At 41.8% G+C, this 218,500-nt stretch overlaps 15 protein-coding genes and 11 long non-coding RNA genes across 45 annotated transcripts; 11 read left to right on the top strand and 15 right to left on the bottom strand.

Moving 5' to 3' along the window:
- Positions 1-5,371: 5,371 nt before the first annotated feature.
- On the bottom strand, positions 5,372-6,226 carry LOC6617462. Its single transcript, XR_004362516.1, has 3 exons — positions 6,026-6,226; positions 5,737-5,926; positions 5,372-5,673 (listed from the first exon to the last, which is right to left on the bottom strand). It is a non-coding gene; the product is annotated as an uncharacterized LOC6617462 (long non-coding RNA).
- An 11,897-nt stretch (positions 6,227-18,123) lies between these two features.
- On the top strand, positions 18,124-20,884 carry LOC6617502 (chitinase-like protein Idgf4). Its single transcript, XM_002041783.2, has 4 exons — positions 18,124-18,213; positions 18,675-18,794; positions 19,389-19,949; positions 20,088-20,884. The coding sequence occupies exons 2-4, from the start codon at positions 18,677-18,679 to the stop codon at positions 20,735-20,737; spliced, it is 1,329 nt and encodes a 442-aa protein (XP_002041819.1). The 5' UTR covers positions 18,124-18,213; positions 18,675-18,676; the 3' UTR covers positions 20,738-20,884.
- Positions 20,885-36,909: 16,025 nt separating this feature from the next.
- Positions 36,910-38,697, top strand: LOC6617501 (endothelial lipase). The gene is made up of 4 exons (XM_032726225.1): positions 36,910-37,331; positions 37,472-37,626; positions 37,689-38,165; positions 38,258-38,697. Exons 1-4 carry the CDS (start codon positions 37,138-37,140, stop codon positions 38,650-38,652), a joined length of 1,221 nt encoding a protein of 406 aa, XP_032582116.1. The 5' UTR covers positions 36,910-37,137; the 3' UTR covers positions 38,653-38,697.
- A 4,439-nt stretch (positions 38,698-43,136) lies between these two features.
- On the bottom strand, positions 43,137-46,747 carry LOC116802119. Its single transcript, XR_004362491.1, has 3 exons — positions 46,687-46,747; positions 43,597-43,785; positions 43,137-43,542 (listed from the first exon to the last, which is right to left on the bottom strand). It is a non-coding gene; the product is annotated as an uncharacterized LOC116802119 (long non-coding RNA).
- LOC116802118 lies at positions 43,767-44,455 on the top strand. The gene is made up of 3 exons (XR_004362490.1): positions 43,767-43,801; positions 43,901-44,090; positions 44,154-44,455. It is a non-coding gene; the product is annotated as an uncharacterized LOC116802118 (long non-coding RNA).
- Positions 46,748-49,972: 3,225 nt separating the features above from the next.
- Positions 49,973-61,471, top strand: LOC6617500. Its single transcript, XM_002041781.2, has 5 exons — positions 49,973-50,202; positions 60,139-60,325; positions 60,390-60,506; positions 60,565-60,717; positions 60,786-61,471. The coding sequence occupies exons 2-5, from the start codon at positions 60,140-60,142 to the stop codon at positions 60,888-60,890; spliced, it is 561 nt and encodes a 186-aa protein (XP_002041817.2). The 5' UTR covers positions 49,973-50,202; position 60,139; the 3' UTR covers positions 60,891-61,471.
- A 2,740-nt stretch (positions 61,472-64,211) lies between these two features.
- LOC6617499 lies at positions 64,212-64,814 on the bottom strand. The gene is made up of 2 exons (XM_002041780.2): positions 64,386-64,814; positions 64,212-64,315 (listed from the first exon to the last, which is right to left on the bottom strand). The coding sequence occupies exon 1, from the start codon at positions 64,750-64,752 to the stop codon at positions 64,387-64,389; it is 366 nt and encodes a 121-aa protein (XP_002041816.1). The 5' UTR covers positions 64,753-64,814; the 3' UTR covers positions 64,212-64,315; position 64,386.
- Positions 64,815-65,527: 713 nt separating this feature from the next.
- Positions 65,528-67,226, bottom strand: LOC6617497. Its single transcript, XM_002041778.2, has 2 exons — positions 66,437-67,226; positions 65,528-66,374 (listed from the first exon to the last, which is right to left on the bottom strand). The coding sequence occupies exon 1, from the start codon at positions 67,152-67,154 to the stop codon at positions 66,633-66,635; it is 522 nt and encodes a 173-aa protein (XP_002041814.1). The 5' UTR covers positions 67,155-67,226; the 3' UTR covers positions 65,528-66,374; positions 66,437-66,632.
- Positions 67,227-67,986: 760 nt separating this feature from the next.
- LOC6617496 (tyrosine-protein phosphatase non-receptor type 9) lies at positions 67,987-70,401 on the bottom strand. Its single transcript, XM_002041777.2, has 5 exons — positions 69,426-70,401; positions 69,204-69,364; positions 68,909-69,138; positions 68,634-68,841; positions 67,987-68,570 (listed from the first exon to the last, which is right to left on the bottom strand). The coding sequence occupies exons 1-5, from the start codon at positions 70,076-70,078 to the stop codon at positions 68,344-68,346; spliced, it is 1,479 nt and encodes a 492-aa protein (XP_002041813.1). The 5' UTR covers positions 70,079-70,401; the 3' UTR covers positions 67,987-68,343.
- A 244-nt stretch (positions 70,402-70,645) lies between these two features.
- Positions 70,646-71,451, bottom strand: LOC116801994. Its single transcript, XR_004362393.1, has 3 exons — positions 71,198-71,451; positions 70,927-71,084; positions 70,646-70,863 (listed from the first exon to the last, which is right to left on the bottom strand). It is a non-coding gene; the product is annotated as an uncharacterized LOC116801994 (long non-coding RNA).
- Positions 71,300-72,400, top strand: LOC116801995. Its single transcript, XR_004362394.1, has 3 exons — positions 71,300-71,388; positions 71,443-71,841; positions 71,901-72,400. It is a non-coding gene; the product is annotated as an uncharacterized LOC116801995 (long non-coding RNA).
- A 660-nt stretch (positions 72,401-73,060) lies between these two features.
- LOC6617495 lies at positions 73,061-73,729 on the bottom strand. The gene has a single exon (XM_002041776.2). It carries the CDS (start codon positions 73,639-73,641, stop codon positions 73,153-73,155), a length of 489 nt encoding a protein of 162 aa, XP_002041812.1. The 5' UTR covers positions 73,642-73,729; the 3' UTR covers positions 73,061-73,152.
- Positions 73,730-74,277: 548 nt separating this feature from the next.
- On the bottom strand, positions 74,278-75,163 carry LOC6617494 (bromo and FHA domain-containing protein DDB_G0267958). The gene is made up of 2 exons (XM_002041775.2): positions 74,895-75,163; positions 74,278-74,778 (listed from the first exon to the last, which is right to left on the bottom strand). Exons 1-2 carry the CDS (start codon positions 75,145-75,147, stop codon positions 74,411-74,413), a joined length of 621 nt encoding a protein of 206 aa, XP_002041811.1. The 5' UTR covers positions 75,148-75,163; the 3' UTR covers positions 74,278-74,410.
- Positions 75,164-76,904: 1,741 nt separating this feature from the next.
- On the top strand, positions 76,905-79,079 carry LOC6617493. The gene is made up of 2 exons (XM_002041774.2): positions 76,905-78,739; positions 78,831-79,079. Exons 1-2 carry the CDS (start codon positions 77,749-77,751, stop codon positions 78,893-78,895), a joined length of 1,056 nt encoding a protein of 351 aa, XP_002041810.1. The 5' UTR covers positions 76,905-77,748; the 3' UTR covers positions 78,896-79,079.
- A 498-nt stretch (positions 79,080-79,577) lies between these two features.
- On the top strand, positions 79,578-80,212 carry LOC6617492. The gene is made up of 2 exons (XM_002041773.2): positions 79,578-79,844; positions 79,908-80,212. Exons 1-2 carry the CDS (start codon positions 79,614-79,616, stop codon positions 79,914-79,916), a joined length of 240 nt encoding a protein of 79 aa, XP_002041809.1. The 5' UTR covers positions 79,578-79,613; the 3' UTR covers positions 79,917-80,212.
- Positions 80,213-80,300: 88 nt separating this feature from the next.
- Positions 80,301-88,009, top strand: LOC6617491. 2 transcript variants are annotated; one of them, XM_032724725.1, is made up of 2 exons: positions 80,301-82,198; positions 86,734-88,009. In XM_032724725.1, the coding sequence occupies exons 1-2, from the start codon at positions 81,979-81,981 to the stop codon at positions 86,955-86,957; spliced, it is 444 nt and encodes a 147-aa protein (XP_032580616.1). In that variant the 5' UTR covers positions 80,301-81,978; the 3' UTR covers positions 86,958-88,009. The 2 variants fall into 2 exon arrangements, with proteins under 2 accessions (XP_032580616.1, XP_032580615.1); XM_032724724.1 differs by lacking the exon at positions 86,734-88,009 and adding an exon at positions 82,311-82,456.
- LOC116801993 lies at positions 84,125-84,975 on the top strand. Its single transcript, XR_004362392.1, has 3 exons — positions 84,125-84,320; positions 84,420-84,609; positions 84,673-84,975. It is a non-coding gene; the product is annotated as an uncharacterized LOC116801993 (long non-coding RNA).
- Positions 88,010-88,081: 72 nt separating the features above from the next.
- LOC6617489 (serine protease easter) lies at positions 88,082-89,998 on the bottom strand. Its single transcript, XM_002041770.2, has 3 exons — positions 89,815-89,998; positions 89,605-89,753; positions 88,082-89,171 (listed from the first exon to the last, which is right to left on the bottom strand). Exons 1-3 carry the CDS (start codon positions 89,873-89,875, stop codon positions 88,188-88,190), a joined length of 1,194 nt encoding a protein of 397 aa, XP_002041806.1. The 5' UTR covers positions 89,876-89,998; the 3' UTR covers positions 88,082-88,187.
- A 15,331-nt stretch (positions 89,999-105,329) lies between these two features.
- LOC6617487 (carbonic anhydrase-related protein 10) lies at positions 105,330-152,300 on the bottom strand. The gene is made up of 9 exons (XM_002041768.2): positions 151,842-152,300; positions 141,833-142,211; positions 121,677-121,727; positions 117,915-118,051; positions 117,604-117,816; positions 108,663-108,758; positions 108,328-108,549; positions 105,896-106,079; positions 105,330-105,772 (listed from the first exon to the last, which is right to left on the bottom strand). The coding sequence occupies exons 2-9, from the start codon at positions 141,888-141,890 to the stop codon at positions 105,750-105,752; spliced, it is 984 nt and encodes a 327-aa protein (XP_002041804.2). The 5' UTR covers positions 141,891-142,211; positions 151,842-152,300; the 3' UTR covers positions 105,330-105,749.
- LOC116802184 lies at positions 143,188-144,790 on the top strand. The gene is made up of 3 exons (XR_004362553.1): positions 143,188-143,213; positions 144,236-144,425; positions 144,489-144,790. It is a non-coding gene; the product is annotated as an uncharacterized LOC116802184 (long non-coding RNA).
- Positions 152,301-157,728: 5,428 nt separating the features above from the next.
- On the bottom strand, positions 157,729-158,366 carry LOC116802249. The gene is made up of 2 exons (XR_004362615.1): positions 158,058-158,366; positions 157,729-157,984 (listed from the first exon to the last, which is right to left on the bottom strand). It is a non-coding gene; the product is annotated as an uncharacterized LOC116802249 (long non-coding RNA).
- A 6,301-nt stretch (positions 158,367-164,667) lies between these two features.
- LOC6617486 (obg-like ATPase 1) lies at positions 164,668-167,792 on the bottom strand. Of its 2 annotated transcripts, none has more exons than XM_002041767.2 (6): positions 167,716-167,792; positions 167,614-167,658; positions 167,281-167,471; positions 166,282-166,342; positions 165,696-166,077; positions 164,668-165,429 (listed from the first exon to the last, which is right to left on the bottom strand). In XM_002041767.2, the coding sequence occupies exons 3-6, from the start codon at positions 167,459-167,461 to the stop codon at positions 164,860-164,862; spliced, it is 1,194 nt and encodes a 397-aa protein (XP_002041803.1). In that variant the 5' UTR covers positions 167,462-167,471; positions 167,614-167,658; positions 167,716-167,792; the 3' UTR covers positions 164,668-164,859. The 2 variants fall into 2 exon arrangements, with proteins under 2 accessions (XP_002041803.1, XP_032581210.1); XM_032725319.1 differs by having other exon boundaries at positions 167,726-167,770.
- A 6,960-nt stretch (positions 167,793-174,752) lies between these two features.
- On the bottom strand, positions 174,753-177,811 carry LOC116802234. Of its 12 annotated transcripts, XR_004362589.1 has the most exons (4): positions 176,452-176,466; positions 175,800-175,889; positions 175,125-175,314; positions 174,753-175,061 (listed from the first exon to the last, which is right to left on the bottom strand). It is a non-coding gene; the product is annotated as an uncharacterized LOC116802234 (long non-coding RNA). The 12 variants fall into 12 exon arrangements; XR_004362591.1 differs by lacking the exons at positions 175,800-175,889; positions 176,452-176,466 and adding an exon at positions 177,797-177,811; XR_004362585.1 differs by lacking the exons at positions 175,800-175,889; positions 176,452-176,466 and adding an exon at positions 176,678-177,269.
- LOC116802235 lies at positions 176,464-180,790 on the top strand. 4 transcript variants are annotated; one of them, XR_004362598.1, is made up of 3 exons: positions 176,464-176,552; positions 177,262-179,208; positions 179,346-180,790. It is a non-coding gene; the product is annotated as an uncharacterized LOC116802235 (long non-coding RNA). The 4 variants fall into 4 exon arrangements; XR_004362597.1 differs by lacking the exon at positions 176,464-176,552 and adding an exon at positions 177,107-177,199; XR_004362599.1 differs by lacking the exon at positions 176,464-176,552 and adding an exon at positions 177,112-177,203 and having other exon boundaries at positions 177,262-177,516.
- A 1,000-nt stretch (positions 180,791-181,790) lies between these two features.
- LOC116802241 lies at positions 181,791-182,822 on the bottom strand. The gene is made up of 2 exons (XR_004362608.1): positions 182,732-182,822; positions 181,791-182,643 (listed from the first exon to the last, which is right to left on the bottom strand). It is a non-coding gene; the product is annotated as an uncharacterized LOC116802241 (long non-coding RNA).
- A 9,176-nt stretch (positions 182,823-191,998) lies between these two features.
- LOC6617484 (transcription factor Sp9) lies at positions 191,999-218,197 on the bottom strand. 4 transcript variants are annotated; one of them, XM_032725093.1, is made up of 4 exons: positions 217,965-218,197; positions 217,197-217,576; positions 194,991-195,310; positions 191,999-194,764 (listed from the first exon to the last, which is right to left on the bottom strand). In XM_032725093.1, the coding sequence occupies exons 2-4, from the start codon at positions 217,308-217,310 to the stop codon at positions 193,066-193,068; spliced, it is 2,133 nt and encodes a 710-aa protein (XP_032580984.1). In that variant the 5' UTR covers positions 217,311-217,576; positions 217,965-218,197; the 3' UTR covers positions 191,999-193,065. The 4 variants fall into 4 exon arrangements, with proteins under 4 accessions (XP_032580984.1, XP_032580985.1, XP_032580983.1 ...); XM_032725094.1 differs by having other exon boundaries at positions 217,978-217,993; XM_032725092.1 differs by having other exon boundaries at positions 217,197-218,197.
- Between the last annotated feature and the right edge of the window lie 303 nt (positions 218,198-218,500).

The raw sequence follows: 218,500 nt of genomic DNA, 5'->3' as shown, positions 1-218,500 counted from the left end.
ATATTTATTTAAAACATAGCTTTCATGTTAAATTAAGACATAAATAATTTGTTTTACCTTTTGCATCTCTAGCAATTCCATCCCATTGCCCCTTATCTCGAACTGTGTCCTGCCAGTTTTCAAAGCCATTTACAGCGTTTAAAGTTAACAAGCGAACAAATAACAAAAAGTCAACAGCATTCACATAGAGCTCCTACAAAGCACCTCTCAACCTCCCTTGTTTTGGTGGAGCCACCAGGACCCAACAACCAACAACCAACCACCGCCCACCGCAAGTGTCAAAAATGTGTCGTCTTGTCCCCAGAAGGATCATCGTTTCAATTTGTAAAGGTTCATTGCTGTCGAGGACTTTATTTGAATTGCTGGCTGAGACGTTGACCTGCCAGCGACCTTCACACAACCCCATTGGCCGGCCACCCAGCTCCACCCATTTCCTTCCAGCCATTTTCCCGCCCAATAGACGAGCTAGTCGAGCAGCAATACAATCAAAGATACTAGAAGGAGTCGCCCGAGGAGCACTCCGTCCGTCCACATCCTGTTTAATGTCCATTTCTTACGGTTTGTTAAGTTCTTCAAATGTGTCAGTCCTTGGTCCAGAATCATTTTGTCTTCGACTGCAAATACGGGCGTTATTCCTTTCCGTTTTCAACCTCGATGCTGGCGCACAAATGAATATTAATTCAGTGTTCAAAAAAAAAAAAAAAATAGCTAACTGGAATTAATTGCCCAGGAGCCAGGGCCAAGTCGGATTGTATATATAATATTATATATTGGTGGATTGAAGGCAAGTGTGCAGCTGGAATCGATTGCCAATTCGATGTCGGGTTGCGTTTTTGGCTCAAATGCGAGATAATGCAGTATTGTAGGTATAGATTTAGCTGGAATTTGCGGACTCAAGTCCTTGCCATTAGTTGGCCTTCTTGCCCCGGCCAATTTCTACTGGCTCCGCCCATCGACCAACTGCCGACATTGTTCTCGGCCCGGAAAAAAGAACCTAGAAACTGAATTGAAATTAATTAACCCGCCAATGGTGAGCTAAGGAAAACTACAGGCTCCAGGCAGACGTCACTCAGAAATTGTGACAGAGGGGGGTTAAGAAAGTACACTAAGAATAAAGGGAACTGTGTAGTATGATGCACTAAGTTAATATAAATATTATGATTACTATATCTTTTCATAATTGATTGAATAAAATAATGATTATGATTAGTTATTTTTATACAGCCTAATTCAGGACACATCAATTTTAGTGGTAATTTTCCACCGCGTAGAGAGTGAGAGTTGCCCTTGCTTGGCGATGGATGGAGTTCATCTTAACCCAAAGTCTCGTCTGCTAAAACCCCCTATTTACCCCTCGATATGGCAACCGACCGACTAGGCGGCAACCTCATATCATTTACAGTCAGTTTATTTAAGCGTTTGGCGTTTGCCAGGACCCGGGATGCCATATCTTGCTGCCTGTCCCTAGTCCTTTCGCCATTCGCCATTCGGCAGAAGGAGTAGGTTTCTGAGTGGGAGTCCTTATTGCTGTTGCTGCTGATTTGTTGTCGATACCCGGTTGGTTTTTTGCCTAGCCCATTTGATGCTGGCTGCTATGCGATGGCAAACGATAAATTCTCATCACGTTCACAAAATATTTTTCTATCACCTATAAAACATTTGAAGCAGCCTTGCGGCAAAAAACTTTTCCTGCTCCTTGGACAATGGATCCTGTTCCACTCCGCATCCTGCATACAAGAGATTCCCCCACATGAATGTTTATTTATTTGATTTCTCTGCTCCTCCGCCTTCGCTTTTTTCTCCTCTTGTTGCATTTTGTTCTTGCCATTGTTGGTTTTTGGTGTCTTGTGCTCGGGCGAGCCTGCATAATGCTGCCATCTAGCCAGCTCGCTACCAACAAACAGCTCCGGGCCAACAGCAAGCAGCAACACCGAGCGGCAACAAACAGCAGGCACAGACAGTGTGGCACATTAGCCCAAGTTCGTTTGGCAAGTTGTTCTTTGCTGGTGGAACTTTCGGATTTGGATTGCAATTGCTATTGACTGTGGGTGGGCGTTAGTTTGTGGGGGCGTGGCAGGATATATGGGAACATGACTCACCGTTTGGCCAGAAAAAATGAAACGAAATGAAATGAAATCGGGGCTGCACCCAAATTAGTTATCTTAAGTGCAATAACGCAAAAATATACGTGAGATAATTAATATGATGTTGTATGAACATCATCCTAAAATAAAATATATAAAATTAGACAATCCAACCAAAAAATAAATTGAATTAAATAAGATTTTATCCTGACAAAGTGTGTATAATTTGTATCTCTTTCTTCATTTAGGCTATTATTTTAACCCTATACTTTTAGCTACTTTCAAGCTAAAAATTCGACAGCAACAAACGCACACACACACAAGCAGATGGCAGAGCTCTAAGTTGGCTGAACTGTGGATGCGATTTTGCCTTGCGGCCATTTCCACATCCACTTCCGATCTGCAGCCATTTGAAGCAATTTTCGCTTCCGTTACCCAAATGCAATTGTCCTGCGTAAGTGCCACACATACATACAAGCACACACACAGGCACACACACACACACATGCTATTTTAGCCGTGTTAAGTTGCTGGCCAAGTTTAAGTAAAATAGAAAGCGAAAGAGACGCCACAGAAAATGGCCAGAGAAAAAAGAATGCAAGCGGTAGATGCGAAAAGTTGCTTTGTTTGCAATATATAGTTGTTGTTATTCTGCTTTCAACTTTTCCTGTCATCATCATATATAACTTTACCGTTATTTACACTTGGTCGCTTTGGGATGTTGGTGTTGTTGTGTCTGTCTTAAAATTGACAATTTTATTTAACTGATTTCCAGGGCCAGCCAGCAGAAAAAAGCGAAGAAATAAAATTAAATAAAACGAAGGCACGAGAAGTTTGCAGCGAAAACGCTAATTAAGTTGAACTTTTCCCATTTAGAGCAGCTGAAAAAACGCAATAAAAAAAATTAAAAGAAACAGGAAGGTGTGCGACTGCATATGATTTATGTCAGACAGTTTTCTAAGCAAATATGTGAAAAGTTTTCGAGTTGCATGATTTTTTGGTGGAGGGGAGTGATAGCCAACTCTGCTTTTCGGCAGTGATGAGCTGGCGAACGATGCGTATACATAATATTATATCAGCATTGCGTATACGCAGCGTGGAATAGTTACTTCTAATTTCTTAACTATTAAATTTAATTTTTTTAAATGTGTAAATGTACCTATAAAATGCACCGAATATTGGAAATCTGAACTTAATCCCAAATAAAGATAAGGTCTTGAACCTGATGTTCATGTCGACAGCTCATCTTATCCCAAGTTTATTTCTCTTCCAAGCACATTGTTGTCGTGTCACGCACTCAATTCCAAAGCACTTCACAGGAAAACCAAGAAAAGTTGATGAAAAATCGCTAGAGAACGGGAGGAAAAGCTATGAAAAGCGGGGTGGCGGCAAAAACATGGACAGGTGCAGTGACAAGGTGCGAAGAAGACTTTGCTTTGCGTGAGAGTTCTTTTGCATGTGGCGCTTAAATTAATTTGCACAAGCTTCGCTTTAGTAGTTCATGGTAAATATGTAGGCACAAGTGAACGAGACGGCCCTAAGCAAGTGCGAGAGAGAAGGGCGATCCGAGATGAGACAGAGACGGAGAGACAGAACTGTCAACAGCAAAGTTGTTGCCAAAACAACCAAGAAACAACAAGCGCCACAACTTTTTGCCAAACCAAAAATATTTGCCCCACTTCCCAGGGAAAACTATTATATGTACCGTACGTTGTTGTTGTTTTGGCTCTTCTTGTTCTTTTTGTTTTTTATGTGCGTTTGTTAATGATACACTTTCAAAAGTCGTGAAAAGGGAGGGCGTGCGTTTGAGGTGTTTGCCTTGGCAGCTCTTTTCCGTCATCCAGATCCAAAAATTTAATTGGCTAGGGAAAATTATGCAGCTAAAATGAAGAGGCAAAGTTTCAGCAGAATATGGATACATAATATATAAGGATAAGGATGCGGAAAAGGATGTGTCAGAAATGAAGAGAGCGTAAGCGTCACTTTAAGTGTGGCATTTTATTTTTGGTTTGATATATAATATATATAATATACTAATTTATTATTAAACATATTATTGCTAGCTAAGCTAGCTAGTTGTGTAATTGTCTTTAATATTTCTATTTTCCACTACTATCGTAGCTATATCTTCCTCTTCTCTTGTCCTTCTACATTTCCCGCTTTTTTTCCTACCCACCCACTGGCTCTTCTGGTTTTTTGGCCGCCCACTTCACTTTCCCATTATCATTATCTGGCCTTGAATGGCCCTCGCATTTGTCGCATTCAAATCACTTTTAACATAATTCGGCAATAAAAATTCATTGAATTATTTTTTGATTGGTTTATGACCGAAAATGGAGGTGGAGGCAGTCAGCAAAAGGACGGTTCCAGGACGCAGGACATTCCGCCCTAATGTGTAGCTGTCTGTGTGTGTGTGCGGCATGTTTATGTTATTAGACAAAGTTGAGCCGTCGACGAGGCCAGAAAAATGTCAATTTAAGACAAGGAATTGATATGCGCAGAGCATAGGGCTGAAACGTAAAAAAGGCTGCTGTGGCCAAGAGCATTCTTAGCCAGATTAGGCCATGCCCTGCCAGCGGCTGGCCATAATCGGGTGTGAAATACATACGGAATCCAGGGATGTCCTTCGACCCTTCGACTGGCATATGCACCCTCCTACTCCCGTCCCCACCAGCCATTAACAGTTCCGGTCGTCTTCCGGCGTCCTTTTTATTTTGTTATTTATGCCATCAATAAAATTCACAGGCGTAAACGTCGGCAATTTTTTGCTGTCAGGTGATTTTCCCCCAAAAACACCACTCTTTCATGCTCCCTTAAACACACACTCAGGTTGGCTAAATTATGCCGTGCCAAAAAGTCTGTTTATGGCATTAAATTTCTCACAGCTCTTTGCTCAATTTGATTAGAAATCGTTTGGCAATTTACATGAATTATATGATGACATGTGCTTAGATACAGAGGACACTGTAAACTGGTGAAATCAATATTGATTCAAGTGTTAATATAATCTTCTTTTGGGTGGATTATAAAAGAAAGGAAAGGATTTTCATCATAAGTTGGCTAAAAATGCTCATAAATATAAAAAAATATCTTTTTTGAGCACCTAATTACCAATGCTAAGCATCCCTAACGATTTTTGACGGATTTTGGGAAATTAATTTTTGGGTCAATTTTCGCATTTTTTGTAACAACATCAAAATTTGCAAAAAATGGCAAAAAATTTAAATATCTAGTTTTAAACACAGTTTTATTGGAAACGACGAGCTCGAGCTCAACGAGGTATGGCATTCTATATTTGAACCTTTATTTGGAATGTTCTGACAAAAAACTGATTATTTTGTTCACTTAAAAGACAGAGGATGATAATTACCAAACCAATAAAAACAAAAGCAGTGCATAAAATGCTAATTTGGTATAACGAATGCAAAGCTGTGAATTTTGAAAAGCAGGCAGAATTGCGCTTCAAATCTCTACTCTTTTGGGGCCAACGGTAGCGTAGAGCACGGCATCGTTGGCATCACTGCCATTATCGGTTTTTCCTGGCTTTCTTATCAGCATTTCTACGACGCCGATGGCGTTCATCGCTCGCCTGAAATGATACAAATTAATAATCTCCATAATATGAATGTTCAATTAAAAAATGAATGCGTACCTTTTTGCGGTAGCGATTTTTTTGAGATTTTGATAAAGCCTTCCACGAAACCGCTGCTTTTGATACGATTACGCGTTGTTGTTTTAGGGCTCGATGTTTTCTACGGTATGTAGCCACAAATTCAAAAAATGGATTGATCGAAGCCATTTTCCTTTTTTATATAGAATATTGTAGATTTTTGAATCAAATTCTGAAAAGAAAATGAGAGGGGAGTTTAATATGGTATTTATTTGTTGTATAATAACTGTAATTGTTCTTTTTATTTTTATTTGTAAGAATTTTAAATAACCTGATGTGTCTTACAGCTGTACCAAGTGACGAATGGGGTTCGAATAACCGAATTGCTAGCTGTATACGTGTACGGCAAACCCCACGCCAACTAGATGGAATAAAGTTAGATTTGATCAAAACGACGCCGGCGGATTCGCATCCTGGGAAACATCCTTCTGTTAGGTGGGTACGCCCCCATGTTTTCCTTTGCCGTTGGCGGTGTGGTAAGTTCATCATATTAAATTAAATATTAATATTCAGCTTATTTAAATTTCTAGCCGCCGCGCTAATTAACTCGGTGTGGCTAAGAAATTTTGGTCGAATCGTATCGACGTGTACACTTTATAAGGTCGGAGACTAAGTTACATCATTTTCAACGAATCTAGTATACCCTTTTACTCTACGAGTAACGTGTTTAACTACGTGTTGTGACCTACTAACTTGGACAAAATGGGTGTTGGTTGCAGTGATCTGTAATCCTTGCACTTCAGATTCTACTTTTTGGTTATGTTGGTGTCCAGCCCCATTGATACTGCTGCCGCCTGTCATCTGAATCATCGAGTACAGAATATCCTTAAAGTCTATCTATTGGCAATAGAATTAAGATTTTGGACAATATAACATCCTTTGTTATGGGTATTGAACTGAAGGCTGAAGGTGGATGAAGTCAAATAAGTCAGTAAGTAATAATAAGCATATCGATTTCCAAAGCTTTGTAGTGTCACATTTTTTTAAAAGTTTGAAACAGCTAAAAATAAGCCATGTTGGTCTGTCCGTCCGTATCTCGGGATCTGAGGCACTCTACAGGCTAGAAAGCTATAAGATAAGGTTGCCACTCCCCGATCCGAATAACTCCCAAATCAGGAAAACAGCATCTGCTTTGCTTATAATTTCATTGTTTTATTACCATTTTTTGGAAGCCCTTATGTAATACTGGCGATGCAGGTATTGATGTTGGGCACGAAGGCGTTGCAGCCGTCGACTACCTCTTGGTAGCATTGACGTAGCAGGAGGAGGTGTTGAAGGGCAGGGCGGCGCCCTGCTTGATCATCGTGTTCATGCGGCGGACAAGAGACATGGTGGCGCAGAAGGCCATCAGGGTGCAACGCATCAACAAGGTATAACATTCCAAATTCAGGCTATTATTTTTATAGTTATGGCAAAAAAACTGATTACTTTATGACCGAAATTCGGAAAATCGTCTTTTGCCAAGAATTTGATATTTACAATCAGAATTTTTATCATAACTTCGCTAAAAATAGTCATATATACGTAAGAGTAACTGTTTTGAGCAGTAAATTACCAATGCTAACGATCCCTATCACTTTTTGAAGAATTTAGGAAAATTAATTTTTGGGTTAATTTTTGCATTTTTTGTAAGGGGTAACATCATCAAAATTTGCAAAAAATGACCAAAAAATAGAATTTCCATTTGTGGATACAGTTCGATTGGAAATTTAAATATGAACACAACGAGATATGGCATTTCATATTCAGACAATTATTTTTAAAGTTGTGGCAGAAAAACTGACTATTTGACTACCGAAATTGGGAAAAACAGCTTTTGCCAAAAACTTGATATTTACAAATGGAATCATCGTCATAGCTTCGCTGAAAATTTCCATAACGATAAAAGAATAACTGTTTTGAGCAGCTTATTACCAGTGCTAACGATCCCTATCACTTTTTGAAGAATTTAGGAAAATTAATTTTTGGGTCAATTTTCTTTTAAATATGCAAAAAATATTTTCATCAAAATATGCAAAAATGGCAACAAATTACAAATCCCATTTTTGAACACAGTTTGATTGGGAATTTAATTACGAGCTCAACGAGGCATGACATTCCATATTTGGACAATTATTTTTTAAGTTGTGTCCTAAAAATCAGATTATTTGATGACCAAATTTTGCCAAAACTTAAAAAATTGTTATTTGGTATTTTCATCATAGCTTGGCTAAAAATGATTATAAAGATAAAAAACGAATGTTAAAAAACACAAATGCATATATGATATAATTATATGTGATATTAGACGTTTCCTTAGAGAAAGAGCCTACTGTCTTGTTGCGCAAGTCAATTAGTTTGGATCTGAATTTGTGTTGGGTTTCTCGCTGCCACGCCCCCGACTTTGCCGCCGCCCACCTCCTGGAGCTGTCAACTAAAAACTCATCTGCTGAATTATGCGAACATTTGCAAGGAGGCAATAAATCGTCCTTTCTTTAGGGGCAACAATTCTTCTCGGCTGATATCCTGCTGCCACTCCGCCCACACAGGTGACTTTGTGGCACACACAAACACACACACTCCCACACACGAGGACCACTGAGGCTGTGACGGAGACAACTGTCAACAGCAAGTCAACCGCCCGAAAGACACGCCCACCGCAGGAAATCGCCCCACGCCCACAAGGACATGTGGATGTGGGGCCGAGGATGTGTGCGGTACATATGGATTCTGCGGTCGGTGGGTTCATCAAATCTCTGTAAGTGAAAATCTCCCCCTTGCACCAACTCGCGCCCCACGAAATGGGGGGCGTGGCCAGTTGGCCTCGTATAATATTAATAAAGCAGAAATTGACAGATTCAGAATGACAAATTTGTCGTCGAGCCTGATAAATGATATGAAATCTCGAGGAGAAATATTGTGGCAAGGCAAAGGAAACCAGAGGCCGAGCTTCTTTTTTTTTTCTTTGCCCGGGAAGAGCAAGATAAATATTGATAGCATCTGCGGCGAGCAGTTAAAAAACGAACCGAAAAATGAAATGAAAATTGTGGAAAGCAGAGCGACGGGGCGGGGGGTTGGTTGGTTGGTTGGATGGTTGGGGCACAAAAGATCCTGGGACATCCTTCGCGCCTTGAACGGCTTGTAATGCGAAGCAATTTGGAATGCCACCGCCTCTGCGCCTGGTCCTCCAAAAAAGGAAAACCCATCCTCCTCTTCACCTGGACAGCTTGGCTAAGTGGTGTCCTGGCTGGAGTTCAGGACCAGGTCCTTGGCTGCATGTTTGCATGTCAACCACGCCAATGCGGTGGGTGGTGGCTTTTCCGGGCATCGAGTTGGGTGAGTTGATGGGTAGTGCAGTGGCCAAAAGAAGGTGCGGCATGTTGAACGCTTGCCAAGTGCAATTTCAAGATTTAACTGATAGTGTTCGTTAGTCAACGCCGCCCATGGCCCATGGAAAAAGGGGGGAGGGGAAGGTGATTTTCTGGATGGCCCTAGGTGTTGGCAGGACTAGAGAACAGGGAACAAAGGACTCTCCGTAGCTAGAAGCCAAGGCCCAGGCCATAGTATTCATTTCTTGATTATGGGGTATTTATTCAACACTTGTTGTATTTTATACTTGTCCTCTGGTAATATTTCATATTCAATTTGTCACAATTTCTTAGTTTTAATATTTCAATAAGTTGTAATTGCAAATTAAATATTCATCTTACAAAGAATATAATAATCAATATTTAAATTCAAAGATCCTTTTCGTTAAAGTTTTGGCAAAAATATCATATAACTTTTATACAATGGCATACTGTACCTTTTGATTTAAGAGCCAATTTTTTCTATACCACCCACAACATTTGATATATTTTTCAAACCTCCGATAATCGCATCCCATTGTTAACTGCTGACGTCCGTGCACCTTCTTTAAACTGCATAATTTGTTCTATAATTTCACTTAGTCACCTGAACCAGCGTCAAAATCAGAGCCTCTTCCGCTTCCGGTTCGAGTTTGCTTCTTTGCATTTCAGCTTTCTTTCTTCAGGTGTCTTTTTTCTTGCGGCTCTGTTGTTTTTGCATAGCCAAGTGCTGCTACTCCTGGCTTTTTCGGCTAGAATCTTCGACGGGCTTCTTCTATTTTTTGGCCAGCCGCTCTTTGGCCACCGACTGCAATTTCAAGTGTTGGCTGGCTGACATCAATCTGGCCAAAACACGCTGGCAAAGGGGCGTGCCGGGGGCTGATGGCCGCATTGTTTGTCAGCCTAATGTCTGTTGTGGGTGGTGAAGTGGGCGCCAAACTGTGGACTGGGCTGGCTGCCTCAAAAATACAATAAGATGAAGATGAAAGACACCTGGGGGAGCGAGAAACAGAGAGAGAGGGAGAGAAAGGGAGTAAGAGAGACGAGACTGCTTCGTCATTTTGGCAAGGACTTCTCTGCTGGCTCCCGTTTTCCCGACCATCCATCCGTCCACCCACCCACCGACCACCATTTTCCACCCCCTTTCAAGTGATTTTCCTTGCAGAAGGCGGCTGCATTGCGGTTTTTCTATGGCCAACTTAAAATTCAATTTGTTTGGATGTGATTTAGTGTAATTTAAGCGCCCAACTGCCTGAAAGATATATGGCCACTTGAGACGAGAGCGCTGCCAGCGAAAGAGACGGCAACAGGCGGCGGAGAAAGAGACGGGCGGGCGGATGGGTTAGTCAGCACCTCAAAACCTCTAAAACAGGCTGAGGCGGTTTTGTGCGTGTGACAGTTCATTAGTATGCCAACGCCAAATGGCATTGGAAAAAGTGTTTCCTGCAGCTCCCTCCACTGCATCTGCACCTGATTGAAGGACCCCCTGACAGCCCGCAGTCTCATCTCGAAGGACCCCCTGGAAGGGGACCCTCCGCGAAGGACCCCCCCGAAGGACGCTCCTTTATCTGCAGCTCTCGACGCCGTTTGTCAGCGGTTGACATGAATAAGTCATACCCCAAAGTCGTCTCGGAGTTGTCAATTCAGAAGGCAATCGCAGCGAAGAACAGAGAACGCATCACTACCAGAGAGAGAGAGAGAGAGAGAGATGGTGATACGTGGCATGAAAGAGAGAAGCGAATGTGGAAGGCAGAGTACTGGGACTATCGGTAAATCTAGCTTGAAATATGCTTCCCCAGAAACAGATGCTCGTAATGGAAATTCTGTTAAGATTCTTCAAGATTGCCTGATTGTTTTCATTCCCTGATATGTAAAGGCATTCCGAAAAGGTGATCCAAAGTGCAATAAATAGAAAAGCATTATAATATACATTCACGAGTGTTCCATTAACATGAAAGTTAAAATTTTAAATTAGTTTGATCGCCATACTGTATATTTCGTGGTTTCGCTACCCTTAGCCAGTTGGTTTAGTTATTTCAGTACGATATCGAACTACATTTAAGGGAATTTGTTTCATTCCGATGGTAACCCTACGTGGATAAGTTCTTCCTGGCCCTGCCCTCGTTGTCCTGCTCATCGAGCTCATCATACTCGCTCACGTCGAATGACATGTGCAATATTTGTCTTTTCTTATGCTGCCCAGAAATGGCAGCCAATACACTGGAGTTGTCAACTCATGCGCTCGCCTGTGCCTGCCAAGAGTAATGATGCACATGGTCCGCCCCAGGACCCCGTTCTTGGACGGAATGCCCCCGGAGCCCCGCTCAACCAGTTGCAGCTGCTTTGTCAGCGGCTAAGTGCAAGTTAAAGCAAAAGTAATGGCTCCGCCAAAGGAGCAGTGGAAGAAAAATCGTTGCCAGCGTTTGCCAGCAGAAGAAAAAATGGAAATAAAAAACAAGGCAGAAATAAGAGAAGGGAACAATTGCAATGCATCTTTCGAGAGAAGGGAGTACGGTGGGAGTCAGTGCAGCAGAATGAATGGTCATTGCTTAAGTTTCCTCTGCTCCACTTGATGCCTTTTTGCCCTGCCAGCGACTTGATTGCGCATACGCACAGTTGGCCGCACCGAAAACGCAGCTTGACTTTGACGAGGCTGCAAAAATGCCCTTGCATTTGAAATTAGATGAGCAAATCTCAGGATGGGCGATCAATCGAGTGGAATCAGTGCGGGTATTGGGATGCGATTGCAAATTGAATTGATAGATGCAAAAATGAAGGAACAAAGGAGTTGCCGGCTTCATGGGTTAATCGGCAAACTGGAGCAACCGCAAAGGCAACCGTATCAGTGAGTGGTTTTCAACCGACGAGCAACTGCAAATTGGCAAAGCAATCTCTAAGCTCGGAAAACACGGAAAAGGTGGAAAAGCTAGTCTTGAATACCAAAATCAGATTGCAAATTGTAGAAGATAAGTTCTAAAAATGGTTAAGCAAATTAATCACATCTTATATACATTTAAAACCAAATCGACATGGCTTCCACATTTGGGAGATGAAATTCTATAGGCAGGTTCAAAAGTTCAGTGGCTTAACCCTTCGTTAACCGATCAGAGGCTTATCACCTAATAATTGGTTGTATTTTTCCCCCAATTCTGTTTTATCGTCAGCGAAATATTTTGCAGCAGTTTCTGTTTTGTTTTTCTTTGGTTTTTTTTCCCGTCGTTGCTGCGAGGGGAAAAATGCAAATGGAAATTTATGCAGTGCGCCATTTTTTGAAGTGTTTTGCTGTTTGCTGGATGGGAAACTTTTGCTCCTGCGGTTGTCGATGTCGATGTAGATGGCTCGCCCCCTTAAGGATCTTGAGAACTGCAGCGTGAACTGCGTTGGGGTGAAATTTCTGGTTTCACGCTGACTGAATTTGATTGGAAATTTTCAATGCCCTACTACGGACAGTGGAGTAGTACCCAGCTCCTCCCATTCCCCCCTCTAAGCAGCAAGCAAATGAAATCGAGATGGAGATGTTTGCCTGGGTGTGTGTGTGTTAGTGTTAGTGTATGAAACTGCAACAGGAGCAAACTGAAGCTCGCAGCCGGCAACAGGAAACAAGCCAAAGAAAAGCATACTTCCGCAGGCAGCTTCACTGCTTTGCCTCGTCGCTTTTCCCCGCTTTTCCGCCCCGCAAATATGTCACGATAAACAACAACAACGACAGCAGCAACTGAAACCGAGACTGAGAGCGAGGATTGCTGACTCGATATCCGGCTATACCCCCAACTTTCCAACCTAGATGAGCGGATGGGGGGCAGCAAACAAAACCAATGGAAACTGTCATCCATCCAGAGGCAGTGGAGCCTTCTACACAAGTACGGCGACAACGACAGAAGGAAAGGCAGAGTGGAAGCGAAAGCAATTCAGGCGTGCCAGGATATTTAGACTTTAGTTTAGATAGTCTATAGTCGAAAGGAAGTGGAGGTGGCACCACAGTGGTGAAGCGATCGGAGAGGTAAACAAATTTCTATCTAAAAATATCTGAAGAACATATTTCGTTGTTGCTTTCAAAAACTAACCTATTTATTAATTAAAAGAAAAAGCTGTTGAAAAACTAATAAATTACTCGATATTTAACATCATTTTACCAAGGTGCCGTCACCAGAGCAGCAAAAAGTGGCAGCAGAAGAACGAAGCGGAGAGATGTATTGCTGGGCAACAGACTTGGCACAAATTGACAACTTCTGGCACTCGGAGATCAGGACGAGGGGTGACGGGCAATAAGCAGAAAGTGCCGCCTAAAATACCAATTGGAAATTATTAATTTCAATCAAAACTTTCGACATCGCTGCTTATCTATGCGTGCTATCCAGTGACCTTCTTTGCCTTTTTTTAAGGCAAAGGCAATCTGAGCAAAAAGTTTTCCCTCCCACCACAATTCAGTGGCTGTAGCTGAGATATGACCAATGGAGCCAGGAGTCAGGAGCCAGGAGCCTTTGTCTTGGCTGCCAGCATGCCAACATCATTTGTTAGAGAAGAAAACTCTTCGGTCCATCAGTCAGTCAGTAAGTCAGTTAGTCAGTTAGTCAGGCACTCAGTCAGTCAATCGCTGCTGCAGGCAGTCAGTCAATCAGTTTAGTGCGTGAGCCAGCGACCAAGTCATCGATCAAAATTGCTTAAGGACCAGGCATTGACATTCAGTGGGGCTCCAGATTTCAGTATATGTACAGCCATGCTCCGCATCCGGGCTAATCCATTATCCCACTCCCGATCCGTTGTGGGTTCGGCTACGGCTCCGGCATTAAATAATATTTTTCAGATATTTATGCATATACATATATGATAAAGCAATTTCCACCGCCTTCCTTTGCCGCCGCCCCCCTGTGCGATGGGGCGTATGCGCAATGTGCACGTGCCCAGAACATTCGGGAGAAACTGCCTCTGTTCAGCGTGCCCATATGCAGATGCCATATCCTTTGTGGCGATACTCTAGGGTATCGATCGAGTATATTGGCAAGCCAATGCAAAAGCACTTAAAACCGTTGGGAGAATTAGTTTAATATTATCCAGCTAAAAATTTAATATTACCCAAAGGGTACAATGATAAGTCTAAGTGAAAACAATTTTTGATTAAATTAAAATGCATATTTATATTTAAAAAATAGTATCATTAAGAAGTCACCATTTATTGATCTTAAAATTTCGTAACATCATATTTTACAGGGTGTTGCTAGTTCGTTGTGATGAGTGATATCCTCCGCTTTCATTGTTGCCACTGCTGGTGCTCGTAGTTTTGTGCATCATTGACTTTATGCCGGGCCCAGGCCCTCTGACCCCGCGCCTTAACCCATGCTCGCCTTTTCTGCCTTTCAGCCATCCAATGATCCCGAAACGTCACAAAAAAGCGCACAAAAAGGAGGCGAGAGAGGCGAAACAAACAAATATAAGTTAGGCGACATGCAAAATACATAAACGTATATAAAACGAATGTCCTGGATATATATATTTATATATCTATATGTGTGTGTGTGTGTGTTTCTCTGACTGCTGTCGCCAGCGTCTGTTTCGCGTAATTTTATTTGCAATTTTTTGTGTGTTTTCCTTGCCGTCCATTTTTTCCGTATTCTTATTCCTTATGCAATTTTTATTTTGTCGCTGGATTTATGACAGAAGGCGAAGGCCAACAACAACGGCTGTAATTCCAAGTCGATATTTCAGTCAGCTTTCGAAAACTGGAAAATAAAACGCTGAAAAATTGCTGCGAAAGTATAAATAATATTGCAACAAAAGCGGGGGAAAGAAACGATTAATTTCAATGCCGAAGCCGGACATTTCAAATATGCTGCACATTTAATTAGAGTAAATAATACACAAAAAAATGCCATCACAAAAGGGCAGCAGAACACAAAAACAAAAAAGACTGCAAAATTAACAACCACCGACAGAACATTAATTAATCGATTTATGACAAACCCACAATAGCAAGCGAATTAAAAATGTAATAATTTTATTACTCAAATTAGGGGTAGAGGCGGGTTGTTAGAGTTTTACGTGTAAATAATGGTATCTGTGCAGAAATGATTAACCAAAGTGGTGTTTGTTTAAGGGCACATTAATCAACGTGCAATTAATTGATTTAAAATAGGTTATAGGCATTTTTAAATCACTTCAAATAAAGTTTTGTGTATTCTTATTCAATAGCATTTTATTCACATTCCAAGTTTTATGTTGCACAATTTTTTTAAGGTTTTTTTTAAGCCTCTCGAGCAACTTGATTCAAAGGATTACATTGCTTCTGTTTTATGGAGTTTCGTGTTTCTTTTCTCAATTGTAGCTCGAGTTTCCTTTGTGGCTTTTCCCCTCCATTTTCCGCGCCATATTTGTTTCATTTTTCATTTATCGCCGGTCATTGATTATCGTTTTCACTCCTTTTATTTGTGTATTAAATTTATTTATGGCGCTTTTTTTTCGCCATTTCAGTTGGCTTTATTTCTGCGGCTCGCAGCCATTTTGTAAATCATACTTACATGGGAAAATCTGGGTGGAAAATCGTGGGGTGGTGGGGTTTTGCAACTGAGGGGGAATTTGTTGATGCTTGTTTATTTGGTGAGTGCTTAATTGGTTTAAATTACACACACCCACAAGCACAGACAGAATTTTCCGCAAAAGTGCAAAACGAGAGAGTGAGAAGGCGTGAAATAAAAAATAAAACTCGAATTGCGAGCGCGTGAAATCAACATTTTTAATTGTTTACTTCTCACTGATTACACGTTTAATAACAAAAATAAATAAAATTCATCGAATTGTCCACAACGGCAGCTTTTTATTGCATTTTATTGTTAAATCATTGCTCATTGTCGCCTCTTTTTTATTCGCGCTATTTGCAGAAGGCAGTATTTTTGTTACTTAATTATTGTTTGTTTGACCTGGCCTGACCCTCGCCCCTTGCCACCAACCCAGTACACGGAGCACTTGATTAAGGTGGGTTTAATTACAATTTCAAATATGTGCATCAAATACTGGGATATTCGCACGCACACACACACACCTCTGCACTTTGTGCACAATTAATTGGTTTATTTACGCATTGTCTTGCTTTTTGCTAGAACATTGCACATTTAATAGCACAACAAACTGTTCGGCAATTAAAGCGAAACGGTTTATATGTGCAACTAAGTCTTGGCCAGCAAAAGGGTATGCACTATTCGAGCATTGCATTGCATTTGTTAAACTACATGCTTTTCGATTTCATATATTCTGACAAATTCCGATGCAAAAATGCAGCATACTCTCGGGCCAGCAATGTAAATTGATTAAATTAAATATATCACATAAAACATTCCCCGGGGATCGGATCATTCGTGAACTGAAGTGCCCTTGATGGGTGTAAAAGCGATGCGGAAAAAAAGCGGAGTCGTTGAGTAACCAATGCCATAAGCCCGATCCCAGCGCCGCTGACATTCAGTGAGCCACTCAACCCATTAGCAGGCCCAACCCAAAAAGCCAAGCCCCAAAAAGCAGTCGAAATCCCCCCGAGCAAATAAATCCCTTCGAACGAAAACGCCGGGCGATGGGGCAGCAAATTAAAACTAAATATGAGACTAGAGACGGACCCAAATCGGACCCATCTATCATCTACATATATGTATGATATGCTTGTATCTGTATCTGTGTGTGTGTTTGACCTCACTGGCCGCTGACATAAATTGATAAAGTCGGCCGATTGGCAAGGCGATGCCATGAGTAAACATTTGAGAACCGAGCCAAACTAAAGCATCAAAATCGAAATCAAAATTAAAATCGAAAATGAAAACGAAAACGGTGGCGACAATGCAGCTAGTGTTTATTTATTAAAATCAATTTTTACACAAATTAATAGAGCAAAGGCCAGGCGGCGAAATCGTGGAAGTTGAGTTTACTTTGTCAATTTGCGACTTATATGCGCTGTACGATATTTTATTTCGCTTTTCGGCAAATTATCCTCCATCGAAAATTCAAAAATTAACAAATAAAGCCGCTGTCGCTTTAATGGGGATATATCTACCTACACACACACGTACAGTGAATATAGCTTAATAGTGCCCGACGCGTTGGCCTGATTGTATAATTGCTCGAGCGATTCCCGGTAACGATGACATCACAACAGGGGAAGGGGTGGGGGGAGAGGAGCGGGGCTAAAAACAGGCTCTGGTGGCGAAAAAACCAAATTACAAAAAAGCTGATAGCAAAAATTCATTACAACAATGACACACAGCTAATCACTTAATAGAGAAAATCAAAAACGAGAGCAGATCAACCAGGCTTTGTGGCGCTGGTGAAATTTTTGCGGCTAAGCTAGATTTAATTACGGATTTCAATCGGAGATAACGAGCTATTCAAACGAACAGAACAGCTTATAAATTGTAGTTTAAGGCAAATCAAATAAATGTATTACAACTAATTTAATTAGTCAGCTACACTGGTAGATATTTACAATTTATTGAGACTGATTAGGCTTTAAGCAGTGTCCTTTTGTTTAAGTGCATACCTATATAAATAAGTAAATAGATGCCTCCATTAGAGTAAACTTCGATTATTAATTACTTCATTAAATCTGTATTATATGTTTTTCTTTCTACTCACCCTGAAACTACTTAACCACTTTAAATGCAATTAATGATAGATCTGTAAAAAGCGATTAACTGGAGAGCTAAGAATACAGAACAATATTTCACTCAAAATTAGTGAAGGTTATTTGCTGTGCGATGATTAAAGTTTTCAAAGCTCTCGAAATCAATTGAAATTCATCCATCGTCCAGATCATTATCGTTTATCAATATGCGTACTTATGAGTCGACCCTCGTTTCGCAGCTTAACTTGGCTTGTTTTTGTTTTTCCACACACATCTCTAATTTTTTTGTTTTTGTTTGCCAAAGTTCTCTATCTCTGTCTCTCTTCTGTTTGCTCCGATCTTATTTCCAAAGCCGAGTTTTATTCTCGCTGTGTTCGCTTTGCCCTCGCTCTCCGTCTCTCCTGCCGCAGCCTCATCGGCCTCTCGCTTTGCCCTCTTCGTCTTGTCCGGTTTCGTATTCTCAACGAGTTCACTTAAAGTTTGGATCACCTCCGCCGGCGAACAGTTTCAGTTTTACCTTTAATGCGAGCACAACAAGTCAGTGGAGAGTCACTCTAATATTCCGTTGTTTCTTTTTTTTCTGTGATCTGAGTTCTTTGTGCCTTGTGATAATTTGTATAGACTTTATGGCCTGGAACTGGAACTGGAACTATAACTTCTTTGATGTACACTTTTAATAATCCGAGATTCAGTTTAACCTTCGGGCTTCTCAGAATTCCATTTTGTTTGATTCTCTAATGATGTATTTATTGTATGTGGGAATACAGCTTGTTCAGCTTCTTCTTAATAAGACTACGATCTATTTATAGTATTCTAAGAATATTCCGTTCCTAACTTTTTGTATTTCGAATCACAGAATGTTAAAATATTGCTGTTTTCCATAAGAATCAGGCCTTAAAAATAACCTAAAATCTTAGAATATCACACATAAAGTGGTTTCTCTGGAACTTTCCGACAGTTAACAGTTTCTATATAAATATATATTTTCCTATTCACAGCTATGAAGCTCTACGCCCTGTTCTCCCTTCTGGTGGGATCTTTGGCCATTGGTCAGATTTCCGCCGCCGGATCTCATCATCTACTTTGTTACTACGACGGCAGCAGTTTTGTCCGCGAGGGTAAGTCCCACTTCTAGTTCGTTCTTGGCTATATAGTTGATAAGAATCGGGGTTATCGGTGGAAGGAAAATGTATGTACATATACGTATGTACATATACGTATGTATTTTGAAACCAAGAGATAGAGAGCTGCGCGGACTCAATTCAATTAGATGATTTTCACTTTTCATAGACACATGCTAAAAGCATAAAATTGTGTACTTTTTTTGTCGGCGCTGATAATTGGCAACGGGTCACAAGATCAGAGGGGATATTTTGCAACCAATTTGAGTAAATTACATATGGAGAGGAAAGCCCACACAAAACGCCAGACTTGAACTAATTGAAATTGGCATCGGGTGTTCGACGATGATGATTCATGTCCAGAGGTGCCACCTCCAAGGCGCTAATTGATGATGCAAATCGGGCTTATTTTAGCACACTCGAGTTTTCAGCTGCCAGTGTAGGGTGTAGGATTCATCGGAAATGAAGTGTTGGCAATATTAAACACATGCTTTTTCGGGGACAATTAATTTTATTGATTAACTCAACGCTTCCTGTTTACATTCATGAATATATTTCACAATTTCCTTATTCTAAAATAATCTAAAATAGGCCTCTCCAAGCTGATCCTGACCGATCTGGAGCCCGCCCTGCAGTACTGCACCCATCTGGTTTACGGATATGCCGGCATTAATCCCTCGAGCAACAAGCTGGTCAGCAACAATGAGAAGTTGGACCTGGATCTGGGCAGCAGCCTGTTCCGCCAGGTGACGGGATTGAAGCGCAAGTACCCAGCCCTCAAGGTCCTGCTCAGCGTGGGTGGCGACAAGGACACCGTGGACCCGGAGAACAACAAGTATCTGACCCTGCTGGAGAGCAGCAATGCCAGGATTCCGTTCATCAACAGTGCCCATTCGCTGGTGAAGACCTACGGCTTCGATGGCCTCGATCTCGGCTGGCAGTTCCCCAAGAACAAGCCGAAGAAGGTGCACGGCAGCATTGGCAAGTTCTGGAAGGGATTCAAGAAGATCTTCAGCGGTGATCATGTCGTCGACGAGAAGGCCGAGGAGCACAAGGAGGCCTTCACCGCCCTGGTTCGCGAACTGAAGAACGCCTTCCGTCCCGATGGCTACATCCTGGGTCTCAGTGTCCTGCCCAATGTGAACTCATCGCGTGAGTAAACATAAATAATTTCGATTGTATTACATTTCATTTAATAGGCTTAGTTTGAAAGACTAAGCTAAACATTGCTTTTATTATTGCCCAGCATATTTATTATATTTTCAATATTTTTTTGTTTATCTGGTGTAGTGTTCTTCGATGTGCCCGCTATTATCAACAACTTGGACTACGTGAACCTGCACACCTACGACTTCCAGACCCCCGAGCGCAACAACGAGGTGGCCGACTTCCCGGCAGCGATCTACGAGCTGAACGAGCGCAATCCGGAGTTCAATGTCAACTACCAGGTGAAATACTGGACCGGAAACCGGGCTCCGGCCGCCAAGATTAACGTGGGCATTGCCACCTACGGACGTGCCTGGAAATTGACCAAGGATTCGGGACTGACTGGACTTCCACCAGTTGCCGAGGCTGATGGTGTGGCTCCTGCCGGAACCCAGACCCAGATCCCCGGACTTCTTAGCTGGCCAGAGGTGTGCGCCAAGCTCCCCAATCCCGCCAATCAGCATCTGAAGGGCGCCGATGGTCCGCTGCGGAAGGTGGGCGATCCGACCAAGCGCTTTGGAAGCTATGCCTACCGCTCCGCCGACGACAGTGGTGAAAATGGAGTCTGGGTGGGCTACGAGGATCCCGATACGGCGGCCATCAAGGCGGAGTACGTTAAGCGCGAAGGACTCGGCGGCATCGCCGTTGTCGATCTAAGCTTCGACGACTTCCGCGGCGGCTGCACTGGCCACGACAAGTTCCCCATCCTGCGCCAGGTCAAGAGCAAGTTGTAGAGCTCCTCATTCTCCTGATTCTTTTCCGGAACGAAAGAACAAACGTGTTTTTATTTGCCCCACTGTTTTTTTTATGTAATTGACTCAACGAAAGCCTGTGTAAACACGAAATGCAAATTAAATTAATGTAACATTGACACCAAAAAACTTGTCTCTTACTTGTTTCTGAATTTTTGTTGCTTGCATAACTAAGTAGCTCCAACCAGCTGAGTAACGGGTATCTGATAGTCGGGGCACTCGATTTTAGCGTTCCCTCTTGCTTATAATTTGAGTTTTCCACATTTTGCACATCTGCTTTAAGCCACTCTCTTTAGCTAATTATTTATGCTAATTGTACTCAATTGAATAACATAATAACACTATATAAAGCTATTAACCCATTATGACCCTTTATGAAGTTTACTATCGCCAAATAAATTATGTTAATATGACATCAATCGTGATGCCGTGCCTTTTATGCCAATTGTTATCGGCCAATTAATTATGTTGATTTTAGTGCACTTTTCGCACTCAATCGCATTACAGTGAGCACTCGCTGTGCGTGAGCCGATGCTCATTGCACATTAACTGTAATTGAGTGCAACAACTTCCAATTACTTTCCCCCGACGGGAAATAAACTGATTAGAAGGCCGGCAAATGAACGCACTCATGTATGAATTGTGCCGCCGCTTTGTCCATGGAAAGAAGAATCCTCCCTCTTCTGCTCCTGCTCCTGCTCCTGGTCCTTGTCCTCGTCCAAGCTCTTTTCAGTGGCCTAGTGTGGAACTCCTTTCATGATTCGGACTTTGTGCCTGGTTCCTGGTGCTGTGACTTCATTTTGCAGCTCCTTCCGGCGTTTCGTGTCAGCCTGTGGTCGCCGGCTGATTGTTTTATGTGCGGTGTTTGTGCCCGCTCTGCACGACCCATCAAGCCCTCTGACCACCCACTGCACCACCCACTGCACCACCCACTCCTCTAACGGAAACGGAGCAGAAATCTCCTCCTGCTCCCGCGACTGTCGCCTGAACACAGCAACGGCTTCAACGGCAGTCGTGTAGCAACAGTTTCCATTGCATTGTGGCCAATGGCTCATTCATCTTTGGGCGGTGGTCATGCTGTGACCACTTGAACCATTGCCGCTGACACCCACCAAAAATGGGTGGATGGGCTGGGTGTTTAGGTGGTTGGGCGTTTCTGCCATGTTGCCTTCGCCTGGATCACTTTATCATTTGCAAAATTGCAAAATGCAACCGCAAAAACCATAACCCGGTGCAGGCAAAGTATATTTTAGAGTCCCAGACTCCAGGCCCGAGCATCACGCATACGCACTGTCTGCTCACCGGCCCAACCAGGAAGTGCCACTCCCCCATCCTCATCCGCAGCCCGCCCCCCGAATTGGAGCCAACACTGGGATGCCGTTGATTTAGTTCTCGGTTGCTGAAAAGCTCATTGGATTTTCGGAAGGACCCTGAAAACCGGTGAACACTGAGAGAAAAGTAATAGAACAAGTGATATCAAGAAAAGATGTTAAGTGGGCACATGAAATAGTTTCGATACTAAACATTTTAAATTACGAAGCCCTTTAAACTAGCAAGTTACTTTAAAAAACCGGTGGATATACATATGCTTAGTTCAGTAGCTTGAAAATGGTATTATGGACACCAGGTTCCTAATATGATTATCTACTATTACATGCTATAAAATCAGCTGGTTTTCTTTCAGTGCACATCCTGCCTGCTGTTTGGGCATATCACTGGCAGCATAAATCTCGTGTCGGCACTGAGCAAGTGGCTCCTGGTTTGGGGTCTGACTCTGATCCTGCTGCTCATGTTGCCATGTTCTGCAGTGACCAAAGCCCCGCACCTCCTTTGTCCTATTTCGCTCCCTTTTCAACCCCTTTAACCCCTTTGCAACCCCTTTCACCGCCATTCTTACTGGAAACTATGGCTTTAGCCTGGGACTCCTTGGGCGCACACATGCAATTAGTCAACCACAAAATAACAAGTTGCCGTGTAAAGTGCCACGCCCAGATTGCCACCACCGCCCACCCGAAATGATGTGGAGTAGTCCAGGGGGAAGGGCGATTCAAGGGAGACAACTTAAGTTGCCGCGCATGAGATGTTAACAATTATCAAAGCAATTTGCTGAAAGGCCCCCTTTTGCAAACATCTACCCCATCCCCGAAAAACGCCCACCTCACCCAGAAAAAAAAGAAAACACTTCCCTCAGAAATCCAAGCACGCGCACACACATGCCAACGATCCGGAATGAAGTTCATAACAATTACTGGGGGCATAAACGGGCACAAAAGATACATTCGCATCCGAAAGATACATTCTGCAATTGCTGCAAATGACGCTCGCCTCCAATCGGACTTTCGTTTGCTGAATCAGCTGGAAAAGCGGAAGAGCGGAAAAGTGGAAAAGCAAAGGGGGGCATCGAATTTTATGTCCAAGACACGTGCAAATGCAGGACTAAGGCCATCGTCCAAGTGGGGATTCGATTCATTCGGCCAGGGGATTCCCCCAAAGGCAGTCCATTCTCCGTTCTCCGATCGGAATGGAATGGAATGTGAGTGCGTGTCTGAGCATATGCAAATTGCCGAGAAAAACCCATGGGGCAATCATTCCAAATAGCCATTCACGTCAATCGCAATTTGCACGTCTCCATGAGTGTTTTTTTCGCCCTTGTTTTTTGTGCTGTTTAAAGTTAATAAATATGGGGATTAGTGATTAAGGGAATCGATTGATGGGTAAGGGTAGCATAGCACAAATAAATAAGAAAACGTTATCATACCTAAGCAACGTAGTAATAATTGCACAAAGTGACTTATAGGTAAACTCGAATTATATCCCATTTATTTGTTTATTTAAGGTTATATTGAGAAGGTATGCAAATAAGTTGCACTGCATCTAAATTTGCCCCGTTGATTTACCATTTATGTTTGGAGTACCCAAAACACCGATCAGCGAATGCATTCGTAAGCAGCTGGGCGAGGAATTTCCAGCGGTGAATGCATTCACAGTGCAGTTGAAATGTATACGCTTCATCCGCATTCATTTGCGAGTTGCCTGAATTATTCACTGTCAGCTTTATCGGGCGTTTGTCCTTCGAGAGCGTTTTGTCCTGCGGTTGCTTGGCCGGCAGACGCTTTTCCCGCTTTCCCAGAGCATTTCCCCACCCCCCACACAAGTGTTACATTTCGCACATGCCACAGCCTGCGGGGGCGCAAATAAAAGAAAAGCGAGCGGGGCGAGAAAAAATTATGCTGCGTGAAAAAGTTTTTGGCTCGACTCAAAAATGGGCGACACCTCACGTACTGTCTGCTGGTAGATGCGTTTGTGTGTGTATGTGTGTGTTTCAATGTGTGTGTTGGCCATGTTTACGAGTCCCTGGGGCCCACTTGATCAGAAGGAGTTGCCTGGGAGTTGTAGCAGCATTTGTCCGGCTATCTTTAAGCCCTTTTTCCATTTTATTTCCGGCTGAGCTAGCCATTTTCCCCAGATCCTTTCGCTCCTTGCCCTCTTTCCTCCCCGTCTAACCACTTAATTAATTAAAAAAGAAGAGGAGTAGCACAAACAGCGACTTCATCTGGAATCAATAGCTGGGTGAAGCTCATAACTTGGCTTTTTGCCAAGGTGCGCTTATCGGCGCGCACAAATCATCGAAAGCCATAATGAAAATGTGGCCGGAAAATGCGTATATATATATGCATACATATATATATATATATATATTCATTATGGCAGCAGCTCATGTTAATTAGGAAAATGTGCGGGAATCTCTTTGGCCATGTGGAAAACTCTTTTTATCAAATTCATTAATCAGCGCGCCACGAAACGAAGCTCAAGTTCGAGACTTTTGGGCCAGACAAAGGCCCAGAAAACACACCTACCCGGAAAATGGAAAACGGATAAAGAAAAGGACTTCAAGGAGTGGGAGCTCTCCAATTGACCAAATAGTTGGGTCTCAAGCAAATAGAAATAAATTTTAAAAATATAAAATTTTATTTAGCTAAAAAATGATCTACAAGTTGCAGTGCTTAAGTGTACATAAAATTATATTTTTCAGTCTTTTTATAAGTTTATGTCTATTTCGAATTCCCATATTTGCATTGAAAGTTCCTGAATTATTCTATAAATATTTAGAATATAAGAATGGTGTCTTAATTAAAACATTCTATTAAAAACAAGAAACCGAACAAAATCGTAGTGTGCCCCAAACACAAAGCCTTCTACGTAAATCATAAAGACCAGAAAAGTATTCGCAGTCAAAGTGGCAATGTGAAGACCCCTCAACCAAGAGGTCGAAGTTCAAGTCGTAGGCGTGCCTGTTACGCTTTCTGGGTGGGCGTGGCCCAATAGGCTTAGGCCCTGACGTTTGATCAAAGCCCTTTGGAATTATGAAAGAAGCGACCGCAGCATTGAAATTATTTATCGCCCCTCGCTGCCAATTGCCTTAGAAGATGCGGAGCCGTGTATTTTACGATTTCGTATTCAGTGTACTCCAGGCCACGCCCCACAGCCTCCGGAAGGCGGAAAGGAGTAGTAGCCACCACCCATCTCATCAACGGCCAGCGAAATTGTTTGTCAGCTCCCCGCCATTCACGCCTCGCGGCTTTTGTATCTAAATGCCGGGGCAAATAAATCAAAACTCTGTCGGTGGGCGGAATTCGGGCGTTTTCGGTAGGGGCAACATTATGTTATGGCCCTGAATGTCTGCTGTCTTTAATGGTTATGCCGTGGAGAAGGGCCAAGTGCCTGTAACCCGGCTAAATTGATGAAGGACCAACTATATGGGCTGGCCATGAAAACTATGGATATCTGGCTGGCATCTTTCTGGCCAAGTTAAAGTTATCGCTGAAGTTCAGCGCATACAAATTGCTGGCTGAAATCGTGTTGTAGAAAAATAGCTGATGGAGCTGTAAGCTGCTTATGGCCTAGAAGGAGGGATAAAATCTCTGTAATAATAGGTGTTATATAGTATATCGGAGTGTTGGTATAAAACCCGTAAGATATGAACTTATGTTTTATAATACAGTTAAATTGTTAATTACTACATTTTCTTAAACTCACTAAAACTATAATTTTAAATGTTTAAGTACCACTTTTTATTTCCTGGAGATATCTACTGTTTATGACAGCAACTTCACACCCCCTTTCCTACGCCCATTTTTCACCAAGCTAGCGCCTTCAGTTTCAGCCACCACAAACTGTCGCGCTTTGTTTTGTTGGTCAACAAAGCCGCTTAAGCAGAATTTAAGTCCAGAGAACAGGGCCAATTTCCCAGACCTCCGGGCCACCGGTGTTTTGCCACCCCTCTCCCCCACCCCCCCCACTCCTCACTGATTTCCACTGTTAGTTAGTTAATTTAGCTTTAAGCTCATGTACAGTCAATGTTTGGCCAACACCTTGTAATATCCGTTTAAGCTGCCGCCGCCGTCTGACTGACAGTTGGACATTTTCACCAGGACAGGGCCAATTTAGCTACAGTTCATTTGAGTTTCAGGGGGTGGTGGAAAATGTGGGTGGAAAATGTGGGAGCAGGAGGCGATGTGGGGGAGCAGCAGCAGCAGTCAGTGCTCTAAACATGACTTATGACCAGTACGTGATGCAACATAAAAATGCCATTACATTGTGCGTGTTTCGCTGCTGCTCTGTTGACGCCCCTCGCCATTGTCCCCCGCTTTTTCCCCGCCATTTTCCCAACCATTTTCCCAGACCCCCCCCCTTCACTATCTATGTCTCTATCTCCCTCTCGCCTTCACTCACTCGCGTCTCAGTCTCGTCCAACATGACGTATGAGTGTTGCACGTTTGCCTCGCCATTTCAGGCGACTGCCACTGACAGAAGAAGCTGCCCCCCCCCCCCCCCCCCCCTACCCCCTCTCAACGCGACGGTCCCCCTAACAATTTCTCATCTGCCGCTCACCTTGCCATCCCCCCGCTGCCATTCATCCCCCTGCATGCCACGCATTGTTTGCTTTATTAGTGAAATTTAATGTGAAGTCTATTGGCAAAAGAAAAACATTGCCAGCAATCGAACCAACAGCAGGAAAATGAATAAAGGACACTAAGAACAATAACAATGCATTTTAAGTAATTTATTATTAAATAATTTTGAAAATTTTATAGGTAGAATTTACTATTCTTTAATTCAAAACCATACTATAGTATAATATCATTAGTATTTATTAATGATAATATAAACCCTACTATTTAAGATAAGATACAAATAGTTAAATTGTGCACTTTTTTTCCAGTGCAACGCCAGATAGATGGGCAATCCAATCGGCTAGCCCAGAATGGCAAAGAGCAAAGGAGCCCCCATATCATTCGGCATTTCATTAAAAAAGTTCTTTTTTCTAACGTTTTCGATTCGGCAAACTTCCAAGCATCGATAGGTGCAAATTACACAACAATCGAGGGAAAAAGACCGTAGAGTTGTGGGAAAATGTGGAGAAAAAAGGGATGGATACCACTAGAAGAGCAGGAAAGTTTGTTTTGTGCTTCTACTGGGGAGGGGAAAAGAAAGGAAATACAAAAAATCAGGGAAAAATAGGATGAGCTTGCCTGTTGTATTTGCTGTTGCTGATTTTGTTCAGAAAAACGTTAGGTTTTTGTTGTCTAGACCTGAAAGAGGTGAGTTGTTTGATGTGTTGCCTATATGCATACGAAGTATTTTACTTAATTGGCAACTTAACCGAAATAAGCGGACAATATGTCTATGAAAGCAGTCGTTTATTGGTATTACGTAGTTAAATATGAAAAACTACAGAGCCATGGAACAGTCTTTCTGAAAACCCATTGAACTGCCCTCGGTGTGTTGGTTACCTGCAAAAACTTTGACGTTGCGGCAGAGTCAACGCTTAATGAGTTGCAATTGCTTGTTTAGAGTGGACCGCCCCCTTTTCCCGTGGAAGCCCACCCTTTTCCCGCATTTGGGTAAACTTTGCCTACGCAAAAGTTTGTTAAGTGCCAAAAGACACAAACACAAGTACACGGATACACACAGGCGCACACCCAATTACACACACAAATAAACGCACATTTAGAATTTGGTTTATGTAGCTAATTTTCTGCTGCCGCAACTAAATAGCCAATAAATCATGCAGTCAATCAATCAATCAGTGCCGCAGCAATGTCTGCCATTCAAATGCAGATTCAGTTACAGATAGACAGATACAGATACACAGATACGAAGACACGAAGATACACAGATACAAAGATACAGATACGTGGAACCAGACACGCACACAGAGAAAACGAACGAGTAAAATTGCATACTACATTCGACGATAAGTATGTAACAGGTAAAAGATCAGAAATATATATTTTTTGAAGGGTTAATGTACATATATATTTTCTTGATCAGAATTACTAACCGGGTCGTATGACATTGTTGATATCTTGGTATTCATATCCATTTTTTACGTGCAGATACAAGAGCAGCTGGTGGAAATGGCGAAGTGCGGCACGCCGGATTTCACGAATCCACAGGCTCCTCTTTTTAAATGCCTGTCAATGGCCTTTGGCGCATTAATGGAAGAGGGGTGCAAATAGGAAATTGGCGCTACCAAGTGGGTGGCAAATATCGGGTGGGGGTTTTGAAAACAGGCCTTCATTGTTGCCCATCTGACTTTCGGTGTGCCAATGTCGCCCCAAAGCGTCAATTGCAGCGTGACAAGAAAGGACCAATTGAGTGGTGAGGCTCGATGTCGATTGTCGCTGAATAGCTGCAAGGTCTCAGGACTCTGGACACTAAATGACAGCTAATTGCTGGCTTGTCGGCGCAGCAACAACGGCGACAACATCGGACAAAACCGAAAATAAAAGGGACGGCTAGTGTGTGGGAAAGAGATCTAAATTGAAGATGTCCTAAAAGTAGACAATGCTATTCATTTTTCCATGCTATGAAAATGTATAATATTACAAAGCCTTATATGAAGATGGCTGTTTCCCGATTTGGACAATTATTTTTTAAATTGTGCCAAAAAAAACGGATTATTTGATGACGAAAATTCTGCAATTCGTAAAATTCGATATTTACGAATGGAATTTTCTTCATAACTTGGCTAAAAATGCTCATATATAAAAAAGGATAAATGTTTTGAGCAGCTAATTACCAATGCTAACGATCCCTATCACTTTTTGAAGAATTTAGGAAAATTAATTTTTGGGTGAATTTTTGCATTTTTTGTAAGGGGTAACATCATCAAAATTTGCAAAAAATGACCAAAAAATAGAATTTGCCTTTTTGAACACAGTTTGATTTGAAATTTAATTACGAACACAACGAGATATGGCATTTCATATTCAGACAATTATTTTTAAAGTTGTGGCAGAAATACTCATTATTTGATGACCAAAATTGGGAAAATTTGTTGTAATTTTAACCACTTTAACGTCGTATTAATAAGATCAAAGTTACAATTTTTAGAATTTAAAGATATAAGATATCCTGAAATATGCTCACATGAAAGGGGCAGGTAAACGGCGTTTCCATGACATCTTCGAGATGAAGGAAAATTCGAGACAACATTTCCGCTTCACAGCTGCAAAATTGGGGTTGTACACATAAAGCTATCTAGATTCTCAGACACAGAGGACCACTGATGGGCCAACGTAACCAACTGGACCAAACAGCTGTTCTGTTGACCACATTAAGGACGTTAGGACATCGAAAGCAGGCTGTTTTTCGGGGTCGGGGTGCTGGCTGGAGCTCCACATGGATACAATGTAGCATATATTGAATACGGGATGCCCACACAGCAGACGGCTCGTTAGACTATTGGCCTGCGGTCTGGGCCATCAATGCGTCCGTAGAATTACACCCAATTAAAATAATTCCGCAACTAAGCAATGCAAATTGTATCAAATTACCAATTAATGTCGACCACCCCTTTATGGGGGCCGGGGCCAATCTTATGGCCTCGTCCAGGCGCCAAAATGTGACATATTAAATGCCAAAACATCAAAAGGCAAACACACAGCACGTGTGTTCACTGTGTCCTTTTGTGTGTCTGATTTATAAGCCGTATTATTAGGGACAGCACGAAGAGCAGTCGGCTGTCTGAAGGCTAATTTAAGTGATTTCAAGTGCCATTATGTATTGATAGAAGCAGAAACAGAGGAGACTCCCTGCCTAGATATGTTTACATACACACATACATCGGCATTCATACGCGTGTTTGCCCAATAGGCTCGCACATCTGTTTGCATTCATTTCATTTCATTTTCATTTTGTCATCTCGCACAGATAATTTGCGACTTGTCTAATAAAATCTACACTTTGCACTGTGTGTGCTAAGCACTTAAATATTATTATATATTACAAATAAATATTTTTCTTGACTAACAAAAATGGGCAACACAACTCTTTTTAGTTGGCCGCTTGCACGCTTTGTTTGCCTGTCCTTCTGTTGATATTTCAAATTTTCAAATTCACCAAAAGGTTGCTTTGCCAGGTAAAATTTACTCACATGCTAAATATTTTGTTAAGAGCTGTCCGCCTGTGTGTGTGTGTTGTGCGGCGTAAGTGTGTGTGCTTGCACTCCTTTGTATGCTTGTGTGTGTTGCTTGTTTGTTTGCGTTTGTTTGGGTGTTTTGCGTGTGTCGCGTGTGAAATGCTTGGCAAACAACTACTAAACTAACAATAAGGACCTGCAGTAATTTCTGGCGACGCCTTTTTCACATTCCCTGTACATTTCTGGTGTGTAGAAGAGGGTGAAATCGAACTTATTGAAGTTTAAATGTAGCTTTAGTTAAGGATAAATAATATATTAATGTCTTTATAGTATAAAATTTACTTAAATTCTAAGGCTCTTGTTTAATTATCAACCTTATAAAGCTTAAATTTAAAAATTTCGGTATACATCAATATATAGCATTTACATATATTAGTAAATTTCTTATTAAATTATTTAAAATATATATCTTTTCCTCAGTGCATGATCCTAAGTCTTGATTGATCATAGGGTATGATCCTTGCTTTTCTCCCTTTCTTCTCTGCAAATTGCTTTGTTGCCTCTGATGCTGTCCTTTAACTGCACTGGCGTGTGTGTGTGTGTGTGCGTGTGTGTGAGTGAAGAAAATCCTTGCGTTAACAGTAATCAGCACGTAGCGTTTAGTTCATTGTATGTGCGTGCTCATTCGCGTGCCGCTGTGTGAGTGATTGTGTGTTTGTGCTTGTGGGTGTATGTATAGGTGTTGGCTGCTTTTTGTGCATACGTGTTGGTTTGAGTTTGTTTAAACAGAACACCAAAGCACAAGTTGCCTTCTACTTGGGCCTTGGTTTATTTTTTCATGCAACCGCTAATACTTCTCTCTCCTTTTTTTAACTTGTAATTTTCGCCTACCGCTCTCCCGTTTTTACACTCCTCCCATCTTAATATCCACCATTTTCCCCCCAAACGAATTTCCCTTCGCTTGTGCCAGGATTTTTTGGCCTCGGGCAGGTCGAGAGCTACTTTTACATAAACACCAACTAGCGTCCAAATAACTTTTAAATGACGTTTGCTTGTGTGTGTGTGTGTGTATGTTCTCTGGTATCTGTGTGCCTCTGTTTGCGTGTGTGTGGGTGTGGAAAGGGGGCGTGGCCCACGTCTTTGCGTGTGAACTTTGCGGTTGTTCGCCTTCCTTTTACCCCCCACCCCGCTTCATTCTTCTTCATTCGCACTTTATTTTAAACTTTATTTATGCGATAGAAAGCTGCAAATTTTTGTTTGCGTTTTTAGCGCTGCGACCCGCGAGTGAATTTATTCGCCGCCCCACTCCCGCCCCTTTGTTGGCTTATGTAAGGGAGGTGGTGGTAGCAGGGGGCGTGGTCCGTGTGGGCGAATCGCATTGTTAACTTTATACCATTGTAATCTATTTTTAAGCATGTTATGTGTGCTTGTGCGCTGAAGTTTGTTTGTTATTTTGTGCAAATTATGCGTGCTTAGCGCGTGAGCTGCTTACTCGTTGTTGTTAATTTTTATTTGTAGTTGTTGTGCCATCGCGTCCGCATGCGAATGTATTTGTATCTCGTATTTCTATTTGTATTTGTGCGCCCGACAAGCGGATTTGTCGCTAAGCTGCCACCAATCTCCAAAATCCCCTTTTCGAATTCCCCACCCTACGTGCAAAATACTCTTTATGATGTAAGCGATCATAATTTTTGGCTGCCACTTGAACCGGCGTCGCGAAATGTATTTCAATATATTCGCCAGCTTTAAAAACATAATACTCGAGGGGGGGGGGGGGGGGGGGGGGGGGGTGTGGGGCTTGGCGAAAGGGGGCGGTGCTGTGTAAGGAGGAAGCTGAGACAAACTTCAATCAAGCACATAGCGGGCAACGTGAAACGTGCGCACTGCGCATAAAAACAAATGCCAGCCGAAAAGTATGCAACACACTCCTGCGTCAGCGTAAAAAACGAATGGGTGGCAGGATAAAGGACCTCCGGCAATTCAGACAATTCAGCGAAGGGAACAGCGACAATAACAGCTAACGCACAATATGGTCAGCCATTGAATACCCTTTGAGTAGGTGGATTTTTCCCACGGCTATTCAATTAAACTTGAGGAGATCTCGGGCTTAATAAATGCGATAAATCCTACGTTTTACATAAGAAGGCAATATCAAAAGGATAATCTCTATAAAATCCTTTGCATTAAATAAAGCAGAATTACTCAAACTTTCCAGCGAAACCATTCTAAATTTTCAGCTTGTGATATGCTTAATATTAGACGTACGTTACATTACTTCGAATGTTTAAGCAGCCCTCTTTCAGGGTATAAAAACTGATTTAACGTAATTCGTTGTTTTAGTTTTGTCTCCGAGTGCATGCCAGCCTGCATGTGTGTGTGTGTGTGTGAGGTGAATGGGTGAACATGGCGGAACAGGACAGAATGAAATGAGGAGACTGATAAAGGCGAGGAAGGGGATAGCGAGGAACTGGAGCAGAGTCAAGTAGCAAGGCATCAGGCGTGGAAAATCGCAACACAGCTGCGGAATTTGACAACAGGCGAATAAAGTGCTGGAAAACAATTCGGTTTTTAAAAGGGAAAATTTTCAGAAAAGGTGTTGGTCAAAAATGAAATGTCAGAAAGGCTTAAAAGAAAATTTGTAGTTGCATTTGCAACATTTGTAGCCACAGCACTAAATGATTAAAACCTTTAATCAGTTAAGAATCAGAACTTCAAGAAATGCGATAAGTGTTTATTCAAGGTACTTTCCCTTCCAACAGTTTTGTCGCCTGAACTTTGGCATATTGTGATTACCTTCTCGCTACGTTGTCGTTCATGACTCCGCCGTGCGGGTGTGTGTGTGTGCGCGTTTGTGTGTGACAGCGCCGTGGGTGCTAGCTGTAAAAGGGGGAGGTGGGAACTGTGACTGCGACTGCGACTGGTGACTGCTGAATTGGTGACCCCGACACTACTTGTCCTCCCAGCCGCCGCCACTCCAGCGATTCAACAAACGCCAGCGACATGGCAACACAGCGACAACAACAATTACACTGAAGAAAAATGGGGTAATCTAAATCGTAAGGGATATATTAAACAGGAATTATGTTAATGAACATGACACACACCAATTTAACTAAAACATGAATAGCCAAAAAGCATTTACCCTAAATGTGAAGTAAACTAGGAGCTTAAACTTAACCATACAATTTTCGCAGTGTTTACAACGGCAACAGTAAAACAAAAAAACGACGGGACTGGCATAAAAACTACAGCAACATGCTCACGTCGCTGACGACGTGTCTCAAGTGCGCCCCTCTCTTTCGGCCCACATATTTTGGTCTCTTTCCACCGAATATAGCCGTCCCTGTCACGCGGCAGTAGTGTTTGTCTGTTGTAATTCACGAAATTGCCAGCAATCGATATAAACATCAAGTCCCAATGCGTTTCGATGTCGCCCCCTCTCTTTCTTTAGCCCGCCTGCTGTCTCCTTCTGCGCTCCATTATTGTTGCTGTCGGCTTCTGGCCATGATCCTGTTGACGTTTTGCTGTTGTTGTTGTTGTTGTTTTGGGAGCTAGTCAAGTATCGAGTATCGAGTACTTGGGAGGAAAACAAAAATTGTTTGCCTGGCTTGTTTTTATTTTCATTTTAGTGCTGGCGAAACTGACATTGATGATGATTATTGGGAGTAAATAGAATTGAAAATGCCACCAATAACCTCCCGTGCTCCTTGCTCCGTTCTCAAGGCCCGGGACACGTGTGAGTATCAACATCTATCGTGGCGTCTATAAAGACAGACCCCCCACCCTCCCCAACTCCCATCCTTCGCATAATGCGCGCAAATAAATTGCAAAATCAATTGAGCGGTAAAATAGTTTCCCTTCGCGGAAGATAACAACAACAAATCGAAAGTCAATGCTGCTGCCACGCCCACACCATCGCCTGCGCCTGAAACGACTGAAAACTGAAGCCGGGAAAATAGAAAAACAGGAGCCAAACTCCACTACCACTCACATGGTTACGCCGAGCACTTTGAACTCGCTTTATTTTAAGCCTGAAAATGGAAAAAATATAAAGAAAGAAGGCGTGGCGAGGCAAAATGAAAATGGAGCAGCAGATGTTTGTTTATAATAAAGAACAGTATTCCTATTCCTTTTAGATATTTTTTAAGAACTTTCTTTAAACCTCTTCGAACACAATTTTCTAACCACTGGCAGTACTACCAAATATTCCCGAATTTCTAGCCGCTGCAATTGAATTTATAATTTTATTAAAATACCCTAAATGAAAATGGTGAGCCCTGGCTAGCTAATGGTTATGCTACAGCAAGTCTGCTGCATGAACTTAATCTAATTAAAATCCCGGGAAATACCCCGTAATTATCCCCACTCGTCGACGACTTGTTGCATACTTTAAGGAGCCTTTAAGCTGTCGCCTCGCTAAGAGTCGGTCGCATTACGCATACGCCGCATTGTGCTGCGGCGTTGGCTGTGGATTCATTAAATGTTATAAACTCATTACGCGTTTTGTCTGCCCGAATGGATATTGGATGAAGGGTGTGATAGGAGCTGAGGTGACGGGTGCTGGATGGTGGGTGGTGGGTGGGGGGGGGTGGGTGGTGGGCGGTGTGGTGTGTGTATCGGGGGTGCTGAACGAGAGTTGTTGGCTTGCTGTAATAACCACAAAACATCTGCGAGCACCACATACTCGCACACAGTTGCAAATGAAAATCTTTGTGCAGAATTAATTAAGTAAACAATACGAAAATTGTGGAAATTGCTTTTAATGCGTCCCCAAACACTCACACATAAGCTCGGCCACACATACGTATGCAAAAGTTATTGCCAGCAGCTGTTGTTGTTGCTCTTGTTGTTACACATTATTATTATGATGCTGCTTAATAGGCAACGCAACTGTGGGCGAAGCAGGCGGCTGAGGGCGCCTTTTTGGGGCATCCTAGCCCCTTTGGCCCCCCCCCCCCCCCCCCCCCCCCCCCCCCCCCCCTCTCATAACAATATCCAGCCATTGTCTGCGGCAACAATTAAGCCGCACTCTGCCTTAATGATAGAGCCACATGAAGAAAATGGCCAAAACAAAGGAGAGCAAAACTCCAAAGTGCATGAAAGGAAAGCCGAAGAAAATGGCTGGGAAAATTCAGCGAACATTTGGGGGCGGACAAAAAACTTTTGATCATTCATGAATATTTAATCGGAAAAGCGATTGTCCCACTTCACCAAGAACCAAATTAAATTCATGCATACAAACTCTATGCATTTTATTACAATATCCGTAGTTTGAATATTTTTTTTAACATTTAAAGTCTTTTATTGTCTCTTCAACTTCAACAGAAAATAAAATACATTTTCTTCAAGACCTAATGTCCAGAGTTCTTTTCTTCTTTCATTCATTTTAGCATTGATCATTGTTTAGCTTTCATTTTGGGCATTTATCATTCAAGCTCGAGATACATTCCAATCTGCACGTCTTTACCATATTTTTTTCGGCCGGATTGATAGTGTTGAACATAAAGTTGACATTGAGGCCAGATAAACAGAAATACAGGTGGACAGCAGAAAGAAGCTACAGATAGATATGCAAATCGATCGACTGCCAAAAGCAGAAATCGCCAAAACAAAGCCAGAAGAAAGAGGGGAAGTAGAAATGGAGATAGTGGACGATTTGAAGACGAAGCTTTGGGGCTCTCCCAAGATTAAGATGAAAAACAATGGGGCGAAGACAACGAAATTCGTTTGGCACTTTACTTGCGCATCATTAGCGTTATTCTCTCTTTGCTTTCGTTTAACACATATTGGTTAGAAAGCTCGGCCAAAAAGATAAAAATAATACGGATGGCGAAGGGCGTCAGAGGGCGGGATTATATTATGGTTTATCTCTTGTGAGCTGAACATATTTTATGAGCGCGACATACAAAAAAAGTTTGTAAGTTCTCCGCCATTTGGGTTGTCGTAAAGGCACTGGAAAAAATCGATTCGCAATCAAATAGCTTAAAAATGAAAACATCAGAAAATAATTAAGAGCATAGTTTTAAAGTATGTTAACGGGTCTTTACGTATATGATATATTAGTATATGGTGCTTAGGATTACATCCATTTCTCTCACTGCATCGAGAAAGCGTGTGCCCAGATCAACTCCCTCTGAAGTTTATGGCTGCACTAAAATTAACCTATTCGATCCGAGATGAGGCCTGAATGCGCCGCCTTGTCTTTCGGTTTTATTATCGATTTCGATGCTGTGCGGTTTGCTCAGCTGACAAAGTAAACTATAAACCATAAACAACAGCCGTGACAAGTCAGAAATTCGTGGCTACCGTTTGCTGGCTTCTATGTCAAGATCAGTGAAGTGCCGAGTACCGAATACCAAATACCAAACACCGAAAACCCAAAGCCGAATTCCCAGTCGAAAGAAATCGAAATCGAAGTCAAAAAGTCGTTACAAGCTTTTTTGTACTTTCACTTGTGCAAACACGCGGCCAAGAACGCCAAAGATGTTTAGAGCTCTCGGAGAGCAGGGTCATCAGCATCACATGCACTGCGCGAAAATATGGGAAATTCATGTGGTGTGATACAATACTTCATCCCATAATAAAATTCATATATTTAAGAAATTAATACTATATACAAATTTATATCTTATCTTTTGAATATTGCTTCTAGCATTCTTCAGAACAATGCTGGACTCGCTTATGATTTTCCCCAGTGTACTTTTCCATCACGATCATCAGCAGCATGATGATCATCGTCTTCACGGGTCTTTTGGAGTTACAAGCGAGTCGGGTTCTTCAGTAGCCAGCCACGGGGCAAACCATTCGGTCCAGAAGAGCGTGTCTTCCGTCTTGAGATCTCGGATTACTCCCCCAATTCTTCGCTCCTCTATTTTTTTTCTGGTGCTGCTCAGTGACAGTGAGTGTGTGTGTGTGTGTGTGTGGTGTTTTCGGTGGTGCATGACCCTTTAACCGCATGCCCGGTCACGTGAACCACCTTCTGCTCCTTGGCTGCCTGCTCTGCCTGCTCGGCGATGTGCCGAGGATCGAGGCTTTCCACCGCTGGAGTCCCATGATGAAGGCCTTCCGCTATCTCCAGGAGACCATGCTCCGGAATAGCCTGGAACGTGCCCATCTCAATCATGGCATCGTCTTCGAGTGTCGCACCATGTAAGTGGGTTTAGGTTTTGTATTCGGCATTTTTCACTTGTTCTTCGATTTCAAATTTAAGCAATATTAAAAAGTCGAGTTATAGTGGAGTTTCTATGACAAATGAATATTTATAACTGAAAACTGACACTTTTTTCCAGATCAGCTAAGGATTTTGGCAACGAAGTGCATTTCAATCTGCAGCTTGGAGACCTTCGAGGATTTCGTCGCCTCGATCCTAACAAAAAGTTGGCCCTATTTTTGCACGGCTGGAATGATCAGGGCAGCAAGGATTGGGTGCAAGAATTACTGCTAAGTATGTATCCTCCACATAATAGATAATACGGATATCATTCGAATTTCGGTTCTTATTCCCAGCTTGGACCCTATTCGACTCCAATTACAATGTGTGCGTTGTGGACTGGGGAAACCTGTCGCAGAACGACTACAAGTCCGCCTCCATGTCCATTTTCGATGTGGGCTTAACGGTGGCTGGAATCATCATGGCCCTGGAGGAGCTGCGTCCCAATCACTTTCATCGGCGCAACGTGACCTTGGCGGGCTACAGCTTGGGTGCCCATGCCGCTGGATACGCGGGCGCGGTGCTGGAGGGTCAGGTGGAGCAGATCATTGGCTTGGATCCCGCTGGACCGCTGTTCTCGCTGCCCGCCGAGGTGGCGCCCAAGTACCGCTTGGATCCAGGAGATGCGCAGTTCGTCCAGGTACTTCACACTTCCGGCGGCTCCTTGGGCACCAGTCTGAAGTGCGGCCACGCCGATTTCTATCCCAACGGAGGCAGGGCGCCTCAAACGAACTGCAAGATGTTCGCCAATCTGCGCGACATGCAAAATACCAGTAAGTCATAGCCATCTATATCATGGGATTATTTCAAAGATAGCCCGTAGATACATTACTGATAGCTCTTACAATCCATTATCATTCGGCAGATCCCGTTTCCTGCAGTCACTCGGCGGCTGCGATCTTCTTCCGGCAATCGATGGATCCCGAGTACCCGTTCGTGGGCTACGAGTGCGGCAGCTACCGGCAGTTCGCCGCCGGATATTGCGATGGCAACCGGAAGGCGCGCTTCGGGATCCATTCGCAGAGGCGTGCGCAGGGGAGCTTCTACTTCCGCACCGCCCCCCAGCAGCCGTACGTGCCGAGGCGACAGGCCAACTGGCTGAGCGGGGTGGGGCGCATGTCGTCGAGCACGGTCAGTCAGGTCAGCCAAAGCCCCCTGGTGCTGCGCCTCTGGACGAACAGCTGGCGGCGGCGGGAGCGAGCGAGAGAGCGACAGCGAAGAGACAGAGACAGAGAAAGATCGCTGTGCGCGAATAAGTAGTTCCTAGTGTTTTGTTAGTGTTAAAATAAACGCAGCCTACATGTATGCAATCATTTTTTGATGGAAGAGAGACGAGACAGCCTAAGAGTTAATCAACAAGACAGCACATTGTTAGAAAAAGTTTACTGTAATACATACATAAAAATGTATTTTCATTACACTTTATTTTATACTACGATTTTAGTTATACCTTCACAAACAAATATTCCCTTAAAAAGACGAAAGATGGATACTTAAGCTTACTTAAAATCTCAAGCGAGTTCATCGTAATCCGCCGAAGTTTCTCATAAGAATATAAATCTCTAGAGCGTTTTTATTTTTTTATTTTAACGAACGTAGCAGTAAATATTTCCGTTCAATTTGGCAGCCAGCCGGTTTTCGCCATGTTCTTGTAAACTGCATAAAAAATAACAAGAAAGCCAAACAACACACATGGAAAAGTCGTTGACTTGCAGCCACAAAACGGCGAAAAGTCGGCTGCATTTAACAGTTAATCGTAAAGCAAAATGGCCAGAAAAAAAAAGGAAAATAGAAAATGGAAAATGGAAAATGGTCGAACAAGAACAAGCAGCAGAAAACAATAAACTGAAATTCAATTTTCGCATTGTAAAACATAATTTTCTACAAAACTTGACGTCAGCTTGGCCCGCTTTTTGCTAAAAGGTAGTTAATATTTTTGCAGTCCATTGCGGCCGTGCCCCGCCCCCGCGCCCCTCTCACAACACTGGAAAAAACTATGTACAGTAGTGAAACAAATACAAAAAAGACTTAATTCATAAGTTTGGGTACAACTTTTACTTAAATATCATAAAATTGACACACTTAAAATATAAATCCTAACTTTTTAATAGTATTGATATTAAGCTAGTTGCTTGAATTAATCAGTCCGCTACTTATATGTTACTACGTTTTTTCGCCGAGTGCAGCTATCCTGTTGTACATTCCACTCGAGTTGTTCTTGCTTTTTCCCGTTGCTCCTCCTTGCCACTGTTGTTGTTATTGTTGTTGTTGCTCCGCCTGCTGCTTCCTGTTTTGTAGCTGTTTTTGAAATTTATGGCGGCGTCGTCGCCTCTGCCGGCGTCGCTGCCGTCGCCGACTTCTTCGCATGAGTTATGCGCTTTTTATTTCCAGCTCCTGGCCACGTTAAGTGTTAAATTGTTTTATGCATGCACGTGTGTGGGAGAGAGAGAGCGAGGGAGGTGGTTGTAGAGCGGGGGAGAGAGGGAGTGCGAATAGGAAGCTCGGACTCGCCATTTAATTATGAAAGTTGATTTCAAGGAATAGCGAGAGCGGGAAAGAGAGGGCCAAGGGAATGTGTGTGGCTTTTGGTCAAGTGTTAGAGAAGGATAGCACTTGCAACAGGATAACAGAAATTTGAATGAAATTCTAAAAGGAGCAGCAGACAGCAATGTTATCTAAACGGTCGCACCTTTTTGATTTGAATATGACTTTTATTTATACTTCTATGAAGCTATTTGTAGCATTTTTAAACTCAAGAACTTAAAATGCTCTGTTTAAACTTTTAATTTAATCAGTATATGTGTTTTATTTGTTTTTATTGCTCTTAATTTCTGGGCAAGCAAACAAAGGTGAAAAAAGGAAGGGAATGAGAGGGAAAAGGAGCAGTTTTTTGTGCCGCTGACTCGAACCGCTCAAGTAGCACGCGTTAATGCGAAAATCACTTACACACACACTCAAACACACACACACTTGCAGAGGTGTGCGAGAGAGACAGGAAAGAAACTCCTGTAAAATCTAAAGCAAATTAACGGTTTAAACACCTCAAAAGTTTCGTGTATTCTCATGGTCCTTAACTCTAAGACCCTCTCTTTCTTTTTCCTCCGTCCGTCTCATTCTTTTCTATCCTACCCTCTCATTCTTTCCTAGCCCGCCCTCTCTATTCATTGCACCTGACGTCCTTGCTGATCCTGGCGCAAAGTTAAGTGTTTCTTTAGCTTAATAACGGAAACATTTTAGTTGCTGTTATGGAAAGCAGCTGCAGAATGGAGACTAGAAAGAGAGGGATAGAGGGCAGCAGAGAGAGAGGCCAGCAGGCAACTTGAGCGATAGACGCTTACACATAAACACATTCAAACGCTTCCGGCAATGTGTAATAGCTGTACAAGGACGACCTGCTCCTGCTCCTGTGGAAAATGTAAAAAAAAGTACTTCGGAGCGGAGGAAGCGAGGAAAGAAAGGAATGCCCTCCAGTGGCTGTAAATAACTCGCAGCAGGTGCCGTCCTCATCCAACGGTAAACGTCCGACGTCCAACTCCCTGCAACGTCCAACTCCCCAATTCCTGAAGACATCGTCAATGGGAAAAACCTGCGAAATACCAAGGATAGGGGCGACAGACAGAAAAGACCCGCCAGAGAATTGCACAGCTCGAAAATAATATCCGATAACGCTTTAAGGCGATAAAATAGGCAGGGAAATATACTTGGGAATTCAATTTTCTAATGATATATAATGGTATCACGAGATTGCCTTCCAATGAATATGAACACAATATCAGTTTTGAGCGGCTTTTATTGTTATACATTTCGTTTTACATTTTTTACCTGTCTCAAAAGGATTTGAATTTTTGTAAGTGTGCCAAAAGAACATCGGCTAGCGGCAACATTTTCTTTTGATTACACGGCGTGTGGTCCTACCATTGTTCTCCCCAACACCCACACTCTATCCACTTGGAAAACCCCATTTTCCACCGCCCATTTGCCACAGAGGTCCCCGCATAAGTGCAAATGAGCATGAAAGATGAAATATTAAGAGTCGTCTTGGACTTTGGTTTTTTTTTTCATCTTTGGGTCCTGACTGCTAAGGGATTCCACTTCCCACTTCCCACCTCCTGCTTCCTCTTCTTCTTCTTCTTTTGTCGCTACACTCATTTGGCCAAATGCAATTTTCGCTAAGAGCGCATATCCGCCAAAACAGACAGAGACGGCAAAAAAGTCGGCCAGCAGAAGCCAAGACAAAAAAAAAAAAACTATCAAGTCAGCAAGTCGGCCAGCTAACAGTGCACTGCAATAAATATTTATTTGTTAATAACATTTAAGTTAACAGTTCCCTAAAAACATGATGATGCTAGCTCAGATAAAAATATACTAAACTATCCATTAAATTTTTATTAAATATATCGTCAGTTTTAGTGTTCCGAATTAATTTTCCGAATTTAGTGTTCCGCATAATTAAAATATGTACGCGTTTGCCCCAAAAGTTCAGTTCGATTTTGCTTGCTACATAGTATCCAATTTCGTCTTGAAGTTGACAGTGCATTTTTCCCTTATTTCACCATTCCCTTTCCTAGCCGCGCTTTTCGCATTCCCCAGCTGACCATCAGCAACATTTCTGAGTGCAACCCTCGCTGTGCGGCATGCGATGCTTGACAAAAGTTCTGGGCCACCCCTCAAGAGGGGTCTTGAGTTTTAGAGGGGCTTCGGGAAAAGTAGGATCCAGTGCCACAGCCTGTAATTGCAGAAGGCGGTCATCGTCTGTCTTGTTTGTCGCTGCCCCAAAAACTAGGTGCTGCACATGGACAGCAGGATGCTTCAAGTGGAGTTAGAATGCCGGGAGTCTTTCCATCACATAATCTATATGGAGATTGTTGGTCTTCAAAAAAGTGTGATAGGGATCGTTAGCACTGATAATAAGCTGCTCAAAATAGTTATTCTTTCATCTATATGACAATTTTCAGCGAAGTTGTAACGAAAATTCCGTTTGTAAAAATCAAGTTTTTGGAAAAGCCGTGTTTCCGAATTTTGGTCATCAAATAGTCAGTTTTTCTGCCACAACTTTAAAAATAATTGTCTGAATATGAAATGCCATATCTCGTTGTGTTCATATTTAAATTTCCAATCGAACTGTATCCACAAATGGAAATTCTATTTTTTGGTCATTTTTTGCAAATTTTGATGATGTTACCCCTTACAAAAAATGCAAAAATTAACCCAAAAATTAATTTTCCTAAATTCTTCAAAAAGTGATAGGGATCGTTAGCATTGGTAATTAGCTGCTCAAAACAGTTACTCTTACATATATATGACTATTTTTAGCGAAGTTATGATGAAAAGTCTGATTGTAAATATCAAATTTTTGGCAAAAGACGATTTTCCGAATTTCGGTCATAAAGTAATCAGTTTTTTTGCCATAACTATGAAAATAAAAGCCTGAATTTGGAATGTTATACCTTGTTGAGCGTCATGCGTTGCACCCTGATGGCCTTCTGCGCCACCATGTCTCTTGTCCGCCGCATGAACACGATGATCAAGCAGGGCGCCGCCCTGCCCTTCAACACCTCCTCCTGATTTGGGAGTTATTCGGATCGGGGAGTGGCAACCTTATCGTATAGCTTTCTAGCCTGTAGAGTGCCTCAGATCCCGAGATACGGACGGACAGACCAACATGGTTTATTTTTAGCTGTTTCAAACTTTTAAAAAAATGTGACACTACAAAGCTTTGGAAATCGATATGCTTATTATTACTTACTGACTTATTTGACTTCATCCACCTTCAGCCTTCAGTTCAATACCCATAACAAAGGATGTTATATTGTCCAAAATCTTAATTCTATTGCCAATAGATAGACTTTAAGGATATTCTGTACTCGATGATTCAGATGACAGGCGGCAGCAGTATCAATGGGGCTGGACACCAACAAAACCAAAAAGTAGAATCTGAAGTGCAAGGATTACAGATCACTGCAACCAACACCCATTTTGTCCAAGTTATAAGTTCACAACACGTAGTTAAACACGTTACTCGTAGAGTAAAAGGGTATACTAGATTCGTTGAAAATGATGTAACTTAGTCTCCGACCTTATAAAGTGTACAACACGTCGATACGATTCGACCAAAACTTCTTAGCCACACCGAGTTAATTAGCGCGGCGGCTAGAAATTTAAATAAGCTGAATATAAATATTTAATTTAATATGATGAACTTACCACACCGCCAACGGCAAAGGAAAACATGGGGGCGTACCCACCTAACAGAAGGATGTTTCCCAGGATGCGAATCCGCCGGCGTCGTTTTGATCAAATCTAACTTTATTCCATCTAGTTGGCGTGGGGTTTGCCGTACACGTATACAGCTAGCAATTCGGTTATTCGAACCCCATTCGTCACTTGGTACAGCTGTAAGACACATCAGGTTATTTAAAATTCTTACAAATAAAAATAAAAAGAAAAATTACAGTTATTATACAACAAATAAATACCATATTAAACTCCCCTCTCATTTTCTTTTCAGAATTTGATTCAAAAATCTACAATATTCTATATAAAAAAGGAAAATGGCTTCGATCAATCCATTTTTTGAATTTGTGGCTACATACCGTAGAAAACATCGAGCCCTAAAACAACAACGCGTAATCGTATCAAAAGCAGCGGTTTCGTGGAAGGCTTTATCAAAATCTCAAAAAAATCGCTACCGCAAAAAGGTACGCATTCATTTTTTAATTGAACATTTATATTATGGAGATTATTAATTTTTATCATTTCAGGCGGGCGATGAACGCCATCGGCGTCGTAGAAATGCTGATAAGAAAGCCAGGAAAAACCGATAATGGCAGTGATGCCAACGATGCCGTGCTCTACGCTACCGTTGGCCCCGAAAGAGTAGAGATTTGAAGCGCAATTCTGCCTGCTTTTCAAAATTCACAGCTTTGCATTCGTTATACCAAATTAGCATTTTATGCACTGCTTTTGTTTTTATTGGTTTCGAAATTATCATCCTCTGTCTTTTTAGTGAACAAAATAATCAGTTTTTTGTCAGAACATTCCAAATAAAGGTTCAAATATAGAATGCCATACCTCGTTGAGCTCGTAACAAAATTTCCAATAAAACGGTATTTAAAACTGGATATTTAAATTTTTTGCCATTTATTGCAAATTTTGATGATGTTACCCCTTTCCAAATGCGAAAATTGACCCAAAAATGAACTTTCCTATATTCTCCAAAAAGTGATTGGTATTGTTAGCACTGGGAATTAGCTGCTCAAAACATTTATTCTTTCATCTATATGACAAATTTTCAGCGAAGGTATGACGAAAAACCTATCCGCATTTTTAAGTTTTTCATATGTCTAAATAAATCAGCTAAGAGAGATTTTCTCTTGTTATATCGCGCAAGTTTTTAAGAACTTTTAATAGATCTTAACTGTAATCTGGTATCCTCTTTCTCTTCTAAATCTTTGCCGTTCTCATTAGGGAGTCCTTTTTTGTGACACTAAAATATTGTGTTGCAACCTTTGCCGGATTATCATTTGCCTTTGCAGTTGCACTTTTGCGCTGACCATTTGCACACCTGACCCCCGTGGAAGCGGCGCCTTTTCCACAGCTATTCCCAGGTCCTTTTCCTAGCACTTGAGGTGATTAAATTTCCGCGAGCGGCTGGACAAAGGAAAAGTCCCCTAACTCTCCGCCGGCATTCAATTTCAAGCGCACACAATTTAGTTAATAACTTTTAAGCGGAGCGCATCATAAACCCTATTTTCTCCTCGTTTCCCAGCGCCTTTTTGTTTTTACAAATGGCGAGCAATCAACTAAACGCAGCGGATTACGTTTGGGAATGATTTCAGCGAGAAAGAGACGATGGCATGATGTCAGAGTGAGAGGTCAGATCGGGCTCAACGCCTCCAAAGAGTTGTGAGTGCAATTGTGTGGGTGATAAGTTGATTGCCAGTGATGAGGTCGTGATTTTACTATTTAAAAAGGGGTTAAAATTATACATACTGAAGCATCAAAATCAATTTAGACTTTCTCCGTATGAACTGTTGGTATTAATATGCGTATTTAGATAATATCAAGTTCAAGAAGAAAGCTATCGCTACTTCTGTTTTCGCAATTACCCCCATCCATCACGTAACCAGCTCCAATACATGTGATTTTCGCATCCTGGTGCCCTCAGCATTGTCCTGGATATGGTTGTTCCGGGATAAGGATGCTTGTAACCAAACTGCAACAAGGCCAACAAGCAACTGCTACAACTTAAGCTTAGCAATGACAGTGGCGTGAAAGTGGCCAAGAGAATGTGGATGAAAAAAAAGGAGTGGAGGAGGGTTGGGGAGGGGGGGGGGGGGGGTTGTTTGGTTTGGGGGGCTATGGATTTGCAAGGGCAGGACGAAATGGATAAGCACAAAAACGGAGACAATGCGGAAAATTGTAAGACACTAAAATTGGCTAAAAGGACTCAACAGCCAGCAGGCGAGTATGTTGATGCTGCCCCATCACAACCACCACCACCCACTCGATTTTCCACCCCTTTCTCCACACATTCCTCGGTGTTTGAGGGAAGGAACTCATAAAAGTGAGCAACAAATTGCATTGTTTACGGCCAAGCTCGGCTACATAAATACACACGTGTGTGTGTGTGTGTGTGTGAGGACGCCATCTCCTTTAGTTTTCCTTTTTGTGTTTGCAATTTGCTCTGCCATAATGCTAGCCAATTTTGTGTAAGGCCTCCCAGCCAGCCATCACTTTCCCGCCACCAAAACACTTATCCCCTTTCGTCCTTGAGCCGCGCATAAATAAAAATTAGTTTCACTCTCATCCGAAAACTTTCGCCAAATTCCATCAGCGAAATTTGAGATATTCAGGGAAAACATTTTGAAGTCTAGCACAAAAACGACTAGTTTCCGAAATGGGAATTGGAAAATTTGCATTCATATTTCACAAATTTTAATGGCTTAGAAAAATACCTAATATTTACAGTAAATATAATAATAAATCTAATAGTACCTCAAACATTTAAAAGATTTTTTAAATTAAATCCAATTTTTTTTGGCAAACAGTAGAAGTAAGGACACTCCCTATCCTTGGCATCATAAAATTGTACTAAAATAATGTTTGCTTGTCCGTTTTTGCCATTCCCTAACATGGTTTATTAGAATTTTATTTTATTAATATTTTTAGGAGTGGGTTAGAGCGGACTAGCAAGGCGTGAAATTAAATTTGACTTGCTTCAATATCATTCTCAGCTACATTTTCAAAGTTTTCCCCGCGTCGGGCTTTTTCGTAATAATCTTTTTTGGTTACCTTTTTTTCAGACAGCTTTTTATGTCCCCTTTTTTTGTGCTGCACGCAAAGGAAAACTGGGAAACGCCAAAGAAAAATCCAGCAAGGGAAGCCGAAGCGTAACGAACAGTTTTATCCATGACCATGGATTTTTACTAGGCACTAAAATTATATTTTCATTGTTATGTAGTGGGGTCAAAGGAAGCCGAATCGGAACGCCCAATGCCCCACTGGTTTTACCCATTTTCGAAGAGAAGGCAATAAATTGTGGGAGACATCACACATTTGTGCTACCAAGTCAATGTTGCCGCTTTAAATGGCCCAAAGCAACTGAAGCCGAATGCCAAATAACTCTGCTTCGTGTCTCCTGTGGAGCGTGGTGATGTTGAGTTCAGCTGTGGTAAGTTTTTCACTGAGAGAGCGCGAGAGCTGGATTGAATCAACAAGTGGATACTGGAAGTCCTGGAAGGAAAGCGAGCTAACTACAAAAATTGCTTTAATAAATTGTATTAAGAATTCCAAAAATAATATAATAATAATATTTAGAAAAGAGAAAGTTAGAAATTTATTAATAATATTTTCTCTTAGTTTTAAACGTGCACAAAATACATGGTTAATTAAATTAATTAATTTATAGATGAATTAATTAGAGTCATCAAGGAATAAATCAGACATTTTGGTTTTTATTTCCAACTTGCGATAGTTTTATTGATGGCCAATGACAAATGGTAACATTTATTTAAAACAGACATATTTGTGCAGCCTATAACTGAGCAGCCTAATAATTCACCCAATTAAAAGCAATTGGCAAATATGACATTTTATTTAAGCTAGAGGAATTTTCCCAGCTTTGGATAAATTTTATTTATCCCTTTGCACTGTCGCAAATGGTTGAAAAGTGACAAAAAATATCGAGACTTAGGAATGGGAATTTTTTGTTTGCCAATCAAATTGAAATCTAATGAAAATGGTGCAACAAAAAAAAGGACTTGCTTGTTGTGTGAATATGGTACACATTTTTTGCTGTTAATACATTTAAAAAATGCAGAAATATTGGAAATATACTTTCGTGGTGCCAGAAGGGGGGGCCAAGTGGATCGGAAGCAAAAACAATAATATGAAAAGGCCGACAAAATACTTTAACGAATACCGAAAACCGACATTTTACCAACTGCATATTACGATATGCATATTTCATGTATGCCCAAAACAAATGCATAAATACAATTGTACAATGCAGGCCAACAGGGATCTGAACGAATCGAAATCGATGGGCGGCGATTCTCCGAAAAGGAAAAGGATACTCTCGAATTGGTAAACTTATATCCATAAATATTTTATTAATATTTTGCAGGAATATTCATTTAAATTTTGATCTTTAACAATATGTTTGAAAATGTTTCTAAAATGCCATAATATTATTTTATTACTAAATATTTTCCCGTTTCTAACTATGTAATTTTTTTTAATATTTATTAAGCCCTGCAAGCCAAGTGGGCGTGACAAGTGGGCGGTTGGCAACGTTAGTTCATTGCATCTGTTGGCATTTTTGAATTTAAAGCCATAAAAGTTTATCTGCAAATGTGTCGCACTGTGTGAATATTTTACTTTTATTTTCGTCATTTAAATTAAATAAAAATGTATTTGCTTATACACAGGCAGGAGAGCTTAATTGAGGGCATTTTGTGTAATTGGGATCTCTCGCTTAAAATGGCCAACTTAAGCAAAAAAGCAAAATGAATAAGAAATTTTTACGATCAATTATCCACAGCTTATATACATAAATTTAAATTGAAAAGAAAATGTTCCCATATTGTAATGATTTAATTTTTACAAATATTGTGCATATTTGGCATAAATGATTAAATCGGTTTGCAATTTCCCACAAATACTTGCACTCCTGTAATTTGATGAATGAATATTTATTGAACTCAATAGGTATCTCCAGGTTAAGAGTCTTGTTTCACCTTTTTACCCTGCCTTGTTTGAATGAATTTCGGCGAGTTTTTACCAATTTCAGTTCCGGTTTTTAAATGTCGGTGCCCAAACTTACATTGCAGGCGCATCCGGAGCGAAAATGTTTTAATTTTATTTAATTTCAGTTGCTTGCGTTTTGGTCTCGTTTTGGCTGCCGCTGTTATTGTGATAAACATATCAAAAAAAAAAAAGGTTAGTTTTAATACAAAAAGTAAAGTGCAAAAAATGTGTCGCTTTTTAAGCATTTCCTCTGTTTTTCTATTTTTGTAACAATTTTTTGCACTATCATAGAAATGGTGGCAATTAAAAGAGGGGGTCTTTTGTCTCTGTGTTTGATGGTGTTATCGCTATTGTTGCTATTGCCGTGGCTCCTGACAAAACGTTTCAATTAGTGCGACTATTGCATAAACAACAGAAGCAACAAACGCGTCTAAAAATCATTGCTGTCGCTTACAATTTAACAAACGAAGAGGTAAAAAAATTGCTGGTTGGCTGGCTTCTTTCTCTATAAATTGCGGTACGTTTTGTAAGTGTTTTGTTGATTTTATTCACATTTATTAGTGGAGCAGTTGCAACTGACATACTTGGCTTAAATAGATATCGTTCTGAAATTCGTATGATCTTACATGATTCCTGATCTCTGGCCAAGGCCCATGGTGCTATTGTCCATTAGCCAGTGGTTATGCAATGCCAGCAGCATTTAGCCGCGTCAGCTGAGCTCTTAACGTGGCTCTCTGTTGTCTTAGCCACGCCGTTGTTGTTGTGCCCCGCAGCATTTGCAGCTTGTGCCGTTTACAGCGTTTACTTTACAGCTTCGTGCGAGCTGCGCTGCCTCTGCCTCTGCCAGCGCCAGCTGCGGCGTCGACTTCGAAGTCTATTTGACTGCACTTCTCAAGCCTGACTTGTCACAGTGGGCGCAATCGCTCGAAAAGTGCTCTTGTCAATATCAATAAATTGTAATATTTTTTTTTTTAAATAAGTTAATACGTTTTTCCTAAATACTTACACAGACATTTAAGTGTGTTCTTTATACACAATTAAACTATATATATATGTTTTGGAGAGCTTATATCTTAAACATAATGAAACCTTTATGCTAAATATTTACAAGAAACTTTAAAGCTTAATAATTATTTTTCAATTAGCCATTCATTCTGACCAGTGTTCACTGTGCCGGCGCCTCAGTACGTTTCAGGTTTTGGGCTCTGTACCGCCTCGTTTGGCTCTTTGAAATGGCCTCGGTCGCCGTCGACAGCGACGCCAGTTTTATGTTTTTCTGTAGTGTTTTTGAGGCTGCATAAAGTTTAAACAATTTGGCCGCCGCTCGCGTTTAGTTCTCTTTCGCGTGCGCCAAAACCAAGTAACCAAGTTAACAAGTTGCCGGGCCGAAAAATAAATTTCAGTTTCAGATTCAGTTTGAGTTTCGATTTCCGATTTCTGATTTTTAGCTAAAACGCAATTTAGTTTCGGTTTCGAACTCGATTGCTCTGCATTGGAGTGCTATAGATCTGATTTGAAGTGCTCGATTGATTGGCCGATTGATTAGCGGGCCACGTGAAAGTGAGTTTCATTGTTTGTTTTTCCCATTTATTTTTATTTTTTCTGGCTATATTTGCCGCCGTGCTGCATTCCAAGTTACACATATAGTTTTTGGAAATATTTTTTGGCTGCGTCAGTTTGGCAAGCGGCGCAAACATTAACCCATGGCTGACCTCTGCCTTTTAACGCGCGTGTGTTGGGCAAGGATTTTAACGAGTGTGTGTTGAAAAAGTATGCGAAAAAGTGTGTAATGAATATTCGTTAATTCAAAAACAAAGTACGTGCTGTATTGGACCTAAATATTTTAAATAATAAAATACTTCGCTTGTTTGGGTTTTAATTGAGTGTTTGTCCTGTGAACAGCGAATGATAAATTATTTTGCACCCTATTTATGGATTGATTCTCTTTCTTTTTCGATAAATGCCATTTATTATAACTTAAGTTAAAGTTCCTTGAATGCAATGTAACTGCTTGATTATAATAATCATGTCATAAAAACCAGTGCAACATATATTGGTCGGAATTTTTTTCAATAAATGCAACGCAATGGCTTGGCCCCTATTAACCACTTAAAGCCGGTTTCCCTTGCTCCAGTTTTTTTTGTGGAGTCTCACAGAGTTCGACAGGTGAACATCGCACATTGCCCAGTTAACAAGATAGAGTCAACAAATCCCACGAAATCTTTAACGGCCTTGAAAAAGTCAAAAGCCGAAAGATCAACATCAACAAAATTCCACACAAAAGCGAATAAATAAAAAAATGGTTGGGTTTCGATTTTTGGTGAATTTAAATCGGCATTGCTGGGCTTTCTGGTCTTTTGAAGTCAGCTGAAGGCAGCGACGCATGCGCAGCGGCGTGTAAACAATAATGACCCAATTGCCTCATCTTTCAGCAAAATTGCTGGCTGCATCGGTAAAATGCAGTTGATTACGCAAAATGCGAGGGAGATTAACATATGCGTGGCAAGTGTGTGCAATTTGTGCAAATTGATAGGCGCCACATGTGGCAAGGCAGAGAGGCGTGGAAAACAATGGGGTTTTTCCAATTACGCAGCTTGAGGAAATGTTGCAGTGCAAAAATCTACCAGACACATGAGTCGGGAAATTTCCCGAAATCGACAGCAAAACGAGTCAAATGCGTTGCAGCACGAAGTTTCTTTTTTTTTTGAAGTTCGAAAGCATTTATTGAAACATTGGCATGCGAATAACTACGTGCTATTGTTGCATTTTAGCCAAATTAATTTAACCAAGCGATAAATACGTCAGCACTGCGGCAGATAATTTCCCAACTATCACCTTACCATGCTAATAATAAGTCACACTTTCGAGAAACCACCAGCGATTCCCCACCCCAAGAAGGCCAACCAAAAATGTAAATTGACCAACTGACCAATTGAATGTTAATCAAAATGCAAAAAAGCGAAGTAACAACTCGGCCCTCGCCCATCAATTACCACCTGTCAATGTCGCCGCATCGCTGGCTTCTTTTCTTACCGGTTTCCATTTGCGGCCAAAAGCGACACGGCAATTGGCCGAAAGAATCCAAATCCAAATCCAAACGAAATAATCGGAGAAAACCGGCGGATGACCTTGAGGCGGGGGAATCGGGGTTTGTCGCTTGGGTTTTTCGTATGAAAGTCAAGGTTGCGTTTCGGTTGATAGTTGTTCCATGATTAGCATTAGCCATTGTTGTTTTTTTTTTTTTTGTGTTTTGTTTTATATTTTCAATTCCACTTTGAGGGCTTATTTTTATTGTTTATAGTTTTTTTTTTTCAAGCGCATTTTATGAGTGTCATCGGCGTGGAGACAGGCATAAATTGATTAGCCAAGAAAATATTTATACTGCCAATTAAAACGATTAGCAAATATTGAACATATGGCAGCTATAAATGGATATATAATTACCTTTGATATGAGTCATATCAGCCCGAAGGTTAATTGCATCTCTCAATTTTATTGCTATGTTGCCTATATCTTTATGTAATATAAAGAAAAATCAGAATCAAGATGTTGCCAGTTTTTATTGGTTTTCAGTCTCAACTAATTTTGGTTTTCATTTTCCCGCCGTTTGGCATATCTCTGCCCATTTTGAGTGTGGGAAACCGACAGTTGCAGATAAAATGTTGTTGAGCGATAAGTAATCGGTAGACTAACAAATGTGTTTATGCAGCTGCACTGAAAAATTAAGAGCAGTTTTTCTGCAAGGGATAACTTAAAGTGCTACTGCTCTGCCAGCACAAAAAAAAAACATGGCAATATCAATATGTATGTTTTATTTATTGACTTGCTGTGAAAACGGGATTGAGGAAAGGGAAGGCCACGCTGCAGGATGCCGCTTTCTGACAGTTGGCACGTAGCCGGCCCAAGACGATGGGGCGTATACGTATTATGAGTTATGAGCTCGCCTCGACGATCACGTATACGCCCCCTATGGCTGGCGTGGCGCCCCGCCGTCCGTTTTCCTGCTCCTTCTGCCACTTGAAATAATGTTGATGCCCAACAATTAAATAGAAGGCCCCCACGATTGTGAATTTAATTACAACTGTAAACAGTTTTTCCTCTAAATTATGTTGTTTTTTTTTTTAATCCATGGCAAGAGCAAAAGGAAACCAAACGAAACAGTACACTTTTGAATGCAATATTTTGTGTTTTCCAGTTTGTTTTCCTTGTTTTTTTTAGCTAGCCATTAGCAGCGGAAAAACTAAAGGGAAAACTGGCGGAAAAAAGGGTTCGGGGCGGTGAAACACTACGCGCTGAGAAAAGCAATTTTCCGGTTGAGTTTACAAATAGCGGGCGCGGCCAGCGCTGAAAATAAATGACATATCAGAGCGTCTGGTCACCTTTATGCGATGTCCAAAGTAAACACATGAAAGCAATGCGCCAGGGGTGTGCGAAGAGCGGGCTTCGAGGGGGTTCTCCTCGGGTGGTGTATCCTTGTTTGTTTGTTTGCCTCCGTGGACTCCTTAGTTATGCATGTGTGCGGGCGTGTTGTGTGTATTTGGATGTATTTTGGGTGAATGCGGTCCTGTTTTAGTGGTGGCCTGTGGTTTGCTCGCTCTGTCGTCTCGGAATTCCACTGAAGCCCATTTAGCTTTGATTATATTAAATGGAATCAAGACTCTGAGTTTCGTGGGGATGTTTGTATTATTTTATTAGAATTTGATTATCTGCCAATTTGTAGGTATGTATCATTGTTAATTATTAACGAAATTGAGAGAAACTCAATATCTGTTTGAAATAGGTTCAACTAAACTTGCTAAGAACTGAAACTGTTTCTAGAATAATTACATTCTGACTATTGTTTTTCGTGGAACGACCGAATGTTATGTTACACGTGTCTTCCGGCTGCTATCCAGTTAAATATTTCTGAATAAAATACTTTAAACAGTTGGTTTCAAAAATATTCCTACCTTTTTTTATGCACCTCCGCCCATTCTGTTTATATATATTTTTTCAGGACCTTTTCGGCATCCCTTCTGGATATCAATAAATGGTTGCCATTCATTTTCGGGCAACTTTTGTAGCTCTGCTAGTTGGTGTTGTTTACACGACTACTCCTACAGATACACCCGTCCATGCACACACCCACGTACACAGAGACACACACACTCACCCCCAGACAGACACACATTCCCGAGGACAGTTATGAATGGCAATCCATTCGCTTAATGGAATTTCGTGTTGTTTAACTTTTACGTGGCGCCCGCGTTGTGAGGCGGGGATTTTGGGGCAGGGGCGTGGAACATATGTGTGTCCTTGGGTCAGTGGTGCGGGGAGGGTGTAAGGGGGTCGACCGGTAGAGCGGTAGAGCCCTGAACCACCCACCCCTCTGTTCAGGCCATCATCGTAAAGCTTTATTAGCATTTATTATGCAAGACTTTGCCTCGGTCAAGTTTGTGTCTCTGTTTTAGTTTTATGATCGCTTCCGACTCGACACCTAAACTCCCCTTAACCCACGTTGTCCAGGTTTTATGGCCACGTAGGATTTATTTATTTTTCATTACATTACGCCAAGTGCGGGGGCCAAGCTCCAAAACTCAACGGGTTGAATCAATTGGATGTGTTGCTGGTGGCTTGCTGTAATGGGTTAAGGGGGTGCGTGCGGTGTGTTAGTATTGGTTCGTATGTGTAATCAACAAAAATTGCCAAAATGTAACTCGATAATTTCGCTCACACACAGCAATGCACACGAAACCAAAACAGAAACAGAAATCGAAACTCTGAAACCGAAACTGCAATTGCCAAAATGGAAATCGAATTGCAGCACGGAAAATGCTGGATTCTGGATTCCGGATGGTATTGGGATTCGGGTTTGGTTGGCTTGGGCTAAGGGAAATTAGGGACACGGGGAAGAAAACGGGGGCAAATGCATTTTCAGGTGGACAAATGTGGCAGTGTCTGCGTAGTCGAGCGCCAGTGTGCAGCAGTGACAAATGTTGATAAGATGCCATCGATTCGCATAATTTATGCTGCCACTATGGTGCCACAGTGGCCGACAGAAGTATGCCGACAGCCGGATAATCAGAAAATACTCTATGCTGGAAACTAAAACTAGAAGTGGTGTAGCTTAGTAAGCTAAATATGGTAAATGTGGCATGGTGTTAGGAACTAGCTGGGTATTTAGCACAGCATATAAATGTTACTAAAACAAATTAAATTGAACTTTTGTTTAGAAGTCTCATCGATAGTGCAATTGAACTTTCAAATGTCACTGTGGACTCTTGGGAAATATTTCCTGGGACACCCACTCGAGCACACATGCACGGCCTCCTCACACACGCACACACACGAATACACGCACACACCTTGGAGCCCATACAACGGTAAATCTCTGCTGGCTTCGCTGCCGGCGTCGGCAACATATCGAGGACATTTAAATCGCTCTTAAGTCTCGTTTAATTGGTACTTAGCATGCAAATGCAAAATGAGGCGAGATCCAAGGCAGCAATTGTCGCACTGTCTCTCTCGCTCTGTCTCTCTCTCTCTCTCTCTCTTTACATCTATACCCCTCTCTTTTTGCAGGTCCTTGTGTGCGCTCGGTCTTTGCGTGTAAGCATGTGTGTGTGTATCATTAGTTACATGAACAATATGCCAGGCACATCGTCAGTTTGAGTTGCTTTCGTTGTCTCAGGCGTGGAAACCCTTTCTCCATTGTCCTTGCTCATTTCTCTCCTCCCTGCCCCCCTTCCCTTTTCATTTGCTTTGTTCAAGTGTGTTTACCAACACAGGCACACAAAGTGAGTTTTGGCCACACAGGGAAAATCAAACCAGCACTTGTCAAAGACAAAAATGCATGCAGATCCTTATTAAAATCAGCTTATGTCCTTTTGAAATCATTTTATAATCATGTGTAGAAGAATAAAGCTCACAAGCTTTTAGCTTTGGACATGAATTCGAAATTTTTTGTGCACGTTTTTTGTAGAAGTGCACATGGCAGCTGAAACTTTTAGTTAATGTCAAATTAAATATTAATCGAAAGTGATAGGCTGACAATCGTTTTGTTCAGTGCACTGGAACTGGAACTGGAGAGAGCGCTGAGCGTCGAAACGAATCGAATCACATTGCATTGCATCAAATCAAATCAAATTTAATTGAAATGCCATGCAAAAATATTTTGAGAGCAGAGACGAAAATTGATTGATTTTTGGCCAGCCATCGAAAAGTCAGATTTAAATGCCACGCCTCCTCACTGCTTTCTCTGCCCCTGCATTTTCCCTGCGGCCAGCTCTCATTGATATAATTACAAAGTTTTGTTGGCCAGTTGATAAGCCAGTTGGAAAACATAATCAAGAATGCGATTTCACCGTTTTCCATTGCGCCATCTCGCTCCCGCAGCCGAAAAAGTTTTAATTTCAAATGAAGTTTGAACAAGGGCGTGGGCAACGGGGAGCAATAAAATAATCAAAGCGTGCACAAAAGTGCAACGAGAATTGCCGAAAAACTGGTAACAAAAGTAAGCAAAATGAAGAAGAAGGACAGAAAGAAAAGGAAAGGGCTGGCGATGCCGTCATCCAAATAGTGTAAAAAGCCAAAAGGCATGAGACAAAAAGGAAGGGGTATCAGGCTGGAAAACAGAGGTATGATGTGGATCTTATGGATCTTAACACTTCAGTTTGGAAGATTTCGAATCCACACGTTCATTGCTTGCATTCTTTGATACAACCGTTTAAGCGTTTTCAAGCAAAGACTTTTCTTTTTCACCACATCTATATATGTACATACCCCATGGTTTAGCTCATCTTACAGGGTGTTTGGACAGTGAAAAAAGGGCTAGCCCAGCTGCGGGGCAGTGCAAATTTACCTGAAGACAGGAGCGGAAGGAAGGGCGACGGCGGGTGATAGCGGTGGGTGGGCCGACAAACTTAACGGGAAATCTAGTCGAAAAATGGGCAAAGTTGGCAAACGGAAGCAGGCTTCCAAAAATGCCAATGCCGTTAGTCACGTCGTAATGAGAGTCAGCCAGAATGGGACAGTAGATCGGTGGTGGTTTTGCGACGGAAAAAGAGAGGGATAGCTATTATGCGCTATTAGGGCATAATTAAAATGCAGCAGAAGCGCCGGCAACAACAACTATGCGGCCAAGACGCTGATAATGACAACACGCTGAAGGAGAAATATCAGGTGAAAGGAGCAAAAAGTGCAGGTGCGCGAAAGAAAGCGGTTGAGCGGCGACAAAGTTGCCAAGGCAAACAGAAATGGTCTACAAAGAGATGGGCTGGCAAAAGTGGGATACCAAAAAGCAGGGGCGGATTTCACTTGGAGTCAAAAACCCCCATGACCAATTCGGCGTCTCTAAAAATCCTCGAGAATTAGAAAACTTGTTTTGAAGTGCCTGAGAGTATGCTACAGCATATCCGCAGGCAAAAAGCTAAATGAATTTCAAGCGTTTTACGAACTCTGCATGGAACTATGATGTTGGGGAAACATTTACAATCCCATTTAAACCTTTTCAACGAATATCAAAAAATATAATTGAAATGTCTAGAATTTTCTCGGCACTTTTACATGCTTGAAATAAAGTTAATAAATTCCCCAGCAAACTCACATTGATTTATGCCCCCAATGCTAATTTCTCATCATAATTCCTGATAACATTTGGTGAATGAATTTCCATGGCAGCTGTGTGCAGCGTGCTGTCCATTTGGCATGGAATTGGCAATAAGGACTTCAAAGAGGACTTCACAGCTTTCCCCTTAGATTCGGCGCACTCCCTCCCCCTTTGGCCATTCTTTTTTTTTTTGCCCCTCTATCAATCTGTGCAATGAATTTTGGCAATTAAGCAATCACTTCGCTCATATGCAAAGAAATTTTGGGTGTTCAGCTTGGGGGCATGTGGATGCAATGGAGGCGGAGGCGGAGGCGGAGGCGGAAGTGGGCGTGGAACTTGGGCTCCAAAGACGCTGGCAGAGCTCAAGTGCCATCCGAAAAACTCGTCTCAACTCAATGAAATGTTTGTCTGTTATTTGTACCGTTTCGTTTTCGTCCTTTTTTTGGGTGGTGGGGCGGTGGGAAGTAGAAGATCCTTCTGCTTTTTCTGCTGATTGCCTTACGCTACAACAGGCAATCTATGGGAATAAAGATATGCATATGTGTGCAGTGTGTGTGAGCCATGCATTTTTATGGCACTGCTTTTTTTTTTGGAGACGACTGGGATAGCATAGAACGCTCTCGAAAAAGCAAAAGTTTTCACTTCAAGTACTTTTTTCGCTCTGCTTCTTGGTACTGTTTTTTATTTTTGGCAATTTGCTGTTGTTGTTGTTGTTTTGGTCGTTCCTGTTGTTGTTGTTGCATCATCATTCGCCTGGCAAAAGAGTTTGAGCACTTGAGTAGCATTAAAGCATCAAACTATTGTCTACGGAGCCAAAGGCAATTGACTTCTTCGCTCAACGATACCTGGGAATATGTGCAGTGCGATGGGATATCCAGTTCGAAATTGGTTACCAAGGTAGCGAGGAAATTATGGTAATATAATCCCTAAACGACACTTGAAATTCCCTATAAACAAATTTGAAATATAAACTATAAATATTGATTTGGTGCTGGAAAAATACGACAGATGGCGTTGTACAACCTTTCGTCATGCTTAATTTTTCAGTAAGATGATGATATTCTTTCGTGTCTAAATTCTCACTAAGTTTAGTACAAATTGACACACTTCAGTCAATGTGTTATCGTTAAAGTAACTGAAATCCCTTATAGGGTATTCGATTTTGACAATTTTCCATTGGCCCCTCACTCAACACACACAAATCGAATAGTACATATTCGTGGTGTAATTTCAGTGCTTCAGATTTCGATTGGGTATTTCGTTTTGGTACTCAGCTGACTTGACCTCAAACCCATCGTTGGGAAATTGATACCCTGCGCGCCCCTCGACCATCAATCAGATTTTCCTGCGTGATGGGGAAAATGAAGTGCCAACGTTTTCGGCAAATGGCCAACAATCACAGCAAATGCGCCAATTCAGCCGTCAGCTGCCCAATTAGCCACACTGATAGAAAAATTAAATAAATTTTGTATAAGTAGAAGTTTGAAAGAAATTATATTCCAAGAATTTCATTAATTTGATACCGTTTCTTGCAATATTAAATCTATTTGGATGTAATTACATTTCATTTGGGACATGGAAGCGCACACAAAGCCCTGGAAGTGATTCGAATGATTTCAATAATATTCTTACATATTTACATGTTTTGTTCAATTTATTTGGGCTATAATTTCATCAATGCTACGCTTCTCTCTCTTTTCCTCGCTTTCCCTCTCTTTCTGGCCATTGAATTTTCGATTGCGGCATAATCGGACGCAAAATGCGGTAAAATGTAGCAAATATAATATAATCAATGTATTTATTCTTTGTTTTTTTTTGTATTGCTTAGTTGGGGTGGCATTGAAATAATTTAAATTATTTTCACATTGCGTTGGAAATTATGGGCAAACAATTAAGCGGTCAGTTTTTGGCCTTTGCCCGTGGCCAATTGCTGTTTTCTATTAACTCTTTTAGTCCAAAGGGGCTTAAATAACGCAAAAACACAGCCGCATTGTGACATTAAATGGCATTTGAATATTTTGTGCGCATTGCATTTGGCCAGCAGAAATGCAATTAAAATGTAAAAATTTATTAAGCTACTTTGGCAATTTTCCTAATTACGCGCATTAAAATAGTGCAAATAGTGTAAAAAATGCGCATTTTACACAATTTGCAAGGGAGTTTCGCCCAGAGCCGCGCGAAAGTTGACTAAATATTGCAAATTTGATTGTCACGCAATTTCGGCTGCATACTTTCAGGGGCGCAGTGAAAATGCCGCCATCTCGTGCAACTATGCTAAGCGGAAAACAGTTTTCCCATTTTCCACAGGACAAGTTGGACAATTGGAATTTCTTGTAGTTAGCTAGTTATATTAATTAGGCGCAAATTTGTCTGCGAGATCTGAAAATTGAGTTTCTGCAAAGCACTTCTTACAGGCATGAGTTTGATTAGCCTCTTCTTACTTTTAGTAGAAATTTATAAAAGTTTACAATGAAATGGTAGGGTGACAAGCATTTTTTATTTGCCGAGGTACACCAAAACTATTTAAAAAGTTATGAAAAGTAATTGGAACATAGCATTCACGGCATTTTTTGGTGTTTATTTGAATGCATTTTGCCGACACTCAACGCCTTTTGTTATTGACCTCTATTTTGGCGGCATACCCCGCTTTCCCATTTCCCATTCGCAATCCCCCCCCGCCAATTTCCATTTCAATTTCGCTTTCTGGTATTGCTGTTCTCCTTTTCGAGAGCTGTCATCGAACATGATTTATGCACCGCCTCTGCGGGGGCGTGTCACTTCTATTGCTGTCGGTTTTTCCCTGGCCGATGACAGAATCTGCCATTGATCGATGCAATTTGCAATGGATTAATCACACAAAGAGCACTACAATAATGAAATATTTGTGTGTGTCTTTCACCTCTTCACAGCATGCATTTCGGGCGTAGCAGAAACTTAACGTCGACCCTCTTGATTAGCGGCATTCTTCTGATGGCTCTGGTTTTGGTCCAAAGTAAGGATCCGAGTTCCCAGGATGCACCGCATATACGACACAAGCGCGGAATCTTCTGGGACTTCTTCCAGAAGATGGTCATCACCAAGAATCTCATAGTGGATGTGAGTTGTTGTACTAAAACCTATTTTCCATAATTAACATGTATATATTTGTTAATTTGTTTAGCAATATACAGACACCCGCAATACCCTGAATGATATCTACAATACTGTCAATGAACAATTCAGCGATCCAGGTCCCGCAAAACCCACCAATCGGCCCAGGGTGACAACAGAGAAAACTGTGAGTGAATGAATATCCAAGAGTTATTCAATAACTTATACTTACCTTTATATTAAAGTCTATTAGTGGAGAGGAAAGTGGTAGTAACAGCGAGGAGCCCACAACCACGGAGGCTTTCCAGATCTCTCGCTATGAACTGGGTCGCATTCTGGGCAGGAACTTCCGGGGTCTTCAAAAGTTGGCCATGAGTGAGTTCAGCACGGCCCTGAACGTAAGTAGTATTATATCCACCATATTTGTTGAGCAAATATTTGATTCTTAAACATACTTGGCTTTTAGGCCACCAAGTACAATCTGGCTGAGTACAAATCCGAGGCGGATAAACAGTTTGCCAACAGTTTGGCCGTGGAGAAGAAAAACAAGCTGAAGAGTCTCAAGGGCTGAGCCACGCCACGCCCCCTTTTCCCAGTGCCTGATGATAGTTATCTCTGTGATAGGCTGATGACTGCATATCCCCCGCATTTCCTTTTTTTTTTTGCTTATTTATTTGTCGACATCTCAGTAACTATATGGAATAAAAGGCGGATGTGGATGCGGTTGGGGAAGTGTCCCCAAACGCATACGGATTCGTGTCTACGACTATTGTGTGTCAAATTAAAAAGTTTTCTGTCATAATTTTATTGATAAACTTTTAAGTTAAAAAAGAAGCAGCAGCACCGAAAAAAAGAGAAAAACAAACACTGAATCGGATGAGAGTAACAGAAAGGACAAGTATGAAAATGAAAACATTGAAAGACGGAAAAGCTGCTGGGTAAAACTGTACACAAATTGAAAGCCTGTTGTGTTCTCTTTTTAGTTTTTCTATGGGTGTATTTATTATTTTATATATATTGTAAATAGAATTCAAAATATACAAGTAATGGAAAGCCGAATTGAAAATAAACTTAAGGACTTATTTCAAACAAATATACGATCTAGTTTAGTTAATAAAAAAAATTATATAATGAAGTTTTTGTAATACTGGCCGAATTAATTTGAAAATAAATTTTAAATAAAATATTTATAGTTTATATATAGCACTTTATTACCTACTGCGCTATGGAATTCTTCAGATTTTCCAGAGAAAGTTCCCTGTATTCCTCTTCGGTTTTTCCCCGCCTACAATTGTTGCAAGTTTGTGTTGGCTGAAATCGAAGTAAAGTTGCAAACAAATCCAAAAGGCGAAACTTGCTAAAATACAAAGACAGTTTTTGGGTCTCTGTCTCTGCCCTCAGCAGGATCTGCTTTCGCCTCGTCCTGTTTGTTCCTTTGGCCGCAGCATAGTTAGCAGAAACCACTAAAAGTGTCATAATTCGATGCCCATGAGATGGCTGTCTCGAAAGTACGTTGGCCGACAAAACTTTGGCGGTAATGACTGTCGTTCTCGTAGTTCCCGAAAATCCCCCTCGAACCCCTCAAAACCTCTAAAACCCCTCCCCCCAAAAACAGCCTGGCGGTGCAACTGTGCGTATGAGCAACCTGCCTTGTCTGCAAAGTTTTGCCGAGGGAAAACAAGGGAAAAGCCAAAAAATACCAGGCGAATGTTTGCCAGCCAGAAACTTATCGAAAGTGGCGCGGAGTTGCAGCTGCAGCTGCCGGGGGAAATATCTCTCAGATAAACAGATTCCTCTACACTTTAATATTTATACCACAATTTGATTATCATAGAGTAAAGAGAATGTGGCTTCGGGGCATTACAATTCCATTTAAGTTTTTCACTGACTTAAAATTGGAATTAATATGAATAAAAGCTATGCAACATTGTTCTTTGATATTAGGCTTTAAATGTAGTTAAAATTTACAGTTTGTGTCACATTTTCGATGATAAATATTTTATCAAGCATTTGAATATGATAAAAATAAATATCTTCCACCATCTGCAGTACAGCAGCGAACTGAATCTGTGAAATAAACATTTTTAGGCGTACAGAACAAACTCTAAGTGAATAATTTATTACTCTCTGTGTGTGAATTGCTATAGAAATATTGTTCTGGTCATTTTCCCTTAAACAAGTGACATTCCGTTGCGTTGAAAACAAATCCTCTCCACATCCAGCTGCAATTTCAACTCAGCTTTCAAAAACCAAACTGATAATCTGATTTATGTGAAGTGTTTATTTTCGTTGGCAGTTTTTATTTGTTGATTGTGACATGTGAGTCAGTTGCCTGTGTATGCTGATTGCCTTAATTGTTTCGAGTTTCGACACTGCGACGCATGTGCAATTATGAGTAATTTGCACAATAGAACAATTAGTCTAACAGCCCAACAACAACCAGTTCAACAGTAGCCACAAAAAAAGTGAAGTGAGCCATTGCGGAAGTCTCAACTAGAACAGCCTCATCCCAAACTGCGTGCTAAAGTTCAGATACTATGAGTAATCCCCCCACTTACGTAAGATCAATGTTTGTATGTAAGTACCCGGCGAACTCATTCAATTGGGGGGCGAAAACAAGTTGTAATTCGATCAATCGATCGGGAAATCCTACTTGGCATGCTGAAAATGTCATGACATTCATTTAAAAAATGTTCGCTTTTTTGCTCGCTCGACATTGGGACATCCGCACTCATAAGTGAATAAATGAATTAGCTAAATGAAGGCAAGTCGATCAAATAGAAGCTGACCGAAATGTAAACAAGCTGCGAGTGACAAGACAAATGTCTAGAGGCAATAAAAAATACATTTCACACACAGACGAAAGGGGAATTTTCCCAGAAATATCGCAGATTACTGGAGGGCAGAGGGCACTACTGATTTTTAGTGCCTGAATTTATGTCATGGGGAACCTACCACTTTTTTCCTAATTAAAAATAACTTATACGGTAGGAAAGGAAAAATGTGTAATTTGGAATAGTAACTTAATATAATAGGCAATTTTTAAGTTCTCCGATAATCATAAATAAATATTTATTCTTGCCCAAAACGTTTTTGTTATCATATATTTGCATGAGTGCTTCTCTCTTTTCTGATGTGAATATCATATGTATTTGGCCTAAATCCACCAGATCACTATGAAATACATATATTAATTTAATGCTAAACAATGTGTTTCGTGGTTTCCCCGATGCCAACTCGAATAAATCCCTCATAAATTACAGGCCAGAAAAATAAACAGACTGCCCGTCATGGTGACTGATCAGCAGCATCTCGGCTATATAATTTCGATCGGCGGTGAATGAAGGCTGATGATGGTTCGTCGGTGTTTATTAGGGGGAGAGGATCAGTTGATGTTTGTCTTTATGTTCGCAGTTCTCAGAAGCAAATGTTTACGGTGCGGTAACAGTTTGAATAATTACGATTCAAATGTAAATCACTTGCGGCTTGCTCTGCCATCCAGTTGTTTATTGCTTTAATGTGTCGCATTTTGTTACCTTGTTTTTTCCCCAATAACTCAACATCAAAACTTTGTGTACTTGGGCGAAAAGTACATTGAACTGTCTGTTCGACAAAATGAATGGTTAGGAAGTAGTGATTAGTAGCAGACATTTTAATCGTTTGCTGCTTTCTAGTTCATGTAGCTTATTCTATTTCATTTTGGTTATATTATGATTAGATTTTTGTGTTCTCCTTGAATGTTTTATGTAAATTGTTTAAGGTTCAAAGATCCCCCAATAATTGATTTGTTGTTTCCTCAGTGTGTCTAACTTAATTAGCCCCCAACTGATAACCATCGATCTGTGATCCCCGCTTATCAGCCATACTTAAGTCGCTAAAAACACAGCTCACGATTCCAACATCACTTTAGTTTTTATTAATATAGATCACAAAGAAAAAAAACAAAGAAAGCTTATGCAACGAGACGGAGGGGACCTTCAAGCGATTTCAAAATCCCTGTAATCATAAGATTAATGGGTTTGTTAATGGGCTGGGCTTTTGGTTCGGATCGAATCGGCAGGCTGACCTCATGGGATCGGGGTGCTGGGTCCTCCGATGGGGGCCAAAAGGACCTTCTCGGTGGGGGCGTCATAGGCCACTGGGACTTTGGGCGTGGTCGAGGGCTCATCGGTCAGCTTGTGCTTCAGTTCGTCGTACTTCTGGGCCACCGAGCTGCCAATCTCCTTGGCGCTCTCGCCGATCTTGTCGGTGTAGGGCTTGGCGGCCTCGGCCACATCCTTGGCCCCCTGGTTGACCTTGCAGCCGAGGTTCTTGAAGAAGTGCTTGAAGTCGCTGTCCTCGGGACTCTTGGCCTCGTCGCACTCGGCGCGAACTTGGCCAGCGGCCATTAGCAGGACCAATCCGATCAAAGAGCACACCACGAGCGATTTCATCTCGACGCTTTCAGCTTGACAACGCGACTGACTGATCGGTCCGCTCCGAGACGGCGGTCTACGATCTGAAATCTCGGGTCTCCGACAACCGGTTCCGTCCCTCCCAGCCCCCCACCCGCCACAACTTATCCACCCTGGCTGAAAACTAAGCCCCAAACAAGTTGCGTTCGTGCGATCGGTTGTTTGGCGCTGACTCAATGCGAACTGCTCTTGCTTTTTTGTAATGTAAGCTTCACTGCACTGCGAGAAAGTAGATATAAGTTTTTAAAGACCCTGAAAAGATCAGCCATAAAATGATTGTCATAAAACATTAATAATAAGTCCATAGTGTCTTCTTAGTTTGTTAATATGAATTACATTAATTTGAACTTCGAACGCTTTTTGTCTATGTATTAGAATATTTATTTCTATGATTATTAATCAACAAAGAAACTTGCGATTAACGGGTAATTATTCTAAATAATTCATAAATTTTAGTTTAATTGTTAGAAATTAAAATTAAAATAATTGATGAATAATGAGTGATAAGTTAATTTCAATTTATTTGTATGTGAAAAGTGTGCTCCATTAAATGTTTGCTTATTGTTTACACAAATTTTACGCGAAATTGATGGATAATCAACTCAACTGAACAAAGCCACGGAAGCGTTATTTTATTTCAAACAACTATCAAATGTTGTCAACCAACGTTCTATTTAGTATTATTTGCACCCCAATTCGCTTTCCCATATTACAGATAATTTGTGAAAGAAAAACTATCATTTTATTTCAGATATAGATTTTCAGCAATTTTTAGATCATTATTTCTTTATTCACGCTACAAAAAAAAAACATATGCTTATAATATAACTGACTTCAGTTGTTATTCATACTGTGAGTCCGTTTGCGCTGTGAAATTTATTATTTGCGGTGTTGGAGTTTTAAAGTGCATTGTTTTGTTTTATAATAATTAAAACAAAATATTATTTCTTGTGCTTGTAGAGCTCGAATTACTCATTTGGGTGTCCCATTCTTTTGACCCGAATTCCGACTGGTTCCGACTGGGGCACATGGCGGCCTGGGACGTGTGGGGTATACCCAATTGTAGCAGCAGCCGCGATGATCCCTTGCAGAGCATATGAATCCCGACCAGACCATTCCCTGGATAATTGGCAGTGACAGGGAGGTGATGACGATGATTATCAGCAGTCCGCAGGTGCCCAGAAGCTGCATCTTTCCCGACGACTGGCAATTAGCAATTGAAGCCCATCCAGTGAGATCGGGCCAAAGAGCCTCCTCTCGCTGGGATGATTCACTGATCCGTTGACACCAAAACCGGCTCACAAGTTATGCCGGAGTTGCAGGTCTTCAGTCAGCAGGCTGTTTGTTTATTTTTGGCCAATAACCACAGTGGCAAGAAAAGTCCAGAAGAGAAAGTCGGGAAAGAATCACAAGTGATGTGAGTTACCAAAGCGGAGGAAGAGGTTCATTAAGAACTTAAACCCAACTGGCTCTGTAGTCCCAAGAAGTTTTTGGGTTCCAGTTATGCTAAATTCAAGATTTCTTTTGTAAACACCGGACTTGAACTACAAACACATTGACCCTTTAGATTTGGTCTATTAAAATTACTTTGGAAGTGAATTCTGCAAACAAAAAGATGTGTTAGAAAAAAAATATATGAAATGTGTTGTATACTTGAACTTACCCATATGTATGTATACCAGTTGCAATGATGAATCAGCAAACGAGCTCGTACATTTTTCATTTGATATTATATAAAATAGATTTTATAAGAATATATTAAATTAAATGCTGTCAACTTATAAATAGGAAATGCTCATCGAATAAAGATCAAAATAATTTATTAATATGTAATATTATACATATATATAAGTGCTTCACTAATTCTTCTCTGGAATGTAGTCCACCTCATTCGCATGATCCTCCAGCCAGTCCAAGTGAACTGGCGGTGCAGAAGTGGTCAGTTCCTCCTTAACATCGTTTTTGGAGGAACTGGAAGCCTCCGAAGTGGAAGTGGTGGTAGTGGTGGTGACCTCCTCCGGCTCCTTTTGCTCATCCTTGTCCTTCTCCTTATCCTTTTCGAAGGTAACCGGTGAGGCGAGCACATTCACCAGCTTATTTATGCGCTGGAAGAGCGATATGGTGGCATCCCTGGCCTTCTCCTCCAAGATCTTGGCCTCCTTCTCGATATTGGCTATCCAGGGCTTGGCCTTCTCTAGAGTGCATTGCAGGCTGTGGACGAATTTGTTGACCTCACTGGTACTGGGAGTGGTCACCGAATCCGCATCCTCGGCAGACTTAGCCTCCGATCCGCAAACAATAGAGGCTGCCTGCATTTGACCACTACTGGCCAAGAGGCACAGGCTGGCCAAAAACACGGCGATGGTCAATGAATTAGTCATCGCAGTTTTGGATCTCAAATCTCGAATATCGTGTATCGCCTCTGAGGCCTCACAATCGACTGAAACCCGTTTGCAGCCGCAGTCGTAGCCACTTGACCAAGTTCTTGGGTATCTTGTGGCTTTTGGGTTGCGCTATGGGTTTTCAAGCTACGAAGCTCGGCGAGAAAGTCGTCGGGCAACTAAAATGCATTTTCGTCGAGCGAAGAGAGAGGCCTAGGAAAAATGAGACTGGGGAAATGGAAAAGGCGGAAGGGACCGGAGAGACAAAGAATTCTTAACAATGTATAAGAGACAAAATGGGAAAAGAGAAATTTTTACGTCTACTAATTTGTAAAGGTGACTAATCCATCAAGTTCAACTTACACACGACATCTCAACTAAACATTTAAAAGAACACTATTGGAAAAAATTCAATACTAACCGACGAGATTAACCAAAAAAAAACTTAATTATAAATGGAATTTTCGTCATAACTTGGCTAAAAATGCTCATAACGATGAAAGAAGAATAACTGTTTTGAGCAGCTTATTACCAGTGCTAACAATCCCTATCACTTTTTAAAGAATTTAGAAAAATTAATTTTTGGGTCAATTTTCGGGGGTAACATCATCAAAATTTGCAAAAAATTGACAAAAAATATAATTTTTATTTTTGAACACAGTTTGATTGGAAATTTAATTACGAGCTCAACGAGGCATAACATTCCATATTCAGGCGATTATTTTTTAAGTTATGCCCGACATGCTAATGATTATGATCGCCTGGTACCAGAAATCCAAGAAATTATTCTTCGGTCAAAAACTTTTTGCTGTTTGTTTTGCTAATGTTGCTGGTTTTGTTTCTAAATTTTTTGCTATTTGTTTTTCACTTACTTTAAATTTAATTTATGTAATGTTTTAACATAGAAATTTTTGCTTGGTATGTATTAATATTTTAAAAAATAATAGATTAACGTAAATTGGTTACTCTACTCCCCACAACTTCATCTCCCTCTCCGTGTCTCTGGATCCATTTGTGCTCCCCATCGTTTCTCTCGTATCATATATATCATATTTTATCAAATCAAGACCAACATCTAGTCGAAGAAAGTTGCAACTCCAATTTACAATGGTAAAGCATAAAATTATTCTGTATACAAGTTGGTTCCTCGTCCGTTTTCCGGTCCAAGGACTGTGTTGGTAGTATTAGCCTACTCCGAGTCCGGTTCATGCTGAAAAAAGCCAGCCAGATCGGTCGGCTTTAGCATTCCACGCGAATATGCGTATTCGATGAGGGCCAGGTGACAGAACACGTACTGTTCGGGCATCTGAAGACAGTGGGCTCGCTGCGAGCGGATCTTTTCAACGGTTCCACGTATGTCCACCGTGCCCACGTCCTCCAGGCGCGATATGCAAGTGGCCAGGGTGATGAATGTACCTGTGTAGAGTTTTTGGTAGTCAGTCAATCTGGCGAGGTTTGTCTACAATGTTGGCGACTCACCTGAGCGTCCAATGCCTGCACTGCAGTGCACCACAATGGGCGGTCCAAGGGGATGACCCGCCCAGGTGTCGACCAGTCCTTCGAGGACCTGCGCCTGCTTCTCACGCACCTTCTGCACGAAGTTCAGCATGGTCATGGCCGAGCTGGGAATGCCATAGTCCGGCCAGCTGGTGAACTGCCAGTGTGAGACATTGCGAACTTCGTCTGTCTGTTGGCGAAATGACAAAGTGATTCTAATAATATTCGCTATCGTTCTACTATAAAGAGAGCTTCACCTTTATGTTTCTCAATTCTAACGAGGTAACCATGTAGCCCTCGTTGCACTCAACGCTAATTGTTCGCACATGGTAGTCGCCAAACTCTAAGGAACCTTCTTCAGTCGGCTCCCAGTACTGGACGCATTTCACACATCCGCGCTCCACCACGCGCATCGTCATCACTATAAGTAAACAATGTTGTTCCCAGATCATGCGCCAAAAGTCCTTGCATGTGTTTGGTAATGGACCTGGCGGAGTTAACTCCATTAGTATATAGTTTATACATATGATTAAGTATGTCGTCATCCCTTACCTTGAGTTGTTATATACGCACTATCTTCTTTGTAGCCATCGACGAAGTTCGCATTTATGTAATCCGACGCCTCGTCGCCGTCTTCCTGTGTCAGAACCACTCGATTTTGATCGTAGCAGAGGACGTCTGCGAAGCGATTCTTGGTCAGATTGGCATGCATTCTGCGAGAATATAGGAACGTTAATTATCACAGATCTAGAATAAAGATTTCATTTGACCTACCTCGAATGCCAGAAGGTGCCCTCGGGCGGCCTACTCCGAATGACCGCGTACTCCTCAATCAGACCACGGAGTCCGCCCTGCTTCATCATCTGGACAATCTGATGAATGGACTTGGAATCGCCCTCCTGACCATCGAGACTATCATCGATACTCATGTCGGATGAGGAGCTGCTGGGCGGGTTCAAAAACTCTCTGCCCCCATTGGTGGTGGCGCCGTTAGCTGCTCCAGCAGCTGTGGTGGCGTACGTGATGGTACTGTTGTTGTCCGCGGTATTATTATCGCCCAACTGGTGGACGGCGCTGATTATCCTGGTTTTTTGATTGTTGGACACAAATTCTGATCCAGTTTCTGAACTGGATCCGGATCCATCGCTCACATCCATGATATTGGCCAGCAGCTTGTCCTCACGATTCATCATCGATTGGCGGCAGCTGAGCAACGATGTGTCGTGATCGACCTCCAGCGTGCCACCCAAGTGAAGGGACAGCGTCTTGTGCGGCACGTGCAGCGCCAATTGAGGCACCGATACAGTGAACACTCGCTCGCGCAGCTTCTTTCGCACGAATAGACGCAGGATCTTAATGAGTGCTTTGAACCACAGTGGCGCTGTCACGATCAGGACCTTCTTCAGACGCGCTGGATAACTGGCCATCAAGAATCAAAAAATGTAGACAAGTTTTATTTCTGTGATAGCTACGATTTCTTACTAGGTCACTGTGTAACGTCTCAATAAAGAAGTATTGTTTTGACAGTTCACATATGGCAGGTCAAAATGTTCCTTAGATGTGAATTTTTTAGAATTTCAGTCGACTACTCTTTCTTTACAATCTGCGTACGAAATCGAATTAAAGCGTTATCCTTTGAACAATTACTACTTCATTTACCGCCCCTATAATTATAAATAAAAATTTGTGAAGCTTTTACTTTAAAACCTTAATTACCTTAATTATTTATAAAATGCGTATTTATTTTCGAAGGGTTCCCACCATAACTTGGCTAATGCTCATAAAGAAGAAAGAATTACTGTTTTGAGCAGCTATTTACCAGTGCTAACAATCCCTATAACTTTTTGAAGAATTTAGGAAAATTAATTTTTAGGTCAATTTTCGCATTTTTTGTAAGGGGTAACATCATCAAAATTTGCAAAAAATGGCAAAAAATTTAAATATCCAGTTTTAAATACCGTTTTATTGGAAATTTTGTTACGAGCTCAACCAGGTATGGCATTCTACATTTGAACCTTTATTTGGAATGTTCTGACAAAAAACTGATTAATTTTTGTTAAAAGACATAGGATAATGATATCCAAACCAATAAAAACAAAAGCAGTGCATAAAATACTAATTTGGTATAACGGCATCGTTGGCACCTGGCTTCCTGGCTTTCCTGGCGTTTTTTATCAGCATCTCTCCGACGCCGATTTCGTTCATCGCTCGCCTGAAATGATACAAATTAATAATCTCCGTAATATGAATGTTCAATTAAAAAATGAATGCGTACCATTTTGCGGTAGCGATTTTTCTCTGATGTCGGTAAAGCGTTCCATGCATCCCCAGCTCTTGATGCAATAACGCGTTGTAGTTTTAGGTCTGGATGCTCTCTACGGTATGTAGCCGCAAATTCAAAAAATGGGTTGGTCGAAACCATTTTCCTTTTTTCTGAAAAGAAAAGGAGAGGGGAGTTTAATACGGTATTTATTTGTTGTATGATAACTGTAATTTTTCTTTTTATTTTTATTTGTAAGAATTTTAAATAATCTGATGTGACTTACAACTGTACCAAGTGACGAATGGGGTTCGAATAACCGAATTGCTAGCTGTATACGTGTACGGCAAACCCCACGCCAACTAGATGGAATAAAGTTAGATTTGATCAAAACGACGCCGGCGGATTCGCATCCTGGGAAACATCCTTCTGTTAGGTGGGTACGCCCCCATGTTTTCCTTTGCCGTTGGCGGTGTGGTAAGTTCATCATATTAAATTAAATATTTATATTCAGCTTATTTAAATTTCTAGCCGCCGCGCTAATTAACTCGGTGTGGCTAAGAAATTTTGGTCGAATCGTATCGACGTGTTGTACACTTTATAAGGTCGGAGACTAAGTTACATCATTTTCAACGAATCTAGTATACCCTTTTACTCTACGAGTAACGTGTTTAACTACGTGTTGTGACCTACTAACTTGGACAAAATGGGTGTTGGTTGCAGTGATCTGTAATCCTTGCACTTCAGATTCTACTTTTTGGTTATGTTGGTGTCCAGCCCCATTGATACTGCTGCCGCCTGTCATCTGAATCATCGAGTACAGAATATCCTTAAAGTCTATCTATTGGCAATAGAATTAAGATTTTGGACAATATAACATCCTTTGTTATGGGTACTGAAGGCTGAAGGTGGATGAAGTCAAATAAGTCAGTAAGTAATAATAAGCATATCGATTTCCAAAGCTTTGTAGTGTCACATTTTTTTAAAAGTTTGAAACAGCTAAAAATAAGCCATGTTGGTCTGTCCGTCCGTATCTCGGGTTTTGAGGCACTCTACAGGCTAGAAAGCTATAAGATAAGGTTGCCACTCCCCGATCCGAATAACTCCCAAATCAGGAGGAGGTGTTGAAGGGCAGGGCGGCGCCCTGCTTGCTCATCGTGTTCATGCGGCGGATAAGAGACATGGTGGCGAAGAAGGCCTTCAGGGTGCAACGCATGACGCTCAACAAGGTAAAACATTCCAAATTCAGGCTTTTATTTTCATAGTTATGGCAAAAAAACTGATTACTTTATGACCGAAATTCGGAAAATCGTCTTTTGCCAAAAATTTGATATTCATCAATCGGAATTTTCATCATAATTTCGCTAAAAATAGTCATATATATGTAAGAGTAACTGTTTTGAGCAGTAAATTACCAATGCTAACGATCCCTATCACTTTTTGAAGAATTTAGGAAAATTAATTTTTGGGTTAATTTTTGCATTTTTTGTAAGGGGTAACATCATCAAAATTTGCAAAAAATGACCAAAAAATAGAATTTCCATTTGCGGATACAGTTCGATTGGAAATTTTATTACGAACACAACGAGATATGGCATTCCATATTTAAACAATTATTTTTTAAGTTATGGCAGAAAAACTGATTATTTGACTACCGAAATTCGGAAAAACAGCTTTTGCCAAAAACTTGATATTTACAAATGGAATTATCGTCATAAAATCGTTAAAAATTGTCATATAGATAAATGAATAACTGTTTTGAGCAGCTAATTACCAGTGCTAACGATCTCTTTCACTTATTGAAGATTTTAGGAAAATTAATTTTGGGGTCAATTTTCGAATTTTTTTGTAAGGGGTAACATCATCAAAATTAGCAAAAAAAATGGCCAAAAAATAGAATTTGCCTTTTTGAACACAGTTTGATTGGAAATTTAATTACGAGCTCAATAAGGTATTGCAGTCTAGATTTGGACTTTTATTTTATAAGTTGTAGCTTAAAAAACCTATCAAATATCTAAAAAATCAAATTTAATTGGATATTTCATTAATAACTCAACGCAGTATGGCACAGTTTATTTGGAGCATTCTTTGCAATGCTTTGTCCAAAACACTTAAAATTCACATACCACGAACTAAAGAATTTTCCACATTTGTATTTTTACTTTCCATTTTTATTTACACAAAAAAAAAAATCATAAAAAAACTTAAGTGTTAACGGGAGGGGGTAGGACTCTTTAGGGACTATTTCCTCAACTTGCTGCAGTTGCCCAAGGCATCCAGAATGTGTCCATGCCCACACTGTTGCTCGCCCTTGAGGATGTCCGGATTGATTATCTCTACGTTGGCCAGGAAGCCGCGATCCTTGCTCATCTCCTCGGCGGAATCCTTGGCCAGCTTGTCGCGGAAGTCGTCGAAGCGATCCTTGAGATCGCTACCCAAGACCTTGGCCTTCTCGCCCAGCTTCTGGGCGCCCTCTTTCAGTTCCGTGCCCAAGTTCTTGGCCTTCTCGCCCAGCTTCTTGGCTCCCTCCTTGATGTGGCACCCCACGTTCTTGAAGAAGTCCCGCACCTCGTGCTCCGAACTGCTACTGCTGCCCGTAATCTCCGATATCTTATCGGTCACATCTCCAAGTCCGGGTATCTTGTCCTCGCAATCGAAGAGTCCCGCCTGACTTTGAAGAAAAACTCCGGCGAGCAGCAGGAGGACCAGCGATCCTTGCAAGCTATTCATCTTGATATATTCGGTTCCTTTGGCTTTATCCACAAAAACCAGACTGAACGTTGACTCCACTGATACTGGACTGACCTGGGGCGCTTCGATTTCCACCCATTTTATTCGTATCGCCGTCGCCTTTGTGTGTCACTTGCTTCGCATTTTCTTTAATTCAATTGGCGAACGGCAACAATCATCGCAATTGTGCGCTGATTTAAGCACAACTCGACAAAGATACAAATACACAATGATATGGATGGAGATACAGCTGCAGGCCGATGATTCCGTGATGGTCATCCAGATAATGTTGCCCTTTTAAATATATATCCCAGTATCGCTACGATTTCCCAAATAAATACGATTATTTCCTCGTTAAGCCGGAAACTGTGACAAATATGGCATATAAATAGACCATATAGTATATATACTAGACGAGATCCGTTCAATTGGTATTTACACTCGACTCAGACGCACAAATCTGGAAGTGACCTACAATGGCACGAGCTACTAGTGATTATATAACAATTGGCGAGGCCAGAACATTCTCGAAAACTGCAAATATTTGAGGGAGAGGCGTAAAACTGATAAACTGATACTGAGTGTTCTAAAAAAAGGTTTCCGATTTTTTGCAGGATTTTATATAACATCAAAAAGTTACTTTGTCAACCCTCGAAAAGGCATTTATGTAGCATTACATTATGTATTGCCATTTTATTGATGTTCAATTGAGTCAACAGATGAAATCGAATTGCAATTACCCCGATTATTTGCTGCTTTTCATTTAGATCTAATTCCAGGTGCCGTCATCATGAGCCCCAATTGAGTGGATTTTGCTATCGTAAGTGCCATCTATAGAGGCGTCATCCTCCTGATCCTCCTGATCTTCCTGATCTTCCTGATCTTCTTGATCCTCCTGATCCTCAATGTCCTCTTCATCGTCATCTAACAATTTGATGTCTTCATCTGAACTTGGTGCGTCTGTGGGTTCAGTTGTGACTTCGGGTGCCTTGGGGGAGGTGGTGGTTCTGAGAGTGGTTGTGGTAAGCTTGGTGGTTGTGGTGGGGTTGGTGGTTGTAGTGGGGTTGGTGGTTGTGGTGGGGTTGGTAGTAGTGGGTGGTGCGATAGGGGCCACGGGATTCTTCACTAAATCTTCACCTAATATAGAGAAATCATTTTGTTTATGAAATGCTACGATGCTCGCCAGTAAAATTTGCGTAAAATCTAATTTCATGAGTGAATTGCAATTATGCAAAACTTGTCTTGTTTCTTACACTCCGGATGGCTTGGATCGAAGTCACAGCGTATCCTCCAGTCGAATTCGTTCTCATCGAGCGGGACAACCACCTTCTTGGGCCGCCTTACGTAGAACACGTCCTTGACCTCGATAATTTCGAGATCGGGATCGTCGGGTGATGTGCGTCTGCGTATAAATCTTAGTTTTTTCCGCTCCGGGAGAGAGCGAGCCTGAAGAATCTCCAGGCAGGAGATTCCCAATAAAAGAATAAGAAACAGGGATCTGCTCATCGCGTTGTCTGCAGCTCAACTATTTTGGAAGAGCTTCTCTTGCAAGCTTCTCGCATGGAATTAAAACTGTGTGGAAGCTTATCAAATTCGATAACCTTCAGACCTTGGACCCAAGAGTGGTCTGGAGGGGTTGTGTGTGGAAGAATGTTGGATGTGGCATACTTTCGGTCCGTTTCGCATAATTGCGGCTCACGCCTCGTGACGATGCATCAATGTCCGCATAAATTAGATTTCCTCCACGGACGCGCAACAAATTAGCCGCAAACATAATTGCCTCGAGCTTGACTAAAAGCCCAACCCCCTCTCCACCACCGCCTTTAAAAGTGGCACGCCATGGGAAGGAGACGAGAATCTGCGACAGATGGCGGAAATTGGTCGAGCAGTAAGACGCTTGTTTTCTTGGGCATATCGCAATCAGCGAGGCACATAATTAATAAATAAATAAATGTGTGGAACTATTATTGTAAGTCCAAACAAATATTCAGTTCGCTTCTGTGGTGAAAAATTGGAGACCGGCTGGAAGAAAACGGATATCCTAGAAATTGTAAGCCCTAGTGACACTGAAAAATAAAAATTATTTCTTTCGATTGTGAGAGATTCTAACTGCACACTTGCATTCAGCTCTTTATCTTAACTTAGTCAACAGGCATAGGTTTACAAATCTCACCTTAAATTGATGTGCTCTCGATCCCCTTCCTTGATCTCCGAATTTCCGAGCAGCTGACTCATCCGCAACTGTCAGGACCTCGCGCATCGATATGCTCGGCGAACTGATGAAAAATATGTGAAGAGTCATTTTCCCGAAACATATTTGCCCCATTCGCCTCACTTTCCCATCGTTTCTTGATGCCACTTTTTCATTTTGCCCCTGTTTGTTTGTCATTTTTCAATGGCAAAATGTTGGTGGGGCTGGCGAGGGCAGGGCGGTGCAAATTAGCCGAGCAACGGCGACCACATATGTTTCAGTCATTTCCCAATAACATAACAGAATACTGTGTGTGTTTGCCTCGCCTCGAAATGTGGGCGGCCGCGGGGCGTGGCACGGGATAGATAAACAAAAGTGCTGCGTAGCAGCAATATGTATGAAAATATTCATACGCTACACATTTAAGAGGCATTACCACTTTGATCTGTGGTCGGTGACATCTTAAAAAACTATTCTTGAATTATTAATCGGTGACATGTTTTGTGAGATTTGTCGGATTGGTCTTGTCAAAATGTTGGAAGAACAGTCGTCTTAGCGAGAAACACTTTTCTAAGAAATATTACTTTTCTAATGCCTCATAGTTTTACTCTGATCTAAAATTGGGATTCTAATCAAGTAACTGCTGTGCCTGGCAATGCAAATAAGCAATTTACAATGAAATTTATTTTAATTAACAAATAAATCTAATTCAAATTGTCATTGAGAAGACAGATAGTTAATTTCTTTGTAACTATGTTAAAATAACTTGATGTCTACCGTAATACTTTTTAAAAATCACGTTTCTCTTTTATATTTTATCAGCTATGCAGCTTGTTTGGTTTTTCTTAATTTAAAAATTATATTTAAAATTATGAAACTGATCTGCTAGGGTATTCATATTGATATATCCGTGGCTGATCTTTTACCAAAATGTTTTCCTTGTGAGAGCGTGAAATATGCAAATTGCCAGTGGGTAAGGGGAGGGGCGGTTGCGTTTTCCCCGCTGCGGAAGGGGGCTGTGTGGGCGGGTCAGGGGCGGCTTTCTCGGCCCACTAGATGCGGCCAAGACGAACAGTTGGCTACGAGGCACGTTGGCGGGCGGAACACAACGCGATCGCAGCTGATCGCCGGTCATAGAAACGAGCGGGACGGCAGACGCGAGTCGGAGCGAGACGGCGAGCTTGGGAGCTGGGGAGCCCCAAGGGTGTGAGCGAGAGACAGCATTGGCACGTATATAATTGACTGTGGAAAATATCGCTCTGTTTTCCCACTCTGTTTTTGTTTGCCAGGCCATAAAACTCAGTTTTTGTGTGGTGTGTTCTTGGAACTTGTGTCCCACTCAAGTGTCACCATTGCGCGCGGGGTGAGGGGGAAAAGTTGAGGAAAATTGGGAAAGCGTTCGGGAACGCCTTTTGGGAGCGGATCAACTATAAATAGCAGAACATAAAAGAGAGAGAATACTGACAAAAAGAAGCCAAAAATAATTGAAGCGTGGGCAGCATTCAAAGGACAGTCAAGCCAGGCTACAGTGAACATGGAACAAAGAAAACAAGTTGTAAGCTAAAAAAAACGCAAATAAGAAGGCAAACAAAGAAAATCAAATGTGCATATAAACACCAAAGAAATAGTAATAAAATTAAAGTCAAAGACCTTTTAGCGAGTGTCACCTATACAGACATAGTTGAGATAAACAATAAATTGGCCAAAGGCCAAAGCAGCAACCAAAAAACAAGAAGAAGCAGAAGATCAGCCGTGAATGAAGAAGAAGCAGCAGCAGATAAAGGCAGATCAAACAAGCGAACAACGGACAACCAACAGGTGGAAGGAAACAAAGACCCAAAAAGATCAAAAACCCATAGAGCAACCCCCGATCTTTAAATCCAAATTAAAAAGGGTGCCACAGCTGATGTGCCGCCATGTCCCAAGAAGCTGCAGAAGACGATGAGGCTCTGCAGGAGGAGGAAGCGGAGCAGGAGGATGATCCGCTGGCCAATTTGCTGAGCTTGAAGCTGAAGAAACCACCCCACTGGAACTGGGAGCTGAGCACCTCTCGCAGCTGCAGTAATATTGCTCTGCCCAGGATCTTATTATACGATCACACGGGCAATCTGCTGGTGGATGCCGATGGCCAGAAGGAGGAGATCTACACATCCAGGGATTCGCAGAGGCGTCGCAAGCGCTCGGCCACCGCAAATTTGGAGCGCAATTTCCATGGCCTTCGAATAGCAGAGGCCACGCCCACTCCCACGCCCACCCTAACGCCCAGCGAGGCCACGCCCAGTTCGAGTCGGGAAAGTGGGCGGCAAAAAACGCATGGCAGCTGCATTGACTTCAGCACCCACGAACTGCCCAACTGGGAGCCATCGGTAAGTTCGCGGCGCTCCAGTTCGCTGCGTGGAGTTCGCTTCCAGGAGACGGAAGACCTGCCCGCTTATCCCACGCCCCCCTCCACATCCACACTGAATTCGTCGAGCTCGGGACCCAGGGAGAAGCGACGCTACCGCCGCTCGCAAAGCTCCATCCTGGAGAGATTCAGTCTCTCGAAGGGCCGCCACTCATCGCCGGAGTTCGCCCAGGAGGAGGATGTGGTCAATGCGCCGCGTTACTACCTGCGAACCAGCAAGGCGGGAACCCTGGTGATTCGCGAGGAGAGCTTCAGTTCCCAGAAGATGAGACATCGCCGCCGTCGTCCGCCGAAGCACTCCTCCAGCGAGAATATCCTGCAGGAGCAGGAGAAGGAACCGCCAGCCACCAGTGTCGTGCAGGCCACGACTCGCAGGAGAGCGCAGGAAAGGACACTCTCTACGTCGGAGGAGGATGTGCGGAATGCGGCGCAGGAGACACGAAGATCCAGGGGCAGGCCCAGGAACACAAGCCAACGCAGCTGCGGCAAGGATGCGGCTCAGGGTAAGTTGGGAATTTAAAAAAATTGATTATTTGATCAAAATAAATATGAAAAACATATAAATATATCCATATTCTCAACCTTAAACTGTAGAGCTCATCAACGTGGATCCCGATAATTGTGTATATCGAGCAGCGCCGGGCGCCACCGCACGATAGAAGAAGAGAAGCTACAAGACCCCTCCAAAACCAATGAAAGCCACCCAAGACGACGGGATTTGGTCTAGCAAACTCCACAAAATGCCTGGAAATGCAGGTAGTTCGAGAACAGACAACCCTAGAGTTCCTCCATGTGATGTAAGACGATTAAACATATGAAAATAAAACCAATGCCTAAAACTCAGCAGCAGCAGTAATTTTTTGCTACACTTTGCCGCAATCACATTAATTAAGGTGAACATATAATGGTGACACTATTAAATTGTTTTGTTGGTGCCAGAATATAATTTTATCAAAACCCATTTGCGAAAAGCTCTTACATTGTCATACTTTGACATTTGTCCCATTAAGCTGTTGAACATTTTTAAAAGTAGGTTGCCAAAAAGGTCTGTCAGCACTTCGATCATTAAATATATAAATAAACTTAAGTGAGACTATTTAAAAAACATTAAAATATAATTTTTTCTTATGTTTGAGCTCATTTAAATCATAGTATAGTACGGCACCGAATTCGCAAATAGCCGAGACAGCCTAGAAGTATGCAGCAATTTTGCTCGCATACAGATTGGGATGATTTCGATGTGAGATTGCAGAGTGTCCAGTGCGACACTTAGCCACTCGTGGCTCCCAGTAAACAAGCTAATCAGCAAGTGATAAGCTGGTCGTCGGGCCAGTTTTAAATCAGTGAAAACAGTGCGACTGAAACCCTTGGAACGAGATGCGATCTGTACTGCCGTCGGTGGGATTTCTGCTGCTCCTGGCTCTGCTGCTCGGCTCCTCGTGCACTGAATCCGGCAGGGTGATATATTTCAATCAACTGAACACCACCCAAGCCCAGGAGGCGGCCAATAACAACACCCATGCCCTGGGCAAGGGAATGCTCCTCGATGTTCGTGGAAATCGCTGCCCACGCGGATTCGTTCGCGATCATCATGGGCGTTGCAGAAGGGTGAGTGCTCTACCGATCTCAATTACGTTTATTTTGCTAATTCCAACTTGTTTACCCACTTAGCGTGTCTAAATTTGGACTCCCCCACTGGGCAAAGTTAAATTTAAATGCGTGTTTATTTTTAAGTCTGTTTGCCTCGCCAGATTAAAACTGTCTACGGATCTTGTAAAAACGATATGACAGATAACAGCAAATAGTATTTGTTTTTGCTTGGCAACAGCATCTTAAGATAAGATTATAACTTCGTTCATATGGCTACTTTCTTAAATGTATAAGTAATTGGACAGAAAACCAATAATTAATTTAATATTTAATCCTTTATAGCAATATACAAATATGAAAACATAATATAATCGTTAAGAAAAGTAGTTGTTCTGAACAGACTGCGTTTTAAGGGCTCAAGGCTTTGCTAAAACTATGTTGGCTTATTGCATAAGTATGTTTCACATGTAGAAATCCCCAGATGGTACGATCCTAATGGACATTAACCCTTTCGCTCCGTCATGAAATCGAAAATACGTCACATAACGTGTCGTCGATCACGAAAAGTATGATGAAATACTGCGCTCTATGGGTTTCTGCAGATACAGCGCAGATACAAGATACTATACACTGAGCACTAGACCCAACAACTCCGGCGTCAATAAGATAACGATGAGTCGAGGAACACTTCTGACTCAGCGCTATAATAATAACAGTCAGTTGCTCTGGCAAAGACCATTATTCGGTCACATTTTCGGGAAATTTCAGCGGGTGTGCGGTGCGATAACGAGGGTAAATATGTTGGATCTATGACGTCTCTCGTTCCGTAATTGCCGTTAACTGCTCAATGGGTTGTCGCGTGGTCAAAACACCCACCACCACCCCCTTCGCTTTTCCAGAAAGCCCCGATGATTGGCCAAAATATAATTTTACGCGGAATTTCGCATGGCTCACTTTGTCACGATCGTTGCGAAGCTAAATTGATACCGAGGATTCTTTTTGTTAAAGTTTAAAAAGCTTTGGGAAATGTGTGTGCTATCTATTCGAAATCAGATAGATAGTTACTATGGCTAACTCATCAAAAATACGGGGAGCACAAGCCACTTAACCAATTTTCTTACTCAGCTCTAAAAATAAGGGTTATCTATGTCAATGGGGTTTGTGTTCAGGGAAGTTTGGTTGCTCAGTCGTTTAGTGATTGGTTTTACTCTGTGCTAATCTCGGCCGAAGGAGGGGCTTTTATTTATTTAGATAAGACATTTGGCGCCTTAAGTATTATATTTACCCATCCCATTAAAAAAATATTTAGGCTGCTGCTCTATAAGAAATTTTGGTTTTCTTCTCAGCATTTTACTTCGAATATAATCCAATTTATATTCGTTAATTGTTTTTGTTAAATACATATTTTTTTTAATATTTTTCTTTCTCTTTTTTGCGTAATTTTAATTTTGCATTTGTTTTTTTTTTTTAGCTTATTTGAAAACCCTGGTTTTTCTAGTCCCTAAATCTATAGGTGATATGCTTGTTCGGGTAAATCAAAGAAAATTCTGAGAAGAGTGGCGAAAATCCCCTATTCTATCTTCCGCAGAGAACCCCAAGAAATCGACTCGAAAAGAGTGTTGAGTATGGCCACGTCGAATGCAAATACAAGAAGCTCAACCATGACGATATTATCGGGTCTGTGTTGAAGTACATACGGTTATGAGAACAGGTCCCCGTGTCTTTAGATACCGCTATTCAACGCGCTCCCTAGGCAACCGCTCTATTTCGCATCGGGCGGGAATTGAAATCAGTGCTGGGCAAGCGAAGCACTCAATTACACAGATTGCAAATGGCATGGAGGCCCAGATAAGATTTTCCCCTGGTACCCCTTCGCGAAGAACAGGGTGATGTACTACCAGCCGGGGAAATTTATGGGCCCCCGTACCGAAGGAGGGGCTAGAACACCCTGTTGCCAGTTTATCAACTCAATGAAAATACAAGCGGGCAGAGCACTTACCATAAGAAGTGCTACCCGAAACTTGTATAAAATCAGTTAACTGCTGGCACTGGAACAAGCCACTTGGTTAGCTGAACTTTTTGTTTACGCTCCCTTCGGAGATACGTTTATATATACACAATATAAATATAACCCCGTTTAACGAGAGAAAAGATGTCGATGCACCAGCTGCTTCTGTACTCACTTTGCCTTTGGGCCGTGGTCGTGTTTTGTGCCCCAACTCCCAGTGAATCCCGTCGCGTGATCTTCCTGAAGCCGAATGGCATTCATCGCGGCCAGATCCTGGCCACCCATGGCATGGAGAAGTCCTGCCCCAAATGCCACATGCTGGACCATCGTGGCAATTGCCGGCGCATCATAGCTTACAATGCAGGTGGGTGTTGGATATGGACGGATATCGCGGATACGCATTACGTATACGCCCCGTAAACGCCTTAGTCACGTTAAGGAGTGAAATATACTAATCTGTGCTGTGTGTTTTGCAGATGGCGTGCGCTGCTGAAGTGATCCGAAGTGAATCCAATCATCGAACGAATCTCGCACTCTCTCAACAAACCCTATTTATTTATCCTATTTATCTGCCTCGCACGCTACACAATTTAATAATAAAACGAAATCCACCGTTTAGTAAGAGTGTTTATTTATTTTTTTCATGTGTCTAGTGTGAATTGCAGAATTCAATTGCAATTTATGGTCAGTCAACAAGAGTGTATGCATTCCAAGGATAAGCGGTTATAGCAAAGGGCTTTCGGCACTCTTTATGTTATAAAGATCCCAAATCCCAAATATCCCAAATATGGAATGTTATACCTCGTTGAACTCGTATTTAAATTCCCAATCGAACTGTATCCACAAAAGGAAATTCTATTTTTTGCCAATTTTTTGCTGTTAATTTTGATGATGTTACCCCTTACAAAAAAATTCGAAAATTGACCCCAAAATTAATTTTCCTAAAATCTTCAATAAGTGACAGGGATCGTTAGCACTGGTAATTAGCTGCTCAAAACAGTTATTCATTTATCTATATGACAATTTTTAACGATTTTATGACGATAATTCCATTTGTAAATATCAAGTTTTTGGCAAAAGCTGTTTTTCCGAATTTCGGTAGTCAAATAATCAGTTTTTCTGCCATAACTTAAAAAATAATTGTTTAAATATGGAATGCCATATCTCGTTGTGTTCGTAATAAAATTTCCAATCGAACTGTATCCGCAAATGGAAATTCTATTTTTTGGTCATTTTTTGCAAATTTTGATGATGTTACCCCTTACAAAAAATGCAAAAATTAACCCAAAAATTAATTTTCCTAAAATCTTCAATAAGTGAAAGAGATCGTTAGCACTGGTAATTAGCTGCTCAAAACAGTTACTCTTACATATATATGACTATTTTTAGCGAAATTATGATGAAAATTCCGATTGATGAATATCAAATTTTTGGCAAAAGACGATTTTCCGAATTTCGGTCATAAAGTAATCAGTTTTTTTGCCATAACTATGAAAATAAAAGCCTGAATTTGGAATGTTTTACCTTGTTGAGCGTCATGCGTTGCACCCTGAAGGCCTTCTGCGCCACCATGTCTCTTGTCCGCCGCATGAACACGATCATCAAGCAGGGCGCCGCCCTGCCCTTCAACACCTCCTCCTGATTTGGGAGTTATTCGGATCGGGGAGTGGCAACCTTATCGTATAGCTTTCTAGCCTGTAGAGTGCCTCAGATCCCGAGATACGGACGGACAGACCAACATGGCTTATTTTTATCTGTTTCAAACTTTTAAAGAAATGTGACACTACAAAGCTTTGGAAATCGATATGCTTATTATTACTTACTGACTTATTTGACTTCATCCACCTTCAGCCTTCAGTTCAATACCCATAACAAAGGATGTTATATTGTCCAAAATCTTAATTCTATTGCCAATAGATAGACTTTAAGGATATTCTGTACTAGATGATTCAGATGACAGGCGGCAGCAGTATCAATGGGGCTGGACACCAACATAACCAAAAAGTAGAATCTGAAGTGCAAGGATTACAGATCACTGCAACCAATACCCATTTTGTCCAAGTTATAAGTTCACAACACGTAGTTAAACACGTTACTCGTAGAGTAAAAGGGTATACTAGATTCGTTGAAAATGATGTAACTTAGTCTCCGACCTTATAAAGTGTACAACACGTCGATACGATTCGACCAAAATTTCTTAGCCACACCGAGTTAATTAGCGCGGCGGCTAGAAATTTAAATAAGCTGAATATAAATATTTAATTTAATATGATGAACTTACCACACCGCCAACGGCAAAGGGAAACATGGGGGCGTACCCACCTAACAGAAGGATGTTTCCCAGGATGCGAATCCGCCGGCGTCGTTTTGATCAAATCTAACTTTATTCCATCTAGTTGGCGTGGGGTTTGCCGTACACGTATACAGCTAGCAATTCGGGTATTCGAACCCCATTCGTCACTTGGTACAGCTGTAAGACACATCAGGTTATTTAAAATTCTTACAAATAAAAATAAAAAGAAAAATTACAGTTATTATACAACAAATAAATACCATATTAAACTCCCCTCTCATTTTCTTTTTAGAATTTGATTCAAAAATCTACAATATTCTATATAAAAAAGGAAAATGGCTTCGATCAATCCATTTTTTGAATTTGTGGCTACATACCGTAGAAAACATCGAGCCCTAAAACAACAACGCGTAATCGTATCAAAAGCAGCGGTTTCGTGGAAGGCTTTATCAAAATCTCAAAAAAATCGCTACCGCAAAAAGGTACGCATTCATTTTTTAATTAAACATTCATATTATGGAGATTATTAATTTGTATCATTTCAGGCGAGGGACGAACGATACAGGCGACGAGAAATTGCTTATAAAAAAAGCCAGGAAAAACCGATAATGGCAGTGATGCCAACGATGCCGTGCTCTACGCTACCGTTGGCCCCAAAAGAGTAGAGATTTGAAACGCAATTCTGCCTGCTTTTCAAAATTCACAGCTTTGCATTCGTTATACCAAATTAGCATTTTATGCACTGCTTTTGTTTTTATTGGTTTCGAAATTATCATCCTCTGTCTTTTTAGTGAACAAAATAATCAGTTTTTTGTCAGAACATTCCAAATAAAGGTTCAAATATAGAATGCCATACCTCGTTGAGCTCGTAACAAAATTTCCAATAAAACGGTATTTAAAACTGGATATTTAAATTTTTTGCCATTTATTGCAAATTTACAAAAAATGCGAGAATTGACCCAAAAATTAATTTTCCTAAATTCTTCAAAAAGTGAAAGGGGTCGTTAGCAGTGATAATTAGCTGCTCAAAGATGCTATTCCTTCATCTTTATGAGTATTTTTAGCCAAGTTATGACAAAAATTTCGTTTGAAAATATCAAGTTTTTCTAGATACCCGAGTTGTATTCTGTTTTTGCTTCCTAAGTCAACCTCATTAACAAAAATAGACCTCATCGATTCTCCAAATACCCCGATCATTTAATGCGAATAAACGTACTTTTTCATGCGTCAGAGACGTCGACCATCTATCGATCACTCGAAAGTGCCAAAAGGCTCGTCAAGATCGGAAAAAGGTTTCACATACGTAGGTATTACGCCTTGTTATGTATGTATGTATGTAGGTACACACGTTGTGAAGATCGGGTACCAAGGGCCGCTGGTCAGACGTCCACCCGACTTTGCACCACTACGTCAGTTGGGGGAGGGGCTGGCATCTTATCAGGTATCAGATGGCGCGGCCATCGGTCCGCAGGTGATTCGGCTTTGATTTAGATTCATCAAGCGCGCTATCGACATGTCAGCAGGTTAGGACTTAATTACTGAATGAAATACCGATTTCACAACTGACCACATATAATTTGCACTTGACCAACACTGAACGGTTTTAGTTTCGTAATGGGGAGATCGAAAAATAGGAGTGCAATAAATATACTTGATCGATTTCCCATCATAGCGATGCAATAATGTATGCTATATATATCTAGCATGCCTCTTTAGACTATTTGGCTAAAACAAGCCTAGAATCCACAGTTGATACAATATACACTTATGTATATTTCTACCATTTTAAAGAGGTCTTAATTATCTTTTACTTGTCACTGTCCGATAAAAATGTACACGGGCTGTAAAGAATACTTGACAAGTCGAAAGGCCTCGAATTCTGATTTCTACATCATTCTAGACGGAAGACACCAAAAGGCGCTGCATAATTTCAGGCTGTAGCAGGAACGTTCCCTACCCTATCATAGATCACACCGGATGGGGCGTCACCGATAAGAGCGGTGGTCAGTGATCCACCCGATGACGAAGTGTCCCGGGACAATAACTCCCGAGTGCTGTCGCTTAGGGGGCGCCGACGCATGACGGTGGAATTTTACTACATCGCCGGCGGAGCACTCGTAAATTCCCCTGCGCTTTCGTCATGGCGAGGATCGAAAATAGCAGCCAATGGTGTTGGAGTACCATAGTAGCGTAGTACCAGGGGCAGCCCACACGAAACGCAGACAATAGGTATAGGTATAGGTATATAGGTATATGAATATGTATACAAATAATTATGGGCCCGAGGGTTGCGGTTATAGTGAAAATATCTTATCGCGTGCCAGCGGAATACCTTTGGGACTTATCTTATCAATATGCGGGCCGGCGGTCGCCGTCTTTGGCTATCGGCGTTGAATATCGGCAGGCGCAAGCCCGGAGAGCAACGGCAGTCATAAAAGCGACTCCCAAGCGGATCGAACACCCACGAAAAATATAAAATCGCGACGAAAACTACCAACTAACTTCAACGAAAATTCATAGAGCAAGCAGAAATAGCAAGCGGAATACATATTATACAAAAAAAAAAAAAAAAAAAAACACCAGCGAACATCTTAGTAAAATGCAAGTCCAGCGTCTGCTCATCCTGACCTTTGTCGTTCTGGCCATGATCTTAGCCCAAAGACCCCGGATAACGGAAGCCCGCCGCCTGATCTTCTACAATCCGCATACCAAGCCACTCACCAGTCAGCTCCTCGTGTCCCGCAGGCTCACGAAACCCTGTCCCGCCGGAAAAATGAGGGATCACCGGGATCGGTGTCGTCGCGCCGTCATCTTTGGACGCAGCACCTGAACACCAAGCACAAAAATCTCCCTTTTTTAGTAATAGACATTTTTTTTCTGACCTTGTCGTAAGCTAACTTATTTTAGTCGTAGTTACGTCACAATGTGACCGTCGAAGTATTTATTACAATATTTATTTTGTAGCTAGTAATAATGATAAGTAATAAACCGATGTCGATAAAGATAAAAAACCATGGTGTCGCCTCAATTGCGCAAAATGTTTTGCTTAAACGTATTACATTACGAAAGTTTGCCGTGGCATAAGAAAAGATATTTATTCAATAAAGAGATTGCAGAGAGAATATTCTGTATAAGCTGCAAAAAAGTGACCAAGAAGTTGCAAAAAAAGTGTGTAAAATGGCGTGCAAATTGCCTAATGTAAAGGGAATACAGTAAATTCTAAATATTCGAAATTCTAAGGAATTCAGTCTACCTTTCCATGTTACAAGTGTCTTTTATGTAGAATAACCTTATTTAATTCTAACTTAAAAGAAAAAAGGTAATGTTCTTAAAACGAAAGTTATGCCAAGGGAATTCCTAAGATGACTGGTTAATTTCCTGTAAAATTTCTTTGAATCCTATGATTCACTTAGAAGAGCAGAGTACGTTTAAATTAGTAATAGTATATAGTCAGTAAATAGTCAGTTGTAAAAGGAAATCCAACGCTTTCAAAGTACACTTCATATGTCACCAGTATATTTTCGCTAAAAATCAGAGCAATCTGCAGTTACTGTGGGTACGAGCTCACCAACATCATCATCATTTTAAGCGTTTCGGTGTAATGGGCAAACAGTTTAATCTAGACCCACATCGAGATTGTAGGCGATAGGTTGACATGTTTAGTAAATTGCACGCCGGAAATCAGTGACGTCAGTGATATGACGACCCGCAAAACGAGACAAATAAAAAGAGAGGGAAAACCTTCCTGGGGGAAACCCCTGTGGTAGCTGCTTTAGCATTTCATACGCACCGTTGCCAATAAGTCATATGCTCCCGAACGTCAAATACACTGTCCGCACAATTTAACAAGGGATTTCGAATGCTTTGGACATTATGGGATTTTTTTTAGTTGGAAAAACAAATTTAAAAAAAGTCATTGTGCTTCATGTAAAAAAAAACATATAATAAATATTGTATGTATTTTAAAAAAATTGCTTTTAATGTCATTGAAGGTCACAATGAGCTTGACTTTGCGTTATGGATGCCGAAAACGGGAACCGGAAACGGGAACGAAAGTATCTTAAATGCGATTGGCTCGAATGGTGCTTTCTATCCAGTCCATGTAGCTGCTGACCCGGGTGTAAATTCCGGAAAACAACGCCGTGCCACAGTGCTTCCGTCCAATGGAGACCACTCCGGCCAGATAGACATACCGATTGCCGCTCGCCGTGCTCGCCTCCACGGTCAGTGGTCCGCCGGAGTCACCACTGCAGGAGTCCACGCCAATCTCGCCGCCGGCACACATCTGACTATCGGCGAGCGTAATATTGGTGTCCTTGTAGAACGCCTCCTGGCACTGATCCTGCGGCTGGATGTGCAGCATCGCCTTTTGCTTGATCTTGCTGCTGCCGCTGGACTCGGTTTTGCCCCAGCCGGAAACATCGGCGGCTGAGCCGGCCAGCTGATTGGCATACCTGCCCCTCTGCGGTGGCAAACAGACGGGCTCCAGATACTGCATCTGCAGCCAGTTTACTGGACGTGATAAGCGCAGCAGGGCTATATCGTTCCTATAGTTCAATTCCGAGTACTGCGCATGCGGCAGTATCCGATCGATGGTCACCCGGATATGTGGCGGAGCACATTCGCGTAAGCCATTCAGATCATTCTCGCAATCCGGATCGGTGTCCCGGTTCCATTCGCCCAGAATGGCTGCGGTAAGATTCCTGCCCATTGTATGGATGCAGTGGGCGGCTGTTAAGAGCCATCTCTGGCCGATAAAAGATGCGCCGCATGCATAGTCCTTGCCACCGCCCACTGTATCGTACTCCAGCAGAGTGGTCCACGGGAACTCGAAGAGTCCGGTATTATGACCACCGACCAAGCGGAACGAGAACGCGGAGCCGCAATACGGATGCTGGGGCAGCTGGTCGACACCGCTCGGTGGGCGTGGCGTGGTGCGGGGCAGCAGTTTCAGCGTAGTGGTGCTGCTCGTGACATTGGTGGTCTCATTACTGATCCTGAGTGCCAATGGCGGTATGATATTCGTCTCGCGTGGGCAGCAAACCTGATGGAAAATAATTAAGAATTATAAATTGTTGTATATTATGTATATAAACATTTTTGGAAAATAAAAACTATAAACTGAGGTGAAGATTGGGTTGTTTTATTATTTTGCGGCAAATAAGTCATTCCTATGGGTATATAGGACGTTTTTGTTTTTTAATAGCTCTCTTATTTTCGCTTAAATCAAAAAATGCATTAGAAACATTTATGTACAAGTCGCAAAGTAATTTTTACTCATTAAGTTGATTTTCTTTGCCTGCTCAGTAAGACGTAAATAAACGTGAGGCCAATACATTTTTAGTTAGCTGTTAATGCTAATAAATAGCATTATTCAGGTGAAGATGATCTCCACGGAGCGTGGAAAACTGGTTGATGGTGGGAAACGTGTTTGCTGAACATCGGGCGAATCTATATATACTATATATACCACTTACCAGATCGGGTCGCTGGCGGGAGAAGCACTCTTGTTTGCTGGCCAATTCCATAAGTTTATCAACGGCATAAAAGTCGCAGTCCTTCTTCTCGATACAGGTCCCCCTGCCGAATTCCACGGAGTTGCAGTTGCCAAAATGCATGATAGCTTCTAAAAGATTGAAAATGGGTTAGGAAAGCTCGAAGATGCGGTGGCTTTGTGGAAAACTCACTGCCAAATTGCTGGGCCTCAGCCCCCAAAAGGGCCAGGAAAAGCGCTATCAGCAGGAGCATTTTGCGAGGTTTTCCTATTTCCTAATTCCTATCAATTTTAAATTTTCCTATTTTCCGCTCCGATTGATTCTCGAGTCGCTGGCAAAGCTGCGTCCCCGGTGGCTGGCAATCAACTACTGATCTCTGGCGATCGGCAATCTCAAGCCGCGACCCTCGGAAGCTTTTGAATCTCGGAGATTGGCTTTTGATTTGGCTTTTCCATCGTCGCGGCTGCGTTGATTAGCTGCGATCGGATCGATTCTCATTGATTGCGGCTGGGCGGGAAAACCCGTTGTTTATACACTTGCTTTTATTATTTAATTGTAATTCTCAATACATAGCATATAAATATTTTTGCATAGTTTGCTTGATTTATTCTATCTCTTCTATCTTTGCTGTGCAAACATATAACAAAGTAAGAAGAAAAATCATATTTAAATACACATTGATTTATTATTTGCCTGTTTAAATATATTGGCTGCTAAATCAGGTTTGATAACTGTTCCGAATAGATTAATTGGTGATCATGAATTAGTGATAGCTGCCTGGGAATCTCTTATTCTGGTTTTCCCAAGTCGGCGTCTTACCCCAGGAGACTTCTGGAGAAAACCCGGATGGGATGCAAAACCCATACGAATCAATGCAGTTACCATTTAATGATATTGCTGCGGTTTTTAGGTCTACGAGGCAGCTACAAATATTACTAATTCGACTTTCGCTTTTAGCCAAGAGCGAATATTACTGCGTTCAGTCAAAATAAATTCGCTAAAATATATTTCAAGTAAAATTCTGGACTATTTCCCTCCTTTTCATCCGCCACACTTTTCCCCGCAGACTCACAGCGAAATGTACGAAAATGTCACAGCAAAAACCGCATGCAGCACCAAAGTTGCAACTTTTAGCCCAGTGGGCGTGGCAGATGGCGCCTTCTCCTTGGGCTATTCTGCTTCTTCTTGGTCCACAGCAAGCTGTGCTCTATTAGAATCTTCTTTTTGTGTGCTGCCTTTTGCATAAATGCAAAATTGTCAAGGCTCAAACTGTGCCAGCTATGAAAATCTGTCTGGGAAAATGGGGAAAACCGGGGCGATATGTCCGCACGCAGGATACGAATCTTGAAATGTTGCAGCTGCATGGTCAACAGCAACAATAATTTAAAACTCTTCGGGGATACGCCATTTGTGCTACCTCTTTATAAGTCAGCAAAATATTTACCAATGTATACCCATATATATATATTTATATTCAGTTAGCATTACATATACTTTCGAATGAGACCCAAAATGTACAAATTGCGCTCAAAGTAGCTACACATTTTTCATCCTTTTCAATTCACGTTTGCATGCTATTTCCTGCTAATACACAGACAGATTAATTTCATATTTATTGGCCGGCTTTCGGAACCCACGACCGTATTCCATTGGATCCTTCCACTTGATTGCAGTTGCCAATTTCCAGGCCACAACTCGAAACGGAAGTTTTCCTGCCCACCGAGATGCGTCTGTCTGTGCCTTGGATTTTCTTTCCTGCGAACTGTTTTGTAGTCCTGCTCGTCCTTTATTATTATTTTTTCACAGCACGCAAAACTTTGTCCAGTGCTGTGACTTAAAAGTGGGCGGGCTTGGCTCCATTGGGCACTACGTGCGATGCGGGTGGGCGTGGCAGGCTAGGTGGTGTGGAATGGCGCTTGGGTGACAGGAAGCCGAACTTGAGGCAGAGCAGAAGTATCTGTTGCAATGTCACCGACTTGAAATGGCCAAAAGCAGCGGGGGCTGCACGAAGGGGGCGGGGCAGCTGGTAAACGATAATGAATAATGTTGCTGGCGATAATGTTGCCGCCTCTGTCAGCAACATGAAAGTATTCGAGGCGCCAAGAGATGAAATCGTGAGTTGCGCGAAGAGTGCATTAAAGTTGGGTCTAGTTACTTTTAGATAGCAAGTGAAATACTGTAGATCTAGCTAAACATTTATATATCTACGCATAAGAAAAAAAGCAGAACGATTAATGTGTTTTAAATATTTTCTAAATTTTATATTTATTCTCAAAACTCGACGTGATGAAATATCCTTATCACGAAGGAAGTTCTGGAAGAAGCCCGCACGGCAGCACCCACAACAACTCCTCGCCTCTGGAAGCCTAACCCTTGCGGGGCCAAAGTTCAAGAGAATACTGATAACATTTCAGTAGAATAATTTCAGCTACAATGACTGTCACTTGGCCAGACACCCTTTGCTTCCAAAACCCCTTCTGGACTTTGGACTTTCAGCATTGATTCATGGCCCGGCAGCGTGCTTATGAATAACCATTCAGAAATGTCTCCCCTGCCCACCGCCCGACGAACACCGCATTCAAAGTTTTTTTAATTGAAAATTCAAGTCGTCATCGTTTGCTGGGAATGTGCAAAATGGGTCGAAAGGGGGAAGCACTTTTATCACCGCATAAACAAAAATCGAACAAAACGCGCCAAATGCGACAGAATAAATAGAATAAAATAAGAATGCGCACAGTAAATAAATAAAAGTTTTCAATTCACTTGAAATCAACGTGTAATATTTATGCGCCAGTAAACAGGGGCACTGCACACTGAATACTCGGGTACTTGGGTACTTGGTGGGTTAACGTATGTCTGGGATATATGCCCGTTTATGGCAAAATCGGTGGCAACATAAAGAAAACGCACAAAGGAAGCGAGCGAATGTTTATCGCACGCTAATCACAAATCGCGAATCGGAAATGCGATTATTTTCGCATAGGCAACTTCGTAATCGAGGGAGGGGCTGGGGTTTTTGAAAGGACGACTTTTTTGTGGGTGGGGTGGCGTCAGGCAGAAGGTCACACATTTGCACGGTTGGATCACCTGGCGATGCAGTGGAAAGTCAAAAGGGGGACAAACTGCATGTATTGTTACATATTTGTAAGCTTAAAAAACGAAAATATTTATGATATATTTTCTTTGTGGCTCTTAAGCCTTGAATTCGCTAAGCCACTCGTATGCGTATTATCATAATTTAATATTTACCATGGAGGAGCAAGTCCGCCGCTTAATCGAATCCCCCTGGAAACGACGCCTCTGGCCGCCGTTAAGCAGTTCAAACACGAGCGCACACACACAGAACATTTCAATTGTCAACAATGTGCTCAAATGTGAATGCACCAGCTACTGAAACCACTTCAGTCCGCTGCCCCCGCACCACTTGCCATTTGAGTGGGCACTGCGGGTGGGAGGGGTGTGGGTGCCAGTGCCAGTGGTGGGTATGTGGTGGGGATTCAACGGTGAGAGGGGGTTTCGGCGGAAACGAAAGGTTAAGCTCACTTCATGCGCGCTTTTTATGTTTGCCTTGTGCATAAAACGCGAGTCCCGAAATTGATTTCGCTTCGATTTAAATAGACACGACTCCCCGCTGATTCCGAATCCCAATCTAGGGCGTAAGTACCACCACCACCCAACCACCTGGTAAGGAGGTCCTGCATGACGCACACAAGTGTGTCCCCTCACACACCCATGCACGACGTGGAGACACAAAGGCAATTGTTGGGCCAAGTAAAAGTGAAAGTGTGCATAAAACGACGGCAGCTAAGGCGAAATAAATAAGCCAAATAAACAAGGAAAAATACGTCGGTTCAAGAGGACAACAGAGTGTGAAGCGGGGGTCAACCCCCTTATTTTTTTTTTGGCTGGGTTGTTGACAATCGAGGCGGAACGCAAAATGTCTCACGGAGCTCATTTAACGGCCTCGCATCCAAGCAAACGATATTTATGTGCTTTCTACGCGTGTGAGTGGGTGTCTCTAGCCCCCAAACCAAAGACCCCCCACAGAAAGTACACCTTTGTGCGAGGTGTGCGTGTGTAACATAATGAGTCATAAAATTAAATTTCACTTTCAACGCAAACTTCGATTTTCGTCTCTTACGTGGGGCTTTCCTCCAGGGAAAAGATCTCTGTGAAAAACTCATATTCTCTCCTGTTTCTGTTCTTCGAAATTTTCCTCCTTCACAGAAATGCAATTTCTTTTTTTTTGTGCCAGGCCCTAATTGTCACACGCATCGATTATCGCTGCTTGGCCTGGCAAATAAACACATCAACCTATTGACACGCACCTTTGGCCAAGCAGCAGCTTTTCCGGCTTTTCCCCCTGCTTCCTCGCTTCATCCGCCGACTTTTCCCCACCCTTGGGCTTTCTTTTTGTCTTTGCTCATATTTCGAGGTGTGACAAAATGAATATGTTAACTGCGTCGGCGAACTCATAACAACCAACACTCCTTTGCACGTTGGGAAAGCAAAGGAAAGCTCCCCATTTCCCCCCTCCCCCCCCCCCCCCCTAAAAAAAACGACTGTGTGCGCGTGCTTCTTTTGAATGGGTGGGGTAGGGGCGGAAAAGTGTTTAGTAGGCCTTAAACTTTTGCCGTTTTTAATGAGCCGCCCCCAGTGGAAAAGCGGAAAGGAAAGTCAAAGCGACAATTGACATGCAACGAAGGGAGCTCAACCGAAAAAATTGAGATGACAGTTGAGAGCTCAGCTCAAGATTATTTAAAAACCTAATTTTGGTGTTGATCCGATCCATATATGTAGTAAGTTTGTATAAGCAGCTATCTACAAGTCTGTAACTAAATTAGTAATAAAATGTATGACAAATTGACAATACAAATATTTAAATACTTTTATGCAAATTGTCGTACATTTAATTTACATTTTCTTGCCACAATCATCACGTTGCCATCTCTATCGGTGCATCGACTTGGCCTGTTTATGCCCTCTTCGCTCCATTTCCTGCGTCAATTTGCGTTTGAGTAAGTGGCAGACAGTTCGGAGGACTCAGGATACAGGATACAGCTTAGGGGGTTAGCTAGCAAAGGTCATAATCAAATTTTATGGCAAACACTTAAACCAAAATAAGTGGAACGGGCTGAGAATTGAGGGAGACAAGTGACTTTGGCCTTTGCATACTTTGTGGCATCCAAGCGATTGCCAATTGCATAAAAGCCAATTTGCCATGGCTGCAAAATAGCCGCAAGTGGCAATTTATTAACACATTCGACACAAGCACTAGCACACCGATGCACCCGATGCTCACACACACACACACGCATACACACCTACACACACAATCACATGCTCAGATATGAAGGATTTTTGCATCAATTGCAAGATGGCAACGCAGCTCGATCGAAACAATTTTATCTGGGAACGTAGAACGTAGAACCGCAACCCGAGCTGACTTCTCCATTTTCCAGGTGGCAGGCAGCATGTGCCAGGCTTTTCCTTAAGATACAACCCCATCCCCCCGCCCCATCACCAACACTCCTGATTTCCCCACCTACCCATCCGATTATAATAAACGCTCACCTGCCGCACACAAAATGAGCTATGCAACTCAGACGTGGCTGCTGCTTCTTCACCTGCCACCTGAGCCCCTGGGGACGCAAGAGGGTTAAGCGGAGGCGACACCAGCAAGGGGTTAAAGTGGCTGTCGGGGGCGGGTGGGGGCGTGGCACCCGAGACTGGCCCCTCGTCTATATGAAATAAGCAAAACTAATATTTCAGCGCCATAAATTATAAAAAGAAATAGAAATTGCTGCAGCCATGGACTGTTTCTCCAATGGAACGCAGGCAGCGGGTTGCGGGGAATGTGCAGCAAAAGGGGGCGGGGCTACTCACCTGAAAATAGCTGCAGTCGTTCCAAAGCCAAACAGTGACACTAGGCTACACGAAATGTACGATATTGATTTCTATAAAATAATTTTTAATAATTAGTTTAACTGCAAGCATAGAAATTAGGGTTTCTATACTTTTTTATACACACTTAAATAGTATCCCGTTTACGCCTTCGAGTATCCACTGTAGCACAGCACGCTGGATTTGAACCTGAACCTTTCCTTGCTCGACTTCTGCCCCTCGGCATTCCAGGTGGGCGGTGCGAGCGTAGACGAGGGGATGGTGAGGGGGCGCGGTGGGTGGCAACCGGGTCACTTGTTCATTGTCATAAGTGCAGTTTACATTCAATCTAAACACTCACCACACTCCTCCTCCATCCACCCACATAGTTCAATCGATTTCTATCTGGCAGCGCATAAATCGCTTTGCCACATGCCCCTGGTCGGCCGCCTTAACCCTTGGCTGGCCCACTGTGTCGAAACGACCGAACATCGCAACATCGGAACATCGAGCACCGAGCATGTGCATAAATCGTGGCGGAATCTGGATTCCATATATATGTACATATAGCGACGGGGTGCAAGGTGGTCGTTTCCGTAAGGAAATTGTATTTGTGGTTCAATTTAATGCCAGTGTCTCAAGTGTTGCGAAAACTGAGAGTTTGACGGGGGAATATTATGTTTTATCGCTCTTTTGACTGCACATTTATTTTTAAATATAACTCATATAAAATATTATTGAGTCGGTAAACTTCTTTGAAAATCTGACAAAAATAAACGGAACATTTATACCATACATGATAGAATATCCATAATGCTTGGAAGACCAAACGTTTATGTGGTTAATTTGCAAACTGGAAATATGGTATGTGCAGTTGTTCCAATCCGCATCACGGAAGTCAAGGAGAACCTCCTGCCCAGCCACCCATCCCCCCTTTTCAGCGACCAACACACCGCCACTGATTAGCCGGCAACGTGACCGTTAGGCGGAGGAGGGCTGAATGGGTATGGTGCAGCAGCTCGAGGCAATGACTTTTGGCCAACCCTCCTGCGAACCGAACCGTCGGCATTATTTACTGCTAGTAGTTCCCACGGGGCAGGGCCCAGAAACGGCAAACAGCGATTCCTGAGTACCGATGCCCGACCCCTGACCCGTAATCCATAGCTCGGAGTCCATAACCCATACACCGTAACCCGTAACCGAATTGAGCGTGGCCGAATCCGAATGTCCCAATGTCCGAATGTCCGAGATTTGCATATTTTGATGATACATGACTCTCTCGCTCCGCTGCAGCGCGCTGATGCTTCGCAACCAAAAAGTGGGCGGCGAAGTGTACGCCCCTGAATTTATGCAAAAGCGCGGGCCCAAAAAACGCGCGCGAAAATTCAAAACGCGCGGTTTTCGGTCTGCATATTTTAATTTCCTCTTTTGTTTGGCTGGCCAGCAAATTCCCCGTTACCCTGCATGCGCCCTGATTTTTTGGCCACTTCCTGCTGCAACTGCAGCTGCTGGCCGTTAACATCCGGCTTGCCAGCCAGGAGCTATCCTGGTAGCCAGGCTTTGGCTCTGATTTTGATTCTGATTCTGCGTTTGCTCCTGGTGCCCACCTGACTGCCACCTGCCCGCCGCCTGAGTTCGATCGGTTTGTTGATTCGCCCCTCCGTCCGCCAGTTTGCCGTTTTCATATTTCCAATTTGCCGGCCACGCGCTTGACAGCCCCGTGGAGCAAAACTGGGGTCCATTTGCTTTGTGGTCCCCAAAGGAAGTCCGTCCTGATCGAAAGTGGAAAGTGGTAGTGCGGACTAAAATGGCAATACCACAAACTAATCACCCAAGAAAAACCAAATCAGGCCTACGATAACTTGTTGCCACTCCTAATTGCAAATTGCTCGTATGTGGTTTAGGTTTTAATTTATTTTAAAATTGTCAGAGTACAAAATCAATCTCTTTCGCTTGCCCATGACGATGTCTTTTCGACTTTAAAGTATGCGGGATTTCAATTCATAAAGAAAAGCTAGAAAAAATTAAATAAATATTCGCTTAAAACTAGTTAAATCTTTACCAATAATGTTTTTAGCCAATTAGCGCAGAAACCATATCATATAATTTCCATATCTTTCAATATAAAACTTCGCCTTTAACATTACTCCTTGCAACAAGTTGTCCTGCCCCAAAGGTAATCTGATGCAAGTGCATTCACTAGTTTGGCTGCCCCAAAAATTTTTCGCCGGCCGACGACGAGTTTCGATTTGATTCTGTGGCGCTTTTTAGTATCGAAATTGAAAATGCAGCTGGACAGGATTCGTTTGTGTTTGTTTTTTCCGGAGGGTCTCTTCCTTTACTCTCGGCCTGCTTCTTTTTTGTTTTGCATGTGTAATCCGATTGCAGGCGAGGAAAAGTGAAATGTCTGGGAACGTCATCATCAAGCGAAGAGCACCACACTGGCTTCTCCCAATTTTTTGTTTTTCTCTTGTTTTTTGTTGGTTTTTGTGTTTGCCCGTGAAATTGAAAACGGCAGCCGCAAATTAGAGGGAGAAATCGAAGCGCGGGAAAATAATCGATAGGACGCCGAAATGGCCATTGAACCCGGAGTTCGGACTGGGAAAAAATCCAGCAAATCTATTAAAGCCAAGACTTAGGATCTCTAGGACTTAGGGGGCGTTTGTTTAACAAATTTGCTCGCTGCCCATTAACACGGCTGTTGCTGTCGCATCCTGGGGGCTCCAAAAAAAAAAAAAAACTGAAACAGAAACGGGAGGAAGCAGCGCGCCAGAGCCAGGATATCCGGCATTTATTTCGTCCTCCTCGCTCTTCCGTTTTTTATGCCTTGATAAGACACCCTGATAACAGCCTCCCCGCGGACCCCGCCATCCGTACAAAAAAAAAAAACCAGAAACATATGCCAGCAAATTCAAATGGGAAATGAGAGAGATTTTTATCGTCCGGCAGCACAACGCATAAACTCGGCCAACACGAAAATCCATTTTATCATCTTATTATTATTTTTATATTTATTTATATTCCTGCCGACCGTCTTTTGTCCAGAGCAAACTATTAAATAAAATGTTGTTTGGCCTGCTCATCGCTTTTGATTATACGCCAGAGTCCTGGGATTTCAATGGGCCCAGTTGCATACTTTTGGGGGCTCATTCTGGGATATGGATTACACAATACGATTCTGGGATTTTTGGCGCTGTAAATGCCAGTCAAAAACAATTATATGGTGATCTCAAGAATATGGATACTTTCATTGTTTATTGATTCAAATTACTAATATAAAAATGAAAACATATCGAGAAGGACACAAGTACATTTTTGCAAGCTGCTGTAAATTTAAGCTCACTTACCTTTTATTTATAATAAAAATCGAAAATAAATTGATTTTTGTTATATATTTTTTGGCACCTAACCAGAGTATCCAACAGTGTCCTTCTTTTTCCCTCGACATCATTTTTAATTTGTGCCCCTTATGGGGACGACAAAACAGCGTAAGTTTATTGTTGTTTGGTGGGCGTGGCGGAAATTAGTTTTTTTTTAGGCAAGAGCATGTGCCACGCCCCCGGATCTCCATTATCCTGCGCCTCCATGGGCTCTTTTGTCGTTAAAGCCGCGAAAGCGAGAGGTGAAGGCTTTCGGAAATAAGTAATTGTTCTGCTGTTACAGGTAATTTCCTCCCTGGCCAAGGATTAGCCCCCGAGCAGAGACAAAAAACGGAATGCTTCTATATATACTCGTATATTTGTTGTCCTCATATACACACATATATATATATACTCAGATATATATATATATATATCGCTTTAGGGATGTATGTATATAATTATATATAATTTGTGGCCTGCAAATCTTTTTACACATGTCAGTATATAGCACTATATTCGAGGGATTTCAACACACAACAATGGGGCAAGCTGATTTCTGGGAGTTACATATATATGTATATCTATATATATATATATATATACTTTTGCTATAATATTTAGCTGTCCTTTTTTTACACTACACACTTGGTGTTCGCCTTGGTTTCGCTACTTAATTCGTTAAACATACAAAGCATTTAGTTTGGTTTTCACTATGTGATGAATATATATATCATATTCGTATTGGTTTAATTACGCTATATGTTACTATATATAGGATTATTCGGTGGAGTTTCTGCTGCTCCAAAAAAATTTACATTACTACGCCGCTAAGTGAACTATTTTTGTTGCTTCATTGTTCATTATACATACATAAATCTTACAGCGAATATGTGTGTGCTTTTCTGCTTAGTTACATTAGGATATCGTCTAGTTCGATAGCTTATCATTGTTTATTGGATGCTTGACCCAAATTAATTCTTTTCCGGCTCGTTTGTGTGTTTGTGTGTGGATGTGGGTGTGCTGCTGGTTTGTTTCGGGCCCATGAGTAAACAAGAAATCAACAAAATTTGCCCAACAATCAGCGAGTTGTGAGCACAACTCGAACCAAATTTGTTTGTGCAAATTAAACAGTTTTTTCTTTCCAAATTGAAATCTAAAAATGGGCTCCTTCGCTCCTTTCGAAAGTCTATTATTTATTTACGTGTGAAATGGAAGCCAAACTCTTCGTACACTTTTCCGTCGACCTTCTGTTTACCGACCTTTGGTCTAGACTACACAGTAGATAATATGTTGTGAGCATTATTAATAAATTAAAATGTAACTAAAATCTATGAAGATAGGGATAGCAAAATAAAATATAAGCACTGCTCACTTTATCTCTCTTTAATCACTTTAATTATTCGAATTGTATGGACTTGAATTCCTATGGTCTTCCTTCATTAGCTTGGCATTTTGTTGCCGTGTATGCCAAATATTTGATTTGGCAATCAGGCGCAAATACAACAAATTTGCCACAGAGTGGGTGGTGGGTGGTGGGTGGTGGGTGGTGGTTGCTGGGCAATTGCCTTGTCCAGTTCCTGTGTCAAATGCATGTCTCACACAAACACACACACACACGTGGACAAATGCCCAAAGTGTGAAATGAAAACACGGCAGCAACCGAAACGCGTTACAAAATGTTAATTTGCAGTGACATTGGCGGGCAGTCGGCGATGCGATGGGTGGTGGGTGGAGGTCGGATGGCAGCGGGTGGTTGGTAATGGGGTGGTGGCATTGCGGCAGGTGCCTCACTTGACCACAAGGCAGCAGCTTTGTGCTCTACAGGCATTAACAAACAGCACCAGCAACAACAATTGCAGCAACATTTGCAATCAGTCGCCGAACGGCAGCAGCAACAACAACAACAACACCAACAGCAGTTTGATGATGACGATGACGAGCAACCGCTAACACCAACCGAGCTGCAACCAAATGACCAATGAGCCAACCACTGCCCACACACACTCACATACTCAGCCACCCACACACACATGCACATGGTGGATGGACAGAGACAGATGGACAGGCAGACAGAGAGGGAGAGATTGAGAGTCGACCATGTGTCAGGGCAAGCTTGTCGCTTGTTATGCCCCTTTGGGAAAGTAAAAAAATAGGGTATAAGCGACTGTGGAAAATCGAAAAAATTATGATGCATATAAGTAATTTTTCTAATTGAAAAGAAGTACAAATGTACTTCGGTTTAGCCATCTACAAAGTACCATTGCATATTCCTAGGCATTTGAAGTGGAAATTGTATGTGAGTTTGTTATTTAATGGCCAACGAAAATGGTTAAGACTTTAAGCATACAATAGGCATTCAAGATGCACCTCAAGATATTTTGATTGTTGTACCATTATTATATTTTATCAAGCCGTTTCTGTTTTGCGTATGTTTAAATGATTTGCACATACAAGCCTTAAAAATGTATAATAAACTAGATACTTTGGCTGCACCGGTTACTTGTATAGGGTATCAGTGACTGCCATCACAATTGCCAGCGATAGCAGCTGGATGTTGCTGTCGTTGGGTCAATGTTGATGCTGATAAGTAGCAAAACATGAGGTCGCCTGTAATTATGCGAGTGTTGCAAGTTAATTGCAATTGTGTGCAACTGACGGTAGCGAGATTAATTAAATTCATCCCATGCACGACACTCGCACTCGCAATTGCTGTTGCATCTGCAGTTGCTGCCGCTGTTGTTGTTGTTGCTGCTGCTGCTGCTGCCCCGCAGCAATATCGCTGCCCAGCGGCAACAACCTCCTGTTGGCTGGCATCACTCAATGCCAGGACAAGGCAATGGGGACAGTCTATCTGTTTATTTGCTTATCCAGCCCAACTTAACCCATTGATGCCCCCATCCCGACAATCACACGCGCATTGTTTAAAGTTTACTAATTTCATGCATATTGCTGCTCTGGCGCATTTGTGTTAGTTAAGTGATTTATTGTCGCAAAATTGTCATTATTAAAAATTAATGATGTCATAATTAAGTGTGTTGCTGCCGTTGTTGCTGCTGCCGCTGCTGCTGCTGCTGCATGTTGCTGCTGCTGCTGCTGCGCTGTGCGTTTTATTGTGAAATGATTTACATGGCGTCACGGCCGAAGGGGCGAAACATTAGCTGCTCCGGACATTTTAGCAGCGCAAATTTATGAACTGCAAACAACAAATATGCTCGATTCAATTTAATTTCCATAATTTAATTAGTCTTGTGTGGACAGCAGCGATAGCCCCAAAGGGAAGTGGGGTTGGTCTGTGTTATTTAAAGTTCAAATGGTCAGGGGATTGGTTGGGCTGGGGATTGGACTGCGGATTGGGATTGCGATTGGGGTTTTGACCACCCCCTGTACTTGGGGCCATTTGCATAACTGGTCGGAAAAGTGGTTTGGCCCTGCTCATCTGCCGGTTCGGTTTCGAGTTATTAAAAACAACAACGAGATATGGTAATATGCCTCAAGAAAATCTGATCTGTCGGGAACTATCTATAGATAGATATATATCTTTTCTCATAGAATATTGTTACATCACTAGCTCACTTTCCCATTCATCGGATTGCTGCCTTAATCGGCTGACACTGCAATTTCCAATCGCTTGATGGCTGCTCATAAAAATTTTGCAACACTTTACACTTTTTTTATGCTCAGCATTTCTGGGAATAGAAAAAAAAGACTGGAAATAGTAAATGGTGAAAATTGCCAATTTATGAAAATATTCATTTTTTCTAGTTGTTATATCTACTAATGCTATAGTATGCATATATAAATATAAGATAAAACATAAAAAATCAATTATTATTAACAAAATAAAAATACCCAAGGTGTACACACATATAGCTAATTAGTAGTTTATATAAATATTTTTACAGGGCACTACGTAGTCGGCACCCTAATTTGCTTGAAAGCTCACGCACACAGAAAAATGAATGGATGCGAATTTGTCAGTTTGTCAAATTGCAATATTTGCAGGTTCGCTCCGAATGGTTTTGCCCTCCTCTCGACTGTCATGATCGATGTTGTCTTTTATCTGAGTCCGAAATGCACACCAATGGAAACACCATGCCACACACAATGTCAATGTATTAAAAATAATCACCAAAATGGCCAATAGTCGAAATGGCCAACTGCAATCGCATATAGCGCATACAGCATGTACAGCATATTCATGAAAATGAAATGATGTAAAAAGAAGTACTTCTACCCCGTACATAAATCATCCAGCCACAATTTTTGGGGTGGCGATAAAATGGTAGTTCACGCTGAATAAGAAAGATCGCAGCATGAAACGGAGTGCATACCCTGTAAATTACGTGAATTTGAATAAAAATTACTGATTTCAAAAGGTGCATTCATTTAAAAGGCTTAACTGCATGTAATCCAGAAATAAGTAAATACTGCTACACCTGCACTTTGCATCCACTCACTCGTTTCCTGTCAATATACAAATGTGTCGGGTTAGCCCCATCTGTCCAGCTCCAGTGGTCAGCCACGCCCCCCGCCTCCACGCCCACTTGTGCTGCAGTTATGCAGCATCGTGCAGAACTCACCGCAAATCAGTTTGGCCAGAGTTGCCCCGCCTCGCCCAAACCATTTGATTGATTGAAAGTCAGCCAAAGTTGGAATTGAGTTTGCTGCAAATAAACTGATGGACTGCGTAATTCCCTGGCCAGGCTAATTAGGTCACTGCACTGGCTAAGTGATGATATTTGCAAATACCATGGAAATACAGGAGTGTGCGAATAATCAAAAGAAAGAAGTTGGTTTTTTGTTGACACTTTAAAAACTAAGCTATACAAACTTGTCTTAAGTCTTTTGAACTGCGTTAAATAGAATTGATTTTTGTAATTGTTTTTCTACCATTTAAAAACCTTACTCAAAGACAAAGTGTTCCCAAAACATTGCAGGGTATCAGCTTGAGGCAGAAGCTGCCGCTTGATTCACTCAAATAAATTACACTTGCCATGTATTAATTTAAGTCATAATTTCCCATTGGCAAATCCCTCGATGCACAGCCAAAACAAAAAAGTACAGAATAAAATGGAAAAAAAAACAAATAACAATGCATAAACTGAAAACCAACTAAATGAAACAAAGAGCTCAAAAAGTTTCAGTCGAATGCCGACGAACAAAAACAAAACTGCAAAATGTTAACTTGTGCAAATAATGCAAATGTTTATACAAATTATTATGTGATTTTGCAAAAGGGGTATTTAGAGCTAGCCAGCAATACTAAAGCAAAAAACACACAAAAGTTGTACAGCTTTGGCCAGTTTTCGGCCACGCGGCGTATACGTAATCATTTTCCTTTCGGCCATTAAAAAGTTGATTTTTATACTGGATACTGGCCGAAAAACCCAAACGAAGCGAGAGACATCCAGCACTTTCGTATTTAAACGTGATTTTAAATAACCGCAACAGATTTTGTGGATTCATGTTGCATTTGCCGTTCGATAAGCGACAGCCCGACATTCCCGGGTGGTTTTTGGATGGTGCACGGTGGGGGCAGGGTGATGCAGGGTGGTAACTGGGTGCTCGAGGATGATGCAGGATGCCGGGTGAGTTGGCTCGATAAGGTCCCCGGTTACACAAGCCGGTGGGGAACTGGCGGAACAGTGAATGCTCTGCGGTCAAGTGCATTTAAAATGCAAAATGCACGCGTTTGCGGCGACACTGCAACGTTAGTGGTGCCTCCACTTCGGAATTACGTATTAAAAATGCTCAAAATCATAATTTTAAAATTCCAATTAAATGTGCAAGTATTTAAAGTCCTCAATGGATTTCTGCATTGCCCCGTGGGACCCTTTTTAAGCCCATAAAATTGGCCAATATATTAGTAGTTCGTCACGTTTTACTGATCGAATTTGAAAACAAATACGTATGAATTTAGACACTGAAATAATAAGCTGAAGCATTAAGTTAATGTAAAAAAAGGCAAAGGTAAATAATTATATTTTTCAATAATCAAAAATATGTTATTAAAGTACAGGATTAAATCTTAAAATATGAACCGCAAATTGTGAAAATATCAGAATATACAAATTAATAGCATTGTGGTAGTTTTTTTCGCATTGATGTACTCTCACTCATAAAGATTAAAACTTGATTATTGTTAATGTTATTACCTAATGTCCACAAACACACACGCACACACACAAAGTCCGCTCTATACACATTTAGGGGGCATGAACAGACTATTTTCATACATCCAACAGTATGGGTATGGATTTAGGGTCTGTTCTTTGGGTGGGTTTTGCATAATGCCTGCCATAATAGTTTGCCAACTATCGATACTCGTATTTTGTATGCTGTATATATTATTTTGATCTTTTCACGTTGTCCGGCCTAACTTAAAATATACAATAGTATTTGGTTTTATGGATTACTTTAATGGTTATGTCGGTAATTATGATTACTATTCATCGCTGTTTTTTGTTTTTAATCGTTATTGTACTTACGCTATGCACACACAAAAAAAAGTAACCTCTGACAGCAATCAAGGTCTGATTGATTTTCGTTTCGGGGGAGACAAAAAAAATTCACATTTAATGCTAGTTATCGTAATCGTAATCGCTATCCATATTATTCCTTTGCCTATTTATATTTATAGATGTGTGTAATTCCAATCGCCATTTTTTTTGGCCGCTGCTGCACTGATTCCTTTGTGATCCTCTACCCCACTCCTTGTCCCTTCCCTTTACCATCTGAATCCTTCCGGTCCGCGTCCTTTTCCCTCGGCATCGCCTTGTTTATATGTATGTTTAGTGGAAGCTCCTGTTGCACGCCGCTCGCTACTTACGTCATACGCTTACGCTTACGATACGTTACGTTACGCCATCACGTCGCTGACTTCTAGTTCTGTTTCCAACTGGTCGCTGCAAAAGATATTGTAAAATTTTAAAAACACTAAAACGAAAGTGGAGATTTATCCTATGAAAAACTGATTTGGCAGTGTTTTGTTGTGCAGACAATATGCTCTTTAGTATCTATTCCATTACCTTTATAGTAGACCTCGCGGTACATGGTGGGGCAGGCGGCCTTGCCGTTCGACTTCGTCGTCTTGAAATCAATATTGGTGCGAATGGGCCGGTGCAGGAGCGGCTGGGGTGGCCGGTAATTGTTGCCCAGGGGCGCTTTCGGGTGGTCTGGGCTGCCCTGCATCAGGCGGCGCAGGGCGTGCAACTGTAAGGAAATAAGTGAAATCTTATCAATGGCTACATCAATTACTTCAATCAAATTTACTTTCCCAACCGTACAGAATAAATACAAAACTTAATTAACTGAACCTTCTTAAACTGCTTAAAACGCTTAAAATAATTACTGCCAACATTGCGTATGAGTAATGACTGAAAAATAAGTTTTCTAACCTCGCTTAGCTGCTATGCATTCATTACTATGATAACTATGTGTTTTTAGTTGGACAAAGTAAACGACAAACAGCAAAACTAAAAGCTTATCATGAGGCAATGATTCATTGATTCGGCTTTAAAGCAAACATAATTTCTGTAGTGCTTTCATCAGCATCGAGACACGGAAGTAGATCAACAATGGCTCGACAATAAGCCAAACAGCCGATGGAGATAAGCCGGAGAGCCCATCGAACCGATTTTAACCGTCTGTCGAGCGTTTAACGTACATAATTATAAACTTTTGCCCACACACAACATCATCGATCCGCACTTTGGCAAAAAAATCAAGCTTGACAGAAATTGCTAATCCTAAAAATAAGCTTGCTGAACAAAAAACTGCAAAAAGGAAACACTAAGGACCCACACATACATAGAGGGAAAGAGAGAGAGAAAAGCATCGATGAGACGACAGGAGCAAAAACAACTACATCAACAACAACCACGACAACGAGTCAATAACACTTAATCTACTCAATCTGTTTATCAATTGACTTCCGTCAAAATCGCTTTTCACGACAACGTGGCCGGGTTGATATTGATTGAGGAGAGCGCGGGCTGCCGAGGGTTAAGGGTTCCGATTCGCCCCCCCTGTGCCCGTTCAACTGTGAATTAAGTTGGGTATACGTGTATGCGCGCGTATGTGTGCCTGTGTGTGTGTGTGAAAGTCCCGAAAGTATGCAACACTAAATGACACTCAAGGATTAAAGCCCGTTTCCGGTTGGATTGTATTGTGGTTTTAAACTGAAGGGGATTTCTTATAAACATGGAGTTATGGCCAAAAACATATGAAATACCGAACATAACTTTAGTACCTTTTTCTCTGATCTTTTTGAAATTAGTAGTATGAACAACTACTGACTGTGACTTTCCAGCGATCTGTGACTCGGCTTAACCCTTTGGACGCTAACGTTTCCCTTTCCGCCTGTGACAGAGAGCGCACGTTAATGGGTTAATTGCAATTTCAGCTCATGTCTCGCAGCATCCTGTGCTTTCAGCTACACCCTCCCCCCTCGCCGGGCCACTCTTCTCACCGGTGTTACTTTAATTTGGTAAATTATGTTTTGCCAGCAAGGTGCTGTCTTCTGCTCTCTCTTTCTGCCACACCTCTGCCCTCTCTTTCTTCGCGTGCGAGTATGTGAGTGTGTGAGATTGTGAGTGTGCGGTGCAGCCAGTAAATTACGTTGCTGGGAGACTCGTGGACCGGAGTCCTCCATGGCTGCCACAAGTTGTAATCATGTGCCCATGGGTGCCATTGAGCTTGTTGAAGTTTTTATGAGTCTGCCTGCTGCAGTCGCATGTGCATGTGTGTGTGGGAGTGTGTGTGGGAGTGTGTGTGTGAGTTCTCGTGAGTGTTGGTGTCTCTCTGCCTCTCTTTCCTGCCCGCCCTGTTTACATTGTTTACACGTATGCCGCTGGCCACCATTCAACCGCTCCACAAAACCACTCATCCCCCGCCACCCATCGCCCACCGCTGGCGTCTTTATTACAGCGCTGCACTTAATAAACATTTGTGTTAAATTTTTTCTCCCTCTGTATTCAACTGAACACGTGTGTGTGTGTGTGTGCAGCTCGCTTTTCGCTGGTCGCCATTCCTTTGAGTTATGGACGCTATCCACTTTGTTGCTCCTCCAGCAGCAGAAGCACCAGCAGCAGCAACTCAATTTAAAACTTAAATGAAATTAGCTAATAAAACAGAAGAAGCCGGGGACCAGCGGACATCGTAGTACTGTATACTAATTAACAAACATTAAGGTGCTCATCGCTCAAAATGTTTTTTTTTATTTGGGGGGAACGGAGATTGGGCAAAATGGTGGAGCGACCAGAGCAACTTGATGAATTCGTTTGGAAAAAAATTATTCTCTTGACTTATTCACTTTGCGCTGGCTGACTGGGGTGAGCTTTATGTGGGTATTGTATTATTAAACAATTTTCAAAAAACAGAAAACTTGCAAAAGTAATGTTTTTTAAGGTACTTTACTTATCTAATATATTTTAAGTGGTAAATGTGATTTGGAACATACCTGTTGCTTTGTGATGTAGATGGGCTTGTTGAGCACCACCCAGGTGACTGTTTCGTGGCAGGCAGGTGCCGTTGTGGATCCATCGTAGGTCATATAGTGATCCGTGTCCGGGAGCAGTCCGCGGATGGAGAGACGCTTTACAAATGCCTCATCGCCGCCATAGCGAATGCGCTCCAGCTGATCGGTGAGCATGCGCAGCTCCGCATTCGAGAGATCTCCAAGCTAAAGAATACAAAATAATTGGAAGATCATTCAGTTACATTATCCATAAGCTAGGTAGTTTATATCTAAAGAGGATTGCTCATCATTTTTGAGCACCTTGGGGAATAACTCACTTGCAGCAGAATGGAGACGCCCACGATGCCCTGGGCGCGATTGAGGGCATCTGAGAAATTTGCATACAGCTGGGAATTGTAGCCGAATATTTGTATCTGGAAACACAGAGAAGAAATGAAGAGTCAGCAAGAGAGATGCGAGTATGTATGGAGATGGAGACAGAGGGAGATATGGTTAAGGACTAGGGAACTCTTCTACTTTCTTTCCCTTTGGGTTGTCGCTTCTGTCTCCATTCTTTATTTCTTGTGTGCTGTGTGGCCAAAACTTTATTGTTGCTCAATTTAAGCCCAAATGCATACAGGGGCGGTGACAGCCAACACACAACAGGGGGGCGTGACACGGGTCAACGAAAGCTTTCGCCTTGTTTCGCATAAATTGCCCCAAAATAATCCCAACTATCAACAAAATGCACACAAATACAAACACAAACACTAGAACACGTAGGCAAAAACACAAACACATACGCACACAAACATTTATAGTTTGGAGAGAAGATCAAGCAACAAAAACAGCAAATATTTTGCTTTCAGCCAAGACACCAAAAGGGCCAAGATTTTCCTTACCACCCACCATGACACATACACATATACATACACATACAGCCTCATGTACAGCCTCATACTTCCTTTTTTTAAATGTTTCTAAATAGCATGCATAACATAATCATTGCACTTTAAAATTTATTAGGCAATCTTTCGCACTAAAAATTCCTTTGAGTGCTATTTTTTGTGAGTTTGTGTAACATGTATACATGGATTTTCGGGGGTATTTGGGTCTGGGATATATTTGTTTCTCGGCCTGAATGTGTGTGTGTGTGTCCGTGTGTGAGAGAGAGTTCCGTGTGTGTGTGCGTTGGTAAATGGCATAGGTGTGAGTGCATGCGCTGGCTGACCAGACCAGACGCACCGAGCGGAAGGAAATGCTGCAGACAATAGTGAAAATAATAATAATAATAGCAGAGAGCACACACTGATGGCCAGTGGGCGTGGCCGTAGGCGCTGGGTAGTTAATCGTAGTAGTCCTGCCAGCTGAACTCCGTTCGCCCCCCTTCCCACAGGACTCCCCACATGCCCTGTGCCGACTTTTAACTCTTCTTTTTCCCTGGGAATTGCACGGACCAAAAGGAGAATGAATCGCTGGAAGGAGCAGGGAACAGAACAGGACGAATTGAAGGGCGGCGTTGGGGCGACGAGGCGTGCATTTAAATATTAAAAAACTACATGCTGCAATTTTAATGTGTGCCCAGCAAGGCAAATAAAAATTAAATTAAAATTTCCCAAAGTTCCTTTTACCGAGTGCTTGGTGAAGTTGCAATTGCTGGAGCAGCGGAAACTGGGCGGCATGGGGGTGGCAAAAATGGCAACTAATGCAAATAGAACTGAAGTTTCTATCAAAACGAGGAGAACTCGACTGCAAACAGTGCGTTTCGCAAGTACACATCCACTTTCAAAGGGTTATATATATTAATATGGCTACACTATATAGTATATTTCATGCTGGAATGTATAGATCCGTTTCGTTTTTGGCAAATATTTGATAGTAAAGAAATCAGCAAAAACTCTTCACTTGCGAAACGCACTGTCCCTGCATGGGAATGTTCATATACTTAAGTATATTTGGTAGTGCTGCAGCAAATGAAAATTTGACGAGACCATGGCAAACTGAAGATGGGAAAGTCCTTGTGGCACCACCCTCTCATTTTCAACTTGAGCAGTAGCCACAGTCCGAGCAGAAGCTATACTCATTCGTACAAAAAAGCTTCCTGCTCAGACACCCAAAATATGGGCAGATCCTGGGCGTTAACTGCATGAGAAAACCGAACAACTAAATTAAAAATTGAACATAAAAAACTAGTTACCAAACTATAGTTTGTTGCTGCAGACGATTTAAGCTGCACCATATTAGAATAAACAAATATTTAATAATTTATATGTGAGAAATAAAATCACATCAAATATCAATTCAAATCAACGCCTTCTTTGATTTGATTTTGGTTTGTTTAGAGTTAAACAGGCTTTTAACTATTGACTTTTATCCTCCCTTAATCGGCCTCGAAATACGATTAGTTAATTGAATAAAACGTAATCTGTAAATAGACTGAGCCTGGGCGGTTACCCACACTGTCGACCCAATTAAATCTTCAGTTTTATAAATAGTCTTTAAATCACATTAAAATCTTTCTGACCAAAACAAATAAATCGCATTTCGTAATGCGTAAGCCCCGACCCTTACCCGTCTTCATTTCCAATGCCTTCACACCTTCGGCCTAATATCTATGAAATTGAATCATAAAGGCAATGAATTACCCCATCTATTCCTTTTTGTGTGCTCAGTGGCAACAATGGGGCTGGTTGGGGCTGAGGCAAAATTATACAATATTTGACCGCAAACTAAAATGTTATATTTCCGTTTCATTAAACAGTCAAAGCCTGTGGCAAAGCAAATAAATACGAGCAGTGTGTCTGGACAGCAACAACAAATACGATACATGCAGATAAAGACAACCAGCAACAAAAATGGCAATAGCAACAACAACAGCAACAAGGGCAAATAGTGTAAGTACCAGCAAATAGCCGGACAACAAGCCGGCCAAAACGCAAAGAGCCCAAAGCCTAAGCGGTGTTGGGGGATGCCCCTTTCCCACTACAATTTGTTTGAACAAAGCCAGCTCCTCTGGCATATTTCTTGGACAGCACATGCACATACATAAAAACAAACACACACACACTCAGGCAGAAAAGCTGGCCAACACACACACACATACAGGAATACCCACACGCAGAGCAAAGGCAACTTAATCAGATCAATTACACATGTTTTCACTGCATGGATTCCACAGAGCGGAGAGCCCCAGACTCAGAGTCAGGCCTAGTCGGTAGTCCTGTAGTCCTTGCTGTATCCCCCTGCCCACTTTAACCCCACAGCAGGAGCAGGAGTCAAAGCGACCAGCGCGACGCCAGCTGCTGAAACTTTGCCTGGCCAGCACAGTGGGTCCTTCTGCCTCATAAACCCCATCACACAGCCCCATCTGCAGTCAATAAGGTGGCCCGCACAGTGGGGTGAATCGCAAAAATATTCGGCCACTACTCTATATTTGGTCCCAGGAAATCGAACGTCCTTTCAATAAATTGGTGTATGTTCTCAACTATATCGATTTCTTTGATTTGCAGAGTACAAGTTTTTAAGTTATCCTTATTTAAAATTTAATAATTCGTATTAAATTGAAAATAAAAACTAATCGAGTAGTTAGAGCTTTAAATCAAAATCGATGGCTATGATTTCTATCTTTAGTACTAGTAGCTATAACCTTTCTATAAAAATACCAATACCCCACTGTGCATAAATATTTCCCTAGAAGAGGTAGCAGTGGGCTTATTGGTTTGGCTGGGGGATGTTGATGTAGCTGCGGGGTGGAGATGGATATGGAAGGACTCAGGACGAGGTGGAGCAACATTCTTGGCCCTTCAGCCGCTTGACTTGGCTTTCGTGCTGCACTGACCGGGCACGATAATATTGGCCATGGCCAACAGAAGCAGAAGCAGAGGCTTGGTGGTTTAGGCCGAGAACATGGCCTCATGTCAACACTTTGCCGCCTATGTATGGTCTGCCCCATCCTCCTTTTGCTCTGTGTCAGTTTTCTAGACAAATGAAGCAAATTAGCTTAACAACGCACTGGGGACATTGTCAAACACGCACACCAACGGCCAAAAACAGAGGAGAGCTTAGGAAGGAGCCGATTTACCGGACCATCGCTCCATTTCTGGCCGCAGTTTGTCATGGTTGTCTGGAAACCCCTTCCTGAAGCACTTTTCCGATGCACTTGTAGCACTTTCGGCTAATTATGCCCTGCACTAGGGCAAAAGATAAAGAAGAGCAACTGGAAAACATGGAAATGAGCAGACCAACGCGATTTGCTGGCGTTGAAAACGCGACCAAATGGAAATGCTGAGAGTGCAAAGCTGGTCCAGCAGGTAACTTGAGATGGCGACTGTAGTGAAATCAGTTAATATACCATAATGATCTTAAAACTAAAAGTAAGCAAAGAATTTTATCCAATATGAAAAGCCTTACGATAAATCTCATTCTTGTAATCAGACTATATTCAGCTTTTTCGTCCAAGCACTATCAGTTTTTTTCCGAATTTCGGTCTCAAATAATCAGTTTTTCGCCATAACTTTAAAAAAATTCGCATGAATATTGAATGACATATGACATATCTCGTTGAGCTCGTATTTAAATTCCCAATCGAACTGTATCCACAACTGGAAATTCTATTTTTTGGTAATTTTTTGCAAATTTTGATGATGTTACCCCTTGCAAAAAATGCGAAAGTTTACCCAAAAATGAACTTTCCTAAATTCTCCAAAAAGGAAATATATAACAAATTGGTATCATTAGCACTGATAATTAGCTGCTCAAAACAGTTATTCTTTCTTCTATATGACAATTCTCAGCGAAGTTATGTCGAAAATTCCATTTGTAAATATCAAGTTTTGGGAAAAAGCCGTTTTTCCGATTTTTGGTCATAAAATAATCAGTTTTTCTGCCACAACTTAAAAAATAATTGTTTAAATATGGAATGCCATATTTCGTTGTATTCGTATTTAAATTTCCAATCGAACTGTATCCACAAATGGAAATTCTATTTTTTGGTCATTTTTTGCAAATTTTGATGATGTTACCCCTTACAAAAAAAGCGAAAATTGACCCAAAAATTAATTTTCCTAAATTCTTCAAAAAGTGGTAGGGATCGTTAGCATTGGTAATTAGCTGTTCAAAACAGTTATTCTTTCATCTATATGACCATTTTCAGCGAAGTTATGACGAAAATTCCGTTTGTAAATATCAAGTTTTTGGCAAGAGCCGTGTTTCCAAATTTCGTACATCAAATAATCCGTTTTTTTGCCACAACTTTAAAAATAATAGCCTGAATATGGAATGTTGCTGCTCGAGTGCATGTTATGGTTAAATAATCGCAACATCGAATGTCGTACCAAAATATAAAACGAGCTTTAATCAACCGCCATGTAAGTAACTTATAGTTGAGCCAGCTAGACACGGAAGCCACTTGCGAAATTCTCTTAGCCAGCCGCTTTAAACACCGTCTGGGCACCTGACTTACCCGGCATCATAATCCAATCAAGAACTTCACCGAACTCATTACCCGCCCGCTGAAAATCCACTCAGTCCCCATTAACGACTTAGTAGCGTTTTAAAAGGTGGATAAAACGTGCTTTAATCGCTTCCTGCTTGCTGGTTTGGTTATCCTTTAAACGGATTTTTCAAAAGGGGTTGTACTACGACATTTTCCGGGGGCGGACGGGGCTGTGGCTGCGGGAGGGGGGGACTGCTAAAATTACAGCACGACCTCATTAGCAGCAAATATTTTGGCGTTCGTTCGTGCTCAGTCACTCAGGCACACAGATAGAGATACAGATACATTTGTATATTTAAGTACTTCATGGTTAGCGCGTAAATTAATGGTTAAGCCATTGCCGGTTGTTGGTCGTTTGGGTTGTGTTGCCCGTGGTTTCCAACCGCAGTCAGGGGTCAGTGGGGGGTTAAGAGGGCTGGCTCCAAGCTGACCATAACGAAGGGGGTTAAGTGGGTTAAGGGGGACGAATCACAATCCATTAGATCGCCTACCGATGGGCACGTGTCTGCCGGATGCGGTAAAAATCTGCTGCCAAATCACGAAGCAAATTATCTACACCGATGGCGATAGTTTTGTTGCCTCACGCGGCCATCGCTAAATCACAACCACCGCGTGCCGAAAACCGAAAACCCCTGGTGATTAAATTTTAGCCACAAGACAAGTGCTAAATTACCGCGGCCCAAAACAAATCAAAATCAGGCAACTGTGCATTGCAAATAGAAATAACGCATATCTGGTACCCATTTTCGGAAAAGCCCCCACCCACCGCCGGAAAACTACACCACCCACCCCCCTGCTGCCATTCCGTTCGGCACACCTTTCAGGTGTATGCCACTGGCATCCAATGACAACAGGCTACCGAAATCCAAGACACGGCTGCAATCTTGTGCGGATTTCATGGGGATTAATTAAAATTGCCAATTACGAATTCATTAAGGCAGATCAAATTCCGAGGCGGGGCCCATTAAGGCGGATTTCGTTACGGCCGGAAAATGCCTTACATTGGCCGGATACTGCCGGCTTCCGGGGAACTGGGAAACGGGATCCCTTGGCTGCTTTGGCCATATTTCGGCGATGCAACATGGTTTATATACTCGGACATGGCTCTGGAATTATTTGAGAGTGTACTTTTAGGAGCAATTTCGGGCTGCATCAACAAATTTTTAAACTAAAAATTCTCACTAAGCCAGAATTGATTGCTGATAGTTTATTTTAAGATTTCTTTTTCTGTTTATTGTCAGGCCCTTTTAAAAACACTTTCAAGTGCCTTCTAGTTTGCTTTTCAATCTCCCATTTCAGTTTGCCAATTGTTTGTCACTTTGGGCCTAAATCAAGCTGACAGACAGCAGACTGCGTTTTAATCACCCCATTGTTTACACGAGAGAACAATTTGTGGGCTGTTGTCGAATTCTCGAGGTCCCGAGGCGGGGAAATTAGAGTCTGAGATTCCTTGGCAGTCAAAGTAATTTAAGCGAAATACAGGGCGTACTTTGTCAATCGCAAAAGAGGAACAACTTCTGCCCCGTGGCGGAATTCAAATTAATTCACACTGACATTGGTAGTCGCTGACAGTTGGTAGTCGGAGTCAAAAGTCGGCCGTGAGGGGTTAAAGGTTGTTACCAACTGCTGACATGCAACAGATTTATAACGTTATTTGCGTGTCGTCTGCAGTCGACGGTCTGCAGTTTGATGTGGCAGCTGCGGCTCACTTTTTGATTGCCTAGCAGCGAAAAGGAAAATCTGCTGGAAAATCGGGCGGAAAAGCAGACAAAAGCGCCGCACGACCGAAACGGCAAATGGAAATGGAAATGGGACTGCAAAAATGAAAATGAAAACTGTGTCGCACATCACTCAGGAAATCGCAACTCAACCCAACGCGGCTCAACTGCTCTCGTCTCGTCTCAACTCAACTCAAGTCAAGTCAAGTGACCAAGGATCAGACAGACGCACGACAGGATTAACCCTCGGGAGCGGAGGACTCTTTGCCAGCAGATAGGTTCTTAAAAAAGCGGCAAGAAGTGTTCGTGATTTCGGGAAGACCTAATACTTACAACCTTTAGCCATTATTAACTCTTTTCTTTTATTGCCGCGATATTTGCTTCTATCATATGTAATTGCTGCTTCTCACCTTCAATGGAAATCAATGATATCATAGCTAGTTATAAATTTGATGAAGCCATTACGAAAGTAAACAAAGTGGTTGGGCTAATAAATCGCTCGATGTAGTTCCCCGCCATCTAAGGTCAAACAAAAGTGATGGGTTCATTAACCATAGACAATAACTAATTTGTAACAGCAACAGCTGGTCCGCCAGAAGAAATGTGTTTTAATTAATGAACATCTGGCCAGTGAAATTTGTCAGAGATTACGGATTCCATCCACATACTCCAGAAGTCATTGAGTCAATGGGACAACACTAAGACTTTGTTATAAATCTGGGGCAATAAATAACCAGCTAAGAACCGGCTGAAGACGGCGGTGGCAAACAGAAAGCCTTTGTTGAAAGTCGTGGGTATTTACATACTTTTAATAACGTACTCGCAAATCAAGTGAAGCGAGCCTGTGTGTGAACTTGACATCAAAATGAACAAAACACGGTCTCCGCGAGGTTAAATCATATTTGACAAACAGCAAACAAGGGGGCGAGAGCACGCATGTGTATATTCCAGAAAATGCAGGGAGGGGGCAAAAGTGTGTGGGAAAAGTCAGGCAGAGCTGGGGCTCAAAGCGCAGACAAGGTGTCTGCGAGTCGCAACAACGCCTGCCATATGACACATAAATATGTCCCTCCTGCTTCCCCAAAAACAATGTACAAATAAAACAATACAAAATCATCAGCCATCAGGAGCAGGCTGTGAAAAGCCAGGAGGAACGCGCTCATGCAAATCATTCACTCTCGTTAACTTTGAAATATTTCACAGTTTTCGCCATGTCCTCAATACGTTTTCGATGATCATATATATTATCTATTAAGCATCGATTTTTAATACACATTTTTCAACTTTAAAACAACATTTTTTGTGCCAAATCAAGCAATGTTTCTATTTAAATAAATAGGTAACCTGAGCTGAGCTACCTTTGTGGAAATTCCGCCTCGCAAAAGTGTGAATGACGCGTCCGGGGGGGCGGCAAAGCAGAAAAGTGGAAAAGCGGAGGCTGGGGCTTCAAATCAAAGCGGCAGACAAGTGGGGCGAGTTTCCAACATGTTGAACCTGGCGACGACGTCGTCGCGTTGATGATAACGTCGTCAAGAACTGCAGACAAAGACGTCGAGCTCTTGGCTTTTTTGACTTTGTTATTTATTTTATTTTCCCCCATCTTATGTTTTATTTTTTTTCTGAGCTTTTTGTTTTTTGTCAGCGACAAATCGACATTTGCTGCATTAAATGCTGATCAAATACACTTCCGCTCGTTTATCTGTGTAAATATTTGAGCGGGCGGGCTAACAAGTTTACAGCCAGTGGCGTAGGGCCACAATGGATGTCAGGATGGTAGGATGGCAATGAAATGACGCAAGAAAAGTTGAGAAACTCCCCCACTCCTTGGCATACCATTGCCCAGAAGGAACACAGGAGGCAGCAACAGAAACAGACACAATTGAATTGTTAAAGAGGGAAATCTGTTGACAGGCAAAAGAACCGGAATAGAATCCATTACAGGCCTTGAGCCCCAGCAAGTGTCAAAGTGTCCCATGCTAAATTTAGGGCTCACCCTGCACCGGAAATTGAGAGTGACACCAGTGGAAGAACAGCATAAGTAGGCAGACATGGGTATATGTATCTCACCTCCGCCGGGAACGTGTAGCCCTCGACACTGTGCTCCGATCCGAATTGGTCGTTCAATCCGTAGTGCATGTGGATCTCGTGGAAGCGGTAGCGGTACGACAGCGGTCCGCCCGAGATATTCACCGGCGTCTGCATACCGTCGTAGTTGGCCACCGTATCATTGCCGGCCGTGAAGATGACGCTGTGTCCCGTATTAGTGATCAGTCCGGATATCTGACGAAAATAGAGAATATAAAGAATACATATTATCCAAGGAATCATATATTATCTTAAATGTTAGTTTTCATTTCCCAGCGGGCATTTCGACTCACCCTGTGCTTGTCTATGTGCATGGGCCTCAAGTTGGGATCAAATAGCAGGCGTTGGGGCTCCAGATTGACCGGCGACTGGCGACGACCCTTGTTGCAGAGCGACCATTCCGGATTGATGAGGCCCCAAAAGGCAGGTCCTGAAACGAAGAGTGAGTATGCTTTATTGGACAGCCCATCCAATCGATCCATGCCCAAAAACGGGCGGTGGTGGCAAGGAGATTTATGAACCCAGTTCTCCTCAAACTGTTTTCAAAGTTTCCTTGCCGACCACAATTGTGTTTTGTGCTGCGAAAACCTGCCACAAATTGCATAATGGCAAAGGGGGGGGTGGGGGGGAGGTGGCGGCAAAAAGTCATGGGGGCCAGAGGCCATTACAATATTTGTCTGCATCTGCATAGGTGTTGGCCTGCGTTGGTTTGGTTTTTGTTCATTTTTCCCTTTTTCTGGTTGGTTTTGCGTCTGTTTGATTCTGGCCACACAACTAAGCCATCTAGCCCTGCTACCCAAAATGCCCCCTGACTTGTTTAATTTCGTGCGGTTTACTTAGTTTTCCTACCCCCAATCACCAGTCCCATTTTTATAACCACCACCAGCACCACCCAGTGTAACAGTAAAATTGCAGCTTTATCTGGCGTCTCCCTCGTCTATGTGCTGCTATCTCCCTTGCTCCTGGCTTTGACCAACTTTATCTGGCAGCTCGGGCAGCTTAATTTATGGCAATATGAAATCAAGCCGAGCTGAATCCGAAAAAACAATAGGCCAGCTTTTTTGTTGCCAGTTCCCAGGGCAAGTCAGTCGGTTCGGTCAGTTTGTTGCTATTGTTGAGTTGATATAATCCATGGTCCTTGTATTTTCAGCAATTGAAAGTGTTTCATTTTGAGTTTTGGGTGTGAATACCTTAAATCTTCCACGAAACGAATCGAGTCGAATCTATGATTCTAAATTCTTGCAATTGGATATTTGATGTTTTGTTATGCATTTTACTGCTTGTTTTCTGCTGCAGTCTAACAAGTTTTAATCCATGTTGTTAAATATAACCAACTGCCAGGTGTTTCATTTCATTTAATATCATGAAGTTACGGCTGCAGTGCCTTAATTGAGTTTATGGTTTTTATTTATATTCCTCGCTTATCCTTTCATTCCACCCTAGTTTTTCGCTTGCTTTCTCAAGGATCAACCAATTATTAAAACCTCTTCTAGGGTGTTCCATTCGAGTCCGTTCCGTTCCAGCCACTTGTAATCCCATTTATGGCACACATTCCGAAACTTTTCCCACACCACTCCTCTCCTCAGCACTCTGCATTCTCTGACGTATCCATAAAAATGCTTCGCCTGCAGTCGCATTGCGTATACGACACGTAGTACGTACGTCTGGCTGACTGGCAGGGGCGGCGTGAAAAGGGGGTCCATGGGAATCAACACGTTCGCTGCGAGGCCGCAATCAGGAGCTTCAATCATAGATATACCACGTACTCGCGTTTAAGCGATTGTTGACCTCAACGACGCCATCGCATTAGCCAAAAAGAAAAGCCAAAGGAAAAGCGGATAAAAAATAAAGGATGAGGAACGGGGCGAAAATAATCCCCAGAGTGGAAAGAGTAACCTGATGAAAAACTGGAGATGCTACGGGCATTAAATGGGTTAGGCAATTAACTCTCTAGAGCGTGGCGATCTTATAATTTTCACTTTTTTCTATTCGCTTAAAAAGATAAGTTAAAATGCGGAAATACGGCTAAATTAGAGAAGAATAATTCTAGTTTGTTATAGGACTTAGGTTTTTATTTGGTATAGCTTAATTTAAGTTATTCATTTAATTGTTTATGGCTTTTCTATTGAAAGCTTTCCAAATAAGTTTATGATCAATATTTATCATTTTTATGCCAGTATTTTCGTCAGCAAATAGTTGTATATCCATTCGCACGCATCCACTAAAGCAATGAGAATTTAAGGTCACGTGCTCATCACCAGAGCATTGCGCCAAGAAGGATAAGTAAAATCGGTGGATACAAGTTGAAGACTTCAGATAACGCCACGGAGGATGTTGCAATCTCGAGTCTATTAAATGCGGTCTGGAGTCGAGTCAATGAGGCAATTGCCAAACGATTTTAGCAGCCATTAACAACATTAGTGGCTTGGCTGACTGGATCCGGGATCTGGATGCATGGGCTGTTGGCCCAGTGGGTGGGTGGCATTCTCTTTTTTTTGCCAAATAGCTCGGTGGTTGGGTGGTGCCAAAGGCAAAAGATGGTGGCATGAAGCACGCTTCGTTTGATTCCGTTTGGCCGCCTTTATTTGGCTCGTTGGGAGTGCAAATCACGTTAAACAAGTGGCACGTTGCAGCTGCAACTGCAGCTGAGGCTAAGCCGTCTTTTCGGGGCAACCTTTTGCCAATTCGAAAGCACCACCCCCCCAACCCCCTTTTTTGGCAATTCCATAGCCCCTCTTACCCAACCCCTGGAGCCACACTCAGTGGTGCTCCCCTGACGAGGGATTTGAAGTCCTCCAGCCGACATGCATGCAATGCTTATGTAAATTTATTTATGCCAAAAGAGACACAAAGTGCGCCTCGGATTTCGGTTGCAATTTGTTGACAACACGTGTTACAAGATACCCCTGTTTCCAGGCTTTTACACGGCGAGAAATGGGTAACTTCATGTTTAATACAGATCGACTAGGCCACAGTCTATAACATTTTAAAATGTCCTGTATTTAATTTTTCAATTGATAAAAATCATCACTTTTTCTTTCAATCACGAAATTTTTCGGCTCGGCTTTCTTGACTTTAAGTTTGATTTTTTGCGATATATCTTGCGCTATCCATTTATTTTTCTCCCGCTCGCCAAATTCAATTCAAAATTCAAAGCACTTGAACTTATTTATGCATTTGTCTTGTGCAAATGGCGTCGCCGTTGTGTCTCTAATAAGATTAAGAAAGATTCTTCCACCGAAGGCAGAATGCAGCGAGGGTGACGGCAGAGGCGGTGGGCGGGGCTGGGAGTGAGGGAGACGGAGCAATGCTTATCGGCTGTCTGCTGTCCTGTCTGGACATAATCTCCATGGACCTTTGCCCCGATTTCGCCGCCAGTAGTGACACATGGCGAACTGTTTTCCATTTCGGAGCTCCAATTCCCATCTCCTTCTGCTCTTCATATGCCCCTCTCTTTCGCTCACTGCTAGCGCCCTCTCTTTCCTCGTCTGGGCGGCTGCTTATCACGTTTCAACGCCAGACAATGGTGCTCAGAAAAAAAAGGAAAGTTCGCTCTCTTTCTCTGCCTGGGTTCTTTGAATACTTTGTCTGCCTTTCCATTTGACAGCTGCAAATCGGCTTCGTCTCTGCTTTTCCCCCTTCCCCTCCCCACCACACACCGACCATTTCCTTTTTCTCGTTTTCCCACCACCCATCAACCTCCCAAACCATTTTCCTTTGCCGCTTTTCCATGCATTTCACGCGTGCAGCTTCAGTCGCTGAGAAAATCGTTTTACACCAGCAGCAACAACAGCAAATGGCAATCGCCCTGGTTTTTCCGCGACCCTCGAGCAGGTGAAAAATATACCCGCGCTCCCCTAAATTTTCCCACCATTTGCCCCAACCAACTTTGTTGCTGGAGCGACGCGTGCTGCTCGTTGCCTGAAATTTTACTTTCCGCTTCCGTCCGTGGTTATTGTTGAGCCTTGATTAAAATTTACTTTGTTGTTGGTATTTATGAAACTTAAACGAAGGCGGTGAAATGGGGGCGGGCCGGATCAGGCGGAAAAGCTTACCTGAGATGCCATCGTATGTCCACCAATCCTCCCAGCTGACAGCAAGCAGAACTGCAAAGAGAAGGCGAGGGAAAGTGCATCAGATTTCGATTTTTGAGTAGATGAATATAAGCCGCGAAAATGTCAAAGATCTGATTGGGTCAATATATACCGAGCTTTAATACCTTATAATGTTTTTCGGCGGAAAAGCGCACATGCATGTACTTAAATATATGCTGCGAAAATGTCACAAAGATTGTAGGGGATTTTATATTTTAATGACATATATTCGGAGCACCAGTCGCATTCATATCAAATGCATTCTTATATATCCCAGTATTTATACTTGAAACTTGATTTTAAAACCTTTTGATTTTAAAACTTAATCTTGTATATTAAAGGGTTATTTAAGGTTTTGAATACAGAAAATAAGTATAATTCCTATAATAAATCAAAAGACTTGTAGTGATTTTTCGCGTCAATCATTTACCACATTTCGCTTTTATAATTTATAATTTTGTCGTAAATGGAATATAATCCTGATTCAATGAATTATTCACAATAAAATGTTATTTTTATATTTTTGAGGTCGTTTTTAGTGCAGTCTTGCTGTTACAATGATAGAGCATCAACAGTTTGGCTTCGAGCTTTTTTGGCAGGTCCTTCGTGTCCTGCACTTTGTGAAAATGATTTTTGCTTACTTGCCTTTTAATTTTTTCGTGTTCGAGTTGGTTTTCGCTTTTTGTTCGCCGGTTCGTTGGCTCGTTTTTGTTTTGCGGCTGCTTTGCTCTTTTTGCTCGCCCCGTAAATTCACTTCCGTCACTTGTTAACTTTAACATTCATCGACACTTTTTGCCCTTTTTTTTTTTGTTCCACCTCTGGCTTGGCGAAGGGAATGCAGCTGAAGCACTTTGTTATTTTGACAGCCGACAAAAAGCGGGCCAATGCCTTTTGGCCAGAAGCAACCCCTTTTCGACCAGCAACCTGCACTCATTCTTTCCTTCCGCGACTCGAATCAAAGTCAAGAAATGTTGAATCATTAAAACGCGTTACCAGCCCTCTGAACCCCGCATACCCCATCATCCACCGGCTTCCCCACAAAGTGCAGTGCGAAATGCACTGTAGTTTCCGGCAAGGAGTTCCTCAGACACGGCGAAAAACCTCAACGAACTCAAGTTACTCTTCAGATATTCTTGTGAAAGTTGGCAAAGTGTATTATTAGGTAAAATGGGGTATATTTATTAGGGAGTCTTTGGGAAAATTATTATAAATTACTGAAAAAATTATAAATCATTGCAAAAATAAGTGCTAAAATCTAAACTTTTCCTGTGAATTTTCCCACGTAAATATTTCGCCAAACCAAACTTTGGGTCAAAACAACCCAGAGTTCTCTGCTTTTTGTTTCACCCCTTTGAAATACTTTATAAAAAGTGCAAAAAGTCGCGACAAAAAAAACCTTGAAAATTGGTGACGTGGGAAAAGCGAAAAGTAGAAGGCAACGACAAGAGCAACATCAACGAGAGTAATAACAATAATAATAATAATAATGCAAAGTCATGGGCAATGATTGAAATTAATGGATTTCTAAATGCTCAGCGTCATTGCAGTCGCCCATACCCGGCTCTTAACCCTTTGGCAGCTGTAGGGGTTCAAGGAAAACAGGGCGACTTAACCCGCTGTCGACAAATTGTGGCTTTGGCTGAATGTTGCTCACTGCGCGATTCATGGAATCCCCATGCCCCCAATATATAAGTTTTGCAACTTGAAGATTTATTTAAACAGCACATAAAATAGAGATTATATTAAAATTATAAAAAAATAGTTACAAATTTCCTGTCAGTTTTCCATTGAACCACTTAGATTTGTTTTAATATTTACATGCTTTTAAGTACCCAAAAGGTAAGTTTACCTAATCACCTTATCTCGAATATCCCGTTAAGCTTTAGATGTTCTTATTCTCTCAATTTTACACACAAGTTTCTTTAAGCTATTTTCCGAAAAAAATAATAATAAGAGAAAACATCTCGAATAATTTCTATTCAATTTTCCAGTTCTCCTCCCGCCCTTCGTCGGTTTTGTTTGTTCATTGAATTCTATTTATAAATTTTCACCTGGCTGCACGCCCCGCCCCTTTTACACCTGATCCTTCCGTTGGCTTCTTCTTGGCCTTCTGCCATTCCTCCTTGGTCTTGCATTCGCAATCATAAAAGGCAACAAAATGTTGAACAAATTTTTATGGCTGCACAAAGCAACAGCGAGTGACAAAGCGAGAGAGCAGGGCAAAAAGTCGCCGGTTCAGGATGCACAGAAAGAAATAGTTAGTTTAAATAACAAAAATCATAGCAAAACATAATATTCTACGCATGTTGACATGTTAGTTAAACTGACTTATTAATTGATTATTCAACTGATTATTTACTTTAAGAACTCTTTTTTATTTACATTTAACTAAAACTGCCTTTATAAATTAGATTTGTTGTAACTTAATTTCATCACTTGACATCACTTTGAGTTAGTTTCATTTTTTTGCGTACTTTTCTCTCAGTGTAGGCAATGTCATGGCAGCATAGTCGTCGGAACGCCCCCGCCATCCCCCCTCATCGCTCGTTTGTTGGCTTGTAATTGTCGCTTTTGTGGCTGCCTGCCATTTTCCGCCCCGCCTAAAATTTTCTCTCCCTGTTTTCGCCGTCGCGCCTTTTAGTATTAATTACAAATGAAATTTTCTTATCATTTCTGTTGCCGTTGATAACTTTCTGTCTGCTGGCCCGTCTGGGTCACCATACCCCTCGCCAATTTGCCCCCGCATCCCGCAACGCAGGACGTCCTCTAGTTTAGGGCCAATAAGCAAAAATAGTTGCTGCTAATTGTTGTTTGCCGTTTATTGTTATGGCCAATGCGTGCTAATTGTCAGCAGCCATCTCCTCGGGCTTCCGTTTCGGCGTTTTCAATTACAGCTGCGATGCTGAGTTCCCATTTGGAATTTCGTATTTCGCATTTCGTATTTCGTACTTTGTGTTTTGTATTGAGTTTCCTGCAGGAAATTAATGGCGACACTTTAGTTGCGCTCGATATTGTTTGACTTTCCCATCAGCGGAATCTTTTTCAGGCATGTTTAAGTAATAAATACTTAAACTTAAATAGTTGCCATTTAAAATGTATTTCTTCTAACCAATCCGTATTGATTTGTTGATAGGTATATTATTAACTCAAAATGTATTATAAAGGTTTAGGAATGGGAAGTTTAATATGACTGGTTTTAAGATAAGTCGAAATGATGGAAAATCTTTAAATCCAATTTTAGTTTAATTAAAACTATTTAACTGTTAAAAAATGAGAATGATCGAATTTGACAGAAGTTCCTCATAAAAATGCCTTTTTTTGAGAATGGTTGACCTGTTTAAAGAGTTTCAAGATCTTCGATCCATGTAATATATCCCTATTTTTCGGCTCCTTTTTATCGTATGTTTTCTTTGCTTCTTGTTCGCTTTGCTTTCCTTTTTTTTTGTGCGACTTTCTATTTGTTTGCTGTCGTCGTAGTCGCTTGTCTATTTAAAAAGCACGTAAACATAGCCGACTTCTGGCGCGCCCAAATCAACAACAACAACAAAATGTTAAGCAATAACAACAAAAAATTGTTAAAGGACAAAGAAGTGGGGATAATGGGTGAGGGGAATGTGGAGTAAAAATAATGGGGGGGGGAGAGGGAAAAAGGATTGACGTGCGCATTTTAGTCACGCTGTCGCGGCTTTTTTGCCTTTTTGCCATTTTAGCTGATTGTTTTTGTTGTTGTTCTTGTCCGGAGCAGGAGCACATTTATTGTAGTTGTAGTTGTAAGCGAAAGGATATATGAATGTAAGCACGACATGTGTGAGGGACACGAGCATATCAGGACATCGAGACATCGGGACATCAGCGTGCAAAACTCTGCCCGCGGGTAACTTAATATTTTGTTGATGTTTGCCCAACTTGATTATATCTATCACTATCATAATATATGTGCCACACCGCCCGCCAAGCGGCTAGCACACCCAGTTTCCGAGACATATGCAAATTTTCCCGAAAAAACAAAACAGCCCCAAAAAACAAGTGTCAACACAGCAGATTGGACCAAAAGGATATGCTTACAAAACGGAATTATATGTCGAGTGATATGATGAACATGTATCTGTGTAAATTTCCCGCATGATTCGTGTGAATTATTTAATTGGTAATTTTTACCGGGGAATTGTTTTACGCATTTCGATACAAACCAATTTATAAATTCAACAAAATATAAAGTATACGTGCCGTTGCCGAAAACGATCATTAGGATATCACGTATACGCAGTGTTGACTATTTAATACAATTTGTGTAATACTTTAAATTTAAAGGCAAATTGATAAATAATGCAGATCAATATGTAATGATTCAGGTGTTTGTTGTAATTTCAGGCATTGTTTGCATATTTAAAAGGAATAGTTCATTTGTATTTTAATTGATTGTACCAAATTTCCCCCTGACTACCGCTGCACTTTGCTGACCCGCCGCTTCTAATTCATTTGATTTTTATGAACCAAGGAGGACAGGAGTAGAATAGTAATATGCAAATAGCCCAAGGCGTGTTCACTGAAATCAGGAGCAAAAAGTCGAAGGATATGGTGAAACATCGTCGGTGTAGTGGGGGGGGGGGGGTGTAGCACAGAGAGATCTGAAGGAACATGGAACGTTGGTTCCGTTTTTAAAAGCGCAAGCAAGTGAAAGCTTTCAATCAATGTCGTTCGCTCGTCAGGCGACCTGCCCCACCCACTTTTCGCCACCACCGTCCGAGCATTTAATACCCCTCCTACAGCTGAGCTTACACGCCTCTGTTTTTGTGTCCAGCTTTGGCTTTTAATTTCTATCGCTACGATTTCATTTTTTAGTTCCGTTCAGTTCAGTTTGGTTTGGCTTGCCTTGTCGGGAGCTCAAGTAACCATTTCCATTTGCTGCGACCCCCACCCGTCCGCCGCCACCCACTTGCCACCCCTTTTTGACACAGCCCACCACCGCCCCCCTTCCCACTTGGCCTCGCACAACAGAGCCACACCTCGTTCTTTGATTTTTATTAAGTTTTGTCGACTAGGTTTTTTGCTTTTGTGTGTCCGGGTCGTCGTGTCCGTTTGTCCATATCCTGTCCGCTGCCACGCCTTGCTACGCCCCCGTTACCTCTGACCCCCTCCCTCCTCGGCTGCCACTCCCATTGCCCTTCGCCTGGCTAATGGTAAATGCCATTTCAATTACGTACACAGTACTAAAATTTTATGCGGCCAGTCAACGTTGTTCGTCTGTTTTTTGCTTTGTCGATTTCCATTTGCGCTTTAAGTGCATTTGCACAATGCGAGGGGTGGATTTTCGTTGGGGTGTTGGGGGCCATGGAGTTGGTATATGAGGGGTGCGGCCATAAGCAAACATCAATCGGACGCTATAGAGGCCGATTTTCATGGTAAAACCACTAACTGAATGCCTCCAAGAAATTATGAAAAGTGGGGCGAAGATATTTAGTTTAAAAATGGAGTCCTTTAAATATTTTTCAGCGCTTAGTTGTTGCCGTGAAAAATAAGCTGATTTTTGTTCCGTTTAAGAAAATTTTGCCGAAACCAGAACAAAACCTTGGAAAAGAATACGCATCCACCAAAAAAAACAAATCAAAATTCATCTCTATTTTTTTGGATTTTTTTCTGGGTCTCATGAAATACCTGTTTTGTCTTTTTCATTTTTTTTCCGCTTCCAAGTGACACCTGCTCCTTTTGAGAATGTGTGTGTGTGTGTGTTGGAAACAAATGGCACGCAAAACACCTGTCAAAAAAACAAAAACAAGACAGAAAACTACGAAAAAAAAGCGAAAACTTTGTGAGCTCATTTCGTTACCAGTTGTTTTCAACACTTTTCTTGCCTCTTTTTGCTTCTGTCACTACTCAAACTGCCAATAGGCGCGCCAGAAAGTCAAAAAGTCACCAGCGACGACAACGGCAATAGTAACAATAACCGAACACGAAAGGAACTTCGACGAAAAAATGTTGGCTTTGCAATGAACGACTTTGAAAATACCTTTAGCATTAAATGAAAATGTCTATAAAAATTTCGAAATAATTTGCCAAAAAATAAACAAAATAAATACAATAAATAAATACAAAATAAATAGATAAATACATATTACATATTTTCACACTGCAGCAATATATATAAACATACTAGTAATTTAATGAAATAAATATATTTAATATACTATTGAAATATATTACGACAATCTTAAATATCCTAGAATGATCGATTTTCTGATTGTTTTCTAGGTGAGAAATGATATGAAAAGTTCGTATCATTTTTATTGAATTCTGTTTTCATAGAGCTACCCAAAAACAGAGTATCAGAAACGGAATCGACTCAGATAAATCGTGCTGGGCTCAGCTTTTCGTGCACTCAGCTGTTACGTGCATTTGTAACCCTACCCCGCTACACCTCACTTTTCCAGACCCATTTTCCCCTCACTTTTTCGAGCGAGAAGCAAGTATTGCAGCGAGGAACCGCAGTCACTTTGGCTTTGCATTTTTTGTGAGCTTGGCTTTTCCGGGGGCTCCTCTGTAAAAGTGTGTGTGTGTGTGTTGATGGAGGAAAGTTGTAGTTGCATGGGAAACTGCGAGAAATCGGGAGGAATGGAGCTGCCATTTGGCAACAGGTGGTGAGGCTTAGTCTTTGGGGATCTGTTCTCCGCCAGAGTTTCTCATTCGCTAAGCCCTCAAATAAACAAAACAAACGTCCGAAAAAAAAAACAGAAAATATAACAGCGGCCAAAGAAAACGCACCTCACTCGAAGAAAAGCTTAGGGAAAATGAATAGCCAAAAAAGGTTGCACTTAACTATTAGCAAAAGTTTGGCCGTCGCCACTAGAAAGAAAGAGAAAGAAACAGGAGCAGAGAGAGAGAAAGGGAAGACCGTCAGGTTAAAGCGTAAATTTTCCACTGACACTGATTTGTTGCCTTTGGTCACAGAGGAAAATGTTTGTAGGCCGATGTTGAAAAAAATAGAAAATTATGAAAATTAAAACCAAAAATATTCTATAATATTCGGAAACATTCAGAGCTTTTTTATTCTGTATATTTTCTTCATAATTATTTAATTTCCATAGTGCTTAAGTTGCTGCCTTAATTTTTCCAGTGCTCAAAAATAGCTGAACAACTGACTGACATTGCTTGTTTGCTTCCGAGAGCAGTAACTTGGCATCCTGCCACCCCAGGACCTCCTCACTTGGCCCACCTTTCTTGCACTTAAACTTCGGCAAGTATTTGTTGCTGCTGCTGTTACTGCTGGTGCACTCATTATTGTCAAGTTTCCTTTTACACATTCTACTCATTTGGGTTACACAACTACACACACAGACACAACCACACGGGGAAAAGCACAATGAAAATCCCCTGGAAAATGAAGCTTTTGCTGCTAGTGGTGGTGGGTGGTGGTGCTGCTGCTGCTGCCTACCTGCCTGCCTAAAAATGTTGTGCTGCATACTAGGGGGCGCCTGCATCCATAGATGTGCCCCAAATCTGTGGATATAGCAGTTACTCCCCAAAAACGATCCAGTCCCCAACTTCTGGCAGGTGGGAAAGGCACTCAAATTGCCACTGCCAAATGGCCAGCAAAAGAGCAAGCAGTGAAAAGTTAAGCGGGCTCATTTCTGGTGTCATTTTCCCAACGTTCCCACTTTCCCGGACTTTTAATGATGTTGCTCGACTGTCTCCGGCTTCACTTGCAGCTGCACCGCTGAGTGACCGGATGACCGCAGCATCAGCAGGGAGAAAGTACCAGGAGAAAGCAGCAGCTAGCTCTAGAAAAAATCTAACAAAAAAATATTTTTCATTAATAGAAAAGATTTTTTTAGTTTATACAATCTTTTAGTTATTTTGTTTTTAAGTATAAAAGCTGCAATAATAATACTAATATAAATAAGGTCTTTAAAAAATCACAATAATTATTAAGGTATAAAAAGTATATTTGCTGTTTTTTTATTAAGGGCCAATGTAAGCCTTATTCTCAGGGGAAGAAAACTGAGAGCTAGGCTAAACCACAATTTTTGCAACATTTTTGCCCTGGTGCACTTTTGATAGCCGGAAATTGCGACGGACAGAAGAACGAACGGACAAGCGGACAGCGGGACGGACGGACAGGGAGGGCAGAATGGCAGCAGCCGAGTGACGGCGCAGTTAATTAGTCTAAGTGGAACTGGGTGCACAAACTTCAAGCACTCCCCACTATCCATTGTTGCCCCAATTGCTACTTTCACTAGCTGCTCTTCTGCTTTCTCCGCCAGCTTCTCCACCCCTCCCCCTCCCCTTCACAGCACTTCTGTTTCCATTTTGTGAAGCCTCTCCTGAATTGGTGGCTGCTGCCAATTGCTGTTCACTTTTCGGCTGTTGCCATTTAAAATGGGCAGTGAGCGTGTTGCAGCTTCACATTTTTACAGGGTAACTGAAATCGGTAGTTCCTACGATTTTGTCAACCAAAGATGTTAGGATTACAAAAAATAATTTTAAAACAAAATAGGTTGGTAAATTGAATGCTGATTTCAGAAGAGTACGCATAACAAGAATCTTTAAGAAACCTTCATTTATTTTAGATCGCCTATCATCAATCTTTATAAAAATTAATTTCTTAGACTTTTAAATACAAGATATGCAGCAAACTATTTCCATTCCTGGACATCTTCTCTACCAGTACTTATCCTTTATTTTCCTCAACTTTGATTCAGACACTGAAGAGTATTGAAGAACAACTCTCGAGGGCTCCACAGCTGAAGGATCCAAGCTGGGTGTATTCATTCGTATTCATTAGAGTCGCCTTGCAAGTGAGTGTTTATAGAGGCAAAGAAATCCCGAAGGATTCAAAAAGAGCTCATGAATTTGCCTCTAGCTTTCAAACAATGCATTTTGTGCGATAAAAATATTGTATATTTATCACGAAATGATATTTTCTGGGTTCTAAGACTAGTCTTTTACCGCTTTCACGGTAAACTCGAATTATTATTCACTTGTTACGTGGGTATTCAAATCACATTTTACACACAGACTCACACATGCCATCGCTTCGATTTAAGCTAATGTTTTCCGAATGAATTTTCACTTTGCACTGCAATCGGATTTTCCTTTCACCTTGAGGGGCCACTCATAATGCAGTTAACTTTCATCCCCCACACCCAGTAACAAAAAATAAAAACGAATGTGAATAAGCAGCGGGTGTGGAATGAATGAAAAAGGGGAGTTTTTTGAGGGGAGACCTTGAATATCTCCCAACGGGAGACCCACAAACTGTTGGCCAAACATTTGCAATTCTTTCGAAATCATCCTTACGCTAGGGACGGGGTGCTTAAATGGTTTTGGGGCGGCAAGGGGTTAAGGGTGCCCTTTTGTGGTTGGGTGGTGTCGGTGGTTCAGTGGGTGGTGTCAGGATGGTGGTGCAAAGTTTCCCGCAGCGTCGTCGAAGAACACACATTCTTCATTAGCCGCGCGGCACATTTTTCTCCGAGGTTTTTTCCTGCGGCAACCGCTGCAAAGTATGCTACCGTTTTCAAGGGCCTAAAGGGGCAACTGTATGCGTGTGCATGTGTGCTTGTGTGTGTAAGCCAGTAGTGTGTTTCTGAGTGTGTGTGTGCCTGTGTTGGCCATGATAAATGAGCCATTGGCATTTATTTTCGTTTCAGTTTCACTTCGTTTGGTTTGCTACCCAAGAAATCGATGTCTGCTGATTTTTCTGCCAGCCCGCTGAAAATTACATTTCGCATTTTCCGGAAGAAAGGAAAACGAAAGCGTCTGCTAGTTCATCTAAGCGCATACAGGTGGCGCTAATGTAGCCACAGCACCTTGAACACTCTTGATTTGTTGCCGAGCCAAAGGAAATTATGCCAATTTTTTGTACCATTCCATCGGCGTGTGATTGTGTGTTGGCCAAAGCCACGACCTTGTGGCTTATTTATTTCACACAAAGGCGGTTGGGATCTGCAGGTTTTGGCTCAACGATGTGGGAATTAAAGTTGGCTTAAAATTTAAGGTAAAAATAATGTTTATAGGGTATACAAGTATAAGCCCTATTTCAAAATAATTATAAAAATATTATTGCTATCTTCAATGTGCAATTTGAGTTCAGGGATGCCTTAGCATTTAATTTCGTTTTGTTTAGGGACTGGCCTGTCATCACTTTTTATGTGCATTTACAGCAGAATCGCCTTCGCAATCGGAATCGGAATCCAGGAATCAGAGGCACTGAAGACACTTGGAAATCAAATCGCATTGCTATTAAATTTGACCAGCCAAGCATATCTTGGCCAGGAGGCAAAAAATCAGAAAAAAAAATAACAGAAAACACTAAAAAGACTTGACCAAAGTGGCCAATGACGATGACGTTGGCACGTCCACATTCGACCGAAGGAAAAGCCAAGGGAAAACTGGGAGGAAAAACACCCAACCCTTTTTTCGGTCAGTCGATGCTTCAATTTTACACATGTTTTGCATGCGAATCTCACCAAACAAACACGGAAACTCTACAAATACTACAACATCTCGACTTCGTTCGTGCCGGAAGTTGGAAATTTTCTCAAGCAAATTTTTGGCATTTTTACAAAACGTACTTGGGCCAATTTTATTAGGCAGCCTTTCGCCTGTTTTCTTTTATTTTCCTCTTTTTTTTGCCCTTTTTCTTCTGCCTTTTTTTGGGGGCACACGCAAAGCAGCAACATCGTCAACGTGCAGTCGAAAAGTTGTAATTTTAATTCAGCCTCTAACTGCTTCAAAGACGCACTCACACACACGCACACATAGGGAAAATTGGAAAATGGGCAGATTTAGAGGTCCAAGGCGTTGAAAAGCCACAAAGTTGCACGTTCACATGAGGGGCTGGAAAATGAGGAAAACTTTGACTCCTGCTCTCGTCACGCATGCCACTGCACCTGCAACCGAGTGTTGTGTGTGTTGGATGGAGGCAGGAAAAAGGGAAAAGCGAGTGGGTTTTTTGTCAAACGGCTGTAGAATTAGGTAGCCCAAATTAAATAAACGAATTTCATTTGCATTTTGGCTTCGTTTATGCTCGCCCACCGGCAGAAAATTAAATTCAAAGAATCCAATGGAAATGGGGATATACACAACGATAAGCCTTTGATAAGATGGTTTTACAACCTATGAACTTACCGAGGCATATAGAAATGCAAAAGTTCTTAGAAAATGTTACGATATTACCTTAGCAAGAATTGCGAAAGTAATCTAGAACAACTTAATTAATTTGGTCTATACAAATAAAATATGCACAGAAATGTTAGCGCTCTTTTTAAACATCCTATGAACAGACTTGTAAGAAAACATAAAAAGCACAAAATAAAAAACGTAATAAAATCTTCAACAAATTTGTCGAAAATCCTCATGTTTACCCAATTTGGTGAGCTGGCCAACAAAACCTGAACCTTTAACCGCTTTAAATATTTTAGAAATAGTTTTCTTCCGAATTTTCTTCAACACATTTTCGGCCAATCTGGAGAGAGTGCAAACTTAGTTTTTCTTACTTGTACTTTTTTTTCCGACTTCTTTCAATCGCCTGCCAATCTCAGACGCCTTACCCCTGATTTTTCTTCGCCCCTTTTTCGAATTTTCCAAGCTTTTCCGCCCCTCCAAGACCTCCATCCCTCCGGCTGTCTGCTCAATAATTTGTTGGGTCTGGAAATCAAAGCGAGCCTTTGCTGATCCCCTTTGAGTGATTTGCTTGCTCGCCTCACGGACATTTGAAATGGAGCGCAGGAAGAAAAGAAGCAGGGAAAACAGCAGCGAAATTGAAGGGTTGTAGAGGGGGGGGACGTCGACAGGTGAGGAAAAGCGAGTGAAACTCAGCCGGCAATTAAGGGGCAAATCGTTTTTGTTTCCACACACCACGAATAATTAATGGCCCGCCTGATGGCCGGCTGCAGTAGTGCTCACTTAATAATTGAATCGGTTAATAATGCAGCATAATGCTGCATAAATGATGGCCCTAACAAATCGTAATTGGCCTGCAAATGAAAACCAGCCAGCAGAGAGCAATAAGGTTAAGATAAAATTGCATAAATACAAAATTCAAATTTCAATTCAAATTCAGCTGCAAAAAACAAAACACGAGAGCATGCATTTTTTACATCCACAATAAATGGCATGAAGTTTTAAATTTTTTGTGTTGGTTTTCCTCTAGGAATTGATTAAGCAACATTTTAGTGGAAATTTAAAATTATTTGTTTTCTCGAGGAAAACAAAGATAAATGTATCGTGAAAAATGTTCGTGAAGTACCATTTAAGCGAACACACTTGATAGTAAAGTGTAATTTTTACTTCACTTTAATGTTCTTAGCTTGCCGCACTAATTTTTCCGGTTAGTCTGCGGTTTTTCCAGCTCGCTTTGTGGGGATATTTTTATGAGCGGCACGATTATTTAATGGTCGGTTTAAATGCTTACTCCATGACCAGCCACATACGCTGAAATTTGTCCCCTTGAGTTGACTTGGTTTGGCTTGGCACTCGTGTTTGACCTGCCAGCACTTTTCCTCTCTAGCTTTCCCGCTCTGCATAGCTTTTCCCACCGCTTTTCCCGTTGTGTGCCATTGTGCCAGTGTGCCGTGTCAAAGTCACACATTCCCACACACATTACCACTCACACACACACACTTGGGATGCAAGTGCATTTGGGTTGGAAAACTGAGAGGGGCGGGCTGCCCATGGGCAAGGTCAAAGGGCCAACGGGCGGAGGGCGTGGCCGGTGGTGCAGATGGACCGCCATGTGTGCGTGCGAGCGTATTGTCAGGTTAATCACTCGTTTTGTTGGCAATTACCGTTATGACCCCAACGAGAGAACAACAATAAAGTCGCAATTTTGGGCGGAGAATTGGAGTGTGGCGATGGTGCGCGGCGGGGCGGGGCAAGCCACTTGACCTTTTGTTGTTGCCAGCGAATATCAATGAGTCCATTATGTATGAATGTCAATGATTATGGCCGCCTGACATGACACAGTGGAAATGTGGAAATTCCGTAAGGGACGTCGATGAGGGAGGCCCCCAAATGACAGTTGACAGCGTTTGCCATTTTGGCACTTTTCCGCCCTCTAAGGACGAAGGACCAAGGAGACGACGTCGCCCGTTGACAATAACAGCATCAATTTGCCGTCACCTGGGCGGCCCATTTCCCAACGGAAAGCTTCGCGAGGGGGGAGTGGAAAATCCGGGGGGGTTTCGGGCGCCTGGTAAGTGCGCCTGGCCCACATCATAAAATTTTAGCAGCACGCACCGGCGAGGTCTCAATGTCAGCATGCCGGATTCCTTATTCTATGCACATTGGGACGAAAAGCTGAGTAATATATTTAAAAAAGTTTAGCTTCACCTTTAACTAAATTTAATTATGCATAATAAGACTCAAAATGTGTCATGTGTGATATAATTTTAGCTAAAGAAAAATAACTATACACACTTTAAAAGGTACTTATATCCGTTCTCAGTTTCTTAGATATCTACGACCAACTCAGCTAAGAATTTAAAAAATTTTCGCGTGACTCAGTTCCACTGTACTATTACGACGGACTTGTTTAGGGTCGTTAAACGACGAGGGGTTACTGTACAGGGGAGCCACTTCAGACTGTCTCTCACATTTTGTTATGATTATTGTTATGATTGTTGCTGCTGTTTTTTTCCAGCTGAAGTGCTTTTGTGAGCTTGACTGTGAGTTGAAAAATGTGTAGGCCGCATACTAATGCCTGAAAACCCACACAAATCGACAGAGACACACACACGTATACAACAGGTGTCTTGGGCGAAATGTTATCAATGCCAAATTAAGCGTAAAATGCTGTCGCACTTTTAAAGGCAAATTAGCCCCAAAGCCCAAGGCAAAGGCCAAATGAGGCGTGAATAATGCACATGTGTGTTTGTCTGTGTGTGTGTGTGTGTATGGATCCCATACATAGCATGGCTCACACATACACACACATTTGCTGGCTAATGGGGAGTTGGGAAAATTATTATGTCTGGCCGGGATCATTTATTAGCCAAGTTTTTCAGGGCTCTTTCATTTCTGTGCACACTCTAACCTCACCCCTTCCCCATCATTCTCTTCTCCCATCGATGAGGCGTAAAAGAATTATGCAGGCTTCATAGCCACGCCCCCGCACCTCCGCACAAGCGCCCACTTCCGGCAGCCATTGTTGCCATGCCATTGTTCCAACCATTGGGAACAATTAAGCGAGCTTAGAACTCAACTGGAAACTCTCGGCCAGCAAACTGCCAACTGCCAACTGCCAATTGCAGCTGCCATTCAATAAAATTTAAACGTCAAAGCGGCATCGGGCCAATTATTTGTGACCGCACTGGACCCAAAACAGAAAGACAGCAAAATACAAAAAAAAAGAATCGAAAATTCCGGGGCAGTGTGGGGTTAAAAAAAAAAAAAAGATAGGAGTACAAAAAAATGGGGAATAAAAGCGTCAAGAAGAGAAAGAAAGAAGCGTCCTGGCGGGCCTTTGTCTCTGCGATTCCTTTGTTTCAGCACGAGAAGATGACGCTGGTTCCGCGGGGAAATGGGAAAAAAAAACTATAGGAAAAACTGGGGAAGCGGCGAAATGGCGGGGAAAAGCCCAATGGGAGAGTTGGAAAAGCTACGGAGAGCTGGGGCATTGTGCAAATTAAAACTGCACTTGATTATTTCTCCTGCTAATTTTCATTGTTCAACCCGAAAAAAAAAATACCAAATGATGAAGAAAGCAAAGAAATAAGCAAAACTCCATTGAAGAAAAGTCCGGCCACAATATGCCCTTGATTCCCACATGACCTAACAACTAATGGGCTAAATGCGTGAGGTGATCGCAGGATACGGAATGATATTTTTAAAGACATTTATTAAATTATATAAATTCAAATGTTCAGATCAAATAACTTGCAGATTGAGAAGATCTGAAGAATTGATCTTGTAGTAGTAATGAAATTCTGCTTAAAACTGACTGTCTACCTAAAACCCTTAACAATGGATTATTGTTAGCCAACTCTACATTGAAGTGGCAATACCTCGAAAAAAGGCGAAATGCCATCCGTGGACAACAACTGGCAGTAGCTTTTCATTAGCGCTCAAGGCGTGGCAACTTTGGCGATTTGTGGAGCAGAAGTAGAGGGGGGGGCGCTGGGTCAGAGGTCAGAGGACAGGGGGCAGGTCGTCTTGAAGGGTTGTTTTCTCTTTCAATTCTGGCCACAAATTGAAAGCAAAATGTCAACGATGAGGCTGATGATGATGACCGACAGGCCAAGCGACAGTAACAACAGAAGCAGAAAAACAACGACTTTTCGGCAACAATGAAACAAAAGGAGAAAAAATCGGCAAAGAGGGGGTGTGGTCCCGCGGGGGCGGGCTGTAGTCGGAAAAGTCGGAAGGAAGGAAGATCGAAAGACAGCAGAAACAGATTGAAATCAGTTTGAAAACAAGCGAAGCGGAAAAATGCATGACCCACTTGGACTTCGACCGAGGCCAGAAACCGGATGAGACGACAAAGGGGAGGTGGCTCGGTTCGAGGGGGTGGAAAATGTCACCAAATGGCGGAAAGGGGGGTGGAAAAGGCGGTGGCGACGGGGTTCAACAGTTCAGCAGTTGGCCATGGTTAAGTGCTGGAAATTATGTTATGCTCGTCGGCCATTGTTTTATGTCTCCATTCGATGATTATTGGTCATGCATGAGGAGTCAGCCATCCTCTCAACCATCACCACCACATTCACCCCGCCCCAGCACCCCGCATACTCCCTGATTAACTCAATAAATAAACAATTTCGATAGTGAAGAGGAATATCTGGACATTGTTTGGGCAGCACTTGAATTGCCACAACGAGAAGAATTTTTCGGAACTCCTACAGCAATACTAAAAAAATGTTAAAAGATAAAAGACACGAAAGAGCAATGCACACAGTGAGAAAATATTGGTTACATGCAATCGATGCGTATACGTAATCTGTATGCAAAATGTGACCATTCACTAATTGAATCCATTATCTTTGCATTTATGTAAAAGGATGCTGTAATACAATCTAATAACGTACAAATCATGTAAACATTGAATTCAATTGTTTACACGGCGGCTACGTAATATTGCGTATACGATCCCCACGGAAGTATGCTACAAAAATTGTAATTTTGTTCCAGACTTCTAACAAGCATAGAAATGCCCGGAAAAATCAAGAAAAATTAAAACAATTGAATATGCAACAGCAATTATAATGTTTCTAAGTATAGTTTTTAAAACACTACCCACCGTGTAGAACATTTTGCAATCATATTTCCATCTGCTATTTTGAAGTCTGCCCAACACACACACACTCGCAAATAGCAAATCAAAACGATTTTCAAATGCAACACACACACCCACTAAAAAAGCAGGGAAATCTGAAGTAAGGCCAAAAAACAGGAACCACTGGCTGGGAGAGAATAACAAACAAGCAACAACAACTTTAACAATGCGAAAATAAGTGAAGAAAAAGTATAATTTCCATTTCAAATTGAATTTTCATTTGCACAAAAGCAGAATGGAAATGAAAAAGAAGCAGCACCATTCCCATATATAGTACATATACATAAGTCTGTATATATAGATATATATATATATATATATGAGGAAAAGCAGAAGCTTACCATGCACGGATAAGGAGCAGAGCTGGCTAAATATTGGGCAAAAGCGAAAATCAATGTCCTGACGCGGCCAGTTTAATGTTTTTGGGATTACAGCCTGCCGGTGGTCGAGCATACAAGCCGGAGCCACCCACCGATATTCCCATTTTCCAAAAAACCAACCTCTCTCAGACACACTCACACACACACACACACACATACGTAGAGAACACCGTATATGTTTCGACGTGCAGCAACTTAATTTAGCATTAACACACACACACACAAGCTCACAGAGAAGCAAACACACAGACAGGGGTAGCAATGTTGGTGACGTTGTTGTTGTTGTTGTTGTTGTTGCTATAGCCATTGCACAGGAGCTAACAAACTTTGGAGCCTACCTTCATCCCCCCTTCCCCTCTGAACGACCAAAGATCCATTCCCCTGCTTGCTGCTACGTGCCACATTACGTAGCCGACTGGTGAGCCAGACTCCCAAAAATAAAAAAAGAGCAAAAATTTATAGGACTACAGAATAAGCCAAAAAAGACCAGGTAAGCTGCACTAAAAGAAGCAACTATTTCGTGTTGCTTATATTTATAGTCAAGCGACAATAAGTTATAGTAAGCAAAGGCGGCATTGAGTCATAACTTTCTAGGCAATTCCGAAGCACTTAAGGGTTAAAACTGGCTCAATAACCACAAATTACTAACAGATGGGCTAACCTTTAAGCAACATGCTCTTTTTTACAATTAATATACAAAATGCTAATAAATTACTAATAGATTTAAGACTTATGAAAAGTTTTCCATTCTTTTGTCTTATGAACTTATAGTATGGGCTTGACCAACATTTGTGCATCATAAATTCGATAGCGCATTCTTAAGCACCGCCATACACTGCCGTAACGCACTGTAACGGGCATTCAACTTTTCGCTGGCAGCTTGTTGCCACTTTGGAATTTTGTTTATTTCCGACACGAACCGACAGCGGCAGCTGCGACCCAAGCAAAAATCATTTTAGAAATTGTTCTTTCAATTTCGCGTTTGCCATTTCATTTTCGCGGAAATTCAGCAGGAGGGGGGAGGGGGGTTGGCGTCGCAAGAGGGGCTTAAGCTCAGTAAATTGCCCAATGAAGGGTATTATTTAGATGCATCTCGCTGAAAGCGAATTAATTTATTAAGCCTTAAGGGGATGCTGCAACTGCAAGAGATTCCATCTCTTTTTGCCTGTCTGGCTGCACTCTTTTGATTTCCCACACGTGCCAGGGGGGAAGGGGGCTGTAAGGGGCTAAGCCACCAACCTTTTTTCCAATGGCAAGGGAGGGGCAGCGGCAGGTTGCTAGCTGCAAGCTGCAAGCTGCAGGTGCAACTGTCCCAACGCTCACGGCTGATTTATAGTCCATTAAATTTATGTTTAGTTTAATCGAATGGGGCAAACAAAAATTGTGCAGAGAGCGGCCTGCTTATCGCTGGCCAGCCGAGTTCGCCCAGCCGCCCATTCACCCATCCACCCAACACCACCCCCCTTTGGGCACCACCACCATCCCACTAGGATGGAAAAGTTTACTTAAGCACAGGAGGTGCTGCAAAATTAAGCAGCAGCAGGAACCACTCAACTCAAAGTCGGATGGTTGGGCTGCGCGGGTGCGAGTGCGGAGGGGTGGCTTTATTTTTTAGGGGGCTGGTCGGGCTTAAGGGGTCTTCTTGCCACCCATTCCCCCTCCCCCCCCCACCCCTTTCCCCTTTTTATTTCCTCAAGCCGCCGCTGCGCTCTTACTCTTCTCCTCGAGCGTTTACTGCTGCAACTCACAGACGCAACTATTGCAAAATTTCAACGTGAATTTATTGCATGAACATTTCTTTTTCCCTCCTGTTTTTTGCATTTTTTTCGTCTTCCTCATCTTCGTGATATTTTCGTTTTTCCTATATATGTATATATATATATACTTATAGTATATATAGTTATTTTTCTTTTTTTTTTTTTGTTCGGCCATCCTAGCTCTCATGCGGCTTTCAACGTGCTGAATTTTCGTGCGGCCGTCGGCTATATAGTTGCCTATATATCGTACGAGTATGAAATGCAGCGCACCTATATAGTACAGTATAGTAAATGTATGTCTGCGGCGGGCCTTAAAGTCCGTTCACTGTTATAAAGGCCTCTGGAAGTAAATATTTAGCAGCTGCAACTTTTATGAGTGTCGGTTGCGAGTCTGTAGGTCATAGCCAATGGTTTGAACTCTAAATCACCTTTTGAGCAGGCACAGTGCGATATTTATCACAAGTATGGTTAAGGGATATTCGAGTGCGTCTAAAAGAATGCAACAATATATTATTGTAAGGGCGTATTGCTGAACGAGTTGCACAATTTTTCTGCTCATTCTAATTTATGATTGGCCAAAGCCATATTACCATAGTCTTCAGTGTTTCAGTGTTCAAGCACCAATTGCCATTCACTAGCCACCCATTCATTTGATTTCAAATTTGATCAAATTTGAAACGGAATCTGATTTCATTTTTTTTATTGGCGACGCCGTTAAAACTTTTACGCATTTGCATCTATCGATTTGAGTTTCAAAATGCAAATGAAGATGGCCCTGTCGCCCGAGAAACCCTCTGATTTCCTCTTGCAACTTGGCCTAAGTAGCCTCGATTAATGTGCAAACTTTTTGGCCACTTGCATCCGCTTCTGGTAATTTGGGGGCTGGCTTCTCCGAATTTTAGCTGCAATTTATTTATTTATTCTGTTGCTCATTATCTGCGCCAAGGGGACTGAGGGCCGGGCTTTGGCCCACCGCTTCGCAATTAATGTTAAATTTACGATGACAGATCTGTGGCATTGATAAGACAGCAGGCGGCACTCCCAGGCCACAGAAACTAACCTCAAGTGCACAGGAAGCTTATCGGAGGACGTGACTGCAAGTTGATGCATTGCGCGAAAAAGTGGAAGCCAGGGACAACGCTTTAAATTAATAACAGCAAGACATGCGGGGGAACGTAGGGGTATGTATCGAACTTTTAGATAAATAAAATCAAATTCTAGAGAATCTGGAGAGTGCAACACTTGTAGACACATTTTGCAGTGTCTTTAAGCCCTATAAGATGTATGTTGTGTATTTTTTTCACTATTTTCTGGCAGTGCATTAATGTTGTTATTGCTACTGCTCATGCCGATGTTGTTCTACTTGTTGTTTGCCCAACTTGCAGTGTTGCAAGTTATGCAAGCTCGTGTCAGGTTGATGTGGAAAATTTGCATATCGCATATCGTTGACACGGTTGACACTGACCCCAAAGGGGCGTGGCAGCTGGGCGGATGGCAGGATGGTAGACGGTAGAATGGTTGGCATAGTTGGAATGGGTGCGAATTATTCAATTTTTGACTAGATCAAAGCGGATGCGCTGAAAGCGGGCAAATATTAACCAAATGGCAGGGTACATGTCATGCTGCCATGCAGAAATTGACTACAGAACTGAGGACTGAGCACTGGAGAACTGCGGGCTCAGGACCCAGAGCTCAGGACTCGGGAGTTGGACTCACCTTGCATCCTGGCCAAAAGCAGGAGCAGCGTACAGCAAAGGGCCTGCAGCAGCTCCATATTTCATCAGCTCTGAGTTATGCCAGTTGCGCCAGCGACAAGGCGACTCCGGCGAAACTTGGCCCGTAACTTACTGCCACTGTCAGTGGCACTTCTTCTCCACCTCACCTCGCCTGCTTAACGTTCGTCGTTTTTCCGCTTTTCCGCGCTTTTCCGCCTTTCCGCTTCTCAGCTCTACGCCACTCCACTCCACTCCACTCCAGTCCAGTTCAGTCCAATCCGCTCTGCTTCAGTCCGCACTGCTCGCACTCCTCCTCAGATCGCCGAACAATATGCAACTTAAAAGGCAAACGGCATTCTGCGTAATTGCACGGCCAAGTACTGCAAAGAAAACCAGAAGAGCGATGGAAAATGAGTGAACGGTGCCTAGATTGCGGGGAGGAACTTAAATTAATTAGAACAACATGGCCACGAGCACTTTCGAGTGGTGTTGCGGCCAAGGGTGTACCCTGTAAAGGGCAACGATGTAAATTCAGGCTTTATGTGGCGTGAATAATTGCTAGAAGTCATTAAAAGTACAAGTAATATAGAAATAGAAGATGCTTTCATTACATGGATTCTTATGTTATAATTTATATATTTTTCCCTTTAACCACAACTATCAAGTATTTGGCGCAGGGTATGCGGCAGATCTTGTATTGGCCATTAAATGGCGAAGGATGCGAGGTGCGGGGTCTAGTCCTTTGGGGGCATTACGTCAGAGATGGAATGCACTCGCTGCAAATGTTATTAACAAACACAATGCCGTAAATACACTACTCGCACACACACATGCACACGTGAGTGGGTGGGCGGGTGATAGATGGTGGGTGGTGTGGCAGCAAGGACACGGCAAACAACAACCAGAACAACAATGGCTTCAATGGCCACGGCTGAGTGACCTTTCTGGTCGTCAAGTAATCGCATTCGCAACGGTAGCCCCGACAACTTCGCATTTTTATGGCAACAAACGTCAGCCATAAACATTTTTATAACGCTGCAAGGCGGCGACCGAAGGAAAAATGCGGAAAAGTGGGCGTGGCCGGCGTGGCAGCAAGGAAAGCGCATAAACCACAAGCAAAATGAATTGTGTTTTCACTTTTTGTAATTAGCCTGCACTAAAGTGCTCGAAAGAGAGCGCAGCGCAGTGTGAGTGAGATAGAAACGCCAATGGTCGTAGTATCCCTACACCGAACTCCGAAGTTCCTCAACGTCCGGATCTAAATCATGATAAATACACTCGGCTGGGCGGTGGAAAGTACGGAAAACTACGGCAAAGTACGCTGCCCCTAGAAACTTGGTCGTGGAAAACTTTACAGCAGCTGCTAATCGAAATGGGAAAAGGTAAGGACTGCAATCGATCAGCGATTAAGAATTTCCGTACAAAAAACTACGATTTCCGGATGAGGTTGCGGAACAACAAAAGAAGTTCTTCAGACTCCAATGCGATTTTACATTCATAGCAAAAAAAAGGAAAATCAACACGCATATTAATATTGAAGGATTTAAATACCAGCGGGAAACTATATATGCGTATCAAAACAGTGATTTTCTCGGACATCTGACCGGCTTTAGTCAAGTTTTTGTACAAACAGTTCGCCTATAATGCATTTCTTTCAAAAATGAATTTTTGTGATTTTTCATCCTAAAATAATCAGTCTTTTGGCCACAACTTTAAAAATAATTGTCTAAATATGAAATGTCATATCTTGTTGGGCTCGTAATTAAATTTTCAATCAAACTGTGTTCAAAAATGCAAATTCTATTTTTTCGCCATTTTTTGCAAATTTTGATGATGTTACCCCTTTTCAAAAAGCGAAAATTGACCCAAAAATAAATTTTCCTAAATTCTTCAAAAAGTGCTAGGGATCGTTAGCTTTGGTAATTAGCTGTTCAAAACAGTTATTCTTTCATCTATATGACCATTTTCAGCGAAGTTATGACGAAAATTCCGTTTGTAACTATCAAGTTTTTGGCAAGTGCCGTGTTTCCAAATTTCGTACATCAAATAATCCGTTTTTTTGCCACAACTTTAAAAATAATAGCCTGAATATGGAATGTTATACCTCGCTGAGCTCGTAATTAAATTTCCAATCAAACTGTGTTCAAAAATGCGAATTCTATTTTTTGACCGGCGAATCCGTCGGCGTCGTTTTGATCAAATCTAACTTTATTCCATCTAGTTGGCGTGGGGTTTGCAGTACACGTATACAGCTAGCAATTCGGTTATTCGAACCCCATTCGTCACTTGGTACAGCTGTAAGACACATCAGGATATTTAAAATTCTTACAAATAAAAAGAAAAATTACAGTTATTATACAACAAATAAATACCATATTAAACTCCCCTCTCCTTTTCTTTTTAGAATTTGATTCAAAAATCTACAATATTCTATAGAAAAAAGGAAAATGGCTTCGATCAATCCATTTTTTGAATTTGTGGCTACATACCGTAGAAAACATCGAGCCCTAAAACAACAACGCGTTATCGTATCAAGAGCTGCGGTTTCGTGGAAGGCTTTATCAAGATCGCAGAAAGGTCGCTACCGTAAAAAGGTACGCATTCATTTTTGAATTGAACATTCATATTATGGAGATTATTAATTTGTATCATTTCAGGCGAGGGACGAACGATACAGGCGACGAGAAATCGCTTATAAAAAAAGCCAGGAAAACCGATAATGGCAGTGATGCCAACGATGCCGTGCTCTACGCTACCGTTGGCCCCGAAAGAGTAGAGATTTGAAACGCAATTCTGCCTGCTTTTCAAAATTCACAGCTTTGCATTCGTTATACCAAATTAGCATTTTATGCACTGCTTTTGTTTTTATTGGTTTGGAAATTATCATCCTCTGTCTTTTTAGTGAACAAAATAATCAGTTTTTTGTCAGAACATTCCAAATAAAGGTTCAAATATAGAATGCCATACCTCGTTGAGCTCGTAACAAAATTTCCAATAAAACGGTGTTTAAAACTGGATATTTAAATTTTTTGCCATTTATTGCGAAAATTGGCCCAAAAATTGATTTTCCTAAATTCTTCAAAAAGTGATAGAGATCGTTAGCAGTGATAATTAGCTACTCAAATTTTATTCTTTCTTCTATATGACAATTCTCAGCGAAGTTATGACGAAAATTCCATTTCTAAATATCAAGTTTTGAGAAAAAGCCGTTTTTCCGATTTTTGGTCATAAAATAATCAGTTTTTCTGCCACAACGTAAAAAATATTTGTTTAAATATGGAATGCCATATCTCGTTGTATTCGTATTTAAATTTTAAATCGAACTGTATCCACAAATGAAAATTCTATTTTTTCGCCATTTTTTGCAAATTTTGATGATGTTACCCCTTACAAAAAATGCGAAAATTGACCCAAAAATTATTTTTCCTAAATTCTTCAAAAAGTGATAGGGATCGTTAGTAATGGTAATAAGCTTTTTAAAATTGTCATTTATTTTGCTTTATCACCATTTGCAGTCGAGTTATGATGAAAATGCCTTTAGAAAATATTGCATTGCCTCCAAATAAAAAAAAACTTTTTCCCACATTCCAGAACATCACCTAGCTGCAGTTAATTTTAAATGTCGGTTAGTTTTATTAGCATGTGCTTAACTTGTTCGGCTTGCTGAAAGTGTAATAAGCAGACACTTTAATTAAGCTCAGACTGCCGGCAGAAGTAGAAATATTTTCGGAAACCTCAAATTTGGTTTGGCTTGAAGTTACTTCATGGAGTCGAAAGTGAACTTGAAACTATTCTGGCATCGGAATTATTTACTCGAAAAGTCGACATTGGGCGGTGGAAAAACATGGCAACAAGTTCTCCCTCCTCGCTTTGTTTTTTTTTTTTATATTTTTGTCCATTTTGTTTTTTGGCGAATTGAGAAATTTGGAGTCCGAGTTCGTAGTGCTTGTCCTATTCCGAATGTCCGCCTTTAAGTTATTTGGATTCAAAATATTCATTTCGTGCTAGCCACGTTCCACAGAGCGACAATTTGTAAACTAGGCCTGAATAAAACATGAAAATGGAAAACAACGGGGCAACGGCAGCGGGACATGTGACCGCTCTTTCTCCCGGACAAAACTGCACGGTTACATAAACAGGATAATAAGGCACTTAACATGCACTCGTCGCTGTTGGCCAACACACACACACCCACACACACGCACACATAGGCACAGGCACAGGCACACGAACACATAAAGAGGCAAAAGACCACATAGACATGGCTGGGAAAACCTCGAGCAGCAAATGGCGAATGTTGAATGCCAGGAATGCCGGAATAGCTTCGTTGTAGGCGTAACAATAAGGCGACCAGCCAGTCCAACAACTCCAAACAGGACCTCCACTTATGTCAGAGCAAATCAAGCGTTACACCCCCCTTTGCCCACCTCTGTTTTGACCGGGCTTTTAGACGTTCCGGCCTTAATTTACGTCATGTCACGGGCGTAATTGAAATTTCCCCTAGCTCCCAGAAGTTTGCGTATGGGCACCAAGTTAATCCCAGATCGAAGCTAATGAAGCCATTGTCCAAAATTAAAAAAAAAAACCAGTTTCAATTATAATAATTAAGAAAATAGCTCACTTGAAAATCAAATAATACACTTGTATTAAATAGCAAACATATCCAGTCTCTAACAACCATTTATTCCATAATAATGCTATCATTAAATAAAAAAAAAATTTATTAGAAAAAAATCGATTAAACAAATCAACTTAAAAGGAAAGTGAAAAACAAATATTTAGACAAACCAATTTTGTAAATTTGAAATGTATGGCAAATAAATAAAAATGTTTTAGTTCTGAATAAATTTTATGAATAAAATAAAAATCGACAACAGTCGAAATTCATAAAGTGCAACGAAAACAAATTAAAAGTAAAGGTCTTTATTGAACAACTTGCTGTTGAAAGTATTTCGTCAGATTGCCATTTTTCACCAAACAAAACAAAACAAAGCACTCTGCATTCCATTTGATCCGGCTCTTACGATAAGTGAAATTCATTTGGCCAACTATTGCTCAACGATTTCGCACACCAAAACTTGTAGGCCAAAAATTAAACTGCACTTCTCAATTAACTTTTTGTGCAAAAAACAACACAAAAAAAAAAACTCGAAGACACATGAAGACGCACAACAACGGCAGCAGATTATGCAATTTGAATGCAGACTTATCTAGCATTTCAGGCATTTGTCGCACAGTTTACACATTTTATTTGAATTTTAATAAGTTGCCCTTGTGCCAGAGAAACGAATTTAAAATCCCCAGAATTAAAGCGCAATCGAGCTGCATTTATTCCATAAATAATTGAGATGTTTGCTGGAGTTGGCGACTTAAATGTATCGCTCTTTTTGGGGCTTTAAGACTACGCAGCATATGCACGAGTATGTTTTTTTAATCGAGCTATAAATATGTATATATTTTATAAATATATATATATATGTTTCAATAAAAACAATGGGTTTTTGACCTTTTTCTTGGCCTCGAATGATTGGGCAGACAGCAGACGCCACGATGAAAGCCCTAAATTATTGAAAACATTTAATTTCGGATTACTGACAATTGGGCTTAACTTGTAAATGGAACTTAATCCCCAGGGATATCTGCATGTGGCCGATTAGCCGCAGGCCGAATTACGCAGGACGCAGGTCCTCCGAACTCCAAGCTGGGTGGACACAAATCATTCGCAGGCCATTGGATCCGTAATTTGCTTTAAATAAATTTTATTGGCATCGCCATGCAGCTGAGCAGCTGCAGAATCTCCAGACCCATTTTTCCCCGCAACTAAATGACATTTATTGTCAGCTTGGCAAAAGGTTCGGAAAAATTGGTGGGCAGGAAAATGGTGGAGCGGGCGGATTGGGGCGATACGTTAACCGAAAATGTCTTTTCATATTTTTCATGCACAATTTCAGCCTTGTATGCGTTGCATTTTCATCCGCCTGTAGTCGGGGGCATTTATATGTATATCTATACATATATATATATATATACATATATATTTTACTTTTGCATATTTATTTATTGACCAGCTCGAGAGCCTTTCCATTCCATTCCATTCCAGTTTCATTTGCGGCCCGCGAAGAAGAATATTGCAATGGCTGACAAATTTATTTCGTTTGCCGCCGGCGGTTTTTCTTTCCCCCCTGGGAAAGATCCCCACCATACCCACACACCCCGGGAAAATCCACCACTCCCATCCCCCCTGGCCCCACAGCTTTTGTTCTTTTCATTTTCGCAATGTGTCGGGCCCTGCCATGCATATTAAAATGTTCAAAAAACACACACACTGTGAAAACCACCTCCGCTGGCCATTTACTGTTGCATATTCATTATTGAAAAGTTTTTCTGTCCCCGCCGCCTACAACTCATAATAAAAATGATAAGCAAATGCTTTAAAATCTACAATATATATAGTGGATTTATATATATATATAGTTGTATAAATATATATATATGCATTACACTGGCTATACATGCCGATTTTCTTGAGAGATCAAATAAGTGCTGTATTTTATTCCATTGCATTGAATTTCATTTATTTGTTCGCCCGCACCGCACGCAATTATTTCAGTTTGAAATCAATTTATTTGCAAATTAGTCGACCAGAAGACCATTGTCCGCAAGGACGGCCTAAAGAGATCGTACTTTTAGTTGCAAATAGAGATTACAATGCTATATGGCAAATACAAATTGTTCATTTGCTTTTTTGCCGAGCCGAAAGCAAGCTATTATAACTAAGAGCCTTATTTGTTGGATAGTTTTGTGAATAGTTGCTTAGGGATTAATTAAGATTATTCCTCTTGTTTTTCGAGATTATTTGCATGGGATATTTGTGTATGTTTATAAAATAATTTGGGATTAAATTATTTTGGTAGAGCATTCAATGCATGCAATAAATTTGTATGTTTCTGCAAAAAAACGAGAAATTTCCCAGCAAATCTGTAGTTAAACTTTTAAAACTGAATCCGTTACTCCTCGGTTTCTCCCTATTTTTCGCAACTAATTACTTTTTCCGACGGCAGCCGTAGAACTTCGCTTTCCGGCCAAGTTGAGCCAACTAATTCGTTGGCTTCGCTTCAACTTACTTTTGGCCATTTTACGCTGGACTTACCACTTGGCCACAGATCGTCCAGATGATGCGCAATAAAATCGGCCACCTTAACTTAACAGTTGTAAAACTAAGCATTAAATATCGAGTTGACGCATTCCCGAAAAGTAAATGAAATAAAATAAATAAATAAATATAGCCACATAGCGCACATGGCGTGTGCGTTACGAGCTTTTTTTGGCGTAACAGTTGCGTGAAGCATTACGTCAAATTCCTGGCGATACGTAAACCTAAACGACTGCTAATTGAAATATTAACACCTAAACGGACGAAATGACGATGACGACGACGATGTCACCACAAAATCCTCATGTGTGTGTGTGCGTGTGTGTGTTAGTAAATGTGTGTGTGAGTGTGTGCAATTAAACGAAATGCGCATAACAATTGGCCAACCACGATATGCGACCTCAAAAACATAAACAACCGCAAACGTTGCGTCATGAACACGCAAATGGCCAAAAAAGAGGACAAAAGCGGCGAAGAGGGTAGAAAGGTGGCATTTTGCCATAGAAGTACATTTGTAATATAGCCCGAAATTATCACAGCGGGCCGAATGGGTCGAATCGAAAGCACTCCAATTCCAGTTGGGCAAATAAATTTGATCCCTTCTGTGGCTGCAGAATTTAATTTGATAAATTGCAATTTTAGTTGAAATTTTCATTCCTACAAAAATATTTCATTTATAAACATTAAATCTCAACGAAAGCCGAAAAACAAAAAACGCATTAAATACAAATAAGGCTTTAGCTGAGTAAAACAAAAAAGTCAACAAAGTTGTATTGATAAATATAAAGTAGATTTCTTTTAGAAAATATCAAATAATTTGATAATTCACACATTGTTTTAAATTGATCAATTTCACACACGTTTCCCATTTACATGCATTTTAATTAGGCTAAACAAAAAATAGTATTCCACTTGATACTTAGGTTATTAAGTTGAATTTAATATTTTATAAAATGAAGGAAAATTGTTTAGCACCACTTGAGCCCAAATTGACCAAATAACTCACACAGAAAAAGTTGGCCAAAAGAAGTTGGCCAATCTAAATATCTTGTGCATATTTCCTGGCAAAAATCAGAGTTCAACCGCAAAATGTAAATCCTATTAAAACGTCCAACTCACAACCATTAACTTCTGCAAAAAAACTATAAATAAACTCTGAACTCGATTGGCGTTCAGAAATGGCATCCAAGTGCTGTATTACCGAGGAGCTCAGTCGGTACAAAGGACTCCTAAGCCTGTGCCACCGATGCAGGATTCGGTGCTCCTGGTGAATGCAACTTGATTGGCGACTCCGGCGACAGACAAAAGAGCTTTAATTCGACGGAAGGATGACGGAGGCAGCAGCATGCCGTTCAGTGAGTTCTACATGCGGGCGCCAAAAATTGTTATGAAAATTCTTTTTATTAATTTTGTTTTGATTTCGTTTGGCTATTTTCGGAGTGGGAGCGTCATGGAAAAAATCCCAAAATAAATTGCCAGCTTGATTTTATTGTCGGCAGACTGATGATGTTGATGGCGACGCTGTTCGGCGAAATTGTTGGCAAATATTTGTGCAAATTTTTTTTTTTTGTTTTTTTTTTGCTGCTTTTTGTTTTCTGTTGTACCAAAATTGCTCCTCCCATGTGTGTGTGTGTGAGGAAAACGAGACTGTTGTTTGCTCAAAAATTGGCCATTTGATTGATGAAAATTTGATGGAATATATTTGCCATAAATATTCGCATGAAGAGCACCCCACCGCTGCTTTTCATTGATTACAATACCGCCGAGCGAACTAATCCGCGTCAATAAAACCATTACTTTGGCCATCAACGGAACTCGCGACTCGGCCGCTTATCGAAATCACTCGTAATTAAGGCACTCATTTATATATTATAATTATTAAATTAAACCTCAAGTGTCGTGGCACTTATCAAGATGCATTTGTCCGATTCTGGCTAATCGAATTGGAATGTCAAATAAACACGACTCCTAAGTAGTAACTACGATTATGTTATTAAAATATCAACTGTTTGTTTTGTTTAATTGCTACTGAATTTACTGAAATTTTTACAATTTATGGAATAACATTTCAAATTTAGCTAGCTATATTTTAAGCTACATTTTCTTAAGCTTTCTGGTAGATCTTTTAGTGCATATTTTATTTAAAGTTATTAGACCAACTATATACAATACCAAGAACTGCAAATAAATCCAATTCCTTCTAAACCGTTTTGAAAACACGTCTTGATTTTATGAATTTCATAATTAATCCAAACTTAACTCATGCAAAATGCGCATATATAGATGACAGCATTAAGTATGTCAACGCAGAGGAAACACTTGAAACATTCACTTCACATCAAACACAAACACTCTGGGCAGCGGAAATCTTGGATTTGAATCCTAGTTGCTGGAGCTGAGAAAGTGGCGGAGTTTGCGGGGTGACTGCACATCCGTTTCCGGCCACTCGAAGTTTCCCATTTAAAATGCAATCGAGAAACGATTAGTCAACAAACGTTTGGCTTTGTCTTCGATTTCCTGGCATTGGGAGAATCGCAATGGCTATGTCTGCACTACATCGAAATATATACATATGTATGTATGTGTGTTTCGAGAGCTGAAAAGTGGGCGTTAAGTTGGCTAATGAAAATTGCCAGGCAACGCTGAAAAGCATGTGAGTTCGTTTTGCCTGCTTGATTATAATGAGCACAAATTACGTTGATTCGGTGCCTTTTTGGCTTCGCTTTGATTCGGTTGCGGTTGCAATTTGTTTTTGACACAAGCCCCCCGCTTTTTCTCTCTGTGTGTGTGTGTGTTTGTGTGTTTGTGTTTTTGTGGGGCCTCTCATTAGTTGGTCGAGGAATTTCATTGGCTTTACCTTTTAATTTGATTAATTCAGCCGCCCGACTTGCCCTGCTCCTTCGCCTAATTCTGAATTTATTTTCTATTTTGTATTAATGCCGGCACGCAACAAAAACAACAAAAATCATTAATAAATCGGTTAAATTGGGTGCTTTGTTTTTTCCTTATTTTGTTGGTATTTCTGGAGGAGGTAGCACTTGAGACTTTATTCAATTGGATTCGATTCGATTCGCTTCGATTGCTGACTGACTGACGTGCACTTTTGCAATAAGTATATTTATTTCGCGCTACGCGAAAGTAAGCGAGTCCTTTCACAAAAGTTGGACAATATTCGGGTAGCAGGACCAAGGACGAGTGACTACCGCACGTGTTGACGCTTCAAACAAAACTGTTGCGCGGCTGAAGAAGACGCCACAACAAAGTCGAATCCTTGCCAGGTCTTGGCAGGCGGACCTCGGTTCCGATGGCCACAGAGCAGCCGAAGGGTCCTTCGGCTGGCAATCGGATCCTTCAGGACTGCCGTTGGCTGTGGAACAGTCCGGCGGCCCTTGCTTTCGCATCCTGTTTACAAAACTGGCCATCGGCGCCTGCGCCCCTTCGACAATTTCCTGCCCGAAGGACAGCCGAATGCGCGAAAGGACTCTAGCCGAATGAAAACGCCAGCCAGCCAGCCGAACCGAAGCCCGAATGCACATCCACCTCGTGGTGGATTTTCCCTTAGCCGGCGTTGAAGAGAGTTTGTTTACGTTTTGTGTTTACATTCCAGGCAAAACTGGAAACACGTGGCTGCCTTGGAGGAGGCAATGAAAAAAGTACGAGAAAGGACGAGGGATGGGGTTACGCCAGGAGTTCAATCCAGGAGTTCGTTGAATCCCAGCGTCGTTAGACGGAAATGGAATGTTGGCAAGTGCCATTGAGGAGCTGATTTTATTGACTGCCAGCCGAAAAGGGAGTTTCAAAACAAAAGATTAAATTCTAAGGATTCACAAGAAGTGGCTTTCCCCAAATATCCTTAAAATCGGAATCAATTTAATAATAGTACGTATAACAGTGCAATAGTATAGATAGAACTATTTTGTTTATGGAATTAAAATAATTTAAATATTTATAATAAACATATATTTTGAAAACTGAAACCAACATTTTCATTGTTAGTACAACAAAATCACACCTTTTAAATAAAATCTAAGCCACATTAAACTCGCACCCCAACAGCTTAAGACTCTGCTGAACATTTTTTGCCAGCTCCTTCCGTATCCGGAAAATGCAAAAGTATCTGGCAGATGCAACCTCAGTTCGGGGTCCTGCTACCTAAGCTTAGACTCATGAGTCCTGAGTTCTGAGTCTCGGCTTCCGTTCTGCCTGCATTTCGTGCGCATTTTTCCATCTGATTTGACATTTGTGCTAGGTAAACACAAGAATGCCAGCAACTTTTAATAAGACCAAGTAAGTGGAACGTTTGGGGAGGTGTCGAGTGGAGTACCGAGTGCCGAGCGCCGAGATTCTGGCCAGTCTTGGCCAGAAACGCTTTTAAGTTGCCACACTGTGTGTGTGTGTGTGTGAGTGTTTGTTCGTGTGCCCCTGTTGGCTCTTTTGAGCAATTTAGTTTGCTGCCATTTGCCACAACTGAAATTCGCTTTTTTGGGCCGCCACGGCGTATGCGTCATGTGTTTGCACTCCACTTGTTCTCTGTGGCGGAGGATGAGTTCTGAAGAACTCCCCATTTCCCCGTACAAAAGCTACAACAACCGAACTTAACTGAACTGAACTGAACTGGTCTAACTAGCTGGCCGTCGAATGTTTGTTTGTTTGCTCAATTTTAATTAAATTTTTAGCATTGCTAGTGTTTTGTTTGGCACGAAAATTAAAGCAAATTAATTGGCGCCCAATTACAGAGAAATCAAGTGAAATGTTTGCCAGTCGGTAAGTAATTTTAATTAATTTCCCGCGCCCCTTCTGCTCGTCCAATAGCTAAAATTGCAATTGCAATCAATGCGAAATCAAGTCAAAAGCCCAATCAAGTTGTTTTCATAGTGGGGCAATGGGTGAGTAGTTGGGTGGCTGAGTGGTGCGACCTGCAGGTGTTGGGCCCTTGAAAAAATGGTGTGGAATCGGAGGTACCCTGTAGATTGCAATTTACGTAAAGTAGGAAATAAATCAATGATGAATGTAAAGAAAAAGATATATCGCTTGCAATTCAATTAAATAAATGTATATATTATAAACATAAAAGGAAACATATCACCTATAGAAACCTAATTGATTGAATATTGATATATGTTCTTTGAAAAGGCACACAGTGGGGAATGTGCCCACATACCCCGGCTACCCTGGAAAATGGCACACGTGAGACAGGAAACGGCCTTCAGCCCCACATTTCAAAAGTTCTTTATTACCTTCGTAGCTGGATTATTAAAATTTCATCGAATTACGTGCGAATAATACCAAATTGCCCTGGCACACCATACGTCGCCCTGGCTTTATCTTCCGCTTTTCTATTTTCCTCCTCGCTGCCAGTCAGTGTACAATTAAGTTTAGCAGCCAAGAAGAGGAAAACTAAGACAAAACCAGAAATCGGTGAACGAAACTTATCAATATTTTATTGCATTCCCGTGCCGAATTAAGTTCGCTCAAGGTTGCACCAGCCACAAATACATGTAGAACTACCTACATAGAGATATAGCGAATATAAAATGCTATGGCATTCCTGCAGCTTCAATGATGACGATGCTGATGATGATGAGTGGGCTGCCCCACAATAAAGCAAAACTTTTTTGATTACTTTATGCTAACGGCAGCTGCGTCGTCGCGTTCACATTTAGTTTTTGGCTTTGGCCACAAAGTAATTGCAGGACCAGCAATGAAAAAAAAAGCACGAGGGGCAGGGAAATGGCCAACCAACCGACAGATGTCTGTACATGGTCTGCCATGTGGCGACTTTCGGAGCACCCAGCTCCACATATTGAGAGCGTTATGAAACTGGGTAGCAAAAAATTGCATTTGATTTTTTTGGGTCTCAAGTGGAGCTCACAAATACCCTGTACTGTGAAAAATTCCCAATTTTATCCATATAGAATGCAGTTTTGAACATAACATTGAAATGAAATAGTATAACTATGAAGCAAAATATAATTATAATTATAATATATAATATATAATATAATTATAACGAAAAATCATATTAAAAATAAAAAAAAAAACAAATAACCTTACTTATAAAAAGGTAACAGCACGGCTCACATATACTCTTATCATATTTGGACAGGGTATTCAGCTAGACGAATCGAATGTGCGGCAAATGTAATTAAGCGAAAGACGCTTGAAATGCGCGAGCTTGACCGCTCATAAAACTTTGACAATGCTGACCAACGACGCCTCCTTCCGGGGAAGCTCCCCCACCTCCGTCTCTTCACTGTTATTCCGGCCCAGTGAATGACCGCTTTATTAGCCAAGTGCCATTTGAATCCTGGCTAGCAGAGGCGAGGAGCAAAAAAACCGAAGGAAAATAACAAAAAAAGTGGCCTAAAAGTATATGCATTTACTCATACGACATTCTGTCGTTAGTCAGAAATTACATTTACCAAGCGCCAGCTGAAGCGACAGGTCGAGATTGGGATTGGGATTGAGATTGGGTTGGATTGGGTTGGGGTAATTCATGGGATATGTAGGATTCCGGGATCGGAGCAACTGGATCGGAGCTGCTGGCCCAGAAAATGGAACTGGACTTGCCACAGTTGATTGGTTAGCACTAAGCGGGAAATTTGCTGGCCATAAATGTCGGTTTGACTCCAGCAACCTTATGCCACATTCATTTTCTTTTTTTTTGCGTTTTGCCCCCTTGTGCTGCCCCTGTTTTTCCTGCCCCACAAAAATTTACATGCGCTCAAATTTTTCGCTGCCGCTTTATTCTGTTCTTTTGCCAGCCGCTGGTCATTGCCTGTTAAATATATATATATATATATATGTATATCATATATTTAGGGCCCGAAATATATGTGTATGTGTGTGAGTGCAGTGTTAACTTGGCTAGCCAAAAATGTTCAGAGCCGGCTAAAGTTTCGCCAGCTTCTCTGGCAGCTTCGTCTGATGCCCGAACCACCCCGTTTTTCCAGCCCTCTGCTTGCATATGTGCCGGTTAAGTGGTTTTTGTGGCTGAAAAGCAGAAAACTCATTAAAGTTTATTTCAAACAGCAACAACAACAATGGGGGGGTTTTTAGCAAAGTTCGGTCAAAAATTAAGACATATGCTCAGGCTGAAACCGAAACTGAAACAGAAACAGAACAGCAACGAACTTCACAGTCCTTGTCCATATCTATCTAACTATATACATATCTATACAGTTATGCATGTCTCCGACTTGACACTTGAATATACGAATATATGTATATGTGTGTGTGCATAACGACATGCACTTCGATGGGTGTGTTTGCAAGGAGTATGGAAAATGAGTGAAGTAGAGGCGGTTCGAGGCTTGGGCCACTTTTGCTGCGGTTTTCTGGCCCCAAAAACTTTGCCAAGTGCAGCGAGTTTCGACGGCATGTGGAGCCCTATATCCCCAGGGGGAGATCGGTTGGGCCCACGAGGAGAGCCGCCAAAGACAAACAAAACTCCCATTGAGCGCAACCCACGAGGGTCAATTTACTCAATTCCGTAATTTCCACTGCCAGTGGAAAACAGAGAAAAAGATATTCACATAACTCATATCTTCGAATTTCTACTAATATATTTTCTCTTAATTCTTAAATTCTTTTAAACCCAGCTGCATAATACCATGTATCTATGGTTATATTTTATAGCGCACATAGCCCCACGCTCAGGGACACCAATACAGACACAAACGTGTACAAGGAGCGCAGGACCTGCGTTAAATATGACATTATATTTCCTGTGTCGCAGCATGTGTTTGGTTAGTTGGTCATTTGGTCAGTGGGCTGGACTGCTTTGTAATGCCATTGCCGCCGCACTCGGCACAAATTAAACAATCTGTTGACAACTATTGGCCACAAAATCTTTGTTAATTGCCTTTTTGTCTGGCCTCAAGGCGGGTGTGTGTAACTAATGGACCACCCACAGGTTGCTAATTGCTTTGACCCCGCCCGCCCCTTTCGTGTGCTTGTGTTTTCTGTTTCTGTTTTTGGTAGCGCTGCAATGATATGCAATTAATATAATCGGCTGCTGTTTAAATTGCCATTTGGTGAATTTAAGTACACTTTAACCGCACACTGCCAACCAATTGCACACACATCAACCATTCAAGCGTTCTTTGTTCTCGAAATTAACTTAGAGAAGCATTCAAGCAAGCATGAAAACATACATATTGCAATGGGAAACATAATGAAAAGTTTAAAATGAAAAATATATATAATGAAAATGATAGTGCGGATTATGAAATAAACAAATACTTGTTATAAAACTTTGCAATCATAAAGATTACAGGCTGTTATCTCATCGGAGATCAAAGGTCAATCGAGCTACGAGACACAACTTAATGCACAAGTCCAACTCACAGTAGGGACACTGAAATGAAAACATTGAGAATAGAAACAATCTAATTTAAAGTTGCGAGCCAAACAACAAATGTACACAGCCCAGAAAGTGAAAGAGACGACGCGATGCAGAAGGGAGGGCGGTAGACAAGGAGAGCAAGGGATATGGCGAGGCGGAAACGACTTGCAACATGCAATTTGTTATCTCAAGTATGCAAAATTATGAAAGTTTATTTAAAAGTTATGCCACGGCCCGCTCTTTTGGCTGCCAGGAAAGCCAGCCAACCGAGCAGGATAATAATTGTGCCGCCTCCAACAGCAGACGCAGATACTTTTCCCACACAGATACTTTACCCACACAGACACTTGCCGCGCGCACACACACATACATAGAAGCCCAGAGTCCTTCTCACACATTATTCAAGTTAGCGGCGACAATTTATTAGTTTTACAATACAACTTGGCAAATTGGTGTATAAATCTTGGTGCCTCGTGAGGCCACTTCTTTCTACACTCCTTTCAAAATGCTCCTCCGATCTTGGCTAGAGCTTCCAGAAAGAGGCTTTGGTCCTTCGAGGCGGATCATGGAATGACATGGAGTGACCAATTGTAGATAATACGTCAAATAAATGTTACTAATATGCGTTAAAACTTTAGAGCAGAAGAATCGCCCTGAAAATAAAGTAGAATCGTGTCACCATTACAAATAGACTGGCATCTTGATGAAGTAGAAGATCGAACTTACTTATAAAAACTGTACTGTAGACTTCAATTTATTAGCTTAGCACTTTAGCTTTCAGCACTTTGCACTTTTATTGTTTTATTCATCGGTTCGATATCAGATTTCGGATTTGTTCTTCGAGGAGCACTTGGTAAACGTCCCTCCCATTTCCTAGTTTTAGCTTGGTTTCCCAATGCAATGAAAAGTACTGGACTAGTAAAATTTTGGAGCTCGATAGGCTGTGGATCTTGTCCAGCCATCCGTTCCAAGATAACCACAAAACTGATAACAAAGAAACCCAGACGCGATTCGTGCATATTGAGAGATGAAAGTCGAGAGACTACGAATGCATTATCAATTAATTCGCCTCACAAGCGTTTCAAAAGTACGCAATCAATAAAAATATACTAAGAAAAAGGTCAAAACGAAAGATTATATGGTAAATCATTTTTTCATATAAATATATGTTTCTATAAGTACATTGCTATAAAGCCTTATTGCTTATTTTCCGATCTCGTATTGCTGAACTCGATTAACACTCGGAAAAGTGGGTTCTTGTTTCCTGATCTTTCCTACATAACAAAGTTTCTGATGCTCTCGATTTCTTAACGAAAACAACAACCACTTGCACAGTGGGCTAATTACCAAGATTTCAACTCATAAAATTTGACTTGAAAACTATACTATGTGGCATGTTCAGTCCCTTGTGAATTTTACTCGGGATTAATTTCAAGCACACCTTCTATAAGCATATCATTTTTATTCGTTATTTTCGAAGAACCCTAATATGGGGACGAACATCAGACGGCGGCGGCAGCTTGCGCTTTATGATTTAATAACGTTGCATGGGTGTGCGACCCCCCGCCCCACCCCCTTTTTCTCCAGCCCCCGCTGCCGCCCATGCACATTACCAACAACAACGTGGTCGTTTGCTGGGCGCTGAATTGGTTGCACTGTGAAAAATTAACAGCATGTATCAGGGAAAATGTATTAAAAATTTAAAGAGCATAAAACTTAAGTTACAATAAAGGTAGGAACTTCCAAAATGGACTCAAAGATAGAAACCATTTTTTTAACTTCATTTAGAATTGCAGTCTTATTTTTGCCAGTGCTTTTTTGAGCTGGTTTTTTTGGTCGGGACGTTGTTTTCGTCTTGGGCCTCGTCGGGCGCTCACATTATCTGGCTCTGGTGCATGTCATCGCTGGGAAAAGTTGTCTCCGTTCGCCCTTCCGCATGCCCCCGCTTTTCCCGCCGCCTTTCCCGCCGCTTTTCCCTCGCTTTTCCGCACAGTGTCATCTCCCGTTGTCCCTGTCGTCATCGTCGGGCCATATTAAATTGTGTTAAAACACTTGCGCCATGCATGTCGCACGGCACCTGCCCCCCGTCCTTGTGAAATTCGCCGCCCCCTTTGGCCGCCCACCGCCCCCTGCTACCCTCTTTGTGTGCAATGGCGCGTGTTTTGCCATGTAACTCGTCTTGTCTCCCAGCTCCTTTGCTCCTTTTCTCGGCGTGTCTTTTTTTATTTTTTTTTCTTTTTTTTTTTTTGGGTGAGGTAGCTTTTTTATGCCCGCTTCATTTCCGGCAAATTAAAACGCATACGGCGCCACACGAGTAACATTCTGGTAGATCGCTGAGAAGTGAGCAAAAAAAATTGTACAAAATATATAAAGTAAAATAAAATAAACACTAATTTTGCAGTCGTGACACTCGAAGTTCTTCGTTTATTTTATTTTTTTTTTTTTGGGACATTTTTCGCAGTATAGCCTCTAGAGTCACATAATTTCTGGTTCAGTTTTGCCCACTTTCCAATTTATTTGTTTGCCAGGGGACTTGCAGTCAGCACTATTCACTCCTGCACTCGCCTATATGTTTTTTATTTTTGCACTCTTTATTTGTATGTTGTTGTAATATATACACATTTTTCTGTTTGCACCTCGCCTCATAATTAAAAGCTGCACTACGAATTTTTCAATAACAGCAATAAATCAGGCATATGGAAGCCCAGGGAGTTGGCCATAAATAAACTTTACAGCCAAACACATTGGCCGACAAAGCGAAACGGCACAAACGACCCAAACGGTGGGCGGTGGGCGGTGGGCGGTGGGCGGGGCAGGACTGAAGTTGGGGGCGTGGCCGAGCGGACTCCACATCGATGGCCCAGTCAAGCATGAAAAGCCCCCACTTGGCTCCTTATTAGTCATGCCTCAGATCATCCGACGACACTCGCGGTAAATGCAATCGAAAGTCGAGGAAAGCGAATTAAAGCAGGGAAAAATTATGATATTAACGATGGAAATTAAAGCTTTAAAATAGTCATTGAAATACTGAAGAACTTTTTGCTAACTAGACAGCATCTATTGGCATTGACATAGTAACTTTACACTTAAGCAAGCAGCACGATATCTATACTTCAAATTATTGTACTGCAGTGTTGTGGATTGATTTATTGTTGTAATGTCTCCTATCATATAAATAAGCAACGTACGGCTTCTCATGCCACATGTATGCATATCATGCAGCCTTAATAAGTTATCGAGTTACTTCGTTCTAGGCCAAATTGCATTGTTTCCATTATTCCCATTTCTCTGTACCTGTGCTGCTTTTAATTATGGGCTCCTAACCCACAAACATTACACATGATATGTACATAGACGTAGACGGGTGGTGTGGAGGGGGTCATAAGTATAGATTGCGGTTGCCGTACTACCCCTTTATTCTATAGGTTGCATATGTATAAGAGGAAATTAAAAATATATGCTGCATTTGGGCAGCTCTCTTTCGTTTGACTGTGTGTGTGTGTGTGGGCTAGGATGTGTTGCCTACTTTTTGGCATTCGCCAGGCTCTTTTTGTCTGCTCACTTGTTGGTTGGGTTTTGTTTGCTTGTTTGCTTTGTTTTCCACATGGGCCACATTATTATGATGTCTCTTCTCTTTTCGCCTGAATGAAGTGCATCGCACATAAGGGAGTCAAGTGTGTGGGTGTGTGTGTGTGTGCAAGTCCTAGGGATGGCAAACTATTGCAACTCATTAGGGAATGGCTTATTGTTATAATAAACCCAAAGTGGCACAAAAATATATTTGAATATAATATATATAATATAACATATATATATTTAATATATAATATTAGTAGGAAAAATGCATGCAAACAGGAATTACATTATTTGACTCATTGGCTAAGTATGACTTTGTTCATTATTCCGCATAAGCGTATACAAAGTGTAACTTTTTCTCTAACCAACTGATTTAAGCTAAAGTATCGGTTAAGTATCGGTTGACCCTATTGCCCATCGTGTCACGCAGCCATCGCCAAGGACACACACGTTTCGGAGGTCGACTGGCAGCGTCAGCTTCGCGATTTTTCATCAAAGTCACGGCGGGCAAAAGTTGGCGAGATGCTGCCCCATTGTTGCTTCTGACACTGACACCGGAAATGAACACATTTTCCGGTGCCATACGTGTGCGCCTCTCTGTGTGTATGTGTGTGTGTGTGTTTGTGTGAGTCTGTTTGCACTCAAACACACACACTCACACAGCCAGAGAAGCACGCACACTGAGAACAGACTGAGACCACCCACTGGGAGATTGAAAGTCGCTTAATGTATTGTTTTTCAGCGCTGACTCTCGCCTTTCAGCTTTTGCCTCTCGGATTTTAGCGTTCAGATTTCAGATTTCGGTTCCCAGAAGGCCAACGAAAATGCTAGCAGACCACGGCATGATATCCCGCTTATTAGTGTTAAAGGCAAAGTCGAGAATCGGGAGCATCGGAAACCAACTTCCGCCCAGCGAATTTAATTACTCGAGAGAAGGTGTTGATGAAATTGCTCAGCTTGCAGCGACTTTGTCAAAACGAACGCACCGGTAAATTCAAGTGAACTAAAATCGTGACAGCCCTGGTGGAGAACTTTTAACTTAGCCCATTAGATCTTTTATTTAATATACCATGCCTGCAAATGTTTATGATCAATTGAACAACTACTACCTGCTGCATTTAAAATAGTTCGATTTTATGTGGCAAGAATGTTATTATACTTTAATTTGGTCAAGTTTTTCCTAATCTTGAGTTGAATCCTTTTGATTTAGCTGCCATTGTTTCCCCTCACTCCCTTTCTCTAACCCAGCAGCTTTCTCTACTTTCTCTAACCATTTTCCTGTGTCTGATGGCTTCTTAATTAGCTGTTAAAACGTTTCGGCAGCTGGCAAAACAATTACACGCTTTATTTCCATGAACGGCACGTTTTACCTTCGTTGCAACGCCAGTTAGTCCTGACCCCTGACCCCTGACCCCACTCCCCCAACCCATCTGGGTTGACCCCATACCCATACCCATTCCCATTCCCACACCCACTGGAAACTCCTGTTGCTGCAGCTGGGAATCTAATCCCGGGGACTCAAATCGTTTTACGCTGTCGCCGCATGTGGGCATTAAGTTAAATGCCGGCGTAGACGACAGGAACAATGATGATGGGTCCTGCCCATGATAATGATGATAATAAGGGGGATGCGGATACGTGATTATGACGATAAGGTTCCGGATTCCGGAGGAGCCCATCGAGTGAGTGAGTGCGGCGCAATCTGCTGATTTATATTATTGTCACGTTTATGGCCAGATTGGGATTGAAATTGAGACGATGGGTGGGCTTAAAAGTGGGTGGCACAGCTAACGGTGCAATGCACTTTTTACAAGCAATTAAAGGTAGTCGGAATAGATATATATATATATATCAGATCGTCGAATGTCTAGAGACAGCTGTAAATGAATAATGAACGCCAATTCAGCAAAAAATATATTCAATTCAATTTCGATGCGTCACTCCGGATTCGTCGCTCATTAATTTATGACAGTCATTTTTAACGCTTTGCTGCCCACGATGCCCTGCAAGTGACAGTTGATGCTGACGGCGTGCCACGCCCACCCCCTACGCTCTAACGCCCACCCATTTTGCATGCGTCAAATATTCAAGCGCCATTTTTCAATTGAATTGAATGAATTTCTGAATTGAGTGCATGAATGACGATGCCGCTGCGACTAGTTGGCTTTGTTATCGTTAGCATGGCAGTATCGGGCTACTTTTCTATTACATGGATGTTGCATGTTGCATGTTGCAACATTGCTGTCTAAACATTAAGTTTAATGTGCAACATTAAGTGTCTAAAAGTATGCAAAAAAAAAAGAACGAAAGTGAATCCTTGGAGTATACAAATTAGATATATATTGCTGCATAGATCAGCAAGATCCATTGAAGATTCAAATTTAAATACGTATAGGGTATTTCTCTATTCGCTCACCTGAAAGTCGTTCCCATCATTCCGAATTGTTCTATTCCGAATGATTTGTGTTTGGCCCCTTTGTTGGCGAACGTCGAGGACAGAGCGGCTCCACGGCGAACGGGCCATTTGGCCGGACTCTAAAGTGGCCATATTTCACGCTCCTCTGATGGGCCTTGTCAACGTGGGCACCCCGATGGCTGCAGCTCATGCTGCAAGTCCTTCGCTGGATGTGTAGCCATTCCTGGGGCAGGACATTACACATTAATTAACTACCAAGCCGGGGCAATTAGATTTCTCCATTTCCACCGCAACTCCAACTGCCACGCCCACTCCTTGGCTAATAAAACATTCAAAATATTTTTGTCGGCTCGTTTCTTGGACCGGAGGAGTGTGTAATTTTGCACATTTCATATGAAAAGTTGTCGAGCTCACGCAAAAAACTTTTGCAGCCAACACACACAAGAATGCAATGCAGTTGCGCACAGTGGTACTGTGGGTTAAATAACATCAAACAAATTGCATATTTAATTTATATTAAAAATAGCTGAAGAATAAATTCACTTATATGTATATTTTTTAATTAGTTGATAAAGAGTGCATACTTCTTGCACTCAAAATGTATAGAACATTTTCGAACCTTTTCCTTACTTTCATTGCGAACTTTTGAATTATGCAACCCATTTCGAAGCTCGTCACACGGTGCACAAGAAAAGTTTCTTTTGGGAAAGATTAACAGAACCCAGAAGCAACCGAAAAAGGGTTTGAGATTGGGATTTAGGGGGAATGTGCGTGTTTCTGGCGGCGCATGTTTGGCAATGCGGTAAACCAAATTATGTGCTTAGCAAGTTGCCGCTGCGACCAGAGTCAGTGGAACCAGCCAACCAGCCAACCAGCCAACCAGCCAACCAACCAGCCAGCCACCTCAACCGCCCGATCCTTTGTGTACTGGATGCAGCTGCATTTGCACAGAGCAACCACCGCACAGCACTGCGCTCCTTGCACTTGGCCGCTTTTCCTGGTGGCTCTGGTGGCAAAGAGGTTTGCACAGGTGTTTCCAGCAGCAACTTTGCCAGCATGATTAAAAAGTTTTGCAACGGCGCAGCAATAGAAATCTGAGACTTCGGTTACCAGAATGTCAATGCCTGACAAGGGATATGTCATTGCTTATTGTTTGCTGCTAGCAAGGAGCAAAGGGATAGCAACACAATACTAGCACTTTCCGAATCTCCAACCTAATTTTATGACTTGCATGTGTCAAAATCTTTTACCCATGACAAATGACCATATAGCCATAAAGTATCACTGTAGCTTCAAATGGTGTTCAAGATAACCCGCCTGTTACCATAACAAACAACGACTGGGTTTGTGTGTCACAAGCGTGTTTACATAGCGTACAAAAAAAAGGAAATTCAAAATGCATTTTCAGGCCTCGAACATGAGAGTGAGGGATGTGGTAATGAGGAGCTAGCCTCTGGCGAAGCGAAACATCTGGGAGTACAAGATCAAGTTAATGTACAGAACGGTGGACATGGCGATGATCATGGCCAAACGGTATCATTTCTTCTTGGCATCCTTGAGGCCAGCTCCGGCGTTGAACTTAAAGAAGATGATGTCGCCGTCCTCGACGGTGTAGTTGCGTCCCTGTTGGCGATACTTGCCAGCGGCCTTGGCATTCGCCTCACTGCCCTCCGCCTTGAAGTCCTCGAAGTGCATCACCTCGGCCATAATGAAGCCTTTCTCGAAGTCGGTGTGAATGCGTCCGGCGGCCTGGGGAGCCTTGGTGCCCTTCTGGATGGTCCAGGCCTTCACTTCATCCGGTCCGGCGGTGAAGAAGTACTCTAGCTGCAGGCCCTTGTAGCCCGTCACAACGATCTTCTCCAGCATGCTCTTGCACTTGGTCTCCGTCTCGTAGGCCTTGCGCTCCAGCTCGTCCTTTTCGGTTAGCTGGTGCTCGAAGGCGCCGGAGAAGGGAATGAGCAGTGCTCCGGGATCGTTCTTGTCGATCCATTCCTTGATCTTCGGCAGCCACTTGTTCTTCTTGCGGATGAAGTCCTTGTCCGAGAGGTTCACCAGGTAGATGACCGGTTTGGAGGTCAGGAACAGATACTTGTTCAAGGCCTCAATCTGAAAGAACAAAGTAGTGGTAGCGTCAATAAGAACGGGAGGGAAAATCACAAGGTCAAACGAAAAAATCCACAGATTTCGCTGTTTTGTTGGCAAACAAATAGGGACGATAATAACAACAAGGAATGAAAGCACGAATACAAATGCATACTTAATTAATAAATTTAGAATACAATATTTTATGGATATACTATTCTTTTTAAATGGTAGGGAATAACAAGAAGCGTTAATGCCACCTAGCGGATGTGGATTGTTTTCGTACTTACATCATGGGCATTCCAGTCCTCGAAGCGCAGATGCCGCTTTTGGTCGATGAGAATCTCCTTGATCTTCAGCATCGAATCGTATTCGGGCTTGAGCTTCTTGTCGCCGCCGCGGGCCACCACCTTCTCCAGTTTGTCCAAGTTCTTGAGCAGATTCTCCTCGTCCTTAAGGCGCAGCTCCTCGGAGATGATCTCCAGATCGCGCACCGGATCCACCTCGCCCTCCACGTGGGTCACATCCGGATCCTCGAAGGCGCGGCACAAGTGGAAAATGGCATCGCAGGCGCTGATGTGCGAGAGGAAGTCGTTTCCAAGTCCCTGACCCTCGGCGGCTCCCTTCACCAAGCCAGCAATGTCCACGACGTTCAGATATGCAGGAACCACACTAGTTTTTAAATATTTATTACTTTCGATTGTGCAGAACTTTTTTATTTAACTTAATAAGCAATTGACAAGAATATAATAAAAACAACAAGTTCCGCAACTTGTTACGCGTTTTAAATGTGTTTCATGACGCAGGTTCATGATTTTTTTACAAGCAATGACAAACTAAAATTTGGATGAAAGGGATTTGTATGCTCCAACTTACCTGGCCGGCTTGTGGTACTCCACCAGGTAATCGAAACGCTCATCGGGCACCGGAACACGACGTGTGGGTAAGGCAAAAGTCATCGGCGGCAGCATCAGCAGGAACAGATGAAAAGAAGAGGTGAGACGCATGTTAGTCGGGCTGACTTGGCTGGGCGCAGAAATGCAAAATACAAGAATATGAAAAACAAAAACGATTGGCAGCCCGGCAGCATCAGCGGCCAATCATGGCAATTTTCTATAATTTTGCGCCATCCGCAAAGGGGCAGCGAAACCAAAATGAAGTCGCTCACAAATAAAAAGCCCAGGAAAATGAAACCGAAGCTAACCGAAGGCGGGGGCAATTTGCATATTGGAAACTGGATCTGATAAAATTGCTAAGGCCGTGACACGCCCCCAACGCGAAGGACAGTGGAGCATGGTTAGCTCAACTGTTAAAGATGCCTTAAATGAGTAGAAAAAGGGTTTCTTAACTAATTTATAGAGTTGAGTGCAAGATGAAACTAAGAAACTATCTGTTACTCCTATAGTCCAAAAGGAATGGATACATGAGACAACTCAGTATGAGATACTTAGTAAGGATAATCTAAGATATAAATGATTTTAGCTTAAAGTTTGCTAAAGTTTAAGTTTTCGAGCTTTAAAATGGATCGGAATTATCTACAATTCAAGACTATAATACCATAATTCATGGCCATAGCATGAAGATTGTCATAGAATGCCCTACTTAGCTGCGAGTCTCAGGGATGTGTGTTCCCTATCGAGGCTCCACTGTGGCTATTTTAGAAGGTCCAGTCGAGAGAGCAATTTGGAATTAGAAGCGGCGGCGGTTGCTCCTGGAGGCCATTGTTGCATCGCCGGCATAAAAATTATATTCCACGAGATGATTACAATGATCGAGGAAATTGCCACCGCCCGCAGGTTCGCCTGGTAATTGGCCAGATATATGTATATATATAAAGAAATATATATATATATGTATATGTTGGGGAATACTTATTCTCATTCGGCTTGATGGTGCAGAAAGGGAAGTTCTCCGCGGGGGCGGCACTTTGGGTCAGAACGTTGAAAAAAGTGGACTTGCCCACGTTGGGAACGCCAACGATTCCGATTCTCAGATTCGTTCCAATTCTGCCGATCAGCGGCTTGCGCTCCGGTTCGTCGTGCTTCTTGGGCGGCATCTTCGTTGATCTGCGGTGATATGGCAAGTCGTTAGAAACATATATCCGATTAATTAGGTATGTAAATACATATATATGCATTCATTCAGATAGATGGCAACTATTTTTATATGCTGCCGGACATAACCTCACTTTGCCGGCTGCTAACGCACCTTTTCACTAAACGCGTGGATGCTGTCCGCTGAACTCAGCTCCAGCTGTGGATGAAGTTTAGGTTAGTTATTGCCAAATGAACTTTAGCCCTTGTTATTTACAAATATTTACGAAAATTTAAGCGTCCGCTGGTTTTTGCGGCTGACGGCGTGGAAGGAAAGAGAGCGAGCGAGATGGGTATATATCAGTCAGCTGTTGTCGCGCAGGGTTGCATGGCGCCTAGCGCCCCCGGGCGGGGGAAATAAGCGATTCAGCTTGGCACCGCAGGCGCTAGGGGGCGCCAGCGGGCAGGGCGCGTAATTTGAATTTCGCTCGAGGGCTATGTTATTATCGTACTGGAATTTCAACATTTTTCAAAAGGTTTGACGTCTTCTACTATAATCATTGTGCGGGCATAAGTTTACTTGTGAAACTGCTTTACTCAAAGGGAATTGGTTAATAAGGGAAACCTATTTAATGCCTTTATATTATTATATTGCTTCCTAATTAGGTCCTTCAAATTATACCAAATATATTGTTGTTATAATATTGTACCCTATTTTATGGAGAACTATGCAATAACTGACAAGCCTCTCAAGCAATGTGATCAATTTGATGGTTTAATTTTGTCTAGATATACTGGTCGTGTTCCTCTTCCCAACGCCTTTAATTTTAGACCAGGTTTTCAGGTAAAAGCGATCGAGTTAACTGTCAAGGTCGTCGGGCCGACGCACGTACACGCAATTTGGCGGTTTAGTGAAAAGCCCGCAATAATCAATAATTTCGCATAATTAGCGAACCGATCGGCGGATCGATTCCCTGGCTTTATGGCCAACTGAAACGCAATCCGCGCGATGGGTAGAAAAACGAAAAGGCGTCGTGAGGGAAGACCAATGGTGGTTTGGGGGATCAGGTTTGTTGATCTTTTGCGATTGTTGGCAATCGATTTGGATCGTTGGTCGATGCGCTTTGATTGATTCCCTGGTCCGCGTTTATGGCCCTAATTAAAAGATCCGTTATGCGTGATCGGTCTACCTTTCAGTATTCGAATATCATGTGCGTGCTAGAAAACTTACTTATAATTTCACGCTGTCTTGCCTCCTCGTCCAGTTTCTTTATTCAAGGCATCTCTTTGCGGTTGTCCGACCGTTTAAAAATCCATTTGCAACTGACCCTGGACAACTGTTTTTCGTATTTATTTTCTTTCTTTTTTGTCCACTGGGGCATGTAATACCTTTGTAATGTTTGTGCACAAAACCGCAGGAGGAGAGTTCCTTGCGGTCCACGCCTGCTGACGATTGAAAGTTTTTCGATCGATTTGTGGTTTTATGCTCTTATAAACAACCTGCATTCTGATCCTCAAATACTATCTTATTGGTTGTGTATGTTTATTGAAATATCAATGAAGCAACGATTTTAACAAAAATCAACAATTAAGATTACATACTTTCTTATTATTACTTTCTTATATTAGATTACAAATAAAACACATGAATGAAATCGACATATATAAAGTATTTAACAATACGCAGCAAAGTTCCATTTTCACAAATTTCCCAGAAATTCATTATGAAATATATACTTTCGAAACAATTCCAAGGACTCTGCGCTGCGCCCAAAAGTTATTAAATTTCCAGCATGATTACTTAACGCTAAGCCGGCTTATTTTGCATATTGTTTGTTGTTTGGTTAATTAAGCTGACTTTTAATTGCCTTTTATTGCACTTAATTATTGGAGTCGGGTAGAAAATGGTGCCCGCATAAGGTCGCTGGCGAAAGAACGTGGTTGGGGCACGTAGCGGGGGCCTCATAAATTTGTATACATATGACTGGCTAATTGCGGTTCCCGCGGAATTAGCCCAACGAGCCACCACGCATCTCGATTTCCACTCCCATTCGCACCCACATTACGCGCGGGGCGTGGCCACAAAAAAAATGTGAAAGAAGGGGGCCAGGGCATCTGGGGGCGTGGCCGCGGGGGCAGGTGGAAACGGTCGCCACCAAACAGAAATGAACTGAATGCATACAAAACATCGGCAGCGAGTTTCAATGAGCCAAGCTCATTCGTTTCCAGCTTGTTGCTCCAATTAAAAAAGTGGTAACAGAAAAAAAAAAAAAACAACTGGAAATGTGGCAAAAACAAATACAACAACCAACAACAGCAAGCTATTCATATTCATAACCATTTGGCGGTTGGTTTTTTATTGCCTTTAATTATAACGTGGCCCGTATTCAAATTGTTCTGGCTTGGAAAATTTTCAGAAGCAAACAAAAGACTTAGGATACGAACTCGACTGATCTTTAAGCAACATTTGGTGGGTGGAGAAGTTCAATTGGGTGGAAAGGGATAAATATAACATTTTAATCTAGACAAGCCCGAAAAAACATACTAAGAAATATTTTTAAATAAAAGGTAAATTCTATTGTTATATATAAGTTATATATATATACATACTTTGTTTATACAAATGAAAGAAACAAAAGTGAATTTAAAGTATTCGATTTTACCTACATTTCTTTTTATTGATAAATTTTGCAATTTATTTGTAATTTCTTTATTTTATAATTCGCTCTCCGATCAAACTTAATAAATCTGTTAACTTAACTTATCTACAGTTATCTTCGGCATCGGATTGCTTCTTTGATCCTCCCCCATTCTCCATGTTCCTCTCTCCTCGACCCACACTTATATTTTATCCAGACCATTTGCATAACGATCTTAACTAACTGGGGGTATCCATATTCACATCCATATCCATATCGGAGGCAACGTCAAGTGCATCCTCCCTAATAGCCGCGACCGTCATGCAAATTGCAACTGCTGCAAGACTTATAACGATGTGCCATCAATGCATCAGCTGCCAAATTACATGTTGCAGGCCACCGAGAGAAATTATGAATTATTACAGAAAATAAGAAAATAAGAAAAGCAAAGGAGGGAAAATGCATGCATGGAAACTAAGACAAGGATCTGCATGAGGATGGCATAGAGTTCAAAGGATGGGGTATAAATTTGGGATATAAATTAGAGGAAGTGAAAAGGTGCCGCAAAGAGGGTCGCTCGTGTGTCATTGTTATAGAAAAAGCCTGACACCGGAACGGACAAAAAATATGTATATATATTCGTTTTATTTTTTGTATTCCGAACATATGAAATATATAAATGGGGCGTTTCCCTGGCCACGCCTCCAGCCACACGGTCCGAAAATGGAAATCGTAATAAACGCAATAATAATCATGAGCTGGGAAAACAACAATGCGCTAAGGCAGAAATAAAAAATATATTTATATGACGACGAACCCAATGGATATGGTAAACGAAAGCCACCCTTATTATTTGATTTACTCAGCACCACCTCCGCCGGATAACCGAATTATAAACACATAGGTGCACCACCATGTAGCATCCAGCACGTGATGCCCTTCCTGGCGTTTTCCTCTTCTTTTTTTAGTTTTTGGCTCCTCTGAGTGCTCCTCCTGCTGCTGCCCTAGTCCTTCAGCCATTTCCCCGTTGTTGTATTAAGCGATTATCACCGCAGGACACTAATCGAATCGAATCGAATCGAAATCGGAATCGGAGTCGGGGTAATAGTGGAGCGTGCTTGGCCCTAAGTTATCGTCTCTTTTCTTCCCGTATTTTTCCGGCAGCTGCCATCTGAATGGCATTTCCCGGCTTCAATAGCGATCATTGGTTGGAAAGGAGTCGAAATCAATTGCCATTGATTCGCAAATGTCAGAAGATAAGCTCAAGAAAACGTTTGCACTTGGGGCACATTTCGATGCGCAAGAACAAGATGGAAAATCTTTTCACAAAGTGGGTAAGGAAATTTAGGCTTTTGGCTATTGAACATTGTTTTCCATTACGAAATTGAATATTCCTGAATAACTGCTATGTTTATATAGAAATAAAAGTACAAATAATATTGCATTTTCGGGGCTTGCTGTTCCTAACTTTAAAAAGGTTGTTGTTAATTCTGTAGGCAAAATATTCGTAGTTATTATTCAATGAAATAAACCATTCATTTATTCATTAGAATGAAGAGTGCATCTGCTGCTTAGGAATGATTTTATAGCACAGCTTTGCCGATTGTATTATAGATAAGTAAAGTTCAACTGGTTTATAAAGAAATTCCAGCAGATCTGGCGAATCTGCGGAGGCAACTACACTTCACTGAGAAGCCCGCCTTATCTCCTGGGGGCAAATGGCGCATAATTTCCATTTGGAACGGCCATTTTTGCAACAGCAATTACTTTGGTAGCCTGAACCTGTCCCGGGGAAACCCCCTGCTCCCCGAACAATTTTCAGCGAACGCATTGCATTCGGTGTAGTTTTTGTTGTGCGAAAAAAAAGCGGCAATAAAAATTAAGTTGAAGTTGAATTTGAAATTCAGATGACGACGGCGACGGACGACGACGACGACTTGCCCAATTATTATTAATAATAGCAACAACAGCAGCAGCGGCAGCAACTTGAAGAAGCAGCAGCAGCAAGTTTCAGCAGGAAAAAAATGCAGAGGAAAAAAGTTAATAGGACCGCATTCATTAAATCCATTTAATGCACAGAGAGGCAAATTATTGCGCTAAAAGAAAAGCAACAACACACTTTGAAAAAAAGGCCAGCAGAAAAAACGAAATAATTGCAGTTGGCTGAACACCCCAAATGGCCAAGAAGAAGCAGAAAAAGTACGAAACGGCGACGTTCGGTCGGCGGCCATTAAAATGGCCAACGAATTGGCCAAAAGTGGGTTGGAAAGGGGCATGGGAAGGGGGCGGGTGGAGTTGCCAAGTCCAACTGGCCATGTAAACTGGCTTCGCGGCCTGTGCGAGCGAGAGAGACGGACAGACGCGAATAGAGCGAGATCGAAAACCGGTAGCTCCACTTTAATGAGCGCCAAACGCAAAGAAACAAAAATTCCAGCCAAAGGAGCAGCAGCCCCCAAAAAAAAACATAGGGTACTCCAAGGGGGTATTCCTCAAGGTCTTTTCTAGATCCATCAACAAAAAATCGTTAAATTGGGGTCACCAAAACTTATTAATAGCAAAAAAACAGATTGAAGTTAAATACAATTGAATAAAATGGCTTTTTAATAGTAGGATTCGTCTATTATTAATTTTCTTTAAAATTTTAAAATAATTATTTTTCAGTAAAAAAAGCACTTTAGAAGTACTTTTTATATTATTTTCCCATATAGATTAACAGGGTGCATCATGTTTCGGATTCGGAAAAATCGTAATATTTGTGCTACCCGCATTAATTACTTTCTGGGAAAACACGCGCGCCATTTTGGTTTGATGAATCTAGGGGGGCATTTCCTTCAGTCCATTTAAATTGTAATTTTCATTGACTTTCCTTTTGTGTATTTGTACAATTTTTTTTTTTTTTTTGCTTTTCGTTAGCCCCAAAAGATTCGCCATCTCTTTCTTAATCGTCAAACAATTTGCAAATCGCATGCAATTTTCCTGCCTTCTGACTTTTCCTCGTTACTGCCTTCGTGTTGTTGCATTTCCTGTCCCCCCCCCCCCCCACCTCCCACCCCTCCCCCCTTTCCCGACGCCACTGACCGACCATACCCGCATACGTTTTGTATATTACATGATCATTAATGAACTGCTCCAATTATAGAGAGCAAGGAGAAAAATTACAGACAAAAAAAGTACGTGAGGAATAAAACATACTTCCATATCTGGATTTCCATATTGCAAGAGGGTTGGGGCTTCTGGGGAGGCGCCTTGGTCATTTAAATTGTTGTTTTGCATGTGAACTCCACATTTTCCACACCTTTTAATTGACGGGCCCAAGCGAATCCATTCGGAATAGGACGAATGGCCAACGAGCGCGAGATGGTAAAAGGAAAATGGGAAATGGACTGGGGAAATGGAAAGGGGAAATAGGAAAATGGCTGAGCGGAAAGCCCCAGCTGCCCGTAGCAATTTCTGAGACTTTCCGCCGCGTTTCCGCCGCCAACTGGGCCACGTCATCGGATTCAATTGTCCAACGGAACCACGTGGATCCGATAGACAGATTGGGTATCTGTATCTGTACTTCGAGCACCTAGGAGAGGTTTTCAAAATAAATCAGTTGTCATTGGAAAAGCAAGTGGTAAAATACTTGAATTTAAACGAATCTTTCGCAAGCTAAAAATTGTTATATAGATGAGAGAATACCGTTTTGAGCAGCTAATTACCAATGCTAAACATTCCTATCACTTTTTGACGGGTTTTGGAAAGTTAATTTTGAACACAGTTTGATTGGAAATTTAATTACGAGGGTTTTCTTTCCAGATTTTGAATGTTATTTTTTATGTTGTACCTAAAAAACTGATTATTTTATGACGGAAATTCGGCAATTCGTAAATCTATGTAAATTAAAATTGTTACTCTTCTCCAAGCGGAAGCTGTGTTTACGTTAAGTTTGGGTTGCTTATATTAGCGGGTAGCTAAGTGCTGGCAAAAGCAATGACAAAAACAAAGACAAAGGAAATGCCGACGAGATGGAGAATTGAAATTTGTTTACAAACTGTGGAAGGGAGCTATGTTCATGGGTTGGATAACATGTATATTATTTACGAATTGAATTTTTTCATAACTTGGGTAAAAATTGACATAGAGATGCAAGAATAACTGTTTTGAGCAGCTAATTATCACTGCTAACGATCTCTATCACTTCTTGAAGAATTTAGGAAAATTAATTTTTGGGTCAATTTTCGCATTTTTTGTAAGGGGTAACATCATTAAAATTTGCAAAAAATTGACAAAAAATAGAATTTTCATTTGTGGATACAGTTCGATTGGAAATTTAAATACGAATACAACGAGATATGGCATTCCATATTCAGGTAATTATTTTTAAAGTTCTTGCAACAAAACTGATTATTTGATGACCGAAATTCAGAAACACAACATTTGCCAAAAACTTGATATTTACAAACGGAATTTTCGACATAACTTCGCTGAAAATTGCCATAACGATAAAAGAATAACTGTTTTGAGCAGCTTATTACCAGTGCTAACGACCCCTTTCACTTTTTGAAGAATTTAGGAAAATTAATTTTTGGGTCAATTCTCGCATTTTTTGTAAATTTGCAATAAATGGCAAAAAATTTAAATATCCAGTTTTAAATACCGTTTAATTGGAAATTTTGTTACGAGCTCAACGAGGTATGGCATTCTATATTTGAACCTTTATTGGGAATGTTCTGACAAAAAACTGATTATTTTGTTCACTAAAAAGACAGAGGATGATAATTTCGAAACCAATAAAAACAAAAGCAGTGCATAAAATGCTAATTTGGTATAACGAATGCAAAGCTGTGAATTTTGAACAGCAGGCAGAATTGCGTTTCAAATCTCTACTCTTTCGGGGCCAACGGTAGCGTAGAGCACGGCATCGTTGGCATCACTGCCATTATTGGTTTTTCCTGGCTTTCTTATCAGCATTTCTACGACGCCGATGGCGTTCATCGCTCGCCTGAAATGATACAAATTAATAATCTCCATAATATGAATGTTCAATTCAAAAATGAATGCGTACCTTTTTACGGTAGCGACCTTTCTGCGATCTTGATAAAGCCTTCCACGAAACCGCAGCTCTTGATACGATAACGCGTTGTTGTTTTAGGGCTCGATGTTTTCTACGGTATGTAGCCACAAATTCAAAAAATGGATTGATCGAAGCCATTTTCCTTTTTTCTATAGAATATTGTAGATTTTTGAATCAAATTCTAAAAAGAAAAGGAGAGGGGAGTTTAATATGGTATTTATTTGTTGTATAATAACTGTAATTTTTATTTTTATTTGTAAGAATTTTAAATAACCTGATGTGTCTTACAACTGTACCAAGTAACGAATGGGGTTCGAATAACCGAATTGCTAGCTGTATACGTGTACTGCAAACCCCACGCCAACTAGATGGAATAAAGTTAGATTTGATCAAAACGACGCCGACGGATTCGCCGGTCAAAAAATAGAATTCGCATTTTTGAACACAGTTTGATTGGAAATTTAATTACGAGCTCAGCGAGGTATAACATTCCATATTCAGGCTATTATTTTTAAAGTTGTGGCAAAAAAACGGAATCTTTGATGTACGAAATTTGGAAACACGGCTCTTGCCAAAAACTTGATATTTACAATCGGAATTTTCGTTATAACTTCTCTGAAAATTGTCATATAGATGAAAAAATAACTGTTTTGAGCAGCTAATTACCAGTGCTAACGATCTCTATCACTTCTTGAAGAATTTAGGAAAATTAATTTTTGGGTCAATTTTCGCATTTTTTGTAAGGGGTAACATCATCTAAATTTGCAAAAAATGTCCAAAAAAAAGAATTTCCATTTGTGCATACAGTTCGATTGGGAATTTAAATACGAACTTATCGCGGTATTGCATTCCATATTCAGGCAATCATTTTTTAAGTTGTGTCTAAAAAACTGATTATTTTATGACCAAAATCCGGACAAGCGGACTTTGCGGACTTTAATCATAACATAGCGGCCTTAAAAGCTCATAAAGATGAGACACAATTCAAACGGAAAATAAATATCGAGCTCAACGGGCTTTTACCAAATGTTTTGGTCAAAATAGTGATTTTTTTGGGGAAAAATGTATACAAATTATTGCCGTGATTCCAGAGGGCGTTACTTGGGAAAATACTTGTCAATCACGGCGGAGCTCTGGAATAAACCCACTGACGCAACAAATTGGAAGGAGAGCGTTATGCAAGCCCAAGTCAGTAGCAGGTTATATTCGTTCGATTGGCACTCAATCAGCCGCCTGAAATATATCTGCCAGATCTAAAATCCCAACCGAACGACCCAATGAATAAAACGCATTCCGTCACGTAAGACGCGATTGGCACCTGCGTGGAGAGTCAATGAAATCGATGGAATCGACTTAATATTGGCCCGAATCGAATAGCCGGGCTAAGAGCGAACTAACGGTTAGCGGGCCATTTCGCAGGTAAGTTAATAATGCCCAGAGCCCCGCGGGAAATTGCAGAGAACGAAAAGCCAGCGCATTCGTAATTGAGCTTATTATTATTTTTTTTGTTTTTGTGTGTGTGTGTGTGTTGCTTGTATGATTACGTTTTAGCAGCTTTCTTTTCGCTCGAAATGACGCATTTTGTGCCGTCCAGCAAAATGGCAACAATCGCGGAATCGCAAAATCGCGCGTCAGAAAGAGATGGCTGGCTGGCTGAAGCGGCGGCGTTTCGCGATTGGATTGGAAGAAACTGAACAGAAAATACAAAAAAAAATACAAAAAAATAACAAAAAACCGGCCCGCTGGCGCACACACATTCGCACAAACAGCAACATCCACAGCAACCAGCAACATGCACACCAGCAACTAGCAACTAGCAACATGCAGCAGAAGCAGCCGCAGCAGCAACACGCGGACAACGCCTTCCAACGTGACTGATTGCCACTTGGCACGCAAGCCAAAGGAAGCCAGAGCCACGTTGCCAAAGTTACTGCAGTCAGTGGTTTGGCTAAAAAAAAAAAAGAAAACAGCCCCCCACCTCCACGCCTTCAGCGCAGCCCCTGTGAAAGCCGCGCCATTGTGGCCAAAAGCAATGGCCGTCAAAAGCCGCTGTTGTTTACCATTTTGTGCGTGTGTGCTGCGTTTTATTTGCTGCTGGCATGCAAACTCAAGCCCCCTTTTTTTTCAGCCACACCAGATCCTCAGGTCTCTTGGGCGAAAAAAAAATAAAAGGAAAACTGGTTAGATAGCAGGAGTACACCGCCCCACGCCCCCCCTTTTGAGGGGGGAAAACTCGTTGGATGCTCCGCCAAGATGATTGACTTCTGCTGTTACACTTTAAGCAGCAGCCATCGCTGCCGATGGGTACTATATGCACGTGGATCGGCCAATTATATAGGCTGACTATCTACGGAGAGTGTGCAAAATGAAGCTTACTTTCAAGGTGTGAAATTAAAACTTTTCAAATAACATATACAAATAAGTGCTTGGGAGTTAGGTAGCAAACGCAATTTGTGTGCACCTATTAATATTCAGAATATTCACAATTCATTTATAATATTTTAAAACTGCTCTTGATATCTAGTAATTATTTGTAGTACAGCTTTAATGATTATCCTGTGTGTTTTTAAGCAGTCGTAAGTAACTTTTATACTATATATATATAAACAGTTAACGATCATGATTTGATCTCTTTGTGGCAACAACTTTGGCTAAGAATATACTTTTCCCAGATCTGTCAAATTCTAGGGTATCAGCCGCTTCGTCTTGGCCAAGTTTAGATCGCCCTGGCTAGTGTGGCTTTTTGTCTCTGCCCGATGCCCGATCAAGTCAGAATCTCTGGCCCGACTGCAACTGGGGATCAAAATGCTGCCGTTGTTATTGTAATTTTTTATGATAATTTGCGGAATTTTGTTTGCTGCCGTTGAGCGTGATTACAAGCATTGGACTCTTGGCCATCGGCCTGGTGTTGTTGTTGTTCTTTTCCTTTTTTTTTTTTTTTGGCCCGAAGGCACTGGTATCCGATTCGCAGGGGCCAGTTTCCAGACTTGGGGCCATCGAAGCATTGTTATTAGGCGCATCTTATCGACAGGAAGCGATCATCGCACATTGGAATGGCTTCGGTTTCGCAGCAAGACCTTTCCCCCCCCCTCGCCGCGCTGAATGGCCGTGGTATTGGGAAAAGCCCCCTTTATTAACCCCCTTTTTATGACTGCCACTGATTGCTGGCTGTGCACTTGTTGTTGCAGTTAGCTGCCGTTGCCATTTGCAGTTGCTTATTAAATGGATTTCGTTGTATTATTAAGTTCTCTGGCATTCGTGGAAATTGTTACTTAGCCAGCAACTGGTTGTGGTTGTTGTGCTACTGCATTGCAGTGATACTCGCAATTTTCCATCTCGATTTGGCATTGTTCGTGCCCGAGCAGCAGCATCCACAATCCGACAATCCGGCTAACCGACAAATCCAGCAATTCAACTGGGCCACAACAGATGCCCAGATACATTTAGTGGCTTTGTTTCACTGGCTCCCCCGCCAAAGTGTGAATAAATGCATATTAATCTGGCGCTGTTTTGCCTTAATTATTTATCATTACTTGGTTTAGGCCAAGTAATTGCCAACTGCAAGTTTCCCTTTTTTTTTTTTTGGTTTTTTTTTATTTTTTCTCTGCACCAGCTGGCAAAATGGCAAATAGAGACGTTAGATTTGGACCAGAGATTTTGTTGGAAATCATAGAGGAAAGTTGCAACTCAATTTTAGCTTGACTGCGTTGCCTTACCCACTTTTTGAACACAATTACGGTGCATTTTGCATTTTAAATGGTGTGAATCGAAATTTGAACTTTCATTAGGTATTATTAGGATTTTCTTGGCATCATAAGCTACTGGAATATATGAGTCTTTGAATTCTCGCCTTTCCAATATAATTTCTACATCGTAGGTCAGCCAAGTCTATTCACAAGATAAATATGGAAAAATATGTTCCCTAAATTCTGGGTTCCATTATGACAGCGCCATTAGATCAATCATTCAACTATTTGCACACAGCTTGAGTTGAGGGAATTACGCTGAAGGACCGACCGACCTCCTGACGACCTGAGAGGTCCTAGCACGTGCTCCTTGCCATGCCCCCTCCAGGGTAATCAATCTTTCAATTACTCAAACAGCGCGCGAAAATTACGCTTTTCATTTTTGGCAACCAGCCAGGATATATAATAATTTTCAATGTTTTTTTCTTAAATCAAATTATTCGCCAACTGGTAACTGTTATTCCAGGCAGCTGCAGCAAGGACACCGAGGACATGGAGGACTCGGGACAGGATGCTTGAAAAACGATACTCGAGCGCATTGTTGCCGATAATTATATAGTGCGTCGATGTCGATCCAGCACCCAGATTCCGAATTCAGATGCCGAGGAGCGATTGGTGCGGCTCCTGCGCAATCCATCAGGAAATCGGTGAATCACCCAGTCGCAAGCACATGGCTTCCGCTCGCCAGGACACTCGAGTCGCTCGCAGCACCAAGTTTCTATGATGGCACACATTCCCGGCACCCCGGGCTCCGATTTTTTTTCCTTTTGGGTGCTGTGAAAGCGCTTCCGGCCGGGCTCTATAATTATATTAGTGCGGAATTCAATGCCCGAAAAGGGTGCACTACTAACATACAACATGAGCTGGCGAGTCCTGCGTCGAAAGTCCTGCGTAATTACGACAAATCACAGACAGCGTAATAGAATTCAAGAGCTAGTGCCAGATTTTACACTAGGAGAAATATATATTTATTTAATTCATTAGTTAGTTGAAAAGCTTAATTAATCCGTAACCCCAAAGATGAACAATACATTTTTAAATATAATACATGATTGCTTGCTTAAATCAGTATGAATGCAAGTATTAAACAAAATATTTATAATATTACATTAAGATCAAGAGAATGGTTCAATATTTGCCGGCAGAAAACATGTCGTTTGTTTTTTATAAATATATTTACATGTTTAAATCCATTAAGGATCTCCGAAGGACGACACTTCCGGTTTGCCCTAAAAATTATCTAATTCCTATTTGCTTTTGGTACTGAAGAGCGTAAAATCGCTGCACTTAGGCAATTGGCAATTGGCTCACCCTAAATCCATATTGCAGCAGTATATTATTTGCCTTTGGTTTTCACATACTTCCGGTTTGACATGTGACAGGCAGCGTGTCCTTGCCCCCCGCTCTCTCCTCCCTCCACGCCCGTTGCCCATGTGCCGAGTGGGCGTGTCACGCCCGCCCGTCAAATGAATCGCTGCTCCCCACCTCCTCTTCGGGATGCAAAAACAACAAAAAAGGAGGAAGAGAAAAAAAAGCAAAATGAAAGCAGGAGCAAAAAATAATAATGAAAACCCGCGCCAGAAATGGGCCGGCTGTCGAAGGTCCTGGCCGGGCCGGGCGTGGCAGGATCCGGGGTTTTGCACCTCGTCATCGCCCCGCTCCTGTTTTCCTGCTCCTGCCGCTGCTGCTGCATTTTTAAAGGAGCTCGCTCGCGTTTGTCGCTCGTCGCACAATTGGCACGCCCGTCCCGCCTTCGCCGCCGCCTCCTATTCGACTCTCTGCATCTCGCTGCCCAGCATCGGGAATGTCCTTTGTCCTTTGGCCAGGTCCTGTTAATGGCCCGGCCCTTTGGCTGCACAGCAAGAAAATATCAGCACAAGCAAAGGACTCTATTCACTTTACTGCATTTTTAAAATAACTTATAAGTAAATATATTTAAAATCCAAGTTATAAATTAAAATTACAATAGATAAAACTGCTTTAAAATTTTAAAAAATAATACATCTAACAGCTAAAACAAATATTTGCACTTTGAAGGTTAGAAGCTGATTAAATTATAGGTTTATATTTAGGTACTTTAGGTGTACTTTCATTTGATGATCTTATTCCACGATTTACTTTCATTTGACTAACTGAAAAGTTTACCACATTTATTCCAGTGTATCCACACAAAATCACACGAAGTGAAATACGCACAAGCGATGCCTGGAACGTGTCGACCTAATCAGCTGCGCGTCGTCCTCGTAATCCTTTTTGTGCATGAATACATATGGATATGGAATGAAATCATAATGCTGAACTCCCGTTCCGCCCATTTGGCCCTCTATTCGGGGGCGTGGCCAGTTGGCTGCATAATTGTGTGGGCGCTGATACACTTAAAAATTTTACTAGAAACCCATTTGACAATCTCTTCCGCATTCGCAGCTAATGCGGATCAGATACTTAACAGCAATGCGTCCTGGGGAGGAGTTTCCATTGTGGGTGGGTCCCAGTTATGACAGCCTAATCTGAAGGATATTTGGGGGATTCGCCGGAAATCTTTTACGAATTGGTTTACGATGGCATTTGGGTATTAACATTAAATGGCTGGTAGTTTGGTACTTAGAAAAGCGGGGGAGGAGCGAAAGGGGTGTGTTAATGCTGTTTCTGAGAGCTCTTAAATATGCTTTGCAATTTTTGTAATTTTTTGTAATTATATGCATAAATCCTATTCAAAATAAAATACATTATGTTCCCACAAATAAGATCTTATTTGCACTTATCACAATATATTTACAGCCTTCATAAATTATGAGAATCATAAGTAATGCAAATAGATCATACTAACTAAGCAGGTTTTAGTAATAAATCGTCTTTAAATTCAGTTCCCACAAAAATAAATAATTTCCAAAATTGAAAAAACATGCAGAAATCCCAACAAATATTATTTTATTTTAGTAAATATTTTTAATGTAAAACCTTTAATTTTTTTTTAAATATAACTGACTGTTAAATAGAATCCAGAGCGCGAAACTGAGGCCATCTGGGGAAATGATGCATCCCCTTGAATCGATTCAGTGACTGCGGCATTTGGGCCAAGTTTTGTGGCCAATGGTTTCGACCTGGCCTGTACTTATCGCAATTACACGGTGGCAACATGCCACAGCAAGTGGCACGTTGCACAGAAAAGTGCGTGTGTGTCGCAGCATTAAAAGTAGACAAATAGAACAAAAATATATTAAATGGTAAATGGTTAAAAAATAAGGTAGAAAAAGGGTTGCCAGGTGCGTGACAACGAGATGAGAATGAAAATGCTCGTCTGCCCGTTGACGTTTTTCCATTGCACGCATATGGCGGTTATTATACTAGTTTACTACTTTTTTTTTCGTACCGCACTCGAAATGCGTTTTTCAATTTGCAGTTAAATGGCAGTTAGAAAAGTACACGCGAACCCTGAGATACAGCCGCTTTTGACTTCTCCGTTGACCGCAAAGGCGATTACCAAGGTCCATCAAGCATGGAAAAAATGGAAAACAAAAAAAAAGCAGTTTAAAAAAACTGGTCTAAAAAATAGAAGGCAATGGGGAGGCAGATGGCCAAACAGATTGGTGGGCCAAGAAAAAGAAGCCGAGCTAAGTGAAGCCAATCGGCGGTCGTTGTTTGCCACAACAAACAATCGTTGGTTGGCCAGCGGAGGGTTAAGCCATCTGCTCTCTCTCTCGCACCCTCGGCTGGGCCATCTCTTTCGCACACGGTCTCCAACTATGCGTATCATCCATGGGACTCTTGGTTGAAAAGAAAAAAAAGAAACAAAACGAAATATATAGATAGATAGATATATAAACTGATTATTAACTTTAACCGCATAATTACAGGAGGAGGCGGTTCGGGGGCGTGGCACTCGTTCCGTTGACAGTTTTTTCTTCTACTTTTTCCCCATTTGTATCTCCAGTCAGTCATTGTCATATGGTTGGCTATATATATACTATATCTGAAAAAAGCCACTCATTGTCCCATTCGCATTTTTCACATTTTCCATTATAATTTTTGTATTCCTTTTTTTTTTGTTTGGTTCGTTTCGTTTATTTGCCATAATCACATATGCGACGAGCAATGTTTATTTAATTTCGCTCATTGTTGTCTGTTTATTATTATTTTTTTGTGCGCTATGCCTGTAATATAATCAGGGGGCCGTGGCACGCCCACTTTGGTCAGCGTTTTGTCGAACATTTTGCACACAAACGCTTAATTTTTTTCGTATTTTTTTTTTGTTATTCGATTTGTTATGGTTTTTTTATTGCGATGTTTGCACAAATTATATGTTGTAAACAAATCAAACAAAAAGTAATACAAGCCTGCATTGGTCGTTTGTATATTTAAGGGTTTAACTAAACCTGTAATCAAAAAACATTGAAGAAGTCTTAGAACTTGGTATAAAAAGAAAATAGTCAGAGATGATACAATTTTTATATATGATTATTCCGATAATGCTTCATAATTAAGTATTTAGATAATGAATATATGTGCATAATTTTCCTAAGCTTTTTCCTATGCTCACTTAATTTTAATAATAAATAAATATCCCAAGCTCGCTATTATAATTTTTTAATTATGCATAATGTTGCCAAAGTTTGGGCCACTCAGGCGATTCGCTTTGCATGCCAACAAAATCGAATTATGAATTATGCAAAAAATTAATAAAAAAAAATATAAGTTATAGAAAAGGGGAACGTCCGAATCAGTCAAGTGTTCATAATGCGTCGGTTTATTCAGGGGAAGTCGATTGAAAACGATGGATAAATGCCAATTGTGCTGAAAGTTCGTTAAGCAATTAAAAAGTTTGACAAAACACAACGAAATTAACGCACAAACACATCAGGCGCGATTTTCAATTTAAGCATTTGTGTTTATATCCTTTTCTGCATATTAAATAACCCCCCGGTTAAGTTTTTGTTTGCATTTATAGGTTTCGGTTTTTGTGTACAGCGAACGAAGGACATTGAATGCATATGTGGGTACCACATGCTGTGCGTGCTCCTTTGTTTGCCACCGATCCTTTTCGGCCAGGACACTTCTGCGGTTAGCCAGGGGGGGGGGGGGGGGGGGGGGGGGGGGGGGGGGGTGGAAAGGAGATGAGGAAGTAGCAGCAGCAGCAGCAGCAAAGGATCGCAATCCGAGGGATGCAGCATCATGCCAACTGCAATCTGGCCGATCGATTCGATCGATCAGACAAATGCCAGGCGACCGAAAACTGACAGCCATTATCATCGTTTATGGGGATTTACGAGCCTCACTCTGCCATCGGCAATTGTGTGTCCGGAAAATGGAAAATGGGAAATGCACAAATGGGCAGAGGGGCAGGAGAGCCCGGCCAGAAATTTGTCACTGTGAAAATTTGTCAGCGCATGTCGCGTAATTAGAAGGCCTCGCACACAACAACTGCAAAAACGGAGTTTTGGTAATTCGGAATTTTCCTTTAATTGATAAATTGTGTCGCATGCTGCGTTGTCCTCGACGCCGACCGCACGGCCATTGTGCTGCTGGAGTCGGGAGACAGGGGGACAGGGATTCTGGATTCAGGATACAGGACTACGGGTTCCGAACTACGAACTCCGAACTCCGGAGACTCTCATTGTCAGTTGCGTAAAGTTGACATTTATGCGTGTTATTGTCTGTCCCCTCGACGATTGAGCGTATCAATTACTTGGGCAAATACAATCGAGTCCGCAGCCTTCATAAAGGACTTTGACTCCTGTGTGCCAGTTTGTCTGCCATTTGTCCTTTTTGTAACTTTTTATTATTCTCATCTTTGGCACTTTTTGCCTGGCCATTTATGGCCATGTCTATTGTGCGGCCAGCAGAGGAGAATCTGTATGTCCTTTTTAATATTTCTTTTCTTCTTTTTTTTCGATTTGCCCACCGGTAACTACTTCCTGGAAGTCTCTATTACACCGAAAACTTACTGTCTGGTCCACAAGCGGCTCCTTTGAGGGCATCTGCGAAATAAGAGTGGTCAGGTCGAACAAAAGGCTAAACAAACTTTGCCTCAAGTTGCAGCAGTTAACTGCAAAATGTAGACATTGAGTCAACAATTAAATTAACCAATTAAATGCATACAAAGTCTACTAATCACTGTGGAAAATAAAACCAAATAAGATGTAAGATTTAAGTAAACATTTTATATTGATATAAAATATGAGTTAGATACATTAATTAGAGACAGCAAATATTATTATAAAAAAAGAAAACAAGAAAACCATTCATAGTTAATTTTTAATATAGCCTTAAAAACCATTGTTAACAAGCACAACACTTTAATGAAAGCTAACGAATCATTATTGGGCCATAAAAAGCCACAAAAAAGCGTTTAAAATGACTTTTGAATAAATACGTGTGTGTATTTATTAGAATTTTCCACTATTATCATTTTCAGCAGAGCTGTGCATGTGTGGATAGTGGTTGGCCATTGTTGGATAGTTAGATACCAAGTTTCTCGCATGCGGGGACATTTGTACGGCGGCCTTTGGCAAATTGCAAGGCAAGTCCAATCGCATCGAATCAAATGGAATGGAATGGAAACGAATCGAATTCGATTTAACTACTGCCAGTGCACACAAAACGACAATTGCCGATCATTTTCTAATTAAATCATTAAACTTAATAACCACTTGTCTCAGAGGCGAGTGGTCGACCAGAATGCCAACGACATGAGTCGTCAGTTTAGAATGTCTAGAAAGGGAGTTTAAAACGTTGAGAAAGGGTTGTGAATAGTCCTTTTCGAGCACCCAGGACACTGGTCAACTGTATGTCCAGGTAGTTACACCCTTCTCGCCCCTTCCTCGCCAGATTTGTGCTTCTGATTAATGCTAAATAATGGATTATGTCAAATTGCGTAAATGCCACGGGGTTCTTTTTTTCCCCTGCGGCTCTCATTGTCCTCGGTGTGACTGGCAAAATTCAATTACTGCAGTTTCAACCGGTCCATCGTTATGGTATTTTGAACTTTTCTTTAAATTAGCTGCTCGCTGGCACCACAAAATAGTTGACAGTCAGGGCACAGATTTCCGGCGCAAATTATTCTGCTCGAACGGCCAACGACAAATGATTTTCATTAGGATTGCGGGGAGGGGGGGAATGGGGAAGTTTTCCAAAAAGGAATCTAGAAGGTAGTCAGGGGTTATTGATTTTGAAATGGTAATGGTTAGGACATTTCAAGCAAAACTGAAGGATCAACTAGATATCAAGATATAATTTTGGAGCAAAATGAAATCATATCAGTCAGAGTTATGAAAGATATTAAGTAGATATATTCTAAGAAACTTTTTTTGAATACCTCTTAAATTGTGGGTTTCCTTAACGACTTTCAGCTAATTCCGTTTCCCATAATCAGCTAATTTGACTGCTTTTTCCGATTGCACGATTTCTTAGACCTTAATGACACCACCACTACCAACTGAAATCAGGTGACCAGGTGGGCGGATTGGATTTTTCCAAGGGCTTTCCACCGGTCGGCAATTTGTTGCACAATTCTATTTACGTAAGCAGAGCCGATGACTGCAGACGAGGATCGACACGCGATGCAGTGCAGCAGTGGAACCCACACATCTGTTGACACAACATACACACTGCCGGAATTACAGGGACTGCGATTGGGAATCGGACAACTGGCCAGGTTCCCCAGCTCAAAGGAGCAGACAATTGACGAGGAGCTGAAAAGCCGAAGCGGCATCGAAAACTTTTGCAGCTCTATAATTTCCACATGAAGGAAACAGAAAAATAATTATTAATGCGGCACATTTTTTATATATAGTATACAAGTATATATATATATTTTTATTGTGGCACCTCGTAGAGGCCATCGAATCCTGTTGAATAATTGAGAATGTCCTGCGGCGTTGGTGCGAAAGGCATGTGCGATATGATTTAAAATTTCCCAGGACACTCTTCTTCAAGTACTCGTATTTTTGTGATGGAAATATATTTCATAAACAAATGGAGGATAAGAAAAAGAAAGGAATAATCTCTTAAATCAACTACTTTCTTTGAAATAACTTTTTAGCTTAACCTTAATTATCCTTGCCTTGTTTAAATTATCATTCCCTACTTAGATTCTTGCAATAAATTTACGCAAATACTCCCAATGTTAGTTAGGGTATCAAAGGATATCCGATTGTTAAGACACCGAATGTTCACCTCACTTGCTAACCACATTTACTTTTTTACTGTATTTTTGTTACCAACTTTTCTTTAATGTTTTACCATAATTGTTGTTGGTCTTAACAAGCTACACGACAGCAGCGTCAAACCGCAAAATGTTCATGAGGACACATCACATGTAAAACAAAAAACAAAAAACACACAAGGACTACAATGAGATACCCGGAAAACTATAAAAAAAACCAAACTAATTGTAATACCTTTCATTTGAAAAATATTAATTATAAAGCACGGAAATTTTTAACTGCCAGCTGTGGACATGTGGAATTTCTGATCCGCTTTTCCACTTTTTTTTCGGTTTAGAGTACTAATTTCTTTTGGGTTTTCACGAATGCAATGTTGACAAGTGGGCGTGAATCGATATGGGAAAAATAAGAGTAGAAAATGGGAACGGGGCTAATTGTGAGAATTCGGACAAGTTGTGCGCGGGAAATCTGATAAAAACATATCCAAAAACACATGTTGCCAACAACCTTTTTGTATTTTGTCCATATTTTCTCCTTTTTTTTTTGTTTTTTTTGAAACCGAAGACTTATATTAGCAAGGAATGGCATTGGGAATCATCATCTAATGTGCGGATGATGGATGATAAGCCGACAAAATAGCTCGACACTCTCGCACTTCCTGTGCTCCTTTTATTTTGGCATTCCCATCTCGCAGCGCTCGTCTCCCGTTTCATCAATGGAAACTATATTATTGCAGCGTGGGAGCTCCAGGATCCCGGGCAGGATCAGGACCTGCACCCAGACGAATGTACCCACTACTCACTATATGAATGAAGATTCGCCCTGACACACGATACTACTTCAAATGGCAAGGAGCAGAGAACGAAACGAAAAAATGAAAAGGAAGGAAAGGAAGGGAAAGGACAGGACAGGAGACACTCACTCGGGTGCAGAAAAAGGATAATAACGAGGCTAATAGACGGTATCAAATTTAACTCTAGCAGATAATCATCTCGGGCCAAGGTAATTGTCTAAGGATACTTGACGCTGTGCCGGCAAGTGTTCTCCGCCGAGGTTAAGGAACTCCCAGCTCCTTCTCAACTCTTTGTATATCCTTTGAAACTTGGGTGCCGGGTCCTTTGTCCTCTGGCCTTGCGTGTCCTTCGGCTCCTCGTCCTCACTCCTTCCTGCCAGTTGGCTGCAATGAACCGGAGCAGATCCAATCTGACGTAATTAAATGCAACTGTCTGCCATCGATGGAGGCGCAGCTAGCAGGATCCTTTACTAATATCCTTTCCGCGATTGCGTGCCACAACTAAATGGCATTTGGAGTTTTGAAAATACGCGCTCAATTAGTTACACACAGAAGTATAAAGTAAAGATCAACTAAATTATTAAAAATATAACAAATATAGAATGTACTGGTTCATACAAAAGAAATTGCTCAAGTATATCCTTAAAATATTAAAGATATTTGCTGAGTTTGGGGACCCCGATCTTGGTACGTTATGTATTCCTTTCTGTTCCGTCCCCTCAAGCCTAGCCCCACTGTACTTGCAGTTTCTCAGCCGAAAATCCGCCAAGTGCGACTGACAGGACTGGGAACTCAACCCTTTCGGAACTTCCGCTCAAACGCACGCAGTCCAAAATGATAGGTTCGTCAATTGGAGACGCAGTCGAAATTAAATATTACCATTCGAAGAGTTGTTAACGAACTTATTAGGAGCAAGGGTAGTGCCATGCCGAATAAGTAACTATATACATATATGTATGTATATATTATATATGGAATACTGCGGCATATTCGTGTTTCTAACTAAAGCCAACTAAAGTAGCTGAACTTTCCGTCGAATAGATAGGTACACTTCTCGAGTACATTAAATAATTGCCTTATGAGTGGAATGAGTTGGTGAAGGGGTAAAGGGGTGAAGGGGTGTGGGGTAAAGGGGTTCAAAAAGGGGGCGGACTGGGCTGAGGGGGGTGTGGCTACGGTCCGATCCGGGCTATGGCTATGTCATGTGGCTGGGCCAAGCGACTAATTGAGCAATTAGTGGCTAAAAAGGCAACAATTGAGGCCATTTGCTGGGAAACCTGCGGGGAATTCGTAATGACTGCAAATGAATGGGAGAAGCCTTTTCGAGCACACCTTAAAGGTCGCGAAGTTTTGTCGGGAAAGCGGCAGTGGTAATATAATATAACCATTTTAAACTCTTAGATAATCACAGTTTCAGAAGCTTCAAGTTATTGGTGATCCTATTGCCAATATTTCGAAAAGGCTTCAGGATGGCATATCATGCTACATGTAGAACGTGTAGAAGATGAACCTGATCTAGGATTTTCTATTTCGTAACTTAACCTATGCAGATAACCAGATACAGGGAGGGGTCATTCGACATCTCTCACCGTGAAAAATAGAAACCGCAGGATAACAAATGCAATTTGCTTGAATGTTATTGCAGCCACAACAACACAACATTTATAATCAGAGGTCACAAAAAGTCTATATGTATATATATGGGAATATAGACGAAGGGAAAGAGCGTCGAAATCGCGTCGACAGTTAATGAGATTAAAACACCCAGCGGGTATCCTTTTGGTCTTGGTCGGTTATCCTGGCCCAGCGGGATATAACCGAATTGCGCAGTGCCAGACCAAAATTGAGAAGTCAAATCGAGGAGTGTGGGTCAGAAGGAAGGAAGCGCGGGGAAGAGTCGAAAAAAGGAACCCGGAGGGAAGTAGGGAATGCCAGGAATCCGCGACGAGAGCGCTGCATAAATCACTGCCATAAATTAGTTGGCTTTTAATTACGATTATTATGCTGATAATAGGGCGCATTTAACGCGCGATAAACATAAATAATCGTGTCAAATGCAAACAGATGTCGAAACAAGATGACAACGGAGATGCTCCAAACAACTTCAGCAACTCCAAATCACGGAGTCTCCATTCAGGCGACGACTAAGGATTCGAAAAGATAAAGATGAATACTATCGACTCCTCTAATGCCCTGTACTGTTTTAATGTTCAAAAAAGTCAATGGGATTTTAGAAATAAGATTAAGCAATTAATTTATAATTTTTTCTTTAATTTATAAATAGTCTTTCAATTTGAATATATTTAAATAATAAGTAACATTGCTAAGTTTCTAGTCTGGTTGTATATAGATAAACATAATAACTTTCTTTAGTATCTTAAAGTATTTCTTGAGAGGAGAAATACAACTCAACACTATAATAAAAACGGTATACTTTATTTGATCGAGTATTGCCTACAGGGTATGCAAATATTTTCTCTGCGCGGTTCATTTTTTTGCTTAATGAAAACAATGTGTGAACAAGATTTGTGAACGGGGGCAGTCGGGGGCGTGGCAACCATTAAAAGATTCCGGGGATGCCTTAAACATCTCGACGTTGACACTGTCTTGGAGTTTTGGGGATTGGATACCCTCGGATACGAGGGATCTGGATATGGCAGCGGGAATGGGAATGGGAATCGGAATGGGAATGGCAATGGGTGTGGAACTGATGAGGATCTCGTTTCTGGCGCCTAACTCCGCTCAAATGTGTGAAAATCATATTTTAATTAAAGTTCGCTGCTAATGATTTTGTCAGCGCCGCAGTGTCGCTCGTTTATCATCGTCGCCAATCCTTTGGCCCCACTCAACTGCAGGTCTACCTTGGTCTTTTCTGATTTATTCAGTTCCAACTCTGCTCCTTTGCCACTATATATGTATGCATATATGGTATATACAGACAGCCCATATCCTTTGCAAGGCGATGCCAAACGCATGTCCTGTCCTTTGTTTTATGTCGTTAGCTATCTCTTTTTTCACATGCCCCCTCCTTTTGTGTTTGTATTTTTCATTATTTTAATTTACAACTTGCACTCTTTTGAAATCCGAATCCTGCAGAGTGGGAGTGGTAGTGGGTGAGCATGAGCATGAGCATGAGGATATGGTGCCCAGCAGGATGCGGCTACCATGTGACACACAATACCCAGAAAACAGGAGTCATGGATTTCGAAAAGGAAGAGAGAGTTGCCTCATTTCAATTCACCACACTTGAGATTCCTTCGTGGAACACTTACCAAACGTTGCGTATGATTTATGACACGAATACAAAACCTTTTTTAACAAATTTGGGCAGATTATTAGAACATTGGGTCGTTTTAAAATTGAAATGCATAACATATAAATAGTTAAACAACAGCAGTAACTAAACACATTTAGCAGTCATTCTTCCATAAGTACCAAACCAGTAACAGTCCGACATTAATTCTTGATGGCTTTAAGTGAGCAGCCAGAGCTTTCCATTAATGCCCCGTAATGTGGAGAACACTCATCGCCCAGTTTGCCCATTTCGGCCAGAACGTTATTCATTTGAATCTTGAATTCATTGCCCTGGCAAATTGTTTTTGGCCCCCGGGCGACCACACCCCCACCGAGGATGTCAAAACACCAGCGGGAAAAATAACTGCGCAGCTTAATCCACTTCTGAATGAAAAGGGGGATGATCGGAGCGATAGAAACAATCTGCACCCACTTGACGGGTGAGAATCTGTTCCAGCGGATTGCGAGGGTGCCTTTTAGCCACGGTAATAAAATTTAAATCACCCACACACATCAGGATATCAGGACATCAGGGCACCCAGGGTCGACCTTTTAGCCCCCGCACATCCTTCCATTCAGATTGAGAGCGTTAAAAGTCGTTAACGACCAGATGAATCGGCATGAGGAGATTTTGGAGGACAGGAAGTCCAGCAGTTCGGTAGCATCCCCAAAAAATCAAAACCGAGGGTAAACCACCCTCAATCAGATAAACATATTTTACGCTTATTCGCAGATACAAAGATTGATTTACCAAATTGATTCTGCCCATCCATGTCCACATATTCAGATACTTTCCCAGCCCACCCACTTTCGTCCCTGCCCTTTTTTTTCACTGACAAATAAATGGGAATCGCAGCGTTTTGTTGTACATTTATTTTGAATGAAATTTAAATAGTTTATTCGTATTTTAAATAATTAATTTACATAGACAAAAAAAAGTAATCGAAGATGATAAATTGCTGATGCGGCCCACGTTTCGCAGGACTGGCCAAATCCTTTTTGCATCCGTGCTTCATTTTTTATTTATTTATTTGTTTTTTTGTTTTTGTTGTGTGGTGCTAAGTATCTAAGTATCTGCTCTAAGCCTAGTTCAAATAAAACAACAAAACACATTTAGTTAAGGTTTAGCTTGGGCTCTCCGCCGGTTTTCCTTCCATCATTTGTTTTAGTTTTAGTTGGGATCGATTAAAGCACTAGCGTCTAAGATATCCTCGTTTCGATGGGGTTAGCAAAAATAAATGAGGGACATATGCTAATTTACACGGGCTAGAGTTTAAGTTCCTCCCCTGCGTTTCCTCCTCCATTTTTGTTTTCTCTTTACAATTTTGGTTCGCTCACACTTCATAATTGGACTAGAAATATATTTATGATGTTCCCCCGTTCAATATCCATATATATTTTGTATCAATATTATTTTGTTTTAGGTGTCTTCGTTTAGAATTGCATAATGGTTCTTATCTCATGTTTTTATAGGGATTTTGTTTTTGTGGTGCTCGAAGCTTGTCTCTTGGTTAATGTCGTATATAATGCTTAGAACCTATGAAAAAAATTACATATCCATAGGGCTAGTAAAAAAAAATAAAAAAAAAACATCGCTCTCCTTTATCCTTCAGTGTTGATAACTAGATAGTCTAGAAAATGGCTTAGTCTACAAATAGGCTATAAGCAATATATTTATATGTATATCTTGTTATATTTTACTTTCAGTTTTAGTTTAGTGCTGGGATTAGCGCAATAGACACATAGAGCGGGCGTTTCTTTTCAAATATATTTACAGACATCTGCTGGCTATATGTACAACCGCAAGATAGCTTCAAATCAAAATGATATCGATTTTATATAAATGTATTTATATACGTAGCACGTGGTACGTAGTATCTATGGTGTGGAACCCTTGCACTGCTTTAGTTGGTGAACAGGAAGGGTCCCAGCGACCCTCAAACCATTGGTGGCTTTATATCCACGAGGGAGCTGGGATCCAGACCGGGTGAGCCACCGGTGGCCAGGTGGTGCGAGTGGTGGGCATGGTGGTGCAGGTGATGGGCATGGGGATGCTGCTGCTGGCCAAATTGCTGGTGATGATGCTGCTGCTGTTGCTGGTGGTGTTGCTGCTGCTGCTGTTGCTGCTGATGTTGCTGCTGCTGCTGCTGTTGATGCTGCTGCTGCTGCTGTTGCTGCTGATGTTGCTGCTGCTGCTGGTGAAGCATCACCGGCGAACCGCCCGCGGCGACCATCTGGTGCGGCGTGGCCAGGTGCAGACCGCCGCCCAGCAGGCTGCTGGACGTGCCATTGGCGCTGTGCGCGTGCAGCGAGGTCGGGGTGCCGGGATGGCTGCCAGAACCGGATACGGAACCGCTAACGGAACCGCTTGAGCCACCGGAATTGGAATTGGAATTGGAGCTACCCGTACCGGATCCAGCTCCCGCTCCGGTGGTCACCGATCCCGATACCGCTAACGTACCAGCACCAGTTCCCGAACTAGCGCCACCCCCGCCGCCACCGGCCCCGCCCGTCTGTGGGCCACTGCCCACGCCGCCCAGCCCGTTGGACTCGCCCGACTGGTTGGCGGCCTCCTCCGAGTCGCTACACGACTCCGAGGAGCCCTTCTTCAGCCCACCATTGTGGCCATTGGCCTGGTGATTGGCCGTGCCATTGTGCGTCTTCACGTGCTTGGCCAAATGGTCGCTGCGCATAAAGCGCTTGTTGCACACGGGGCATGCAAAGCGCTTCTCGCCGGTGTGCGTCCTCAAATGCCGTTGCAGCTCGTCGGAGCGTGTGAAACGCTTGCCGCAGAACAGCCAGTTGCACACAAAGGGACGCTCGCCGGTGTGCCACCGCAGGTGAGCCTTCAGATGCGACGTCTTTCCATACACCTTGCCACAGCCCGGTATGTGACACGAATGGATGTTCTTCTTGCGCAGATGAACGCCAGCGGGACCCAGGCGTTCCGCCTCCTGGCAATTCGGGCAATCGCAGGTGGCCCGTCCGGCATATCGCCTCTGGGATCTGGGTGATGGTGTCGATGGTGAACCACCCTGCGGGGAGCCACCCGCCGCCGCTGCCGCTGTGGCCGCAGCTGCTGCCGCCGCCGATGGAGAACTGTGGGGCAGGGAGAAGCCACCCATGCCCACGCCCACACCAACGCCCACACCCTGGCCGGGCAACATGCTCTTGTAGGTGTCCTGCAGCAAATGCTGTCCCGATCCCAACAGCGAATGACTCAATGCGGAACTATAGTTCTCACTCGCATAATTGGCCATTGTGGAGTGCATGCCCGCACCACCCATATCCAGCCAGGATCCGGCGGCACTGTGCATGTCCCACCAGCCGGAATTCACGCTGGCGGCCTCCTTGTGGGTCACTGCATTGAAGGGCCAATCGTACGGATGACGCGAGTAGACACCGCCAAAGGCAGCCGCGCCGGCCTCAACTTTACCCAGTAGGCCCTGATGCATGTGATGGTTGTCCATGTTCGAGGTGGAGGTGTTCGGAAAGTACAGATCACCGCCGTAAGCCGCTGCCACCGCAGATGCCGTGGAGGATGACTGTGATCCAGAGGCGGAGGAGGAGGAGCCGGTGGAACCCCCGCCCACCGCCGCGCAGGAGGAGGCCAGGGGGCGACTGTAAGGATAGATGCTGAAATTACTCGCGAGTCGTATAGGGCCAGCTGCTGCGGCTGTCCGCGCACAGCGCTCCAAGGGATCACCCCCCACAAAAGTGGTCAGCTGGTGGTGGGTGGATGGATGTCTAGTAAATAGAATATAGTAAACTCTAAACATTTCTAACCACCAGAAACCCCCATCCAACCACCGTCCACTGGGGCAATCCCTGCTGGATCGCTGTGCGCCGCCAGTCTGCTTACCTAGCTGTGATGTTCACCATGGTGCTGGCGCTGGAGGAGAGACTCCTGGAGGACTGTCCTCCGTTCGATCCGCTCGAGCTGGACGAGCTGGCCGCTGAGATGGCGCAGGGCGAGTGCTGACCGGCGCTACTGCCACCGCCGCCGCCACCTCCGCCGGAGGAGCCACTGGATCCGGCTGCCGGCGAATTGGGACTCCTCTTCCACGGATGGAAGCCCTTGCCCACAGCGGCGTCGGCCAGCGGGGGCGGTGATTTGTTGGAGAGCTTGTTGCACTGGGCGGCCAGCATGGCCAGCGGAGTTCCTCTCAAGCTGGGATGATCCTGAAAGGATACAAACGGATTATATTTATCATCCATTTATGTTAATTTGAATCATAAAACATAGTTAGTATATAAACATATTTTCCATTGATTATATGCACTTTATATCACGCAGATTGAAACCCACACACTTTGGTTAAATATTTCCCATGGGAATGCTTGCATTTCTTAATTAACTGCCGTTCGCGCGAATTTGCAAATTACTTAAATGCGAATTAGTCGAGCTCAATTTCGCTTCCTGCCCGATTCTGCCCTTTGTTTTTTGCGGCCAACGGTTTCTAATGTCTGTCTGCTGAAAGAGGGCCAAAAGGGCAGGCCGAGAGGGCCAAGAAGCGAACAGCAACCCACAAAATTAATTCGCCACGTAAATCAAAACTGAAATTCCCTTTTAGCGCTGCGAATGAGCCGCGATTTTATGGTCTCTGGCGTTCTGGGGATACTCTTTTGGCACGAAAGGGTTGAGACGACTGCAGAAAGACCTATAATAAACTTTTAAAAATAATAACAAAATAATTGATAATTACAAAAAATTAATTTGATGCGTTATCAATGCAAATAGAACAACAATACTTTGTGAACATATTGTAAAATAGCATATTGTTGTAATAAATGTTGTAAGAACTTAAAAGAAGCTTAAAGGACTTTCAGCAGATACAACCCTATTATTATAGATTTAATATCATTACAAATAAGAGTATTGATACTTATATTTGTCCAGAGTATTACACATTCGGCTATGCGATGTATCCCTTTTCCCACAGACATTTATAATCGAGAGCTGCGTTTTTTGGGAGGAAGTCATTAAAAGTCGGCTCGATTCGGGGGTAGTCCTTGGTCAAAACTAATTTTCAATTCCGCTTTTTGTCTAGCGGCGAATGTTTTCTCCTTTTCTCCACTCGAAAATTGCTGCCTGATTGACGAAGGTCGAAGGATTTCTCTAGAGAAGGATTCTCACCCAATCTGTGGTCCCTGCGGATTGGATCCTCGTCAAACACATTTCATGCCTGCCAGCTGCTTGAGTTGTTGCTGCTGGATGCAACTTGGCCAAAACAACCGAGATGCCAACAATAACAACAACAAAGAAACAACAGCCAGAATTGTCAACAACAAGTTGAACAACTTTGGCAATACGGTAAAAGTTGTTCAATCAAGCGCCTCGATATATTCGCACATATATACACTGATCCGAAATTAATCGGCGATCCATCGATTACCTGGGAAATGAGTCTATTTGAATTTCCCCCCTGCGCTAAGTGTAACTTGTTCTTTGGCCGACACTGGTTTATTATTGGCTTTAATGCGAGCAAAACGAGTTAAGTTATGGGAATTATCAGTTATCACAGCAGGCAAGATTATATTTCCATAATATATTAAAATAAATATTTATTACTGTGGAAAATGTGAGCAGTAATATATGAACTGTAATCAGAGTTAAATTGTTTTTTGGAAAGCACAAGTTCGCGCTTTTTTCAATCAATTATTTGTTCGAGTGCATTGTGGCCATTGCCCAGTAGTCGTGGCCTCGTCGAGTTGTCCAAAAAAATTAAGTTAATAGTTTACTGACTCGAGTCGGCCGATTTACAGTTGCCTAGTTTCGAGCTTTTACCGTTTTCGTTGGCCATTTTCATGTGGAGGGGGTGGGTGGTGCTGTGGTGCTGTGGTGCAGTGGTGCAGTGGTGCAGTCGTTTTTATGGTGGTTCAGCGGATTGCTTTGGCAACCAGCAATCAGCCGGAGATCGGGATCAGAGAGCCTCCGCGGAAGCTGCTATTTTGGCCAGTAATTGGCCACTCCAGAAATTGAGAGGAAAGGCAACTCTGGGGAATCCCCCTTACAACCGCCCACCTAACCGTGCATACAAATGTATATACTACACCTATATACATACATACATACATATTGCATTTCCTGACTTTCTGCGGATCTGTTTTTGTGGCACGTTTATGTCGCTGCCGCTTTTTCAATTGCAAGTCTGCTCATCTCCCGCATCGGACAGGTGCTTTGGCAGCCTAATGACATCACCCATTCGAATCGTGAGGTCCAGGAATCTTCTGGATATCTGGATATCCTGCCACCGAACTACTTTGGCCCCTTAGTCGAACAAAAAAAAAACCAAGCCAAGCCGAAAAAAGCACACACTTAATTGGAGCAATTTCAACGTCGTGCAACTGCGCGTATGAGTAATGGCTGTTGTGCCAGTGTGTATGAGTGTGTGTGTGTATATGTGTTGGATAAATTATACAAAATGATATCGGGGCAGGCAAGTCAGTTAGTTAGTTAGTCAGTTGGTCAGCTAGTCAGTCAGGAGAGTCTGGGGCAAATTAAAATACAACTCGATTTGATTAATCGATCAGACTTTTGATTGAAGTGGCTGAAATAAGCATCAAAACAAATGATTGAGTCAGGCGATCGTCTGTTGTATAAAATAATATCACTATAATTCTATACGAATTTAAAGTCTTTCTTTTAATTGATTGATAATGTTTTCATGTTGCAGGAAATAAAGTAGGAATAAATTTCTTATGGTTCTTCAATATTTGCGGAACATAAAATTATAATAACTTCATTAATTGAAAACTTCCTTTGACTCCTTTTTTCATGATTACCTCGAACGGATTTTACAACCACATTTTTTCTTGGCCACCTTGAGGGCTTGAAGTTGGTCTAATTAAAACAGTCGAATGGCATTTCCCGAAGGTGAAAACGGAATCGGGAATCTCGGCACCAGAAAGGGGATATCTTCAAAAGGCGCGAGCTAAACAAATTTGGCCAACGCAGCAGGTGATGTCCACGGCAGTGGAGAAGGGCAAGGGGGTGCCTTTTATCCCAGTGACCAATTCCCAGTTCCCCTTTCCCAGGTCCTCAGTTTTCGGATTCGGATACAAATACAGATTCCCCCGGACGAATTCACAGCGGGCGCTATCAGCAAATGGCGCTGCAGGTTCCTCACCTTTTATCTATCTCAGCTCCCGACCCCGATCTACCATCTCGCTTGCACCCGCTATGGCCATCTCCCTCCCGCCGATATCGCCCATCTCTTTCGGCGGCAACAAGTTGGGCACATCAATCGGAGGCGGTGTCATAATTTTCACAGCAGGTGTCGTCGCTAATGATTTACAATGAGCCAGGGAAAAATGGATAGAATCGGAGAATCAGAGAAATTGAGAGACAGAGACAGCGGGATAGTGTTAGAGTGAGAGAGGGGGAAATGCACTCCGTTTCATCGCCGTGTCGGCAAACAACAATAAAAATGTGAAAAATCTAAATTCGTTGTGGTCGACGTCGCTCTCCGTTTGAAGTCCACTCCAAAGACCAATTCATTATTCATCGGTTTGCATTGTATGCTGTATATATGTATGTGTGTATATATAGGGTCGACTCCTCATGGGTGGGGCGTTGCAGTGGCTAATTTGCCGCTGGGATCGATGGGTTTTCGACCCGAAGAAGGTACGCCGACTGGCGCCAAGTGGCGCCCCCTGGGGTGCCAGAGTGCCAAACAAATTGTTAACTATTGTGATCCGATTCGATTTGGAGTCGGTGGATCAAGGCGATTTTTTGGCTAGATGTGTCCCCGATCTGCATTCCTAATACCTCAGACTTTATTCTTTCATATATGATCTATTGAGTTGCTTTAGCTTAACATTTTTACTGTGATTTTAGAAAACTAATCTGCGCGATGTAATTATTTTTAAAGAGCTGTTTGTTGATTAGTACCTAAGGCAGGCTAAATGTCTATTACAACATGGTTCAATATGGATCCTTACAATGGCAAATGGGACTGCCAAAATGGGCAGTTAAAACTTTAGAGTCCATCAAAATATGCCTATTAAATTTTGAATATTCCACACTTTTCGAATAACGAGCACACAGTGGAGGTAAATGGACTTTCAGTCTTTTCCAATTATCGCTGCCGTTTACATTGCTGATGAGTTTTCTCCGCCATAAAAGAGTGGATTCCTAAAAAAATCAACTATCGATGCCGACAATTATCGCCATCCATCAACGGGAATCAATCTCAGCTAATCCGTCGGAACGGCTAATCCCCAAACTTTGTGGCACAGTGTGTGAAAGGCAACAAAAACACACTACTCATCAGCCAAAATATTTAACTTCAGCAAAAATGAGAAAATCAACTTCAAAACTCCGGCGCCAAAATGCAAATAAAACAAGAAACGCGAGGCAAAAACAAAAAACACATAAAACGGCGCAACGCGAATATAAAAGATACTTTTAAATTGCAGTAGGCCTGCGCCGAAGTGAAGAGGAAGGAGCTACCGAATACGCTGGAGCATCGGCTGAAGGAAGAATCGCAAGGAGCAACGATGCAGATACAATTTTCATAGGCAATTAAAAAAAGTTCATTGGTTTTGATTTTATTTTCGACTGCAGAGAACTCTCAGCCATTCAGAAGCCACAACGCGCGGAGCTCGAGGCATTCGACTTCTTTAAAAACCAAAAGGATGGATGGCAGGCCATACAGAGCAGAGCGGACCAAACCAGACCATGTATCTATATATGTATGAGTGTGTACATATACCCAACAGAACCAGCCGGGACCCTCATCCTTCCATTAGCATGTAAAGTGTAAACTAATGGCTTTGATTCTGATTCTGAAGGAGAGCGAAAGAGTCTTGCAAATTAAAAGCAGCGTGGGAACCAAGTCGCTTCTGTCCCAGAAGTTTATTAAAAAAAACGCCTGGCCCCCAAGTAGTAGCATCGGTCAACTTTGTCTTCATCGGCTGGGAGTTCCTTGGAACTGGTCTTATGATGGTCGGTATGCTCCTCCGGTCCACTGTTCGGTCCTCTCACTTGAGGATCTGGACTACGCCTGGACGTGGACGTGGACGTGGACCTGCACCTAAAACCAAAGACCCATAAGTAAGCCATACACGAAAACTCATTAACAATGACGCTCCAAAAACGGCGGTGCAGAAGTAGCCGGGTAAAAATTAATGGAGTTTCCAAAGCTCCAGACTTTTTCATCATAATTTTTATTATTATTTTTTCATCCTTCTTCGCTTGTGTGTTTCTGTTTCATCCTTATCTCTGCTGCCTCGTTGCTGCTCTTTTTATTATTTATTATATTTTTGAGAAATTTCAGAAAAATATAATAAAACCAAAAGTAGAGAGAAGACGGAAGGTGCTTTCAGGCCTAAGTGATCTATAAATACTCTATGATATTGTGTTCAGAAGAATCTTATAATATGCTATAATAATGGCAATACCATCGATAAAATCACCATTAGCACTTACTTTTAGTTAAGCATATGAAAGCAGCGAGGCACTGGACCACTTATAGGGTATGTGTTAGTCTATATGAGCGTTGATTTTCGGCTCGGCCCGATAATTACGAACTGAGAGATTCGTTCGATGGCGAAGTGGAGTCATAACCCAAATTGATGAAGTGCATTAAAGTGTCTTTAATGTGCGGCAATAAGAGAGAGGGCGAAAGAAAGGGCACGAGGTGGCGTGAAAGAGACGAAGTTAGTGGGATGAAAAGAGAGAGATTGCTTATAAGATTTTAATTTAGGAAATGCTTTAATTCGATGTTCCTCCCATTTGCTGCTCATGTGGCTCTGGTGTTTGTTATCAACCCCCCCACCAGACCACATTTGTAACCCTTGGCGCTTTCAAGGGCAAATTGTCACGCCTCCCAAAAAACCCCACCCCTTTCTCCCTTGCTTCTTAAATATCATGATTAACTGACCGCTCATTAGAGCCACATGACATTCTCGAAGGCTAAAGGAGCCCCCCTTTCGAAACGGGTCACATTTAATGGGCCTCGGATTGCAATTAATTTGAACCCGAACTTCTGGCGAGTGCTTTGGCCTGTTTGGGTGTTTAAGTTCAGGCAGCAGACTTTGTGTTCCAGTAATTGGGGTTGATTATGTTTTCAATTTCGGAGGATTGGTTGGCAAGTTGGCCAAGAAGGAAGGGGCAGGGTGCACAATAGACGCCATAAAAGCAAAAAGTGTGAAAATTTATAAAACTGTTCTGTTGTGTTGTAAAATCTCATCAAAAATAATTGGAAATACTAATCCTTTATTTCTGCTGCTTATTGTAGAGTATTTTGTTTTGCTTGACCATAAAATTCCACAAAATTAGCTTATTAAATTCACTCCCGCCATTCCTTAGCCTCTTGCCTTGAACCCCTTCCCTCTTGGCTTTGCTTTTTCGACATTAACCCACCACATCCTTGACTCCTTCACACATTTCCTCAACCCGAACCGCAGCACTTCCCCCCTGTTGACGTGTTCAACTCGCATTACACTTAGAGCCTGCTTAAAACTTCATAAAACTCACAACTTTCAGCACATTGGGGGGATTATTTGGTGAGGTGTGGGGAAGGGGGATGCATGGGGGTTACTTCAAACAAAATAAACGCTGACAGGCAACAGCAACAACATTGGCCACAAATTCGCAACGTCATTAGCCGGCAAAAAGCAACAATAAAAGATATTTGCCAAAAGCGGTGAGCTCACATTTTTAACCCCTTTTGCACAAAAAACAGTGGAGTTTTTGTTCAACAATTTTTTTTTTTGATTTTTTTTAAAAGGGGTACTAAATCGGGGTGGAGCTGCCAATTGGATAGCATATTTAGGAACATAAATCCGCGTTTAATCCTCCATTCTATGGCACCATAAAAATGCCGTAATGCATCTAGAATATTTAGCTGAATATGGGTACTTTTTATGTGGTCGTTTAATTGCCGGTGCATTGCTCAGTTCGTGGGTAATTTATGCAATTTATGCGCCGCTTTCATTGCGGCAATTAAATCAAATTAATTGAATTATGTGTGCAGCTCGCTAAGGTGTTGTTCCTGCAGTTGTTGTTTTTTTACCATTTTATTGAGAGCCCCCATAAGGTTTGCATGTCTGCCCATGTCTGCGGGCTAATTTGCAAAGAATAAAAAAAAATGAGCAACATAAAATAACAAAAACCTAAAAAAAAAACACACCACGGAATAAAGACAAAACATTTGCCACAGGCCACAAAAGCAGCAGCACATTTAAGCACCACAGACAAAACACATTAAAAATGCAAACAAAATTAGTTTCTAAGCCGATTAATCAATCGGGCCTAGCCGAACACAAGATACTCTCAAATTGATTAGCTAAAAAGCCTTTGGAAACTGTATTTTTCATTGCTAAACTGCAAAATGTAATGACAATATATATCAAGCCATCGCTGAAAGCTTGTCACCACTTAATCGCAAACAAACGTATATAATTTTATCACTATGATCACATAGCCACCTCATGTGAAATCAGTGATCAACGCAATCAAACTGACAAATTAGTAAGCCCAACACAATGGCGATAGCTTTTTCTGCTCCCAAGTTATGGCATCTGATCCCTAATGATCACTCGTAGGGTAATCGCTTAAATCAAATAAAATTACCAACTATTAGACTAATCGTTGTCAGCTATAACTATCGCGGATCTATGGCATCAATCAGCCGTTGAGCTATATATACTATATATCCATATGGATCATGGCTGACAGCGAAGTGGATGGACCAGGGGGTTCAAAGTACCAAAAAAAAGGCAAAAAAAAAAGAAAAGATCGCTAAAAGATACGAAAATTACAATTTTTGAAACTTTTCAGTTGAAAGCTTAATTTTAACAAATATTTACACGAACAGATAGAATCTTCAGCTCATTTTGTTTATAGTATGAACAAATTTAAACGTCGCCGCAAGCTGTCGATGTTCATGTCGATGGTCAGGCATTGGCGATCATCATCACGATGATGATGTTGTACCCACCAGGGGACTGGTTGGTTAGTCGGTTAGTTCGATGTATCGATGGATGTATGGATGGATGGATGGATGGTTGGATGGTTGGATGAATGGCTGGTTGGATGGTTAAGCAGCCCCAGAGCACGTTGGTCGAGAGTCAAGTCGTTGCGATCACAAGTCGGTATCGATTCACTCACTCACTTAGTCATCCACCGATCGTTGGCATCTGTATCTGTATCTGTGCGAAGTATCTGTGTGTAGGCGTGTGCAGCTGTGTGTCTTCATTAGCATAATGAGTTTGATTGAAAGCCAACTTGATATTGATATTGATATTTATGGCGAGACAATTGATTCAGCCTGTCTCCCTCGCTTCGGAATATATTATATAAATTTTTTTTTTGTCATTTGAGTTTTTATATTATTATTCTGAAAATATTAAAACTTTATTTTCTGACTTTTCTGGCTAGATCTGTGAGTATTTAAAAGACGTTTTTGCGATGACTGTACTTTTATATCCCCGACTTCCTCTCACTCGCACATTAAGAGAGACAGAGACAGATACCTTAGAGGGGTGGATTAAAAGAGATGGGTTGATGGACTAAGTGTCGCTAAATGCTCGAAATGGCGCAGTAGGAGACGAAGGTCAAAGGGCAAGGCCGCCAGTGAATGAATGAAAGACAGAGAGAGGGAGAGAGGAGCGAAAGGGAGGGAGAAAAAGAGGAGGCAACTGCCAAATGGCGGTGATGGATGGGCCGAAATAAAAAAATTGGAAAGAGGGGATGCTGATGGGAAAAGGGACCGACCGACTGACACGGATTCTCGACCCCATGGCGCGAACATCGAAATGTGCAATTTTTGTAACAAATTAGCGGTCTACGGGAAACAGGGAGAGAGAGAGAGAGGCTGATCCTGTGATCCTGCCAGCGATTATCGCCGCAGGATGTCACAAGGAGAGAGCGAGCGAGCAAAAGAGAGAGCGAGTGAGATAGAGATAAGGAGCGCTAGAGAACTGACTGAAATCCAGCAGTTGATCCTGTAAATCCTTTAATGCCAGCACAGAGCGCCTGATTTAAGGCAAAAGAAAACACAACACACAACACTTATGCCAAATACAGGACTCTCCTTCTGCCACTCGTTTCGATCGAAACAAAGGACATTTGCTCTAAATCTGCGCTCTAATGAGAGAGTTCTTGTAAAAACAAGACACGGCGATCTGCATTGTCCTTTGCAGCACTTGACCACACAAAACAATGGCAGACAAAAGCTGACTGTCCTCGGGCCAACACAATATTTCCACTTGATTCCGAAACTATGCCAAGTATATACATACTTGTAGTAGGCCTAAAACTACATGAACCCAAAAGGGAAGTGGAACACAAAAAAAAAAAATAAATAAATAAATGAAGAAAATACTAGATAAGTCCTTCGAGCGTTTTTCACTCGAAATTTTCGCGCATTTTCTGTGTGCAGACACACTTAAAAGCTAGTTTCCTGCCACGCCCCCTACGCCTATGCAGTGGATAGACCCCTTTTGACATAGCTCCCCACACCCATGCGTTATCATTAAAACCACGCGAAAAGTGTTCTAATTGCAAAACTTTTGCCATGCAATGTTGCTGCCGCTGGTTTTCTGCGCCGCGTGTTTGTGGTAATTGCAAATTGCAGTGGCATGCAGCTGCAGCCCCCCGGAAAACCCCATGGAAAACTTTATGGTGGGCGATAGGATGGGGGGGTGGGCGCAGAGGGGTGTCTATACATATATGATGGTGCACACAACCCGACCAAATAGTCAGGTAGGACTTGGCCAACAACTCTCTGGAACAGGCGGCGACTTTTAATTAAAAGTGACGAGTGTTTAATAAGTGATGGTCTACACAAAAAACCACACTTCTTCGTTATTCTACACTATGCAAATGAATAGAAGTTCGCTGGTCTAGATACTCAAATCGATTTTGGTGTAACTGCATGATTGAGAAACTAAATTAGTAAATGAAATTATTTTTTCCGTTGAATTTTGTGTATTTAATTCACTTAAAAAAGAAGCAATTGCAAAAAACTTAATGCACCTTTGTCATGTGGAAAGCCATTTGGTCAAGCCTCCAGTTGACGTGACTCGTTTAATGGTTGTACAATGTGCAATCAGATTTGTTTTACAGCTCCAATTCCCACTATATGAGTATATATATACATATATTTATATACTATAGCTAAATAGGGGCGATCGGGCGATATTTAAGTGGGACAGGCGATGCCATTATCTGCGTCTGTTCTGCTCAGTTTAGCCAAGCAAATAAGCTGGCAAAAAAGAACAGCTAAATAACAATGGCTAAATAAATAGACAAAAATGCGGTTCGTGTCAATGGCAAATAAATCTATTAGTAACTATACTGCACATCCGCCTATTTAACCGTCCGTCCACATATAGATAGATATCCCCTTTTCGTAACGCCATTGTGGCCTTTGTTGTGCTGCTAAAGTGCGACAATTTGTGTTAAACAAAAGACTTGGACAGCAACAGTGGCGAAATTCACAAGAACAAGGATCTGGGTCCGGATGGGTTCGATTGGAGTGGTTGGAGGGTCCAACTCCTACGGAATGTGTTTATAATTGGTTATGCAAATCAATTTGTTGTTGCTGCCGCCGCCTACCCAAAATGTTTGATAAATTGCAAGACACATCCCATAAAATCGCTCTCAGCCGTTCGCTTTGCTTGGATGATGACATTTACATACTCTATCGATTCGATTATATTTGAAAAAGAATCTCATTCAAAAAGAGTGATAAATATATATGTATATATGTTGGTTAAATCCAATCATTTATAGTTGATATAAAAGCCTTGATTCGGATAATTTGCAGGGTATCCCCCATTCGCTTTTCCGCCACTTCATCTTCATCGCCGCTTGTTTGCAGCTCATTTAAATTAGCTAAATAAGAGCGAATGGGGCCTGGTTTGGACTGGCCCCCTGACCCTCCTCCTACGGACCAACCTCCTCCATATCCATGCCCATACCCATACCCATATCCATATGGCCGCATCCGCTATCCCGCTGTGAAGAGGGCTTGTCCAGCTGTCTGGGCAGCAGCTCCAAAATGCTGCCGGTTTTTGTTCGTTCCCCCTGATTTTATATTTATTTATTCTCGCAGCCCGGCTCTTTTGCATATTCATTTCGAATGGCACTCGAAGGAGTCGAAGATGGCCGGAGATCGCAGATCTGAATGCTAAAAACTGAAAACTGAATGCTGAATACTGAAAAACTGTAGACGGGAGACAGAAGACAGAAGACCGGTAGCCAATTGCTTTGGCAGTTAAGGTTGCACCAATTCGTTTAATAATAAATAATGAAAATGCCCATGTCCGTAGCTGGCAATTTGACTTATTGATTTCTTTATTCGGCGGCAGTTTATTTTTTGTATTTTAGTTTTGTATTTTTTTTTTCACCGCCTTCGGTTGACAGTGGTGGACATTGAAATGCGACGATACGTCCAGACGAAGATTACCAAAAACGCCATGGGGCTGACTTTGATTAATGATGGCTAGTCTCGAACTAGTGATTCCCTGCGCCCCGCCACTCTTTCACCATCGATTAGTGTCTTTATAAATTTTAATTTCATAATCTGGCGAGCTGAAGATGTAACCAGCTATGCGGACTAGCATTGAACATATGTGTATATTCGTTTTGATAAATTGATTTGACTGGCGGGCATTCTGTATGGATTTAGAGTCTTAACCCCTCGCTACTAAGTGTAAACTAGACATTTGTGGGGGAAAAGGTGTTAAGCTTCTGCTGCGGCTAGAGAGAAAATTATAAAAATCATCCACATAATCAATCAAAACGCCCAAAGTTATTTAAATAATGTTTACAAACATTTGGCATTCTCTCCTAGGCATTTTGGTTTGTTTCGTTTTTTCTAGTCGCATAAAAAATGAGGATCGGCGACTTGGCAACGCTTTTTTCCCTTTGGTGTTTACGGCTTTTTATAGTGGCTGCTAAACAAGAAAATTATGATTAGTATTTAATGACTCAATAAATCAGAGATCGTGTTGTGACTCTGATTTTGAATCGGATTCTGGCTAATGGCCATTGCCATTGTTATTGTTATTGTTTTACTGCCGCCTGGTTTTATTGGGCATTAAATGGCTAATTAACAAAACGCAACAAACACCCAGAGATCGTATCGCAGAGCTTATTATATGATTAGGAATTGATAGCACTACACGTAGCTAAGTATATGCATTATGGAGCTTTTTTTCCGATCTCGATTTTGGTGGCCTTTATGAGCAGTTAACAAGTCCCCCATGGAAATCCATAGACATACATAACACGATCGACTCTTGAAAGGTTTTCCTCAAACGATTTCCCCCGATTTTTCCCCCGCTTTCGCTTCGTTTCGTTTCGTTTCGTTTTTCAGGCGCAAAGTAGAAAATTACAACCTGCACACACGCTAATGTTAACCGGGCGAAGGTAACCCCGAAAATTACCCACAATTTTCAGCCAGACAACCGGAGTCTGGCGTTTGACTTGCTGGCCCTCGGGGCCATTTTCTCAGTTCGGCTTTCCCCTCAGACATTTTCCCACTTTTCCCTCAGTCCACCTATCCATTGGCAGTCTGACGAATGTGGGAAAAACTCTCTGCAGCGTCGACTGGATTTTGAGTTTTCAATTTGATGTTGATAAACGCTTTCGATGGCCGAGCGTAACCGAGACTTGGCTCAAAATTCATTTAACTAATTGCATTTGTTGGACAAGCGACTGCATCCACACAAATTTGTCAAGTTAACAGGGCACAGTGGGCAAATGACCAACAAAAACTGGGGGAAAATAAAACCGACATAAATAATAGTAAAAAGTACTTTCTATCAGATCGCAGGGTCAGCAAAGTACTGCCACCAAATCACATTAATGAAGGTTATCTCATTTAATGGGTTAAGTTCAAATAAGTAACTTAAGATTCGGGTTAAAAATGATGCTTTTAGCATCATTTAATTGGCCAAGTTTGTGGGCTTTTCCATCCAATGTTGCTACGGCAGCTTCTAGTTGCTGTTGCTGCTGATTCTGTTGCTGCTGTCAAGACAACTTGACAAACAACCCAGATGGTCAAAGGTGAGCCTGGTGATTTTCATCAATGGAAAACCCCGCTGCCAGCATTTTGCCATTGAGAAAATTGTGTGCACTGGAATTTAATTCATTGCATACAAATTGCTGCTGCCGTTGATGTTGCAGTGGCAATTGCTGCTGCCGCTGCTGAATTTTCTTTGAGTTTTGCTGCTGCTGTTGCTATTTGCATGCAACTTATTTGTCAAGCGGCAACAATTTTCGCGTACACATTTCAATTGGGAAATTGTTGTGTGGCAGTTCCGCAATAAAAATAAAATCGAAGCGAAAATATGTAAAAATAAATACTTGCACTGCATCCGAGTTGCAGTAGGCGTTGCACAATTTTCGTTGCGTTTCAATTGCATTTCGGGGCTTTTGCATTTGCATTTGCTTTGCTTCGGCTTGCTTTGCATATTTTGTCGCCATGTTCAGATAGTTTTTGGCACGCCAGCGCAACAAGAACGCCCACTTTTGGCTGACGCAAAAACAAAAAAACAAAATTAAAAATAAGAAAATAAAAATACAAATAAAATTAAATAAAATAAAATGGGTGGGCTGGCGAGGGAAACGGAGTAAAAATGCCTTTAAAATGAAATTGAAACTGAAACGAGTTTGCAACGTGGCCAAACGTCTTTGGCTCAGCTTCGTGCCGTGGCAAATCAATCAATTTGTGGCATATTTTTACAGCCCGTGTTGCTGTTGCTGTTGCATTTGTTGTTGTTGTCGGTGGGGATAATCGTTGCGCTTCATCAAGCCACAAACATGAAACATGAACATCATCAACGCCATTTCAACGCGCGCCTCGGCGCAAAGTTATAAACCCAATTTCGGACTGGGACTCCAGAGACTGAAGCGAAACTTGCAACTTGCAACCCGCAAGCCGCGATGTTGCACAAGGACAAGATGGCATAAAAAAAGCATATAAAATGCTTAAGTACACGCTCGCCTGGTGGTAATCACAGCAGATACATCTTAAGCAGGCAGCGCAGCGGCCACAAAAAGCAGCAACAGCAACAGCAACAGCAACTCATGTTGCATGTTGCTGGCGGGCCTAACAACAGCAACATTGTTTCCCCGGAATATGTGTGTGTGTGTCGCGCGCTTTTAAGCACGAACCGCTTGCAGCGCTTAAGCATAATGTTGCTGCGCTACACTCAGAAAAAAACGTGCCACAAATATGTTCCAGAATCATCAAGTTATGCCATAAATGTCTAATAGTTTGAATACGTTTTTCGGTAGCTTGCATACAATTTTGAATAGCTTTATAATTAACAAGTGCTTGCAACTTAACAAAATCAATTGATGATTTTTCGAGTGTCGAAGTTATTGCAGATTTTCTTGCCGCTTCAGCGTTGATAATGCGCGCAGTTTGACCTTATGACTAGAAGACCCCTAAAACAGTTTGACTTTGAGCAGCTGCAGCAACAGCAAAAGCAACACTTGTTGTAACAGCATTGGTGCACACAATACGGGCAAGGTAAATATTGGAAAATACAAAGAAAAGAACTTGGAAAGGCTTTTCCCCCAGCCCCTTGATTGCTAATTGCCACAGTGAAGAACAGTGGTATAAAATCGGAATGAAGCATTTGCCAATTGCATGGCAACTTACACGCAACAGCAACAGCAGCAACAGAAGTGGCAGCAACATCTCCGCACGGCGGCAACATGCGACTTTTACTAGCTATGAATAATGAGGCGGTATGCGCAAATGCGGCAGCCGAAAAGTGTTTTGCATGCATTTGTCAATTTAGCATGCCATCAAACATCCTTTCAATTCCTTTTGACAACAGCCGACTGAAGTCATGGCCCGTGATTTTGATTCGCCAGATTGCCAAGCAGCCAAAAAGTGGGAGGAGTCGTCATCCGAGTTCCCCAGTGAAAAAGGCCACCTCACTTGTCAACGCGACTGACTAACGAGTGCATCATTAAACGATTTTAACGACTTCATTTAATGTTTAACACAATATTTACAGCTGGGTCTCTGTACGGCTGAGATTTTCCTTTGGGAAGTGCTGACAGAAAGACGAGTGAAAAACACACCAAAGAGTGGGAGCTATCAAAGGAAACATCAGGGGGCGCAAACACTTTTGACTTTCATATGATATACCCAATTTAACAGCATTTTTCAGGGATTAAATGAAGTTATTTAGGTGTGAAAATATTATAGTAATGTCATCTTGGTTACTGACCATTGACTTAAGAACACAATCTCTGCGTCACGGACTGCGGTTACGGACAAGAGACTCCAAATCCCAAAGGTTCTGGTTTAATTCAATTGGAAGTCCGGGAGTTGCTTACCCAACCCCTTCCCCTCCTCGTAAATCACCACCTACAACATAAATCAGGCGAAAGCGGGAAAATGAGCTGAGTTTTAGTGGGCTGCCCCTTTGACATTCGAGGAGATATTCGCTTGGCGAGTGTAAAAACTAACGGCAATTAAACATGCCGAGGAGTTGAAGCGTTTTACGGCTCGGCGCTCGTTTCCTGTCATTCGAAGGGCCCCCCAACATATCCCAACCTAAAACAAAAAGAAAAAACAAGACAAGAAAATATCCCAAACATCCGAACTTGGGATGTCAGTCAGGCACACTTCAGCACTTGCAAGAAATATGACCACATAAAAAGTTGTGAAATGCACAGCAAACACAGAGTATTTTTGTCTCCTCTTTTTTTTCGTTATGAGGAATGGGTAGGATAAATCCTCTGTGGCATTTCAGTCCTAAGCCGCCTAAGCAAATAAACCAAAAACCGAGGCGCTTGAGCAGGCCAAAGCACTAAATAGCCGTAACGAAAACAAACTGCATACCAGATACTCGTACATATATAGATAGATATATGTGGCATACATGATCGTCATCAGCATCATCATCATCACCGTCGTCGTCGTCGTCGGCCACACATTGTTGTGCCTTGTTAAGTTGCCCCTGAGCCGAAAATCTCCTGACAAATCTGAGCGCTCTGCGCCTTTCTTTCTTCATAATTCCGTGTGTGTCGGAATTATCTCCGCTTTGGTCTCCTTTCATTGTCCTCGTTCTTTTCTCCTGCCTTTTTTCCCCGTTTTTGTTGAGAAATTAACAAAAATCTTTGTTATGCAGAATGCATAGTCGTAGGGGAATTAGACTAAGTGATACTCAGCTGGAAAGGGACTCATGTGTGTAAGGTGAACAAGTCAAAAAGGTCCTAGACAACACACATGTGAAGTGAGAAGATGGAGATTAATATGGGTAGATGCAAATATAGATATAGGAAATTAGTTTCGAAAGAAAACATCTTCACAAACTATTGTAGAACATTTGTATAATATATGTTATAATATACTTGGTATATATTCACATATTTCGAGAGTCAACATTTCATAAATCCCTCTACCATTCGGCTGGCCGAAATTAAATCTTTTATGCATTTTAGACACGCATCTCTCCAACTTATATGGCTGCCTCTTCAGCCGCTCCCTTAACCCTTTGCAGCCCCCGATTTCTGTATCGATTCCAGGCCAAAAATAAAGAGACGCAACAACAAAAAAAACGCCAAAATAGCAAGGGACGAGAGCGAGAAATACATATCTGCGAATGCGAACTGCGCCCGAACCTTTTCGGTATGATTATCACAATTATCTGTAATTCAGACCATAAATCATTTCATTCTGCAAGCGCACAAAACTTTTAAACGTAACCCAATCTTGTGGCTCGGCTCAGCCGCCGTTGCTCGTTGCTGTTTTTTTCTTCGCTTTTTCCGTTTTTTTTTTTTTATCAAGTTATACAAGGCTTTATAAAAAATACATATAAATAAATAATGTCTTGCCCCGACTCCGGCGTCCGTATAAGGCCAGTTTTGCGAGCCTCGACTCCGGAGTCGGCCATCGCCGTCACCAAGTTGGAAAATACTTGGGTACGAGCAGAAATTTACAACACGATCAAACAATTCGATGCTGTTTTCGAGGCGAGGCGAGGCTGGATCGATTGATTGCTTAAGGAGGGTAGCTGCCTCGGGGAGGGGGGGTTGGTGGTAGAAAGGCGGTACGGCTGTACTCGTACTATACTATGGTGTAGTAAGTATCTGGCGGCGATCGACGTGATCGGGTCCCAAACTTGTTGCCTGGTGTGCCGGGCATTAAAATTGATTAACTCATGAACTTGCATTCAAATCAACGCTGCTCGAAACGCTTTGACTTCGTGTCAACAAAATTTATAACAAGTTATTGTCGGCGGCCAGTGTGCAAAATCGCGAAAAGCAGATGAAAACTGAGCTCGGCGATTATAACAAAAATGTCCAAAGTTAATAAGCAGAAACTGTATAATCAGAGTTGTAGGAAGAAAATCATCATAACTTATGTAAAAGCCTCTAGCTATCCTAGTAATGAAATGCAAGTGATTATCATACATCCGCATTACAAGTGATGATCATTAATTGACAGTACTCCATTTGATTACAAAAAATGCAGACCTGGTTGAAGTTAAACCATTTCGATAAATGTGGTTATAACCGAGGGTTGTAGTGGGCGTATCCCCACCGAAAGTTCCCTACCGATTGTCAGCGGTTGTATTCGATGTCAGTTCAAATTAGTAGTGAATAATAGAACAGAGACACCGCCGCCACATTTCACCTGGGAATGTTCAGAGAGTAAGGTGTAAAGCGAACACAACGCACACAGGCACACAACACACACGTCCCGTCCACCCTCCACCCCCGCCGCCTCACAACTCATTAGAAGCGCATTCAGACCATTCAGCATTGAATGATTACTGTTGTTGCTGGCGCTGTTGCAGGTAATTGCCGGGCCATCTAATATGCACTTGGCCCGGTAGTCAGTCATACTGTCAGCCAGTCAGTCAGTCACTCAGTCCATCAGTCCATCAGTCCATCAGTCCACCAGTTCAGTTCAGCTCAGTCCAGTCCAGTCAATCACTCCGCGGGCCCCCTGGGTATTCAAATTCATATTCATATTCATTAGAAACGATTCGAACCAAACCGAACCCATTGGAATGCCAGAGAAAGGGGTAATATTCGCGTTTAGCCATTTTATATCTATACATAAGTACTTATATATATATATCCATGTATATATATAAATTCAATTAGTATTTGCATTTTTTAAACATTTCTAGAGAGCAGCAAATTAGCATAAATTCTATTTGGCATTTAAATTGTTTATTACACTGGCGGCGGGCTTATGAAAAGGAGGAGCGGTACTTGACTGGCAGTTAACACGTGTTGTAATCTCAATTATCCACCAGAACCCTGAGGGGCGTTTAAAGTTTACTCTAGAAGGGTTACCCACCGGTAAAATATGGTTTTAAAAGCGTTTAAAATAGGAGTCAGTAGTAGGCAGTTTGTCACCTGACACACGATGCCATTCAAATGCATTGGTGCATATTGATGTGATTATTGAATTATTTGTCAAGCAATCGCTGATCTGAAATTTCGGTCAGGGTCTGTTCCAGTTTTTCTCATTTTGGCATGCAAATTTCGAGCTTGTCGCTGCGAGCGTTGCGTATACGCGGCGTGTTCTAACCACAGTTTTTCTTTATGGCCATGTTATATAAACTGCAAGTCAGAATGGCAGATATACTCATATGCATTTTTGGTGCGTGGTCTGTGTAATTGAAAATAAAAAAAATTATAAAAGTCGGGGTAAAAAGGAAAAACCGAATTGAAAAAGGCTTTTCAAGCGGCACTTTTGAAGCGGCAGCGACCTTGTGCCGCTCGCACACCCCCTCCCTGGCGGCGGTTACCTTCTGGATTCCCTACTTTTTTGCAGCATCATGCCAACTAATTTTCCAAATGACGCAAGTTAATTGCGACGGGCTCAGCCTTTGTCAAAGGTGAAAAATGCTCAGACTAGAAAAGAGGGGAAAAGAATGAAATGGAATGGCTACAATGTAGCAAAGGGGCAGACACAAAAGCCAAGGCGCATTCATTAAGCCAAATCATATTAAGTAAATATGTCGAGCAGCCAGAAGGAGGTGAGTGCACTGGCAAAATAATCGTGCTTGTAACTACATTTTAAGAATATCCCTGATCTTCCAATCGTATCTTCAAAGGAAGTCCCTTCATGAAGTTCCTTAAAGAAGTAAAGAAGTAATGATTAAAAATAGTAAATCTCGTCTAATTTGCAATGCTTAGTCAATCTGCTTTATAAAACGGCTTTGCTATTTTCTTAAGGAGACCATCTGGTCGTAGGATCAGTTAAATTTTTCCGAGTGTACGATCTATGGGGCGCCTGTCACGGCTACCGATGGCCACTCCCTACCTTTCAAGATCTCTGGCGCCTTCTTAACGGAGTGGAGAAAGATGCCGGAGAACCACAAACAAATTAGTCAATGACGCGGCGATCTTCTCCACAGTGTATTTTCATTAATATTTTATTGCTTAATTCCTTTTGTTATGCTGATTATGCCGACGCAGAGCGCTCACACTGAACAAATGAGGCTGCGGTTCATGGGAAAAACGCGCGGATCGTTGCATGATTTTCAATAATTTAACAGCGGCTTTCAATATATGTATAGTATACCATAGTATAGTATAATCCCTTGAACTCTGAGCTGAGCTTTTCTGTGATCTGCTAGCCACACGGCTGTCTCTTTGTTTCCCGGCACAAATGTTAATTTCAGTTTGTCTCGGTAATTTATTATCTTTCCTCTGCGCCTGCCGTTCATTTTTTTCCCTCTATGATGTCTTTAAACGCTTTTAATTAAAACCAATGCGCATGTGTAACTTTCTTAAGCAGGCCCCAAAGACGTAGTCAGTTTTATATATATATATATATATATATATATATATATTTATATGGTTTTTTGCTTTTTGGTCTAGTCGCAGCCGTCGCTTTGAACTTGGCCGACAGGCGCGTTTGTTAAATGATTGATGTGGTATTAATTTTAATAAACGTTTCTCGTTCCTCGCTGCTCCATCAATATGCAGATCCGTTGGAGAACGAGAACGAGACCGGGCCAGTTTATAGGAGCCAGCTCGTTTCGTTATGCGGTTCTTGGCAAATACATTTTTTTTTTATGGGCACACGCAATTGCGTGGCGTCTGCACTTTGGTTCATAAAAAAAAGGTGAAAAAATCGGTGAAAAATAAACGTGGAAAAATGGGGGCGGGCAGGGGCAGCAGATTGCCAGTGCCTCAATCACATTGCGCCCATTTGGCGTTGCTGACTCTATTAAAAGTGTCATGCGATTAGGGCTAATCCTTCAGAAAAGAGGTAATATATCTAAAGTACAACTAATCCTAATTTATTTAAAAAATTTAAATAAATGTACATGGGTAAATTGTTTTAATTATTCCTTTTGCTAAACTTTAAAAGTATACATTTCAGAACACTATATTCTTCTTGAAATACTTTGCAAACTCTTCTGATTATGATTTATATCACTTCTGGTGATTATTATTTTTAGACAACTGATCTAGCCGCTGACCTTTGGCTGTGAATTACAGGGTTTTGAACTAAGATAATATGATGTGGGGCAAGCGCGATGGGCTTGCATAATCAGCTAACTGAAATTCGAATTGAAATCGAGAGCAAAAGCCCGGAGGAGCCGTACAAAACGATCATTAGCGGAAATCTGTCTTAGTTTTTCGGGCCAGATCAAAGGCCGGACGAGATTGATGAGCGAATTTCGGATCGGGGCCAAAAGATCATTATGAACGGCGGCCTGATGCGTTTTAGCCTTTAAGTGGTTGCTTCCGCCGTGCGATAAGCGATACGAGTCGAAAAGTCAGCGTGGAAATACGATCTCTACAGATTTGCCAAAAACCCAAAAGAACCAAAAAAAAAAAAAACAAAAAAAAAATGATTTTAAGTAGACCCAGGAATGATTCCATCGTTAGCTTCACACCTCAAGTGAGCCTGAATAATTGATTTTGGGAGCAAGAAACGAGAAACGGCAAACGGCGCCTACCTGGTACCTCAGTATCTCAGCCTATCAATAGTATCTGTATCTGCAGCTATGTATCTGCGGCGCATACCGTGAAATCCGTTGGCACACAGAAAACAGTGAAAAAATCCGGGGCTGAACAAGCCGCGTCCAATCGATTGGTATACCGTTCCCCGGCATTAGATACTCCCAAACACTCCCGATGAGTTCCAATCATCATCGCCTCACAAAAGGATTCCAGCTGAGCCGCTGACAAAAGGTGTGCGCTACTGTGAATTCCTCGGATGCGAAATCGTATCCGTAACTGAATACACATCGGAATCCGCGGCGTCTGTTGTCATTGTTTGTTTATGGCTGTTTATTGTCAATGCTAATGCCGTGTAAGTGGCTGATTTGTCCGATTACTGTACGTACCTACATTTATACGCGACAATTGGTAAGGATATTGGCAGCCGCATCTGTGAGATACTTGCTGCCACAAATACTTGCCGTAAAGCAACTTGACTTCTCTGCACGAATGATTTATGTCGAAGTGCACGAGTGTCTGCGGGAGGCATTCATCAAATCATGACTAAGTCGGCAAATGCCTGCCAGTCACTTGTCCGCAGTGAGCCCACATATGTATCTATGAGATACTTCGGGCTAAATTCTGCAGCGATATCTATGAAATGTTTAGCGAAGTGAATAGTGGGTGTAATAAATAGCTCTTAGTACCTTTTTTTTTTTTGTTTTTGAGTGCAGAAAAGACTAGTTTTTCTAGAACAGTAGGTTAAGACCCAATTATGTTTGTGTATTACAAATATTCTTTTCCAGGATAAATTACATTACATTGGATAACAATAATATCTAAAGTGATTGTATATTAATTGGCATAATTGTATAATTTCTTATACAGATAAATACGTTTGTATCTCAACACCCTGTAATTGTATCTATGTAATACTACTACTTTCCGGCTATGATGTCGATAGTTTTCTATTCGATGGATGGCAATTTTGTGTAAAGTGACGGTAAGTGTGCATAATTGAGGACCAGTGTTAAAAGAGATGCACTTCGATGGGAACGCTCTGACCAAATCGCATCTGGAGTGACCTATCTTGCAGATACATATCTCGAAGTGCGGTTTTGAGATCTTCGGATTTTGGATTTGAGATTTGAGATTTCGGCTTACCGGATTAACTTGTGGCTTCTGCAAGTGTGTGGCGATGTTGCTGATGTTCATGCCCATGGCCGGAATCTGGGATCCGTAGAGCTGACCGGCGGTCGGTGTCATGTCCGTTAGCATGGTTGCTGTGGATGTTGCTGCTGCGGCTCCTGCTGCTGCTGATGTTGCTGCTGCTGCTGCAGTGGCAGTGGCAGTTGTCGTTGCTGCTGCGGCTGCTGCGGCTGCTGCTGATGTCAATTTGAGGCGCACAATGATGCTGTCTGTTTTGCTTTTGCTTTGTTTTGCGGCCACTTGGGTTTAAGGTTCGATTTTGTTTTCTTTTCTTTGCTCAACTCAGCTACTTTTTTTCTTTGTTGCGACTATTGTTGCAGACCAGGCTCACTGATCTTGGAGAGTAAGGGAAAAAGATGTAAAGGACATGGACAAATGGATTGGCAAGCACAGCACAGCACAGCACAAGCACACACGCACTCAGAAAAAAAGCAAAGTGGGCTAAATCGCTAGAGAGGATTATGGCCCAGCTAATAGCCCAGATATGTATAATCCGTATCTGTATCTGTATCTTTTCTCGAGTCCGTCGGCGTTGCACTTTTCTTCACTCGGCCGTCGGCTGATGTTTGCTGCTGAGAGTTGCAATGTTTGACTGCTCTTATTGTCACTGGTATTTTGTGCCTATATATGGGTATATTTTTTCTTATTTATAGACTTTTTTTCTAAGGAACACAGGCAAAAAAAAATGAAATGTAAGCGATGGAAATTAAAGGAAACTCGAACCAAAAATGCACACAGTTGTTTTGTTTAGCTTGGCTGCTTGTTGGCTTGTTTATGTTCGTTTGTTTGCTTGTTGGTTTATTGTTTATTTATTTGCTTGTTTGTTTTTATGTTTATTTGTTTATTTGTTTGTTTGGTGACAGGAGGCGCCTGCCAACGAAAAAAAAGTGTCGCTGCTGTATCCGCGCCAAAAGTAACGCCGTCGTCGCTGATCGTTCAAAGGCTTGCAACTGTTTCACGCGAACAAAAAGCTTGTCTAAATGTCGCCGCTGCCACCAACGCTGCCACAGTCGCTGCCTCGGCCGGCGTAGCTGCCGCAGCGGTGCGAGTGGGATAGCACACAGTCGTAAATTCACTCCGGCCACCCGAAATTCAACGGGGGGAGCCAACGATGCCATCAGTGCAAGCGAGACGATCGTACAGACAATCCAAAAACAACGACAACAAAAAATAAAACAACACACACCACTCTCTAAAGTGGTGCGAATGGATGCCAGGGGTAAAGATATATATGCATTCGTATTCGTATTTTGGTGGTG

This window comes from Drosophila sechellia, chromosome X, assembly GCF_004382195.2.
Source record: "Drosophila sechellia strain sech25 chromosome X, ASM438219v1, whole genome shotgun sequence".
Lineage (NCBI taxonomy): Eukaryota > Metazoa > Arthropoda > Insecta > Diptera > Drosophilidae > Drosophila > Drosophila sechellia.
Note: the sequence above shows the minus strand (reverse complement) of the source record. Positions and strands in the feature narration are given on the sequence as shown.

Bases quoted from the DNA above. Each gene is read 5' to 3' on its own strand.
- LOC6617502 (XM_002041783.2), top strand. From the start codon at position 18,677: ATGAAGCTCTACGCCCTGTTCTCCCTTCTGGTGGGATCTTTGGCCATT. The intron at 18,795-19,388 runs GTAAGTCCCACT...AATCTAAAATAG, and splicing joins CAGCAGTTTTGTCCGCGAGG to GCCTCTCCAAGCTGATCCTG. The intron at 19,950-20,087 runs GTGAGTAAACAT...TATCTGGTGTAG, and splicing joins GCCCAATGTGAACTCATCGC to TGTTCTTCGATGTGCCCGCT.
- LOC6617501 (XM_032726225.1), top strand. From the start codon at position 37,138: ATGCCCGGTCACGTGAACCACCTTCTGCTCCTTGGCTGCCTGCTCTGC. The intron at 37,332-37,471 runs GTAAGTGGGTTT...ACTTTTTTCCAG, and splicing joins GTCTTCGAGTGTCGCACCAT to ATCAGCTAAGGATTTTGGCA. The intron at 38,166-38,257 runs GTAAGTCATAGC...ATCATTCGGCAG, and splicing joins GCGCGACATGCAAAATACCA to ATCCCGTTTCCTGCAGTCAC.
- LOC6617500 (XM_002041781.2), top strand. From the start codon at position 60,140: ATGCATTTCGGGCGTAGCAGAAACTTAACGTCGACCCTCTTGATTAGC. The intron at 60,326-60,389 runs GTGAGTTGTTGT...TAATTTGTTTAG, and splicing joins CCAAGAATCTCATAGTGGAT to CAATATACAGACACCCGCAA. The intron at 60,718-60,785 runs GTAAGTAGTATT...CTTGGCTTTTAG, and splicing joins AGTTCAGCACGGCCCTGAAC to GCCACCAAGTACAATCTGGC.
- LOC6617499 (XM_002041780.2), bottom strand. From the start codon at position 64,752: ATGAAATCGCTCGTGGTGTGCTCTTTGATCGGATTGGTCCTGCTAATG.
- LOC6617497 (XM_002041778.2), bottom strand. From the start codon at position 67,154: ATGACTAATTCATTGACCATCGCCGTGTTTTTGGCCAGCCTGTGCCTC.
- LOC6617496 (XM_002041777.2), bottom strand. From the start codon at position 70,078: ATGGCCAGTTATCCAGCGCGTCTGAAGAAGGTCCTGATCGTGACAGCG. The intron at 69,365-69,425 runs GTAGGTCAAATG...ATATTCTCGCAG, and splicing joins GGCACCTTCTGGCATTCGAG to AATGCATGCCAATCTGACCA. The intron at 68,571-68,633 runs GTGAGTCGCCAA...AACTCTACACAG, and splicing joins TGCAGGCATTGGACGCTCAG to GTACATTCATCACCCTGGCC.
- LOC6617495 (XM_002041776.2), bottom strand. From the start codon at position 73,641: ATGAATAGCTTGCAAGGATCGCTGGTCCTCCTGCTGCTCGCCGGAGTT.
- LOC6617494 (XM_002041775.2), bottom strand. From the start codon at position 75,147: ATGAGCAGATCCCTGTTTCTTATTCTTTTATTGGGAATCTCCTGCCTG. The intron at 74,779-74,894 runs GTAAGAAACAAG...TCTCTATATTAG, and splicing joins CGATCCAAGCCATCCGGAGT to GTGAAGATTTAGTGAAGAAT.
- LOC6617493 (XM_002041774.2), top strand. From the start codon at position 77,749: ATGTCCCAAGAAGCTGCAGAAGACGATGAGGCTCTGCAGGAGGAGGAA. The intron at 78,740-78,830 runs GTAAGTTGGGAA...CTTAAACTGTAG, and splicing joins CGGCAAGGATGCGGCTCAGG to AGCTCATCAACGTGGATCCC.
- LOC6617492 (XM_002041773.2), top strand. From the start codon at position 79,614: ATGCGATCTGTACTGCCGTCGGTGGGATTTCTGCTGCTCCTGGCTCTG.
- LOC6617491 (XM_032724725.1), top strand. From the start codon at position 81,979: ATGTCGATGCACCAGCTGCTTCTGTACTCACTTTGCCTTTGGGCCGTG. The intron at 82,199-86,733 runs GTGGGTGTTGGA...GTAAAATGCAAG, and splicing joins CATCATAGCTTACAATGCAG to TCCAGCGTCTGCTCATCCTG.
- LOC6617489 (XM_002041770.2), bottom strand. From the start codon at position 89,875: ATGCTCCTGCTGATAGCGCTTTTCCTGGCCCTTTTGGGGGCTGAGGCC. The intron at 89,754-89,814 runs GTGAGTTTTCCA...TCAATCTTTTAG, and splicing joins TGAGGCCCAGCAATTTGGCA to AAGCTATCATGCATTTTGGC. The intron at 89,172-89,604 runs GTAAGTGGTATA...ATTTTCCATCAG, and splicing joins CCCGCCAGCGACCCGATCTG to GTTTGCTGCCCACGCGAGAC.
- LOC6617487 (XM_002041768.2), bottom strand. From the start codon at position 141,890: ATGGAGCTGCTGCAGGCCCTTTGCTGTACGCTGCTCCTGCTTTTGGCC. The intron at 108,550-108,662 runs GTGAGTTATTCC...TGTATTCTTTAG, and splicing joins GCGTCTCCATTCTGCTGCAA to CTTGGAGATCTCTCGAATGC. The intron at 105,773-105,895 runs GTAATGGAATAG...TATCTTTTGCAG, and splicing joins CCGCGAGGTCTACTATAAAG to CGACCAGTTGGAAACAGAAC.
- LOC6617486 (XM_002041767.2), bottom strand. From the start codon at position 167,461: ATGCCGCCCAAGAAGCACGACGAACCGGAGCGCAAGCCGCTGATCGGC. The intron at 166,343-167,280 runs ATAAGTATTCCC...CCTTACCCACAC, and splicing joins CACCATCAAGCCGAATGAGA to GTCGTGTTCCGGTGCCCGAT. The intron at 166,078-166,281 runs GTAAGTTGGAGC...TTTAAAAACTAG, and splicing joins GAGTACCACAAGCCGGCCAG to TGTGGTTCCTGCATATCTGA.
- LOC6617484 (XM_032725092.1), bottom strand. From the start codon at position 217,310: ATGCTAACGGACATGACACCGACCGCCGGTCAGCTCTACGGATCCCAG. The intron at 195,311-217,196 runs GTAAGCCGAAAT...GTATCCTTTCAG, and splicing joins AGAAGCCACAAGTTAATCCG to GATCATCCCAGCTTGAGAGG. The intron at 194,765-194,990 runs GTAAGCAGACTG...GAGTAATTTCAG, and splicing joins ATGGTGAACATCACAGCTAG to CATCTATCCTTACAGTCGCC.